Source organism: Plectropomus leopardus, chromosome 4, assembly GCF_026936395.1.
Source record: "Plectropomus leopardus strain MGB_pleo_1.0 chromosome 4, ASM2693639v1, whole genome shotgun sequence".
Classification (NCBI taxonomy): domain Eukaryota; kingdom Metazoa; phylum Chordata; class Actinopteri; order Perciformes; family Serranidae; genus Plectropomus; species Plectropomus leopardus.
This window is the reverse complement of record NC_142179.1, coordinates 29,781,766-30,065,064: the sequence shown is the minus strand read 5'-3', so window position 1 is coordinate 30,065,064 and position 283,299 is coordinate 29,781,766. Positions and strand designations below refer to the sequence as shown.

The following is a 283,299-nucleotide window of genomic DNA, read 5'->3' as shown; positions in this document are numbered from 1 at the left end:
TTTATCAGCATTTCCCATTTTTGCAGATATATGCCACATCAGTCAGATCAGATCAGGGGTCTCCAATACATTTCTCACTCCACCTGCTGCTGCCTACAGCATCCCCCCCTCCCCCCCACACCCCCACAGGAGCATTTACTCATCCAACACATGTAGAACTAAAACAGTAGGACTCAGAATTAAGCGCACACTCACTGTCTCACACTCTCACACCGTGTGATCGGAGGCTGGGCTGGTGGACCTCGTTTGCGCGCGTGGTCCGCTGCCTGGACGATGGACACGTTAGCAGATGTTTGGCTGTTCGAATTTTCAGTTTAAATTCATCTCACATGTTCAGTTGCTTTGAAAATGAGGAAAAAGGAGGAAAAGCAACAAGCTGAAAAAATGGTCACCTCAGACAAATTGACATTAAAGAGCAATTAAAGGAAAATTTCAAGACTGGGTGTCACGGCGGGGCAATTATTAGTGGTGATGACAAAATATGATGACAGGACATGACGTGTTTTCCTTCCTCACTGCTTCATCAGGCGAGGAAAAAAGTAAATGAAAGGAGTGAAGAATATTTAGTGTCACATTAGGACTCTGCATTTAAGAATTTGGATGGAAGGCGGCAATTCTTTGGTTGTAATGTAAAAAAAAAGAAAGAAGAGCAGATCTTCATTCCACTCTGTTTCATTCAGATGTGAGATGCACTGACTGTTCAGGTCCAAAAAGGCTGGTGAGGAGCTAAATTAGGCTGTTTAAGTAATCTTTCCATTTGTTTTTGGCTGGCTTTGCTCCTAGAAAAGTTTGAAGTTAACGACAGACTCCTGCTATATTAATTCTACCTACAGACGTATCTTACTCCAAACAAGAGCATCATGTGGAATGAAAATCTAGCCCTGAAAAGTGTATTTTTAACACAAGAAAAAGAAAGGAGGATGATTTGATACAAGCCAAACAAAAGAGCAACCTCAAGGCAAATGATGATAAAGCACAATGTATTCAATAATTCAAGGCAACAAAGACAAACACACACACACAAAAATGACATGATTTTCAAATACATGAGGCAGTGCAAAATGTCACACCAATAAAATATCACGTTTTAAAAACTCAAAACAAAATAGATCCTGAGGAAAAAAATTCAAACATACAAATCCAAGCGTATTATAAAATATCTCCAGATCAGCCCCACTCTGATTTAAATTATATAGAATAGAATGGAAGATCCCACATTTTCAGACATAATCTCATTTATTTGACTTTCCAACAGTCAGTTCATCTGGCTGCCCGTTAAAATTTTTTATACTCTGTACCAACAACCGTTCGTCTCCACAAGAAAGGCCACGAAGTCTTCCTCATGAGAAAAAACAAAACACAAAAACCCTTCACACCTCAGCCACAACACGAAAAGTGATGAGAACAAAACGGTTGTCACACGATAAAAAGTGTGATTTTTGTACCTTATATACACACGCAACTGTGTAGACTTGCAGAGGAACAGAACACGGTGACTTTGGTGCTGAATTAAATGAAATGTTTGCATCTTTTCAAAAGGAAAAAAAAAAGGTGCTTATATGTCTTAAATATGAGTCGAGTTTACAACTTAAACAATGAAAGAAAGAAAGACAACAAAACCCCCCAAAAACTGTCGACAACTGACCGAATATTTTCTGGCACAAATTTCCTGTTCACCATCAATTAAAATGGGAAGGAGAATGGAGGAGTGAGGAAGGATCCACACCACCTGAATTATTAACCATTTTCAAGTACTGCGTATGGCAACAGCAATACTGGCGGGGGGGTCGGGGGACATTTAAGACGCATTAGTGAATCAGGCAAAGTTACAAAATCGTCCTCGGAGTAGAGCTAAGCACTTAAGGAAGGTAACTAGATACATAAATAGGAGGGTTCACAACACAACTCCACCAAAAATGAAGAACAAAGCTGCTTTTCAGACCGCATGGAAAGCAAAAAAAAGGATAAAATCGTCCAAAAGCTGAGGCGGAAACACAGCCGAGCTAGACTCTGATAACGTGGCCACATAGGAAGAAAGGCTCAAAGACAGATTAAGATAGATAAAAGATTTGTCCCCGGTTTAGCTCGATCAATTTCAAGGACTAGAAAATGTAGCTTAATAGCACTGAGAGTTCACACTGAATTAACAAAATGGTACAGTCCACACCGGAACGCTTTAAGACAACAGATCTGAAAAGGCCGAGTGAAGAATGAGGCGACAAACGCTGATTTGTAACGTCAAGTAAACATTTGATTTTTCTACCTGCACCGATGTTGTGCTTTCTTGTCTCTGACTGCAGGCGGTTAGGCTTGTGGGACCACGCAGAGCAACTTTTGGGGATGTATGAAACAAGTGCATTGACTGGCACAGATTCTCACAATTTATTATATTATCACTGAGCTGCAGAGGACTGACGTCAGAGTCAAAACAGCATTCTGTTCTCAATCAAAAACACTTATTCATTAACCAAACCAAGACGAAAAATAAAATGATTATAACCGTTCTCCCAGTGAGCTAATATTGGAAAAGTGGCACACACTTGATGCCTCTAAATCAGTTTAATTTGATAGGTGAGGGGTACTTATGGAGGGAAATAAGGGGAATTGAGTATTTTAATCGCCACTGCATACTTAATATTACAAATTAAACACAAGTTGCTTCACAGCATTACAAACATTTATTTACACGTGTCTGAATTTTTTGTTCTGAATTCACCGGGTTGAAATTAAAATATGAAGTTTCTTGAAGTTTATAATATCAAAAGGTAAATCAGATCCAAAAATTCAAGGTGGAAATTAGATTTTCAAATCTTTGAAATAGCCAATTCAAATAGCAAATTCAGTCAAAAATTTCAATCTCAGACCTAAAATTCAAATAATGAAAAATGTAAGTAAAATGTTTTTGAATTGTTTTTTTCCCCCCAAATTAGCCATTTGAAATTGCTTCACTTGATTTTTTCTTTTTTAAACCTGAATGTAACCAATTTCATTTGATTGTTTTTTTTTTTTTTTTTTCATTTTAATTTCAAAGAGGTAAATTCATAATAAAGAAATTAAGATACATGGTTTTGAAATCATTTCAATTCTATGAATTCAGTGGTGTTTAAAATGCAATATTAGTTTAGTATTCAGTGGCTGTTAAAATTCAAATACCTCTCTTACTAGCTTCCACGGTTACTATACGTCCAAATATACCCGATTTCACAGAAGCCTCACAGAGTTGTATTTCGCTAGACATTAGTCAAATTAAAACAGGCCACCAAATGTTCCTTTTCAAACTAAATAAAAAAGACATTCTTTGGTGAAACAGAAAGGCAGTCATGCATACTTAATGAATGAATAGAAAAGGCAAAGATCAGAGAAAACACAGTGATGTAAAGATCCTGTCTTCCTTGAGCTTAAGCATTTCACAGCATAAACATTAACTCTCACTAAATGTAATCGTGGAAAAAAAATGCTCCACATTCTCACTTTGTAATGTTTGAATTTTAAAATGGATCTATCCTTGAAAAAAGAAAAAGAAAAAATCCCCAAAGAGGACTTTGCGATCACTGTTGAGGACATGTTTTTAATGGCCCTGAATCAATATTTGGTGGCAGGATGCAAAATAAGCCTGTCATGCATTACCACACATCACAAATAGACGTGTGAAACCAACATGTATTCATGTAAAGGCAAGCTGACTTAGACAGCAAATAACCCCGCCAGCTTCAGAGCTGGTTCACCGCAAAATACCTTCTTCTATCGACAACTTAAGCAGATGATGGCACGTCAAAAAAGGACTAACTAAGATCTGAGTGGGAAGACACAAAAATGCGACGATTGAGAAAAATGGGAGCCCCTCATATGGCAACTGTATTTCAACCTATTCTATTTAACCACTTACTAAGCAGCACCGTTTCCAATTTGCAGGTCTGACCAGATGCTGAGCAGGAGTGTTAAACAGAGTGTGCTTCCTCGCTACACCCAGTACAAAACAATGCTTTTTGTTTATAAAACGGGCCCAGACCACGCACTCCTGAGCATTCCTTAGCTGCTGAAATGTGGTTTCAAACCGTGTAGACTGGCACCTGTAAACCCTGCACAGCCTCTGAGTGGAAATGACTAACATTGTTCAAAAGGGTCAGCAGAGGTGGATGCGAAACACATTCACAAAGAAGCGCAACAGCATACACTTCCTACATCTCCTTTCCTCTCCTCAGCGGTAGAATTCGACAGCAGCGTTTGCATCGTCGCAAAAGTGGCTTTCTGAAAAGTTTTTGTCTCTTTTTGTCCTCCGTCGTCAAGATTTTCAAGCTCTCTCCTGTGTGTATGCTTTTACCTGTGCTGCTGTTGTCACCTTGACCACCCCCAACCCCCGCCCCCAGACACACCTACCCCCCACCCCCACTCCCCATCCCCGCCCGCTCCCACCCACCTTCTCCCTCTTCATAGTCTCACGTCCGTCTTGTCTGTTTGACGTTTCCTCGATGGTTGTTTGCGGCTCACAGCCGACAGAGGCAGAACAGTGTGGGGATGAACACCCCGAACGCCACGAGGATGGGAAACATTAGGCTGCTGTTGTCTGCCGCGTATGGGTTTGGTGTTCGGGGGCCCGACTGGACCCTGTTCTTGGAGCCTGCTGGGACCTTTTTCTTCCCACCTTCCTCGCCTACTTCGCTATCCTCCTCTTCTTCCTCCTCTTCCTCTGGTTTCTCCAAGCCAGGGTGAGGCTGAAGTTTTGGCACATCTGTCCAGTGCAAAAATGCAAAAGGGAAGATGGGAAAGGTTTTTCTAAATCACATGAACAAGCAAGCAAAAGAACTTTTACAGGGTGCTGGATAAAAAAAAAAAATCAAACTGAGGCAAGAAAGTAGATAAAGAAGTGTAATTAATTACTTTCCTCCTTTTTTCCATTTTTTTCCTCTAATTTTTCCATGTATTTTTTTAAGTAATCGTTTTTATAATTTTGGATGATCTGTGATATATATTTGATATAACTTTTGATGTGTTGTATTCAGTGTATCCTTGTAATGATAAAAAAAATGGAAGCATACACAAATGGATGTTTCGAAGCACTCGATTAGAGCACAGTTTCCCCTACAGCCCTGTTGTCTAGCATTACCTGAGGACCTCTGGCAGTTTGTGGACAATTGTGGACGTCGTCTGTGATAAAAATCCTGAGCGAGTCTGCGATGTCTGTAATTTGAGGTCACCTGGTAATACTAGCGCTGTGCCAATAGGCCTTAAAACTACAGCAGTAAAATCTGGTTCAGCAAGATATTTTAATCTTCTCAATTTACTGACTTCTTCTAATGCAAAATGCTCGAGGGTATGTTTGCAGTCTCAGGACTCACGTTCTAATGTCCCCTTCATTACATAGAGAGCGCAGACCTTGGGGTTGTCATAATAACCCTGAAACATAGAGAGCAGAATGTAAGAAAAAAGAAGTTATTCAGTCAGTCAGTGATGATAAAGGTGCATGTTTTTTTAGACACAAACACTCATTAAAAATGACTTTCCTCTTTGCTTTTGTCGTCTACATTTGTCCCAGTGTGGAGAAAGAATCAACATTAGGAGCAGGTGGATTTCTGCTGAACAAGTAGACCTTGCAAAACAAAAGCATCTGTGCCAGAGACATTTTGTCACGCCATTGTCTGAATAGTTTTAACGTTAGCAGAAAGAACGGACAGAGTGTCCCGCTAGTATGTTTTTAAAGAGAGAAAATAAAGCGAGAGCCAGAGATCTGTGAAAAGATACAAAAAAAGAAAAGATGAATGAGGTCACTGGAGAAAAACTTTTTTTTTTTTTTTTTTAAGTGTGCCGCCCTTCAAATTTAGCCGACAGCCAGTTGTTCTACAAACCCACTGGCAAAATCTTTCATTCGTCAGAAGAACTCAGGACTCGGAGGGAATGCTAATCATATACATGTTTTACTCCGATGGCCTGCAGCAAGATCACAAACTCAGAAACAGATCAGAGCTTCTCTCTCTGACTGTGATGTTTTTATATTTTGGAGTAACTGTAGTGGCGCAAATATGGGCGAGTAAGCAAGTATGTGTCAAACAAGTGTTGATAGAGTAATTCCAATTGGAAGTCAATTTACACATATATAAAGAGGGCGGTCTTCCACCAGGAAATTTTGAATGTCAAACACTTTATTTCTTGAATTCTGCTGAGTTTTTAATGCACCGATTTATGTTAGAAATGTCTTTTTTTATGTAAAGAGAAAAAATGTATATATAATGGAATATAACGCAGAAAGGCTCTCAGGCATTCTGTATTACTTTAACTTTTCTCATGTCGCAGTATCTCTGCTGAGTCAACTCACCAAAATAATAAGTGACACCTGAGATAAAATGAATGCACTGTGGCAGTTCTGTCTATAAGTCAATAAAAAGTCAATAGTGCAGAAGTGTCATATGGTGCTGCTGTACTGATTGTGAGGAGAACAAAATGAGAAATGTCATACCTGTCCGGTTGTAGGAAGCATCTAAAAAGTAGAGTGTTGATGTTGGATAATGTAAAATAAATCAACATCAATACTGCTGCGGGCCCATGGCAAGAGATGCTAAATTTGTTATCAATATCAATAACCAGAGAGTGAAATGTGACAAGGGAAAAAAACGTGACAGAATGACTAAACTCATTACAAAGATGGCAATAGATAATAGATAAGAGGCTAATTTTACTTGTTTAGGGTGACTGATTCATGGCCTTACATACAGCTTATTCAGAGCCAGGCCACAGACTCCAAAGCCGCCCAACTAAACAGCATTTTTGTGGATGTTGTATTTTCCTCTCGTCAATCACAGTACGCAGCAACTGTGTCAATGAAACATGGGAACAAAGGCAAGCGACTGCAAACTGTAAGAGGGGAGTAAAAAGTGGAAAAATATGAAACCACTTTAATTAACAGTAGTTGTTTGGTGGGAAATAGAGAGCGAAGTTAATTGCTGCACTGCATGACAAGTGAACAAATACGATAAAGGGCAACCAGATGTGAGACTGCTGTCAGTCATTTGTATGGCCCACACACACACACACACACACACACACACACACACACACTCACACACTCCAACTGGCTGTCACCAGCCCATTCAGACATGGAGTTGATTATGTAAATGTGCTGTCGATTTTACATGTCGGTTTTGTGTTTGAACAAGTATCCCTTTCAGATACATGTAATGATGCTGATTTCCCAAATGGCTCCAGTCTGAAATGAATGTAATGTAAAAGGAACAGAAAAGAAAAGAAACAACATTTTGGGAAAAACCCGCACTTGAAAGTAATTAACTTTACTATGTCTCTTAGGTGTTCCAGTATTTACATTTCTGAGTTGGTGTACCTCACGCACCTTGTTTGACCCCTGTCCTTTTTTTGTTCAACGTTCAAAAACCACACTGGAAAAACAACAAGCTGTTGGGTTTACACTTCGGTTTATGTTGATTTAACAAACGAGAAACGAAATGTTTATTAGTCTGAGTTCATAGTGACTGTTGGGCGTGTTTTGTCATCTCTGGACAGAGCCCAAGTCGCTGTTCCCTTTCATAATCTTTATGCAAAGCTAAGCTAACCAGCTGCTGGAGGTAGTTTCATATTTACCAGATGAGGAAGTGGTGTCCATTTTTTCATCTCACGTTCAGCAAAAAAAAAGGGAATAATTGCATTTCTCAACTTGTTCTCAACTACTTTGATTAATTTTGTCGGTAAAGAGGTTTTTACTGTTAATTAAGTAGTTATTTTAAAAGGCTCAACTTCGACCTTTTTACATCATTTCAATACAAAGTAACATTACTTGTGTCCTGGTTATCCTCCAAACCTCTATCCATTGCACAGAGCTGCCCAATGTCCAAAAAACTGCCCAAAAACTCAATTAAAAAAAAGAAACACACTGCTTTCATACACATTTTGAGTTGAATAAAGTAGTATAAAAGAATATCCACTGTGACTGTCGTTACATGATATAATATGAATTGCATATGATTTTTTCAGTTGTTTCTCAGTTAACAAAAAAGAAAAAACTAAATGACAAAGACAAACTCCAATGTCTTATATTTATGATACATCAAATGTGCGCAGCTTCAATTCTCCTTAGACTACTGTGTATCTTTAATCGCTACCTCACTGTGTGCCAGCAGAGTGATATGACCCAAAAATCAACCAATGAAGTTATCACAGATTAGAAGCTCTGTAACTGATACTGCAGTAGTTTACACTTTCAAATAACCTGCTCCTGTTCCGACTCCACGACCGGTTTGAACTGGATGCGCAAATCACAAAAGAAGTTGTCATAATGCTATTCATAAGTGTCATGGTGTAATAAGCAAGCTCGCACTCCCGTTTGACAGACAATGGCAACAAGACATTTCTCCGCTCATTCAAATAAAAACAGCTCACCTTTACAAACTCCACTGTGAGCTTGCCGTTGAAAGTCGACACCTCTCCCTGCACGCTCAGCTTGCCACGTCTAATAGAAAAGGGCACCGTCTCATCGTGAGCGGTGCTGTGGCCAACTCGCTCAAAGATATCCAGGTCCTTCACCACCGTATGGCCGTTTAGACGGACGTCAAACACCTGGAAAATTGTATACCCAAATCAGCAATCATTAACAGCTAATACACACACACACACACACTCACACACACACACACACACACACACAAAGACAGACTAACATTCAAAGTGCAATCTATAGAGTTCACTGATGGGTTTCCAAACAGCTCCCAGGCTACAGTGTGAACAACATGCAGCAATATGTATATTAAAACTGAAAAAAAATGACATGCTGTTCACGCTGGATATGAACTGAAGGAAGACAGGCATTTTAGCACATGGAAAGTTTAAATGAAGTACTAATAAAAAATGTGTTCAGTGCATACATTGTCCATTCAAACTGTGCAGATTAAAACTACAACTTCTATACACACCACTGTATAATATATCTGATCATTCATTGCCATACCTTTTGCTGCGACTGGGCGAAGTAAACTTCTGCGTACTTCATTACTAGTATATAGTCTCCTTCCTCACGAATGGGGATATCATATCCAAAAGTGTCCTCATTGTAGCGCTCTGTCTGATACAGAATCTGGTCTTCTGGACTGGAGCGCAGAATTGGCAGACGCACCCCATAATCGGATGCTACAAAAAGGGAGAATATAGCATCAGGTTCAGTGTGCACTTTGTTCACAAGAGCACCATACTAATAGCTGCATTCCTGTAAAACTGATCATGTTTTAAGTAGAGCAAAGCACCACATTGCGCAAGCCCTGACCTTTTCCTGCACTCAATGAAATACAGTGCCCTTCTGTCTCAAATGGCAAGTTACCGCACTGTGTTCACTCCAACGTGCAATTACAGCATCTCGGCCTCATGAGTGAAGCCAAAAATGATTCAACAGTCACTGTGATCATATCATCACCTGCTTCCTTTACATGCTGAGAGGGGCGGAGCTTTCCTCCTCTATGCTGACTCTTCATTAGTTTGTGGATACTTGCGGAAGCCAGACCATGCAGACAAGAGGTCTGTGCTAGAAACGCCTGTTTCTCTGAGGAACAGATTTTTGCCCTCACAATGTCATTCTCAGCACCACCTTACAGGTGAAGCCCAGCAAGACACGCATATAAGCACTGAACAGCCGTTAACATCTACTCACCTTTGCCGAGTTTCCCTTCCAATGGGTCCTTTTTGAAGTGAATCCCGTGCACGTCTACATGCGATTCACCCCCAGCATTCACAGCCCAGATAACCCGCTCCGCTAGGCTGAGGCCCCCGCCGTCCGCCCAGCACTGCTCCGCCAGCAGCGACAGCACCGCTGCAACCAGCCCGGCGACGAGCCGCGCCGTGACCCGCTGCATTTCCACACACAGCCCGCTCCTAGACGCATATACACACACACACACACACACACACACACACACACACACACACATACATACACACACACACACACACACAGCGTCGGTATCTACCTGCTTGCTTGCAGCATACGCTCAGCTGCTGTACGGAAGTGACCCTTCCACATGTAACATTAACCACATAAGGTTAGCTAGCGCAGGCAGCTAACCAGCCTGTCTTGATGACATGCAACATGATATCTGAGTTAGCCAGCATGCTAACGGTAACAGCACCAATACCGGTGTCGTAGCATTAGCACAAAAGCATATAAAGACCCATAAAACAAGGGTGGAAATTTAAACAAGTATGCTAGCTTAAAGCTAACAAAACCATGATATAACTTCTGTGTATTAATAAGGAAAACTGACGAGATAACGAGAAATAATCGGCGAGTAACGCTGGCCAGTTAGGCTAGCTAACGTTAGCTAACCTACCTGTCTAACCAGAAATACTTGGTCTATGAGAGCCCGGCTAACGTTCATGTCTCTTACCTTCCCCTTCCACAAATGTCTCGATCGTGTCTTTTGCCAATGTGTAAGATTATTTCTGCTAACACAGTCTGACCAGGTGCCTGGACACTGTGAGTTAACTTTACGGTGAGCAGATATTCACAGTTGCTGGTAGCAACAGCCTGCTACACTGACTTTCATTCAATGTGTGCATCCAAACCAACATTTGCTCTGCTAGCTACAGCAGCGGAGAGGCGGAGCAGTGCTTCCTCCTAACCTCAGATTTCCCATCGGCCGGTGACTGACACACTCCCTGTCGAATCACACGCTCCTGTTACGATCCCCTTAACCATTAAACACCATTTCATATCACAGCCCAATCACATCCCATTTTGTTGTAACGATGTACAAATGACGGCTGTGAATACATTCACCAAGAATATCATAGGTCATAGCTCTTGAGGGGTGTAAAATATAAGGCCATATTGTAACTTTGATTGACAGAAGCCGGCAGACTGAGTCTTTTTCCACGTCAAAGGGGGAATCTTGTGAATTTAAAGCCCTGAGTTTATCCTCTCAGGCAACCGTACACACGTACACACCCCCCTCACAGCAGATCTAACGCTGGTCATTTATAATCAAAAAGTTTAACATTTACAACGTGGCTCTAGGTTAGTTTTAAGCAGTGGCGGAAGAAGTTTTTAGATCCTCAACTTTGGTACTAAAACCATCCTAAGAATATACTCTACAAGTAAAAGCCTAATACTAATACTCTGCACAACAGCATTGGGACTTCTTACTCTGATCACTCCGCGTCCCGGCTGTTTGAAATCGTGAATTAGGCCTTCATTAACAGCCAGTAGTCATCTAACCTTACTGGAGATTGTTGTGTCCCTCTGGAGTTGCCGTGTGGCCTGAAAAGAAAAAGTTGTAGGGGGAACTTGCACTGTTTTCGGGACTCGTGCGCGTGTGAGAGTTTCGGTTAAGGAAAATATAACACCGGCAGTTGCTGTTGGAGCCATAGACTGGTTGGAGCTGTCTCACCGTCTTTCCTCCCGTTATTGTTTTATTAGTTATCCAGTTAGGCGAACCTAAGGCGCTTGGTTACATTGGTCGCAGCTATGTTCTTCAACACGCTGCTTTAGGGACTTTTCTGTGGACATGTGTAGCCCTCACGGTAGCCTCAGTATGGGGCGCTGGCTAACCTCCTCATTGTGCATCAAGAAGGTGCACAACCTTAGGACCACCGGAGGCGGAGACAAGGAGCCTTTTAAACCCGGCATGTGATGTTTGACAGATGCTCACCTGGCAGGGACTCTAAGGTTGACCTGCCCTGTCCTTTCACTGGCAACAGGAGCCAAAGTTTCCTCAGCTGGGTGTGGTCGCTGTGGTGAGGATTCAAAATCATAAAAAGTATTTAAATTATGTATTAAAAATACTTCAGTGTTTATCAAAATAATTGGCAGTTGATTTTATGCGAATCAGCTGATTGATTAATCAGCTAAATGTTACAGCTGTACTTGTATTAACCATTTGGTAATTTAATTTATAACAAAACATGCCAACTCCTCTATTGAAGTAAAAGGTACAATATTCCCTCTCAAATGTAGTGGAGTAAAAGTATAAAGTAGCACGAAAAGAAAATACAGGTACAAGTACAGGTACCTCAAATTCATACTTTAGTACACTACTTGAGTAAATGTACATAGTTACATTCCAACACTGGTTTTAAGTCAAAGAAAGTGAGTACATTATAGTATAGTACAATATATCATGCTTACATAAATGACACTACCAATATTCTGAAAAAAAGGTATATTATAAATGACAATTGTACTTGCACTATATTATATTGCAACAAAGTGTTTCCCTTTGCACACATGTTTACTCATCAATCTCTCCTCACCCACATGAAGGTATAAACCGGGATCCTGTCAATCACCACTTCTCCTCACACTGACAACCAAAGGTAAGATCCTGTCACCATTATGTTTCCGGTATTGTAATTCGTGGGGTCACGGTATACACATTTTTAAACATAGTAATATCACACGTGTTCTTTAAGAAATCCTCACGCCCCCCTCCCTCCGGTATGGTATGGTCCGTGTCGTGTCCAATCATAAGAGTCCAACGCAGCGCGCACACAGTGCACTCGAGAGTTGACCAGAAAGGAATGAATGAAGATAGTTGCTATGGCAACAGCAATACCTTTATGGATGACAGGTGTTTCATGAGTTTTTTGTTTTTTTTTAACCTAACACAGCGTTGGTAAACATACCCTGAAACGCCGTATTTCCTTAAAGGCGACTATACAGTTTTGAATAGTTAAATTGCTTGCTACAGTGCTGCAGATTTAATCAATCGGCTATACATTCACAGCAAACCCTTGCAAAGTCATAATAACGTTTCCGCAAAGTAATTTGCATAAGTTTATTTGCAAATATTTGCTGGCAGCTTATTGCTGCTGCTTGCAAAAATGTTTCTCCAGCAGACACGTGGCCCAGAAGCACCATGTAATAGTGCAGTTTTATCGTGGGTGTTGCTGTGGCTTCAACAATCTCCTCTATTCTTTTCTGGCTGGAAAGTAACACTTGCACTGCACATTCTAGTGTTATGTTAATCTGCTCAGCTTTCTTTTACTATGATGTCCATGTGTTGCCAAATATTTTTAACAGTGACATAAATTCACTGCAGTAGCTCGGTATGTAAGAAAAGCATGCAAATACTGCCTGTCTCTGCCTCCCAAATGAAGTACGACATCTCTTTAAGATACATTTTATCCACACGGTGTAATTATCAAACGTGTCTTTAGTAATATGTGTAACTATATATGTCATAGCCTATAAAAAAAAGAAGCAAAATTAGTCAAAGGTCACATGGGGACACAGCACAGTTATTTACAGTTACTTTTGTGTGGTGACTTGCACAGTGGCAGTTCTGCAGTGTTTCTGCAGGTAAAGCTTATCCAGCCAGCAATCTTACCAGAGAGGTGTATGAATAATAGATGTGATAAGGACGTTTGTCCTTAAGGCATGCAGCGACAGCAGCAGTGCTGTACTAATATACTGATGATGACATTTTGAAAAACAAGCCATTTACTATTACTGTTTTGCACCTGTGTTTTCTTTGGCAACATCACGACAGAAAAAGGGGCTCAAATGTAAACACCTTTTATTTTTCTACAGTTAACTTGGCGAAATATTTTGTTTACTTTGTTAGACAAAAAAAATGCAAATGTGCATACTGAATTTAATAAATTTCTCTCTTTGGCATGCATAAAAATTGCTTTGACGAGACAGATGTGTGGAACGTTACCACAAATACAATCATATTGACATTGACATACAGTACAGGTACAACATAGTCACATCCATTGTAAATAGGCTACACTTCATATGTCATTCCTACTGTCTGATCTTAGACAGGGCAATATGAAAAGCATTATTAAAATGAATATTAAAAGCAGACATTATTCATTCCTAAAGCTAGGATAAAGACTCTAGGAATTCAAATGTGAGTTTTGAAAGACATGCTGCAAAGCAAGAGCTGTGCATCTTTGTAAGTAGCGTTTTAACTGCCCTTTATCTAAAACCGTAGGGAATAATATATGAAATGTACATCAGAGTTCTGTTTCTCATTAATATCAGAGATCTGCTTCATTGTTGCTTGTAGTTGTCAGACAGTGATGCTTTTACATGACTCGACCGGCGCAGTGAAGAATCACAGATGGTCACGCAGTTACAATACAGGTGTTATATTGCCACATGGGTTCCTGGATGGAGCCCCAATGTCACAGGACAAGGACATTCCACTTATAATCTCTATTAAAACACATACTGTGTGAAAACATACCGATATGTTCAACAGTGCTCTGATCTTTTACACCTTCTCTACAGGCATTCACTCTCTCAGACAGACTTTGTTGTACATCGAAGGCGACATTTTGCGAGACTTACTTTTACCACGTAGAGGATGAGACAAGACACCAGCAATCTATCCACACAGGAAGTTATTTAGTGAGAATTAAAGTGCAAAAACATAAGTTGGACAATCATCAGCTAGGCTACAGCAAATTCGGCCTCAGTTGAACTGGAGACTTTTCAGGAAGAACACTTATTGATTAGAAAGTGTGAGGTGATTCCTCGCTCCGTAACATTCAAGGAGTTTTAATTCCAGTGTCATTCAGATTTTCGATGGCTCAGAGATCTTAGCTTGTCCTCTGGTGTACTTGGTCAAGTATAGAGAAGGACACAGCTTCACATTCAGGACCGATCATTTCATGATCTTAGCGAGACATCATTCGTACAAACTCTGTGAAGAGAGCAGAGGATAAAGAATAAATGCAACAGTTGCACTAAACTACACAACATACCTTAAACGGACAGTTCAGCCCCCAAATCAAAATTAGATATTTTTTGGTGAGAAGTTTCAATATAAGACCTACTTTCTTTTTCTTTTCTTTTTTTTTTTACCAAACTACACCTGCATCGATAGCTCACCTAGCACCACTAAGCTAGCAAACGTCACAGCTCAGCAAAGGAGGATGCTGTTAATGTTTACATTTTACATGCTGTCACAACCAAAAGCCCCTCGGCCATTAGTAGACCAGCCCTCCAAGATTTCGCGGGCTGTTTTGGGGATTGCTGTGGCCTGAAAAGTCGGATTTCACTGCAGCTTTTCTAAAAAAAAATGCGATTAATGTTGTGATGTTTGTAGGTGTTCTTTGCAATGACATTGCAGGGGCAAGTGAAAATTGCAAAAACTGTTATGGTACTGCCACAGATTCAGGGGGCCAGAGCCCTGTAGTAATGGTTAATATCACACGCTGAGCCGTTATTCTCACATCCACACCAAACAATTAAATTTTTCGTTAAACCTGTTAATAACTGTTAGGTAATGTGTGATGCTAACAGTTAGCCCTATCACTGTGTGTGTGTCTCTGTCCCAGAAACAGAGCTCCAGTCCCACAGTAGCAGTCTCATGATAAACAAAGAGAGCGGGGCTGAGTGAATCAATTCGCGGTGCGCAGCTCTTCAGTGAAATTAGATTAACCTGTTAAAGTTGCAGTCATTGGGCAATCAGAATTCACTGGGATTGGCTGAGTTTGTGGTACTTGCTGCGATGGCAACATCACAAACCGTGTGAGGGACTGCTGCTTCCCTCTGTGCAGTGATAAGGTTGGCGGTGTTGTTCAGTAGAAAGAAAATAGTTTCAACTTTAAATTGCTCACAACAGAGCTTGTGGATTATCTAATTAACCTGGTCATAATTTTTGGAATAAGACGTTGTTGTTGTTCTTCTTCAAATGTAATTTTTTGGCACTTTGAGCACCACAAGCCGACTGCCATATAGACTGGGTTTCTGTGGATCCTTAAAAGGTCTAAAAAGGCATTGAATTCATTCATTTGAAAATAAGGCCTTAATTAGTATTAAATTGTCTTAAGTCAGTCTTTTAGAAGTCTTAAAAAATGTTTGGGACATAGGAAGTAGCATTCCATTAATCCCTTTTTTCTTGTGTTAATAAAATCTCAAGGCAACTTGTAGCATATATATATATATATATATATATATATATATATATATATATATATATATATATTTAATTGTGCCTCTCACATTAACATCAGATCAGGGTAGCTGAAGCAACAAAAATCTTGTTTTATGTTACATTAAACATTTGAGAAAAACTGTCTTTAACTACCTGTTTTATTTTATTTTTTAATCCTTGGAAACCAGAGCAAATTTGCTAAAAACTAAAAACGAGACGAAAACAATGAGCAACTTAACTAAAAATGACGTAAAAAGATTTTAAAATTTTTGCAAGAAAATTACCTGAAAATTAGCAAGAAAACAAAAGTAAAAAACAACAACTAACAAAAAAAGTGATAAAAATATGTATAAAAGTGTATGTATATAATATAGACATTTTATAACACAATTTTAAATGTAGAATCATAAAAAGCCTAACTATAGTTTTCTGGAGATTTTTCTAATAATTCTCTCTCTCTTTTTTTTTTCCAAAACTTAATTTTCAGGTTACTTTCTTGTCACAGTTTCTTGCTCATTGCCTATTTTAATTTTTCAGAAAGTCCAAACAAATCAAACTGATTTGCTCAGGTTTTAATGGTTTAAACGCTAGTGAAATGCATCTGAATGCAGCACACGGAAACCAATGTCAATCCAGGTTTCAAAGGGTTAAGGTCTTAAATTTAATTCTGTGTGACATTAAAAAGTCTTAAATCTGACGTGCCTTAAGCTGTAGGAACCCTGCTAGAGCGGTTACATTGGAGAGAAGGCAGACGTCTCTACGGCCGATAACTCCAACATTTGTCAATTCACACCAAAACAATCTAGACTGATAAATAGCACCGCAGGTAAGAGGGAAATGTATGTTTTTGATTTTGGGGTGAACTGTCCCTTTGAATAATTAGTTCGTAAAGGGTGAATTACCTTCAAAGTCAACAAGCCCGTCACCATTCAGGTCAACATCCCTCAGGATATCCTCCACTTCCTTTAAACCCACCTGGAACAAAGGTTGGCAGGAGTAAGTGGAGCACCACACACACAGCGGGCATTCATACAAGAGTGGTTCAGAGACTCTGTTCTCTCTCTCTCTCATCCTACTGTTACCTGTTGGCCCAACAACTTCCTCATCGCATCTCGGAGCTCAGATGTGCTTATAGCGCCATCTCCATTCGTGTCGAACTGGGAACAAAGAGCACAGAATCGGCATTAAAAGTGGAAAAGCATATACTAAAAAAAAAAAACACAACAAAAGCTACAGAGAGCAGATATCCAGAGACTCTTACCTCTCTAAACGCATCTTTTAACTCCTTTATTCCAATCATGTCTGCAGTTTCGGCGAGGAGTTTGGGGCCCATCAGCTCTACAAAATCCTCAAAATCAACATGACCTCCCACTTAAGAAAAAGAGATTTTGGCACAGAATTTCAAACCACAATACACACACAGGATACAACATTAGGTATGACATATGAATACACAAGTTAGATCCTCACAGTTCATGTTTATCTGTTGACTCAGCTCAATCAGCTCCATTTCTGTTGGCATGTATCCCATGGTTCTCATACAGTTACCAAGGTCTTTACAGCTGATGAAACCGTCCTTGTCTTTGTCAAACTCTTTGAAAGCATCCCGCAACTCTGTGGAGCGACAACACACGTATAATTAACGATCAAATGTTAAATACAAATATTAAAACATGCCCTCATTTTGATTTAATTGGACTCTTATCTTTGTCCTGTAAAGCTTGTGTTGTTGAATCATCGCGAAATACATTTTGTTAGACTGCTAAACATCAATAAAGAGAGAGGGAACAATGAAGAAAGAGAGACTTACCATCCATTTCTTCTGGCCGCAGCTCTCTGTCCTGTTAAGAAATGACATTTAACCATTGGTCAGTACAAAAGCAGTCATCAAGATGACACATCAAAACAAACACAACTCGTCTGTGTGTGAGCTACCTTCGAACACACTGCTGACAACGCTGTGACTCTAGTGATGCCCAAACCTAAATCAGCGATCACCTCCATAAGAACCCTGAGCCTTCTCGTGAAGCTCAACCTAAGGATGCCTAACGGGAAAAAGTGTTACCAATAGACTCAAACTATCTCACATCTTGATGACAAAACCTCCAAGTATAAATAGGCTGATTCCTATGAAGCATGACTGGGAAACATAACCCCCCCCCCCGAGTTCACAGAAGAATGTGACTGTTTCTATTTTTTTTCCAGCGCTTGCTTACATTGAATGCAACCTTTAAAGGGCAGAGAGAGAGGCAGACATATCCCAGAGCTCTCAGGGGTTAACAGCAGGAGCAATGAGACGTCTAAACACAACACTGTGTGTTGACGTCAGGCCCGAAAAACTGCCTGACCGGAACTGCTGACGTAGAGAGAGGGACAGTCCAAGGCTTCAATCTGTCAGTCCATCACTGTCAATTTTCAACCGTCACCTCTATACACTGACTTGTCCCAGTCCCACCAGGTTACAAAAACTTCCACTGAAAGTAAAATATCAGCGCTGCTCAGTATTTTCATGCAGTTCTCCTGCTATCACCGTACACTGCTTGATCATTAAGTTATAAAAGCGTAGACATGATGACATGTGACCTGTGGATTATACAGATGGAGTTATAAATTAGTAACAGGAAGTGAAAAGGAAGACATTCTTATCCGATTCTTACTGAGAGTTACATAAGCACGTTGATACCAATCTCATGTTTGTAAGATATGAAGCTACAGCCAGCAGCTAGTTAGCTTAGCACAAAGAGTGAAAACAGGACGAAGCATTCAGCCTGTTGTCTGAACGAAACAAAATCCACCAGCATCTCTAAAACTCACAAATTAACTCAAATATTCCATCAAACAACAATGGTTTTTAATCTTTGGTATTGCATGGAATAAAAAAAAAAAAAAAAAAGGCTCGCACACAGAAGGGCTCTAGTTATCTCTTACTTATTCCACCAAAGTGATGTTTCGAGCACAACCGCTCATAATCAGAGTAGATTTACACTGCAAAACGCCATCTTTAATACATATATGTGAACAGTCACGCAAACAAGGTATATGTCTGTAAATACATATCTAGAACTAAATACATAATCACACACAAAATACATGAGTAAATATGTGTATAAATATCCGTATTATAACTGGTCCTCAGGTCATCCACTATCTGATGAAATAATAATAATAATTATATATATATATATATATATATATATATATATATATATATATATATATATACACACATACACAAATTAATTAATTAATTAAAATAAATAGAAAATAATAGGAGTACACACACATACTCTCTCTCTCTATCTCTCTTTCTCTTTCTCTCTCTCTCACACACTCACACACACACTCACACACACACTCACACACACACAGTGTAAACGGGGAGAAACAGCTAGCCTGTCTCTGTCAGAAGGTAACAAAAAGTATCTATCAGCAACTCCAAAGCTCACAAATTAGAGATGAAACGTTCCATTAAACTACAACCTCTCATTCTTTCACTTCGGTTTTGTATGAAATAAACAAACAAGATACAATGTGTTAGCTAAAGACAGTTTTTACCTTCGGACAGAGCCAGGCTAGCTGTTTTCCCCTGCTTATGACCTTGGCACTTAGTAAGCTAAGCTAAATTAAGAGAAGCTAACCAGCTGCTGGCTCTGGCTACATATTCAACAATCAGACATGACAGCTGTATCAATGAATCAATACAGCTCTCATGTCTGTAAGGTAAATATCAACTTACAGCCAGCAGCCACTTAGCTTAGCATAGCACAAAGAGCCGAAACAAGGGGAATCAACTAGCCTATCTCTGTCTGAAGGAGACAAAATCCACCTACAAGCCCTCTCTAAAACTCACAAATTAAAGATAAAACACTGTAAAACCACAACATCTCCCTTTTACACTCTGCTTTTGTATAAATTAAACAAAAAAGATATAATGTGTTAGCTATAGACATTGTTTATTACCTTTAGACAGAGTCAGGCTTTTCCTCTGTTTCCAGTCTTAGCGCAAAGCTAAGCTAAGCTAACTGGCTACTAGCTCAAGCTGCAAAATCAACTGTCAGACACGAGAGGAGTATCAATGTTCTTACCCAACTCTTGGCATGAAAGCAAATGAGGCATTGCATTTATGCACAAGCCCCTAAACACTGTAGTCGATTGTGAGCTCTCAGGCTCAGTCATTTTTCAAACCTGTGTGTTCCCCACTGACTGCTGGCAAGATACCAGACAAAAGCAGCAGGAGTGGAAATAGTAAGAGTATTGTGATGGAAAGTAATTGAAAGGCTCTCAACAACATAGCAGTGATCGCTGTTGTGGCGGCTTGTTTGTTAATGATAGAAATCCTGTCGAAGTTAGATATGATGCTGATATAAATACACACAGATAGAGTTTAAAAAAAAGGTGTTTTTCCAGACTTACGTACAGCCTGCCTGCTCTTGGCCATGCCTTTACTCAGGAAGACACAGGTATGCAACCGTATGTTGTTCATGAGAACGCAGTTTTGTGTCATGGAAACAATGGACTCCTGATAAGGGCCAAGATACCCTGCCTGGCCCATCTCCTCACTGGACAGCACCCCTCTGAATCTCCTCTCAGCATCCTGGAGCGTCTTTCCAGAGGGGTGCAGAGACAGTGTTAGAGATCAGCTTTGGAGCACAGTGCAATAAAGATACAAGTTTAAAGAGGGCATGTGAGTCAATGCAGACTCTCTATATTTTTGAATCGGAGCAGTACATTAAATGCAGACAGATGTTTACATCTCTGTGAAAGTATTTCGTGTGTGCATGTGTGTATGTAAGAGAGAGAAACAATGTTAAAAATATGAAAACATGGCAGAAAGGCAAAATGCATCAATAAAACAGCATGTTGCCAACTTTCCACTCATCGTTCATAACAGTTTACACGCCACGTTGTAGGGACTGGCACCTCACACCTATACACTGTCACGGGAACAGTAAACACACTCAGAGGCAGAGAGAAGAGCTAATGTTCCAGGGAGAACAGGCTACATATGTTGTGATCACAAAATACATTAGGAAACATTTTCTTCTGTGGGACATACAGTAGCCTACTTTTTTAGGAACATAGATCCTGCTGCACACTAAAAGTGTGACAAAGGCTAAAGCCATTAATCTAACATTAATCTACCAACTGCTAGCAGCGCAATTTCAGAATAAGTTCAAATTCAATTTTAAAAGTCATTACCACCAACATTTAACAGTGGGGATATTAAAACTCCTAAGTCCAAATTTTAGAACGATTATGACTGTATGATGATGATTGTAATGGAATGTCTTTCGAAAACACTATACAGATCCCAGTTAGCCATTGGACTCAGCCAAATTGCAGCCTACTGTCTGCTGGCTCATCTCTTTTCTGGCTCCAGGAGGTCAAATGTGAGCCAGCTTTGGCCAGTTTAATGTTTTTTTGGTAATTTTTTTAAATCTGCAATCTCAGCTGGCCCTAAAACAGGTTCTGGCCCGATGATAGTTATCAAATCTGGGTCCAATTGGGCATTGTGGGCACGGGCCTGTCCTGGCTGAGACACGGCTGCCAGAGGAAACTGTGGTTGGCACCAAAATGGGTTCTGGCCCATTAATGGTTGCGCAATCTGAGCTTAATTTGGTGTTGAAGACACGGGCCTATGCCATCTGATACACAACTGCCGGACAAAATAGCGTTCAGCATCAAAATGAGCTCTTGTCAGTTGATGGTTGCCAAATGTGGGACCACTAGGGCATTGTAGAGACGGGCCTGTCCCAGCTGAGACACGGCCGTCGGAGGAAATTGTTGCTGGCACCAAAACAGGTTCTGGCCTGTTGATGGTTGCCCAGCTGTGCCCGATTGGGCATTGTAGACACAAGCCTATTCCAACTGAGTCTCGGCAAACGGTCGAATTGGCAAATGCAGTGTGATTATTTTAGTTTAGCTTTGCTACTAGCTTGTTTCTGCAATTTATATGTTGTTACACAGACAGTCTTGTTTGTATGGTGATCTTATATTGGAACAAAGTAAGCTAATAATCAATACTTAGGCTATAAAGAGATCATGATGTAGCCAATAGCCATCACATAATGTAAACAAAATATGAGAACTTAACAGTATTGCACATAATGCACGAACATCTTAACACATGATTAGATTAACAACTTAGAAAAAAGCATCTAGAGGAATGTAATAAATTCAAGACCTGTTGTGCTAATACTTAAAAAAAGGGGGATTGCTCTTTGAGTATAAAAGCCTCTCTAATGTGAGATTACATCATGTAATATGTTTACATCATGTACAATCATGAAAAATACACATACAGATAAGAATATTTTGAAATCTTAAAGGTTTTTTTTGTAATATGATGACTGATTTTTATAGACATCCAAAAACAAATGTCGGCATACAAGTGCGCACAACTTTGAAGAATTTCTGAGGATACTACTGTCCAGTTTCATTTAGCAGTTTCACTTTCAAAATTCCCCAAACAAACTGAGAAAGACAGGGTAAAGCAATGCATCATGCTTAAAACAGTCCTACCGTTCTCAGAGGCCAGTCTAGGCAGTTTCCCATACCAGTGGAGAAAAGAGGCACTAAAAAGGACCATGAGGACCTTTTCTCCTTTAAGTTTGCAGTTTGGATTTTGAGAGGAGTACGAACAAGAGCAAGACCCATGAAGACTGGAATACTAATCTACAGCTGGTTGAAAAAAACGCAAACTGCGCCCTATCACACTGTCCTGAGTAAGTGAACGTAGCAATATTAAGAGCAGCCAATGACACCGTAAGAGAGGGAGAGAGGAAGAGAAGAGTGAGGGTGAGGAGCTAAATGAGAGAGGGAAGTCAGCCAAGGAGGGAAACAGAATTATGCCTATTAAAGGAAAGAAGGTGGTCCACTGTCTGGGAGATATTTCACCCGAATGTCACGCCGACCAAACTGTTACAGTTATTCTGTGGACAATTCAGTGCGGATTCGCAGGCACTAAACGTAAGAATAAACAAAAGAAATACGCTCTCCAGCAGAAAAATATAGTATGGCAAGCAAGTGACCTTTGCTCCAGGGTCACATTCATATTGTGAGGTGTTTGCTCTTTTGAGGCTGTGAAAATCAGTGCCAGGCAAATTTACAAGAACACTCTGTAATGACCTATTTACAGTCTCCTCACCTGTGCGCTCACACTCAAGTGCAGATTAATTTGTCAGATTGCAGCTTTAGGATTGCATTTAAATTCATGTATTGTACTTTCTGCACGTGCCTTTGTTTTTCTTGCCTTACAACCCCCACACATCATCCTCTGCCCTCTGCACAAAAAGACAAGGTCACTCTGACCTACAGCCGCCACATGGCACCACAGAGAAACACATGAAGACTGTGTGAAGAATTTTACTGTATGGTCCATCTGTTATGGTGAAATTTACATCTACGTGTGTATTTCTGCAGAAAATCAGAACACAGCTGACTGGTGAGGTAATATCTTAGTCTGCACAGAACATAAGTGGGGATATGCATCCCTTTGTGAAAGGTTTCAAACAATTCTCATCCCTGAACACCATCTGTTCACACGTACTCCCATCCTGGCTTGTTGAAACACTAAAAATGCACTTTACTTTGAATGCATTGTTCGGACAAAATTTCAAAGATAGCGTGTGGGTCTCTCAAACCATGCATTCCATCTCTGCCCATCATTGAACTCCTCTCCATCTAGTTGTCTCATCAAAGACCTTTTTGAGGTCACACTAATGTTTTCACAGAGCTGCTCATAGACTGACTCACGAGTTATTTGCAGAATAGGCTTTCATACTATAAGTATTTGAAGATTTTTCTTCCGAAAGCCGCAATGGATGATCTCCGTGTTCCCAGTCTCTGAGAGTTTCCTAATTCAAATCCTGATTCATGATCAGATTAAAACCCAAAACACCCTACATGGCGAGAGCTAAACTCTGACTCCTGAGGAAGCAATGGCGTCAGTAAACAACATATTATTGGGAGTTAATGCAGCGAGGTGGAGCTTTTTGAGGATTTGCGATGTAAAACTAAAAACTGCTTAACAGACTTAAGCTCGGTGAGCCAAAATTTTGCAAAATCACACCACTGACAGGAACCAAAGCGTTTCAAACTGAGCTTTTTTCTTTTGTGTCAAACGCCCAAAATAGAGCCTCCATCACCAACAGGAACATGAAAGTGATTTCCTTCAAACACAACAATCACTGCAGCGCTGCTGATTAAATGACAGAGGAATATAAATATATATCTTTTTTATCTTTGCCCAAATACACATTAGCACATCAGAGATTTCCACCTCTCCATACTAGTGCATTTCATCTGCCCCAGCAGATCCACTTCAATAAGAAAGGTCTGCCCGATTGAGAGCCTCTGTAGGAGGTAGCGCTGTATTTACAAATTACATAAGAAATGGATGTGTAGAAGAAGCTTTTCCCCGTCCAGCCTATCCAGTAATGACAGTGTTTGCAGACTGCATCACAGAGCACATTAGCGTATATGGATTGTAAACAGGACGTCAGTGTAGCCAGAAGCAACACTTAACCACTTCGAATCTGCATGCACTTTTGTAAAAATAACAGAGCACTATTTTCTGCACTGCAAGCCAGAGTGAATTTAATGCATTACATTTTTAGACAAAGCCTGCAGTACTACAGACATGATTTCATACTGGGTTTATAAAACCAATTATGTTATACATATTTTATACTATTTATTATTATTTTTAATTTATGTAGGATTAGGTTTGACATAAATTAGGATTTAGGTTTGGGGAGTCACTGTCACAGCTTTCCCGGGCCCCAAAATGTCCAGGAACATCCCTGCATTCTACTCACAAAACTCTTAAAAATATTTTTATACTACTGTATAATTATGAAAGTGACTTATTTACACAAAAATATGAGCGATACCAGTATTTTAGGGCCTTACCTGCCCAAACAGTGAATTTAGGATGGTGCGTAAATTTATATCGGATGCAGAAGAGGCAGCACTGGACCTCCGGGAGCGGCGAGAGGACCTGCTGGACAGCGGGACCAGGGAGCAAGAGGACGGGGATGGACTGCTGACCTGACCGCCGCTGTTCGCCAAACTGATCCCTTTCTGGTCCCTTGGCTCACAGAGGGGAGCCCTGTCGTCGTTGCTGTCCGACAGAGAGGGCACCCTGGGGACCTGGCGTGCGTGCGTGTGACAGCGACGGGGCTGCTCAGGTTCAGGTGGTCCCGCCGCCGCCGGTGGACGCTCCTCCCGGTTGTGCTTCCTGCGGTGGTGGTGCCGGTGTGTGGGTTTAGATGACCTGCAGCGCTCCCTCACACCTCGGCCCGCTTCGCCGTTTGGCTCCGGCGGGTCGGGAACTTGGTTGTGGGTGGCATGTGACTTACACTTGCCCCGAGTGGCTGCATCGTTACTACTGTCCTGGCTGCCGATCAGGGACGGATGGCACAGGGGTCTCCGGGCGCTGATGTCGCACTCGGCCGACCAGAAGGACTCCTCGGCTTTGCTGCTGCTGCTCTGGAGTGCGGCGGGACGGTGGTGATGCTGGTGCTGATGCTGATGCTGATGCTGATGGTGATGCTGACTTCTCCGGCTCTCTGCTGTGCGTTCAGGGAGGTGTGTCGGTCTCCTCGCCGCAGAGGATGATTTCAGTAAGGAGGTCGTGGATTCAGATTTTGGAAAGGTGGAGCTCATCGCTGCGGATCTGGTCTAGTCTGTCTCGGTTGGTTGATCGTCGACATCATACACCGTTTTCTCGCCATTGTCGACCCATACTAGCATAGCAGAGGCTGCCCGCGGTAAGTTAGGCTACATTTCACCACCTGATTGCTGTGCGGCAGCGCGGCCGGAGCGCGCGCAGGCAGCTGAGCAGAGAGGGGCACACACGTCGCTGCAGAGCGCGTCACCTTTTCATTGATGTGGATGCTGGTTTCTGGCATCGTGGCAATGACGTGGGCGTGGACGGTAGTAAGATAGATCCGTGGTCGGCAAACTTTTCCATGACAAAGACAAACTGATCAGATAAACATCACACCAATCTGATATAGGAGATAATGAAGAGCTGCCTCATATGGAACTGTTAAATTACATGGCATGATCCACTTTATGCAAACCAAAAAAAATAAAATCATCACTAGTGTAGACCAGGGGCATGCACAGATAATTCAGGGAGCAGGTGCACATGCCAAAAAGGGCACCCCTCTCATAATTATTTAAAAAATAAAGTCACATACAGTGACAGATTTTAATTCCTTATATATTTATTTATTATAAGGCTGAAGGCCAAGACACACCCCCTGTTGTGTCACCTCATGTCACTATGTGTCAGCCCAAAAGTTGCACATTAACACAGCAAAATGATGGCCAACCAGTGTTTATATTCTGAGGACGACCACCATGATGCTCGTCAGCCAGTTAGCATCTTAGCAAGACAATCTAATGTTAAAAGCACAAAGCATATTTAATGCACAGCAGTGAACAACACAAACCAGGAAATGTTTCTGCTAAGGAGCTCAATGGCAGAAGAAAAGCAGTCTTACTATATATATTATATATATATGTTATATAGTTTGTTTCAAACTCACTCGCTCTTGACTTAAGTCCTTTTTTTTTTTTTTTTTTACATTTTTCACGTCTGTTTCTCCTTACGTGTGCTGAGCAGAAAGACCAATCAGAGTGATTTCATTCACTGATTGGCTCCACGGCCACTGCTGCCAATTCAACGTGCTGAATCAGAGGACAAAAAGCCGTCGAGGGCCAAGGCTGCGGGACTACTGCTTGGGGATGAGAGCCGTGGACACTTGCTGTCGGCCCAATGTGGGCATACAACTGATCATCGGCTTGGTGTGTCTGGGCCTTTAGGGCAAACACTATCGACACCTGGCTGGATGTCACCAGTGGAGGTGGTTCAGGGAGACGTGGATGCTGCTCCGCAGGGCACTTGATTTTCGTTTTAATATTAGTGGCTCTGAGCAAGGAAGTTGCAGAGGGAGGGGCAGGGCTCGTGGGGTCTCAGAATTTGAACTCAAATGCGGTTGTCTGGCAATACAACTTATATAAAATTAGAAAAACAAATAGTAAAAAGATGCAAAAATAAAAAGGCACTTATCTAGCCATAGGTGTAGACATTTGCAATTGTCCCACCAATGAAACCATGAAGGTAGTGAGTATTGAGTAGCATGAGTATTTTCTCCTGTAAACATTAAAGACATTTGTGCATAAAAATAACCAGAATGCAGGAAATTAATTGTTTGATGCTCAACATTTGTTTTAGCGATGACCCCCCCCCCCGTTCTGTCTCAGTATATAATTGCACTTACATTAAAATACATTACCAATCAATTTTGAGCAAATAACCATCACGTAATTCCCACTTTGGATTATATTTGTAAGTTAACTTTACATTAACTGAAACTTTATCGATTGTTGTGTGGCTGCATTATTTCGAGACACTTTGCAAGGGTTTATGCTGTCGTGGCTCTCATATGCACTTTCACTAGTTGTGCTTCTTATCTGGATTTGAATGAAATTAAAGTCAAATTAAACTATTCATCACTTTGTCAGGGGCACTTTGGACTCCATCAGCTACACCTAGAGGTCCCTGGACTCCACTACAGCTAATCATCCCACTGGCTTGTATGAGGCATATTATCATATTCCTAAACCCATGTCCATATCTTATTATTCTATGAGTTAGTGATGTGAGCATGTATTGCTCAAAGGACAATGCATACACATGCTACAGTATCCTGCTTTCTCTCTCTCTAAAACACACATAGAGCGTTACTCACACTGCTACTGTAATTAGTATACTGAGCAATATTGCAGCATTAACTATTATAGCTATCTTTAATAATTCAAGAGCTGTGACACTGAAACAAAACAAGTCTGTGCCCATAAAACATGCAGCATATTAATACAAGCACTAAGGGCTTTCTAATTAGTTCTGTATTGTTATTATTATCAGCATCAACATCCATCTACCAAATCTACAGGCCTACAGCTCCAGCAACACCTGTGCACCTTTAGATAAACACAAATGTGATCAGAAGAGGTGAAGCCCATTTTGTGTTGAGAATAATTTTCCTCGTCTGCGGAGGCAGATGCACAGCCAAATATGAACCCCCTATATTAAATTCTTAATGAAGCGATTAACATGACGTTAAAGTGTAACAGAGACACTACTACATGATGTTATTGCCTCAGCATTTTAATGCTTACGGCTTCATATCCTCCAGGGGCAGTGCAGGTCTGACAGGAAATAACTGCTGAGAAAACAGAACATCGACCACATCATTGCATGCCTACGCCTCCCTGTGCCCTGATTATAAAACTGCATCTGCCTGAAAAGAGCCAACACAGTCTATTTCATCCCTTTACTGTATGTTGCAGAGTGTATCATCAAAAGCCGAGTGGCATTTGCACAGAAGACTTGATTCTTCCGCTCCTGAACTACTACTTAGCTCCTGCAGTATGTTTTAATCAGCATTTTAGTGTAACAGAACAAAATGCATGACTCAGCAGAATGGACTAAAGAGCGCACATACAGTGATGTGTGTGTAAAAGTGACACCTCTGACAACAGCTGGTTAAATAAGATACTCGACCATTTATTAAATGTACAGAAATACTGTTCAAAATCCACACAAGAATGTGTTGAAGGACAAATCCTTAATTCTAATGTAAACAAAATGGTTGCCCCATCATACACTGTATATATAAAGCAAATGCTTTGGGAATGACAGTTTTCATACGTGGATTAACAGCACTCTTGATTTTAAACCTAATCATGGACAGCTCAATGTGAGTGTCGGTGTGTCGGATGTTGTAAACAGCTTGTAAATCATTTTGTAAACATTACAATAGAATAGATGGGTATCTTGAATTGCGATGGACCCGTAAAGCTGCTGAAGATTAACTGTCACTACCTTTTTGTGCACATATATCCATGAAGTGCTTTTGAAGAATTGTGGCTTTGATAACGGATGCCATGTGGCGCCGCAAAATTACAGAGTGACTAAAAAATAAATACGTCACAGAACAACAGAGAGAGAGTACTTCATAAACATTTTACAGAATCTACAAATCGAATATATCAAAATGATTTTTTTCCACGGTTGGCCTTTTGGAGGATGAGATGCAAATCGCTTTAGCTGCAAATCAAGACAACACAATAGTTATAGCATTGAAGACAATCATCTCAGACCGTTCAGCTCATTTTTACTTTAACCTCAACCTTATTTACAGAAATACAAACCTGATATCAAATACAACCAAATTACAAGAGTTTAGTAAATTTACCAAAAACGCTTCTTCTTCAGTGTTACAGCACAGGCCGACTCACACGATTTGACCTAAAAATGTGCTTATCTAACCATGTCTTGTGAAAGCAGGATTGTTTTTTTTTTTTTCAAAGGGGAGCACAATAAACTACCACACTGGCAGGAGTCATGACAGAGACATTAGCTGCATCTGTAAACATTCATGTCATGATCAACATTGGGCCTCAGTTATCACATCTATCAAAACACATCTAGATATGACAAATGACACGAAAAATCAGTCATTTCTTTAGATAATGCTATCACACTGAAAAAAGCACTTTCTGAGATATCCACAGCCAGTTTAGTCATACAACTCGATTTATGCATCCTGTATTCAACTCGGCTAAAATGACATTTACACAACACCACTGCAGTTGCTTATTTATCATAAATCAGTATTCATAAAGCCACTGTGCAACTAGACATATTTGTTATCTGGTTTGATGTGTATGTGACAATGTTTTGACCAACCTAAAATCCTCCATCACTGTAGCAATGATCACCTAGCTCAGTGGTTCTCAACGGGGGGTTTAGGGACCCCCAGCGGTCCTTGAGTAATTGAGTAGAAGAATAATTTATTTTCGCTATTTAATCCACTATAAGTAAGAGTCATAAGAGTGACTATTCTAATTAAAGGTTTCACTTCCTCCACAGTTATCTCCTTAACAGTACTTGACAACTACAGAATTCTGGTCTGAATCGTAACGAAAAAGTCCTTCCAGAATTTTACGGGCTGTTTTTGGGATAGTTGCGGCCTGATTTCAAAGCAGCTGTTCTTAACATTATGATGCATGTTGCGATGTTTGTAGGCACTTTTTTTTTCAAAGAAATTCTGAGGGCAAGTGAAAATTGCAAAATAAGTTGTGATGTCACTAATTTGTTGCTCATTCATTGTTTTCTACAGAATTAAAAAAGAGGCAGTGGGGGGGGCAACAACAGCTGATATCTGACGCAGCGCTAAAAGACCACTCTCTGCCTGATTAGCTGGAGCCAACACAGCACAACATGATCTCATACCAACACGTCACACTTTACTGCTCAGGCAGGAGCCCCGTAGCAGCGGTTTACATCAAAACGACTCGACTTCGTCATGAAAGCCGTTAATAACTGTTGGGTAACGTAAGCTGTGTGATGCTAACAGTTAGCCCTGCCACTGTGTCCACTAAACAAAGATCCAGTCCCACAGCAATAGTCTCACGATAAACACACGGAGAAAGAGAGGCTGAGCGACTCAATATGCTGCACGCACCTCTACAATGGTCTGAGGTTTACCCATTTAAAATAGTTAATTATTTTGGTAACCTTGCAGTGATAAGACATAATTGCAAAGTTGTACAGAATTGTCAGGCGTTGGCTGAATTTGTGTTAATGAATTTGCCATCATAACATTGCAACATCCTGGAGGGACTGACTAACAATCTAAATATTTTCAGATGGAGGTGCCTGAAGCAAAATCTTGTTAAAATAAGGCTTCGTGACCTAATGTGCATCTATTTCAGGGTCCTTGACATGAAAAAGGTTGAGACCACTGCCCTCTCTTTAGCTTTACTTTAGCTGTGATTTGATGTGAGTAAGCGCTACAATCACTGAAAAATGTGTCACCGTTCTGCAAGCAAGAGATTTTCCACTCATTCATGAAAATTCAAACAGTCAAAAGTATGTCCCACATTCGAAAGTGGGTGTTTTGAAACGGAAAAAAAAGTGCAAACCCACTGGCAATTGTGTTTTGGTTTGAATCAAAAGTTCATCTAAAGTGTCGCTGAATGTGTTGAGTAAAACAAAAAAGTTGAATTATCTAATTTCTTAGCCCTTGTGAAAATATATGTTGGCGTTAATTTATGTGTATTTAATTTGTGAGTTTCTGTGTAAAGTGATACCAGCAATACTTTACACAGAATGTTTTGGGAAGAGTTCAAGGCCCATTGATGCTTACTCAATGACTCCAGGTCCCTTATAGCTTATAGGGCAAGTTGGCCTACCCACCCATACATGCTGTGAAGCAAGACAGCAAGAGGGTGACGCATTATTTATCAGCATGCTAAGAGCCGGTTGAACTATTACTATGAACTATTTCAAACAGCCACTAAAATAAAAACCAATATGAGCTAAACAAAGGATGTTGGACTGAGATCATTTTACTCAAGAACTGGCCAAAATTTAGAGGGAAAGGGAAAATGAAAAATATTTTTGATGAGAACTGCTTGCTGGGTAATTTTTTTTTAACTGAAGGGTCACATCATTCATCTATATGCAAATGCATTGAACATTCAAAGAATCACCATAAAAAAATGATAAGTAAACTAAAATGTCCCTGCCATGATGTTTATACAATGACTAAATGAACAATCGTGCTCCTACTCAAAACTCAAGTAGATACTTTCAAGTGTGTTAATACAGCTATCCAGGGAAAAACATGAACGCTATTGACAAAAGAGGCCCAATGTTTGGTCATCTGCTAAGAGGAGTTATGAGAGATACTGTATGAGACGGAGAATATGTACACAGTGAATGTGAGAGCTGGTCTGGAGGCGGAAAAAGAGTTTGCTCCCCAATCCTACCGACACTTCCCTAAACGCCATCTGTCTCTTGGTCAGACATGGTTTTCTCACTCACACCTATTTCCCTTCCTTGTCCTCTAAGCGACCTGGAGTAAAAATGTAGTCCAAGGCTTGTCTCTCCGCAGCGGCCACGTTGGGGTGCCAGAGGTCCACCATGAACACCACCCTGGGGCCGTCCTCTGCGCCGCCTGCACACACAGACACATTGCAACAGAAAAACAAAGAGCCCCATTTTGACATGATCTTGATGTGAAACAAGGGCTGGGCGATATGGAAAAAAAATCAAATATTTTTGACAAAAGACCTTGATATTGATAATGCCATGATATTAGGAATGACTACTGGTGCTTTGATAAAAATATTTACGCAATGAGATTTTTGATAAATAATCATCAGTAATGTGGACGTAAAGACTAAGTGAGTAAACTCTGCAGGAACTGGGCAATAGTTAAATCATGTTTTGCCACTGGGTGTGTGCAATATGTCTTTTGTGCAATATTTCGGCCAACATTGTGTGAATGTGTGTGTAAATGGGTGAATGTGACATGAGTAAAAGCGCTTTAAGTGGTATGAAGATTAGAAAATCGCTATGCAAGTGCAGTCCATTTACCTTTTACCATGGTATTGTAATGTATTGTATCGTATCATATCGTATTGTATAGTATCATATCGAATCGTATCATATTGGCAAATAATAGAACAGCTAGAAAAGTCTGGTGAGCTCAAAAAATTACATCTGTTTACTGTAACACAACATTTAAAACCAGGAAAAGACAACACTTAGGATATTACAATTTACAAAATCTAAGACAATATCTATTCTCATATTATGATATCGATATCTCGAGATATTGCCAAGCCTTGGATCAAACCCTATCAGCCTCAGACAAGCTCTTAACTGACTTTCATGATAATGGATTATACCATTTTTAGGTCAATCCTCCTTAAAGAAATAAATAAAAAAGGATAGAGTGCAATAAAAGATTCAGTTTTAATCCCATCTTACCCTCGTGGAAGGCCCTGTGGAGGAAGGAGTCATCAAAAAGCAGACAGCTGCCCTCAGACCAGCACTGTGGCTCTCCACCAACAACAAGCTCACAGGAGGGGGGCACTCTGAGACCTGCCAGAGAAAAATAGCAAACCATCCATGTGTCATTATGAGACAGCAAAGCGTTTTGTGCTGCCAACCAATCTCCCAGGTAACAGATCCCTGACAAAATGCCCTAGTCTCAGAGTGTCCTGCATTATTACAGTATTCTGTTTTAAAGCACCTTATGAAAGACCCTGTCTGCGCAACAATAAACATCACTATTTATAGCCATCTCACGGGGTAATGTTGGAAATAGAATCAAAGCTCAGGTGCAGTGACAGCAATAAAAATCACCACATAAGCCATTGAATTCAGCCACGTGCCACCATGACCCGAGAGGATCTAGATTTTTAGTCTCTAAACTCGACAGCAGCTGATTCACTTTTTCTTTTTTTAATTATCTGCTGTTGTGTGGAGGTGAACACACAACGAGCCTCAGAAATCACATGGCTGAATCAGTTACGGCTCACTAAACATTTTAGCTCTCTTACCCAGGTGGCAGCGCAGCCTGACATTTGTTGGACCGTAATGCTCAGTGATCAGAGCTCCGGGCGTCAGCACAGAGAAGCAGGCGTTTCCGAACACGTTGTTGGCGATGAAGGTGCGCAGCTGGCCCAGCACCCTCCAGGCCCTTGGACACCTCCTGACGTTAAGAACCAGAGGGGTGCCTTGGTTGACCAGGTAGTAGGTCCACCACTGCCCCCGAGGGGTGTTGTTGGCTTTCCACCCTGGTGGCAGTGAGGAGCCGCTGCGTGCTGGAGGTTGGTGGTAGATGCTCTCGAACTCGGCCAGGAGGGCGGGGAAGCTCTGCTCCAGCAGCTCCACATCGTGTCTCTGTACTTCTCTAGAGAAGAAAGGAGCTGATGGGAGATCTGGGAGGAAGAACACTTCTGGCCGCTGGATGGTCGGTCGGCTGTTAAGGTATCGACCTTGATCACGGACTCCTTTATGCACCCTGCCCATCCCGGACCAGGTGTAGCGTTTGGCATAATCCTGCAGGCTGTGATAGAGCCTCTGGTTCAGACTCTCTCCGGCACTGGTGCATCGGAAACACTCTGACGACTGGCAGAAAGCAAAGCCGTTCTGCTCTTCTAACATCGAGCCATGCTTCCCTTTCCCCCTGCCACGGCAGTCTGAACTCATGAAGCCCCCCACCACCCCTCCGATCCGGCTGGGCCCAGCCAGATACCTCCCACGCAGAGGGCTGGAGCCGTGCTCCCGGCCCACCCTGTAACAATACCACATAAAAAGCAGCAGCACACACATGGCTATGGCGAACGCACAGATCTCACACTCCCTTATAGACTGCATCCCTCCGGCCACCATCTCCCTCACATTCTCTAGCGACCACTCCATCTCGGCTCAGATTGCTGAATCTGACGGTGGGGGTAAAAAAAAAAGTGCTGATGAGAGATCAGTTAACACGTCTTTTCTTGATCGAAAGGGGCCTTAAAGCACACACAGGGCATTAGAGAGTCTAGTGTCAAGCAGCTCTTATCGCCCCCCCTATGGTACACAGTCTGCTGATCTGATCTGACACACTCGCTCTTCAGACCTAACATTTCAGCACTCTGCAACGAGGAAAGGTTTCTCCTTGCATGATGTCTGGCTGTGCGGTATTTGTGCTGCTCCCTCTGTGGTTCTCTCAGACAAATGCAGACAGACACCGCGCCTTAGGTAAATCTGTTCTCTGAAAAACAAAGACAGAAGGAGAGAAAGAGGGGTGAGGAGAGAGGGTGATACTGTAACTGATATTGGGGAGGGGGGGTCGCTGTAAATGACATCAATACTCCAAACTCTTTTTATGTGTTGGCATCCAGAATGAGTTAACCTGATGCAGGTATCATAACAGTGAAAACATATCCGTCCTCCTCAGAGTTTGATCCTGTATGCACCACACACACACACACACACACACACCTGCTGAAACTCACCCACACACTGTGGACTTCAAAATGACTGCACCCCATACACACACACTTTGAACACATTTTGGGATTCACACACTCCTGTACTGCACTGTATAAAACCATGAGTCATTGGCACATTGCTGCATTTAACACAAATGTCTCCCTTTTTATATTTTTGCGCACCACGCACACAGGCGCGCGCACAAAACAGTGAATTATGTAAACTTAAACAGTGTTGATACCCACCCACATGTATAATTGGCATTCATAGGTTGCTCAGCAGGAGCTGCATAAACGGATCCTCGGGGGGAGGGAGGGGGCGAGATGTAGTCTGTGTAATGGTATAGGCCTTAGTTTAAAAAAAAAAGAGACTGGATTACATGAATATGATTATATAATGATAATGGACCAGCAGCCAAAACGCGAGGAGTGCAATGCGTCAACTGTGATCAGAACTCCACGATGCTCCCTCACCAAAAATGGTCGGGTAATCCTGCTCCAATAGATCCTCCCCTACATCCTGTCTGACAGCATCAAGACGCCCCCACAGCCCCCACACACTCCTGCTGCTTTTAGGACACACTGACCATCAAAACCCAACCATAAAGCCATATAAAACACACACACACACACACACACACACACACACAAACACATACATACACCCTTCTTTATCCCTCCACTGTTTCCATGTTATGTCAGAGCCAACGGGACCAAGCTGCCATACAAACTGATCACCAACACACTGACGAGCTGTAACGTCCAATAAGCCTCGTCAAAAACAAGCACTAACCGAGCTCCTCGTCTGTATCTACGTGGATGTTTTGGTGCGTTGATTTCGTGCACAGGTTTGCATCCATACCTACTCAACATTCATGACTGTGGCCAGTGGAGAGGAGAGGCGCACAGGTGTTTCTCCAGGCGAAGCTGCGCACCACTGCAGTGCACAAGGTAGACGGATATCACTGGCCAACATTCTAGGAAATATCTCCAAAATGCACCAAAGAAGTCCTAACCGGAGCCCACAGCCATCGTGTAGCAGAGAGGAGTGAGAAGACTGTCCCCAGCGACGGTTTCACTCCCTGTCTGTCTCTAATGGACAGCAGCGTCGGCCAGGCTTTCAGACAATATTGTTGTAAATACTGAAGCTCCACCAGGGAAGACACCCAGCGACAAGCGACCAAAGGAAAGCAAGACAGTGTTTCCGGTTGGGCCTTTCAAAATAATAGTCTGTGAGACGCTTGTTGACATCAGCCTTTAAAAGTTCTGGAACCACCACGACTCTGAAGTCCTGTGATATCCATGCCAAACAACAAGAAGTCAACAAGTCTGAGCAGCTATTTCTGCTGTTTCCTCCTAAAGGACTGCTTTAGCAGTTTAGCCACTTTTCTACAATTCTACAATTTCATTTAGCAGACGCTTTTATCCAAAGTGACGTACAACACAAGCAACACCTTTTTTTTTTTTTTTTTTTTTTTTGGAACCAAAGTAATAACCAGTGGCGATCTCAGCATCTGGGATTCAACAATCTCAGTATCACTACTTACGATGACAGTCAACATACAACATCACACAACTTTGTCAGTGCTAGATAATCATTAGGTGCTGGGTTTTGGACCATCTGACTTAATTTACCCCAAAGGGCAAAGAGGAGAAGAGTCAGGTTAAGTGCCTAGGTGTTCTCGGAACAAATGAGTTTTCAATTGTCTCTTAAAAGTAGAAAGGGACTCAGCAGAACGCACAGAGTTTGGAAGTTTGTTCCACCATTTGGGAACAACAGATTGAAAAAGAGAAATAGTCAAGACTTAAACATGCTGCATCCTACAATTACCATAATGCAACACGGTAGCGTCTTCCATTAGAATTTTCTTGTCATATGAAATGTCCAGTGTGGAGGATTTAAGAGGATATTTTCGTTGCTGGGCACACGCCTCGTATCTCCACATTCTATATTTTCCTTTTTTTCCTCATAAATTAAATATATTGCCCCCCTTCTACATCTGTCAGTGGGTTTTACCATTTCTCAACCACTCAACCAATGTATTTAAAGCTTGTGATCTGCGCCCAACAGAAACGATATATTGGCACATATGAAGTATGATCATAATATTTTTTTTCTTTAGTGTATAATCATCGGAAACTATGATTATTGATGTGTTTTCAATTATCTTAGAATGAGCTGTTTTTTGGGGGGGGTTTAACATACTGAGCATGTCTTCCATATTCTTTCTACAGTATCCCAAACGGACAAACCCAACACTGGCTCTGGACGGGGCCATTTGTGCTACTGCGTTTTGTAGTTACCATTTGTGTTACTGCGTTGTTTTTTCAACCATTTGCACACTAGTTAAGTTTTATTCTGTTGTAATCTACAACCTCACTGCTAGATGCCACTAAATCCCACACACCAGACCTTTAAATTCTCTCCTCTTTCAGACCCAGTACTCTCAGTTTATAACACAGGTTTTCTCTAAAATACAGAGTGATTTTGTCAGACTTCACAGAGCTCCCAACTAACAGAGGACATTATACAACTGTTATCACATACTGGCTCGAACTCTCAATGACAAGTGAACCGACCTGTACTATTGGTACTATTGCACTGTTGGAGTAAGTAGCAATACTACTCTGTTACAAGAAAAAGTCATGCATTCATATTCTTATTTAAGTAAAAGTGCAAAAGTACTAACTTTTACTTACCAAAAGTAAAAGTACTTATTAGGCCCTTTTCGGGATAATATGCTATATATCACGTCTCTGTACTAGAATTATTGATGCATTAATGTGTGCATCACTTTACTGTTGCATGTGGTAATAGTAGAGCTAAATTTAATTGCTTTATTAACTGCTGCTGGATATATTTATTCATTATACATTATTATTTAGATTTTGTAATAAGTAATCACAAAAGATGTATTTTCATGTCATTATTATAACAATTTCAATCTGCAGAGTAACAACAGCTGTCACATCTTTCTGCTCTGGCATTTTTAATTTAAAACAAATTGAGTTGTGAAGCCACAGAATCAGTACTAAAGCTACTGGTTGATTCATGTATTAATCAACTTATTAAGGTATGACGAAAAAAATATCTGCAAACATTTTGATAATTGATTTATTAGTATTTATTTAAAATATAGAGACATGATGTTTTTCTCAATCATTTCATAAATAAAATAATCAAATAGCAGCATTGCTAAAACCCTCCATATTCTGTTTTCCATGTTTTAATAAATCAGTTATTTTACTTTGAAAGCAACATTGCCTGATATCCGGTGTCGCTCTGGTCATCTCAGGTTGACTTGACTGCATTGACAGCCTCCCTCTTCCGTATGCCTCATGGCTCGCCCCTCGACTACAGTTCGATATGACTGCAGACAGCATTTCCCAAGATGCATTGCCACTTGGCTGGATTGCGCTCAAGCAGTGATAGAGCAGTAGTTTGATGGTGATAGTTTATGACAAAATACGACAACTTTTTCTAGAAGGATCTAACCGCAGACCTCACGTCCCACAGGGACCCGACGCTCCTCCCTGTGGCTCTCACACCACCGGCCCCTTAAAGACTGCAGGACCCTTGTTACCTGGTGCATGAATACTCAGAACAAGTACAGCAACATATCATTACACAATAACAACAATAACAGAAACTCATGAACATCAGTCTGACAGGCCCTGTCTGGAGCTGTAACCCTTTGAAACCTGAGCAAATGGTTTTTTGGGTCAACAAATGCATAAGGAACATGGCAAGGGTTCATAAGAAGTTACAAGAAAATTACTTGAAAATAAGTTGAAAAGGGGAGAAATAAAAGCAAATAAAAAAAACAACAAAAACAATCAACGAAATGCCCCGAAAAAAACAAAATAAACAAACAAAAAGACCATAACACCTATATAATACTAACATATATTAACACTTAGCCTATAGTTTTCTGGGATTTTTTCTCTTTTTTGATGTTTTTAAAATAATCACCCCCCATTTAAAAAAAAAACGTCATTCTCTTGTCTTAATTTAATGTTTGCTCACAATGTGTGGGACATTTCTTGCCAGGTTGGACATTGCATTTCCCTACATTTTTTTAAAAAACATCAAACCATTTTTGCTCAAGTTGAAAAGGATTAAATTGCTTTTGAAAGGCATCTGAGCGCAACACCAGAAACTGAATGTAAATCCTTTTTTTTGTCAAAGCATTAATTGGCATTTGTTGAACACAAGTGAAGTTATCCCACAATTTGGGATTTAAAGGTGGGAATACCTTTTTTGTTTTTATCTGGATCACTTTCTAAGATCCTAATTAGTAGACTAGAGTGTATCTCCATCTGAAACCTGCTATCTGTTCCCTGAGTGAAGTTCATCACCCTGCTGTGTGAGAGCCACAGGGTCAGGTCTGTAGTACGGTTCGAGGTGAAACCTCCTCAGGCATGGCACAACAGCTGGGGACAAAATATAGTTCCTCCCCTCCTGCGCCCCAGGCGGGAGGTGGAGCCTGGCTGAGCCGTGCACGCCCCTTCTGATTGGGTCTGCTGTGCTCCTCCTCATCAAGTCAGTCAGAAAGTTCATTAACCAGAGGTGATAACCTACAAAGGTTAGATAAAACTTTAATGATCCTCGTGGAGGTACTGGATAAGATCAGCCATGGCGAGGTCAAAGGCGAGGGTGTACACTTGTTGCGCGCTGATGCTGCTCTGCTTGGTTGCAATAATTGTGTGTATTGCTGTGCTCGTGAGGCGCAAATGTCCAGATGACACTTTCTCAAGCGCCGCTGTGGCCGCAGACTCTGGGAAATGTTCGCAGATTGGACGGTGAGTGACGCTTTAGTTATTATGGGTGCACAAACTTTTCCATTTTTTTTTTTTTTTTTTTGGTCAGCAAGGCGCTTATCAGAGGCAGCAGAGTTCATATGACGCACAGCACGCACTGCCTATTTGGCACTCACTAAAACTACCTACTATTCTATTCATATTTTAATAGGCTAGAAAAGAACACAGCAGAGGGGTGACAGCTTAAATTCTGATAAACATGCCTCACTGAATCAAATGTAAGTCTATATATTTAATATTAAATAAACAAGAACGTGTTTTTCATAACATGCAAAACATAAGCACGCCATTTCCCTATCAGGCAGGTAAGGCTGCAAGCAGCATAACGGAAATGGATTGGCATGATGAGCGTGATCTCTTTCAGGGACATACTAAAACAGGGGGGCTCGGCCGTAGATGGCGCCATTGCTGCGCTGCTGTGCACCTCCGTCATGAACCCGCAGAGCATGGGCATTGGAGGGGGGTCCATATTCACAGTGATGGACAGCTCTGGTAACAGCCACACTCATTCAGCCCTCTAATGCAGCAGAACTAACCAGTGTCCTGCGGTGGAGACTATTGATCATAACCCCTCTTTTCAAAAGGCAATGTGAAAATCATCAACTCCAGAGAGACTGTGCCTGCCACGTTTAAATCTGACCTGCTCAAGTCATGCCCCAAGACCTTCCAGATGATATCAGGTACTCCTCTGGCATATCACCTTATCTACAAGACCTGCAATTGTTTTCGTTTCCTGATTCTTTTGTTTTCAGCATTTCTTGTTTTTCTCGCTCTGAGTGTTGTTGTTTCGGGTATTAGGTCACCAGGTTCATGCATTATCACGCACAAGGAAGCAAGGATGAGTATTCAGTGTAGCTCACATCTGGAGAACTTAACCTTCCACATAAGGGCACAAAGTTGAAATATTTATGTCAGGTCCAGGGGTGTAGATACTGTCACTCCTTTCTTGGACATGCAAATGTCTTTGTTTTTTCTTTGTAATGCATGCTTCCCATGCACTTGGGTCTTATTGTATACATTGTCGGGGCCCAACAGTCCTGACATAGAAACTGGCCACCAGCTGAGCTCTCAGCCAAGACCCCACACACAGCGGAAAAGGAGTCCTAGAGCAGCTATTAATCATGCCGTGCTCTTGTAAGTTTATTTAAGTAGATGGGAAAGAACTATCTCTCTGATATAATGACAATATTATTAGACAGAAAAAATTTTGTTTAGTGTATAATAGTTAAATGAAGGAAAAAGAAAAGCTGAAAACAACATTGTGAAACAGCTAAACATATCTACAGGGAAGAGAGTCCATAAACACATTTATCTAAGTAAACTGGTAGATGTGAACAATTATCTTTCTGTCTGCTCTAGGCTACCTAGCTCCCTTATAGGTGGAAGAAGTACTAAGAGGCTTAACTTAAATATACCAATATACTAATGTAAAAATACTCCATCTTAAATAATTGGCCTGCATTCGAAAGCTTACTTAAAAGTACAGAAGGATTATCAGTAAAATCTGCTTAAAGTATGAAAGCAAATGTACTAAAAATGGTCCCGTGACTAATGTGTTAGTATACAATTTATAGGATTATTAAGTTGTTAAAGGGGAAGTTACCCCAACATGGAAATACATATTTTTCCTCTTTCCTGTAGTACTGTTTATAAATCTAGATTGTTCAGGTGTAAGATTCAGGTGTATGATAATAACAGTTATTATTTAAAACCTAGTGAGATATTTGATGGAGAGTCAAACAACTTAAAAATGTGACGCTAATTTTGCACCACTGTTTTGTAAACTAGAAGGGTTGTTGGCCACATGATTCTGTAAAGTTACTTGTGACTTCAGCTATGAGATAAAGGTAATGGAGTGAAAGTTTAATATTTCTGGCTAAAATGTGGTGTAGAGTAGAAGAATTAAGTCCCATTAAAGGTCCATAATGTAGAATTGATGGGGACATATTTGCAGAATAATCAGTACCATGTTTTCATTAGTGTTTAATCACCCAAAAGTAAGAATCATAATGTTTGCAGATCCTAAGAATCAGCCTTTATATCTACATAAGGAGTGGGTCCTCCTCCACAGTCCGCTATGTTATTTATACAGTAGCCCCGAATGGACAAATTAAACACCAGCCCTAGATAGGGTCCTTCCAGTCTTTGCATTGACCATTGTAGCTCTCCTACATGCTTGGCACTGGGGAGAAGTTTCAGTTGGTTGCAGTTTCCAACCTCACCCCTAGATGCCACTAAATCCTACACAATAGACCTCTAAATGCAAATAGTAAATTAATAGTAAATTAGTTGATTAGAAACACCTAAAATCGTGCCTGAGTACAGAACTCGAGTAAATGTTGTTGAAACTTACTTCTCTATCCATCCATCTAGGTAGCGAATGGATTGGGGTCCCAGGGGAAATTCGAGGTTATGAGAAGGCTCACAATCTGTATGGGAAGTTGCCATGGCACACCCTCTTCGAGCCGACCATTAAACTGGCCAGAGAAGGTTTTCCTATCCCTCCGATCCAGGGTCGATACATCCCGTACATCAACATGAACCTGACTCAGCCCTTACGGTATGAAAGCTAACCCAAACTTGGCTCAGAAACAAAATGAATATTGCACCTTTCTACATAACCCATAAGTGATATTTTCTTTCTTTGTATTTGTCCTTTAGGAAGTTCTATACAGATGAGAATGGGAACTTGCTGAAGACTCATGATATTGTGAAGTTCGAGAAACTGGCCGACACTTTGGAAACAATTGCAAAACATGGAGCGGACGAATTTTACACTGGAAACATAGCAAAGGACTTAATTCGTGACATAGAGGACGCAGGTAATGTCAGAGGGGTTTCATCCTCTCCTTTTTCAGCCATTTTCTATCTCTGCCACGATGGCACAATGATCTAATTACAAATGAACAAATCAATTGGCTCTGTAAAGCACTGCAGCAATCACTCACTGACTCCAGTGTGAGCTGCCTGCATCCATTAAATGTCTTGATTATGTGGAGCTGAGTTGCACTTTGTTCAGTTCTGCTTAGCAGAGCCACTTGTTTCAATGTTTTTGCTCAGGAGGAACAATCACGGCGCGAGACTTGGCATCGTATAATGTTACTGTGACTGATGCGTGGGCCGTTCCTTTGGGAGAGTACCAGATGTACATACCCCCACCCCCTGCAGGAGGCATCATCCTCAGCCTCATCCTCAACGTCATGAAAGGTTCCTGCTGCACACAGTCTGCAGAGCTGCGGCTCATCCACATTTTGAAGCCACATAATGAGGCTTGTTAGCTGCGTTGAACAGAGAAATGCCAAATGAATATGTTGCTTGGTTGTTGCTTATGAGTTATTCAACTTAATGAGGAGACTGAACGAAGGTGTGAACATGAGTGTTTCATGAAAGGAAGCATCAAAGATACTGCAGTGGAATACATGTGGGGAGATTAAACAGTTTTCTTAATTTACAGGGTATAACTTGAATCCAGCATCACAAAAGACACTGGCCTATCATCGCCTCATTGAAGCTTTCAAGTTTGCCAATGGATTAAAGGCACACATCCGTGATCCACGCTTCAGCTCAGAGGAAGTAAGTTAGTTTGAAGTAGTTAAGTCCATTTATGGCTTATAAACACTTCTGGAAGAAGTATTTATATCCTTCACTTAAGTAAAAGTTGTAAACAACAATGCACATATTCCCCACCATTAAAAACACGAAGGAAGCTTTGACAAAATTTAAGGCAAGGCAGGTTTATTTGTCTAGCACATATCATACAACAGGGCAATTCAAAGTGTTTTACAGAGCAATAAAATATAAAAACATAATGAAGAATACAGAATTACAATAAAAGAATAGAGATAAGATATAAAAGGTAAAATTGATTATTAAATGATTAAAGAAATTTAAAAGAATAATCACCATTAAAAATAGCAAAAGTGTAGACAAGAGATGCAAAGATAAAAAAAATTAAAAAGACATGTAAACCATAGATTGATGTAGAAAAAGCACAATTTGCTGCATGAAAGTATCACCAGAAAATTAACGTGGTAAGAAGGCATTGAGCAACAAAGGAAAAACTGACCCAAAAATGTGTAAAAATATGAGTAAAAAGCAAAAAATGTACCTGAAAAATACCCTTAAGAAGGTTTTTAAAAAGTAAAAATAACAATAACAAGGTAATTATTTATTATTAATTTCTTTCAATTTGTGGAACATTTCATGCCAAGCTCCTCATTGCCTTTTTCCCCCAAATTTTTTGGGTAAAAATGCACCAATTAGCTCAGGCTTCAAAGGTTCTGTGAAATGTGTCTGAAAACAGCACGAGGAAAGTGATGTTGCTTCAGGTTTCAAAGGGTTAAGTGATGCTGTAGACCCCCAAACCCATCGTTTCATACGTGTTTCCCCCCAGATATTGAAATGAAAACTTCAAGATAGACTCCATGCATAATTGAATTTTGATTAGCCATTTCCTTATTAATTTAAACCTATACTCTAATTAACACATATGCATACATCACATACCCAAAAATCAAACATCTACAATTTTATATTATTATTTACAGAATTTCTTTTTTTTAAGTAACCACATAAACAAAAAGTAACCCCTGTAAACACTTAGTGATTGTCAAACCCCCTCCTCATCGATGTACCTTGTGAAAATCATGTTTTTTTACAATAACAACATGTAGTTTTAATAATTTAACTTGCAGTAGGCCAAGTTGGGTTAAACTACATTCAAATCTTTATAGCTTTTTTTTTTAAAAAGCACAAATCTAATTTGGGCGATAGTTGGGCGATAGAAGTGCAAAAATAGGGACTGAAAGGGTTAAAATGGGCTGAAGTTCCCCTTGCAAATATGTTCTGGCAGTTTCTTCTTGTCATCCCCCACAAAGCAAGAAGCCTGAAATATGATCATAACTTTACCTTTGAAATGAATGTTTTTTTTGTTACGTGCGTGTGTGTTTTTGAATGCTCTGTTTCTGTCACAGATGGCCAAGAAATTCACAGAAGAAAGCTTTGCCGAGCACATACGGAGCTTGATCAGCAGCAGCGAGACTCACAGTCCACAGTATTACAACATCACCCCGTCTCTGGACAGCGTGGGCACCACGCATGTGTCTGTGTTGGCTGAGGACGGCTCTGCTGTGTCTGTCACCAGCACCATCAACCACATGTCAGTATCTGACGGGTTTCTGCTTCACAGCGAGAAATCAACCATCACGTATTACTGTTGGTTTGAAAGTAGAGGAGTAAGAAGATTTAAGAGATTAAGAAATGAGTGTTTTTGTAAAAGGAATTTGAAAATAAATCTCTCGTCTTGAAAGACTCCAGTCATCACAGACCAAAAGTTTTCTGTAACAGCACAGTTAGAGAAAAGCTCAATTTTTAGAAGTGCGTCTGTGTTACAAGTAGATCTGGTTCATTTAGTGTCTTTTCTTCACAGATTTGGCTCCAAGGTCTTCTCTCCGACCACCGGAGTCATCCTCAACAATCAGCTGTCTGACTTCTGTGGCAGAGCCGATAACATCTTTCCTGGTAATAACATCAGCACGATGCGTCTCTGATCAGTGAGATCATTTCAATACATTTTCATTTTCAATACAAGTAATACAGTTTTTTTGTTGTCAGTAACAAGTAATTTATTGTCATATAACTGCATTACATGAAAGTAGCAGAGGACTTTTATTTTGACAAAATTAAAGACATATCCACCTTAAAATGGTGCTAAAATTGGCGCATAAAAATTCACCAGAATGTAGGAAATTAAGTGTTCGATGCTCAAGTTTTTTTCTGGCAGGGGACCCCAAAACCCTCCATGTTATATGTGTTTACCCCAATAATCAAAGAAAACCTTCACACTTGCACAAGGCAAATGAACATATTGTCATTACTGCAAAGCTGACCTCTGGCACAGGATTAAATACCTTGCACAGAAGTGCTTTAATAGCATCCACACAGCCTATGTAGATATCAGGCAAAGATCTTCTTATAATGTAACAGCGCACAACATGTTTAGGCTTACAAACCTCTTTTAGCCCCACTAATGGAACTGCAGACTATGGTAATGTCAGTCTGTCGGTTCTCCACTTTGGTTTAGAATGATACATCTCAACAACCGTGGAAGAAAAATGACAAATAAATCTACTTTGTACTTGTACCTTGAATGGATTACCATGAAATGTTGTGCAGACATTTATTCTCAGGATGAATTATAATATCTAATTTCATCTAGCGCTTTCAGTTTGTTCAATACCTGCAAGACTTTCATGTCAGAAATTATATTTCATGTCCAAAATGAAACATGAAGAAGCAACATTCGTGTCCTGTCCAACACCTATTTTATAGTAATATTTCAATATTCAATCATATAAACCAATGCCGCAGCACCCATTCCCACAACTAACCCACAATGTTGATACTCAGGTTTTTGCGTCAGCTTCTGTAGTTAACAGTCCTCTTGCAATGAGAGTGTTGGAAAAAAGATACATTTTTCAAACACAAAACTGCTTTATTCAGTGATTTCACCGGCCCCACTTGTTTTGGGATAATTTGACTCCTTGTAAAAACCTCCCAAACAATTAACATTGAAGGAATTCTAACAAGTTTCAGCTGGTTGCAATCTGCAATCCTCACCACTAGATGCCACTAAATCCCCCTAAATCTTACACATGCTCCTTTAAGCTTTAGCCTGCCTCTCTGTCCAAGAATATTTTTTATTTATGCAAGTAAATCATATTAACTAATGACATTCCCATCAGCCTCAGCTGTACTTTGTTTAGTGCTAAGGAGCAAATGTTAGCATGCTAACATGCTAGCCTCAGATAATATATAGTAAACATTGTACCCGCCAAACATTAGTGTGCGAGCATTTTTTAAAAAATTGTGTGTATGTTAGTATGCTGATGTCAAAATCCTGCTCAAGGTACAGGCTCACAGAGCTGCTGGCGTGCGGACTGTTGGTCTTGCAATATGAACCCTACAACCTCAGAAAAGTAGATCCTTTGTTTATCAGAAGAGTGTCTCTTCTGTCTGATGCTAGCTTTTGAACAAATAAACTCCCTCCACCCTCTATGTGCACCTGTGATTCACGTCATTCACTCTACTGATTGCATTTCTAATAATTTTCTTCTTGTTCATCTGACATTGATGAGTCTGAATGGAAGCAGTCGGTCCTGTCAGTCAAGGCTTTTGTTGTGTTGTCAGGGGAGCAGCCTCCGTCCTCCATGGCCCCCGCTGTGCTCAAGTCTCAGTCGAAGACGCTGGTGATTGGATCGACAGGTGGGAGCATGATCACGACTGGGATCGCCTCGGTACGTGTCCGGGGCAATCACACTAAGTGCCATTAAGATAAATTGCTGCAGACTAATGCCCCTCACTGTTGTCACAGCAAGTACTGTCTTCATGAGCGTCTTCACCGTGTCCGTAATCTATTCTGCACTCATCACTTTCCCATTTAACAGATTGTATTCTTCTGTTTTCTGTCTCAGGCGCTCATAAACCACCTTTGGTTTGGTAAGAGCCTCAAGGAGGCGATCTCTGCTCCAGTTCTTTATGTTGACTCTCAAAATGCTGTGAAGTTTGAGCCCAGCTTTGATAAGGTAATACACACTAAATACGCTAAATAGTTAAAACAGCATATATTTGCTCCATCTGAATCTCCCGTCCTCTTTGCCCTTCAGAAAGTCATCGAGGCTCTGAAGGCTATGGGGCACAAACATGAAAGTGCAAAACATTTCTACAACGTGGTGAACGCTGTGGAGAAGAAGGACGGCTGCATCTGTGCCGTGTCTGATGCCAGGAAACTGGGCGAAGCAGCCGGTTACTGAGATGGCGAACCGCTGGCATTGGCTATGCAGGAGGGCCTTAAGGTAACAGAGACCTTTTGCAGCCACAAAACCACAAAGACTGCAACAGATGGTGTGAAATCACTGAACAAGTAAGTGAACAACAGGCCGCTTCGACTGAACACACACAGTAACATGAGGCAGTTAAACATGTGGCGTCTGGACAGAACTGACTGTAACGGTGACATGATGGACTTCACTGTGCATGAAGAGACAACTATGACTGTATCTGACCTACAGTGACTCCTCTGTTGGGCTCTGCACATCTTAAACATTCCCACTCTTATGTTAAGGATCTGTCTTTTGTAAAAACTTTAATTCATTTCATTTTTCACATCATAAAAGTTACTACCTATTCATAGGTTGTGTTTCTGGTATTCACACTCTTAGTACTACTGTCATGTTTTATGTGGTATGAGCTGTCGTAGCATGCTTTATTTAATACGCAGTGAATGTTTTATTTTTACATGTTTCAAAGACCAGTGCTTTAATATTAAGAGAGGCATTATCAGACCTTAATGACAACACTATTGTGTGTCTTTCAACCATTTTTTAACATTAACGTTTTAAACTGAGTAAAATTATTACAGTCACTGACATTTGTAAGGGGAATATTTGACAGTTTTGCTGCTTTAATTAAAAAAGCAGTTCGAGCAAATTTTGTTGAGCACTGTTTTATGCAAGAGTCTCCCCTTCGTTAATGATCTTGTTTGTCTTATTTCCACATGAAATGTTGGAATAAATTGTTTTGGGGGTGGGGGGAAATAAACCCACTCAGTCTTATGGAGTAAGCAAACTTTGGCTATAAACAAAAGATTTTTGAAGCTCAATAAATTGTATTTTTCAATAATATTGCAATAATGGTAATTTTTTTTGTCCAGTGCATTAACAACTTGTTTAAACAGCTTATGAAGTAGATTTTAAAATTTGACTTAAAAACATTTTATATAAATGCATGGATGCTATTATTGGTGCCACTTTGCAATGGCATTTATGAGGTCAAAACAATAATGGCAAGAAAAGTGAACAAAACTGACTTTTCACTATAAAGGTCAGAGAGAGAAGGTGCAAAAATAAGAATGATGATGTTAAATACAGAAATAGCTCAAAAACAAATAAATCATGGCAGCAATCTATGACAACAACCAATAACAGCAGGTGCTTTATTTGGATGCACCAAAGTGGCCCTCAGCCGCCTGCTCAAAACGGGGTCACTGCTGCTGAAATCGGTAAATCCATTCCTCTGTGCCATAATGCATTCTGAACAATCTGCGTGACTTCTCGGTGCTGTTTTTCATAAATTATTTTTCATTTTTGTGCCGGAGCATGCAGCAGCTGGAGCACGATAATCAGATCAAATAGTGAGTCATACAAACAGGAGAGCAGTTTCCTGGGAGAAAGTTTGGGAAGAAATATGATGCACTTAAAATCTCTGCTCAAATTCCTACATGAGGAATGTTTTCAGTTCACACAGTTAAGCCAAATAAATTGATTTTGTTTTATACTTTACTTAAAATCCAAAGGAAATATATACGACCCCTGAGGGGGAAAAGGTCAGATAACAGGATCCTGGTGTTTTTTTGTGGTGGGTGGGCTCTGTTGCCCTGTCACATGGTATTTGGACCTCAGGGGGTGTGACAGTCACACTGTGCCCTGACCTTATAGGCACCACCTGTTGCAAATGCCACATTACCATGTCTGGCAGCAGAAACAAAAGGTTGCCAGGAGAGGATCATGGGTAGGGCCTCATGCAATGACCACCCTGCCTTTCCCTGGCAAACGGCGGCAGCTCAGGCGTTTCCCTGACAGCACACAGCGGCACAGATGATCTGCTGGCTCAGAAACAAGCACAGCACTTCCAGCGACCAATCCTGAACAGCACGTTCCGGGCTGATTTCTTTTATTGCCCTATTTACAGACTAATCTGCATAAATAAATCCTGCGTTTGTTTCTGTCAGCAGCTGCATGCTCTGCCTGTGACCCAGACATTACAGCAGTTCTTTTTTTACTCTGGGAATCTTCAAAAAAAAACAACAAAAAAACCACTTTTGATAGGGATCATTTTTTTTTATTGGCAGTCAGTGTTTGGCATGAGACAATTACACACAAGGCTACAAGGAAGAGTTTGACGTTGACACACAAAACATAACCTACAAACCACGTGGACAGTGCTCTCCATCATTCAAATGAAACATTCGACATGAAAGCGTCCGCTCTGACTGTAATCTACATTTGCTGAACCTGTTTCCTGTTTTATTTTGTAATCCCATAAACCACCAACCTTTTTTTTGTTTACCACCCGAGCTTACAGCAAGAGGTCGCTGCGCTCGGTTTCATAATTAAAGTCATTGCTATAATTACAGAGTCGGACAAAAGACAGAACACCAAAACAACAACACAAATAATTACAGCAGTAATCAGACGTTTTACTGTTACAAACACACAGAACAAACACTTAAACATTTATTATATATCTGGTGATGCGGGTATGCCGATTTCAATGATCCTTCTAACAATCAAGAGCCATTTGGTCATCAGTTTACCTTAAGGAGGTATACGTCCAGCTTTGTAAATAGTTATAAACAATGTACACAGAGTATATGTTATGGAGAAACAGAAAAAACAGTCCTCTTAAAGTGCTTTCAGTCAGTCTAACTTCATCATTATGTGCTACTGTAGACAGACTGGAACCTAAAGTAAACAGTCATGGCTGCGTCTCATAACAAACACAGGGCCACTGAAGTAGACGGTATCAAGAAATGGACATGACAACATATCTGCAGAGACAAACGGCAGTAGGACGAGCAGTTTGGGCACTGCTCAGACTCGGTGGCCCACATTAACACTTGTGTCATAAATGCAGTGAAACACTGTGGTGGTGACGACAGCAGCTCAATAATCACAAAGAGGTGAATATCAGCATTTAGGCAAGTACAAAAAAACAATCCGTGACAGCTACCCATTGTTGAGTCCTACCTGTTGTCTTCTAAGATTGCTTTGTTCACCAAAAGTGCACAAAAATAGCCCGTGGAAACACAAGAGAACCTTGTTTTGTGTCCTCATTTACATCTACACAAGGGCTGCGCGGGTATTCACAAGTGGACATTTGGAAAGGGGGGGAAAACGCAAAAAGTCTTGACCTAGCAGTTTTGCCAGCGTCACGTGACAGGTCGTCGGCTGTATAGTCTGTTGAACTTGTGTCATAGCTTTTGTTGAGAGATTAACAGAGAACACACAATGTGGAGCTAGGCCCTGCCTGCCAGAGATAGTCCCAGTCCTGGTAGAGAACCCAGAGGGACCCTCTGTTTCCAAACTAACTCGAACTTCAGCCACCGCCGGGATGCTGCTCCTCCATCCAACCAACTGATCTAAATCTCCTTGGGATTGGCTCCTCAGCTGCCACTGTCAGAGAAAGAGAGAGTGATAGAGGGAGAGAGAGAGAGAGAGAGAGCACCGGTTGATTAACTCTTCCAGCCCCCCTCCAATGAAACCGCACCTTGTTCCCAAGAGCGCCATCCACCAACACAGTAAGTCCGCCGCCGTGACCGTCGCTTCACTGTCATCTTGTGTGGGTTAACTCAGAGATGGTTAGGAATAGCTTGGTAGCCGTGTCGGGACGAGAGGTTCACAATGTGGGCACCGGTCTCCCCCGTGCCTCTGAGGGTGACTGGGCTCGTGGTGTGAGGGCGAGAGGGCGAAGGAGGTAAAGGAGTGCCGTGGGACAACGCCTCAGAGAGCGAAAGACCCCATCACCTCTCACAGTAGTGCAGGGTGAAGTCTTTGGAGAGCTGCTTTTCGCCCAAACTCCACGGCTCCAGCTCGAATTTGTTCCCCATGTCGTCCTCGTCCTCCTCCGCCTCGTCCTCCTCCTCCTCTTCCTCCTCGTAGTGGCTGGGCTCCTCGATGGAAGTCTCCAGGTGGTAGCAGTAAGGTTGACCCTCCGTGTACTCGTAGATCGTCGGTAGGCTGCTCTTTAGGCTGCAGCGCCGCCGCAACGCCACCAGCAGCGGCTGAGGCATGGTGAAAATATCCACGTTGTTGCCCAGGTCGATCCAGGCCAGGCTGGAGAACATCTTGGGGTCCTTGAGCATCTCGGTGAGGTCTTTGAGTATAGCAAGGGTGAGGCGGTTCCCGTTGAGAGCCAGGGTGCTGAGTTTGGGCAGCGTGGCGAGGAGAGGCAGGAGGATCTTCAGGTTGTCGTCCTGGAGTTCAGTAAAGCTGATGTCCACGGCCACCACGCTGTCTCTGTTGTTTTGGAGGTAGAAGGCGACCTGACGGACGTCACGGGTGGACAGCGGGATGCCAGATAAATCGACCGAGTCACTGGACAGCTTCTTCTGTAGAGTTGTCTTGAGACTATCGAAGACAACAAAGAGAATTCAGATGACTCATGAAAACACACAAACCAGTTTTCAGCTGCAGGGTGAAAGGATGGTAATTGGGAACAAGGCCCTGGTTTTATGTTGTGTTTCCTGTGTTGTATAAAGGAGGGGGTGACCGGGCCGGCATGGAGCGGAAGGCTGACACAGAGACTCCAGCATGGGGATTTACTAGTGTAAACAGAGGAGCCAAAACATCCGAGCGAGCCAGCAGCTTGAGCTTAAAGCGCTGACGGCCAGGAGCTCCTTACAGCACACAGCCAAAACAGATAACTACTTAAAAGATAAACTTTGGAAAAGATAAAACTTTCAATATAAGATATTTGCTCCCTGTATTTATTAAGACAGGAAATGATTCATTTTTTGGGGGGAGTGCTTTGTTAAGAAGATGCTACTATCTTGAGTCATTTTATTTTTATCATGCTTCTTTTTAAGTTAGCAAGATGGCCCCAAAACCTGTGTGCAGATTTCAGTGACATTTGGTGAAAAAGGAGTGGAACAATGGTTAGTTTTTGTGTGGATCTGAAGTGAAAATCAAGGAATTATTTTCCTAACTTTACTAAATAGGGCGTTTTTGACAATTTTTGCTATTGTATCATTGAACTAAAATAATGTCTTACGAGCATGATTGTTAACACTTAATGATCAGGGTAGAAAACATATGCTTCAAGTAATGCATGACTCATGATGTTGTATTACATGATGATGACTTCATGCATGATAATCACCATTAATAAATGATCTCATCACTATGGCTTTATGTGATTAGGTCAGACTTAATGGATCATCGGTAAAGGATTGTTAATTCATAGTGAGCTGGTTACATGATCAGTGGAAGCAAAAGGGTTGGAATATGAGTTTTAAAAGATTTATTGTCATATTTGAGAGACATGAAGTGTAGTGAAGTAAACAGTGGTGTATTAACACCAAAACATTTAACAAGAGCCAGTTGTCTTAGACTTGTTTCAGTCCACCGTTTAATGAAGTGATGAAAAACTGTTGCGTCAGGACTTGCAGTGTGGCTTGTCTCCATTACAACAATAACAGTTTCTGTTGATCAGTGAATCATGCAGCAACAGGGTAATATGTGCAGGATATCTGAGTGTTTTGGTGCACGGACTCAAAGCACAAGCCTTTTTCAAACCTTAAAGCCCTTTCAGGATTTTGTGTAATCCAAGCAGGATTTGAAGCTCAACTTAAAGACAAGTGATACTTTCTGCAGCATTGCTTTACATTGCAGTTGTATACATTTCTGCATTATTTACGCCCTTTTGTTTTCAGTCAGTCCCATATACCGATGCCCCCTCCCCCGAGGATGCGGTGTGTTTAACTCGAGCCGTTACTGAAGTGGCTTGTAATGCTGATTCAGTGTCAGAGTGAATTATAACATCCTCCGGCTGCCTGGTGACTTACTGTGACATCCACTGCAGTACCTGTCACTTGTCATGCTTTAAAGTGTTTTTTGATACCGTTGAAGATGGATGTGCCCTTTGCGGCATTTTAGAAGCAGGAGATGAGTTTATGAGCATCACAGTTGTTGAATTAACCGCAAAACACAAAAAGGGAGTATAAAACCCTCTCCTGAAGCTGGGCTAAAGGGAGTTTAATCAGCTGTTCAGCACAAAATCACGAGATAAAGACATTTTTCAAGGCTGCCGTATCTTTATCAAAGTCTTGTCTTGCCCCGCTCTGTTGTCTAGCCTTTTATATGACAGAACCCTCATTTTCTCTAGAGGCACAAAAGTCCTAATGGCCGGGGCCTGGCGGAGGCTCCCCTGCAGGTGTGAATAGGTTTCTGATCACACAACTCCTTCCTTTGTCAGACAGACTCATCCCTTTTGAGCTTGGGAAAAATGGATGTCTGAGGCGAACTCTCCGGAAGCCTCTTTCATCCTTCCTCCAGATTAATCTGACACCAGAGAACAAGAGTGTCGCTGATAACTTCCAGCGGACGCCTTTTTGGTGTCTTTACATCCACGGGAACACTGACAACAGGGTTCAATTTAAATGACAGAACCAGGTAACAGGTAAATGATTAAAAGGGTGTGGAAAACGCTATAATTTAGAGGTGTGGTGACTGTGAATCAAATCACATTCAATTTATAGTGTTAGAAGATGTCCTACGCAGCAAGCAGAGAGAAAATAATCCCTCCGTGCATCTCTGTGCTGAATTGAAGCCAATATTAAAACAGATAGTAAGTAGTAAGTATCTACAAGCACAATCATGTTATTTAATAAATGCCCATCCATTATTCATCAAGTAATCAATTTAATTAACATTGTATGATGATGCCATCTATTAGGTATTGTCACTTAAACAGTGAGGAAGCTCTGTGTGTCACTGATTTGATATAATGAGGCAGCATTTGAATTCAGTCTGCGTGGCTTTTATTATTTATCAACATAAGTCTTTGGGTTATCTGATTGTAATTGAAATGAGGAGAATTGTTATATAAAATCAGAAAATAATGTTTTTTTTTAAAACAGTTAAAATCCATATGCTAATAAATGACAGCTGTCATAAAAATCCCATTTTATTTCAACTATAAATAAGTATTTCCAGGAGTTCATCTGCTCCTCTCGACCCCCCCCCCCCAGGCTGTTATCACACTGCTCGTACCGTTTTGTTTTCTGCAGAGTCATTTACGGTTAAGCTTCGCTCTATTATTCATATCAGCAGCTCTGATGGCTGAAGCTAAACTGCACGAGAGATGAGCAGGCTAATCACATCTGCTCGCTGACATTTCATTTATATTTTCTATTCATTTTCTGATGGATTATATATGTAAGACTATATAGAGGAGTGTGCAACAGTGACACACACACACACACACACACACACACACACACACACACACACACACACACTAACTCACACCACTGCATTGTCCTTCATGGTGCTGGAAATCCAACCTCACAGCTCACAGTCCATATCAATAAAGGCAGTTCCTGAATATAAATTTCAACTCCATATCTTTTTGTTTGATGGATGTTTCGGGAAAAAAACACCAACTGGAGGAGCTTGCTCTGCCCAGTTTGTCCTTTCTGTCTCTTATACCATATGTGTTGATTTTGAGAGGCACGCAAAATTTTTGAACATGTAGTTTTGTCCCCTCCAGTAAAAACATGAAAGCAAGAGTTGACTTTTATTTTGACAAAATTGCAGATATTTATACCATAAATTGGTGCAGAAAAAGCACAAATAGGTGCTTGAAAATTCACAAAAACGGAGGAAATTAGGCTAAAAAATGTTATGGCTGAAGACGCCTAAACCCTCTTTTTATAAGCACCTCCTCCAATGTTGAAACGAAACCTACAGCTCTGTCTTACTCTGCATTTTCCTAGAACTGAAGCACTCAGTAAAAATGGCCGACGGTGCCGTGAGAAAACTTAAACATGCATACCTTGCTACAATATAATATCTAATGTTTATTAGTGACTAGGACAGTATGAGACAAAATTTAATTTTAAGTGATTTTCAAGTGATGGACTAAAAAGGCAGCTGCCACAATATGTTTTGGTTGTTTAGTTTCGGAGGTGACAGTGGGCACAAAGTAATTACGAGGTCAAAAACGGCTGATGGAAAAAGAAGATAGAGGTGTGAAAATTGAAGAGAGAGAGGGCCACGAAAGTGTTGCCAATTTTTATGCTCACATGAAATTACCCTTAAGGTGTGTGCGCCTCGGCAGCGTTTCTGGGTCACTGCTTCCATCAAGCTTATTGTCGAGCTCTTTCATATAATGTGAGAAAAAAAAAAAGGAAGAAATCATTTCTAGCAAAATTCAAATAAACTAGTAAGATAGATTAACAGGATTAGAGAGATTCAGACTTTAATTCAGTGTGGCATTTCAGTCAGAAATGTGTGTAAAGTATTTAGAACGGCCAGTGTGCACTGCTAATGCTGGATAATGAAGGGATGAACAATCCGGTGGCATTAAACCGGACTGAGCTGTTTCTGTTTCCTCTGAGTACAGAGAAACCTCTCAGAGGTTAGATTGTTGCATTTTTGCACAGATGAGGGCAGTTTGCCTGCAGCTCCACAAAGATGGAAGTTAGAGGGAAGTAAAATCCACCCTAAAACTATATTCATTAGTCTACATACTGCTCCACTAAATGTGTGCAGGTAAATCCTTGCCAGATGAAGAAATAGTTCAAAATGTTAGAAAAAAAACTCTTACCCGCTTATTTTGCAGAGTTCAAAATAAAGATTGATGCCACTTTAATTTATGTGTGATAAGTTTGAAGCAACAGCCAGGAGAAAGTTGGCTTAGCTTAGCATAAAGACAGGTCATGGTGGAAAACTGTTATCCTGGGTCTATCTGAAAGTAGAAAATCTTTTGTACAGATTAAAGTGAGATATAGCATGTTACTGGGTGAGCTTTAGACATGCTGGTAGTCAGGTTTTGTGACCCTGATCAGAGCAGACAGAGCAAATTATTTATGCTAAATTAGGCTAACTGGCTTCTGGCTTTGGCTTCCTTTTTACAGTGTACATACAGGAGAGCAGCATTGATCTTCTCAAGTTTTGACCAGCAAACAAATGGTTGCATTTCACAAATCTAGGTTGTTTTGGTGGGAGTTGCCGCATGTTGGAGATAATGTGTGTAGTCTGCCTTCTCTCTGATATGATCAAAACTAAATGCCCTTTGACTTGTGATGCTCAAAAATACATTTGATAAACCTTAATAGCCATGTCTCTTTCCAGAAAACATAATCCCGTTACGCAAGGTAAGACCTTGTTATGAGCAGTTTTTATTGATTTTTTTGCGCTTTGTGCATAGCAGAGTGCCATAGGCTGGATAGAAACTACAATTTTTTTGCCTATATCCATTTTTTTGACTGCCTGCTTACATCTGCTCTTAAAAAGTGACTCAAATTCCATATCTGCGTTTGCAACATTGCACCCATGGATCTATTATAAATCTTGCACCTGCTTAAATTTCGCATGCGCTTGAAAAAACGCGCGTGCGTAAGCGAACGTATGTGCGCACGCGAGACCAGCGAAAACTCGCGTTATCTGTACCCCAGTATTTACATTTTTCCCGGAAGCTTCCCCAAATGTAGTTTTACATCCTACAGAGGAACTTGTTGCTTACTGCTAACTCTACTAGTTTGTGTGTGTGTGTGTGTGTGTGTGTGTGTGTGTGTGTGTGTGTGTGTGTGTGTGTGTGTGTGTGTGTGTGTGTGTGTGTGTGTCTCGCGCGCGCATCGGTGAACGCGGCTCCCTCACAAGAAGCTAATGGCTACAGGCTACAACAAGGCTAAAAACAGGACACAAGTGACTTTTTTAAAAAACAACATGGCACATTGGGACCTCAGGACACTTGGATTACTCCGGACGAGCTGTATGGATTCATTATTTGGTTTTATTATGTAGTTTGTATTCTTATTTTTTCAAATCCTGGTCACGATTTGCATCACTTGGCTGGAAGATGAGTGCAACACCTTTACCCATGAAACTCTCCGGAAAAGTTTTGTGGACTATAAAACTTCACCCAACTTTCCATCGGCATGAGGGTGAGTAGATGTAACCAGAATGTCAAAAACATTGGATAAAAGCAACAAATCGGAATTGGACATCAAGACTTGTAGTGTAAATCCTGCCTAACACTCAACAACTCACACCAAAAGTATCTAGATTGATAAATAGTTCTATGAGTAACAGGGAAAATATGTATTTTTTGATTTTGGGGTGAACTGTCCCTTTAGCACAAACAACACTAAAATTTCCTAACCTCCCAGGACCACACTAGGCTTTAATGCATCACCCAACAATCTGATCTGCTCTCTTAAATAACAATAAAAATCTAAATGGAAATCTAACTTTGCACCAAGGAAATATTTGTGTTAGAATTTAAATCATTTCGTCACAATGTTTTATACAAGTTCAAAACCAGAAAAAGTATTTCCATGAAAGTGAGTTTTCTATTCACAGTGAGCGGCAGCCTGGTCCTGTCTCATCTCCTCCTGGCTGTGACAGGTGTTTGTTCATGAACACAACATCAGACGAAGCTGTCAGAGCTCACAGCATCAACTGTATTAATATTCTGTTTTAGGGTGGATTTTTGTTTTAATGATTCATGTTGCTCCTGCTGTCTCAGCCAGTGTCAAGACCGTCTCTCTCTCTGCAGGTTTACCAAGCCAACAACATGACTAAGTAAAAAAAAAAAAAGCCCCTTCAGCTAAGAATTTAGCAATCGTATGTATCTGCACATTTTCAGAGATGCTGTCAGTATCAGTTAGATCCTGTGTCTTTCCTCTTCTTGGCTGAATTAAAACGTCCACGAGCACAACAGAGCCGTGCTTGTGCAGCTCCACAGTGAAGTGTCTGATCCTGCCAGATCCCTGTGAATATGTCTTCGCTTTCCTCTGATACTGCATGTTGATACCTCCGACTGACTCATAATGAACCTGTCTCATCTCACTGTGTTCCCATTGTCTGCCTCTCAATCCTGAGATTATTTTCACCCCACGGAAAATGAATGCATTATTTGCGGTTCTAGCCGGCTGTAGAATAAGCAATTACACGAGAAAGACTTATGATACTCCTTATGAATAGGATTATTAAGCCAACACCTGGGCACAAAAAAAACTATTTGTACACAAGATAATTCCCTATTCATCATTTGCACATCAAAAGTAATTCACCCTTTCAAACAGATGCGTATAACTACATTTACAACATAATACTCGCAGCTTTTCTTCAGAAAAAGATGGATAGATTTGTTGCTGTGCCACTTCTGAAAAGAGAGAAAGGCCAGTGGCACCACACATCCACTGCACGGACTCTAGCACTTAAAAAGCAAGATGATTGACAGTTGTGGTTACCATGGCGTCCCCATCAGGTCAGCCTGTGGCCAGCTCCGTCCTAGCTCAATGTCAGCTACAAAGATGGAAATCTCTACAGCTCGACACGGAGCCGAGCCCTGCTCTCTGTTGTGCGTAGCTGCAGATTTATTACAGACTGGATGTCTGGACAGAAGGGCTTACCAGGCCTGGGATTTCCGTCTGGACATGCTCTGCCTCAGCCACTTTGAGTGCGGGGTCAGGTGGTAGATCAGCTGTCTGCAAATCTTATCTGAAGACTTTATAGTGTCTGCATCCTGTAGAACAGAGCAGGGAGAGTCATAATGGCACTTAGTACAAAGAGACCAACGGTAGTGACGCAGCAGCTTTCAGTGTGAGATTTTCTGCAAGAGAAAACATCTTTGCTGTTCATCATTTCACACTATCCGCACTTTAAGTTTCCTCCATTTCCTCACCAACCTGTAAGATCTTTCATTGAACAGAAAAATAAAAATGGTTTGTTGTTATTCGTGACGCCTTGAGCTACCCCTGAACAAAACACAATTTAGCTGCCTTGCTGGAGCAAGAAAATCTAATCACATGCAGTGTGCATCAGTGGGGAAAACACAGGAAGTACACAAGAGAAGTGAGATTTAACACCGCCACTGGTAAACACTGGTCCTCTCGGTTCATTTGCCATGTTGTGGCTGCTGGTGGCCATTGGCTGCATCAAAATAATTCAATAGTCACAGTTGGAGGTTGAGACAAACTGAGTTATGAATTCAGGTCAGACAAAACAGACATTTTTTTATCTTTATGCAACATTCAAAGCATTAATTTAGCGGCAAACAGCTATTTGCTGTAAGAAACAATGAAGTAACAGCATCCTGAGCCAAGAATGAAGTCTTGCTACCTTTCTATGTTTTGTGATCTCTGTTTGTTGTTGTTGTTGTTGTTGTTGTTGTTGTTGTTGGTCCAGCCATGTGTGCATGTTGGTACATGTGGGTCCCTAAATCTTTTTACACAGAGATCCCACGATAAGGCCGTAACGAAGACCTGGCTTTGCTTTTTTTGTACAGATCCAAATAACGCCAGCGTAATGCTGCCACAGTGCGATATCAGATAGCATGTCGGCGTTCCAGAAGCACAAGATGCATGACGTGAAGTGTCGGTGTCTAGTTCGAAATAGAACAAATGTGTTGGACAGCACTAGATAATAACAATGGCATAACGTGGCAATAACTTAATTTGTCGTTGATCTCGTCCTCTGCTTGGAGGGTAAGCAGCTCCCAGACCTAATTGTCTCCTCTACTTGCACTTATTTTTCTTCTTCTTAAAATTAGCCAACAGCTGCCAGCTGCTTTGAAATCTCTCGGTGGTGCTTTGTATAAATACACGTCGCCAAAATGTCACACTCCGTCCTGCCGACTGTCTATTTCACACAGATGTCAATTCAGCGCTGTTACTCCCTCCGCTGTCGGCTTAATGGCGATCTAACTCTGTCCCCACATACACAATCGTACCTTTTATACAGAATGTGGAGGAGGAATAATGGTGTAGCATTCTTGCCTTGAGTAGATAGTGTAAAAGGGACTCCTGTGAGTCGTCTGTCCCGCTGGCTAGCAAATCGCCGCTGCTTTGTACTGCACTAAAATGACGTTTACAGCCGATCTTAGGACAATGATGTTGTGAAGGCGTGGTGCCCAAGTTTCCCAGTTAACGCAACTAGCTCTGTTAGCACTGTTGCTGTTGTTAGCACTGTTTATAGAATCAGGACTGTTAGCAGCTAGACATCTGCTCAGCCACCTCCATGTTGAGAACCGTGTGTAGCCAATCCTACTGCAGACTCTGAATCAAGAACCCAGGAACAGCGCTGGGCTGTGAGGACAATTTTTTTCCCCATAGACTTTCATTATAAAAGAGACATCTGTAAATCAGTGGATACTTTTTTTTGCGTCAAAAACCCCTTGAAATTATTAATTTTTTAGAATCGTGATTTGATCCATTCAGTCCGATACCAATTCAAAAGTCTGGCAGATTTGCTTTATTGCATCATTTTTTTAATTCCCATTCAAGTTAGCAGGGTGCTAAACCGCAAGTTAGCTGCGTGGCTGCTGTAAGTGTCTACAATGTGGAAAATCTGGGTAATTTCAGAACATGGAAATCAAGCTGTTTTGGCTTCATGCACCACTTAGCAACTTTCATAGGAATGAACGAATTCCTGCCTCAAACGCTGTATCCAGTTCTCCTTATACATCAATGCTCTGAATCGTAGATATGCTTGGGATGCCGCATACAGCTCCTTTACTGGCTGAAAATAACAGAAAAGAAATGATTCCTTGTGGGTTATCGCTTGTTATTTTGTAGATATTAATAAGTCACTCCAATTGAATGACTTTTTAGGGAGGAGATCACAAAATGTAGTTACATAAATTTAACAAACTGCAATAAACAAAGTGGCAGGAAGAAAATTAAACAACCATAAATATCTAGGATTCATGCTAAACAGCTGGTCCTAATTCTAGCTGCTAAGAGGTAACATGTGTCTGCGGGAATTCTTTCAAGCATCCGTCTGTAGAAATGTAAGTCGATAACATCCTCAGATTGAATTTTCATTGATCTCGAGAACTCATTACTTCACAAAAGGAAACCATCGGGGGAGTATTTTTAGGAGAGGGCTTTGTTTCGCAGAACATAGAGCTGAGTCTTTGCGGATACTCTGCAACTGTTAAGGAAAGGAGGAATAAAAGTGAGCTGACCTTCTTAGGACACTGCATCTCTCGAGCCAGGCTGAGCAGCAGCTCGTGCGAGATGGGGTCCACGAGGTTGAGGAAGGCGGCGTTTTTGTACAAGATGTCGTTGAGCGAGGTGCCTTCCAAACCGAGATCCTACCAAAGTAGAGCAACATAAGAAGCATCACAACCGCAGCAAGATGAAAGTGTATTTTTAAAATAACATCCTGCAATAATTATAATCAGGTATCTAAAAGTGTGACTTTGGACCTGAGGAAAAAAAATGCATTAGGGATGGAAACAGGGCCCTGCTGTGTCAAGGGCAATGTGACTAGAGATGGAAAGATAAAAGAAGTGTTTTGTTTTAAATATTCATTAAAGGAGACAGGAGCTTTTTCATCTACAGTAGGAAAGTGAGATCTATGGGAAGTCACAGGGGAACGGGGCGTTTTGGCATATATAATAACACCATGGCATCGAGCCACATGTATCCCAACATGCCATAGCACATACAGTTTGACAGCTCCTGACTCTGATCCAATGTGAAAACATTGTAGATTTTGGCTATTTGTCGGGTCATTTTTCCATACTTTGAGGAATATGCACGCCTCACTGCGCAATGAGAATATTCTGCTTTCCTTGAGGTTCCTCTACCATCCCTGAAAATGTCAAAAATGCATGCAATCCCGTTATTATCTATGCATATGTATGTTTTTTACTGTTTTTTTTATATCTTTCACCTCATAAAAATATGCCAGCTGCCCTCTTGAACATGAAATTTTGAGCAAACGTGACTTAAAAGTTTACGCAGCACATAAATACATCTGCAGAGAGGTCAGAATTGACAGCTGTCATGGCAGCTTACTCATAAATATGACAAATCCAAGAGGATGTGCATTGAAAACAAATCAAACCGACTGAAAGAGGGAGATTTGAGATGACCTTTTGAGTGTGGCGAGACAGGCAACAGTCAGCAGTGCAGCTGTGCGTACTGAACTGTACTATCTGCCTTCATCAACACGTCCATCCTTAACGTCCTAACGAGGCAAGCCACGGCAGTTTCATACAGCCCATGCAACTTTAATGAGAGAAGCAAGCCTTCGAGACACGCTACAGTGGGCACACACCTGCACACATTTCTTTCCTCTCCAACACAATTGGCATTGATTGTAATAGACAGTTTGAGTGGGAGGCTGGCAGCTCCACATTACCAGCTCCCCTTTTAACAAGGGCAACAGTAAACACAGACTGAACCCAAGGCGGGGGGAGAAGCTGCTTCTGCCCTTCTGAAAAAAAAAACAAGGTATAAAAATATCTCGCTTCTGAGTTTAGACACGATCAGTTGTCGTGTGCGAGCGCGGCGTGAAGCCACAAATCCTTCCCATATCTACGGCACAGCTCAGATCTCTCTCATATCTGGAGCAGAGCTCGCTGTTACACACCAATTAAATCTGCCACGAACTCCTTTTGAATTCAGAGAACAGGATCTCTCAGATATCTGCCTGCAATGCTGCGAGGAAAGATAAAGTACGGCTTATTTAATAAAAGTGGAGCTCATTTAGAAAGCAGCGAGCCCATGTCCCCTGTGACGTGGCTGTCATGGAGCCCAGGCCCGGCCAGTTTATCTCCTCGGCTTGATTAAGGAGGTTCCACTCTCTCCTGTGTCAGGGCTTCAGAGTAATTAACGCTGGATTGGCTGACAGCTAAAAGACAGAGGGGGGGCCTGAGGGCAAGCAAACAAATGAGAATGCCAAGGCTGCCGTCACATCCTCTATGCACCTACATATTATTGTACACGTTAGGCTGAGGGCCACCTTGGTGCGTCGAAAGAAAGCAGCTGCCATTATCTGTTGTTATCATAAGATTGACACTAGGACTGTTTGATTCTTGTCCCTTAACGCTTTTTTTGGAGCTATTTATGTATTTAACTTTTCATCCACTGATGCTATTTTCTTAGTTTTTGCACCTACTCTTTGTGACATTTATTCTGAAAAGTCCAGTTCTTTCACTTTTCTAACTCGGTGTGTTGAACTCAGTGAATAGAATTTAAGAAAAGCACACACTGTGGCATCTGAATCTTATTTTAAAAATGTATTCAAGTATTATTTTAAAAACCAACATGGCTTAAGTCAGTTTGTGACAGTTGCCCTCATGCATTTCTTGCAGGAAATTTGCATCCTGTTTATCAGATTTTGTGGTGTTTCGGGATGTTTTAACATAGGAATTATTATTGCATAGGTGTAGCTTTCAATATTTAAAAAGTGCATTTGTCCCCTCTACTACAAAATAAAAACATGACAGTAGCAGAAGACTTTTACTTTGACAAAATTGAATGCATTCGCAGCATAAATTGATGCAGAAAATGCACAAATTGGTGCATAAATATTACCCAGAATGCAGGAAATTAAGTGTATGATGCTCAATTTTTTCCAGCAGGGGACCCTCAAAACCCCCCATTTCATGCATCCCCCCAATATCAAAATGAAACCTACGCCCTAGCATGATTTAATGCTACATATCCCACCGCAGGGGAGAAAAGGCTTTGAAAAAGCAAACCTGTAATTAAAATCCAACATCCTTTACTCAGGAAAGTGGAGCTGGATTGTGTGTCACATATTCTAGGTCATGATAACAACTACTTGTAGCTACAGTATTGTCCTTTTCAACTGAAGAGTGCATCAAATATAGTGCAACTATAAAAAAACCAACAATAAAAACAGTTGTTTTTGACTTTGGGTTTTAGAGGTTTTCATCAGCCAAAAAGGCAAAGAATCTTATGAAAATCATCAAAAAATGACAAGGTTTAACCATGACCACAGCAACCACAGCAAGACACTGCTAAAGCAATGTCACTGACCTAGATTTTCATTTCTGTGACCTTTTTTTTATAAAGTTAATGAAAGCTTTTGGAGAAGAATAATATTTTGTTTTGTGGAACACAAGACTCCAGGGCGTTACATAGATGCTGCTGGAGCACAGGCCATTACTGAGAGAGAGAGGGAGAGATGGAGAGATGGAGAGATGGAGAGATGGAGATAGAGATGCGTGCACACACACACACACACACACACACACACACACACACATTAGGAGTGGAGAGGGATGGAGAGGGCAGGTCGCCCTAATGGGAGCATTAGAACAGCCTTAGGAGAGGTGAGACTGTGGCCGTAGAGGAGGCAACAATGACAGATGTAGAGAGGCGGGTGGAGGAGGTGATGGTGGGGCTGTATTTGTGTTCATGGAAACTGTATCCTAGCAAGTGCGTAGGTTCCATTTCAACTTTTGGGGGGGGGGGTTAGGGTCCTTCGTCAAAGGTCCTCCGCATCAAAGACTTAATTTCCTGCATTGTTTTTATGCAATAATTTGTGCCTTTTCTGCATCAGTTTATTGTCAAAGTAAAAGTCCTCGGCTATTTCCATCTTTTCTTTGGGGCAAATCCACATTCTAAACATTGGGGCGATATTCCCCTCTGTGTCCCTTCCCCACAATCTACACCCATGCATCTATATATATCCATGAAAAGACAACAAAATTTGCGATAATGCAATGAGTGTGTGACCATTTCCTCTTTTAGAGTGCAGGTTTATCCCATTAAATCAAATGTCAACACCGAGCACGTTTACCCTCAGTGATAGTGAACGCTGTGGTGAGTCACACACTGTCTGCCACTGAAATAATGTGTCACAGGTACACAGCTCTACCAGTGGCCTACTTTCTATAAAAACAAATGCATCAAGAAGTGGCTGTGCATGCACCTCCAGAGGGAAAAGAGGAGTTAGGAGGGCTAGGGTCAGAGGTCACAGGCCAGGGTTAGAGCAGGGGCTGCAGGAGGAAGATGAAAGCACCTGTGGCACTGCAGGATACAGGACAGGTGCAGAACATATCAAATGCATCCGCACAGCTCCCGCTTGTCATCCATCTGTTGCTCAGGGATGTTTTGAGGATGTATGGCTGCAGGAGCATCAAAGCTGTGCACGGACTGTGTGTAGGCTATGTAAACAAGTGGCTCAGGCCGAGCTACGTGCAGTTTCTTTCTTACCTTCCTCAGTAATTTGAGCACGTCGGTCGCCTGCTCGATTCTGCGATCTCGGAGCAGCTTCTGGATCTCCTTGATCCACGCCACCCGCCTCATGTACGGGCTGTGGTTGGTCCTCCGCAGCATCCCGGGCAGTTTGTCCGATTTCAGCATCAGTGCAAACAGAAAGTCCCCGCCGCCTCGGCTGCCCCTATCGCTCTCTCCGGTGCTATCCAGAAGCTTGCGTCGCTTTTTGGAGAAATTCTCATTGTCCAGGCTGCTCTGCCGGCTCAGTCTGGAACCCATGTTGTTGTTGTTTTTTTCTACAGATGCGTTTCAGTTCAGACAATATTACCAAGAGGACGAACCCATGATCAGTTGTTGAGATGCTCCTCAGTGGTAGAAAAAAAAAAACAGCGCCGTGTTGTCTGGCGCTGCGGAGCTGCCTGGCTGTCAGCAGCACACTGAGGATCCGGTGCAGATCCCTCGACAGTCCAATTTATCACCGCTCTTTCATGCACCCGTCACGCGTTGCTATTTTGATTTCTCTCCCCTCTCCACCACCGCGGGCTACGTGCGCCTGGCTCGGATGATGAGGATGCTCCGGCTGCTTCATCCTCCGATCGTCTATGCTTTACGCTGCTGTTTAGGTTGGAGCAACGTGGAGCGTCCGACCAATCGCAGCATCTGGTGCCCGCTGCGCGTCTCTCCTCCCAGGCTTGAACCCCCCTCCCCACCCCCCGCTACAAGCAGCTGCAAGGGAGAATCAAAGAAAGGATGTCAGTGTTATTTTAGGCGATCATGCAACCGATGCACAATCTGATAAATAACGCTCAGGTCCTCCAAATAACTAGAAATGAAAAGACTCAAGTTTCAGCTTGTGTTTGAGTCTGGAGGGTTTGCTTATAGTTTCTTATCCTTCAGAAGAAATTTAAGTTTTTTCTGCTGTTGCACAAAGATGCGCTGTGCCATTGGCCCTATGCAAATATGAATTTCCTCTTTTGGCAGTCCTGTTGTCAGTCAGCCATTGCAGGAGCTGTCAAACTCTGTTTGCACCTGTCACGACTCCACTGAGTCATTGTCATTCTTTGAACAGCATCCATGACCCAGAGTGTGTTTCTGTCATGTGAATCACTATCTTGGTTCAGGGAACTTAAAGAGTTCTTATGCATGGAAGGATTGCTGCATGGGCCTACCAGGCACAGGCCCAGGAGGCCAGAGTGTAAGGGGGCCCCTGGCCCTCACCTACAAAGTGTCACTCATATTAACACATAATACAAAGGGAGATATTTAAAATGATCACAAGAAATGCAAAGGAACTGCGAAGAGACACAAAACAACTACAAAAAGGGGCAAAACAACCCCATGAATAAAACAAAACAACCAAAACTGAAACAAAATTACCTCAAGGGACTCAAAATGACTACAAAGAGGCACAAAAGACCCCAAAAGATGCATTTTGACTGCAAAGAGATGCAAAAAATTACACAAAAGTGGCAAAACATTCAAAACAAGAAACAAAATGTCCAAAAACGAAACAAAATTACCTCAAAGCACAAAACGACTACAAAGAGGCACAAAAGACCTCAATAGATAAATTGCAACTACAAAGAAATGCGAGCAATGACACAAAAGAGGGAAAGCGATCACAAAGAGGCACAAACTTCTAAAGGTTGCGTTGTAATCACACAGATATGCTAAGCAATGACACAAAAAGGCTAACCAACTATAGAGTGTGTGTATTCTGCTCCTATAAAGGAGAGGTGAGTAGGGGCCTTTTGCATGTCTGTGCCCAGGGCCCCACTGTCTGAAAATCCGCCCCTGCCCTTATGTGCACCCTGCTACACAAGAGACACCTTTCAGTTAAGATATTGCACAACAATATCACGGACTGCACTTTAACAATACTCCTGTAAACATAACATCATTTTTCTTCTTCATGTGATTCAGTCCTATCAAAGAGAGGTTTGTGGTTGTGATGTGTTTCTATTTGTGGCTCTCATCATTGTTGCATTAAGGACTTTGATCCTGATTTGACCTTATTTTTGGTTATGATTCAGGCTTAGCCTTGTTTAGCGGAGCAGGACGGTAAATGCTCTCTAATAAATATTTCCTCTGGCTGCTCAATTTCCTCCCTGGACCCGTTCTGCTGCATATTTTCCTAGAGGTTGTAATTATCTGGCGCCCTTAATTTAATGTATCAGTCCTACGCAGCTAATTTGTTTTGTCAGAGCTTTGACTCTCCAAGCAATGCTGATGGAGTAACTCATTTTTACAACACATGCTAATAGGGCTGGGGAGTATACCAATATTATATTGGTATCATGATATGAGACTAGATATTGTTTTCGATTTTGGATTTTGAAATATTCTAAGTGTTGTCTTTTCCTGTTTTTAAAGGCTGAATTACAGCGAAGTGACAACAGTGAAGTGAATGCACTAGACTCTTTGGTACTAGTCTCTCTCTCTGGCTTTCCTAGTATTTTCCTTTCACCACTTAGACATTATATCCACGTCACAGATTATTATGATCAAAAATGGTATTGAGTAAATATTTTGCCAAAGCAGCAATAGTCAACCCTACAGTATCATAAGTACAGATATTGAGGTGTTTTCTCCATATTGCTCAGCCCCATATATGCCAAACTAACTGTCTTGCTCTAATGTTGTTGTTATATTTTCAAATGTGTGTAAAAGGATGGTTGGTGGTGCTAAAAAATATTTAATCCAAGGCATCCATCAGTGCAATATCAGCTCGATGAGCCTCAAATTTTAAACCCTTGACATTGATAGAGTGCTGCGACCACTGGATTAAGCAGTGTTCCCAACCTAAGGGGTCACAAGATTCAAAGGGGCCTGAGGGGTTGTGAGGTGATGAAGGGGGTGCATCACTTTAACAAATTAGTCCAGTTTAAGTATCACAAGGAGCACTACTATTTAAAGACTCTGAGAAATCATCCCTCATGATGTCATCAGGGTTATCTCAGACTTAAGACTTAAACTTTTTAACAGAAAACCTGTGTTACAACCTGGAAAGTATGGCTTGTGGACAACCAATGTGGTCAATTAGGAGGCAGAGAGGGTTGCATTATGGGAACTGTATATGCCAACTTTGATTGTTGAAGTTTTTGAACACTTTATGCTACAGAAAATTATACTTATTTTTCAGATATTCTTTTAAACTTTGATTTTTTTATGCTTAACAACTAGGTAATTTTGCACATTTTTGCTTTTTATAATAGGCTGTTGGATTTTAATTTTTTCTTTAAAACGACACCACAAGCAGCAAAATATTAATGATATCTGGGTGTTTAAGGGTTAAGTCGCCCCTACTAACTGTAAAATAGGAAACTAATATAAGTATGTGATTCCTTATCTCTCCATAATGACACAATTTTCAGCCACTCCAACAGCAAAATCAAATTCCTGAAATCCTGTTATGGCTTTTTGTTTAGTGTAGATTTTCAGCGGCCCCATCTGGCCACCCCAATGACAAATTTCTGGAGGCATCATTGCATGACCTGCAATGTCCTCGTTTTGAGCCTGCATGCATGTACGAAAACTTTCATGTAAAGGGGTCACGAGCAAAAAAAAAAGAAGTTTTGTTAACCTCTGGGGTAGAAGACATGCATCCATCTGTTTTTTTCCCCACTATCCAATTAGGAAGAAAGACAAAGCTGAATTTTCAACTTGTAGTTGCAGCACACACAAGAGTGCATCTATGACGCCCTATCATTAAAGGGCTGCAGCCACACATAAAAACACATGACATCACCTCCTTGTGGCCCTTTCTTTGCTTGAAGTGTTACTGCAGGCTGCGTTTCACCTGTCACTGAGGAACAACAGCAGTGCGTGATTTGATTTGCTGCTGCATATATAGACACAGACAAGCCCTCCCCTTATTGTGTGAAAACAACTGGAAGGAGACCTGGTGGGTTGGACTGTTTCCCTCCCAGCAAAGTCAAAATGAAATCTATACCCATCCATCTGAGGGATAAAAATATAAACAAGCTCCTGCTGATATTTTTAATAAAACAACCCTCATGCACTGACAGTGACTTGTGCACAAAGGCTGAAGGAAGGCTTTCGAGATCTGCAACAAACAGATATGTAATTGTTGTCTTCCGCTATAAATCAGCTCTGTCCATTCAATAAACTCCCCTCCTTGGGGCGGCTCTGAACCTGGGAGATCCAGAACAGGATAGTAGTGATTCGATTTAGACACAATCACAGCAGCAGCAGCAGCAGCAGCCCACAGGCTCCTTTGACAGTGCTTTATCAGCGTGGCCCAGCAACAGGAGCACATGCTGAATTAGCTGAGGCCCCAAAGAAGGGTGTTTGCTTTTGAGAGGCTCCCATCACCGACGCTGCCGGCTTGCACCTGCGCTGCTGGGCGAAAGGCTCCGGCATCTCAATCGCTCCGAGGATGCCCGTAGAATAAGCCAAATAGACTGTGACACGGCTACTGAGCATAGCAGCGCTGCCGGCTGAGCCAATCACACAGGGTCCCGAGACACGGATGAATGCTGCCTGCATCTGTAAACAGATCACTCTCACATTCACTTTGGCAAGCCTGCCAGATTGATATCAGGGTGAAATGGAAGGTTATGGAGGACAAGAAAGACAAACTCAAGAGTCTCACTCCAGAGTGAGGAAAGGGAGGCATCCATCATTTGAAAAAGCGACGGCTTGTTTAAAAGAAATGATTGATTAAACCACAAATTCAGATTTTGTGAAGAACTGAATCTGGAAAAATTACAAACCTTATTGTTTTATAGCTAACGTTCCCAAGAGCTCAAACACAGTAGTTTGCAGAGGTTAGCTTTCATGACCTTTGTCCTCCTACCACCTCTCTCACATGGGAGCAAGACACACACAGGTATATTTTGTGGGGTTTTTTTGTCATTATATGTCTCCTTGTGATTATTTTGTATCTTTGATTTTTTTTTGTCTCTGTAGTTGTTGGGGTCTCCGAGGTAATTTTGCAACTTAGTGAGTTCATTCTGTGTCACTTTTGGGTGTTTTATGCCAATTTGTAGTCTTTTTGTGTCCCCTTATGATTGTGTTCTGTCTCTGAGGTAGTTTTATGTCTTCTTCAGGCGTTTTGTGTCAATTTTTGTCCTTTTGTGTCTTCTAATGGTTGTTTCGGCTGTTTTGTTGTTATTTCATCTATTTGCGGCTAGTTTTTTTGTGTCTTCTGTAGTCACTTGGGTCTCTTTGAGGTGTACTGAGTCTTTTTGGGCATTTTGTGTCATTTTGTAGTCAGTATGTGTCTCCTTAAGATTATTGTTGTCTCTTTACAGGTCCTTTGCATTTTTTGTGTCTCTTTGTGGTCTTTTGATGTCCCCTTGTGATTGTTTTGCTTCTCTTGCAGTTAATTTTGTGTCTTTTTTGGTCATTTTGTGTCTCCTCGTGGTTATTTTGTGTCTCTTTGATGTTCCTTTGCATCTCTTTGTGATCATTTTGAGTCTCTTCCTGACTGGTACGTGTTAGTTTGAGGGGTATTTTGTAAGTGAAGGCCAGGGGGCCCCTGACACTTTGGCCCCCTGGGCCTGTGCCCGCTCTGCCCATTCAGTAAACCACCCATGCCTCCCACCCTCGTCTTCTTCTATGTACATTTCCTGCTACATGTGTGTATTTTTCTGTCTCTAACTTTCAAAACAACTGAAGGACACACTTATTATCCAGTGTGACACCTGAAAACAAAGATGACGCATCGATAGTGACTGAATGTGGTCATAGTAAACACCTTGTCATTACTGCTGGCAGAAACTGAGAGTTAGCTGAAGTCCCTTCTTCTCTCTTCTTTTTGTGCAATATTTTCCATCTATCTGTGCCATACACTAAAGGTGAGTGAACTTTCTGCTCTGTACAACATGATGTGCCTTTTTCCCACATTGTTATTCATGGAAAGGTTTTGACACCACTCTGAATAATAACAGGTGACATCTGGACGAGAGGACATTCGTTTCTGAGCCAAAGGATTCTGACTATGAGGTGTGCTGATTTTCCCGAGCAGGAAAATGGTTGGGAAGTCCCTGATTGCTGGTCTGGTGGTCCTTCTGGTGGCTGCAGTGAGCCTGTTCCTGGGGGTGTTCATGGGCCTGGGGAAGAAAAACACGCCTCCCCCCACAGACTACTTCTACTCAAAGGCTGCTGTGGCTGCTGATGCTGGGAAGTGTTCAGAAGTGGGGAGGTAAGACAACTCGTATACTTTTGTTCCTCAACGTGACATAAAGTGGCATGCTCCTTTGTGCATATGCAAGTGCCAGCTTCTGCTAAGTGTATTCTCGTGTTTTTAGGGACATTCTGAAGAAAAACGGTTCAGCCGTGGACGCCTCTATCGCTGCCTTGCTGTGCGTCGGCCTTTTGAACGCTCACAGCATGGGCATCGGAGGAGGGCTCTTCTTTGTCATCTATGATGCCACCACGGGTGAGTTTGCATCATTAGTTACAACTTCTCAACCAAAGTTAACTGAGCAAAAACACAATTAGCAATCTGTCCTCATTTCCTGCTCGACAGGGAAGGTGGAAACCATTGATGCGAGGGAGACGGCGCCCATGAACGCCACTGAAGACATGTTTGGCAACAACACCAAGCTTTCTCGTACAGGTAATAGCGTCGAGATGTTGGAGTATTTCCCAGACACAGATTCACTCAGTGCAAATCTGACTATTGTGTTCTGTAAAGCTGTTGATGCTTTTGTAACTTGACTCTCATGTTGTGTCAGAGCCAGAGAGGGATTTATCGAGGATAAATGTTCTACTCTAAAATCTATCCATCAAACAGCTCTCGAATGTTTCGTCATCCTTGCTATATGTTCTCTTGCCCCTGCTGCTGGTTACATAAACACAACATACTAAATCTGTATGTGCAGCACAACATATCTACAGATGTGTATTGTTGTCTCTTAGTTGCTTGACCCTCCGTCAGACAGTGGTCAGAAAGAAATGTGAAATCTAAACCAGTGATACTGCTGTTTCTGCATGACAGGTGGATTGTCCATAGCCATTCCCGGGGAGATCCGCGGCTACGAGATGGCACACAAAAGGCATGGCAGGCTGCCGTGGAAGGACCTATTTGAGCCCAGCATTGCCTTGGCTCGGGACGGCTTTCCTATAGGAAAAGCTTTGGCTCATGCCATCTTCAAGAGCAAAGATTCCATTCAAAGAGACGCCAACATGTGGTGAGGATGAAGACTTAAAAGCACAACACCAGCTGAGCTGGACGGCAGCAACGGTGGCTTATTCTGCTGCTTTTTCTAGTTTACGGCTTAGTTCAGTTTGTTCTGACAACTTAGAAGGAATAATTTGATTTCCCCTCTCCGGTCATTACATCAAATTTGGAGTTACAGCTTGGAGATGATTAGCTTAGCTTATCTCAGCATGAAGACTGGAGCCAGCTGAGTGGCCAAATTCCCTTTTTGCTCATCTTGTTGTTAAATATTTTTCAACTATTTATGCAAAAACAACACACCAAAGATGAGTGAACTTTGTGTGTGCTGAAACTATCAGCAGTACTTCTTGGAAGTCTAATTATTGCGCTTTAGAAGTGCTGCGAGATGTATTTTTTGGGTTTAACATTGGACAGAGGCAAGTAAACTGTTAACCTATTTCCAGTCTTTGAGAGTGCATGGAAGCAGTTTGCTGCAGTTTACATGGACAGACTTGGACAGACTTAAAAATGTCTATCTAACTTGTTTTCTTGTTTTTCCTTTTATCTTCTTCCAGTGAGGTGTTTTGTGATTCTAAAAAAAACATACTGAAGGAAAATGACATCGTTAGATTTCCGAAGCTGGCCGACACGTACCAAAGAATAGCAGAAGAGGGGCCGGATGTGTTTTATAACGGGTCAATGGCACGCAGCATCGTCGAGGACATCCAGGCGGCAGGTCTTATGTTGTTTCCTTGTTATTGCTGTCTGTAGAGAATAAATTCCCATGAGGGAAATAGCACAACTCCTGGCAATTATTAATTTGTGCTTTATTCCTCATCGTAAATCCCCTCTGACACTTCTCTGCTCGTTCCAGGCGGCATCATCACCCTGGATGATTTGTTGGAGTACCAGCCTGTGCTGAACGAGAACCCTCTGAAGCTGAACGTTGGGGAATACACCATGCATGTCCCAGACGCCCCCTCCAGTGGCCCTGTGCTGGCACTCATACTCAACATAGTGGATGGTGAGCGGAGCAGCCGGCCAAGTGCTTGTGCAGCCATGTAGAAGAAAGGATGTCAGGTTTCCCCAGGTCGTCCCTGGAATGTTTCTCCGCCTGTTTTGGAAGCAGAAAACAGAGCTGCGACTCAGTTCTGCTTGCCAAATTTAATTCACCATCAACAGCCCATCTGTTCAGCCAGAGAATCTTTAGTCATGCTTTAAATAAAAAGTGGCATCATTAATTTTAAAATGAGGAACACGATTTAATGTGTTCATATATGAATCTGGATGAACACGTTTCCCTTTTTCATACTGCTGAAAGGGTTCTGTGTTGGTATTTGAATTGAGAGATCACAGCTTAATGACCTGCCACCGCCTGAAATGGGTTTTTAGCACAATGATGGAGAAGACTCATTACCTGATTAGGCCGAGAAAATTCTTCATTTACAGCAGACATGTTTTTCCTGTGGATATTTTGCAGGCTACAACTTTTCAGACACAAGTGTCTCTACAGCAGAGAAAAAGACTCTGACGTACCATCGAATCGTAGAGGCTTTTCGGTTTGCTTATGCCAAGAGGAGCAGACTCGGGGACCCACGTTATCTCAATATTACTGATGTAAGCCTTCATGTTGTTATTACTGCAGGTCAGACCTTTATTTTGGAGCTTTTCTAGCACCACTGTTCTCAATGTGATCACAGACAGCTCCTGCTGGCTACTGTGCAGCTCCATAGTGTGTGAAGTGTGTAGCATGTGCATTTATTTGTGTATTTTGTGCTGTTACAAAAGTCAGGACAAATGCTCTGCTGGTGTTTCTGATTTTAATGAAAAACTGCTCTGTGACTAACTTGTTTTGCTCTCCTCAGCTCATCCTAAACATGACCTCAGACTACTTTGCTGACGGCATAAGGAGTAAAATTACAGACGACACCACCCACCCAGACAGCTACTACGAGCCAGACTATTTTGTTCCAGACAACCACGGGACGGCTCACCTGTCGGTCATAGCTGAGGACGGAAGCGCTGTGGCGGCCACCAGCACCATTAATCTATAGTAAGAAGTCAAGCTCTCCGAAAAGTTGAGAAATAGTCCAATGTTTCCCACAGAATGCAAATTGGTAGACAACGGGATGGAAAAATAATGGGTGTGGGGGGAGGTGGGGTCAGCAATCTTCTTTTTTTTTTAAATCTTGTGTCTGTGTCTGTGTGTCCATCCCTTTTTTAATCAGTCTGTGTCCCCTCTTTAAAATCGACGTCTCTGTGGGTCAGCGAAAGCAGCACAAGCGAAACTTGTCATAAGTTATTTTTTCCTCAGCAGCAGTTTATGCTCACAGAGTACGCTCTGCGCTCTGGGAGTGTGGTGAGTGAATAACTGAGTGGAATATATATTCCAATAGCGCTCCTTATTAATGGTCATCTTCAGAATTATAAAATCAATGCGTGACGGCAGATGCTTTAATCGTGGCGGGTCGCCACAAATAATCAATATGTGGGAATCCCTGGAGTTTTTTTGTCAGAATAAAACACAGACATGTGGACTGCAGTTTTTGCTGATCATTATCTGTGACTTTGTATTAATGACTCATTAAAAAGCTGTTTCATTTCCCCAGCTTTGGTTCCAAAGTCATGTCTCGATCAACTGGAATCATTTTCAACGATGAAATGGACGACTTCAGCTCCCCGTACATGACCAACGGGTTTGGAATCCCTCCCTCACCGAACAATTTCATCCAACCAGGTGTGGCTGGACTAAGTTATCACACTTGTATTACTCCAACCCCCAGTTTAGGTTACGACTTTTTGACACGTCTCTGTTGATGGATAACAGTGTTTTCCTAAATTAAGTCCCTTGTTTTTACCATCACATAGAGGATGACCCTCTCTCTAGTGAACAAGATGCAGAGGTGATGCTTCCACCAGGCTCTTACTTGTACCTGCATTTGTCATTGTCAGGAACTCTGATAGCTTTAACTTCCCGAGCAGCATCATCCTGCTCCATTTCAAAGCAATAAGCTAATTGCCAACCACCCACTGTGGCCCACTGCTGTTCTCTGCTTTGTTTGCAGTCATTTTATATAAGTGTCAAATTAATGTGGTGGTTTTTAGCTGTTAAAATGCTGCTTGTGGACCATTAAACCCCAAGGTAAAAAGTAAACATTTGTCTATTACACAGTCGCAGCCACGTTCTGTTTATCTGTTGCAGGCAAGAGGCCGCTGTCTTCCATGTGTCCTACCATCATCTTTGACAAAGAAAACAGAGTGAAAATGGTTGTAGGAGCATCCGGGGGCACAAAAATCACCACAGCCACCGCTTTAGTGAGCCTGATTCATTCACACGCATCATCTCCACCCTGCAGACACACACAGTCAGTTCTTTAAAACTTAAAGTCTGTCCTTTTTTTCTGGCTGAATCAGGTCATCCTGAACTCCTTGTTCTTCAACTATGACCTAAAGAAAGCTGTGACAGAGCCGCGAGTTCACAATCAGCTCAACCCAAATATGACAGTAGTGGAGCAGGGCTTTGAAAAGGTGGGTGACACACACAAACTTGTGATGCAAAATATCTGTAATAAATGATATGGCTCAGTGGCTGTTAAAGAGTAGATGACTACAAACACACAATATTTTACATAGCACAGTGTGAGTTTTTTGATTGATTTCCATGCCTTACTGGCAGCCATTCATTTCAATTTATGTCAGTGTAAAAATCAACTTGCACAGACTTGATACTTGGGATAATAATACATCGCATCAAGCAAAAAAACTATTTTAATTTAATTTCAGTTTTAAAAAACAAAAAACATGTAAGCATAATCAAAAACCTACAGCTTAGTTTCTCAAAGTGCAGCTTTGGCAAATGGCAGCTCTATGAAATATTTTGTGCAGCCTTTATACATGACATGTAATGCCTGTATTATATTTTAATCATCCGCGGTCCTTTTTATTACTTTGACAAAAGCTTATATTTAATAAACGAATCACTCAGATATTGCGTTAAACTGTGTTCATTATTAAAAAGCATCTATCAGGTTAAAAATGACGACATAAAATGATGACTAGTGGCTCCCTGTGAGTGTCACCGTACCTACGCTCTGTAATTCTCGTGTTGTTAGCTAAAGTTAACAATTTCAGTAAACAACTTTAATGTGGAAGTGAGATAAAAAGAAGATATTCTGTTTCATTTGTGCACTTATTTGTGCATTTATAATTCATGTGATGGCTCCTTATTTAGCAACAGTCATCAAATCTCTGGTCCAGGGGTCGACTGATAATGGTTTTTCAGGGCTGATACTGATTATTAGAAAGTAATGAGACAGATAACCAATATTTGGACCAATATGCATTTAAAATAAAAATGAAAATCTTTCTTTCAATATTTAGCATTTGGAATATAACAAACCCCCAACACAAAAGTTTGTTTAAATGCCTTTAGTAAATGTTTATTCATAACTGAAACTTTCCACATCATATACAGCATGTTCCTTGCAAATTTTCATGTTTTATAAAGTCAAGTGAAATTTAAATAAAAACAAATAAAAGAAAAATATCCCCCTGAGGTTTTACAAAGTAAAAGTTCCTCCCCCTCCCCTAAAATCTAGGTCCCAGGTTTCCTCACTAATCAGGAGTTATTGGGTGCACCTGTGATGTTTTCCCTCAGCTGCTGCTAATCAGCCTGGCTGGAAGCTTACATAGGGAGGCTGTGTTTTCCCTGCTCAGTTGGTTGTGTGTCTCCAGAGAGTCAACACCTTCAGTTGGCTTTCTGTGTTTTTTTGTTTTGAGTGTGTTTTGGAAGTGTGTACGTAAGAAATTAAAGCTAATGGGAATGTTATTCGTTTTGCAGATATTTCCTCATTAACCAAAGTTTGTGAGCCGTTTGAAATTTTGACCTGATGATGACGCTAGATGAAAAGTGAAGGGACCACATCAAGTAATTTTAAATCACCCTGAGGAGGTCATGAATGTGTGGACCAAATGTCATGACATTCCATCAGATATTTGTTAAAGTATTTCACCAAAAACACAAAGTCATGAGCATTCATCCTCTAGGCATCATAGACACCAGTAGCAGTATTAATAAATGGCAAGAGTATACACGTTTTTTTTTTTAAACTGATTACCTATCTGGACCAAGTTTGACATTTTTGCAAGTTGATTTCAATAATACGCTGGCTGCCAGAAAGTAAGGAAGTCCACAGCTTTGTGGCATGTCTTAGAAAATTTAAAGCCTGAAATGTTCCTTTAGGAAGTCTGTTACCTTTATTGTCCTCATTGAAGCCCTTAACCTCCAGCACAAGACTATATGTTTGTGTTTGTGTAATGATGATACCATGGCAGAGTGTTCTGGAGGGTCTCGTCCAGAAGAACCATGTAACGCAGCTGCTGCCGACTCCCGACTCAGTGGTCCAAGCGGTGGTGCGGCAGGGAGAGCGTCTCTGTGCAGAGTCCGACCCCAGGAAAGGAGGCTACCCAGCAGGATACTGACCATGACTTCAGCACCTTCTCTGCTTCTCTCAGTCTGGACAGTTTCCTCAAAGAAAGACACTGGGATGGAGCCACAATACAAAAGGTGCCTGCACTGAGGACTGAAGCAGTGTTTAAGCTACGGAGACACAGCCACCACTTCCTTTTACTCAAACATGGAAAATGACTTCATTCCAAAACCTCTTTTACTCAAACTCAATAAGTCAGCATTACTTTTCTTTTTTGGCATCATTTTTGAGTTTTGAAGTAAAATAAGAGGTTGCACCGAGTTTGACTCCTGTATCTTCACTACTGGATACTGGTGATGTTTTGGTGGAAGCCCAAAACCCTATCTGCTTTATGTAATAAATAATTTTAACTATGACACAGTGTCCAACATATTATGAAACAACCAAAAAAAGTACCAATAATTAGGCAACTAAGAAAATATCTCAGCAGTGGCGCCCCTTTGGAGGGGAAAGGGGGGCCATGGCCCCTGTGGTTTAATTGCTGGCCGCCCCACTGGCCCCCTAAAAAAATATAATGGGAGGCCAAAAATGACTGTGTTTAAGAGGCTGTAGCACGTACCCACCATGTCCACATAGCTTGTAAGGGAGGGGGCTAAATAACGCTTCAAAGAAAGGTTAAATTTTGGCGAGGGAACAACTGGCATGGCCTTTTTCAAATAGGTCGTTTGAACTATCATCTCAAGATATCTGAATGAAAATGGGCTCTATGGGTCTCCACAATACTTGAGAAGGCTTGTACCCAATAAATATGTCATGCCTTACATCGACGCTTTCCTTCAAATGAAAACTATATATTTGTCTTTTTGAGGAAAAAGACCATCTATTATTATCATCTATAACAACACTAAATCACCTTACTCATGTATATACATATACATAACACGTTAAAACAGGATTGTTAAGGAACTCAAAATGTTAACTGTACCAGTATAAGTCTGTGCCCATCAGATCATTAGTAATATTAACCGCAAAATAAGAAACCAAAGTAAGTAAGTATGCAATTCCAAAATAATTCAGAGGCTGGAACGATGGTCTGTTGATAAGACTCGGCTCTCTAGTAGAGAGATGCAAATACTTTTGATATTGGTGCCATATAACCGTAGAATTCGGAATGTGGCTGGATTTTCGTTTAAGAGGTTGAGAACCTGCAACTACCAGAATGCACTGTGGCCCAGCAGAAATTTGGTCTGAGTTTGAGGGAGAGAGTGCGAGAGAGAGGGTCGGGTGTGTCTCATGATGCACTTCTATTCCTCTTTGTGTCCATGGAGGCGGCATAAGTGGGCAAGCAATACGAAAATGCGGAAGTGCAGCATTTAATTAGAAAAGCGGCCCTGGTTAGATGGAGGGAAGTTTATCACAGTTCACCGTCACGTACTTCCGACATTGCTATGATACAAAGCTGGTTGAAAACCGGTATCCCTTTAACTCTCTACATTGGCACAACTTTTAACGAGCCTGTACTCTACAACAGCATTAGTGAATTCCTGAAATTCAGTTACTTTTGGATTTTCAGTGGCCTCATCTGGCCACCATTATGAAAAATTTCAGGGCGCGCCACTGGGTCTTAGGTTTCATTACTTTGATTTTTAGGTAAGAATCTGAGTGGTTGTAGGTTGTCCATGTAGTACTTTTATTTTATTGTCTAAAGAAAAAAAAAAGCTATGTCTGAGAAGGGGGTGGGGTTGTTATCGTGTAAAAATAGTAATAAAAAAACAAAAACAAAAAAAAAACAATAAAAAAACTAGACCTATACCAATTAAAAATAAGGACAGCTCAGGTTGTTTGCCTGCTTTACCAAAATGTCTCCCTCAATCTTTTCTCCTGGTGTAAGTTGATCCTGAAACGAGCATTATTTAGCAGAAACTGACCGTGTTGTTTTCTACCGTGACTCTATAGTGAAGCTATCACTTTTGAATTGTAAATGTTTAATATCGAGTAGAGGTTAAGTGAATGTATAGTGTATGCTGAAAAATACATTTGCAGATATATTTTTCTAAACATGCATTGTTCTCTCATGCCATGTTTGTTGCCATGCTTGTTATTAAACATTTTGAACAAAGATGTTATATTTTACCATACGGACCCTCTGGGTATTTCTGTGCTTTCTGTAACTGGAACATTAGGCATGAAATCACTCTATTGTATATTATCTTCTCTTTTAGCTCAGATTTTTGTTCTCTACTGTTTCTACTGAACATCGTGTAGTGTGGTAAATAAACTGAATCCAGGGCACATACAGTAAAAACAGAAAAGCAGCTGACGCAGTGAATGTTTGGCATTTTTGCTTGATTAATGACTTCAAAGATTCATCAGTGAGGACGGTTGTTGTCGATTCATTTCGTCGATCGACTAATCCTGTTAATAACTCAGTTTCAGAGCTAGAATGAACACAGCGAACAAAGTTTCTTTCAGGACTGTGGTTCAGTTAAGGACAAAGGAGGTAAAAAGAACGTGTGCAGGACTCAGAACCCCTGAAGACACTGACCCTGTTTTTACTTTCACTGTCCAGTGACTTTCAATCAGTATTCAGAAAAAAAACTTCACTCGTGTGCTCTTTGAGAAAACGCAAAAAAAAAAAAAAAAAGCTACAATGAAACTGTGTCCGCACCTGCGGGTAAAAAGCTCAATCTCAAAAATGTCAGAATTTTTTCTTAAAAAAATGAACTTTTTTGGTCTGTTCAGGTTTGCATTTAATATCTCACAAATGTAAACTGCCCTGCTGCATTATAGGCACTTTGGGACCAGCAGCAGCAGCAGCAGCAGAAAATTCAAATAGGAGGCTTTCTGCTGTAAATGTTTCTGTGCAACTTGATGGGTAATCCCACTGCAGCAAATGATACCGGCAACTCTTTGGGTAAAAGGATAAACTGAACGCTACATTAACACACAAACACTCCGTTTATAGTGTGATCTGAAGATGCATTAGTTCATCTTAAACCCACCCTGCAACCTGCCCCACATATTCAACACACACACATACTCTAAACACACACTGTTAGTTGTGTTCAAGATGAACATGTAAATACAGGTACTACATGGCGCGGTGCCTGAAGCCACATCAGCAAGCAACGGTCAAACGGCCTCACTTGTGAGAACAGAACGTGCCACACGACTGAGTGATATTTACAGAGAAGACAGGCCTGCTTTTACCACACGCTACCGTTTATGTAGTAAATGACATGAAGCCAAACACGCCACTTAAACTTAGTCAACAAGAACTTTCAGGGGGCCGGTGCAGACAGTAAACGGGAGAGGAATTTCCTGTCGACAGGTCCAGAGGGATTCAATCACACGCTCCGCCTTTGAGATGCTTGAACACAAGGACAAACAAAACACTCTCACCATGAAGTGAACTTTAAATACTGCTGAAACTTGTCTTAGATCTTAGACTTGTCAGATTAACTGAAAACTAAATAACATGAAACAAGTCCTTTATTTTTTTGAAAAAGGAGTTCAGCGAGTAATGGAACGCAGGCATGTCAGAGCACCTAGATGTAACATTACCCGCCAAAAATTGTTCTCACAAATCCTGCCAGACGGAAGCGGAATACAGAAACAGTATCTGGTGTTATGCCATCGCGGGTCTGTGACATTATAAATGTGATCGCGGTTTCTTCCTCCTGATTCCAGCTTCATCTGTATTCTTTTGGTGAAATATGAATCATCCAGGCCACTAGAACACATTCATCTTGTAGCTAACTGTGATATTACCCTCATTCATCAAAAAGCGGTGGGTAAATCGGCGCCGCTGTGACAGCTCCTGATAAACTTTCGACATTTCTACCGCTGGAAGTCATGTTATGTGTGTCTGACAAAACTGGACTATTGCTGTACTGGAAGTTGCAAAAAAAAACCAAACACGTTGTTTATCATGACGCATTATTCAAATTTTTACTGGGTCAAAAGTGATAACATATCAACTGATCTATTCTTGGTCTGCCGGTAACTCAGCTTTGTTTATGAGTACTGACAGTGACCACTCTAATAATTATCCAGGCACTGCGTTCCACAATTACCCAAATATTTACAAATGAAATGCTTTTAGTGCTGACAGAGGACAGATCTTCATCACCATCTGGTGGTCAGCAGCTGTGACTCCAGTCAGCAGTTAGAGGAGGTGTTTTTTGTCTTTTTCAGTGGCCAAAATAACTACAGTTTGTTGCTGCACAGGGAGTAGTTACAGTCGCATGGAGACCGGTGGTGCTGGTGACTGCAGCTCCTGGTCCAGCAGACGGAAAAGCATGGCACTTTTGTTGCACTGCGAGGTTTGTCCCAGAGAACGGTGGAGCAGAGCCTGCAGGTAGTGGACGTCCCGCAGCCGCTCCTTACAGTTCAGCTTGGAGAAATATGCTGCTGCCTCATTCAGCGTGTCGACAGCCAAAGCCGCCAAATGCAAATCTGCAGGGAGACAATAAACAGCAGTGTGTGAAAAGAGGCTGTGCAGCCACACAACACTAAGAGATAGCGATCAGCGTGCGGCCGAGCGGGCCGAGGCTGTTACCTGCTTGCCCTTGTCCGTTTGGCTTGAACCCAGCCACCGCCATCTGACAGCGGGCCATCAGCAGCAGGGCTCGGCCCTTGTCCATGACTGATCCGTGGGCCAGAACAGGCTCAATGGCTTCATGCAGAACACTCAGAGAGTGCTCAGGAACCCCCAACATCAGCTGCAGAGAGGAGAGGAAACAAAATTAACTTAAAAAAAAAAAAGTGTACTTACTTACTAGAGCACAGATCTCCACCAACTGGAGCTGATCGCAGCCTCTTTAGACTTAAACAAAATACAAGGTAATTATGAGGATGAATGTATGTTTAATAACTTAAAAAACAGCCACAAATATTTGATCCATGTCATTCATAACTAGATTTTTAACTGTACTGACTTTATTTGCAGGCTATAGCCCAACAAAGTAGGAAAATACAACAATAAACACAATTAGAATAGACAAAAAGGATACCATTTAACTACATAACCTACTTATTTACTTATGGTAGAAGCACAAATATCAATGAAAAACGACCAAATTAACAAAATTGGGCAGGCAGAATGCTACAGGTGTGGTAAGACGCCGTGCAGCGGACAGAACATAACTGGATTGCAAAACCATTGCAGCTAATTTCATGTCACAACACACTGAGGTGAATCATTACATATCAGGAATGGAAACTAATCTGCAGATGCTCTTCAAAATAAGACTAAATCTTTCTGTGTAGGTCAGTTTTAAAGCCACAATGAAAGTCAAAATGTTTCCTGCCACACACACACACACACACACACACACACACACACACACACACACACACACACACACACACACACACACACACACACACACACACACACACACACACACACACACACACACACGACCAAATGCATGACCCCCTCTAGGCTTTTACCTGGCAGAGATGATAAAGAATCCATGTGTGTTGTGCTGCTTTTATTTTGCATATGCACCAACAATATTGGAGAAAAGGCTTTGTTGATTTGCATGTACGGGAGCTGTAACAGTGTTAGAGTGAAGTCTGTTTTCCTGTTGTGGCTGACCTGAGTGAAGGCCAGGTGCAGGATGGTCTCTGAGGCCAGGGACTGCAGGTGGTGCTGTCTTGCTAGAGCCAGGGCCTGCAGGAGGAGAGGAAGCGCTGTGGAGAAGCCAGACGACTCCCAGTGGAGCTCAGCGGTGGAAAGCATAACTCTGTATGAGACATAAAGAGGCGGTGATGGAGACGAGAAATGTGGCTCGGAATGATCCCTGAACGTCATATATTAAATATTTACAGCAGCCCTAAAATAGCTGAGTCAACCCTACATACAAAAGGAAGGCAGACTAACTTTAGATGTGTTCACTCGCCTCTACGCTCCAGGAAACCACGCTGTCGGAAAAAAGCAAAAGACAACAGAAGTGTCTTTTTACCTGATGACCACTTCTGTACATTTAGTCTTCTCACAGTGCGCCTGCAGCCGCTGCAAGATGCTGTACGCCTCAGTGCTCCGGTTGAGAGCCTTCAGAACTTGAGCTTTTCTGTGAGCAAACACACGGTTACCGCTCAGACACAAATTACACATGTACGAGACAGCCGTTAAGATTAGAACTGCAGATTTGTGTCTTGGCGTTACCTGTAGAGACCTTCTGTTTTGCTTAAAGCAGAGATGGCTGTGACGAGTGGCTCTGCCAAATGGTATTTCCCTTTGTTCATGTATCTCTCAAACTGGATTTTCAGGTCACACAGCATCCAGAGCTGAAGGAGGGAAACAGAAAACAATTAACATGATATTTTATTAACGTCAATATCAACTTTCAACCCGCATTTCCCCATCCAGTGAATGTCATCTACAAGGCAAAAAGCAGTATCTGCATATTTATAGTTATCATGTGTGTTCTTATGTGAATGTGTAAAAAAAAAATGAAATAGAGGCATTACCTTGTTTTTATCTGCTACACAGTTTGCTGGCCAGCCCGAAAACTTTTAAACTCTTTATCCTCAACTTCTCTTGCTCTGCAGTTATTGCTCTCTGCCTTTGCAGCGCAGCACTGAATTACAGCAACAGCAACTTTTGTAGAGACTCAAGTGCTAAAAGGCACAGGTTTATCCCAATAAACTGCTTATAAATGACAACTGTATTTGTTCAAAAACTGTAATTGTTCAAAACGTGTAGTTTTAATTGGAAAATAAAACATTAAAATCTTTAATACACTTTGCCTGAGCCTAGTAGCTGTAAGTGTTCAGTAATCAAACATGTCTTCGTTGTGTTATCATGCTGTTGTTATTGTGTTAGCTGGCTAGCTATCAATAAGCCCAACACTGTTTGTGTGTACAGCCGGTTTTAATATGTCACAAGAAAAATGTTAATAAAACAAACCCATGAGGTGCTTTGTTAAAAATCAAAATATGCAAACATAAAGATAACAAGTCTAAACTGACAATATTCACATGGCGTCTTGCTGAGCTGGCTGGTCTATTTGACAAACCTCATTGTGTATTTGTGATGACGTAATTACGTCATTGCATAATGACATCGTCATGCGATGACATTAAAATGTAATGTAGCAACTTTCTGCAAAACTCTTCCTCCTCTGAAAGCAAGTTGTCAACACTGACCTTGGCGTGCTGTGTGTGTGGAGGAAACTGTTCCTTCAGATGCTGGAGAATCTCTGACACTGCACAGTACAGACCCTGCCACAGATGCAAACACACGCGGGACAAAGAATTAAAAGTGTTTAACTCTGCCCAGGAGCTGGAAAGAAAACCTGATCAATTTTTATTACCTTCCCGCAATGCTGGGTCGACTGACTAACGGATATGCAGCAGCGGGGGAGAAAGCAGACAGACGGGATCAAATGAAATGTGTTACCTGCTCAGCGTGCAGCTCAGCCAGGTGGCACAGAGCCACGGCGAACGCCTCTGTGTTGTTCTGCTGGACCCCAAAGTTGACTGGCTCCAGACTGCTCATGTTGAGAAGCAGCTGGGCCTGCTGCAGAGCCATGGTGCTGCAAGAGACACGGGCACAAAAAAAGGAGAAAAAGTGACACTTCTGACTCATTTATTTTCACACCCAGACTTGTGGTGTTTTTATATTAATGCTCAGGACAAGTTTGTTGTGTTTAGATTAGATTTCTGAAATGTCAATCCATGCAAAAGAACAAGACTTATTTCAGTGTTTTACAGAGCTGGTTTTTATATCAGTGCAGTCTACTGTCTAACACAACTGACAACTGTGTGTGTGGGTGGCAGGCTGAAGAGTCTGACCTCTTGCCGTACATCCTCCATATGGACGTCGTCTGAGCCAGGCTGATCTCGATCAGCTCCGACAGACTGTGTTTCCAGTGCAGGATGTCCGTGTCCTTCAGTGCGTCCATCAGTTTGTGGGCTGTCTTACCCTGTGTCGCCCCCTGCTGGACCAGAGACTGAATGCCCAGAGATGCCAGATACTGCAGCAGAGAGGATCATCAGTCAGTGTGATAGATAACACATGTCAAAGATAACATATTCAAAGATCAGCTTTAGCAGCAGTGACAGCTCAGTGATGCACTTTATGCTGTTTTTATTCACATTTAGCAGGCTGTGTATTCATCAAGATTTTCTATGCGTTCATGCATGTTATTTTATGAAGGGAACATTTCAGGACACAACTACTGACTAAAAACAAGAATTTCTGATGAAAGGTGCTAAATTGCAACTACTGTGTTTATCTAATGCCCAACGTGTATTACAGCTGTGCATACTGTAAAAATACACAACAAACGTGCCTGTTAAAGTATTTCAAGCATTTCAAATTGTATCAATTGCTATCCCTGCATAATGTCTTCCTTTAAGGAAATGGCCAACGCAGATTATTTTGATGAAGACATGTTCACATTCTGCATCATTTATTAATGATCATTTTCTTTATAAAAATGCAACAGCGTTGAAAATTCAGGGGATGAACATAGAGATGCTCTGATAAACATACGACGCGAAGTATTACCTAATACGATAAAGGTGTTACTTTGTTTGCAATGTGAGGGTTTGAGACTGAAATATGGATTACAGCTATTATTTTTTTTATTTGGAGTTTGGCAAACTAAATCTGGTGTAAACGTGAGCCAAGGCGATAAAAAAAAAGGAAAAAAAGCTAAAAATAAACACCACTTTAATTTCGGCGGTCTTATTGAAGAGCTCGTGTTGTACTCACTGGCAGGCAGAAATGGGCCGCCATTTTCACCGAGTCCTCCGTTAACACGGTGCTGTCAGATCCCTTCATCTGTTCCAGTGTGTACAGCCAACTCTGACGTGGGACACGGAGAGACAGGCAGGAATAAACTCACTCATATTACAGTCACACATTATGAACCTTAATCACAGTACAACAGTGACATGATGTAAAATAATAACAGAAAAGTATTTTACCAGACAGTGCTGCAAACACACATGATCATTGGACTCCTGGGCAATGCGGATAGCCTCCTGCAGAGCCAGATCTGCCTGCTGACTGAAGGAAAAAAAAAATGGAGAACCGATAAGTCAGTTATGTTTTATACAAACACTTTTTATGCAGAAACGTGTCTGCCCTCTCAGACTCCACCACTTCTTGTACTCACTAGTGGCCGAAGCGACAGTGCAAGCTTGCAAGATTGAGAGCGGCGTAGCGGAGACTTCGGCCATAGCCCTCATCCCCGTTGCTCTTTCCCTCATTCCCAGACAAGATGAGGCGGTCAAAATAATGCAAGAGACTGTGAGCGGAGAGGAAGATGTCCTGGACTCTCATGTTGTTCAGGTAGTTTAGATAATGCTGAGGAGAGAGGAAACACCACAGAGCTGATGATGAAGGTATCTTGGCGGACTTGTTATTACAGCAGGGAAAGTGAAGCGGATGCAGCTCACCGCTTCGGCAAAATCGGGGTTAAACTTGAGCATGTTGTTGAGCTCTTCCTGCAGAGCAGCGGGCTTTAGAGCTTTGTTCTCATCGTTCTTCAGAAGATAAGCCTGCGGAAAGAGGTTTGAATAAACTGTGAGAGCCCCAAAAAATGCTACTTCTCGGCTTCACACGGGATGTGGACGATTTCAGCCTCGATTTAATGAACACACCTACCTGTCTTGCTAGAAAGTACTCTGCTTGTTTTTGTGACAGTGGACCTCTGCTTGGAGTGTTGTCATTTCTGGAGATAACATGAGATTTTAATCACGCTGTAAGGCGATAAAATCTAGACTGTTGTGCACACAGTGAATACATTTCACAGAGAAGTAGATGCAGACAATCAAAACATAATGTCAAAACTTTCAATACACTAGGATTTGACCCCTGACAGTAAAATGTGACAGAAAAACTGTTTATTTTATCCAACAACAGCATCACTAACCGAAGCTCTGACTCATGCAGTGGGGTGTCCAACTCCTCCCTGTCTATTCTGTCCCCAACAGTGTCCTCGGTGCTGGTGAGGTCCATGTCGGAGTCGTCGGCGACCAGCGCTGGCAAACCCACCTGCCCGTCGGTAGGCTTGGCGTAGTGACTGTGGTAGTAGTGCTGCAGGGACTTGTACAGCTTGTAGACCTGACTGAAGGACAGCTTGTTGTAGGCCAGAAGCATGTGTCTCATAAAAAGACCTAAAAAAACAGGTGAGACATAGCTTAACACACATCTACTTCATGAGAATAGCACAAATCATGACAAACCATGTGTACTACTCACCCACAACACTGGTTTTATAAGCCTCAGAGTCAAAAGCAGTGAATGGAGTGGGAAGAGTGGAAAAGAAGTACTCCATGTCTTTCAGTTCTCCGTCTGCCATTTCATGCAGCCTTGGGAGGAAAAAACAATGGCCTCAGCATCTAGACATGCTGATATTTTAACATTATTGTGATAATGTGTTGTCTCAGACCTTAGTTAGGGAGTGTTCGTTATTTATGAGAGGGGAGGGGTTAGTGCTAAACAGGGAAAGCACTTCAGATGTTTTTTTAAGCACAAAGAAGGAGGTTTTTTTTTTGGATTTAGCTTAGGAGAGGGACATTCAACTTCAAATTTATCTATTTTGAATTTATTTTAAGTACTCTCAGAACCCCCAAAACATACAAGTGGGTTTAAAAGGCAAGTTTTCTATAATAATCTCCATAAATTACACTATGTACCACAGCCAGAGACCATAAAATATGTAATATACTCATGGTGAAGGTAGGCTCAGGTATTTGCCAACAATCACTTGGGACATTCAAGAAAAAAAATCCAGCATCATGATATTAAAATAAACAATCAAACAAACAACGAAATCACACCCCAGCCACCCCCCTTCTCTGATAAATAAACCACAGTCCCTTATTATGACATTGCCAAAAGGCAACATTGCAACTATGTGGTACATTTTCCTGAACGTCCCATAAAACTGATCTCTATCAGAGCTACAATGTTGCATGCTATTGGTTGATTAAATAAAATGTAATAAATGAAGTCACCGTGTTTCAGCCTACCTGAGTTTGACAGCATACGCAGTCTGAGGACAACACTCCTCCACAGTCTTCAGGAACTGACCCAGAGTCAGATCTGGACCCTGATGACATCAAACAACAGACACCACCTTGAGGCTGCTGCTGCAACACAGCGGTATGTAAAAATAACTACATTCATATAACCAACCTGCTGTAAGGGTAGGATGAGTTTGTTGAGTCGTCTTCTTTCAGGCAGTGAGATTTTGGACGCGGTCATGTCGTACAGCAGCGCGAGGACGGAGATCTTATACGGAGTCACCCAGTCTTTGATACCAAACACGTTAGCATGGACTACCCCGTTCGTCATCATGGGGTTAAAATACAAACTTTCATGCACACTCGCCATTCTGACAAGTGGTGTTAGGCTATAATGAAGACAGAGCACAGTTTGGTGTCTCACTGCATCAACATTAAGCGGAGAGAAAAGTTACACACAGCCAGCAGCCGAAAACACAACAGCAGCAGCTAACAGCTAGCTAACGTTAGCTCGCGAACTAACTTGAGAGTAAAGTCCTGTGTGTCGGCAATAATACATCACAATAATACAATACAGTAAGTCTCTGCTAACTTGCAGACAGTGTGTCCTACGCACAGTGAGCGCTCACACCGGTGCTGTCAGGTCCTTTGGTTTATTACAAGCATATTGACAGCCAGTTGTCTCTTTTGCTTTCAAACCGCCCTCCCTCTGTCCCCTGAAAAATACGTCATGAAGAGACCGTGTTTTTTTTTTTCTGTTAAACTTTATTCGCAACCAGTTCACTCAAAAGGAGTATTAGAAATAAGATAATAACATGGTAATGAGATAATAATAGCGTTCTTTCATTTCAAATCACACAAGGACAGGACGTGAGAAGGTGAAGCTTTAGTTGGTCAGTGTTTTTTTTCCTACAATATTAAAGACTAACTTTAGCCAATGTCATGTCAGTTTAACCCAATACATGGACACATGAACAAGGCACATTAAGCAGCAGACATTTCTGCTCCCTGCTCACATCTACAATCATTTACATATCAACCTGATATATCATATCATATCATATCATATCATATCATATCATATCACATCACATCACATCACATCACATCACATCACATCACATCACATCATATCATATCATATATCATATCATACATCCATTTGTCATTCAGAGTTTCAGAGAAGAGCTTGACTCTGACAGTGAGGAGCTCCAGCAGCAGGTCCAGCTCTGCACCAGCAGGAAGTTGACAGAAAGTCAACTGCACCGAGGTTGCGGCTGCAGACGAAGCATGTGACGCCTCAGCTCAGCACAAACAGAGTCTGAGTGTCAGCAGCATGAACACGGACGACTTTGACAAAAAAAAAAAAAAAATCAGATTTTCTTTTTTCGTTTATTTGCTATAACAGTCAATGCATTTTTATTTATTTATTTATTTATTTATTTATTTATTTATTTTTTACCAGTAACTTTTTAAAATCTAGTTAGCAATGATTTGTTAACAGCATTTTTTCTGGAACCTAATTTATTTTTGCATCTAATACAATAGCAGCATAATGACTTCATAAAAATCTCAAGTAACAAATGGACTCCCTTTGATTTGTTATTTCATTTTATGCATATTTTGCATTTTAATTTTCTCAGTGTGCTGAAAAAATAAGCATATTGGTAAGTATTTGTTAATTATTTTGTATTCTTTAGTTGGGTTTATTAATTAATTGACTAGCAAATTATTTGTTAATTTGATTCATTTGGAATCAGATTCGTATTTTATATTTGCACATTAGCAGCATGAAGAGGGTTGCCTTGGAAATCAGCTCCAAAGTGCTCATAAATCATTACCTCTTTGCTTTGGTAGTATTTCATTTATTTACTGTCACATAATTTGCATTTCAATTTAGAAAATGTTTCTTTAATTAAGCCTGTTGGTAGTGCATTTCAAATATGATTTATTTTGAATCAAATCTCCTTTATTTTGTAGATATAAGTGAAGCAGCCAGGGGGGACTCTGGTTTTTCAAATGACTCTCAGCAAATATCAGAATAAAAGCCAAGATGTTTCCATTGATTAGCAGTAACCATGATGTGATTTGGAGCATTTTGGTGTGACGCAGATCATGAGATAGAGATATAAATGATTATTTTATCTCGTGATCTGAAATTGTGTAAGCACACATATACGGACACTGAAATGACAAATTTGCCCTTAAAACATTTGTTTGTTGCACTTTTGCTGACCCCAAGAGGTAAATTACACTTTTTATTATCAGACAACACAAAGTAAACTAGTGGAATTAGAATAAAATAAGCTACTACCCAAAGATTTAGATGTCTTTCAGTATGCCAGAAAATTGAAAATAAATGAATAAATAAATAAAAATAAAAACAGTTTTGCCTCAGGTTTTTTTTAGGAGCTGTTTGGGAGATTTTGATCATATGACATGGTCGTCATAGGCGGATGGGTTTTGGCGGGTGGGTGGAGCTATGTTAAACCTTAGCATGAGTCTGAGCACCCAACCTCAAACATGCAGCATGTTTTGCATAATAAAAAATTACGTGTTCTGTATATTTCCATATTTTACAGCAATTTCTGTCTCACTTTGTCTCATCTCCACACATGAACACATTTTTGAAGCAAGTTAATAGTTTTATTGACAAATGATGATGAAAAGGGACAAATAATACAATAAATGATAAATGATGCCTGATCATGCACATCAGACTGTTGTTGATATCTTGATATTTTGTTGCCACTGTGAAAGCAGGAGGAGAAATCTTTTCAGATCCCCTGAAAAACCTCTCAACACAGCCCGCCCTCTCGCTGCTGGTCTCTACGATGACCTCTGAATATAACCATAAAGAAGCAGGATGTTATTTTGATGGAGACATACCACACAAGGGCTGATTGCCCTCCAGTGATCACACAGTGGCCTGCGCTCTCACAATATACTACAAATGTTGATCCTGAGGGTTCAAACTGAACTTGGCAAAGAAAGCTTTTAAATATGCTGCCCCTTCTTCTTGGAATATCTTACAGAAGGATCTACTTTAAAAATGTTACTTTAATAGTGCTCACTGAGATACACCCACAATACAAGTTATTGATGCTTTTGTGTCTGCCTTGACACTTGATAGCTGCCAGAAGAGCAATACTGTTTAATAATGGATGAACACTGTTTTCACAATTTCTAACGACAGCCCTGTATGTTATAAAAGTTTTATTTGAACCATTTCCACCAGAAATGTTATGTTATTGTGTCAATCTTGATGCTGGGGGTGACAAATTGTCATTTGTGTCCATCCCCTACATAGATTGTATATAAAGATTCATATATTTAGCCCATATACAGTCCACGGTCCCTTATCATATTCATGCCGTAGCTGAGAGGGCAGAAAGTTCTCATTATTTAACAGCAGTCAAGACAACTGAGTCATTCTTGTTATTCAATAATATTTCAGTCGACATTAATTACTTCCTCATATTTATCATTAAAATATGTCAAGTATTTCTAAAAAATAGTTTAAATTATAGATTAAGGTCTCCTATCACATCAGCACAAAATAATGTGTTTTGAATCAAATTTTCTCTTTAGTTTTTTGTAGACCAACATGTCCTCAATTTTACAATGTGCTTAGTGAAAATGAATGAACTTCTACAAGAACTACAAGCCGTACAATTATTAAATGCTCAAAATTATATTTATTTACTCATACAGGCTATGTTAAACTCTCTGTGATTCAATCTGAGATCTTCAGTCATTATTTTTTAAACCAGTTTCATAATTTAAGTCTTTTACCACCCTGTTTGTTTGACGTTTCTCACCTTCCAAGTTAAAAGACTACAATTCCATTGAGACCATTTCCAGGAAGTGACACAATTTGTTTGGAGGGAACTTAAAGGAGCAAAGAAGGGTGAGCATAAACTTTCACACTCGTGTCTTTTGTTTACTCCATGTTTCATGGTGATAAACTGTTTGTCACGCCCTTATACCTCCACCCTGTTCGGCAGAATTATGAAGAAAGCTGGTCCGACCTAAAAAATGTAAAAACATAACTGATATAGGCCGAGTTTTAAAGGGTTTGCTGAGAAGGTTAGCTAGCTAAGTTTGGATCAGTCACAGAGCTAAAGCTAACCTAGTTTAATATGATTCACCCTGTTTGGGCATTTGACAATACACTGTAAAAAATGAACCACAAAACTGTAAACAGAAAAACACTGAAACAGTGATCAGTTTGAAGTGATATTCTGTAAGGCACTGAACCAAACAAAACGGATGATATGTTTTTATTTGCAGAATTTACAGATTACTGTATTATTATTATTATTTTTACAGGAAGAAAAGCGTTTTACATTTTACAAATTTTACAAATACAGATAAATATGTGGCATACAAATTGATTTTACAATGGATTTTAAAACACCTGAGTGTTACATTTCAATGTTCCTTAAAACTAGAACATATTAGATCATATTAACGATCACTCTAAAAAAATAAATAACATAATGCTTTTGGCATAAATATTAGGACACTGACAAAAAAAGTTATTTTACTTACCAATAACAGCTATTTGAAATTGAAAGAAAAGTAATTATGATTTTCTAAGGTGTAGATTTTCAATTACTAATTTAATTTGAGGGTTTTTACTCATAAGATGACTGATGATGGAATTGCAGACATTTTATTTTTGTCTTCCAAATGGACAGTATAAATTTTATAGCTTAAAATTTGAAAATTTATTTTTATTTATTCTTTTGCTTTTTTACAGAACAGCAAAGTTTTGAGGCTGAAATGCTGATGCATAACAACGACCCGCCTGTTAACTCCGCCAACCTCAAGGTAAACATAAAACATGAGGAATAACAGAGCCATATTTCAAAGTAGACAAATTTGTAGTTACAAATAGTGACCACTGGTGGGCAGTGTCTGATTTGGCAGATAGCTGATGGGACATTGGAGCCGATCCTCTGCCACAGAGCTTATACCTCATTATGATACATCCATGACCTATACACGAGCTTATATCAGTCTGTTTCTTCCTTCACAGCCTCCAGCAACACGTTGGTCACCTGGTGGTGGAGTGAAGCTGGACCAGCTGTCAGCAGAGAGAGTGGACATATTGGTGAGTGAGAGGAGTCCAACTTAGACAAAAACACAATGTGTGAGTTTTGGGATTTAGGTGAAGTGTAAAGTAGCTCCCATGTCTTTTCTCATGTAAAAACTATGATGACTTAATCCCTTTTTAAAAAAGAAAATGTGTTTGTTTTCAGCAACATAGCAACTGCAGCACAATCAGTGTGAATTATCAAAACATAAAAGCTTCATGTAGTCCCTTTTTTTTCTACCAGAGAAGCTGAGAGACAATTACATAAAAGTAAAATGAAAGTATACATACATATATACATATATACATTTCAGGCATACTTAAGCAAACAGTAAAATAAGTCAAAATGTAAACATACATACATATCTTCATAGAAACAAATGAAAGTATACATTAATCACAGTTGTGTGATTGCTTCGAATAAGGATCACTTATGGAAGAGTGCACAGTTTTAGTGTTTTCTTATATGTCAGAAACAGTTGCCGTGTCCTATAAAATTTACCACAAGAGCCACCCAACGTTCACTTTATTTTCTCCAAGTGTAAAATGTTCATAAGTTCTCCAGCCCACTGGACAAGTGTAGGAGACGCCTCCTGCTTTCACTTCATAAGGACTTGAAAGCTGGATCGACATCACTTTTCTTGTGCTGCGTTCAGACTCTTCTCCCAAATATCAGGACTTGGACCCAAAGCAAATTGGCTTGATTCTTTTTTTTGAAAACTTAGGGGAGAACACAGTGAGAAACTTGGCAAGAAATGTCAAGCTGAAAAATGGCAAGAAATTAGTAGATTTAGAAAATCAGATTAAAAAAGCTTGGAAAAATGTCCAGGAATTAATAATAAATGATCATTCATAATTATCACAAGTGTATATATATTAAGCGCTTTTGCCCAGGTCATTTCATATTTTGTTTTTGTTTTTATGACTTTCCTTTTGTTGCTATTTTTCAAGTAATTTTCTTGTAATTTTTAGGTCTTTTCTCATTAAGTTGCTTAGAACCTTTTTGAGAAAATCAAGTCAATATGCTCAAGTTTCAAAGGGTTAAGAGAGTTAATGGTCCATGAAATGGCTCCACTAAACCACTCCACTGACTTACTCTGATGCTTAGATGACCAAAAGCTAGAATGGCTGTAAAATTTTAATCAGTTCAAGTTTGGCAAGATGGCAAAATAGATTGATGAACCCTTCTGAAACCTGATCAAATTTGTTTTATCAGATTTAAGAAGGAGCAGCTTAACAACACATGGCTAAAAAAAACAAGAAAGTAAAGTTTTTTTTTTTAACTGAAAATAAGTAAACTAAGAAAAAACACAAATACAAGGAAAAAAGTGCAGGAAAAAAAAGAAGTATATATTTTATCTCTAACATATTTTTAAATATACAATTCCAATTATTATAATATTTTTCTGGACATTTTTCACCAGTTTATGATCATTTTTTAATGACCGTTAGGCTTTTTTAAAAACTATATTTTTTGTTCATTTTAAGTTTCAATTTTTCAACCTTCATATCTGATGGTCTGCTAGACTTTCAATTTATGGGGCATTTCTTGCCAAGTTGGTCATTGCCTTTTATCCTCATGTTTTTGAAAGAAATAAGACCAGTTTGCTCAGGTTTCAAAGGGTTAAATAGCTTGTGAGAGGTGTCAAACCAGGACATATAAGAACATATTAAGATTTTTCAGCTACACTGTAAATATGAGTGATCAATGAACTCTGTCTTACACATAGCTGATCTAATAACAACAGATGCTTTGGCCGTTTTGCCCCATTTTCTTTTTCCTAGTTGTTGTCTGTCGTCTAACGTAGCGGACTCTGATTTTCTGTAAACCTACGCAGACTTGGCAAAATTGTTTGTATGACACAATGATAAAAAATTCATTCTTTCGTTCATTCATGCAGTCATTCGTGCATTTATTCGTTTAAAAGAGCAGTAGGAATAATTCATAATGTGGACCTTAGAGAACATACTAACAGACTTTTTATTACATCAGGATTATAAAAACTCAAAGATTTAGTTGAGACACAGAAGTTATTATGTATGCATAAGGCAAGAAACAGCGTACTACCAAAAAACTCACAGAAGTCGTTTGTTTTTATGTCAGATGATATGGAACACAGACGGAAATTTCATTTTAAGCACCAGTTTGCACAGACTACATTAAAGCATTTGTGTATTTCAGCGGTCGGCGTCAAACTGTGGAATTCTTTACTGAATGATTTTAAGTGTTGTAAGGGTTAGTTTCAGTTTCAGAGGATGTATAAAGACAAACTAAATGACTATATGAGTCTGTCGGCTAAAATCTGTCCCCTTGTTGAAGGTGACTTATGGTGTATGGCTTTTGACTTTTCTATGTGTTTATTTTATCTCTCTGAGTGTACTGTAAGTGTTGTTTGTTTTTCTTTTGTTTATATATATTTTGAGAAATAGGCAGGTAAAATAAGATTGTTTTTTTTCTCCGTGCCCCTGGGGATGGTTTTTTATCTAAATCTGACTGTTGTGCATTTACATGACCAGAAAAAAAACATTCATTCATTCATTTATATATAAATATAAAGGTATAAAGATACACATCAGAGTTTTGTGACAGAGCAGTGTTTTTTAAAAAATAGCTGTGAATTTCTGGGATTTTAGGACACTTTTACCTACAGTAAAGTTCTGATCAAATTTTAATATTAATTTCAAATACCGTTTTTTTTTTTTTAGCTCTGTCAGTACGCAGGTACTGCTGCCTCCACTGTTGCCACAACAACCATTAAACTGCCACTACAGTCACCTGCCTAAACTGCCACGGCATCTGCTGGCACTTTTCTTGTTTAGTTTGATCATCTCTTCCCTCGTCCCCTCTGATCCAGATGAGTGCTGCAACTCCAGATTCTGAGGAGAATCCCAAGTGTGCCTGTGGATCAAAACCTCCTTGACAGCGTCATGAAGACCCTGACACATCTGTTAAGGTAGGAATGTGATTAAGAGCCAATCACCTGCTGAGATATGGATGTTTTACAAGGTACAAGGTGGATTTGTTAGTCTGTTTTTTTTAAATGTCCTTCAACTTTTGGGAGTTGAAGGAGGAGTTGAGGAGTCTCACAGTCTGGAGAAAGAAGCTGCTCTGCAGTCTGGTGGCTCTGCAGCGGATACTTCTGTATCTTTTTCCAGATGGCAGCAGGGTGAACAGACTGTGGCTGCTGTCTTTCAGTGTCCTTTGGGCTCTGTGCAGACACCTCACTTCACCGAGGTCACTGATGCTCTGTAGATGGGAACCAGTGATGTTCTGGGCAGTTTTAATCACCCGCTGTAGAGCCTTCCTGTCCTGGGCCGTGCACGAAGCATGCCAGTTTATGATGTTTCCAGTCAGTGTGCTTTCTATCGCTCCTCTGTAGAAGTTTACCAGGATCTTGCTCTGGAATTTCCGTAGGAAGTAGAGCCTTTTCTGTGCTTTTTTAACCTGGGTGGTGATGTGTGATGACCAAGATAGGTTCTCAGTGATCGTTATTCCAAGTAACCTATAGCTGTTCCCCTGCTCCACCTCAGCTCCACTGATGTAGACAGGGGTGTGTGTCTTTGCCTCCTTCTTTCTAAAATCATCAGTCAGCTCCTTAGTTTTACCGACGTTGAGCAGTAGGTTGTTCTCTGTGCACCACTCTGTAAAACTATTTTTCTGTGTGACTTTACAGTAACAATCGATATTTTCACTGTTAGTGGTTCTGATGAGAGCTGGACCTCAAACCTCACTACTATTTTTTTTGTTAGACCTGTTTAACTCCACTGCATCTCAGTGTAAAGTCCCATGTGTAGTGCTGTATCAGTTACATGACGGTGTTTTTAGAGGGGTTTCTCCAGTGTTTCTGATGGAGATATTCTTTGGCGTGTAACAAGTTCAATGTATCCAGGACGTCTTTGGTTGTCTGGCTTCACTAACCTTAACACTGGCTGTCTGGATAAATGGTATCATGAAGCTGGTTATCAACTAAGTCAGTCAGCTCTGGATTCGCCTGCCCAGCCTCAAACACGCTTATGTGAAAGAGACGGGGTTGTTAATTCAGAGTTACACCATCAGAACGATGAATGAATTACTTATGATGATATGATATGATATAAGCAGTTAAATGTTATAATATGAAACAGTGATGCTAATTGTCTACGGTTGTTTATAAAACAGCAAAATATTCATCTGAGCAAAAAGGAAACAAATATAGTCTTATAATCTTAGAACAGAATAAAATGAGGAAGAAACAGAAATAAATTGTAAATATAAAAGTAGGCGCAATCTTAAAACGTGAGTTTTATTATGACTGAAGTATAGGGCGAGTATACTATTGTTGCTATTTAATTGGAAAGTAAAGAAACTACTTTGAATATGTCATATAATAATGCTTCAAATTCATGCCACACTGTTTCTGCTTCCATAGTAAAGAGCTTATTTTTTATTTTTAGTATTTTATTTAAAACTTTTTTTCAGTAAGAAAAGAGAAACAGCATTGAGGCGGTTAAAAAAACATTGTCCACCTACTTCTATCATTCCCCACAGACGTAGGGGAGAGTGGGAAAGAAAAAAACAGGAAGGAAAACAGCCAAAAAAAGAAAAAAATGTGTATATGTTTCTACAGTCATCCTGAGATAAAATTACATTACATTATGAAACATGAATGAAGATAAATGTTCAACTGAGAGTAAAAAAAGGGGTTATCTGCTTAAACCTACTTGTTTTCCCCTCACATCTCATATTGCATTTTCTGCTTGTATTAAGTATTAGAGGACTATAGAGCCAGGTTTCCAAACAGGGGGAAATCTTTTTGTTCCAGACTTTAAGTCGTTGGAAAACTTTGTTGATCCAGTATGGAATTGTCATTGCAAAGAAAATTATTTTCGGTTTTCGAGCCATTGTGAGCAGCCGAGAATGTCTGTTTCAGGATTAGGAGGATGATCGTGCCCATAAACATCTGAATGGCATTGAAAAACTTCTGTGATGAGGTCTATCTAATGTTTCATTTATAGTAATTGCAGCCCATCAACAGGCGGTGGATTATTTTTCCAATGAAAGACAGTCTTTTGTTTTTAGTCCCAGTTCTCATTACACAGGCGTCTCATGTTTTTCTGACCTGCAGTGATGAATCAGAGTGTAAAATCAGCCACACAGTCAGAAATCACTGCGTGAATATAAACTTTGCACTATTAATATGTAGCTAAAATCATCATTATGTGTTTAGTGTTGTACAATCTCTCCTGTTTGTTAGAAGAGCTGCTTTAAAACCAGGATGGAAATAGAAAGACCGGGACAGTAGAATGACTCTGCTTACTTATTAAAATATACACTCCTTATTTACCTGTTGCTCAGGACTTTTGCCCATGCTGGGATATTTTTTTTTCTTCAGTGATGTGACTGTTCAGTGGCTGCTGTGATGACATGTTGTGACCCGCTGCTCTGACTTTACCACAGTGATTTATCCTGGTAAAAATGAACCAGGCTTATAGTACTGAAAAACCCAGGGTTAACCTGAAAATCACCTCGCTAACCCTAAATCCTGCCTGTGTGTGGGCAGCACACACTTTGCTGCTGATTCACTAAGAGGGATGAAAACACTGAATAACAACAGCTTCAAGTTCAAAGCTTTTGTCAGCTGATGTCAGGATTATATCTCGCAGTTGGTTTTGGAGTTTGGAAAAATTCATGAAACCAAGCATGAATTTGCAATCGCTGCGAAACACGAACGCACATCCATCCACGTGTTGCTGTTTTGTTTTTGTTTTTTTTTTTACAGTTAGTCACCTGTCCTCCAGCTCATGAGCAATCTTTCCACAAATTCTTAGGCAAGTTTGTCAAATCCAGTTGGAAGTTATGGGCTGTTTTGCAATAGGACATTCTCATCCCACCCATCCATTTTTAGCCTAATGGCACAAACACAAGCACACACACTCTTGACCATCGTGCCTAACGTTAGCTTCCAAGGGCAAAAACTGACAACAGCAAAGTGGGGGGAAATTTTTCTGTAGCGATCGACCAACTGACATACTGAGCTATGAAGCTGCTGGTGAGACCTCATAACCTGATAACAACAAAAAAATCTGTTGATTGATTTAAAGACATGATCAGTGATGTAGCTGGTATAGTGTAAACAGTGCAAATACACTGGATTACATGTTATTTGTTATAAAATATATAAACATAGAAATATTACTCATTTGTAGAGGTTTTGCTGCCAATCTAGAGTGTAACCTTTATATACCTTTTACAAACTGTAGGTCATTCACAAAACTCTTTGCAGTACTTATGTAAAATGTTAGCCGTTCTTCATGTACACATGTAGCACATTTTCTTTCATTTCATTCATTTTTTTTTTTTTCATACTTATTCCACATCATCCACAAATCTTTAATTTATTAATCCATTCATAATTGACGAAGCTGCTGATCTGACTATAGTTACACATCTGGTGTACCACAACACTCACATTCTGAGCTTAAATCAAAAAGCAAAACAAAATTGAACACAAAAATGTAGATTATTAAACTGAAACTGCATAAATTAAAAATAACAAGTCTTGCACTGTTTAGAAATGGCTGCTGAGGCCAGAATTGGGCAAATGAAAACACCATTCACCATATTTATCTCTTCACTACAGGCCAAATATTTGCCTACTTAGCATTGTGCTATATTATGTCGCTTTACAATAATCAGTCATTATTAACAATGCTTTTCACTATATACTATAACTATAGTTATATACTATAACTATAACTATAAAGCACTATAACAATGCTTTTCACTATATACTATATATTCCCAACCCTTATTTTTAGGAAAATATTCCTTCAGGGATGCAAAAAAACCCTTTTGCTATTACAACCAGATAAATGTAGATATGATGCAGCGCATACAGGTATCAAAATAAAACTTAAGCTATGCACTCTTTTGCTTAACAGTTTGTTTTGTGTTCACTCATGTGCTAACTTTAGAAAAAAAAGAATGTTTTCTAACTTTGCATGGCATAATTATTCATCATACATGCATAATTATTCCATGCATCCATCAGCAGTCACAAAAACACATTCTTACTATTTAAAGGGCTTTATCAGAGATGAGTTTAACAGGATGAAAAAAGTTGGATAAATCCACATCTGTGCATACAAATCCTTTGTCTACATTTAAAATCGTAATGTGTTTGTTATTGGTTTAAGGCCGGGGAGAGGAGGCATCAGTATTGGATGGGCTCATAGTGTGAACAGGTTGTGTGGGGAAACTAGGCAGCTTTATCCAGAAGATGGCAGTATTGAACTAACAGCTCGTACAGTGCGGTTCAAAATCTGATCTCACCAGGAACAGGTTTGAGAGGGACAAGAGACAGTACAAACAATGTGCCCCTCAACCCCCACTATCACCCTCCCACCTCTCTGTCTCTGTCTCTGTCTCTGTCTGTCTCTCTCTTTCTCGGTGAGCTGAAGTCAGTAGATGGTGTACAAAGACACCTGTCAGAGCTGATATTTTTGAAAAGCTTAAAGAAATTGACTGTAAATGCCTCCGTCAATACATGAGTCACTGTAAGCTAACATTACCAACTGTATGACTGCACAGTTTGTGGGATTTGATATTCAAAGGATCAGCACAAACAAACTCGGGTGTCGTGTCGTTTGTCTCATGCGCCTGAGAGACTGTCATTAGCTTCTAGGCTTCATGAGCGATGGCTAACGAAAAAGATTTACCATCCATACATCCATCCATCCACCCATCCATCCTCCCATCTGCAATTATGCCGTTACTTCATACAGGCCTGAATGACTACAAATATTAAGTAATAAGGTTTTGCATCCAAATGTTTTTTCACAACATTGCACACAATGATTTGCTGTCAGCAACAATAAGCTATAGCCAAAAAAATGTCTTTTCAAATTGCAATACAGGAAAAATGATTCATTTAAACACACACACACACACACACACACACACACACACACACACACACACACACACACACTTCTATCATCTCACCAAGTCAATTCATTAATTGAGGATATTGAATATTTAACTCAGCTGTTTGCTGCCCTGAATCATGGCTGCATAAAGACAGTGTTGGAGGCGGGGCCACGGTTATTCTGCGAAAGTTGCTCAGTGGTATTTGAAGCCAAAAAAGTTTAAATTTACACGTATCTTCTGCAAAGTTAAAAAATTGGTGCGATAGCCTGGTGCCATAGGTGGTGATTAATATTTCTGCTGGTGGGTGAGAGCACCCCCACTCCCATTTCAATTCTGTTATCGTTTGTTTCTTTTGAAATAAGAATCATGTATTGTATGTTATGTTTTGTGTCCTCCTTTAACTATTTTTTGTGGAATGTCAGTGGTACATAGTTAAAGCAACTAGTTGAGGTGACTGCAAACAAACAACAACGAGTGCTAATACCAAAATATCACTGCAATCCAGCCAGCTGTCACTCGTGGCCAGTTTTATTTTGGGAGCAGGTTTTACAAGAAAAAAAGAAAGAAAAGAAAAGTTGTGGCCCAAATGTGAATAACCTAATTAAAAAAAAAAGTTTTAGAAGTTGAAATGGTGATTGCTTTAAATACCAATTGACCCATAATCTGTCCCAAATACTTGATATGAGCGATTTCTCCAAATTTTCTTTGAAGAAATAGTTTGACCTTCTGGAAAAAGGAGCTTATTCCTTGCTGAGAGTTAGAATGGAAAATTTACTTCTCTCTCATCTAAGTATCACAAAACATAAGCTACCACCAACAACTGGTTAGCTAATCAGTTAGACTGGAAAGAGTTACTAATATGTTCACTATATCTCACAGGTTTAATTCAAGCAAAAATAGAAATAGTAGAATATATGTCACGTGAAACTTTCGGGAGAGTTGTTCACTCATTCGCTATTCTAGGAAACGCAAATTCACCTAGAGCACAGTATCAGTGCTAAAGAGGAGCTCACTTGCATGCTGAGCTCGTTAGATAAAATATTTCCGTGTAGCTATTAGCTAATGCCATCAGGTATCATATACCTTCACTGTCCAGCTAAACTGTATACCAGTCTATGATGTGTATACCATGCAGCTCTATATCCATTTTAAAGATAAATTTATTTGAAGAAGCAATATAGAGTGTTGTAGGACGTTTATTCGTAGGCCGACGTGGAAGATAGTGTCGCCCTGGTTCCCTCAACAAAAAGCCAAAGGTGTTTTTAAATTGGATTTTGAATTATTACAGAGAATAAGCTCTGTGGCAAACCAGCATTTATGAAAGGCTACTACATGTCTTTACTCAGCAAGATCATCTTCACAAATGAGCACCACTTTTATGATTATTGAAGCGTAAGTGCAATCTCCAGAAGTGGAAAGCTAAAGTCAGGATATAAACAAACTACACTGCAGTCACATGACTTAATCGCACCACCACAAAGAGGCTGTAAAGCCGTAGTCTTGTTTAACCACTTGTTGGCAACCGTCCTTTTTAAGACACATTAAGGCTTCAGAAGTCCCAAGTGGGGTATTAAATGATGTGTTTTACATGCACTTGTGTTAGTGACAGATTTTATTTCAGGCTCCTAACCAAAAGCTCATTCAAAAAACCTGTTGAGGAGGGAACCAGGAGTGCCGAAATGCTGACTCACTTTTGGGTTTTAGGGTTCATTCATGCAGCATTCTATTAAGAGGTTGTGAAGATACAGGTAGTTTCGTATTTTCTCTAATGGCTACAATTTTACTCGTGAGAACCAGAGAGCGTTTAGATACCACAGTTATATATCATCTTACTTACATAACCTTGCTTATTACCAGCTTCTGCATGGCTTTTTTTTCCTCTTTATGATCTGCCTTTAAATTAGTTTGGCTCGCAACTTCTTCGTTATCTAAAATACAGCCTCCACACTGTATATTCCATTTACACCAAATCTCTTCCTCCATTTTTCTGCAGCTGCTAATAGAAAAGTCAGCGAGACCGCTGCGCCCCCAGCCAATCTTGCTCTACCTTGAAACCTTGGATCATGGACTTATTAATTAACATATTGAACTACTCCGGTTTTTTAAAGGTCATTTTCTCTGCCCTTCGCTATTCGAGGATTTTGCATAACATATTCTCACATCCAGTCAGTGATGTCGTTAATGTGTTTCTTTTTTTGAAAAATGTCAGTTTTCTTCTTTTTAAGTACTCGTCGTCTCAGTCTGATCGGCTTTTCATGTTGTGACACGTTTTAATCATCATGATAACAAAACAGGATGATTGCATTTTTTCTCCTGCCTCTCTGGTGTTTTTTGTCGGACTCCCAAGCGTGTGGAATAGATTACCAGCGATAAACTTATTGTGGCTTGTGTGAGAAATGACAGACCTCTGTGTACACTGACCCTGACTCAGCTTCCTGCTGCTTACTCAGTGTCTCTAAATGGATTAAGTTGTCAGTTGGACAGCCCATCTGAGATTTTTAATATCCAGCCTGAGGTATATCAAGCAACCGTCTGCCAAATGGTATCAGAGGGATTTACTTTGGTTTTATTGCAACTTTCGCTCTTTCTCGCCTCGTTTTTTCATCTAAGATATGGTCATGCCCTCTCTGATTCCTTGAGGGTGTTTCATTTGTACATTAATAACACACTGAAGAGGGCATATAAAAAAAAAAAAAAATCCATGAACTCCAGAGACAATATTATGTTTTATAACTGCAATTTATTGCACATGTTAGGTAGAGAAATTGAGATCACTTCAGCATTTATTCAGCAATTTTCACACTTTGGCACTGTCATTGTGCTGTTTCCATTCAACCAAAAAATCCCAGATTAGAATGAAAAAACAAACACAGCTGACTCTTGAGGAGCTAATGGATTTGGAAAGAGACACCAAACTGACCAGAAGCTTATTGACCTTAAGCGAGAGGACACACAGCTCATTGGAGCGTGAGTGACACCCACCTCTCCATGTATGCAATAACCGCCCATTTCAGCCTCTTTGCAGGGATTCAGTCTCTTTGAATAGACCTTCACTTCCCCTGTCCATGGTGCTGAAGTGCCATCCATAGTGCTGATATATTAAACAGTTTAGTATAGAATGAAGTCTGTGACTGCACTGGCGCCTGTTTCATCACATCAGGTATCCACAGAGAGAAACATGTCAGTTGTCTGTGTGTGTTTGTGGATTTCCTTCTCTGGGAAATGTGTTTGGTTTGTTGAGCCTGTTTATTTGTGCTTGTTTTTGTATCTGTGTGCGAGTGGGTGTTTTATACCACAAAAATATCTTGAAACTGTTGCTGCTGGTCGTGACAGAGCCATAAACCAAACGGCCTGAATACAGTAGAGTTATAAACATTTTCTATTTCCACTATAGACATTACATAGTTATTGGTTTAGGCAGAGAAAATGGTTTTCTTGAATAGAAAGCAAAAGAAAATGCATACTTTCTTAAACACTGTCAAGTGTCATCACCAGAGAGAGGCTCTGAGTAGCCAATTTAAAAATTCTTACATGTTATTCCTGTGGTCTCTGACACTTCAAAAATATGAGTAAACATGAACAACTCTCCTCTGAATCCTGAAACTTAATTAGATTTTTTGTGATCAATTTTTAATTAAGTTTCATGATACACATAGTTATGACAGCAAGGATATGTGTGATACATAGCATTGCAGTAAAAAAAATTAAAATCTAAACAGAGCAAAATTAATGGCAAGGACCCACCACGCACCCACCCTATTAGATCTCCTTATTATGAAACAGGAGGATCTGTGTGTGGGGGGGTTGCAAGAATGTTCCTCAAGCTGCAAGATTTTGTAAATTTAAAAAAAAATGTCCAGAAAGCTATGTTTATATCATAATTACATATTCAAAATCACATTTCAGAATAGTTATTTTCAAGCACTTAGGTCTATAGCTCATTTCCTTGTTTGTTTTTGTTTTTAACTTTTTTTTTCTTTTCCCCTCTTTTTGTTTGGTCACTAATATTTTAAGTACATTTTTGGTAATTTTTTAATTTATTTCCAGCTAAATTTTGGGTAATTTCTTCTTATGTTGCTCATTGCCATCTTCCTATATTTTTGAAAGAAATCAATCTGCTCAGGTTTCAAAGGGTTGAACCATTTTTTTATTTATTTATTTATTTTTTTTAATGGAAGAAGTGGCGTGTACAAAACAAGGTTATGCAGCAGTTATTTTGAAGTACTTAATTAGAGCAAATAAACTACAGGGCTCCTAAAATGAAGCTTTATCACACTTTTATAGATAAATCTTTAATCAAATCTAGTGTATTTTAATGTAGTGAAGCCAGTTTCCACCAGAGTGATTAAATAAAGGTCCTTAAAGTGATTATACATATAGTCTGACTTTCTTGAAATAATGAGTTACTATCTCAAGACAATGACTTTCTCATCATTTTTAGATATTAAATCAATAGTTTGAGAGTGTTTCTCATTATTCTGAAATACTAAGTCATGATTTTTAAGCAAGCTTCTCATCATTTTGAGAACAGTTTCTCATTATTATGACTTACAGGATCTTTACTTTGTCATTAAATTGGTGGAAATGGGTATGATATACATACTAATGTACACCAGGTAGACAGGCGTGCAGGAAAATGAACTTATGTTGATGAAAACATTGCTTGAGAAAAATGAACACACAGTTTGTTTTGTCATGCTATATTATATCTATTAAACAATCACCTTTCACTTAGAATACAGAGAGATGAAGTGACACTAACTGAGTGTTCACCGTAGCTGGTGGAGAAGCATTAGACACAGCGAGGCTTCTGTAGAAGTGACTGGAGCCGAGTAGCACTGCAGGCAAATCACAGGGAGCTTCTTCAGCTCCACAGCACAGAGCTATTTGCAACAGCCTAGTTTGTTTTAATCCACTGTGAATTTTTCTTGCATGAAATATCTCAAGGACACCTTTATCAGCTCCCACGCACAGATCCGCACTCTCCTCGTCTTGCTCAAGGTAATTTATTTAATACATTGCAAAATCATTTATCATTTTTTAAGGAGTGACAAGAACAAGGCAGCGGCAGCAGAGGCTACATGATTCTTCACGTATAAAAGAACTTAGAGTCTGATTAGTATCTCCACTCTTGCAGTTTTTAAAAGCATTGGGGGGAAAATAAACATCAGGGATTCTCGCTATGCAGCCGTGGCAACTCAGGCATTGACGGTAATCTCTCTCAGGAGCGTGTATGACTGTTTTCAAAGCGACTGAGGCTTTCTCGAGCTTCTCACAGCTGGAGGTTAGCACAGTCTTTATTTGGAGCTGACAGGATCACATTTTTAACGTATAACTTTTATATTTAAACATGAAGGTTCTTCTACTTATATGAACATTTTTACCACACAAACACTATTTTCCAATATTATTATCTGTGACAAAAAACAGAACAGATAATCTGGTCGAGCATGGCTCTTCAATAGGGGGTCTGTGACCCCTAAGGGGTCCTCAGAGATAGAACAGGGGGGCCGCCAAATCATTGTTGGATATTTTTTTTAGTTTTTTTTTGTCTTCAAAAATGATAATGTATCTGAGAATACTGATTTAAATATAATTAGCAAGGATAAATCTCATCCCAACGCATCAAATGTAGCCACTTGGTCAGCGCCATGTATGTGGACATGTGACACGCTAGGTATCCTTCTGCATCTGATGTTGATTTTCCGGGTCTGTGACTAACTGTGGGAGGAAGCAGGAGAACCCAAAACCCGAAACTCTTGCTGGGAGGTGACAGTGCTGACCACTACACCACTGTGCTGCTTGAAATGCATTGTGTCTTTTGAAAATCCGTTTTCACAAGAAATGTACAGTTACTCCTCATTAGAGGGATACAGTGTTTTTCAAAATAAACTTACAGTGTTGGTTAAAGACCTTGTATTTATGTTTCCTTGCCTGTGCAATCATAGGAGAAGCGAACAGCAGCTCATTGGTGAAAGTCCAGGGTTTGTTGGACCCATCCCTCGCCCTTCTGTTTGCCGTATAGACTGTCTAGCTCCTTATATTATGTTGTTGGTGGCAGCATTTCAGACTGAAGCTGTTTGGTGGCATATCATACCACAGTTTCAGGTGCTGTCTGGCGGCGCTGTAAATTAACCCCCCGACGGTGTATTATAGTGCCGCCAGAAGTGGCTTTTTGCGTCTGTGTCTGATGCTTAAATCACTAACCAAATGGCGGTATTTGACAAGTCTGGAATGAGAACAGGCTGGATTTACGATACACACTATAATATATTATACACACTAATATATGGATTATAGGGTGACTGTTACCCATGATTCCTCCTGCATATATTTAAGCTAGCTAGACTAAACAAAACAAATGTGCCTTTCAAATGTATGTTTAACATTATAACATGATGTTTAAATATATGAATCTGTCAAAAAGTATTTTAATAGCTTAATATTATATACATAAAAAGCAGGGGTCGAAAAAGTATTCAGATCCTCTACTCAAAGTACTAATACCACACTGTGAAATTATTCTGTTACAAGTGAAAGACCTGCATTAAAAATGTCACTTAAGTGTAACTCAATAAAATCAAGTACATGTACTTAAAGTATTAAAAGTAAGTAAAAGTATCCAATCCAGAAAAATCTTTAAAAAAACAATCCCCAGAATTATTCAAAATAAATTCTAAAACCACTTAAATATTTATTTTTTAAAAATGGCAATTAATTAATTTTTCTGTCAAATGCCTTATTGATTATTAGACTCATTGTTTCAGCTGTACTTGGAATTAACTGTTGTGTAGTTTTTCTTTTCTTATGCTATTTATGCAAAAATCTTAATTTGTAAAGTAACCAGTAACTAAAGCCTTCAGGTAAATGTAGAGAAGTAAAAATTACAATATTTTCCTCTGACATGTAGTGAAATAAAAGTATAAAGTGAGAAGAAAAGACTCAAGTAAAGTTTAAGTACCTAAAATTTATCTTTCAGTACAGTTCTTGAGTAAATGTACGTAGTTATATTCCACCACTGATACAAAGGTATGTTTACACGTGGCAGTTACAGAGGCCCTACACGTTATTGTCGGCCCAGTAAAATATGCAACTCAATTTTATACATTATATATAGTAGGGGGTCACTGCTCTGTCTCTCTTTCGGCTAAGGGGTCCTTGTCCTGAAAATGATAAAGACCCCTGCTTTAAGGCTTGTTTTACTAAAATCTGTCACCCCTGAAAAATCCCTCCAGTGGAAATATGTAAGAGTGATCTTCACGCCTGCTAAAAATGTTGGCAAAAATGCCCCTAAATCAATTTTTCTCGCTATCAAAGCCCATGCTGCTCCCATTGTCCTTATGTCAGGATGACATACCGTCTCACCTGTCCAATTTCAAGTTGACCCATCGGATATCATTATGGGTGGCCCGACAACCGTGAAACTGTCAAAGAATAATTGATGTCATGGAATGGGTGTTACTGAAGCTATACATCATCTGATCTCTACTGACTTACCTGTTTTTATGGCGGAGCATTACAGGATATAATGAAGCAGCAGCATCTGACTTAAGCCTGTCTGCAGATACGCTGGCTATAGTTGTAAATTAAGCTGTTGAATGAAATTCAAGAGTGATTTTGCATGGCACGTTAACTTATTTCCTATGACGAAGCCAATCATGCTCTTTTGTTTGAGCACACCGGTTTTTACTAAGTACAGTGGCCCTTCAGGTAAATTGCCGACACAATCACAACTTATAAGTGGCTGTTTATGGTTCTAAATGTCATCCACTGTTGCGGTCCTCTGGTACAGGGTGTTATTCTGCTGCGCCAGCATCCCTGGGACTGCCATTAAATGGAGCCGAGCCATTGGAAATTATCTCCTCTTTCTGCTGATGAACTAATTGTACTCGTATGCTGTAATAACGCCATTAAAATGTAATACACTCAGGATCATTACTTCACATTTGATATAGTTTGCGTGTCGCAGGACAAAGAAAGAAAACAAGTACTTCAGTTACAACAGTGTTTATGCCTGTGATGAAATCCACTTTTCAAATCGGGAAATGCTCTCAGTGGAATAAGTGACTATGAGGGGAGGTGTGTTTTTCTTTCCATTGTAGGAAATTGTTCTCCACGGGCGCACTAAATAATCAGATTAAATAGAGGGAGAAGACTCAAGTATTACGTCGTAGAAGTACAGATAAGCATTAATCTGAGGTTCCTGCATAAAAAAGAGGCACATCCAGCTGCTAGGAGTGAATGATACAGCGCTGTCATCTCAGCCTTTGATGAAAGATCTTTCATTTTCTCGGCCACTAATGGGAATTCTCACAGTGTCAGTGAAGTTCTCGTTTCAATTCCTGTTTTTAATTCATCATATAATTTCTTCAGGGCCAGGTTAATGACATGTTTGCCACAATATCCATTCATTTAGGGGTTTCAGAATGAAATTGCATTCATTTGTCTTACTTGGGGAGATGAAACTGACTATTTTAGGAAACAAAGGTTCACATTGCTCACCTTCTTACCCCCAACACGTGCACACAGACACACATGGCCACAGATGAATAAATGTGACTTCAGTCTAGTTCTGAGCAACATGTTTGCATGGGGGGGGAAAAACAGTCTCAATATAACAAACACAGTAAAGTTTATTTTTTCTCCAAAGCTGGCCAGATACCCTGCCATTAAGGGACATTCATGACTTACAAGAGCTCAGAACAAAGCTCAGTCAGAGTACATGGATCGGGTCTTGGTTGAAATAAAGTCCAGGATTTTCATAATGTAGCTTTAGCGACTGTAGCAGTGGGGAAGGATCCTTGCCAAGCCTAATGAATTTAGATGTGAAAAGACTTTGGTATTGACTTTACATAATTAGTCAAGATGCAATAACACAGCAACCTTGGAGCAGCGCACCTGGATAACAAGTGATCAAACAGCCCCATCCATCCACACTTGGCTGTTGAAACGGGCTGCTACCTTGAAGCTCAATCTCATTAACACTATCAGACATTGTTATGTTCTCCCTCTTTGATACTTTGCAAGTGTGTGTGTAATGAGTGTGTGCACACATCAATACCATGCAGTCAACATGGATCTCTTTACAGACACCAGTCAGCATGTTAATTTGAACTGATGTAAAACTGGATGTTATTCAACACTACTGATTTTTCAAAAAAAGGTGTAAAGGTTGTTTCTATAACGCTGAACTGTCACATTTGGTCAGTTATGTTTACATTTGTACTTCTCGCCATTTGCAGTGGAATCTACTTTGGCAGTTTATTCATTAGATACTTTAAGCATTTATATTAAGCAGTGGTTTACAACCATGAATTCATTGCTTTGCTAAGGCAACCATTTATCTGTAACTTTTAACCATATATTTTAAATAGTTGGCATATATCCATTTTTTTGCTCCTTTGATGTTCACAGACACAAAAATACAATGACAATACATTTTCTTTCTACACCACTATTCTGCCATGTTAAAATACATCAAAGTCTGTTTTGGTGAGGGTATTATTTCAGTTTTATACAATCAAAAGTAAAAAAAGATTGTTTAGAAAACGGTGCTAGAAAGAGATATTGGAAATGTTTTACTTGTAGATAATAGACATAGGAATCAGCTACATTTTGATATAAGATTAAAAAGTCTATGATGAGAGATGGCAGCTGGTTAACATAAAGTTGAATTCACCACAAAGTTGTGTCAAATGTGAGCAGGGTGTGTTAGTTGTAAAAATAACTGTATTTAGAGTTTAAAAAGTATTTAGAAAGATTAAAAACAATGTTTATATTTTTTGTGAATTATTGTTACAATGTATAGTCAGTAGTAAAAGTCATTAGACATTCCTTCTAGTGAATTTCTTAAAAATGTTTAGTTTTAAGAATGGGCAGATTTTATATTAATTATTCATGCTTTCTGGTTCCTGTTTAAATTAAATTTTCAAATCTATATTGGTTGCTTTTGCTATTTTCTGATAATTTTATCAGAAAATAGCAAATCCTAATTCATCCTAATTTTAGAAAAAAATTGCGCATATTACATGAAAACATTTATAGCTGAGACCATAATCTTTTATTTGTTGCTGGTTAGAATGTAATTCACAACATAATTCAACATATTATGCAAAAAAAAAAATGTGCCAACCGACCCCAGTCTCCCCTATCTGTTTCAACCAGTTATCCATTACTTTCCACTATTTCAACCAGCGACTTATCCATTTTTTAAATCAGACTACTCCATAATTTTTCCACGTAGCCCCTAAGGCACAAATACGCCTGGTTGAGAATCACTGATTTAAATGATGTGAGAGGCCATTTTCTAGTCTGTTTACTACCATCTATGTGAAAGTAATGTTGCATTAAAGGTCTCACCAATGACACTACTAGAGTCATTTACGCTCACAATTAACAGATTAACACTATGGGTTAAACAGCTTTCTAACTCTCTGTGTATTTACTTTGAAGAAAAAAAAAATTATGCACACTACATTGACCAATGCATTGCATATTTTACGGAGCAAAAACATGAAGACCCATTTGAATCAAATAAAGTTTGAGTGCAATTTATTTAGAGGCCCTTATCAGTGAAATTATGCTGTTTTTCTGTTTAGGGAATCCAGGTGCAATCACTGAAGGGGGTGGAAGTGAATCTGTTTCTTAATTTATTTATGTAAACTTGGCCTCCCTCCAGTTGCAGCAGATGATTTCATTTGTCTGAGCAGAGTGCCTGATATAATAGGATTACAATCTGGCTGTTGGAAAATTGTCTGTGGACCTCTGTGTTTCTGAGGATTTGAGCAGGTCTATTAGCCCCTGATGGCATCTTCATGTTTTCTATTCTACGGCTTCATCTGGCATTAAAATATACATCATATCACGTAAATGAACCTTTTTAGCATCATATTTACCTCTAATCGTCAGAGGTGATCATGATCAGTAAAGTAGCTAATCATCGGTTATTGGTTGGGATTATCTAGTCAAATAAGATGATTGGTCATTTAAAATTAAAGCACTGAGGTGTTTTAGGCTTTTAAGCTGTTAAATACTCTGCTATATTCACCAACTAGCTTCTCACTTTGTCTGCTGTTTAGTGCTGCAAAGTTAGCATCAGTTTATCAGTTTTTTGTTTTGTTGAGCTCAAAAATGGTAAAATGCTCACCGAGTCAGCAGAAAAGTTATTGGCATTTTGCATTTCTGCAAACGACAGATGCTTTACATTTTCATATTATTATGTAGCAGGTACGTTTTAACACTGCCATGGTTAACGTAGTTAGATTAAGAACCACTTGATTATAGTCAGGAAAGATCATATTTTGGCAGTGACACTATCCAAGCAGGCAAGGCAGCAATGTCTCTAAAAGCAACTTTTTGTAGCACTTTCCCCACTAGAAAAACAGGTTGCTACAAAACACCCACTTGTGGTGCCTTAAAAGCTACTGGAAACACATGGGTAACTTGCTAAATAACAACTGGTTTTGTTGTTTTTTGGTTCTGAACACTGGTCTTTATTGTCCTGCAGCTTGGCAGACACACCACCCATCACTAAATTCAGCTCACCTGCTACATCACTTTTGAAACGTTTATGTGATATGCATGAAACATACAAATATAACATGCCTGTGGTTTACAGAATGCAAAAAGCCAACATTTTCTTCCGGTGACTTAAAATGCGCTGTAGAGCTCTGACAGGAACCGCTGGATTGGGTGTTAATCCTCTGTGGTTTGGTCATTACATGCAACCCCTTACACATTATGTTTCATTGATGATTAATTCATTGAAAAACAGGCTGCAAAATACTTATTCTTTCAGAAGTATTTCACCATGGTGTGATTAACAACTGCGAACCAAAACATGGTGAATGCTGTTACTTTTGAAGTGCCCAGAATCACTGAGTTTAAATGGAGACATCATAACTTCAGTCAAGTTTCCTCTTGGGAGACGTTCCACTGTACTTTCCACCCCGTTTCTAAGCTGTCAGTGTGTCAAAGGGATTTTGACTTTTAAAAAGCCTACCATGCTTTTTTCCCCCAGTCCCTCACTTCCCCACCTGTTTCCATGTGCATCCTGGCATTCATCCACAAAAATGATAAAAATGCACCACCACTGTGCACCCTGCACTTTCATTCCCCATACTAGCGCCGTCTGTCTCTACTGGTTACCATTCGCCAACATGCCTACATGAAAATAAGGCTCAGTAGAGTCTCATCAGAGGCTCATGTCTCTAAGGCATATTCAGATTAAAGTATCCTTGGAGAAATTTGAAAGCTTCAGGAATGTCCTCGAGGGGAGATTAAGGACAACGTCTTTTCACACTAGGGAGAGAGTCACACAGGGTAACACATGCTGCAGTATGAATATAAGGCTAATTCATAATATATTATATGAATATATGATCTGTGTTTTGCCGTTTCAGTTGCTTATATTTTATATAACTAAGGATAGGTGTGGTAATACTGTCTTATTACAAACCCCAAAAACACTAAAGTTACAGGGTGAACCTCAGTCTATTGTATTTCTTATTATTTGGGCTTAATTATTCAGAAAAATGATGTATTATGTATTTGGGTTGTCTGTCTGTCTCATTCTCGTGAGCACAGTATCTTAAAAACACAGAATTTCTTCAGAGTTGGCAAGAACGCCCATCTGGATAAACAAAGAGCCTATTATATTTTGGTGGTCAAAGGTCATAGTCACCTTGACTTTGCATCTGTGTCATTCTTGTGCTTGCAGTATCTCAAGAACTCCTCAAGAATTTCTTCCTTTTCCCCCAGATTGCTGACTTGATTGCAACAATGAATTCATTGGATTTTGTCAGAGTCAGAGTCAGAGTCAAACGTCATGTCAACTGTGACCTTCTCGTGAGGCAATATCTCAAGGAGCCCTTGAGGGCATTCACTCAAATTCTACTTGGACTCAAGGATGAACCAATTCCATTATGGTGTTGAAAGGTCAAGGTCATTGTGATCCCATGAAAAATGTTTCAGGCCATAACTCTTGCATTTATGCTAATTATAACAAAATTTCACACAAATGTCTGTTAGGATAAAATTGATGACATTTTCTATCCCAAAAATCAGATGTCAACTTCACTGTGACATCATAATGTTTCGCAAAAACACTTTTCAGGCCATTTTTGAAAGTCAAAGCTGATGAACAGAAGGCGAGACATTTGGTCGGATACTGAATTGGTGGCAGTAATCTTGGGTGTTCATCTTGGAAGTGTGCTGATTTTATGGCTCTTGTGTGTGCCTTTGTTAAGTGTGTGTGTGTGTGTGAAGCATGTCCACTGTCATGAGAATGGACAAACATGGATGTAAACTGTAACTGAAACTTGACTTGTTCAGGGAGGCATAAAATCACAAAATTCATGTTTATTACAACATTATGATTACATCCAGTATGTAACTGTTGTATGTAGCTGACTGACAAGAATTTGCATTTCATTCAGAAAGCCTTGTGTGCTTGTCAACGTCTATGTGAGCAAAATAGCTCTGGGTGCTTATTCCTCTTGATTTGTTTTTTAAGCTTTTCACAAAAGCTAAGCAATTTTAAATGTAATGCTTCAGCTTTTTTGTCTGCCGTGAACTTGACATAGCTGAATGCCACATAATACTTGAGCAAATACACAAGTCAGAGAATATCTAGAGGGATCTGGCATATACCTTTATGTTAAAATTAAGCACTGTTGTCATCTTACAAGCAGTACACTGCACGGGGCTGAGCATGACTGAGTGCAGTGCACTGAGTACCAAAGGAGACAGGAATCTGCATTTTATTCCCCAGGCTACCCACTCTGAAACACAGGCTCAGATACTCAAACAGGGTGAGACCCAAGGAGCAACGAGGGTGAAAATATCTTGCAGGCAAAAGATATGACATGATAGATGCGCTGCGAACAGAAATGAGGTGCAAATGGGGGAAAACAGCTTGTAAGCGCTCGTCTCTAAATAGACTGCGGGGCTCGTTTTCTATTTTCTGTTTCCTCTCCGCGTGAACTTACAACACACCATGAAAAGTTTGTACTGTTTCATCTCAGCAGACACAAATCCTGGATGACACGGCAAATCCATCCATCGGTGATTAGCGCCAGTGACGCAAAGAGACGGCAATTTGTTCTTTGACTTTAGGCCCGACCACCTACACACAAGCTTAGCATGGCTCCTCTCTCTCTCTCGTCTGGTGTTTCTAAGAGCTCACTGAGAGCTCCCCAAGCACTACTTCATCTAGTGGGATGTCAAACATAATGTTGACAGTTAATGTGGTCATTTGGTGCATGGCTGGCAGTGATGGCTTTTCAATTAATACAGCCCAAATGGCAAAAATGCTCAATTAGCTTTAATGTATTCTCCTCTCTGATGAATGCTGTGTAAGTGGATGAGGGAGAAGTAATTTATCTGCTGCGTTTTACCTATAATGACTTAACCTAAAGTTGCTATGTTCAGCAGTGCTTGAGGACCAACTTTTTTCATTTTGCGTCAACCTAAGCCTCGGACACGATACAGACTGTTGTCTGAAAGACTTACTGTTCCCCCTCTGGGCAGTGGAACGGACAACAGAAAGCTAGACAGAAAGAGATGTTGGCAGAGCCGAAAAGTGAAACTCCAGCTGCAGCACAAAAACTTCTTATATCCACACAGACATGAGGAACAGATGTACATATACCAGCAAATATCAAACACTGACAGCCTTCAGAAGCCATGTGAGACTGTGAGCCCCCAGAGTGATGACTACAATTGAATGGCACATGCTGCTTGTGCTGTATTGAGTTCTCAGTTGCTGTTGTTGCTCGTCATTATTTCATCATTTAGCCCTTAATGTGTGTGGTGTAAACAACAAAGACTTCAGTATGAAAATGTCACTGACCAGAGTTGTTTTGCTTTTTCTCATAGATTGACGTTTTTCCCGACATATCCTCTTACAACCCTGATTTCCTATGAATTAGCACCCCACGAATATTTATAAGTACTTAACATAAAATTATGAAGGTTAGGTTTATGAAAACAAACATTAGGTTGATGTATCTTAAAATGAATCATAGTAAATGCACACGGTTCTGAATACCAGTCTCCTTGAGAAAGTCTTGTTTTTTGTGACCCATCTACCACCCTACCTCCTTACAGAGATTGCTACCTTCTTTACTCCTGTCATTGATAGACTTGGGTGGTATCTATTTTTTTTAATACTTTTATACCTTTCATATATTTCACCAGGCAGCATGGTAAATGATGGTATTAATGTGCAGCGCTTACACCTGCCCGCCCCTGATGGAAGGTCTCTTAGCATTGTGGCTTTAATAAATGAACAATAGGAACCCACAAAATGACAAAAAAGTTGAAATTCTTACACTTTATGTCCTTATTTAACAGAGGAATACAACCATAAACCTTCTGAATTGAAGTTTCTCTCTTTAATCTAACTAATGTGACCTTTGTAAACTCATCATTCAAACTTAACAGAAACAAAATAAAACTCACCAAAACCGTCTAGGCTAGTTTCGTTAGTCGTTTAGTTAGTTGGTTAGTTGTTTCAACAACCACCAACTCTGGTTTGGTCAACATATGAAAATATGCTGTTTTTCACGCAGTCTCTTCCTGCTGTGTCTGGCCGACCGTTTACAGTCCTGTAATGTTTTCCCCACCACTCAGAAGTTGTGGTTTCTGTCAACTCACCTCAGAGTGGAACATCTTGTAATTTTATTGGTACTGAAAATCATACCATCAAGACTTCTGAATACCCTGGTATAGTAAACGCATTTGTCTCGTGTTACAGCCTTCCCAAATATGTGGGTTATTCACAAATCAAAGGCTCATGGTTATGTGAAATTTGTGAGAATTTTGGTAAATTACTTTTTGAAAGAAAACATTGAATAGTGCACAAGAGCAGCCTGGTTTTCCTCTCTGAATATGCCATCCTCAGGTCTGGCCGAAACATAGCAACCAGCAAGTGTGGTGTCTATGAAACTCAAGCTGGGTAATCCTCAAACTGCCTCTGAGACCAGTCTTCAAGTCCGCCAATCTGAGTTGGATTAGACAGTGCTAACAGGATTGCCTTGGAAACATGATATTAATTTTAGTCCTGAAAAACAGGACAGCTACACTTCATGTACTGCTGCTCCGGGCGATGCACTGCAGATGTCGAGTTGACTTTCCCCCTCTCTAAAGTGTCGACCAAATAGAGTTCTTCTCGGAAGGAGAATAATTCAATAAAATCAGCGAGACTCTCCTTGAGCATTAGTTCCAGATGTTTGGCCTCAGACGTTCGGATTCACACTGACAGTCTGGGTGTGTGTGAGTGTCTGTGTGTGCGCATTTGTGTGCCAGTCCACGAGATTTATCTGTCGGTGCAGCTGAGCGAAATCCAACAGCAGGTGTGAGATTATGGTTCGCTCTTATTTTGAGGTGAGCAGATGTGGTGCTATTAAAGCCCTACCCGATACAAAAGCGGCTCTTTTGTATCATTCTTATCATCCATCTAATCACGTCTAGGACTCCAACATGGTACCAGGCAGCTGGGATGATGGCTTTGTTTAGACGCAAAAAAGTTACTTTCCACGTGCATGATGGCATTTAAGGATATTCTAACAAAGGGTGTCTTAAAGACAAAAACTGAATATTTTCTTCAAGGAAAACACTCATGATTTTTAATATTGTCTCTGTGTAAAAGTAGTTTGAATAACAGTCCAGTGGCAACCCCTAAAAGAATAGTTCACTCTCAAAATGACCATCTGTATTCCAGTTACTCACCGTGTGTTACCTTGAATTTGTGAAGAAAACATTGTTTTTCCTGCATGCCTCCACAATGAATCCAAAAAAGTCAAACATTCTTCATCAATTAAAGTTGTTCGGAGCAAATTTAACAGCCCAAAAGAAGCTATATCAAAACATTTGTTAACAAACTCTCACACAACTCATTCAGTAAATTCCAAGTCTCATTTCTCCAGCTGTATGCTCAGTACTTCCCAAATACAAGCATTTTGACTAAAAAGTTACAATGGAAAACACTTTGGCCTATGAGGAGTGCTCAGAGTTTTGTGTATGTACACGTGCATGCCAATGAGCACCACGTGAGCAGAGTTCAAACCCAGGTGCACGCATGTTTGTGCAGACGTATATTAAATCGTAATGTTTTAGCAAAAATGCTTGAGACAACTGCACAAGCTGTGTTAGAGTTTGCAAATTAATGTAATGATATAGACTTGCTGTTGTTAAAAGTGGTCCCTGTATACGTCAATTCCTAAAGAATTTTTGCCTTTTGTTTGGTTCTGAAATTTTGAAACAGTTTTCTTCATGAAATCTAGGTAACACATGGTCAGTTTTTGTTAAACAAATGATCATTTTTCGGTTGAAGTTCTCCTTTAACACCAGCCTTCTGTGTTTCTGAAAAGCTGCGTACATGCCAAAAAAAGTGTTAGGCTACTGATGGACAGTCCATGAATGTGGAAAACTACAAGCCTTGCATCCTGTTTATTAGCTCGTAGGGAGACTGGGGATGGTTATAGCAGCACTTCTTTACCGAGAAGGGTTGATTTAAGAGTTATTAATTTCATGTTTGATCACTTCCTTCCTGACCTTGCATGTAAAAGTGTCATAGCTGTGTGAATAAATGTGCAAATTTACAGCCAAAACACAGATTTCCAGGCATGAAGTAATTTTTGGGACCAAGTCTATGTTTAGATTGGTACTGATGAAGTTAGAATTATGTGTCTTAAATAATATTAGAGAGTCGTATCTTTGGTAAAATTTGAGGGATTTCATCTTTGCTTATTTCAAACCAGCATGCTGCTAAAGTTAGATGAACAATAGCTGACAGGAGTGCGGATGGTTGTAACACCTTTCAGAAAGTGTTACAACCAACCCAAATGACAACTCAACACATTGCTCTATCTCTCTCCTTTTTCAAATGCCAGGAGAGATGTCGAGACAAACTGATAGAGGTGTGCCTGCACATTTCTCAAATCTGCATCAGATGAGGCAGGGAATGACAGAAAGATGGTATCTAAGTAAACCTACTGTACTTTATTATATAACAGGTTTAACTTTTTTTCTTAGTTAAAGGACAGTGCATATAAAAAGATGGAGACATAACATTAGCATGTTGTCATATTATAAACTTGATATGACCACCATGTTAGCAAACAGTTGTCTACTCATACATCAAACATAGAGCGACATTAGCATTTATTTGAAGTCATGTTTTAGTTGACCTGGGTGAATATCCAATGTTCTCTCTGTTTTGGTCTCCACCAACTTCTGAGGTGAATATCTGGCTCTTTAACTGCTAAATGCACCACTATATTCCTCAGCTAATTGTTAACTTTGCTAACCTGTTGCTTGGTGCTGGGCAAGTAGTAGTGTACAGTTGATTTTGGGAACTTTTTGCTTTAAGACTGAACAAAAAACAGTACAGTTGCGGTCTGTATAACCAAAACAATTAACTTCAGATGCAAAAGTGTTTCATAGAGCCAAAGGGGAATTTTTCAGGTGAAAATTCTCTCTATCTGTTTCACATATACATAGCCTCATTCCTTCTTATCAACATTTGATTTATGGATTATTGTTTCTGCTTAAACTTTTAGAAAGCAGAAACATTTTAGGGAAATAAACTAGCACCTATGACAATATCTGAGAAAATCTTTCCACAGCAATATTTAATTGAATAAGTCACGGTAGAGCTGTGAATCATTATTCTTGTGACCAGGGAGGGACTGACTCTTCACTTATTGCTCTTACAAAACGTCATTCATTTGTCCAGAAGTTTCCTACCAGTGACTGTAGAAGAGGCTGATTGGTGCTTCCTCTCAGACAGATTTCCTCTCTGCCACTCAGGCACTGAGCAGCTCGCGGAGGTCTGGGCTCAATGTTCTGGTCATTAGTTCAAGACCATTGACTTGATAATCTCACCTGGGAAGGACAGGTAATGGTTCCTATCGGCGCAATTATGGCTACTCACACAAACAGCTATTCGTACTTGTCATGTACATACCTGCTCAATTTCTCTGACCTCGGGAGCTAAGTGGTGCAACCTGACATCTGGCACAGACCTGAGGGCACAGTCACAAAACACTGTCAGGCTTCTTCCAGTATTTTCTAAAGTTTAAGACAGCCTTCCACACAGCTTGAGTCATACACATTTTAAACAGCACTTCTAGGCTGAATATTTACTTCCTGTTTTTAGGCCAACTGTTTATCTTGAAAGGATAGTTTCAGATCTTTTGAAGTGGGGTTGTATGTGGTACTTATCTATAGTCAGTGTAGTAGTTAGCAGTCAGCACTCCCCCACTTTAGGGATGTGGCAGGTGTGCTGACACGGAAGCTAAGCCATGTACTGCTATAGATGGGGGGAGCAACAAAATGTCTTTTAGCCACCTTAAAAAAGTCCGTCTTAAAAAAAAAATCAATATCATCTTAGGTGTACACTATATCGTGAGTATTTCACTGTTCTACCTTTCTGTCAGACAGCCCGTTCTGACAGGGAAGCTGTTAATGGCCTCAGTTCTCCATCTATGCTCTCGTCAAAGCCACCAGACTCCATGACAAAAATAGTAATTTTGGCTCGCTGATCACAGCAGCTGAGGCCTCGATTTAGTTCGATAGTTTGTGTCATGGGTAGACTTTGTTGAATCTGTATGTACCATTTTAACCACTTAAGTCACATCAAAAAAATTCAGATCGAGGCAGAGGTCACTTCGGTTACAGAGGCTCCATTACAGAAAACATCAAATAGTAAATATTAAATATATATAAGACATAATAAAATATAACAAAAATGAGCATATGAAAAGCAATAATGTTTTTAAAAATGTGTACATTTAAGGCAAAGATCTGATCATAAGTCTGTGCATGTAGCAGCATAAGAACCAGCTAAGTAAACACCTTACTAGTTGACATTATTGTGTTTTGAAGATGTTAAACTCATACGGACTGTGGATCATTTTTGTAATAAAATAATTGATTCCCCAAAGGACAGCCACTATGGTGTGTCGCTTTAAATGTTGCTGCCGCGAAGGATTGTGGGAGAATTTCCTCTTTCCCTATGGTACAGGATGGTCTAGTGTATCCCGTGATAAAGGAGATTATAAAGGAAGCACTAAAGCACCTTTCCTTGATATTAGGAGGATTTGAACAGCTCTTATTGTGGCAGCTGCTCAGATACTTACAGGTCATTTCACTCAGTTAGAAATCTCCCGAAGCAAAAAGGACTATTCGACTGCAGCCATTCTGTGATATTGCAGCATAATTTTGAATGTTGCTTTTTCTCAGAGTTCATCTCCTTTTATTTTGTGTCTCCCCAATGACAACCAGCAGGGGATATGTTAATTTGAAGTGCTTGATAACACAATAATATCAGAGCTTAAAGATTTGATTGAAGTTACTTTTGTAGCAAACCTGACTGTCAGATGTCCATTTACTATGGTATGGCTAATGACACTGTTTCTTTATGATGTATCTGCACCACAAAGAAGTTAAAAGTTCAATACTGTTGTGCAGCGTTTTTTTTAAATTTTGGTCGTTTTATGGTGGTATGTTTATGTCAGAATTGGCTTCAATATGAATGGCAAAATTACACTTGTAGGCCTATTAAAAAAAATATTATATATGTATTTTTTAATGACATCCTCTGAAGTATCTCAAAAGAATTTATGTGAATCCACTCATGAGAACCTAACAGAGGACTGAAAGTCTTTTGTTGCTGGTGTTTAAAGGTTTTCACAGTCTTGTAAAACAAAGAAGTGTGCACTGAGATCCACACACAGAATTTATGCTTTCTGCTTCCTTCCTTCATGATTACATGAATGTGACTGAAATATTGAACTTTCATGACCTGTCAGGTCTAAGTAGAAGAGCGTAGAAGAGAGTAGAAGAACAAAAAAAGAAAATGTTTAATGCTGAATGTAATTTTGGCATAATTTATCAAAGCAACTGTGTATTGACAGAAAGTGTCTTGTTAAGCCGGTCTCACTCCCAAATACCAGTGTTTGGTCAGTGGCCCTTGGCATCAGATACTGAGGTACTGAGGCAGTGGCATTGTTAGGCCTTGGCGTTCGAGGCTTTAGCCCGAAATGTTTTATAACGAGCCCCAAATCTTAATATGTAGGCTTTATGTATGTTTCAAAAGTAGGATGAGGCCTAATAATAATAAAAAACCCTGGATCTAATAACCTGTCTTTCCATTAATACTTGTATTTGAACAAATGTACTAAGTTGCCTTCCACCACTGTTAACATATAAATTGATACATTTAACTAATTTTCAGCTCTTGTCATTTCATTTTTAATGATAGCAGTTGTAGAGTATTCTGTTTTTGCTCAATACTTAATATTAACAATTACTTATATTTTTCACATTAGAATTTCTAATTATTCTAGAAAGAATAATAAAAAAAGACAAATAAGGAGCCAGAGAGAATAAAAATGCATAAAAATAGAGCTCGTTTATTAAAAAAAAAAAATTCCCTTACAGAGGTCCGGGCAAAACCTCCAATGTGCTCAAATCCTCGAAACACCCTTGCACTGAAGCATCCTTTAGAAGCGGTAAGAGATGCACCGGGTGGCGTTATTTTTTATGCTTCAAGCAACTGTCTGAAGAGTAAGAAAGGCTGCTATAGGGCAGGTGGATAAAACAAATTCTGGACTTTATTCAGGAGACCACCGTTTGTGTCTCGTGTAAAACCAAAAGTCATTTGAGGTATTTTCATAACAACATAGTGTGCTAGTTTGTGAAGCAAACTATGCTTGTGACCTACAATATGTTACATGAAGTATGACAATAAATTACAGCAGTGACAATTACATTTATTTTGAGCTAAACCATGATGTTTTTTCATTAACTTAACCACATGCTTTTGTTGCTTAAACTAAAGGATGTAAAGCCAAAACTGTAGTTTTTTAAATATACATTCTAAGTTTGTTTTAAGTTACCACCTCTGTGCTCGCCACACTACTCTTTTTTTATTTCTTCATTTTTTCCTCCTAGAAAAAAATACAATTACAAAGACATCAGGATAGTATTGTGACATTTCACAGGTAAGTGTTGGTCTTTCTCTCAACCCACCAAAAGGTCACATCCAGTGGTAAAAGAAATCAGCACAGTGTATGGCATTATTCTTGTCTGAAATACATCAAAACAAAGGGAAACAACTAGAGAGAAAAAGAATCAGTCTTGTCACTTGAGGCTGAAAAAAAAAGGGAAACACTCCTCTATTTCCACTTGAGACAGTTTAAGTGCTGGGGATGTTAAATTACATACTCAAGCACTGTAATACCTACCCCACCAGTTAAGTAGATTAAGGTAGATTAAATGTATTATTGTCTTAAAATTGCTTTAATTTCACATTTTCTACAGGACAGTAATCCAGAGATTAGAAAACGGATCATTTTGTTTTCACGAAACAAGAGGGTAACAAGATTGCATTTTTAAGTAATTCTGCAGTGACAGTGTAAAACTAACCTCCATATCCTCCCAGACAAGGTGCTGTATGCTTTTCCAACATGACTGAACCTTTAGAGTTCCAAAATTGACTCCTGCTCACTTCAGTGCCCTACATTTCTCGCCTTTCAAATGGAATGTTTCGGATTTGATTGATTTCCAACTTGATCTATCTTTGCACCTGTACTCAACCACCTCCATCAACTTGGCAGAAATGCAACTAGAGAGCTATTGATTTTCGTAGCCTTGAAACCACTTAGAAGAGGATATACGCTTTGCTCTCACTGTACCAAAATAATTTTATCTCTCCAAAATGGTTTCCTATATTCTCAGTTTCACAAACCAATTTAATTCAGGAGAACATTACTGTGGGGTGGGGAAATTGAACATGGACTGGCTGTGCCCGAGTCAATGAAACTTAAAGATATAGAGCCAACATTTACAGTGTGGAGGTACTGTGCAACCCACCGTGATCAGTGACACTTCTAATGTATAGCCAGTATTATCGGTTTCAATGGGTATTTATAAAAGAAGTCAAAAATAAAAGATGGTTGGGTTCACATGGGAAGATTGCTGCTTTCATAAATACAATTTTAAGTTAGAAAACTCCACTGGTGTTAATAAAAGATGCCTAAAAGATGTACTGAACTTGCAGTACCTTTCAAGTCAGAGAGATTGCATCACAGGTTGTGGACACAGCAGTTTTCATTAACCAGATCATATATCTACGTAGATTTTTAAGATCCACGTTTCCAACAATAGCCCAATGACCACAGCCGTTGCAGCCTATAGATGCGATTGCACTGAAAATGGGGGAAAAAAGCCCTGCTCCTACATGACAGGGTGTCAGCCACAGCTCTACTCTTTGTGTCAAAGTCACCTTTCGTGTCACCGCTTCATGGAAAGCTGCCCAATGATGAGCTGCCAGGTATTAAGCATTTTTAATCTCACTTAATCTCCCACGAGTTTCTACCAACCTTCCACTTTCAAGGAGTTAAAACTTTATGATTTGTGATGCGCGTTTACGATTCTCATCTTTCCTTCCTTCCCTGTCCCTAAGGTGACATCAAGTGCGCATTTCTCTTTACTATAAATAGACTTACTGCAACATATAAAAGCAAATGACTTGGCCTACACGGAAACCGTCAGGTTCTTGATAATTAAATCTTGTGTCTCTTGCAGTGCCGTAATCACCTATTTAACCTACCCACTGCGACCCGACCCGAGCCGACCCTCTAGGGGGGTCCTGGGGATTCCCCCAACTCCCAAAAGGATATTTTAGAGGCTCACCAGCTAACCTGACCATTTTATAGCATTTTAAAACAAAAGTCTTACATAAGGGTTCTCAAAGTTTTGACAACTGTGTGCCAATTTAGGGAGACACAATATGACTGAGGGCTGCAGAGGAGAAGTGCGCACACTAACTTTCTATGACATTTTCATGACAAACTATATTGTGACTTTTTTATGTGACTTCTTTAAATATCATACTATACTATAATTTTTTTAAATGACATACTACACTGTGACATTTTGTGTCTGTGCTGGTAATAGTTGTGGCTGGAGGCATTATGTATTTTTCTGTCTCATCCTTATGAATGCAAAAGTTCAAGAACTCCTTTAGGGAATTTAATCAGATTTGGCACAAACGTCCACTTGGATGCAACAATAAATTATTCACATTTGAAAGTCAAAGGTCATTGTGAACTTGTGGCTCTCTCATTCTAATGAACTGGATATCTCAAGAACCAATTGAGTATTATTATTATTATTTTTTTTAAATTGACCCACAATCCACTTGGACTTAAGGGTGAAAGCTGGTGGACGACAGTCAAAGGTCAAGGTTACTGTGACCTTACATGACATGATTTTGGCCATAACTCAAAAATTCAAATCATGACAGAATTTCACACAAGTGTCTGATATGCTAAAATGATAAAGTAATGACATTTTACTACTGAAAGGACATATAATGTTTCTGCAAAAGACTTTTCTGGCCGTTACTCAACATCATAACTCAGGAACAGAAGGGGAGACATTTGGTCAGATACTGAACTGGTGACACTAATCTCGGGTGCCCACCTTGAAACTGTGCTGATTGTAGGGATCTTCTGTACTGCCAGGGGAAAGATGTGTGTGATGCATCCATGTTTTTTACAGACATTGATGTAAACTATAAGTGCAACTTGACTGGTGGGTGGAGGCATACAACCGTGAAGCAGTAATTCTAGTTATAATATATTATACCAGTTGTTCTTAACCTTTTTTTATGTCAAGGACCCTTTAATTGATACACATAGGTCACCAACCCCATCTGATAAGATTTTGCTTCAGCAACTTCCATCTGAAAAGATATTTATTGTTAGATTTGATAAAGACCAGAATTCTATAGGCTAGTTTTCAAATACAGTTTGGTCAATAACTGGAGAGGAAATGAAACCATGCAGAATAGTAACTCTTATGACTCTCACTCACACTAGGCTCACTTCTGTAGTGAATTAAATAGTGAATATAAACTATTCCACATTTTTCTGGGGTCCCCCAGAAACTCTGGGTCCCCGGACTCCTGCCTGAGAAACACTGTTCTATTCTCTGACTTTTTTTAAATGACTTTTTAAAAATGACATATTACACTTTTCAAAAGCTATAACTATATATTGAAAGTGATATAGCCTGAACAATTATATTTAATTCTACTCAGGAAATGGAGTGGCAGTACAGCGTTTGACATTGATTGTGGGCAGTACAACACCAGCCAGGAGTAATAATAAGAATTGCAATTTGTTGAGTTTCTTTATGGTTATGATCACATTTGCTAATGATTATTTACGGTGGTGAGTTGTTACCTGCTGTAGTGTAGCAGGTTTTTTCATTTCTATTTTCTTATCAATATATTTTGGATGGGATGTGCGCCCCCCCAAACATATATTGTAATTACAGCCTAGCATGCAACACTTGGGCTCTTGCTGAAAGAAATATTAAAATGGATTAGCAGTAAATTAGATTGAGAATTATCCCTTCTTTAATAAAAAAATAATCCCATCTTTTCTCATCACTTGGTGTTTTGTATGTGATGCCCCATGACCAAGTGCATCACCCATAAGACTTGAAGACAGAACTGCAGTCACAGTAGCCAAACTCTGCACATAAACAGCTGATTTAATTTTCCAGAGCTGCATTTAGTCTACACTACACTGATCCTGTTATCCTCTGCACTAAATGCTGCTGTTTATTCAAGGCCATGTACAACACATATAAAATGTATAGAGGACACACGCACACAGCCGCCCACAAACCTAAGGGGTCCTTAAACAAGTGGAGATGGTGGTCTGCACAGCCTGTAAATCAAATCATTTGTTCATTTTCATTCCAAACGATATTACTTCAAGGGGATATAATTAAGTAAATGGATTCTAGAAGAAATGAAATTGTTCGACAAAAACAGACTTGCTGGCTTCAGTGCAGAGAGCAAAGCCTGTTTTTCTGCACGGCAATGCTGATCCATCGTTTCTGCCTCTATCTCCTTTTCTCCATCTGTCTCTCCTTTGTCTTTTACCTTTTACCCCTATAACATACACCCTGTGAGAGGCCGCACACGCCTGCATGGCACCGGTGGAGATTTATGTATACTGCACATAGGTCAGCTCAGTCTCAGATGCAATTGAGAAAGTGGATAGCATGCTGGCAGGGGAGCACAGCTTGCAGCCGTTCTTTAGATGAGTGAAAAATGTCATAGAAAAGGTGACATATCCCACACAGGTTATGACGGTGGAGATGGCTTTGCATAGTAACTCAATATGGCCTCGGGGTATTCCAAATTTTCGGTGCAGCAACTTTTTCATGTGATGCTTATAAGGGGGATAAAGCCACTGCAGGAAGCACAAATAGATTTTTGTTCTTATTTCCCACGAATTAACTGAAGCATTTCCAATGTCATAGTCAGTAAACAAAAGTAACCAAAATAGATTTTTACGTTCCTTGTTTTGTTTGTGCTGTATAATGTGGAGGAAAATTGGTGCAATGTTCCTCTGCTCTGAAGTACGAAGAGCTATTTGAATTCCTGCTGTGCATAATTATGATGGATGTGCATAGGTCTGGGTGGCAGTGGAGGCGGTGAATCTGTGTGTGTGAGTGTGTTAGTGTGTAGTAGATGTCCACAGAGCCTGGTAGCTGATGAGCTGTTACTCAGGGCAGACAAACGCAGAGATTGTGTGGGTGATCTCTGGAGCTGACAGGTGTGAGAGGTTCTATGCGTCTTGTGTAGGAACATTTTTAATAGATACAAGATAATATAATGTGCCAGCTCTCAAAGAGGACTGACAATTTAGATTTTCTTCCTCTGACAGAGGAGAATGCTTTTTTTTCCATTCATGCCTCTTTAGTGTGGGCATGCACAGCTGTGAAATGTTATTATGTACTTTTTTGGTGTACAGTGCTGTCCCTGCAAGACACTGATGTACTGCTGTATGTGTCTACATAGTGTCAACTTGTCTATAAAAAGCATCCATTTAACTTAAAGGACCAGTTTGTAGGATTTAGAGGGTCTTTTGGCAGATATGGAATATATGTTCATAGTTTTTTTGTTCATTAGTTCATAGCTTAAGCGAGTACAGCTGTACAGTAATCTTAATGAATATGAAATAAATGAAAGCTACTTATGTCTACATTAATTACACATGCAGTGCAACATTGATGATTGAGATTTTACTTCATGTGGCCTATCTGACAAATATAACATAATAAAGATACTAACATTCACACCGTAATACTAGAACAGATAGTTAATAATAGTAATGGCAAGTTTTTATATTAGGTTTACATTTGCTAATGATTATTTTAGACAGTGGTGAAATCTTTTAAATATGTTGAATGATTCCTAATGTACTTCCTTGGCCTTTCATAACTAGGGAGCAAGCAAGCCACCATGAAATTAAAGCTTCATGTTATGCCATGGCGCCCAGAAATAGTTCTCCCCATAGACTTACATTGTAAAAAACACGTCTGTAAAATCTGTGAATATTTTTTAGTTTAAGGAGCAACATCTTCTCAGCATGAACACTAAAATAGCCCATATTTAAATAATGTCCGAAAAGTTGTACATTTTTTTTTATTTGAAAACCAGAGTTGTTTTTTTTACTGTCATTCGTGTGAGTGAGCTTGAGACTGAGCAGTTAGGAGGTGGGGTTAAAAGAAAGGCTAGTGCACTTTTGGTATTTGCCCCTAGATGTGAAAGAGCCAGGCAATTTTAAACCCAGAAGTTGATTTTTGTTTTTAGATTCATGCCTCACTGGGATAGGGATGTATCATAGGGATGTATCATAGACTGGTACGATAAGGTAAAGTATACTTTACCATCCAACAGGGAGATTTGTTTTGTACTTTAAGCTGCTTCAAGTTCTACTTAATAAAAGATTAACTCTGGCAAGTTAAATTAATAAAACCACATAAAGACAGCCACATAAAATTAGCCTTTTTCAGACAGTAAAACACTCAGCTTGCAGTATTCTGGTCCCTAAATCAGTATGACTTATTGCTGTGTAGTAACTTGATGGTGGATGGAAAGAATGAGTTTTTATAACGATTTAATCAGTTCAGCATTGTAAACGGTTGGCCTCAAGGCAACAGCTGAAACTCAGGGTTCAGGATGTGTTTTGAGTCGTTCAGTATCTTCTGAGCACATATAATTCATATAGGTGCTGAAGATAATGATGTTCCTTTTCCAGATGATTTTCAGGGCTGCTTGTGTACGTACTAGTTTAGTTCGACTGTATAAAATTATGGATGTAGCTACCTTAACATCACCCCTTGGTTTGTGGACATCGGTTTTAAAGTGGGGAGTTAGGCATTTTGGCTGTTGCCATCTTGTTTTTTTTGAGTCAGAAGAAGATAGTAGGTAGAAAGTCGATTTATTAATCATTTTAACAAATTTGCACAAATTTCATTTTTCCTTGATCCTGCGTCCTGAGTTGAAAGATGAGTTGATTAAAATCAGTCTCAATCACAACTCATCAACTTTATTCTCTTGCGACCAGACATTAGCCAGAAGAAGGCTTGGTAGAGGAACAGCTCTGGGTCCAATTTGGGTCAGCCTTGCCCTGATGCTTGCTCTCCTCCCTCTCTTCTTCAGGCGCATTCAGTCTGATTTCTCCCCTCTGGTCTCACTGGCTATTTGGTGTATGACATTGGTGGGGATCCTGTTGCGGTCTGCTGCATTCAGTCCAAACTCAACTTTTCCCAATGTTGATTAGTGCTTCAGCAGAAGGGGCCATAGAGTCAAAAAATAGCAAAATATAGCAAAAAAAAGCAAGGATTTGAGGAGCTACAGGCTGCTGCATCTACATGCGCTGCCATCGAGTGACCATATTTGGAAAAGAGGGGATTGACTCTGCTTTGGAGCTAGTCTTAAGTGGCTATTAGAGGAAATGCTGCTCTGCAGTTCTGCATCTGCTTTATTTATCAGCCTCAGAGGTTGCAACTTGGAATGAATGGAGCCCTGCCTCCAATGCTGTATCCACTTCTCACATAGCCATGATAGCAGGTCCTCTTCCACAGAACTTACCATGTTGCACCGCCAAGTTTCTACTGCAGCTAATAGACAAACCAAACATTGGCTCCAAACGGGGCCTTTTGCATATTTACATCGAAGTGAAGGCCACTGTAATTTCTCGACAGGCTTTGAAAGGGAGTTAGCAGAGAGGCGTTCAGTTGGTTCCAATTTGTGACCTCACCACTAGATGCCACTAAGTCCTGCACACTGAGCATTCAGCATCCCTCAGCATGAAGTACTCTAAATAGAATATTTGATTTTGTATTGAAGTTTAGTGCAAAAGTTCATTTAAACAGTCAACTTTGAGCTTCACACTGGCAGAGAAAACCAACCAGTATGAGGGGAGCACATTGTTTTAACAGCCACCTGAGCAAACATCAAAGCATTTCACATTTATTGGGTTTGGTGTGGACACACAGTGGTAATCCTTGAGATTTAGCAACATCTTTGATGCTGATTCCTGTGGTGTTTATGCACTGCACATCCAGAGATCTCTTGTCGAGTCTGCTTTTCTGTAGATGGCACTCTTTAATTCGTCTGGCGAGATAAGGTGACTGCTCCTGCCCATGCTAACTACCCAGGTCTTTAAGTGGGAACAAGTTCACTGAACAGTCTTTACTAATAACATATGCAGAAGAAATTATTACTTGGTAAATTAGGCCTTTATTAATTAATTGTTTACTACATGTATATCAGCAGTGAAAGGTACACAAGCATGTCATTAATACAATTTACTCTGTCAGTGATATGAGCAAACCAATGCAAAGCCAAATCACAGTTTAAAGATGAATGCTTCATCTCACTTAATCCCTCGTTTGTGCATGTTGGTCCCAGGTTGGGTGATGCCAAAACCAAACCTCAGTCACAAGCTGCGTCCCAAATCCACAACACATCCTGCCTCTAATCATGTGGTGTTTTCACACTGGAAAAGAGTCAAAATGAAGTTTACTCAAAACAGTCAAGATCGTATCTAAAAAAAAAAAAAAAACTTGATTTTTTTTTTAATGTGCTGTTGATAGACACTATTTTATAGAATGCAATGCACACAGGCAATGCAGGAGCTCCTCATGGCCTAGAAAGAAAAAAAAAGCAAAGTGTGGATGGTGGTGAAAAAGCTTTGTGAATGCTCCAGAAATCGTAGTATAAATATCAAATCCTTGGATAAACAAGTTTGTTTGATTTATGGCGGCCTTTTGAAGTTGGAGTTTGATTCATCTGATTCATCATGCATCTGCACACATATTTATCCTAACCAGTTAGTGACAGTTACGTATGCTGATCTATTTGTATACTAACGGCAAAAACAATATTTCAGGACAATTAGTATGTGGTGTGGAATTGGGACAGGCTGACAGTATCAGCAGCACAGAAACATGTAAAACAGATGTGTCTCTTTGTTATTCACTGTAGAACAAGACCAGCATATGGTTCCACCACTTTTTTTTCCGCCCACATTTATACAAAGCTCTTTTTGGAAAGCACTGCGTATTTTTCTATCTTTTTTTTAAATTCAGCTGGAGAGATGGCTTCGTTAAACAGAGATGATCAGTTATTTTTTGCCTAGTGTTAAGTAAATCAGTATTTCACAATTAATAGACCATATGGGGAAAAACATGTTTTTTTTCTTTCCAATTTTATCTGTTATTTATTAGTGAAGGAAGTATTCACAACCTTACTTTAAAGGAGCTGTAAGCAACATTCAGAGTATATATAGGATTCAGAGTCTGAGCCTGTATTGTCTACACATGGTTCTCAACACAGAGGTGGCTGATACAGCACCTAACAGCTAACAGTACCAACACAGCTAGCAATGGCAAGGGACCTTACTGTGGGACATTACGATTCACAACGACTCTGTCGACACAGTCAGTGGTAACCGCCCCGTGACTGCCATGTGAAAGCAGTGCCGAATAGCAGTGATTAGCTAGCCAGTGGGCTCCATACACAGGGAATCAAATGCACAAACATGCATTCGGAGCTGAACCATCTACCAGAACAAACAACAGAGAATCTCAGAATACACACACACACACACACACACACACACACACACACAGAAAGATAGCGCGACTTATTTGTCTGCTCAGGACACCATTACTCTACAGTATCTTTACATGGCAAATAGTGGTTTATGGCTATAATGATGCTCTTAATGGTGAATTTAGAAACTTTAAGTCACAGTAGCAACATACCTCCATTACAAGTCTTGCGCTGACAGTGTCACTTATAAGAAAAAGGTTGCAAAAGTATTTTATGCAAATGTACTTAAACAGCTTAAACAGGATGTCTAGATCAATGAATACAGTCATTTGACTCAACCAAAAATGCACATACTTATTTGACTGGATGTCTAGAGGCCAATCACAGTGTTCAACATCATCTAAAGTGGACTGTATAGAGCCACGTCCCCTTTTTTAACAAGCATGGATCTTCAGGCAAGGAGGAAGCACAAGCCATGTTTTAGTCTATTAATCATATTGGAAAAATACATTATACGTGTTTAAACAGTGTTTAAAGTAAACATGAGACTTTTATATTACTTAGACTTGTCAAAAAATCATACGAAAAATGATTATCTTTCATTAAGTATTTAATAAAAATAAATAAATTGAGTGTCACTGGGAAATGAACAGGAGAAATACTGTCTAAATTGGGGAAATAATGTTCTGATTTCAATTCTATACAATCAGCTTTTAAGGCATCAACACACTGTTTTCTGGAATCACTAAAAATGTTTCTAGTTGTGATGACAAATAACATACAAAATATACATACAATATGTTATAAAGCATTATTTTAGTCATTGATATAAGTCAACCATTCTCAAAATAAATAAACTCATGTTTTTTTTGTTGTAAAATCATTTATTGTCATTTTTACTATTAGGCGATTTCTGCTTTCTCCATCCATTGGAATGAACTTAAAAAAAAACAACCCATAGTATCCCAATAAAAAATGCTAATAATTTATGAGTGCATTCAAGGTAGAAATTCACCATTATTTTTTTTTGTGGAATATAATTGGGTTCTAACAGGACATTATATTAAAATCTCTTAGATTCCTGTTTGTACATGTGTGTACGAGAATCAAAGTTTCCTGTGTCAGACAGTGTGTACGGGCGAGGGATCTTACTCTGGATGTAATTTATCATTTTGCGGCACCAATGCACCAGTCAACAGTCTCCAGCTCCCCTGTAATATGGGGATATTTGTGGTTTCTGTGAGGCAAACAATTTAATAAATCAGTTCATTGCAGTACACACGGTGCCCCTCGGCATTACACACAAACAACACGCTCCGGCATCTAAAGACTCCAACAGACGGATGAGAAAACAACTATTAAACAGTATCTTTAAGGAAGGCTCATTTCTACCTCATGACATCTTGTATTCCTGGGACGGTGCTAAAGAATTATAAAGCAATAGCTGTAATGGCCAGACTTAACAGCAATTAAAAGAATCATTTCCAGCTGCATTTGCTCATTTATGATCCTTTTTGTATATTCAGATGGATCTAAATGAATTGTGCGACTCTTGTCAACATAATAGAGAAACAGGAGATTAGCTGTAGATTAATTTAGTGAGTAAATTAATAAAAATGGTATAATGGGGGGGGGGGGTGCTCATAAGCTCAAATGAAAAAATATTGTTATTCTTGCATACAGTGTTGTATTAATTGCAGGTACACATTTGTAAAAGAACAATAGTTATGTGCTTCATTACTCTTTTGTATTACAAGAATAGTGATGTAAATATGCTTGCAGAATACGTTTATTTCTTATTGCTTTATATGCAAAATGCTTTTCTTCATAACTTTGTTATGCAGCCAGTTAGATAATGTTAACATGTGACACTGAAATTAATTTCTGACTGCGTTATGAAATGTGTCATGAATACACAAAGAACTTAAAAAATGGGCTCTGGTTTCAAAGCTTAAAATGATACTGATTATAGAGACATGAGTGGTTTTCACCCAGCTCAGATCTCTCTAATGGATTTCCCTCCTGCCAGGTGTTTGTGTTCAACCTAAAAAGATTACTCACGAGTGAAACCCTGCCATTTACAAAGAGCCTTTTTTTTTTATGCCGGAGCTCCTCTGACCGTCACTCATCAATACCAGCTCTAACAGTGACACATCTCCCTCTTACTTAACCAGGTTCGGTATTCTAATTTGTTTCTGATTAGATATCCAAGCTCGCTGATTAAACATGATCCGAAGTGATCCTTCTAGTAGCCTTTCTTGAAGTCCTTGATTAGATCTGCCATGATAGATTCCCAGCCATGTGGAAAAAAGAGGGGAAAAGCGCTGGATTTCCACAAGTCATGAATTGCCTTCTGCCAGGGAGATGTAAATCAGCGTAGCAAGCTAAAATTGATGGAGCATCCTCTGGTTTTATTCCTGGCCCCTGAGATCACCCCTAATGCCCCAGCCGGTGCTTACAGACACTAAAAGATGGATTACAGGCAAAAATGAGAGGTGCGAAACAAAGAAACATCACAGCTATCAATCATGCTGGTCCGATTCTGCTTTTTGCCGCTCTTGGTTTGTTATATAAACTGTAATTATGGACATTGCTGAATACCAGACCTGTATCTGTTTTGATCCCCATTGACGGTGCTTATGTTGAGTTAATTGAGCTCATATCCCAGGATACATGATGAGAGGCTGTAACATTAGCCATTTCCTGCATGCAGCTCATTGGGATGCAAGGGCAGTGCTGGCAGAGTAAACTGCGCCTTGGCAGAGATGCTGAGCAGTGGTGGTGCTGCTGCTGCAGGGACATGACAGCTACAGTCTTCCCAGCCATAAATCCCCCCACACTCCGCAGGGCACACAGCCACACCTGTGTATTAAGTTGAAAGACAGCTAAATTCAATCTGCCCCGTCGTGCCATGTCAGTGGGTGAACTTAGTCGGGTGTAAGACATTTGTGCTGTTTCATCAACAGCCCATTATTTATTATAGGTGGCTTTTTTTTCAGATGCTTGGGAGAGGGAGGGGGGGTTGGGGAGTCACTCAGTCTCCACAGAGTGTGAACCCAATTATGCCACCTCCTTCACTTGTCCCAGTCAAAATCAAAGCAGCTTGCTCAGAGCCACATCCCAAGCTCTTCTAACTGTGTCAGTCACGGATATAAGCATGTAATATCCTGAATAGACTGTGATGACTGTTAGGCTTTTCTCTCCCCCCTTTTTTTCAAAATAAAATAATCAATCGCTGACTAATTTATGGAGTGTACTTAATTGTTCACGGCGCCTGTTGATATCAACCACTTGCTGCCACCGATGAGGACAGGAGGTAAACAGCTTCATTCAGCAGCAGCTTGCTCCTCTCGTTCCGGCTTCCCAGCTCAGTGTGATATGACTTTGATTGTCTACTTTGCAATTTACCCAGCAACTGCCAGCTCTCTGTCTTCGCCACATCTCATACAGACCTTTTCTTAGATCTCAATGGATTGCCTAGCAACCTTTTTCCTCAGTACAAATACCAATCTGTGCACTCAGACGCTCACGGTGACCAGTATAATTATTATGCAAGGGAAGACTAACTAGAGGAGCAGTTTAGTTATAGAAATCCCAAAAGACATACACCGTGCTAATTAAACTTTTGATAGAAACCATAAAGATTAATCAGATATATTTCAATTAATGACTATCTGCAGTAGCTCCATTATACCAGGGATGAATTTTGGGAGTGACTTCTGGTTATTCCTTTCACTGATGTAGTGAATTAACAGTATGTCACAGGTGGCTTCCTTAAAAAAGAAATAATGTGGGAATAGACCCTGTCACACCTACAGTACTGTACCTAGTGCATTTGCCGCCCTGGGTCATGCCCTTTGCAGGATCAAACGAAATAAGAAAAAAAATAGTTGCAATGAATTGGGCTGTGAATTCTGCACAACATTCCAATTTTGTCCAATCATTGTAACTTGACAGCAAATTTGACTGTTTAAAACATGTAAAATCTCATTCCATTGTTGAGCTGCATGCATGCAGTGTATTGATTAGCTCAGCCTTGCCCCCCCCCCAACTGCTGGAGAAGGAGCTCTGCGCCTGGGACAGTTATACACACAGTGACAGGGCTAACTGTAACCATTATTGCCATTTATTGACAGATTTATCATCAACTGTTGAGCTGTTTGGTTGTCGGTTTGAGTTTGCTGGGGCTGTTTAAGGGCTTAGGAATGGGGATTTTGGTGCCCCCACCTTGGGTGGTGCCTTAGGCGCCTGCCTATGTCGACTACAGAAAGATCCACCACTGCACATCTAAAATGTATATATTAGTTTCGGTGAGTCATCATTGAGGCTGCTGTTAAAGAATGTATTCAGAAGAAATCCTTGAAGCAAGCCGACCCAACTGCCTGTCATCTAAACTGCAGCTTAACGTGAAAGTAGATTAACAACATGTATGGGATGGGGCTTGATGGAGAATTTGCGCATTATATAGCACATACTGCTGCTGTAATCCTGAAGCAAGCATGTGTCAGGTAAAAGAGAGTGGCATCCAGCCTTTAATACAAGCTACACAGCACAATACCGGCTTAACTATGGCTCTATTTATCATAATTGATTTGTATTTTCAACATTGAATGTGGCATTGAGGGAGATGGATTCTGAAGCTATTTAAATAGCAACAATTGACTATGCATTATCCTGGCTTTCAGGTCTCAGCTATCAGAGCGGAGACAGAGGCTCAAACCGCTGCGGCTACAGCCTGTGATTTTTAAACTTCATTTCATTGTTTTTTGAAGGGAGCCGTCACCACTGCTACCCAATGTGCTTTCACTCAAGCATCTTCCTGCATTAACCCTGTTTTTAGTGCATCAAAATGTCTTTTCCCAATTGTGCTTTGTTGAGCCCCATTGTGTACAGGAAATCAAGGAAAAGCCTGTGTTGCTTATTGGATTTAGATATTAAATCTTCATCCAATAATGCTGACATCCTCAAGTGAATTGCTTATTATTATTTCAAGTGATGAAGTTGTATTTTCTTTTATTAGGATTTTGGTTCTGCATAACCAGATGACAATGGGGAAGGGACTGGGGTATTGTAATTTTTATTTTGGTTGGAGTTCAGGCAGTCTGGCTTATTTGGGAGATCAGGGGAGGAATCCTTAAAGTTTTCCATGCTTCTAGGACTTTTTCTTCCTTTGCAATATTGTTAATAGTTCCATATAGTTTTACATCCAAAAGACAGCTTTTACTTGTGCCATGGTTTATAAAGTTGTACTTTGTCTAGCCCAGCTGCCAGAAGAAAATGTCTGTATTGTATGTTTCTGCAAACCACGAATCTGTTACTTTGGCACGTTTCAAATCATGTCATAGCAGTGGTTCCAAAAGTGACCAAGTACACAGACTGACCTCATCGCTGGGAGGGGATGGTGGATAGCAAGTCACCTAGCGGGACACATGCCGAGCTGCAGACTTCTGCAGTCCACTGTTTGAGACCAACAAAAAACAAAACTGGTTGTCAGTGGCTTATCAGCCACCAAACATGGGTGTTCTGTAGCCACATTAATTTTTTTTTTAAAATGGGGATAGTGCCATGTCTGCTATCTGTGTCTTTACTAAGACATCACTGCTTTTACTGTCGAGATTGTGCCCCCGAAAATTGGTCCAGGTCCAGTGTACAGTATATAGAGGAATATAAAACTGGCAGAACTATGTTTTAATTAGGACTTTCAGCGTTAATGCCGACCGACATTCCTGTCTTTAAGAGGTGGTACTGGGCTGAATTGAACAGTGATGGTACTAGTATCATATGAAACTGTGGAATCCAGTGGTACCAACCACTTCATGTTCATTTCAAGTTTTTGTGATGGAAAACTGATAACCATTTCACAGGGGTCCCTTGACCTCTGGCCTTAAGATATATGAATGAAAATGAGTTGTATGGGTACACATGAGTCTTCCCTTTACAGACCTGCTCACTTGCTGCCTTTCAGATTTTCGATCTCATTTGATTCTCAATCAGAACAATCTGGTAAGAATTGCTTTACCTTGTCAATATGGTCTTCATAGCTGTTTTGTAATGCAAAACATAATGGAATTGAAAACATATGATCAAAAAATGCAATTAATCACGATTAACTATTGGAATTGTGCAACAATCGTGATTGAGTAAATTAGATATTTGACAGCTCTAGTTTTTTTTTGTTTGTTTATTTTTACCTAACAATTGGCCGTTTCTATGAGAGCATGTCCTCTTCTGCATAGCTCACTGTAGGTATTCATCTTTTTTCAGAGATGTACAATGCCAACATTTTTTCCGGAAATTGGGTCGCTTTGTCATGGGACAAAAATTCTTTTCTGTGTCAGGTTTTTATTATTGCGTTAATTGGTAGTGCAAATTAAAAGTTCCATTAAGACACTAAATTGGGGTAGATGATTTAAGAAATTGCACTAATTTAACATTGTTCATATTATTAATTTGTCATGTTGTGGGGAGGGTGTTGCAGCTTTTTTCTGAGTCAAGAATTTTGGTTAAAAGAAAACATTAATTGCTACCTTATGAAGTGAAACAAGGTTCAGCCCCGCTCAAAACCCCAATCATTTTTCAACAGCCCCCTCAACAATGACACCGCTGGGTATGACTGGGTTATACAGGCATAGGTGTCCCTTCCCATGACACTGCTAAAAGTAATGGCCAACTTGATAATTTTATTTTGTAAAATAGAGGATGAGGTAGTTGAATCCGAATGTGGGAGTCCTAGAACTTTCCGCTTTGAAAGTGACCCGTGTTAAAGCAACTTGAAACAAGACACACAGAGTTCTGAGTCATCAGGAGCTTTAAAATGTGGTCACACCTTTGACTCTGAAATGTATCAGGAAAGTAGTCGATTGCCTTGTGATTCAGGAGACAGTTTAAAAATAAACTAGCAGCACCAGTGTCATAGTGAGCTTGCGAGATGGTGAAGGTAATCTCAAAGTGTGGGCATAGCAGCAGTGTAACTCCCGGGGGAAATCAAGAGCTTTCACAGCTGCCCTGCCCGCCAGCAGTTGCAACACAACTCTAAAATGACACGGCGAGCGGACGAAGACAGACAGAAACTTGAGCTCAACCTCAAATCGAAATACTTCAAATGCACCGTAAACTCGTGGGTGAGACAAAGCCGCGTGTTTCCAGATAAATACACCGCTGCCTGAAGTGCAGCCGAACATGAAAGCGCGTGTAGCTTTCGCCCTGCAAGTTTGATATGAACCGTGCATCTGTTAAGACTTTTGAAAAGTAAATATTCCCACTTGTTTTGTGTTATGCCAACTACTCTGATTTTATGAGAGGAATATAGGTTAGACTATGCCAAGAGCAAAAACATCTGGCCCAATTTTATTGGATTTTAGATAATTTAAGCAAACAAGAATACAGAGTAACTGTATTTGAATCAAGTGCAGAAAGTACATAAAATGAAGGAGCTATCTTGACTTTTTACACGTCTTCTACCCTTTACTTTATTGTGCTTTTATGAGTCTTGTAAATGTGGAGAGCGCTCTCGATGACGTCTCGAATCCCCGAGAAATAACATCACCGGATGAAATCAATGGAACAGAATGAGGGATGAGAGGATTTTAAGCCCACATAATATAAAGTGTTACATTGTCTGGCTTACTTTGACAGCTCCGGAGAGGGAGAAAATAGCTTGTGTCTGCTTTCCAAAAAAGTGCCAACAGATTGTCAGAGAGACCAATATGTTGTCCAAATAGATAAAATGTCAAGTGAATAACAAACCAAAAAAAAATATCTCTTGGACTACCTTGACACTTTTCATTTCTGGAAATTAAGCTTGTGATAGGATTGGATATGAATAACAGTCAGTCAGCCTCCATAAGGAGCACAGAGCTTGTTGTTCCTTCACTGTGCAGGCTTGGACATGCTCCTTTAGGAAATGATTTTCAACAGTGACCCTCTGACATGAGTGTGCATGCACAAAATTGCGAAGAGTTATGTGTTTTTTTCTGTATTTCAAGCTGCTTCAGTTAATTCTTTATTACAGGTTGAATCATCAAGGCTTCAGATAACAGCAGTTTTTGATTAAAACTTTTTTCCCCCCACATCCCCAAATCAGCGTGTGAGCTGTAAAGTCATCAAGCAAAGCTCCTGGTTTAGGCAAAAACTCCAGAGTGAAAATATCTTTTACGTCTGTTGTGTTTCTATGAGTCACACAGTTGATTTAACACGTGCAGCGGGTGATAATTTTATTCCTAGTTTGTGGGGAAAGTTTTAGAGACACAACTGCTCCTGAAGTGGTTATCGATTCAAGTGTCATGAGTCATCAGCCTGTTAGTGTAAAATGCATGTGAACACATAAGTCTGCACACTATTCAGAAGCATCTGCCGCTCCTCCCAGTCTCGATTCTCTCACCAAACGCTCTTGTGAGCACTTGAAGTGAGTGCAGTATATGCAATCTATCAGTGTCGTTAAACTGCTCTGTGAGTGCGACTACAGAGCAGTAAATCCTCCAGCAGCGTGATTCTGTCATGTGTCAGAACGTGTTGTCATAAGCAGATATATCTTCTGCACTGCCTACTTTTTTTTTCTTCTTCATACGGAGGAACACCAGGCGGAGCATTTACAAAATGTCTCTTATTGAGGAATCATTGAAAATCAGACATACAAGTGTGCAGTTGAACACAATCAATGCGTCATTCATTTGTGATTAGAATGTCAGATTACTGATTTTTATACAATTAGCTGTTAAAATATTCAGATTATAGCTTATGCATTACTGGAGATGGACACAGTTTTGATGATGATCTTGAAATATGACAGAATATTGTACATCCCAGGACAAATTAAGTCTCATCCCTCCCCAAAAATCAAAACAAGGAAATCATTTTCGGTAAATAACATAAAAAGCAAATCTCTTGACTCTTTCAGATATAAACTCAATAAAAATCCACTCAGCGACATACAATTGACTGCTTGCAAAGCCCCCCAACCCCTGCGCAGTTACTGTTGCTACACCTGTCAAGCTCTCTGTTCTCGCACAGCACGATGTAACCATAGGAACAATCTACCACTTGAAATTCGTAGTAATTTTGGAATCAATGAGTCCTCGATTTCACACAGTGGTACACAAAAGAAGCTTCTCATTTCAAGCTGCTGACTGTCAATTTTCACAGCTGAAATGACAACTGTTGCTGGCAGATTTTATTACCTGTAGCTAGCTAGCTAATTAAGCTTCAAAAGGAAACATTTGCTCGATTAATTGGCTGATAGTGCCGTCTCTGGCTTTCTTTTTTTAGAAACATATTATATATAAAAAGCCTACATGTCATGATATCACGCTAAAAGACCGAGGCTAAAGCTGTCTAGCTCGCCAGCTGATAATAAATGTGTAAATCAAGATACAACATCGTATTGCAGTGTAGAGCTAGATAGTCTTAGTCTTAGGCCTATTAGGAACTCAATATATCTTACATAATCCTGTGTGTGCTTAGCAAGAAAGAATTTTAAAACACACATTTTAATGTAATTTTAATACATGCTGCCAATTTGTTGTAATTGTTCTTGAAAGGGAGACCGGGGACAATTGTTACATTTTTTTGATTTTGATGTCAGTACTCAAAAAACATCTTGAGCTATTTGGATACAGTTTTATAAAGGTGACTTGTACCTTTGTTATACTGTCATCAGTTGTTTTTACGCTCACAATACTGATTGAAACAGTCATGTCATGTTACATCTGCTCACATGTGCTATGGCGATATAAAGCCCCTTTCCCACTGCACAAAAACCCACTAACACCCGCTAACATCTGGCAAAGGTTACTATCAGCATTCTCAGGCGGGACAAATGACTCTGCAGTAGTCACTGCTATTTACTAATGCTATGTACTAATTTTAGTCCCTTTACTGGCAAGATGCAATGACGCACAACAAAATACTGTCTGCATCGGCACAAACAGTGCTCAAACACTGTTTCAAATTAGTGTGCAAGTTTGAAAGACACAGAGAGAAGTAACCGCCATAACCTTTTCACTGGTCTCCGTACTGCTATCTACTGTTTACTAACCTGATTTCCGGTCTGTCTGTGACGTTGAACTAAGGGTTGGCAATATATTGAATATACTCGATGTATCAAGGCTTGTTTTACGTGCGATGTATGAAATGACTTTACCACAAACACTGAATATAAATTATGTTGTTTTTATTAGTCACCTCCGTTTTGGTTGTCATGCTCTATCCTGCAACTCTCTGCCTCTCACAGACATACACACAAAGCAGGGCTTTTGCAGGGCTTCAGACCGTGACTTTTAAGTCACATTTTGCAACCATGAGCACTACTGCGATTTGCAAATACTATTAATAAATGAACTGGAGAGCTGTTAGCTTGTTTCCAGCTTACAGTGAACTTAGTGAGTGGTAGTTGTGGTAGAGTGAGCAGGTGAGGCATCTGCAGAGCTCTGATTGTGACTATTTAGTCACGTTTTGCAACAAAGAAGCATCAGTGCGACTTGCAAATATTAGTAATCTATAAACTGGAGAGCAAGGTCCTTCAAAATAAAAGCACCATGGGTACCACTTTGATTATTTAATTATAACAACACTTTTTAACATTTTATTATAAAAGTGCTTTATTTAACTCCATTATATTGTATTTTATTAAATAACATTAGAACAGTAATGTATCCAACTTTATTAATGACAGTAGCTACTTTATTTAACTTTAGTGTACTTCATTTAACTTTATTGTTTTTATTAACTTCATATAAATACAAAGGATAACAATGAACTTCCAAGATTATAGATTAAGTCAAAACTATATTATAATCATTAGATAATTAATTTCAAATAATTGAAACAGTATAATTTTTTAATTTTCACATTTATTTGTAAAATGTGTGTTAGGATGGATGCCTCATTTTTTACTGAGAATCAAATCTACCAACAGGTACAGATAAATTAACCTTATTTTACCAAAGAGCACATGTAGACTTTGATGGTTCGGTCTCATTTCTGATTGTTGTGTAATTTGAGATGTTACAAATGGCCCTGGTCTCCTCTAGTTTTGGAAAGACTCATTAAAAAGACACAACCCCATTAACTCTTTAACTGCCGAGTATTACTCTTTTAGTACAACACACAACATCTCAACTTGTGGAGAAATTTAAAGCTTGACAGGCCTGCTGCTCTTTTTCTTCACAGTTTTTTAAACTACGACTGGACCATTGTTGTTCAGGGGACTGGTTCAGCTAACGGTCAATTCTTAGCTGACAAACTTTCCTATTATGTTACATTTAGCTTTCATCATTTTCATGGCACATTACTGTGTGTGAGGAACATGGAGCTGCTGTCTATACCCAGGAGGAAATGTTTTTTTCCTGTAAGCAACATAAAAGTCCATGAGGCGAGTACGGAAAGTGGAGTATACTGTATTACGTCAGATAACGGTCACACACAGTCACAGGAGGAGAAAAAAGCGGGTGAAAGTTACCATCAGGGTCTTGATCAGGCAAAAACCAGACACATAATTAAGCAGTTTTGCTTTAAGCGCTGTGCTCTTCAGCCTTAACCACCTACGCAGCTGTTTACAGCAGACAGTTACCACTGACCTTGATGAATGACAATGTTACTGGTCATGTACCACAGTTTATTTACCATATATTATAATGTAACATCTTGTAAAAAGCACACACATGTAGTTATATGAGTGCACATCCGATAATTGTTTAAAGAACACATTTCAAAAACAAAAACCCTTAAACTACAAGAGTGATTTAAATGGATGGTGAAAAGTAAATATCCCAGCGTGCCGAGATCTGGTGTTTATTTTTCATCTGTTTCAGCTCGATTAAATTAATCATAACGTGATCAACATCCCAAATCATTAAGGAAATCAAAAGTCACCATAAAAATTATACTTATGCCAGCAAGATGTGTAGGCTGTACATTTTATATGACAATTACTGTCCGCTATTTTCTGACTTGTTTCTCCCGTCTCGGGTAATTTCATTTGGGCGGCTCATTTCTCGAGATGAAAAACGCCACAGGGACTTGAGTTAGAGAGAGACCTCTGACTGACAGCGTGATCAGAAAAAGCAGCAGAAAACCTTTTAGCTTGGCTGATCTTTCATTTGTTCTGCTACTCAATTGCTTATCATGCTGTTTCCCTCTGCTCTGTTAATAACATTTTGCATTTGATTACTTCACCTGACGCAGCAGAGAGGTGCCCAGATGAGGAGCAGTGGAGGAAATATGTTTAATAAGATTAACAAATGATTAAATTATTAGCCTTAATACTCCTCGAGAGGCAGAGCAGAACGTGGAGAGTCATGCTGCTGTTCAGCCTCCTTTGCTAATTGAGGACATTGAGGGTCAGGTAGGTCAGAAGCTCACTAATCAATACTGCTGCACCCCTTTATTTCCACTGAGAAATATTTTCATTTTCATTACCCTGTGTCCAGGATGCTCTGCAGTAGATTAATTGTCTCCTTTGCTTCTTTACCAGTCCCAGTTCCCTCCCACACAGCCTTGAGTGGTCCACTGATTCTGTGCAGCACACATACAGTCGTTCGGACACAGAGCCTCGCAGTGTGCACGACTCACTGGCGGAGGGAGTGGGTCTGGGGGCAAGGCAGCACGGGCTCGGAGGGGAGGGGAGCCATTAGGCCCGGGTGGTACTTGGCTGGCCTCGGACCTCCCAGCGCCTGTGTTGGGGGCTCCGTGCCCACGTTAAGGTGCAGCGACAGGTGGGCATGGCAGTAATCCAGAACCGACTGCTCACACCTGTACAACGTCAGAGCACTCAGCTGCCGCGGTATCTGGACAGAGGCAGAAAGCAGAGAAGGAAAGAGAAAAAGAGAACCAAGCATAAGCCTTATAAAGCAGCCAAAAAAGCCTCCGTTTCAACATTTTTTATCCGCTCTCAGAATATTTGGTTTAATTTACTTCATGCAGCCGTGGCACAGCGCTGTCATTAATGCAGCCTTGGCCGCTGATACAGTGCGCGCCCCAAGACCTGAAATCTGTGGTGCTCAAACACCCACTTTCAGCTGGAGTGATTTATATGCAAGATGAAAGCCTTAAGCAAGAGTGCACACATATTTTCTGCCCTCTTTTAAATGGAGTCAAGGCTCCATTTAGAAGAGAGTGCTTATTACATTACAAGCACTTTGCTGATTCAAAGACCCCTCTTAGTTTTCACGTGTTAGTGTGGTCTGAATTATGTCAATTAAATGGCATAACGCTGCATCATGGCCTGTGCGATATTGATATTAATATCCTAATGTCTATTAATGCTTTCACACAAAACATGGATGCACTCATGCATCTTGAAATGCACAAAGCAACACAATACAGTGCAGAGAAACATCCGTCAGATGAAGCAGAACACATGCAGCATTGAATGCACTACTGTCAAGTTCACCTCCACATGGAGACACGCTGTATGTTCTGCAAACTTAAGAGTGTCATTATGAGCAATAATTTATTCCCATTCTAAAACGCTGCACATTCAACTTCACTAAATGGCAGCATAATAAATGAACATTCTGTTACCATGGGTGGACTGTGAGATTATGTGCCCCTGGGCACATACAGGCAAGGGGCCCCACCACCTCTCTGACATAGGAGCAAGACACACAAACTCTATGGTGGTTTTGCGTCTTTTTTAGACAAGACAAGTTTATTTGTATAGCACGTTTCAGCAACACGGCAGTTCCAAGTGCTCTACATAAAACATCAAAGGTCTCAAGACAAGGTGCAAAAGGAGCAGTCATTAAACATTTTATGTCTCTTTGTAGTCATGCCGTGTCTCTGTAGTTATTTTGTGTCTTTTTGTAGTCATTTGGTTTTTGTAGTCTCTTTAGGGTATTTTTGTGTCTTATTCAGAGAACTTTGTATCTCTTTGAAGTCATTTTAATGTCTTTTTGGTCGTTTTGTGTCTCCTTTTGGTTGTTTTGTGTGCCTTTAGGGTTGTTTTGTGTGTCTTTAGGGTTGTTTTGCCTGATTTTGTTATATTCTGTCTTTACACTTCCTTAGGATCCCTTTGGCATATTTTTGTGTCCTTGGGTAATTTTGTGTCTCCTTTTTTTTTGTCCTTTTTGTAGTCGTTTGGGTCTCTTTCAGGTAATTTCTTGCCTCATTGTGGTAATTTGTCTTTTTCAGTCAGTTTGTCTGTAGTCATTTTGTGTCTCCTTGTAGTTGTTTTGTGTCTTTTTGTATAATCATTGGGTCTGTTTGACATATTTTTGTGTGCCTTTGAAGGAACTTCAGATCCATTTTGGTCATTTTAAATTGAGTGACTTTTTGCAGGTGTAGGCACAGGTCCAGGGGCCCAGATGTCAGGGGGCTCCCTGGACCTGTGCTCGTTTGGCCTGTTCAGTAATCTATCCATGACCATTACCACTAATGTTTTTTTATTGTGTTAAAACCATTTGAGCCAATCTACTGTGAAAACCACAACAAGATGCAGTATTCAAAGTGCATTGAAAAATCCCTGTGACACGAGTTGTGCTCAGAAGATCTATTGTAAAACATGTTGGATTGGATTATATTATTTAAAACCATGACAGGATTACTTAAAGCTGATTTGATGCAGAAATGCTTTTTAGCTTTCAGTCTTCTTTGTATCTGGTTGGGTCAAGTTTCAAAGTGCCATCATCATTCAGACCCTTGAATTTAAAAAACGCATCTTTCAAAAGGTTATGTTTTCCTTTCTGGAAACGATCGGGCTCTGTTTGTTCTCTGCTTTAATAGGAAGATTAGTTGAAAACACTCTATTGTCTAATTCAACAGCTGAACTTTGCACACTACTTCAGAGGCCTTAATAAAAAATTCATGAAGACAATGCTCTGAATGCAAAATGAGTAGGGGTGTGTGCAGGGGGGGTGGGGGTCTGAATCTGGGATTCTCCATAGAAATCGTCAAGGGGAAAGGCTACATTGTGGACTTGTTTTCTCCAAGTATTGCAATAGAAAGACTCAAACAAGTAAGTGCAGTCAATATTAATCCTGTCGGTTGGCTGGTTGAACCAACAGCCCCCTCTCTCTCGCTCTCTTTGTATAGTGTAGTTGGCTTGGGCGCTTGCAACCTCTGTCTCTTCGACATCTCCTGCCTCCTCTGCTTAACTGCCATATTGCCAGTTTATCCCGGCTGAAATCCAAAAGGTGCCATAAAATAAACTGAGCTGCAGTTACTGAGACAATAAAAGATTTTTTTTTCTGCCTTCCCTCTACAGATCTGCCAATACATAAATAAATAAACCCTTTAGAAAGGTATAGTGCTATTATTATATAGGTCTCCTCCCTATAAACAGCATGAATACTCCTGACAGAATAAAAAGACTGAAAATAGAAAGCGTCTTATAGATAGCATTTGGGTATTTTGATGGATTTGTGTCATTCCTAATCGTCAAAAGAGAGTGTGAAATTGTTGAAAACTGCAATGCGAAGCTTTGAGAGTGACTACCTGTTTGTTATGTCAGGTTATATCTGCCTTACAGCATATATCCTGCTTACCATCGCTGCGCAGATTGATTTAAAACCTCCTCAAAGAACCTGACACAAGTAGCTCCTCATTTTTTATCATTATGCTCAGTCCTGCGGCAAATGCATCAACGTCAAGGTTTTTGTCTCTGTGTGCAATTTGCTGTTTGGAATTGGACCTTTTTAGATGCAAAGAAATGAAAAATACTTTATGTAGGTGATACACATTAACCATAACATTTACCAGTGACACAGTAGAGGCTTCAAATTGTGCCAATGTCAAACTCATTTTCCTGCTCGCCCAGGAGGTATAGTGTGATGCAACACGTGTGGTAATGCATCAGCTTGGACTTTGTGCTGTAACGTTACGACATCTCGAAGCAAGAAGTGGATTGAAAACTCACTTCCAAAATAGCATGCATGCAGTTTTTTTGTGTTTGTTTTACTTTGTATGCTACCAGTCAAAAAGCACACTGGCATGTTGAGATACACAGATACAGGCAAATAAAAACATACTTTCCCGCCAGCAAGTTTGGTGGTTAAAAAAACAACCACTGTATCACAACCTTTTTCTGTTTTTTATTGCCTCCCTCTCAAACACTTCAGTCAGTTGTTGCCTTTTCCAGCACTTTGCTTGAACTGTGACCCGCTGTAGCCCACAGAAAGTGCACTCTCACTCTGAAGTTCACCAAGTTGCAGTCACGTTTTTTATTAACATGGAGCAGCTTACCTTGAAATAAACTAGAATCTCTATTTCATGGGGTCTTTAATTTTTAATAAGGCCTTCCTCAGTATTTTTTCATTGACAGCTGAGGGTTTTGCGTCTGAAACTTTTCTCTCTTAAGTATAACTGAAACATTTGAGCCTTTATGACTTGCTCCGCATCAACCTTCCAAAGCCACACATCACAAATACTATACAATTCATAGTATGAATTTATTATAGGGCTCTACCGACACTACAGAGTTGAATGAATTTGTTAGTCTTCAACACTTGTCACTGAGGAAGAGTTTCAGTGAGTGAAGTAGTAGGACTTGAAATAGCAAGTTGCGGAAACTGGGACTTCACAGTTAGAGTATGAATTGTTGGAATGACATTTGTTGAAAGGCCTATGCTCTGCTGTATATTTTGGCATGCTCTCCTACATTCTGTTTAACAAGACTAAGTGGATGTTTAGACCAAAAACAGCCCTGAGTTAAAACAACAAAATGAGCTGTGAAGGTGGAGGTGGGTTGCTTCAGGCACCAGTAAGGCAATGAAATGTGATTCAGGGAGTCCAGTCTGAGTAGGATCTGTAAATTTGAGGGCCAAAAACTGAACAATGGTTTTGTAATACCCTAGCACAGGATTTTACAAAGTTATCACGGTAATGAGTAGTTTATCTTTCAATATGATCGTGCGACTGCGATTAAGATAAATAGCAGAGATACAGCTTTATGTTCAATAGTAGGCTAATCTATAATCATATATGTGGTTGGCCCCTGTGCCGTTTTGTCAGATAATGTCTCACTGGGTTGCAGATGGACATCCCTATTTTTTTTCTTGTTGTTGCTTTGCCAGACTGGCCTGATGGTCTGGGGCTGTGCTAGCAGCTCTGTGAAGCTGCATTTAAGCACAGTGGCGTTTTTGATTTAACTGCTAATGCTAACATACTCACAATCACATGCTAACATGCTTATGTTTGGCAGGAGTTATGTTTACAAGCCAGCTGTGGTTTAGGAGATACAGCAGGTTGTTCACTAATCAGATGATTGGCGGGCTGATCCCTGTCTCCGGTTGAAATGTCCATAGGCAAAATACTGAACCCAAAAATGTGTGAGTGCTTATGAACAACTTAATAGCAGGTGGCGGACCCGCCCTTAAATATGCATAACTTTAAGGCTTAATTAAATGTAAGCAAGCTATTTATACGACTTATATAAAAATTCAACCCCCCCTACTGTTGTCATGTATATTGGAATTAGCTATAGAGATCAAAAACATTTTTTGTCCCAGGCTGCAAATATATTATATGTATATATGTATTTCTGCTGTTAAGTTGCAGTTTAGCAGTTTAACATGGGAGTCTATGAGGATTGTCTCACTTTTGGAGCCAACCTTAAGTGGCCATTTAAGGTACTGCAGTTTTTGTAACTTCCGCTTTGGCTTAATTTTTTACCCCTGGTGGTTGCCACTGGATTAGCACTGTTTGTATATTTGGGGTAGAAAGTTGGTATGATTATTATAATATTAGATATCTAGTAACCAAAAGGTCAATTTTTTAATTTCAACAAAATCTGATGTCTTTCAATTAGCTGACCAATTATTATGTCCACTGCAGTGTTTTTGTGAAAGATTTCAAACAGCTTTTCTAATTCAGTGTCAGTTTCTTACGATAAGAGCATCCACTAATTACTAAAATACAAAATGCAAAATGTCAAAACAAAGTTAATTAACTTAATGCCAGCTCTCTTCATAATTGTGATGAAGTCTTCATGAGGTTGGGTTGTCATTAAATTGGAATGAATGTTGTTTTATATTTTGGCAGTGCACCTCCCAGGTCAACAAAATATGGTATCTCAGTTTACACATGTTGCTGAGCAGATGATGCCATTTCCCATTTCTTCATGGTTGAGATAAAGTTGAAATATCTGCATTTCTGAGGCAGTAAACCAAGACAGGCTCAGTTTCACTTCTAAGCGTAAAAGAAAAGAATAAAAGCTTTTTTGGCCAACTGAGATGAGTGAGCATTCAGGTTTAATCAGGAATATTGAGGAAATGTTGGCTGTTATGGTTGGAGCTCTTAGAGAGGTGAGTCATTGGCTAGCTTGGACAGACGCCAACAGAGCTGCTTAGAGCTGAATGCTGCAAACAGTCGGATTTTGCCCGAGGAATGATCACCATCTTTCCTCAATTTTAATGGAAGTCCTTTCCAATCTGGATGCGTGTGACACGAGCGGATACATATAAAATGAATTCAAATCTCTTGATTACAATAGCTATCCAAGAATAGCCTTGTTTCCTCTTGACAAGTGCAATTCGTTATTCAGTGAGTCACTGGCTACTGGCCAAGGCAATAAAGCGGGTATCTAGCATCAGCCTGATCTCGTCCTCACTTTATGTTAACTGTTTAAACTATAGCTCAACCTGTTTATCTTGAAGTGAATTTAAAGAGAGCAGGAAACACAGAGTGGCTGCTACTTGTGGAAACTACATTTTAGTTGCTTTGAGGTTAATGCATCCTATTTTATTTGCATGATATGCTTCTTTTTTTTGCATTGTGCTCTCAGCTTGAAAGCCTCATTGTTTATCACCGCAGACTCCTGGAGTTTAAAGTATTAAGAAATTATCTTCTCAATTGGTCTGGGAATTGTTTTAGGCTTCAAGTGGAAACAGTTATTAGAACAAACAGTAGATCTCTACACTTCAGTCCTTTGTCTGTTAATGACACAAAAAAGTTATTTGGAAAATGAGGAGCAATGTCATTGTTGGACAAAACAAAAATGATGAAATATAAATGACAAAAACATCAAAGCATGGGGAGGAAACTTGGGAAGTTGGGAAAAAAATAGATTACAGTAGGCCCGATGCAGGGACAGAAATCACACGAGACGCGAGCGTGTGGTTTTTCATACAATTTTGAGCCTCAGCAAAACATAAGCACAGAAATCCTCACCCCAGGCAACAAATTATTCACCACCAGTTCTAGTGGCCATTTCTGCCCAACACTGCTGTGTGTGGTACAAACTTTTCTCTGTAGCGCACACCAAGTCATTTTGTAATGGTAACATGGTCTGGCTACTTTGATGTGCAATAGATCTGACCACACAGAGAGCAATAAAAACATTGAGGAAAATGGTTGACATTATTTAAAACGGGCATATTTGCTTTCTTGCAGAGAGCTCAATGAGAAGATAAATGCCATTCTCATGCCTGTACGTTATCTAAATATAAAGCTTTGCTTCATATTTAGCTGCTGTTGGCTGCATGAAGTCAGCACACGAACTGTAAACACTCAAGTTTTTGTACAGATTACATCACAAGATATACAATATCATGTTAATTAGTAAGCTGTTGTTAACTTTGGACAGAGCCAGGCTTGCTGACTTCCCTTCACCAGACATCCTGTTTTTTGTCCATGATTGTCCTGGTTTCAAGCTTGGTGCACGGGGTCCCAAAAATATATGTAAAACACTAAAATGTCTTAGTTTTCAACATATACTGCAAAATTGTTCTATTTTTACCACAACTTTATAACAACAACAACAACAACAACAACAACAACAACAACAACAACAACAACAATAATGATAATAATAATAATAATAATAATAATAATAATAAGATAATACTTGTTTTCACAGACATAGAAATGACATAGACGTTTATCATGTTCTGTCCCACTTATTATTACTACAGTGGCCCACGTGACAATAGCTGTGCTCCAAACCGTTCCCCATCACCGAAATAGTACACTATAATGTGTTCGCCAATTTGTTGTCGTGTTCGAATTCTCTATGGTTAATTTCATCCACTATATAGTGCGCTATAAAATAACCACAATGCATAGCAAATTTAAGTGTGCATATGATGTACCCTACATTTAACTCCCGTATACCTTAATGCAATGTGTATTTCCGGGGAGAGAAAACTCCAGTGTAGTGTCCAAAATCTTCTTCGTTATTCCCTATATAGTTCACTATTCAATACACACTACATTGTAAGTGAGTGAATGAGAGAGCGGTTCCGAACAGAGCTAATGTGAATGGCCCTATGTAGAGCGTGTGTTTGGTTTGTCCATTCTGGGCTACTGTAGAACAGCAATGCTGACTCCGTGGACAAAAACCTGCTCTTTATGTAGATATAAACAGCTCGTTTTAAGGTAACGAAAACACAACAATAACTATTTTCAGGTGATTGAAAAATAATGAATTCATAGCTATGAATATAATATTCCATGTCTGCCAATATAACCCCCTAAATCCTACACACTGGACCTTTAAGACGGCCAAACATAACTGGCGGCTACAAACAGGACAAACGCTGCTGACAGTCAGCTGAGACGCGTAGCTCAGGAGGGGATCTTTTCCGACCATCTGGTGAAACACAACCAGAGCTTTCCATCCGTGGACTGTACAGCTGGTCTTGTGTCTTAGAGTGTTAATGTACAGTTTTTAAATTAATTATAAAAGGAGAAATAAATAATAAATATTTTTTTTCTTCTGATAATGAGGCACAGTTAAGAAAAAATAAAGGTCATACCTGGCTGCTGACTCTAGCGCTCATATTTACTTTTCCATAATTACTTCTAACAAAACAACAAATTATATATTTTTCCAACATTTGAAACTGCACTTTTAAAATGCAAAAAACTCAGATGAGGAGGCCTAACTCTATGCCATGCCCCAATATCAGAAAAATTCATTGTTACATAATAGTACCTCTCCAGTAAACTCAGCGTTTTATAACAAAAGGCAGAGTTCTTCAATAAAGCACATGACTGACCCACTCTAAAGCACTTTACTACACATTTAGAAGAGGACACTGATATAAACTCTCGTGACACGGCACACTGCAATTAATTCTAATTCCCAAGCTATTAGCTCCGTATTGCTAATAAAAACATTCGCATAGGTGGTCCCCCCTTTGCACTGCTCTGAATGTAGGTCAAGCTGCAGCTAAATGATTCCCAATTAGGTGATAGGCAGCTGCACCATGCCAGCATGCCTCAGACTGGCACGGGAGGCATGAGCTCTCATTGGCATATTAACAACATCCTCCGCTCGAGCTGTGCTGCTGCTCTCTGTCAGCTGGATAATTCACTCAGTGGTCAACGCCGCGGCGAGAGAGCACAGACAAGCCTCTATTATCATCGCTGTCTATTAGGCTACTCACACATGGATGCTGAATGGCATGCTAATGGCTACCAGACCTCTGTCCCTGATTGTTGCTTTGCATGGATAAATTAAAAAATGATTTCAGGGCGAGTGACACAGACATGGAGCTGATCCCATGTAAACTTAATTAAGCGGTGCATATTGCGCTATAGGCAAATATAGAGTCAGATGTTTTGTGCATGCTCAAAATTATGAATGTGAAGCCAGACTGGATTTTTTCTTGCAAAATAAATAATATTGAATAAATCATGCAACAAAAATAACATACAGCAGACCTTTAGCATCCTCCATGTAAGGTTTCAGCAATCAGGAGAGAAAAACCTGACACCCATCTGAACCCAAAGTTGTACATTGTAATACTGCATGTGTTGGAATTTCAGAAAGATCATCTTTTGCTGACTTTAATATTCACCATGTAATTACATTTCTATTTGAAAAGCGCTTTGCATTTGTCAAAATAACCATAATCCTTCAGATGTGGGGATTTATCTTCTCCTAATGCTGCTCATCCCATTTTCTGCTCATCAACGTTGGCAACGCATGCTGAGATTTACTGTTATTTACTGGATGGACAATCTATGAGTCACTACAGAGTCTTTACTGATGTATGAAGATATAAGTGATCTGAATATGGATACCTAAGAAATATAGATGCCTAGATGAATCCCTACAGGAGGATGCAACGTGTGCTGCAGTGTTCGCTCCGTTCTCCCTCGCTGACTCTTTTCCTCTGTCTTTACACTCCCACACACATTCCTGAGTCCGCGTGCACACACACACACACACACACACACACACACACACACACACACACACACACACACACACACACACTCATATATATAAACATGCACTCTGTCCTGATGCTGCTTTTAAAAACATCCATTGAAGGCCTCAGTACTAAAAAAATGTCGCTCCTGGTGTCACAGTGATTTACTGTGATGGTATCATAGTCTATTATTCTTTCATATGTATTTTTAAGCGTAATAGTTAATTTATGGAACAAACATCACAAACATATGGAGGAGCTAAATGCTGCTTTCATTCTGTAACATGCCTTGTACCGAGGACTAAATATTGCTGTCCTTGATGCAATTCCCATAATATTTACGACTGGAAAAATAAATCTTCAACATAGGCTTTTCATTCAGACGGAGACTGTAATCCAATTTGAAAGACGCCAAATGCTCTACTGACATGCCCACAGCCTACAACATGTAACATGAAATTCAAACAGTAAAGGGTTTTTTTTTCCTCGTAGGGGAGACCAGGGGCAATTGTAACATCTCGAATTGCACCAATGAGAAATGAGGTAGAACCATGAAACTATAATGCACATGGTCTGTTATAATCCCTCTCTGTCTGCCAGAAGACAAACTGATATCTCATACTTTTCAAAGTTTTTCTGCCAAGACTCATTTTTGAGGTTTTAAAGTAATTTTCATCATCTCCAGTATTTTCCTCATACCATCTTAACCTTTGAGTTATGAGTGGTTATAATGATTATTCTTTCGACTATCATTTGACATTTTTGTCCAATGTCGGACATTTGATTGTTTTTAGCCAACAGGGTAGCTTGTGTTGTAGGTAGTATGGTTGGGGTCAGTTGTAATGCCGTGTTACAATAATGCTACATGCTGGTATTATTTTTCATTTGTACTAGGTACATTGGACGACCAACTCTGCTTTACTGTGAAAAGTACGTGTTTTCACCAAATATGTGTTAACACCAAAACGGGGCTAAAAGGGGAGTAAACATTGGACTTCAAATCCACCAGGAAGCCAGAAACATGACCAGAAATGTATTATAACATTGCTCCATATCAGCTTGATGTATTAATAAGCAAGTCTTTGCTGACAAGTTAAGCCATATCAGCTGAGAAGGTGACAGTGCAGATGTTGTGTTCATGACCAAGTGGCCCAAAATCTGTTATTGTAGATTTAATAAAAATTCTTACTCAATTATAATCTTAACCCCCTGTTTGATTGCAGGATCGCAGATAGATGGTGCCTCATCCAGCATGCAATGGATGAAAAGCAAGAAAAGCAATTCATCATAACAGAAATACAATACAGTTATTCAAGAAGGAAAACAATTCACTAATAATAGACAGCGTACTGTGTGAAAGGTATTTCTCGGACTTGTTTTTCACTTACTCATCCAAAGGAAAGAGGTTTATCAAGAGAGACATAGTCGGTTACACAAAAAGAAGGACCTGAAGGAATTCAGTGCACCAAGGCCAAGCTATTTCATTCTCTAATGGCTCTCCAGGGTTTATCAGCCTCGCTTTGTCCAGATGAGATACCAGGCTAATGTTGCAAATCACAGATAATTTAGTATTGTAAGTTTAAAAAAGATACGACCGACTAGACTGACGGACGTGTGTATAATGGATATGGTAATGATACAATCACCTTGGTTCAGATTGAATGATCATTGATTGTGCGGATGACTGCTTTAGAAAAGTTGGGCAATATTTAGTTTGATAGGAGATTTTACAGATCCAGTGCTTCTCAGGTTGGAGTCTGCCCTTCCCTTATTCGAAACAACTAAACTCTGTGTGGATATGCTGATATGCAGGTTCTCCAGGACATCAGAGATATGGTAATTTGCCCACAGCTTATTTGGATAGTCCAATTAAGTGCTTGTATTTGTTAGTAACAACTCTGCAGAGTTCAGCCATAATTTAACATTAAGTGAAAAGGATAAGTGAAAGTTTGGTTTACGGGTTAATTTGGGGATTACAGTTAAATTTAAAAATAGGGAGAGGAAAGGGGTTGGGGTTTAGGATTAAAAAAAGGGGTTGGGATAAACCTAAACTCAGCTTTGGGGGACTCATCAGTCTGACTCAACACAGACCTCTGCTGTAATCCTCCCGTTGGCTTTTTCACTGTAACATCCTGTTTTCTTTCCACTCTTCCTTCCAGTCTCTGTTGCCATTGTCGGCGAGACACAACAACATGAAGCAGTCAAGCTAACAAGCTATCTGCTAATTAAGGAAAACTCTGACAAATGCCTGAATTGTGCATAAGGCAGGTAATTAGTCATGTGCAAACTGTTCCTCAGTTACATTTCCCCTCCGGTGCTATATTTAGACAGTGAGCAATGCGCAAAAAGTTCTGCATTTAAAGATTCTGAAACTCAACTCATGACATTTGTTTTACCGTCTGTGACTGAGGGAACCTTTTCAAGCCTGGTTTACCGCTTTGTCAGTTATGAGCCAGAACATCTAAATTTGGAAAAAACAGTGGTAGGGATGAGTAGAGAGGTAACAAAGCAGCAGCAACTTTGGGCAAATGAGATAGGCGTAGATTCCTGTCAATCAACAGACATTTGGGCTGGGCAATATATTGGTATTATATTAATGCTGTGATATGGGACTAGATATTGTTTTAAATTTTTTATACTGTTATATACTTAAGTGTTCTCTTCTCCTGGGGCTGAACACTGCAATCCAGTAAATCGATGTGATTTTATGTAACTTACTAGGCTGTTCTGTTATTTGCATTTACCCACTTTGTTACTATATCCACGTAATTATTCTTTTTTTTTAAAGATTATTTATTGGCTTTTTTGCCTTTATTGATGATAGTACAGCGAGAGGGGATGACGTGCAGCAAAGGGCAGAGGCCGGAATCAAACCCACAGTCACTAAGGCGAGGACAAAACCTCTGTACGTGGGGCCCCTGCTCTACCACAGGAGCCACCAGGCGCCCCAATATATCCACATAATTTGTAGTAATTTAGCAAAAATCTCTTCGTGTAAATATTTAGTAAAAGCACCAACAGTCAATCTTACACTATTGTCCCAGTATTGATATTTAGGTATTTTGTCAAAAATATTGTGATATTTGCTTCTCCGCATTGCACACCCCTAACAAACATGCACCCAAACATACAATGCACATGCTGATTTATTAAATAATATTTTGTCCACAGGGGGGCATAAAATGTGGGTATGGAGCAATAGCAGCTTTTATTTGGAGTCTTTTTTTCTGTGCACTTGGGTAAGTCCAATGTGCTCTTTTGTTTTTACTCTTGTTTTGGTCTCCACCTACTTCTGAGGGAAAATATCTGTCTCTTTAGCAGCTGAATGCTGCATTATAATCACTAGCTAGTGGCTGACTTTGTCCATCTGCTGCTTGGTGCTGGGCAGGCAGCATACGGTTAATTATCAGAGTCTTTCTGTCTACTGCATCGAGGAGCACCAATGTGCGCTGTAGCAGTATTACCACAACAACACGCTTAAAGACCTTATAAACCTGTGTAGAACTGAGGGAGGCTGCAGTCAGGTGTTGTTTCTCTGTGGGTTTAACACCACAAAGCACACCTGCAAGATCATCTGCATATGCAGAGTGCAAAAGTAGTGCTGAGATAAAGTAACTTTTGCAATAGCTCTCTTAGTGCTTCATAGTCTGCAAAGTAGCACTATAGGCACCATTAGACAACTACTTTATTTGATAGTTACTTGAGTAAAGCTGGGCTCAAACAAAAGAGTTTTAAAATCCTAACCGATTTTGAAATCGGGTTGCATCATGCACATTTGGAGAAACTCCACAGATGTTCTTCTGAATGTGATCTCTCTCACATGACCTCATGGGGAGGCAGATGTAGCCTAAACAAAAGGAGAGTAATGTGATGCAAAAACGTGCTGTGGTGTCAACAGTGCTTTGCAGTGAGAAAAAATACACAAGCAGAGGGCCAAACGAGTCTATAGTCTATAAGAAAATGGTTGGGGAGACGTGGTCAACACATTTTGTATTTTCATCAGAGAGTCCTGAAGTTTAGATTTTAGGTACTAGTTTTAGTGTCTGTCAACATAAATATGCTAACTAACATTATCCTCAAGGGCTGTTCACCATTGTTTGGCAACACCGCGAACTGCTCCGTATTGACGTAACCATAGTCATCCAAATTTTAAATCCTAAATATCAATCTTATTGGGGCAGCCCCAATGAGTTTGTGAGCAGTTCGGGAGGATAAAGACTGTTTTCAAACATCTGTATTGACCAAGGACCTAGATTTCTCCCCAGATTGTCAGAAGAGGTGAATTGGCCCCAAACTCCTGTGAGCTGAACCAAAAAAGCAGCACTGGAAAATAAAAATAAAGGGGACATGTCTCAAACAAATTCAAACCAGATTTTTTTTTACATGTCCCAATCGTGTCTGGAGGGGCAGCCGACTTTCTGAAGCATGAAAGAATTTAAGTAATACCTTTAATCCAGCCATGCAACCATCGCAGAACCCAGAATTGAAGTAACATGAGAACCTGTGTGGTTACTGATGTATTACTGAATAGTGTTGCTGAGGGATTTTCATTGAATTTTTATTAGTTATCACTGTCACTTGTTCTTGATACATAATTGACCCCCTCTAACAACCCAGAACTGCATTAACTCAGTGGTACTACAATGGGCAAAGCAGAAGATGCAACAGTAGGAAGATGTTTCTATATTGTTTTGGAGAAGCAGTTTACACGTGATGCCAAACCATTTCACATAAATGTCACAGTGTAGGACCCTAGATGCTGTTGTGCCAGTGCTCCATCCACCATAGTACAGGCTTTTCACTCCTGTCCAGTTTCCATGGTGATAACTCTAAAGAATGGACTGTATGTCTAACTCTTAATGCTGTGGAAGATTGCGTGTGTGTAAGCGCCTGTGTATGCCACATGCTATTTTATGTGCCCTCTCATTATATGAATATCCCCTTTAGTTTCTGCTCTGATATTAAATCTTTTAATATATTGACCAGCAGTCTGACACAAACGGGCACAAATACACACGTCATTTGACTGCTCCAGATTTGATCTCTCTCCTCATGATTAGTTGAAGAACCAACATATCTACTAGAAAACAACTGATTGCACAAGATATTCATGACAATGAACTGTGGGAGGAAAAAAAATCAGATTTGGTTAATCCCTGTTCTGTTTGCCTGCTTCCTTCAGACAAGGCCTAGAGGATGGCCATCTGTTTAAGTGCTACAGTCTCAAATAGCCCCTGAACTTGAACAGACTTGTCCAATATTGATGTGGCTGAAAATGTGAGGCGACAAGAGATGAACTGCAGCCAGCTGTTAGCCTCCCGTGATATTTCCACAGAGGAACGATCTGCACAGGGAGGATCGGGTTGTTATTAAGGGCCAAAGCCTGGCAGAGATTCATCTGCGGTGATGAGATGTGAATATTGCAGGAGGATAATATACAACTCAAGTGAAATGGCGTGAGGCCAATGCTGCGATACAATGCCCGCTGCATGGAGCCATACATTATTTTGTCATTCTGCCCCCTGTCAAACAAAGGGATGATGAAACTGTTGCCCCACTTGAAGTCGTCTCAAACTGTCATCTCCATGGAACTGCAAGATTAATGATTTTTGTCTTAATTTTGTGTCGTTGGTGGCACTCATGCCTCTTCCCTGTAGGCCGCTTATACACAAGGACATCGTTCTTCCGTGCTGTTGCACACTTATAGAAGAGGATTCTGTACTTTATCATAGCACTAGGAACCACACCATCGCTTGACTCTTGCATTGTCTTTGCTAGGTCATGCCATGAACTGCAGTGAAAACTCCACAATTTTAAGTAGGTTTTAACACCAATGAGACATTGTTTCTGTAGTTTTAATCAATTCCTGCATTTTATCTTAAAGGGGACCTATTATGCTAATTTTCAGGTTCATGCATGTATTTAAGGGTTCTACTAGAACATGTTTAAATCCTTTAATTGTCTAAAACACTTTCATTTTCCTCACACTGTGTGTGCTGGGAAATCTTTCCCATCATAATCATTCACCCTCTGTCTGAAACGTTCTGTTTTAACTCCTGTTCCTTTAAACCCTCCTCTCGAAAAAGCCCAGTCTGCTCTGTATGGTCAGCTTGTCCAGGTCTTTTACATCTTGGTGTGTCTGCACTCTCATTTCAGCTGGGGAGTGACTGTAATGGAGAATAGGGGCACTTTCTACCATGAAAAATCACCAATAAAACCTTATAAACACATGGCATGTTACAGCAAGAATATGATTCGAAATCAGGAAGATGTTCACAACATCAGCAACTAAGATTACATGTTTCCCTGATGTTAGCATGTAGCTACATGTAGCAGTGAACTTGCAGTTGTGATATGACTGTGTTTAATGATTTTTTCCTGTTAATTATCACCCATAAAGACTTCTAAACACGACAGGACATGTTACATCAAGAAAATGATATGAAATAGGGGAGAAATTAATACCATTGGCAAACAAGTTTAAATGTTTCCCTGATGTTAGCATGTAGCTATATGTAGCACCTTAACCAACGTAATGTAAACACCTGCAGTAGCATGCTTGGAGCAGATGACCATTCCAAGAAATCCCCCACAATCTGACCTCATCTTGCAACCAGTGTAGGAAAAACATTGGAAACACTATTCAGACCAATCTGAAGGCTGAGGTTTTTGCTCAAAGGGATTAATTCCACATGCATTTAGCACATTATTTAAAACTTTGGCCACGTTTAAGACGCAATATAAGTAAAAACATAATAGATTCCCTTTATGGCTTGTGGTCCCACTGCTCACTTGCAACTGTGCTATAGTAAATGTCAAAAATAAGTTACAGAGACACATAACAATAATAAAACTGCTGGAATATTATGTAAAATTATATTGAGTAATTTACACCTATCATTATAAGTTTCCACAGGAGTAGAGGACCACATAAATGACAACAGCACTGTAAATGCTTTTTAACATTCTCCTTTCTTTGGTACATCACTATCAAAAGTATGAGCGAGTTAAGCAGCAACTTTATTCAAGAAACCAAGAAATTACAACAACAGTTAGTGCAAACTGAACACATTTTGCTGCTGGTCTTCATGCCTTCAAAGCCTTCTGCTTACCAGTATTGGCAAGCACCTGAGGGGCTTTTTCTGTGAAGTTGCTAGTCCTCAAGGTTAGTGCTAGCTGCTAACTCAAAAATCAATCAAGGGATGTGTTTGGCAGCTTTTTTCTGAGTTTTAAATATAAGAGAAAAGGAAGCAGCTGGTTGGATGAGGAGCTAGAAGGGTTACACAACACCTTTTCTCCATGCTATCACTTTTTTAGAAAGAACGACTTGTGCAGGTCGACCAACCATATTGGCATTCGGCATAAGCTGCTACTGCTGTGGTGTTTTCTGCATGAGAGTGCTTGTCAATCAAAGACAGACATCTCTGTCCTTGTATTTTCTGTTAAACTTGAGCATCTCTGGGTGGCTCTTTTCCTTGTTTGTTTATTGCTATTGCTAACCACCCAGTGTTTATTACAAACTAACTACTGGCAGCATAAAATGCATTGTTCCCCGGCTGGCAGAAGATATCTAATGGGAAAGCCCTCACAGACATTGGGTGTTTAAAACAGAAATGTAACAGCCTTCCTGAAGTGACTTTACTTTGTATCACTGTTGTGCTGCAATATGTCAGCCAATGATGTGGAGTAGCAAAACATGTTTATTTAGATGAAAGTGTGACAGATTTTATTTTTTTTACTTAAAAGAATAATTGTGCTGCCGAGCATTTGGGAGTCAAATTAAAATGTGCTTTGCAGCAGTTTTACAAAATGAGCTTTTCTGCCAGGATGTTGCCAACAGGTAGACAGGTGCTGTTCTATTCAGAGGACTGATGGTGGGAAAAGAACATTGTGTTTACAGCCGAGGAGAGTCTCCCATACAGCCCTGTCTGCTTCTCTCCTCTCCTCTCTCCGTCTCCCCGCATTTCCCCCTCTGTCTAACTAGCACCTCTGCAGATACATCAGTTTGATGGTCAACTTTATTAAGATGAATGAATCTCATCCGTGTGACGCCTTCCTTCATTTTACTGCGGAACATTCCCCCGTGTGCACGGCGTACTTTAGGTGCTCAGCTGTCACCTTGAGTAGGCTGACAGGATCTCCCCAGAGGTCACCTTGAGAATTGTAAGTTCACAGTCCCTGTGCAAACGTTTTGTTAGCCTTACAAAACTGCTGCAGCATGACTCAGTTACGCTGTCTGTCTGCTGAACAGGGTGAAATGTACCCAGCAGAATGCACCGTAATAAATCACATACGAAATACAAGCGGAGAGAATGAAGGGAGCAGGGGAGTGGAGGTCAGCCACCTCAATGTTTTCTGAACAACACGCATTTAAATTCAGTGATATGATGAAGGATAGCGAGGCGTAAAAGATGTCAGTGGGGTCCGCCTGTATCCTGCAGTGATATAAGTCGACTTTCTGTTTTTCTGGGGCAAAAGCACAGCCCTACATCTGTTCTTTAAGCCCTGCCGGACTGGAGATGGTAAATGTAATTGATTACAAGATCTAGAGGTTCATTTTGATTATTTAGCGTTGCTCAAAATGGGGAATTAACAACAAGCAGATTAAGCGGTGACTATTAATCTACTATGCTCAGCAATCACATTAACTCAGAAACTTCTAACACTGCCCTGGTCTGAAATTCGTATTTTTTTAGCCATGCTGGTGGCCTGATAGTGGCCAAAAACTCTGAATGCACCTTCAAAAACACATTAAAATGACAAATACTTTACTCAAACTCTAATCCTGTTTTTAAATGTATCTCTTGTTGCTAAATATTTTTTTTAATTCCTTAAAGGTTTCTCTTTTTCTCTTCATGTAATGATGCAATATTTTTAATGACTCATCCTGAACTTGGAGGCACACACACACTTTTGTCCAATTTTATCTAATTAAATGTGATTTGGGTCAACCAAACTAACCCCACCCATCTCATAAAACTGCACTTGACCATTTGGTCATAGCTAGCAGCGGGATATCATAGTAGTGTTTGGAGCTCAGTTGGCAAAAACTTTATTTATATTTCCAAAGATGATGCCTGAAGCCTAATTTATTCATCTCTCCCTCGTCCTCCCCCTCCTGATCTAATAAGACGGGTGAGGGAGGTGTGGGTGGAGGCCAACGGTCCTGTGATTCTCACTACAGCTCCACATCAAGCCTCTGTCAAGCAATCTCTACACATTTAGTCCTTTTCTCTCAGTAATACAACACATAACACAAAATAAAAGTGCTGTTTCATGGTGACTTTGAGTCTGACAATGTAGAGCTGAGCCTGATAATGAGTCTGAGATGTGTGATATAAAGCCCTTCGATATTAATACAAAGTGTAAGAGTCCTGCACCTGTGAAAAAAGTTGTATAACAGGATAAGAAAAGATTTAACAGTTACACAAACAGGCAAAAATAAGCTAAATGTATGTGGGTGAGAACAAAAAAAAATCCCTTTAGAAATTAGAAATGAAAATGATTGTGCAGTATTTTTTACATTTAACCAGCTGACATTATCAAGCCTTATCTGTCACCAGGGTTTTTTCTTTATTGTATATAAAGATGGACCATGCATCTCCACAAATCTCCTCTGTGCAAAAAATGAAGCCTAAATATCTTGGTTACGGCCGCTGTTATCTTGTTCTGCTGATGTCATTTGGAGCCAGAGTCTGTGTGTTATCAATCTGAGTGGCATCCAGTTCCTCCTGTCTGACCAGTCGTGAGTTGTGCCTCTGAAAGTTAGCAGACTGATTGGCAAACACAGCTGTCAGTCATGTTGTCAAATCTCCTTTTTATAGCATCAAATAACTAATTAAAGCCAAACTTATCAGAAAAAACCCACTTGAGCAAACATTAGATTGATAAGAACAAACCAAAATTATAGAAATCATCTTTGGAAAAAAATTGTATTGATATGTACTTTGAGTTCTTAGTCGTGTCTCAGACGGAGAGAGTGGAGTTTATCACCTATACTGCAGGCAGCCACCAGGGGGTGATCAAGATGCTGTGCTTCCCTTTCGGGGTGTTGTCATGTCCTTCAACTTTAGTCTATGGTAAAGACCTTTGTTGCCAACTTGATGACTTTGTACTTATATTTATTGACTTTTCAGACCCTCTTGGCCAATTTATTTCGAATAAGCAACTAGTGACAAATTTAGCAACTTAAGCAGATCATCAGGAAAAAAGAGAGAAATATATTGTGATTCATTACCATGTATGCTGCTCAGAAAATTCGCAGTCCACTGCTGATTCGCCATCAGTGCCGCGTCTCCCTCCCTCTCTCCTCTTTTGCCATGTCGTAGGCGTGAACGGCAGGAGAAGAGGAGACACCACTTGTGGTGGAAATTCAATTGTAGTAAATTTCTGTGGTTGAGGTGAAGCTCTCGCTCTCTGTATTGGAAGTGCAATAAAGTGGTGCATTATAGTTTAAGTGCCATAGCTCTCGTGCCGTTTAAATGTTTTGTTGAGGATTCTTCTGATGAATCTAATTTAGCGAAGTTTTAATGCTTCCAATAATGTGCGACGATGTCACCAATATGCAAATGAGCATGCAAATGCATTTAGGATTTCATCTAGTGCCCTTTAGTGATTTTTGGAGCTAGTGCTAGCTACTTTCAATGTAAAAGAGTTGGCAACACTGAAAAACCCACAACCCAACTCCAACTGTCAAACAATAGGACACTGGCAAAGATGCTGTTTTACAAAAGATAATGCAGTACAAGCTGCACCAGAAGTATGAAACTTAATCATTTCCATTCTCCTAAGTGGGCATAGTCGTCTAACCCCCACATCCGACACTTCATTTTGAAGTGTTGGGAATGTCATATAAAAGCATTTAAAACAAAATGGCGCTATATACTTCACAAATTTAATGTTAGCACATTACATTTTGCTTCTTGTCTTCAGCGGCTAGCTTAATATCTGATATCAGCCCAGTACAAGATCATATCAGTTGTTGTCAGATCCTGTGAGAGTGTGCTGCTGAGACAAAGACAGGTCTAGAACAAAGTTAATGTTGTCCTGATTTGTCAGTCTGGCTTGTGAGAAATGGGTCTTATATTTATTTCAGGGAGTATGGGACGAAAGAATTGCTTATAATTTGTGCTCACATTCACTTCTCATATAGCAATGATGCAAAAGTGCGTCATCTTATTTTTAAACTGTCTCTGACATCACCGACCCAACAGCTAATTGGCTGCAGCTAATTATTATTTTAATTCATTTTTTAACATATTCCAGTTCCGCGAGTTAAATAAGGCACTTTAAAGAGAGTGACTATGTAGCCTTTGCGTTTAATCACAGAGTTATAATGAGGCGTGGTTGGGAATTGACTTGGAACTAATTGTTTAGGCAGGTTTAGTTTAGGCAGGTGCAGGTTTGCTAAACTGGACCAACGTATGACTCAACATGGTGTTAATGTGGTGCCACCATCAGGCCAAAAAGTACATATCTTGCCTCACTATTGGTAAGGATCTGAGAGCAGCAAAATGTCTCCATTTTTCATCCAATGATTCTGTTTTCTGGTGTGTAACAAGCATTAAAGCCTCACTGGGCCGCTTGTGCGGCTATAGACTTCTAGCTCTTTAATGTGATGAAAACTGGCACAACAGAGCACTTTCATTAGCCACTGACTAAATTCTGAGTGCATACTCCACTAATTACAGGATTACAATGCCTGTTCCAGTCTGTTGTAGCAAAGATCATGGACTGCTGAAAAGAATATAACAAGACAGAAGCCTTAATCTAAACGAACACAACTGAACAATGCACACAGCTGTTTATGGTACCTATAAATAACAAGAAGGTGTTCTTTTAAATAGCAATTAAAACATCACTGTGCTATCTTTCAAGCAACTGAGGAAACAACAGGCATAATTATTCTGAATCCAGGTCAAGGAGGAGAGAATATATCCTGATGGAAAAAAGTTGTCTGTTTTTCCTTCGCCAAACTTGGGGCTTTTTTTTTTCTTGCTGTCTCTCTCTTTACCCACTGTCAGACACAGCTGACATTAGTATTCTGATACAGCCTCCTTCAAGCAGTGTTCGGTGCCAGCCACTTAATTTGTCATTTATTGCTCCATGACAACTGAAGTAATTGAACCTCTTGCCCATGGACGAGATCTGCCAGCCTTGTGGCCGTTTTCTCTCATTGTGGGAGAGATGGAGCTACAGGACCTTGGTGCAAATAAGGGCAAAGATCTCATTTTATGGGGCAATGGGATGGTTAGTATGTACCCAGGCCACAAGGGCCTCTGGGATGTTTATTACATGCCTCTGAACCCCAGTAAAGGGGTTAAAAAGAGGATAAAAACAGGAAATTGGGGAATACAAATAGCTATAAAAAATGAAGCAGCAGTGGCAGAGGAGATGAAAAAAGACCCTGTGATTCTTTTTCATTATTTTGTCGAAATAAATGATTTTAGGAAATAATATAATGTACTATCAGGATGCAAACTAATTGCGTAGCTACATTCTGAGGATGACTTGCATAATTATCTCAAATATCATGCACCTGGAAATGAAAGGAATTGCGTATCAGGTGAAGGTACAATTTTTTAAAGAGCAATCTTTCATCGGCTGATTTATTATATTGTTTCTGCAAAGAAGTGACCATCCTATTGGTCCATCTGTTAGTTTTTATGTGTTATCCTCTGACTAACCTATTGTTCTCCAAAGAAATAATGGTTGGGTTGAGATGCAATGTTCTGAATACTCACACAGCAAACAGACAGAAATCTATTGATTGTGATGACCCCTGACCTGTCCCGCAGTGTTATCACAGAGTGCAAACTGTGCATACCCTTAATTATTCTGTCATCCTCTCCACACAGCTTTGACTGTGCAAGTAACATATTGACTTATACAGTACACTCATTCTGCCGTCTAACCAGTTCGGCGTTGGCTGCATTTATGTTGTCATGCATCTTGAGCAATCAAATTATATCTGGATAGGGATTTACACCCGACGGAAGCAGACGCAAAAACACTCAAGACGCATTAATAACAGATTGAAATCCAATTACTGTGGGAGGTGGTCTGAGACGTTCTAGCCAGATGTTAAACTGTACAAGACGTTGGCAAATTCATGTCTTAAAGCCACACTCCCTACAGGATCCACAGCCGAGTAATCAACCTAAATATGTTGTCTGAAACATTAGTGAGCAGTATGGTCAAGACAGAACTGACATAACTTATTGAGGAGCCTTTATTTAAGATAGCCACTAATGTCTGTCGTTTGGTGCTGGACACAGAGAATGCAACATATCGTCATACAACGGTTTGTATGGAAACAAAACAAAATCCCACAATTGGCGTTGTCACTTTACGTACTTAAAGTTACATGGTCAGGGTATAGAAAAAGAAACATGGTGATGACGTACCTAAAATAACTCGAGTTCCCTTGGTTTCCCATGGGACACAAACACCAGTCACCTTGTGGAAAGTCCTGTATTTGTTCGACCCATTCACTACCCCAACCTGCATATGTACGCACAGTTTTGCTTTTACACTACTTCCTTATTTACTCCTGTCACCGCATTGGCCATGTGATCACTGTTTTCTTGATAATGTGGGTTATACAGAATTTACTGGCTCATGATTAGGTGGGTTATATAAAATTTCTGGTGTATACATTTTTGTAGGTACTCGTACAAAAAGTGCATGAGAACAGCCTGTGCGGTAACATACAGTAGCTTTATCACTAATAAGAGCTTACTGCGATGACTGGAAAAACGATTGATGAGAGCAACTGCTATGAACTACAACATCAAAGCTCAGAGCCAGAAAACCAAAACAATGAGCTGAAAGTCACCAAAACAGCTTACAAGAGTTAGTCAGTAACTATCTATGACTTTAGGACCACCAGCGATGCCCATACATATACGTATGTCTTATTTCCACTTCATGGTTCTACTCAACTCTACTTAACTGTTGGTACCAGGTACTTTTCTGAGTTTGTTTTCCAGTGGAGATAGTGCTCCGTCAATGTAGATGGGATTTTCAGCTGATCATCATAGCGAACCTGCGGGAAACTCCTGTGACATCATCTGTAACACCACGCCATCATTTATTACTTATTGCTCCATTCAGCTCTCGATGGATTATTTCATCGGCAACTAAACAGAGGAAAGTTTGCACTTTGGCAATTGACCATGGTGTTGTTTATTTGGGATGCTGCTTTTTAAAATCTGGTGAATAACATTGTAGTCTATTGATGGTAGCTTGGCTACTTAGAAATGGGGAATGCCCTCACTTTGTCATGCCCCTAGGCATGCGATATTCTTGCCAAAGGTGATGTTTAGGGTCTTAATGAGATGATCCAGGCCCATCTGCAGCAATACTTGTGAGCAAATTGCTGAGAGCAACCAATGTTGTTTAAAGAGTGAAAAATTCTGTGTAGGGTGGGCTGGAGATAAAGTAGATGGGTCAGAGAAAATTGAACCAAAGGTTATTGTTGTTTGAATGTAATTTTAGGCAATTTATGTACAGTTGTAGCGCACTGACATCACTTATGTGATTTTTTTTTTTCTTCTAAAACTAACCAGTTAATTTTGTTTCCTGAACCTAATGGGGACTGTTTCACTACATTAACCATGTGTTACAATGTATTTCAGCTGTGTGGCCTGCATTTCACTATGAGACACTGAGTTGTGTGACAATTTGTTGGTATCAAACAGCCTTGGATGAGATTGTGTTAGGTCTGCACTGTTTTAACACCACCTTCTAGTATCCGCTCAGCTTGCTTGGAACCTCAACCAAAGTGGTACAAAGAAACCACTTGGTACTATCCACAACTTATAACAATAGACATTGAAAACCAAAAAACACAGTTTCAAGCCAGTTGAGCCATGCCTTATCATGCAGTGGAAATGGGGCTATAATCCGTTGAGCCTGTGTTGATCTAAAAACATTAATTAGTGAAGTTTTTAATATTTTCCCATTTGGAAGAAACATGGAGCCGTCTACACAGTTAATCAGAACGTCGAGAAGTTGAGAATAGACGAAGCTGAATGTTATGTTGGACTACTGAAGCTCTTCACACAGAGGTGGGAAAAGAAGTGTAACCCTGTAATGGGCTCCATTCAGAGCCAGTGCTGGAGTAACTAAATATAGCACTGAAACAATGACAAGTGAAGGAGACACATTTGCCTCCAGAGGATTCCCAATACAATCACAACAAACCTTACCCAGTAGCTTGGCCTGACGCAGCCTCTGCTCACATTTAGATTTCGATAAGAATGGCTCCTAGGTGTCTGCTGAAATCAAACTGAAAAACTTTCTAACAGGGGAATGTGTAAAAATACACGCCCCAACTTCTCCAGTTGGTAAGCTACAGCCATATACTGTAGCTGATCCTTACGGAATATGTAATGTTTTTCTACAGCTACTGTATGTGTTACATGATGTGGCATTTTTTATCTATATTACTGCCTCACAATTTTCTTGTTTCTGTCAATTTTATTTTGAATGCTGGAATGCAGTAAAGAGAGGTTATATTTTCCTTGGGTTTGGATCAGTGGAGCGATTAACACATACATGAGAGAACTGATCATTTACATCACTTTAGGATGCTTCATCAGTGATGAGATGCATCCTCCCATTAAGCCAAAAAGTAATCAGGCATCCATCAAGAACTCAAGAGAGCAAATCTCTGACAAGGTCCAATAATTTCCTCAGTTAAACTTACTTTCATAGTCAAAATTGGAGCCAAAAGGTTGACTTAATGGCTGCGCCAAGGGGAAGGTCATAGGATCACCAAATCAATCAATATTTTGCTGTTGGGAGCATGTGTCTGTAAAAAAGAGATGCTGTGATACGTGGGCTATTTGGTGGCAGTACTGTAGCAAATGTTGTACCTCCTCAGTCACATAAGCCAGTCAGTGTGAATCTGAAAATGCCAGCAACCCTGTAATGTTAAAATTAAAATCTCAACATTGAAAGAAACAAATAACAGCAAGGAATGGATGATGTCATTCATAATCAATTTCTACGCACACCATTATTCTCACTGCGTACCATCTTAATAGAGAAAGTCATATTCGTCATCAAGGTCTCTGATAAATCAAACATTTTTCTGCCAGAGTTTCTGACATCTTTGCACCTCAAAAACAATTCTTAAAACTTCAAGACTCCATCCTGGCTCATGAGTCACCACAGGCTTTACTCATTCGGCATGTCTCTACATCCTTGATATCAATCACTTCAGAAAGACTAATTAGCCCTGTGGTCCTGGCACTCACAGAGCTACAGTGCAATCAGCAAAGGTGAAAAGTACAAAAGATGTGAAATGACTCATCTCTTCTCAAGTCGCAATTTATGAGATCCAAGTCTAAAGTTTGTTTCATTTCCACAGAAAGCCCCTTGTTCAGTCCAGTAACAATACGATCAAATCGACAGAGGCAGCTAATTGTATTTGTTGCAGCGTTTGTCAAACTAAGCTAATTATCTCTATTAGGGGTCAATGATGAAACATTTCGGTGAATATTTTTCCCACAGTAGTGCAGACACTTTGGTTTAGACCAAAACATCTCAACAATCATTTGATGGGTTGTCATGGGTTTTTTTTGTGCACAATCGTGGTCCCCCCCAAGATGGTGACCATGACAAATATTATAAATATTACCTTGCTTGCTTGCACTTTTATGTTGAGCAGGTTAGAATAGTGGCCAAGGGATCAACCCTGTGTTCCCAAGGGCCTATCTTGTCTGATGTTGGCAAAAAAAAAAAAACAAACACAAAAAACAAACAAACAAACAAACAAAAAAGGGAGACAGCTGTTTCAGATGCAGGTTGAATGGTGAAAATCTATTCGGCCTCCGTGAAAAGTCTCTGAAGTCAGGAAAATTGTCTTGCCTGCAAATTTCAGGGTGTAGGTTTCAAAGAGTATAACGCCACAGATAGGCTGCAAGCTGTAGGTGGGTGATTTTGATGTATTGCCCCAGGGAAACATACATTAAACATTTTACCTAGACGAAAAATATAGCTGAGAACATGAAACTCTTTGAAAGGTCTCCTTAATGTGTCATATTGAGCATACTTTGTATGCTGCTAATAGCCATCTCTGTATGTCTCCAGACTTTTGCATTTGTTTTTTAAATATATATATGTCGTGCTTGGGCTGCTTCCTTCTTATCTGTGTACATACACGTGTGAAAACCAAAATCAATATGGCATGCACTCTCACAATATTCTAAAGATGTCCGTCCCCAAGGTTCGAATGGAGCAAGGCAAAAGGCTTATAAATACACTGCCCCGTCTTCCAGGAATACTGAACAGAAGGTCCTGAAATTGTCAGAGCTGATTACTATGGATCGGGTTTATGTATTGTTACTGTTGTTTTGTATTGCATTTTAACTAAATGTTGCACTTGCACATTTGTGGTGTGTGAAAGATGTATTTGTGTTGTAACAGTATTTATACTGCCCTCTTGGCCTGGTCGCTTTTGAAAAGGTGCCTCCTTTATTTTTTTTTCAAAAGCAATCTGGCCCAGAGGGCAGCATAGAGGATATAGTATAGCTAGGGAACACAGGTACATAGAACCATAGATGGATTACTGGATGGGCCCACTGGGCACAGGCCAAGGGGCCTGCAGTGACGCAGTGTCTCCGTTGAGGGCTTTTATTGTGAAAGATAAGAACAGAAGAAGTTGAGCTAATGTGCTGCTGCTTGACAATGACAGAGGCAAAAAAAAAAAGGGTTTGCTGTCTTGGTTCAAAAAACGGGGCCCTCCGTGTTAGTACTTTGTAACCTTCATGAGTGTGGGCGCAAAGCTAGCTAGCAGTGGACCAGCAGCCAATGGTAGTTTAGCTGATCAGCTAATGTCCCTTATGGTAAACAGTGCTGCAGAACAAGTACTGTGGAGACAGTTAGGTTTCGCCACACCGGCAAAGGTGTGTATGTGTGTGTATGTGTATATCTGTGAGACAAGCAGCAGAGGAGCAGCAGAGCTGTGCGCCCCTAAATGACACCAAAACACAGCAGAGACTATAGACTCTCATGTGACTATTTCGGCACAAACATTGACCTGCCAGTGTGGTGGATAGCCTTCAGAGATTTACTCGCTAAACGGAAAATCTACCTGCTTTTGCCGATTGACAAAGTCTGTGTGTTTTGCACATCTGTGCCCCACTGTCTAATAATCCACCTTTCCATAGGACCCTGGGAGCATCTATAACTTCCTGCGCTTAAATTCAGCCGCAGGTGTGGCTGTATACTGACATGTTTTCTAGTACATGTACTTGCAGTCAATTTATTTCACCATAGACCCTTCTTAAACTTGTGTGAAACAAAAAGTCATGATTTCAGTTCAAAATAACCAATTTTATGCAAAAATAACTTGGTGTGTGTGAGGCCATTGTTACAAATAGCTAATTAATGAACACAAAGAGCTGTGACTTTTGTTGTTGCCTCTTTTCTTTGTTTCCTGTCGGCAGGAAAAAAATTAACATGGTGAGATTCAGGCTACATCTTTAGATCTAGCCCCCCTCTGCACACACTAACCAATACTAGTCACTATGTTGACATGAGCTCCCACTTTCTCATGACAAGCAAACACCACCAACAGTGTTCGCTGGCTGCCCAGCTAAGACCTACTGTGTTTTTTCTGCTTTTTTTGGGGGAGAATACCACCCTCTGCATGTGTGTTACTTGACTTTCATGACTAGGCTGTGTGACGAAAGTGTGAAGACAACAGGAGGTGGTGGACACAGTTAGCAGAGGGCTGCTTTCATCTTAGCCTTGTTAGACTCTGCAAGGATTTGGCTTCCATTTCGCCGCATGCTTCATATTCTAATGATGCTTACAAAATAATTTATATTATCTGTACAAAAACCCATTTTTATCTGCATTTCATACTGCATCAAGGCTGTATTCAGGAACAGCCTGTCTGCATTACATTTATATTTGGAAAAAAAACAAAAAACGATTGAAAGAATAGAAAAACACATATTGCTTTCTTTTTTTCTTTCTTTACCTCTTAACATGCAAACAGACTTGCTTGGACACTATCACCTCTCCACAATGATGGTGAACATCTGTTTCCATTGTACTGCACTGTAGGTCTTATCCATGTCCAATGGCTGGAGCAAATCCCAGTGTGCATGGGTGGAAGGAAGGAAAACACTGTGGACAGGCCTCCAGTCTATACCGCACACACAAACACTTAGAGTCGGAGCGATTTGGAGTCACCAATGCACCTGGCTTGGTTTCAGTGACTGTGTGGGCGTGTGTTGTGTAGGCTACAGCATGTAGTTTATGACGTCACGTAAGCATTTTACACGTGTGTTTGTAAGCACAGATGTGCTCAAAAAAGCTCTTAACTGAAAACAAGCAGGACTTTCTGTTACTGCGACCGCTATTTACATAATGAGGTACAGCTCTTGTAATTTTACTGCTATATATAACACTCGGCAGAGTATGAGTTTTCCTTGGCCCTATATTGTTCTAAAATAATGTAAACATTTGAACAACAATCAGCAATCAAATGGTAAACTTTCCATGACGCATTTTAATCTATAAATACATACAGCTTAGGTATGATTGCGTTCGATTGATTTCAACAAGTGGTGGGAAGGAGGACTCTAATGGGAATACTCATGCAGCTCTGTTTCTGCTTTTGTAGATGAGTGAGTAGGCAGCAGTTTGCTAACACAGTAGACATAACAACCTGTTCAGTAGAGCAAGGATTGTGTCCAAAATCACTCCCTAACTACTATGTGGTTCACTAAATTTAGCATTTGAATTTTGAGTGTAAAATCTATTCATTATTTTGCACCCAAAAACCTCTCACAATCAAACAAAAAAGTCATTTCTCTGGCATTTCTGCTAACATTTCCACAGTGCAATGTGTTGCATTTTATAGATGCAGCATTAGTTTTGCAACAGTACATCTGTCAGCGAGGACGCAGAATGGTGATGATTCATAAGTGTCCAAAATCTCAATTCACTGCCCACTACAGAGTAAACTGCTGAGTTTCTGTTGGAGGGAATAATAATAAATGAGTGAGCGTCCAAACAGCGGATTATAGCTCTCTGAAAAGTTTTATTACACTGAAAAAGGTGGATGCAAAAGGGCAAAGCTGACATGAAAAAGAAGGAGATTTATATGGAGACCAAACTGATAACAACATCATGCTGATGTCATCTTATGCAAAACTTATTAATTCATATTCAAGGTAAAATACATTATTTTTTTGCAATGCCTAAAAGAATCAGAAAGTAGTAATGCCACGAAAATATTAAACATAAAATAAATACATAAAATCATTTATAATTCATTTTGAAAAAAATCCTGAAAGAATAGTATATCATAAGAATAACCAACTAGAAAAGTGCACCCAGTAGGGTGCAGATCTCTGCCAGGCGGCCAGCCGAGCTGATCGCTGCCACTCTAGACAATTCCAGCTGACGCACTGAAGCTTCTTTCAGAAGCATCCAAAAATATATATATATAATAAAATAAGCACCTCATGTATTTTTGACAATGCTGCAGCGTATTGCACAGGCACTGTATGTGAAAATACTGCATATGAAGATAAATGTATTTTCAGTAACTAAAACAAAGTGACAGATCTTTGGTCCATGTCGTTCATAATTAAGCTTTTGATATTAACTTTGTTTATAGGCTACATCACAACAAAGGATAAAATACCAATAAACACAATCAAAACAGACCAAAGCAAACCACTTAACTGCAAAGCATGCTTGCTTACTTATTGTAGAAGCACAAATATTGAGAAAAAAAGACCAAATCAGTAAAATCTGCAAGTCAACAAAATTGAGCAGGCAAAATGCTACTACTTGTGAAAAACTCCCGGTGCGGTATGACGCCGTGTGGGGGATGGAACAAAAGCAGGTCGCTGGTAGTCAGTGTGCAGCGCAACTGTGCTGGTGGAAGTGTCCTTCCCAGCTCTGTTATAGTCAAAATTTCAGTAGAGACAACTAAAAAAGCTGACCGATTCATCCTGTATCACACCTAACTTTAGTGGATCATTAAATCTGCAGATGCTCCTGTTCAAAATGAGACCATGAGACCAAATGCCAGTTTTTGAGCCATTACAAAGGCCGAAATGTGGCCTGCAACAAACGGTAATGCTTGCTGCTTTTAGTTGAGACTACCTGAAAACTTACGGCCCACTCAGCTGGTTAAGAACAGTGAGGAGTCAGCAGTCAATGACTTCATAAAGCAGTCAATAAAATTTTTTTCCACAACTGTGAATCACTGCAACCAAAAGAGGTCCATAACCCTGTGAAACCTGAGTTTTTCTTGGGCTGCATTCAGATGCCTTTTACAAGTATTTAATCCTTTGAAACCTGTGTGAAAAAGGTTTAATTTCTCTTCAAAAACATGGGAAAAGGCATTCAAAAAAGAAATTTCTAAAAGATGACAAGAAAACAACCTGAAAATTAAAATGTTCAAATATAATTTATGAATATATATATTCAAAATGTGTTACAAAATATATATTATTTTTTCTCTTTTTTTCATTTTCTTCAGGTCATTTCCTCATTATTATTATTATTTTTTTTTTAATTTTCAGCTAATTTTCTTGTAACTTTTCACTTATTTGTTGCTAATTCTTTAAGTTGCTCATTGCCTTCCTCTCATGTTTTGGAAAGAAATCAAGCCGATTTTCAAAGGGCTAAGCAATAGAGTCATCATTTCGCGCTCGAAAGATAAGGCTGATTGGTCCAGTACTATTCAAGATGCAGACACACACATATACATACACACACACACAAACACACACACAATCAAATGCAAGACCCCCCCCCCGAGATGATTAATGAGTAAACGAGTAATCTCAGACAAAAATTGCTTCATGCAGCTTTAAGGCAAGTATCAAAAAGTATAAAAACCCAAAATACAGTCTCAGCTAAACACAATAGGTTTCACTTTCTTCCTATCTTACTTGAAAATCCTCATTTGTTGCTGATCCACTTACATCTTTGTAGATAACACCGAATCACGATAGAATCACTACCCAAAGTGAGTGCCGGCTTAACAATGAAAAATCTTATAACCCACAAATTCTTTTTGCATCCCTGTTCCTCTTGTAATAATGACAATGCTGTTGCTGAGAAGAGAAAGGTACAGCCTGAGGCTATTAGGACAGTGAGTTGAAGAAAAGCTGAGCTGCAGAGCGACGCTAAAGATTCACTGGTGGATCTTTGTTCCAGCCCTCAGCTATGAGATGCTAAAGCGTCACCATCACTGACACAAGGAGCCAAATGAGATTCCTTCACAGAGCGGCTGGGCTCACTTTGCATAACAGGGTGAGAAGTTCAATGATCTGAGCAGAGCCCAGCCTCCTGCCGCTGGTCAGGCTATGTAGAGAGGGTTCGCCTTTTTCAGGAACCTGATAACCTGCATCATTGATTCCTGTAAATAGAGCCTGTGGTTGTTGGCTTCCACATAAGCTATGATTAATGGAGGTAATTTTGAGATGTCAGGAAGTTCAACTTTAGGATTTTCTTTTCCCCAATTTTCACAGTCATACCACTGCAGTCTGAGTTTTTCTTGTCCTCGCAGTTACTTAAAAAATTCAGGATGTAATTAAGTCCTGTACATTATGCAAAATCACAATTATTAACACAAAAATGAATTCCACTGTGAAGTGGCCCATGCTGCACTTATTGTAATCTTACTGGAGCTTTTATAATCGACTGGGAGAAGCCGTTCTGTGAGTGGAACCAGTGGTAATATAAATACACAGTTAACCGAGAGAGAGATTCATAAGTGTGAAAAACCTCTCCATTCAGCATCTTTCAAGTACATTAACAGGAACATGATGGGGTGTCAGCCAGCACACACAAAGCGTTAGGGGCTGCTTTAGGACCCTTGTCATGGGTTTCCCGTATCTGTTGCACTGTCGCTGAATTGAAAAAAAAGGAAAAAAAAGCTGTCCAGACTCGTAAATTGCTGACAAACACATGATGATTTCATAATTTCCACAATGGAACTTGTTTTCCTCACTTTGCTGTCAGACATAACCACCACCATGTTCGCTTCACACAACTCTTTGGTCATGAATGTTAAGTCAGTGTGTGTGTGTGTGTGTGTGTGTGTGTGTGTGTGTGTGTGTGTGTGTGTGTGTGTGTGTGTGTGTGTGTGTGAGTGCGTGCGTGTGTGTGTGTGAGCGTGAGTAAGCTGTAAGAGAGACGTCAAGCCATGCATGACTCCAGCAATCTGTGTGAATGTGCATCTCCCTGACTCGTGGGCTAACATGGCACATATCGAACAAAACGCTCGTGCTCATTGCAAATCATATCAGCAGCAGCCGTGTTCTGTGCTCACTTGAGACATGAAGGCCCTACTCTCGGCTTTTTCTAATGTGCTGTAGCACCGAAATTTTAAGTTAGAGCAAAAAGAGACATCTTACAAAGTGTGCTGCTGTGTCGCTGTAACAGACAAAATGTGGTTGGAAAAACATTACCACAAAAAATGCATTGTGGGCAATAACTATGCAGGGGGAAAGTAGCTTCCATCACTGATTCTATAATATCTTTAACAAAACATTGCATTCTGAATTAAGCGGCTTTAATATGGAGGATTACATTTGCATTTGAAAGTGGTACATTTTGTTTGATTAGTTCTGACAGCAAAATAACCAGGGTTGGGCCAAAAGAAAACCCAAAAAAGGCTGAAAATGATCTGCATATGAGGACAGTGTCTGTGCAATACGGTTAAACTATTACACAAAAGAAACAGTTTGACAGATGGGTGTAAAAAAAAAAAAAAAAGGACAAAAAAAGAACTAGCTCTGGAGCAACAGAAGCACACGACCTCTCAGTTGTGCCGTTGCAGTGAGCTTACACCTCTCGGTGCTCTATGGAAAAGGGGATTGACTGAGATCCAAGAGTCACCAAAAAACAGGGAGAGGTTTCAGTAATGTCAAACATGCATAGGCTGCGAGATCAATACAAAGTCCTGATCTCCAATTGATGAAATGCCTCTCCTCTCGGCTCTGGGGATAATCTCACCCTCTGATTTATCTGTGGTAGCAAAGCTCTGAGGAACAGGCAGCATCCCTGCACGCTGGTCTCTTGTGTTTTGGATCTATGTGTTACATCAGAATTAGACCCCATACGGTGTATGTGTGAGACTGTCCACCCAGGAGAAACGGCTGCATCTTGACTGACTTGTGACTGTTTTTATTAAACCATGACCATGATCATTGCCTAACCTTCACCAAGTGGTTATTATTTTAACATTAAAATTCCTTGACCATACCACTGCAGTTTTTATAACCCAAACCACAATCTTTCTCTAACTGAAGGACATTAACAAACTGGATATGATCCATGCCTACAGGCAACTGTTACTGGATCAGGACTCAAATGAATATGTTGCTTAATCACATTCAAGGGTTTGGTCAGGGTCAGCCACCTCATGCCCTGTGTGGCTTCTAGCTCCGCCATTTTTTCAGAATAATGACTGGTGACCCGAGAGAGAGGTCAGAGAGCCCAGTTAAATGACAGAATACGGTTTACACAGACACCATTATAATTTCACAAAACCATTATAATTTTATAACAGTTACTGTGATTTGTGATTTTTCTGGAGGCCCTGGTAATTGATGCCTTTTATGTAGGGGTGTCAAGATTAGAAAACTCTTGGTAAAACTTTCTATGAAGACCACATCTACAAAGCATTATGAGGGCATTCATAGTAAACAATGATGCATTCATAATGCTTCATGACTTCACTCATAAACACACGAGTCAACGTCTAGTTTATGACTAGTCAAGAGCATTCATAAGACACTTGACACTTAAAAATCATTAAAAATAGTGTCTGTAATGTTTTATGACAGTTGATATAGTGAATCAGTAAACATTATTTGTGTTTCTGAGTGTAGTCATAAAGCATTTTGAATGCATTATAAATCAATATGAATACCCTTATAATGGATTAGATGTGGATAGTTATGTGTTTGTTGTGTATAGATATATAAAGAAAATTTATTTGTTCTCAAAAAAAATTCTACCACACAGGAAGTTCTAACACAGAAAATCCCTGTTCAAATGAAAACACAAAACTCAACTGAAGGTCTTTCAAGCATGCCTAACCGGCAAGTGGTGACATATCCTTAACCCTAAAGCCACACTAAAAAGAAGATTAAAAAAGCGTGGAAAAAAAAAAGCTATTACTGGAAGGTTTCTTGAAGCAGTGACCTGTATAGTCCATCCTGACGCCTCTGTTCCTCAGTGTAGTGGAAGAGTAAATGTATGTTTATGTGCAAACATGTAAAAAGTCCTGTTAAGCAAACTTTGAGCCAGCACTATCATTGGTCACGTCCACAAATGCACAAAAGGTCGCCTCATATTAGAAAACTAGGCTTTAGTTGGAGAACAAACATTGTGCATTACTGTAGCACACATTGCACATTCAAAACTGTAGTTCTATTTATGTGGTAAGGACGAGGGAAAAGTGAAACACTGTTGCATTTCAGTTCTGGTATGTTTCATATTCATACTGGTGTTTTACAATTGAACAAAGAGCTTTAAACATGAAGTTATACAGATAGGAGGAAACTCATTGGACAATTTTGGGATGACAGCACTTAAAAGCTTCTAATGTGTATTTATGTTCTCTCGTGTTGTATGGAGCTTGTAAAGAACTGATTTTAAACATTATTATGCTGTGTGTTATAAATAATGACAAACAGGTAGAGACTGAGCGAAAAGGATAAAGAAAAAATAGATATTACAGGGGTATTTCTGTGAGGTCGTTATATTCAGTGATTATAGACCTGACAAACTGCCAAAGTACACAGAATAGGAGACAAGCTCAACATATCACATTTTTATCAGGGACTGATATACACTGATATACACTGATATATATATATATATATATATATATATATATATATATATATATATATATATATATATATATATATATATATATATATATACATATACACACAGATTGCTGAAGGAAGCTCTGTATGATACTCAGAGCACTATGATTCAGAGGTTGTCTGCACAACATAGAGCAGTAATAGCGGTGACAGTTATTTGAGCTAATTGCAGATGGTAAGTTGTTAGCTAGCAAGTGGAATATACACGGGAACTCAGATCCCAAGTCGACACATATTACTACTTTGCTGTGGACTTCTGTGTCTATATATTATGCTCTAGGTATCCTTCTGTGTCTGCAATTGACCTTCTGGGATGCTTGATGAATCACGCTGCATGTGGTTATGTTTAGGCAACAAAAGCACATGGCAAACAATACCAAAACGTCAACAAATGCGCATGCTGGCACAGATGGTTAGGATCAGGGGAAGGAAGCACGTGGTATGGTGTAGAAAGAAAGATCACACTCAGATGGGAAGCAAACACCAGACTCAAACATGAAAGTTTGGGGTTTGTTGGACCCATTGCATTCCACCCTATTGGGACCTCCATACTCCTTATATTATGTCGTTTCTGACAGTGTTTCAGCTGCAGTCTGATTGTCCAGCAGTGTGTCATGCAGACGCGAAATGTGGCTTTTGGCATCTGGATCTTACGCCAAAAGCACTGCATAAGCGACAGTACTTGACGACTTTGGAATGAGAACAGGCAGCACATATTTTACCATCTGGCCAGACTGTCTACGACAACAATAAATAGAGAAAATCAGATTACAACACACGTAAAGGTAGCGTGACTTCCTTCTCTGCTCAGGACAGCATTTCTCCATTATATCTTTATGCAGCTTAATAGTTCAAACTGTATTACGGTTCTGAATGTCACATACAGTGATGGTAAGATTGCCTCCTGAATAGTTCACAACCAGCAGATGGATTTGTTAGTTTGTTAGCCTAACTTGCATAACTAGTCATTTCAAAGTCACATAATTTGTATTATAAAGTTCTGTGGATACATTTGCTAGTCAAATTGGGAGCAGACCGACATCCTTCTTTTCAAGCGTTCTCAGTCTGCTTTCACCAGAGTTTGATTGACAGTTTGCACACAAGCCCAAACAAACAAACAGCCCAAACAAACCTTACCAGGCAAACTTACTACAGCTCAACTGAACCGCAACAAACAGGTTACTGCCTGGTGGTGTGGCTTCAGCTCTCTCGGCTTACTTTAGGAAACATGACCTTTTCAGAATGTATGCAAGTGATAACATCTTTCAGGATCTCCGTTTGAAGTGTGGCTCATTTCACAAAAAACTAATATGGGAAGGAAATATTGGATGACTTGTATAAATGATAATTTCATCTCAGAACCAAGTTCCCTTTACACTGGCTCTCAATATTCTCAGTATAATCTGGCCCATCTAACATTAACACCAAATAGAATTTTTATCTCAGTATGTCATTCTCAAGGTAATTTGATTGCAGGGTATAATGTCAGGAAAAAAATAGCTCATTCCCAAGAAAATTGGCTAATTCTACTAAGTTCCTTGTTATGATTTTCTGCAAAATGTCCTACAGTTTTCTTGTCCCTGACCAAAACAAGACCAAGTGTACTCTCAAGTACTGTCAAGGAAAGCGTCACATTTTGAATTCTGCTGTAAACAGCTCTCTGTCCTCCTGTGTCTGTCTGTTTGTCTGCCTACAGCAGGTTACCTGGTTTGTTGGCCCGTTTATTTTTTCACCAACTCAGGAAACACAGCAAGAAAAGGATGTTGGTGAAAAGAGACATGCCACTAAAACATGGAGGACGGTACCTGGGGACAGGAGAATTGAAATGATAGAAAGCCTGAAATCAGCTGAAGTCTGTTTAAATTCTGCTCAGTCAGAGCACATATAATCCTGACAGGATGATCTGCACCACATAGTGTATTGTACAGATAGAGTTGTTTTTCTTCTCTGTGAATGACCACATTTACTATCATTTTGCCCAGCATGGAGTGGCATTTTCGGTTAATATTTGCCTGATGTCTACTCACTCAAATCCAGAAAGCATTTTAGATTTTGATTGCTGAAACACCCCGCTGATCAGAGCGTATTACATGCCTTTCAGATAGGGCAAGTAAAAATGTTCTGCTGGAACAAAGGGCTGACCCATTTGTTTGATTTGAAAAGGAGACATTGGCACGCGGAGGGAAAAAGGGAGAGATGAATCCCTCCTCTGCCTCCACCTGTGCACAATGCATGTCACAACAAATTATACACCAGCAAATATTCAATTATGTACAGATGGTTCACATGGGAGGAATTCTTCTGACTTTTCTGATTTTCCACTTTTCATCTAACGCCACAGTAGGCAGAAAGTTTTCACCCATCCAGTGAAATATCTGAACATCTACTACATTGACGGACTAATAGTGTTGGACACACAATCACGTTGCAAGACGATGTATCCTTATGACTCGGGTGATCAGCTTTTCACACTGGACCTTAAAGACCAAATACTAGGGATTTGCATTAGCTTCGGCTATACTTTGTGTTAAGTGTTAATTAGCTTAAGTTAGCATGTTAATGGGCTGAACTAAAAGTGTTGCTAGTTAATCATTAATAAACTGCTATCCAAATTTGGCTTGAATTTTTACTGAAATTCCAGAAAATCAGCCAAAAGATATGCAAAAAAATTGCATTTTTACTGTTCATGTGAATATTAGAAATGGGACTCATCAAGATAAACTGTTTGTGCCCCTAACTCTATAGGAGAGAACTACTGAATATTGTTATTAGATAAGTACCAGTTAAACCTGGAATTCTACATGGAAATGTGATAGGGAAAAAGGCATTTATGATTGTTTAATGTCTTCATTTGATTACAGTCTCCTAAACACTCTGCACAGATCGGATGTTTTTGTCTCCTCCGTGGAGCCAAAGCTTGACAGGTTAAGAGTCTCATTAATATTCCCTTTACGTTCGAAAATGGATTATTTCAAACACTGTAAATACCAAAGCCCATATACTTCCATTTATCCTTTATGCTGGTATGGATACATCCGCTCGATAGCACTTTTTTGCATTTTGCTCTTATTGATACACAAATCATCACACATTCATTTATTTGTAGCGACTTGCTATGATTAAAACAACTGCTACCACAAATAGATGTTCTATTTTTGGAGCTGGATCATTCATTAGGAGCGCTGCTGAAATATATATACCTTTCAGTTATGCATGGCGCCACTCTCTCGGAGCACAGAGCACACTCTGGGCACAGATGTTCATCAGGCACATCAGGAGCGAAAATGTTCATTCTGCTTGTTCTACAAGTTTGCATTCGCTCGCAGCAGCTGCTCCTCTCATCCATTGATCTGATCTGATCAGCTCTGAACAGATTGACACATCAATTATCCAAACAGCCAATCACATGCTGCTGCTGAGAAAAAAAAGAGTGAACTCACAGAGAGCTTCACCTGTGCTGCATTCATGGACCTGCTAAAAAAACAGGTGGTTCAGAAGACATTCATTCAAAGATTGATAACAGAGCTGCTAGCTGAGGACTAGTTCAACTGTTCCTCAGTGAATATCTGTCCTTGTGTCACCAGTGTCTATATACAGTAGACCACACAAAAGTAAGGACACAGTAGGCAACAGAAATGTGCCAGGCTATGCTTATTTTTGGGGAAATCTCCCCCTACACATGTGGCTGCCTGACAGGCATTTCACAATAAGGAGGAGGAGAAGTTGGCAGAGATGCTCCATCATTCCCGAATTGCGCTCACTGATTCACCATTTGTCCCATCAGACAGACAGAGACGCTGTAGCTACATGATGAAGGGGTTTTAGTTTCTGGGGAAATCACAATACTATTCTCGAGGTAGACTTTAACGTTACATCAAAATCCTTCCCAGCGGAGAAAAAGATAAAAGAAACTGTCCTGTCTTTATGCGGAGGAGGAGGGTGGAGATACAAATTGCAGTCCACCAACTTACTGGGACACGTTGTAATGTGCCAAGTCAACACTTCATTCTCTTTTAAGTATCACTTTCAAGTTCTTTTGCAGTGAATGAAAGTGACACAGTCGGCAGAACTACAGCATCTCAGTCAAATTAACTTAATAACCCTAATTAAATGAATCATAATAAAATGAAGGGCTAAATAGGCAGTAACTGCTTCAAGCTGAGATGAAAAATTAACGTGGCTGCTGTGACCATAAAACAGCATAAAATGTTATGTCTAATATTTTTGTGTTATATTATTCATTCTGTCCGCGGTGCCCCGACTTTTCATACAGCACTAGATAAGCTGTCAAATCCCATTAAAGCAAAAGTATCACTGATTGAGTGAGCGGAAGCTTAAACTGAGGGAATCCAGGGCATGTGATTACTGATGGTTAGATATGGCATAATAATAGGACACTCAATATGGGATTCAGATTTTTGAGAAGTTATTAGAAATTTACAGATTTCTGCTCAGACTTCTTTCTGTGAACACTGGTCCGGACTCCCCGAGAATTGAAATAGTTCTTTTGTTCCTCGGCTCTAACTGAGACTGAAGATTTAATGGAAAAATCCTCTCTTGGATACACTTACACTCTTATGTATTATCAATCTGTGGTTCTCAGTGCATGCCAGAAGTGATTTAGCATCGAGGTGACATAAATAATTTTTTGGGTACCCAACTTCCCTCAACTCGCCACACCTGCTTCGACTTCAGTTAGCAATTTCCTGCGTTTCCCTAAATGCCTTTCGACAACTGCCAGAGAGTGAAGCTTGTTGCATTGCATGTGTCTGCAGACAGAGTCTAGCAAACAACAGTAGCATATAGTGAGAGTCAGAAGAGTCACACCTTTGACTCAAACCACAGCATATCACGAAGCTGCATTGCATTGTGGTCTGTTGAGGCTGCTGTCAGCAGAGAAATTGGTTTCTGTGCCTCTTCTATAATATATTTTTTCTTTTATGATGGGGTGTTGAATGCTGGTGTAAAATTGTGAGCCAATCCTTCAGTGTGTCTGACACCAAAACTAGATGTTCACCCCTGAAGTTATAGCCAACTGGAAATGTTGCAGTGGATGAGACATTACATCGTCAAACAATAAACTCCAGTCCAGGAATGCAAGGTCCATCCCCAAATAGCACATTCAAATTACTTGATAAATTAGTTCCTTTAAGGCATTTCCATTAATTGCTCAGATAAGGCTGGAAATTGACAATTTAAGACTTCTTTTGTTTTTAAAAGACTGTTCTCCCAGGGAAAAAAAAAAGATTGTCCTCCCAAGAAAACAGCAGCACCACTTGTTCCAACAAATGCCCGAAAACAACAAGTTTACATCCGGCTGTAAGAATTATGACTGTTGTCAGTTGGGAGCAAAGGTGGAAACAGTGTGATGCTGTTATAGTGCCACAAACTCTGGAAGTTGGAGAGGATAGCTGGGTCTAAAAAAAACCTAACTTACACACATTGCTTGTCATTTTGTGTTTCCTACAGACACTCAATGTTGGATTCTTTTTACCATGACAACTGTCATTCCCCAACCCTGCCCAAGTGGTTATTTTTGTAACAATAACAACAAAGGCCCCCATATTATGAGGAAATAGTAATTTTAATTTGAAGCACAATGTTTTGTTAACCTCAACTAAGTTGTTTTTGTGCCTAAACCTGTGTAAGATCAGTAAAACATTATAATTCTTACAGTAGTTTGTCACAGTTTGGAAGGCATCGATGTTGTTCTGACACGGTATCATCATGTTATATATAGCCAATGCATTGCTCAGGAGAACAGTTACAAATGACACATTTTTATCTTTTGATTTGGAGGACATGAGGTTTTTTTTGTTGTTGTTGTTGCTATAGCCACGCTATAGCAACATAACTGTGTGAATGGCATTGTATGTCTGTCTGTCAGTTGGTTCAGACTAAAAATATCTCAACAGCTTTTGGATGGACTGCCATGAAACTCTGTGCAGACATTCGTGATCCCCAGAGGATAGATCCTAGTAACACTGGTGATCCTGTCTTTTTGTTGCATTCTTTGGTTTGACTTGATATTTGCAAAATGAATGACATTCACATCAACATCAGCTGTACTTGGTGTTCAGTGCCTATTAGCAAATGCTACTGTGCTAACATGCTAAATTAAGATGGTGGACATAGTAAACATGTTAAATATCGGCATATTAGCAAATAGCTTAAAGCACAGCTGTGCGTCCATACCACACCCCCAGAAAACGCACCAGCCAGTTTTCATAGCAGCAAACAGTGTTACTACATCTGTCATGTGATGCGCTGCTACACAAAAGGATTTTTTCCCATTGACTTACATGGCGAAAGAGACATATATCAGTGGATACATATTTTGAGCATCATAACCCCCGTGAAACAACTTGTTTGACTATCAGAATTTAATCAACGTGGCCCAATATCATTTGGAAAGTCTAGAAGAGCCGCACAATTGAATAATTTTATCTCTTTTCAAGTTAGCAGGATTCTAAAATGAAAGTGTGCTCACAGTGCAGAAACAGTCATTTTATTGCAGCGGTTTTATAGGAATAACTGGGGCTCAGCCACCAATACGGATCCAGTTGTATTTATACATCCGTAGTTAGTACAGCTCTTCGATGTTGTTAGCATGGCTGTAAATGTTGTTTTGTTGTGCTGTCATTGCTTAACCCCTGTTTTCAGTAACGCATCCAGTTGATTATTGATGTCAGCCATTTTTACTAACTGGATGTAAGATTTTGGCTACCAGAAAGGGTTTCCATTAAAACATAGCCTACTTCAAATTAACTCAAAATTGGTTTTAGCTGATCCACTATTGCCAGAACAAAATGGCCTTGAACACAAAAAAAGAAGAGAAGTTTAATATCCTATTAAATATTCATCATGGTTTATGTGTGGCTGCGGGAGGGGAGGACCACTGGAGATTGTGTGATGGGAAAGGATGAATTAGTTTGATTTATCTCCGTGGTCTTTTTCATTTTTTACCCAAATTAGTTTGGGTAAAAATGGGTCCTCTAATTCCATTTTATACCTCCCAGAGTTCTTTGGTACATTCTATCGTACAGTAAAGTCCTAACATGTATGGACTCGCCTGATTTGTTTATGGCAGACAAGTTGGTTTGATCTTGGGCTTAAGTGAAAGACCGGGTTATTGTGTAATATCAAGTGCATTATTGGAGTTAATGATGTTGTCAGTCAATGCTGACCTCAATTTAAAACAGAGGTTTGAAGGTCAACAGAGCGATGACTTTCATTTGTGTTTTTTTCTCGGCAGCTAAATGTTTTCTCAGTGATCTACCTGTGAAAAAAGCCCGTCTGGCTTTAGGCTTCCTGCGAGTGTCTGTAATGATCAGTCAGATGCACAAACAGCAGTTCGTTGTATATGTTCTGTAAATAAGTCTCACCCAGAGTGAAATTCAATATTGTCTGTGTTGAAGCGTGGAGGAAGAACATCATATTTTCTGCCGGTGCCAGATTAAGCTATTAGCAGGCTGGGCCATGTTCTATTAGTACATCATAATGAGAATAATAAAATTGTGAAAACATCAATTGGATGAAAGAAGAGATGCTATGATTAATTATTATGAGACAACACAATTGCCATATTCATTTAAACCAGCCATGTTAGATTACAGGCTATAATTGCACAGATCTTGTATTGCCTCTCCCTGCTGCTTGGTTTGTTAAATGTATTCCACCTCCTCACCAGAGCAGACATCACACCTCCAAGAGGAACATCTGCCAAAAGTCAGAATCATACATATCACAGAGTGTTTGTTTGGGGGAGAGCTCACCCCACGCACAGAGCAACCTGAGAGGCGCTTAACACCAGAGATAGGTCTGAGGTCTGACTGTGTGCATTTGTGCTAATGAATCCCACTGCAGCGTTTTAACTCGGCATGGAGTCACAGCCTTGGCTAGAACTAAAAGGGATGCTGTCTGAATTCAGTTATGTGCATTTTAGACACATTTTATAGCCTACATAAACTCTGCCTTTGGCACATCTAGAGGCTAGTATTGTGTGTGCATATATGTAGTAAATATCTATCTATCTATCCATCTATCTATCTATATATATGTATATGCTTTCTTGCTGAGAGTTAGATGAAAAGATTGATATCCCTCTCTCTATTCTAAATATGAAGCTACTGCCAGTTAGCTTAGCTTAGCATAAAAACTGGAAACACATCTCCTTTCTGGAGTCCTGTCATGACTTTGAGGTTGCCAGGCAACCTGGGCCCAACCACGAAATATTCTGGAACATAATGCCCTGTAACACCACAGTCATGTTGCTCTTGAGGCTTATTTATACTCTCTTTATGTATGAAAATAGATGCATTCATCTCAGTCGTTTTTAACGTCACTGCCCACATACTTCCACGTGTCCTCTTATAATAGTAAAGATATAGCCAACTGATGGCACTAGAGGGCAGACTCATAAGTTTCTGACAACAGCAAATATTGCAAAAGTGGAAGGGGGACATAATAATGTACCTTTAAATGGAAACAGCATGTAGATGGTGTAGGTCTGTGAAGACATTAAATACATTTTAACAAATGGACGGAGAATTCTTTTCTCTGTATTACTAATTCATTCGGTTATGACATTTAAAAAAAAAATGGATTTGTTGTGTCCAGGTCCCCAGGAAGTGTGCCAATTTTTGTAGTGGCCAAACACTGGAATTACAACTTCCTTCATCTGTCACATGATGCCACTGGGCTGACTTACATGGGTAAAGAGAGGTCTGCAAATCATTGGATACATTTTTTTGAGCATCAACCACCCCCCCTCTCCAGGGGAACAAACAATGTAAACGAAATGCCTGTAGCTAGCTAAAAACATTAGATATCAGCAAGTCAAAAGTATATTTTAACACCTTGTGTCTCCCAGAGAGGGAGAGTAATACTTAGCCTCAACCTCTACAGTTTGTGTGGTCTAATCAGCAAAATACTTGCTGGTCACGGTACACTAAGTGTCAGGATCCCACAGTTTTTCTCTTGGCTGACTTGTGTATCCACTTTTTGTCCTCTTAAAAGCTCAGATTTTCAGTGTGGCAGCTGATAGTTCTAGTTTCTTACACTGTTGGAAGTGCATCCCATCACACAGCAGCTTTTAGGTATTTTTCTGTCATTTACTAGCAAATGGAAAAGACACAGAGGCACCTTCACTAAAAACAAAGTCAGTGGAGAGCGATGGATTTTTCGCCCCTGACTGGGGCAAGACTTAATTGCATTGTCTTTCTATAGGAAAAGGCAGGGTTTTGCCTCCAACATTGTATCCAGTTCTCTTTATGCATCAATGGTAATGTCCTACTATTGTTTCTTAGTTAAACTATAGTACGCTGCAGCCACAATCTCTGGTGGTACTGCTCTGTTTTGTCCATATCCGTAAGCTCTCTGAAAATATTTTTTAAAAAAAGGCAAATGAAATGAATTTAACCTACTTATCACACCATTGTCACATTCGGACAGAGCCAGGCTAGCGCTTTCCTACTGTTTTCTGTCTTTGTGCTAAGCTAAGCTAACTGGCTGCTCGCAGGACCCATTTACTGTACAGACATGAGAGTGGTATTAATCTTCTATCAATCTAACTCTCAGCAAGAGAACAAATGAGCGTGTTTCCAAATTGTCAAACTATTCCTTTAAACAGCTAAAAATGTGATTTATAACATTGAGAATGTTGCTGTCATTAGCAATTCGTTTGGCTTGTCTGGGGAAAAAATATGAATTTCAAACAGTAGAAAAAAAGTCACATTCCTATAATTATATACATGTACCCTCAGTGTGATCATGCACTAAAATCTATTACAGTGATTCTTTTTTATATCTGCACCAATGACAAGTGAAACATGACACTACAAAATGATGTTTTCTGATGGCCATTACAGCCAATTCACTTAAAAGGCTGTTTCTCCCTGCATTTTGCTGCAGTTGTGTTTGAATCGAGTTGTGTTGACCAAAGCCCATTTTTCACAAAATCATCAGGTATGATAAAAGCTAAGTAGTCTACTTCTGTGAACCCATAGATCATTGCCATCCAGTCTTGCAGTTACAGTAATTTCCGATTCCACCAAACAAGAGGATGACCAAGAAAAATGAGGATTAATGGCAACAGATTTGCCGTTTTATGGAATAACTTAGAACACAAATGATGTGTCATTTTTCAAACAGTATATATGTTACCTTTCATCGCAGTATGTTGTATTTCCATAAATAACACCAGTACATCCTGTGCCACAACATACGTACAAACTGATGTGTTCAAAGATGACACTTCTGTTTTTAGAGGCTATTCTACTCCTGTGGCTAACCTTTCTTTGGCAAGTGAGCCACAAATATTGAAAGCTGTCAAACTCCTTTCATATGAAGGAAGCCTGCCTTCTGTGCATTTACGCACAGATGAAGTGCAAGCTGCCATCTTGGCAAGCCGACGCAGTATATTTTGATCGCTCATCATCTTTGTTTCTTATTCGTGACATTTAAAAGATGGGGCTCATATTCTAGAGCCTAAAAATTAAACAAATGTTTGCTGAATAAAATGTATCCACAGCTGCAGGATTTGTTATAAGCAAACACTGGTTAGATCCATAGGAGCCATTAGTTTCGAATATAACCAGGAGGGGGATGCGTGGTGCCACACTTCTGAGTGCAAAAGCAGGGAAAAGTGAGAACAACTTGATGCATGATTACAGCTTGTGTTGGCCTAAATTGTTACTTTAAATGCTAGTTTGCACATCAGAGTGTTAAATTCACAATACCGCTGACCGTGTCAGCTTGGAAAATTAGTGATGTTGAAAATTGTAATTATTTTTAGTCTTGCCATTCAGACAGCATTTGTATCAGTCAGTTAGATGCACCAGCAGTGGCGCACTTTCCTTTCTCCTCACTTCATCTGCTCTCTCACGGCCCACTTTAATTATCTGTGAGCAGGAGGATCTCCTCACCTTATTAATGCTTGCAAATTCTGCCCAAGTACACGAATCGCCTTTGGCTGAGATGGTGGGAATTTTCACCTTAATATTTTCTCAACTAACTTTGCAGGGGGATGATCCGTGGGTGGACGTCAACCACTGCAGCTGCTCTGTGAGCACAGAAGTGGATGGCATTCAAGGGAGAGAGGGTTTTTTTTTAATAATGTGCCACAGGAAGACCGTGGAACCGCACAGTTCAAAGTGTTCATCGAAATTCACACTCGCCGGGTTCAGTTTGCAGTGTCGATGCCAACCTGCTGAGCTGTGCTGGAGGAAATCTATAGAAACAAATTTACTTCAAGTCTCTTGGTTTGGGCATGTGCAGAAGATAACAGGCTTCAATTACAAAGCTCTCTCTCCTAATTGAATATGCAGCTAATAGCTTAAGTGCCTGCTATCTGGGATAGCTAAAATAATGTACAGGGGGCTCACTGGGTCGGGGGCATTTACAATATGCTTCTTCCTTTGGGATTTTAGACCCTGGAGCTGCCTTTTTTTTTTCAGTTATATCTCTATCACTTTGATCTTCCCTGACACTCTCCACTGTGTGCCATTCAATAAAACTGAAAAAGCCTCCTCATATATCCGGAGAGATTGTGCTGCATTGCCTGTATTGTGATGCTAATAGCTCCAGACACTATCGCTGCACATCATGGGCTTCTTGTACTGTGACCTGTACTGAATTCCGATGCACGTTATGTGGCCGGGAAACATGCACCTGTATTAGATCAAATAATGTGGCTGTTTGAAGCAGTTTGAAAGTGTAAATGCACCACTTCTATGTAGGGCCCTGGCACAACACAGTAACATCAAAAAACTATCAGTGATACATGCCAACTGTTGCCTGACCTCACTTCGCCTGTGTCTTGAGTAAAAAGTTGAACTTCCACACATCCTATAGATTATAGCCAATAGTCAACTAGGAGAAAGGTTCTGTGCCTGTGTGAGAGGAAGTAACCCTCCATGACAGCAGCATAGTCTGTATTAATCAATCAACCAAAAAGGGAAACCACAAGACTGACAGGATGGATTTAGTTGGTTTAGCTGTGGTTAGAGCAGCTACATGACCTGGCAACCACACCAACAAGATTAACCTCTTTTGCCCCTTGGTCCACCCGGTCCTTAAGAAATTGCTAAATTAGCATTTAGCTGGCTAAGAAGTGTTAGGATAACAGAGAGGTGTTTAAGGTTAGGTGAAGGGTTACATCTTGTTACTTAAAGGTGAATCATGTCTTCATGCATAATGAAAAAGTAAATAAAAAAGCAGGTTATTGCTATGTTTAGCCTCATATTTATGGTTGTGCGTGGTTTGTAGGGGGGGTGTCATTTAGGCTTCAAACAAAATGTGGCTGCAGCTATGCATGTCTTCACTAGTTAGCCAGTTAGAACATTAACAAAACCTGATGCTAAAAGATGACATGATATTAAATGTGCACTAGCGACCAAGAACACAAACAATTACGATCTCTTTCTGCTGAAGAGCTCAATGGCTAAAAAAAAAAAACTTACCTAATATAACAAGTTTGTTTTGATGTCACAACTCAATGACTTGAGCCTTTTTTTTCTTTCCTCACTCTCATTTCTCTTGTGGGACTGAGCTGGATTGCCAATTACAGTGATTTCTCTTACCGACAGGGTCCACCAGCTGTGACACAAATTGAGCATGCTGAAACAGCCCAAAAAACAAACAAAAAAACAACAAGGACCTACTGGTGCCAATAATGTGGGATACACCACAAAAAGTCGGGCGACAGCAGCTCACAAATGGCCCAAAATTTGTCTGATGGCCTGCTGTCAGCTTGGTGTGTCAGGGCATTTAACCATTAGCAGATCTTCTTGAATGTCACATCAGCTGCGTACGGCACAACCCAAAGGGAAGGCACCAAAATTGCACGCCCCCCATACATACCCCCCCCCCCCTAATTTTTTGAGTGGGTGGGGGCACTGGGAAAGCTTACCTGTTTGCCAAATGTCCTAGGTCCACCACTGCACTTAAACATGCAGAAAAATCTGACAGTGTTTTTGAAAAGTCCCCTGCTGTACTATATGTTCTAGCTTTGCATTGCAGTGTTTGGCACAAAATGCCACAGACACACACACATATACAGAAAAAAAGAAATCCCATTACATTTTTAACAACTATGGCTGCTCCCTTGAGCTGCAGAGGGCAAGGAATAACAAAGCTGAGGGAAGTCTCGGCTCCTTACCTCTGATGGGCTATTAGTTATTCTAGCTAGCAGAAGCCCCATTAGGTCTGCCATTTAATGCTCCCGTGCCACATTCTCACATGAAAGCTACAAGATTGATGAGCCGACCATCTCACCTCAAGCTTCCTTTGCGTTTGAGAAATGCTCCGCCGCAGATAATCTGACAAAGAGCTGATTTAGCTACCTGTGTACTCTGTCGTATGTGACATTACGAAAAACAATGAAACACATTTGAGCCGGCCTCTCCGGGGACTCCAGCAAAGGACACAACATGAGTGTAAGTGGTGCTACAGAGCAATCCACTGACTTTAAACATATTATGAAATGATTTATAGGGTGCACGTGGCATATAGGAAATGAGCTGTGTGGGAGTGTGAGATAAAACTTTGTCCCTGAGCTGCGCTGACAGATACAGCGGAGAAGAAAGATGTCTCCTGGACTTTACAGCATGTCTGGTGATACCGACAAAAGGTCCTACTAAGATTCCAGTGACACAACGTCTTCCCCAACACAACATGTCCTGTTAATCACACTTAGCCATACTGCCAAATAAAAAAAGATGCTGGACAGAGGAAGACTGATGCATAGCGTAATGGAGAAAAAAGACTACACAGGCAAAAAAGTGCCTCATTAAGCATGAGCAAATTGATTAGTCTTTCTGTCTCGGCTTTCTGTCTCAATCCCTCTGTACCGTACACTGGTTCAGAGGCAGCCATGTGAAGGAGTCTGGCTTTAGGAGGAGAATTTCAATTTAAACTTTTTGGGACAAAAGTTTGTAGCCCAATAGTTTTTTTTATCGTTATAAGATTAAACAAAAGTAGCATAATGAAGTTTGTTACTGCAGTAAAGCCAGACAGAAATCGAGCCCAAATGCATAATTTATCTTTTTATTTGGCTGCAGGCCTTTATGGTGTTCTCCAGCCTGCGGTGACTGTTTGAACTTTGTAAATTAAACTCTTGAGTAAAATAAGTACATGATTGCTAGAGGCAGAAAAAGGAAAATGGGGTATATGATCAGCTGGTATGATTGTAAATATTTACATAATTAATACAGCAAAAAACAAATACAAAAACTCACAGCACTGGTGTATTTGCTACCACAGCTGTTGTAGCAAATGCACAGGATAGGAGAGGACCACCTGCACGGTGACTTGATCTAACCATTTTTTGTCATTCCAATCTGGACAGCAAGCCATTTGTGAATAAATAATAGGCTGGCTGATAATACATAGATTCATCAATGAGCTCTTTTATGTCAAGAATGAAAGATGAACCTACTTTGTGCATAATGCATCTTACTGTATGCAAGTTCTCCGGGGAGAGGAGCTGCCACTGCAGTTTCTGCTAATGGGAATCATATTTTAGCTATAAAACAGTATGATTCAGAACAACAGCTGGGTAATCATATGGAACTGAACAAACCCAGCATATTGTACAACAAGTCACCATGCACCGCCCTTTGCTTCCTTATCCCAAAAAACAGACAAGAGCACGGGGAGAAAAACAAAGGTACTTTTCTCCGCAGATTGTTAGAAAATTTACCTCTCATGCCTCGCAGTGGAAATGGATTTTTGGAGGGCAACGGTCATACCTCGCATTCCCTGGAGCCTGAGATGGTGTATGTGTAAGGTCCTGTCCCATTAACCAGCACATCCATAGTCTCTGAGTGTGAAGGCTTGTAGTCCACATAGTACTCTTGTAGCGGTGAGTTAAGGGAGCGCTCGGTCTCCCGTGACTTTTTCTGGCGCTTTTTGACCGCAGAGCGCTGCTGAAGCTGTTTGATGCTGCTGGGATAGCGCTTCCACGAGACGTAGATTACCAGCAGAATTATAGCCACTGATAACAGGAGGGCCACGCTACCGGCGATGATCTTGTGGAAGGACACATACTCAGTGTCTGGCAAGGGGATGGTGGGGGAGGCCTCGGAAGGAGTAGGGGAGGCTGTCCTGTTCCAGATCAGCTTCTTATCCACCACAGACTGTGTGGGGAGAGGCAGCAGCTCGGGTTGAAACGCAGAAGTAAGGGGCGATGTCGTTGAGGGAATCGGGGCTGGTGTCGCTGTACAGATGTTATAGGTCTCCACCACATCGGTCACTTTCTCACCTTGTGCCTCTTTGGGTCCGGCACAGATCATTGTGGACTCCTTGTTACCCTTAAAGGCTTTAAGCCAGGCCACCAGGGGACATATGTTTGGATTACAGTACCACAAATTACCAGCCAAACTTATGGTAGTGAGGGAGATCCAAGCTTCCACCGCCTGCTGAGACACATTGCTGAGCTTGTTGGAGTCCAGGTTAAGCGTCTGCAGATTAGGCAGGCACTGGAATGTGCTCGGGTCCAACACTTGGAGCTCATTTCCAGAGAGGTCCAGCTTTTGCAAGGAGGTCCACATCCACGGCAGGCCCTGGGTGAGCAGCTTGATACGATTCCACTGCAAATAAAGCGCCCGCAGGTTGGTCAGGCGGGGAAAATGAGCAAAGTTTATCTTTGAGAACTGGTTGTGCTCCAGATGAAGCTCGATGAGCTTGAGGAGTCCTGCGAAGGCGTTACGTGTGAGGCTTCGTAGCCTGTTGTAGCCAATATCAAGAAACTCCAGGTTGCGACAGTCGAGGAAAACCCTCATCGGGACCGTTTTTAAGGAGTTTGACCTCAAGTGCAAACTGAGTAGTTTCCGTAGACCCACAAACTGATTGGGCTGGAGAACCTGCAGTTTATTGTAGGAAAGGTCTAGATTACGCAAATTCGGAACGTCGTGAAAAGTGTTGTTTTTCAGCAGTGTGATCTTATTTGAGCTCAGAATCAGTTCTTTGAGCCTCCGTATGCCGTGGAAAGCCTGGCCGTCCACAGCGTTAATATAATTGTGGTCGAGGTAGAGCCAAACCAGTTGACTCAGGCCTGCAAACTGGTGGGCTCTGAGGTTCACCAGGCTGTTGTATCGCAGGGAGAGGCCCTGTGTGCCCACAGACACGTTGCTCGGAACGTCACGGAAGGCATTGGATTCGCAGTATATTATTTTCCCATCACATCTACAGCTCAGGGGGCAGGGACGCTCACGGACACCACTTGGAGCAGCAAGCAGCCAGGCAGGCACCACCACTGTGAATATAAGCCATCGGAAAAGCACGAGAAGTCCTGCAGGCGCACAGAAAAGTGACACTTAAAAGCATAAAACGCACAAATATGCAGACTAGAGGAGAATTAAACAGAATCATAATTAAATGAAATTGAATCAGGGAGCATTATAACCCGTACTGTGTTCTGAGGCATTTGTTAACAGAGGGGGTTATTTGCAGCCTACTTCATTTGCATCCCTGTGTTCATGGCAGATCTAGACACACACTTCCATTCATTATCACAGTCAAAGTCATGTTCTTGAGACATTGCAAAGGAGACTGATAAGCACATACATCAGGCATAATCCGTCAAATAGTTGCTGATAGAAAAACCTCCTTCAGATCCCCCAGCCTGCAGTCATCGCTCACAAACCGCGGGGGGCAAAGACACAGCAACATCAGCTTTAAGTGAATGGTAATTAGGAAAACGACTTAAGACTTTGCACAGAAATGCAGACCATAAGTGCCTTGCGGAACGGTGTACATACCCATATTTGCGCGGTGTCGGCTCCTCCTCATGCTTAGGGCTCTCTGTTGCATGCGTCCCAGGTCCACATGTTAGATGCACTCGGCGTTTTGTCCAAATAGTTGGACACGCACCCAGGACGCCTGTCTGCGCTGAGAATATACGCACTTTGCGCCGCAGCCGGATCCGATTTGCGCACAGCCGCACACCTGTCGGAGATGTGAGAAGCCCCAAAAGGTGCGCATCAACCTCTGTGTGTAGTTGTCTGCGTTACCGCACAACATCAGCCTGATAATGCATATTTGAGACTGCCACCTCACAAACCCTTGGATGCACGCACTCAAGCTTGTAGCCTCATGAGAATGACACTGTTGAGCGCGTGCTTTGGGGAGGCTATAAAAGACATTTTAAACACCCGAGTCGCCAATTGTTAAATCTAGGTTAAGTGGCAAAAAAGACACCGGAAACCGAGCAAGTGAAGAAATTTTGAGAGGATTAAACTGAAGTCCGAAGCCGACAAGTTGGATATATCCAGATACAGATGTGGACAGCGAAGGGAAAAGTCGCAGTCTGCTGTGGATTAGACCCGTTGACCGTGGCATCAAGAATAAATCAGTTGTATAGCAACAGGAATGATGTTGGTGGAGGATTATACTGAGCTCACTGGTGCTCGTTTCAGGTTTTGAGATGCCCTCTCCTGGTCACCGAGTGACTCTCCGCAGCCCACACCAAAGCAGACTTCATTGTCCTCGTGCACAGAGCCTGCATACCAATTAAAGCTGAGGAATGGCAAGTGTGTTTGCGCTGCATTGTGGTATTTGTGAAAATGTACTGTCAGTCAAACGCCTCTGGACAGACTATAATGAAGCTTTTTTTCTTCTTCTTTTTTTTTTTTTTTTTTTTAGATAAATCTCATGCAACGCCCTAACTCTCAAATATAAAACAGCGATAGAAATGACTAAGAATTGTTTGTAACTTGTATGACCTAAATTCGATTACAGACACATATGACTGCTGAAGCATCAACAATGAAAGTACTCATGCATAACGGGCCTTTTTAAGGTTATATATTATATATATGCAATATATAATAATGATAATAATAATAATGATAATAGTTGTAATAATAATAACAAATAACCATTTAATGTCCTCACCCAGAAAATTGCAATGGAACAAATTCCTTGCATTTTTATTTCCCTATTTATAATTTTAAAAAAGTGTTTGGTTTTTTCCACACCCTATAGTCTTTTTAAATAGGCCTTTACCCAGCGATGAGATGGCCCTCCATGTTCATGATAAATCAGAAAGAAAAAAAAGTCAAAATTACAAAATCATGTTATATATAAAATCATGTATCAATCTGCTACATACAATCTGCTTGTAGTATGTTAGTATGCCAACATCTATCAATTTGTTAATAGTATGCCAACATATATATACATTTGGTACCATGGCATTAGTAACATTGCCAGTACTAGTATAAATGCACACATTGTCATGATTTATAATTTTTATACTTGTTTTCTGAACTATGAATAGTTGTTTTTTCTTAGCTCCTGATAAAGTAGCTATAATTCAAAACTGAGTGAATGCTTTGTTAAAAAAAAGAATGCCTCATGTCTTAGAACTTTATTATATATTTTGTAAAATCTTAATCTACAAGTAACTATATCAAAAGCATGTCGAAAAAAAATAAATACATAAAAAAAAAAATACAATACATAAATTGGGAATAATCAAGTTAAGTACAAGCACATAAAAAGGAAATTTAATTACATGACTTTGAATGTAGGTATTTCCTCCGCTGTAATGAAGTCAAATTGGACATCTGTATGCTGTTGTGGTGCCACCTGCTCATAGTTCATTGCATTTTATATCATATAGCCTGTAGGCTATACGTGACACTGTATGAGCAGTATAGCCTGCACTAATTATGATTACATTGCCTGTCTGCTGTGCTGGCAAAAGCTGTAGCTACTAATGCCCCCCACTAACTTCAGAGGTCCCCCCGGTGGTTTTGTCTGGAACTGAGGAACTACTGGCCAACTCTCAAATGTTAATTTGACTCTTAGTTAGTGCTTCATAGGCAGGTGGGCCAGTAAAGAAAAGGTCAGCTAAGCCTAACTTTGTTTTGCCATAAATCACAGTCACAAAAAAGAGCAATAAACGTTGTCTTCTATGATCCACATGTTGACCACTTCATATAAAACAATTCTAAATGTAGGCTGCATTTTCCTTCCTTGTATTTTCCCACTTTGTTTAGAATTTACTTGTTTAGAATAAGCACATTGTTTGAAATTAAACCAGAAATACTAAAACAGTAGCCCATTAAAAACTTTTGACTGGCAGCATAGGTTTAGCATGCGGAGGAAAACAACAGATGGGTTGTGAAGCCACTTATTTGGTTTTAAATGTCATTTTTTAACCCATGCCAAAAAAAGTGAAGAAAGCTCAGTGGGTATTTTTTCACAACTCGCTGCTGCGTATTGACACTGAAACGCATCATGTGTAAACAGAGGGTGCTCTCAAGGCCTCATAATGGGACTCTGAGTCAGGGTCAAAGTCATCACTTCTAATGGGTCCCTCTGCCCTCGTACTTAATGAGTAGCGTAATTACCGGTGATGGACATTAATGAACTCAAATAGCTGATAGTTTGTGACAAAGAAATCGGTAGAAACAAAAATAAAACTAATGCATCTATCCAGTGCTTCAGCAGCAGTCACTGCTTTCATTTCCATTTCGATCAATTAGATAACTGGAGTTGAAGGACAGGGCATGACCCCCCCCCGCACGCACACACACACACACACACACACACACACACACACACACACACAGTCTCATACACACACACACACACCAAAGTGATTGGGAGAATAGCAACGACACTACTCAGTAAACTGTGCACGCTTAAATGTAGCGTGTCCTTCAGTGCACTCACATTGAAGTGGTCTGATGATTATTCCAAACTTAGTATCGATGACATGAACTAAGTTTCATTCTTTCATTCATTCTTTCATTCATTCATTCCATCCATCTTCATTAGACTCAAGTGTGACTAAATATGCAAAAGACTGAGATAAAAGAGAAATACAAAATACACTGATAGTCTTAAATTAAACGCATCACACAGCATAGTGCAGCCACCTAAAGAAAATGTTAGCACTGGTTCTGCAAAACACGAATATGTTGTATTTGTACATTTCATACTTATCATATAAGCATTTCTAAAGTGACATATTAGCTGGCTTTGTCGTTAGGTAGGAAGGGATGTTGGATGGCGTAACACCTCAGGGAGATGCCTTTCAAGCTGCAAACCACTTTAGACCATTGTCTGAGACTATTTTACACTGTTTAAGCCACCCAACATTGGTGTTTTGAACCGACCCCTTGCTGTTTTTCCTGCTAGGATAGTGCCATGAAAAATGGTTAGTTTTTTGCATTTCCACCAAAACCGGGTATTTTAAGCCAAAACATGGTCTTTTACTAACTATGACCAAGTAGTTTTTGTGTCTGAACATAACCACACGTTGACCAAAGCATTGATGAAACATGGTAGTTTTAAGTTTTAGGTGTAAATTTTATCTAAATGCTGAGACATATCATTGCTATACTTGCTTTTTTGAATAAGTCTTAGTGGTTGTTTCACGTAACTGCCATCAGTTAACCTTCTCAGTTTTTTATAGATATATATAACTGTATCAACTCAAATCTGACCTTACCTTTTTAAAACAACTAAACAGTTCATTTTAAACCATTTAGCATATTTCCCTAAACCTTAATATGCCTCCCAATGTTTTAGACATACAGTAATTATATAACTATATTCTGTGGTGTGAAATTATTAAACTAGTGTCATTGCAAAAAAGAGTATTATTTTGTCAGAAGTGTAAAGATCATTAGAGGGTAATTTCGAAAGTGCAATGGCCCAGAAAAACAGGGCCTTGAGGTAACCCCGAGGGCACTGCAGCTGTGTCTAAGTTATGCTTTTCAGTAGCGACATACTGCATATTATAATGTACTAACATTCATCAAACCATTTAAAAACATTCCAGCTTTAACCCAAATCTGGATAATATGCGTTAAGAATATTTCAAAGATTAAGAGGCATATGTTTTTATTAAGAGTGTGAAAAAGCATGTTGAAATATTTCCACCATTTAATACTGTTCAGGGAGAGTGCATTTTATGAACTGTAAAGGGCTTAAAAGAGTATGTGCTTTATGACACCTTTCACACATTAGGTTCACAAAAGCCCACACCCGCACACTAGAGTAATTCAAGACATAGAAATATATTTCACGTTCAAATTATTAAGAATACTGTCACAAGATAAAATTATATACTTATTGTTATATACTTAAAAGTGATTTACACACAGGTTAACAAAGAACTATAATCACATGGTCTTATTCTATTGTTGCTGACATTAAAATTGGGTGATATACAGCACCTAGAATTTGGACTAATAAACTGAATAATTATTACATTTAAATAAAAAATGCTCATTCATTTATGGTTGAAACCAAGTTAGTAATAATACAAAGTACAAGGAAATGAAAGCCAAAACACTGCTCATTTTGGTCTTTTTATTGTTAAATCTATTAATGATGTATGGAAATGAATGACCGGTGATTCTTATGGGGGAAAAAACTGTTCTCTTTAGTTAGAATCCCACTCTTAAAAATCTCAGCATGTCACTGTGGTGTAATCATCCCATGCTAAGTTACTTTAAATTCTCTGTGGTCTGTGCGTCAATTCTTGTTTGTGTTGTCTAACAAATCTGACATGACCCACTTTCCCACTTCATCTGGCTTTTTGGGGGGTATTTTACTATAACTGGCATAATGCGAGCAAAATGCAGAAATGCATGGATCAATAATTAAGTTTCACAGTATATTTATAGTCAACACTGGAAGGAACATCACAAATTTAACTCTTTTTTGGAAAAACTCCTTCTAACTTGAAGCTTTTTGTGCTTTTTATCTGACTTTCTCCTGGAGCTGGATTGCTTGTCAAAACATTCTTAAAATAAAATGGCTTATGTTTTAGATTTCGTGACCCGCTGGCTCCATGATGATCATCCGTAGCTCTCTCTAATGTTCCAACAGGCGTCCTCAAGTAAAAATTTAACCCCTAATGAGAACATAAAGGCTCTCTCTTGAAACGAAAAGCATGGAAACCCAAGTCATAAACAACAAAGGTATAGTGCCACCGTATGCACTCACCTCACTTTGCAAATAACTCAGCCACCAAATTGCTTCCTATGAAACTTTAATGACTGTCTGTGACTGACTGAGCCCTGAATAATAGAGTAAGGGAACGACCTGCTTTTTTTGCAGCATAATGAATCCCACTGAAACAGAGTGTATAAATGTATAAATTGTAAAATAATTAGAACAAAGAGAGACTTTAAACAGTGCTGAAGCAGGTCCTATTTACCCCGGCGCTGACTCCTAAATCTGCAACTTTAATTACCCAGCGAATAACACATACAAAATATCTAAGCAGCAGGTAAATATTTCTGAGACAGAGGGCTTGTCCCAAAACATCTGGCACTTTATCCCCTGCTGCTTCTAAGACTCAGATGTGGAAGAAAAAAACAGAAGAAAAACTCTGCACACACTTCTGTTTCTCCTTTGCCATACCAAGGACTATATGTTAACTTTGCTGGAAATATGAAATGACCTTCTCAAAATTGATCCTCAGCTCTTCACAATTTATTGATCATTTGAGTACAAGTTTGTAAATTGTGCCTCTGCTGGACAACATTTAGAGTGCTGAGGGGATTCGTGAACTTTCGCAGTGATTGAAAATTGAAAAGTTCTTCATCTGACCCAGATTCATATTCTGTTTTATTTTTAAGCAACTGTTTTTTTAGTACGTGTAATAAGCATCTCATCTCTTTAGACTAATTCAAACGCTGGATCACCAGCAGCAGAGGTGCTACAATAGTCATGAAGCTAATGAGGAAAAGGTGGTTGAAAACACCATTAAAACACATTTGTATTAAAGGTGAAACCAGTGCTCTTCAGAGTCTCTTCTACGGGTACATTCAACAGACCTTTATTTGGTACCTTTTCAAATATTGCTCTCATGCATATGAGAACACATTTCTGCAAGGATGCCTGTGAGGATCAGCTAGTAATGCATTATAGAGATGATGATAATGGGCCTCTGCCTTTAAATCCAGCGTCAAACAGCCACTTGATAGTCATTTTGTTGCCTCACAAACGTAAAGGTTCTTCTTTTCAACTCGGTTTATTTTATTTTTCATTTGTATAATTTCTCATACATAATGCATTGCAATGGCATAGCACTGTACACATGGGACCACAGGGCAAAGAGGTTTCTTTATCACAAAAGTGTTTAGTGTTGTGCCTGTAATTCTTCTAAAGTAGGGAAAAACTAAAAGACAATGTTGCAACAGGTCAAGCTGTTCTCATGCACTGTTTGTACGTATACCTATGAAAAGTAATACACCAGACTACCTAAGTTTATTTGTCTAAACCTAACCTACATTACTTTACATAAAATATGCAACTTTACATTAAGTACGCAACTTATAATGCCATTCTTGGGGTACTAATTAATCGAAATCATACAAACTGTTGTATGAGCATACGTTGAATAGTTAACCGTTACATTATCCTTTCTTTAGAATCGATTACACAAATGGTAAAACATAATGAAACATAGAGCAGGTTGGGTAAAACTAGTCTGAAATGTAGTCAGTAACTGAATACAAATAACATGAAAAGTTTTGTGAACAGTAATCCATTGCATTTTCCAAAAAAATAAGCTCATTTGATTATTTTCTGATTATTTTTGGATTACTTCAAAATCATAGTTTGAAAATCATCGAATCCTAAAAATGGACGTAGCCAAAAAAATATGAGTTCCACATATGAAGATATTGCCAGGAACTGAAGGCTGTTTTTGTTGGACCACTGCTGCTTGAACCTTCTATACACTCAAACCCTTCTTTTTTTTTCTCGTCAGGTTCGGTTAGCATTTATCTAAGTACTCAAGTACTTTTCATAATTTCAAATTTGCCTTATTTTAAAGATGTAATTAAAAAAGTAATCAAGTAATCCTAGACAATGTGACAATAATCTAATTACTTAAAAAAATGCAATCTGGCCTAATTATAGTAACTCATTTTTTTGTGATCTGATCACATAATCCTAATTATAGTTAATCTGTGACTACCCAACCCTGTGAACAGAAGCCTACACTATTTGTATATGTGGGACATCAATTCAAAGAGGAAACGCCACTCTGTCGTGCCAGTCATATCCAGACCGGGGGAGGAGAGGCCTTGATGCTACCATAACACACACAAACACACACAGTTTACGGAGTATTTAATTGCATGTTGAAGCACTGCAGGGCATGTATTTACTGTCTGAAAAATGTAAACGCGCAGCACAGTTAAACTACACGCAGTAACACTGCTTCAGAGAATGACATGTTGGATTAGACTCCAGCACTGAGCTATTTCCAAAACCATTCCACTTTGATTAGTTCAACTAAAAATAATCAGCTGCTTTGCTTATTAGAGAAAATTCATCCTATTTTGCAAAGGGCGTTATCTCAATAACAAAATAGTGTATTAATGATTTTGGTAGGGTTGTAAAATGTCTGATGACTTTTAAAGACTCACAGTGATTGCTCATAACATATCTGTTATCGTGGCACAATTATCATCATGGGTAAATATAATTACATAAAAAAATAATTCCCTCCCCCAAAAAATGTTATCACATAGAAATGCAACATCACTCTTGTTTTTATGATAAGTTATCTACACTGATGCATCTTAACTAAATAACTCCATGTAATGAATTCATTGTTTGTATGACTCATCCAGGAACCTGAATGTTTATTTTTCTGTTGCAGTCTTTCATTTTATTGTTGATTGTAGTCAGAGTGCTGTATGGTGGTCCCTGCCTTGTTTGTACTTTATGTGCAAATAGAATTTTAATGAAGCACCTGAGTTTGAGTGACTGAGAGTTGTGTGTTTGCATGAGGGATGGGACGATCTGAAAACCCTCCACGCACAATCAGTCTGATAATGGGTTCTTAGGCGCTCAATAGAATTCAGTGCACTTTGCCTTCTATTGGTAAAACATAAAAAAAAAAATCAAACATCTAAGAGATCACAAACAGCCATCAACAATATACAATCTATCACATACAAATACCTCCCAAAACAGTTCTTAGATATGAGACAAATGTTGTGCAAGTAAGCAAAGTCCACAAACTACATCAGAGCCCCAGTCTCTTTTTTTTCTGAAGCTGCAGTTGTTCTCCTGCTCTGTGGCCAGTCATGTCTTGCAGCGTGGACAACAAAAGTGATAACAGATTTACATTCAAGATATAAGGTTTCCGTGGATGACTGTAATGTTATCCAGCCAGCCTATCTCAAGGCCACTGACTTTTACCAAGAGATTATCTTCCAGATCAGGTATTTCAAATATCATAAAAGGCCATTTTCAAAAATATAAGGACTGATAATAATCTGCTGTTTGCAGGCGGGTGATATGGCTGCACCTCTCGGTCCAACAAGTAATTATTGGAAAATATGTCTCAGTGAGAAGAGTGAAAGGTCAGTGCAAGATGAATAAATCTCTCTATCCATCTGTCAGTGAAAACAATGACGAGAATCTGCAGAAACAGCACGGTGTGTAGTGCATATGTACCAAGGCGGTAGCCAAGGAGTCAACATACTCCATGGGTACGGCCCCACTGAATCATTTCCTGATTTCCATAATATTATTTTTACAACTATAAATACATAAATAACCATTGTTGGTTGTTAGGTGAATGTGAAGCTAATTAACTGCTGGCAACTTAGCTGTTTGCTAACAAATGTTAGAATATGTTTTTAGCAAAAGATTATTTCTACAATTACAGTTTCAGCACAAAATGAGGCACTGACGTTAAAATTACCTTTCCATGCTCGCACTGAGTGAGATGAAGTGTTATTAGTGGTATGTTGTTACAATAACTACTTACTTATCAACGACTGATGGTAACATTAACGTATCCTAAGTTAAGCCTATGTAACACTTAGAATACATTCTAGTTTTCCATTTTTAATACAATTGAAAGTGATAATATAGAGAGACAGTCCGGGATTTGAAAATTACAGTGTTATACATTGATTGTACCCGCAGCAGGCAAGCAAGTCTATGTTTTTCCTTCTCTACGTGCAGCTCTGTGGCCCTGCAACAGATTAAAAACTACAAAGAATTGTGTAAAAATAAGTGCAGTTTGGTTAAATGGGTTTATATGAATACCTAATCGTACCCTGCTCTGCATTGCCACCATGACGCGGTGTGCCAAGGCCCCATGTATTCTGGATGTTAGTCATCAGATCAATAGCAGAGTGCCAAAAGTCCTAAAAAAGGAAAATTGAAGGAATGGTCTTAACATTCACTTTGAAAACATCACAAGAAAGAAGCCATCATCAATCTTTAGTGAGTGTTTCCCTCCCCTCAGTTTATCTATAGGACTTTAGATGCCCTTCAAGTCTGTGGGGAGAAAAAACAGCACGTACCTAAGCAACAACCTACGAGGCTGAAAAATGAAACCAATGGCCCCTGAAGCATGATGCGGTATTAGCAAGTTAGAAATTAATGTGGCCAAGACTAAAGATTGAGTACCTTCACTAAACAAGATCTGAAACCTGAGCCAGTTTCACTTGATGGCCAACGTGTTGAAATTGTGGAAAACTTTAAATATCTCGGTACAGTTCTTGACTCTCAGATGAGCTTTTCTGGCAATACAGATTAATTTTTTAAAAGATGCTCACCTTGTCTTCTTAGGAAACAGGAAAGCCTGTGTGTAAATCAGCAGATTTTTTTGAAGTAGTGTATAAAACTATGGTTGAAAATGTTTTAACTTTTCAACTTTCTGCTTTGTACAGTCACTTAAACAGCACATTTAAGATTCAGTTTTCTAAGATTGTGTCCATGGCAAGTAAAATAATTGGCAAACCACAAAAGGCCTGGAGGCAACTTTTTACAAACACAACAAGGGAAAAAAGCAAGGTGTATCTTGGCAGATTGCTCCCATCCTCTCTGGAGTCAGTTTGAGCTCCTGAACTCCGGGAGGCGCCATTGAGTCCCTCTGGCAACTAAAAATGTATTCAAGAAGTCCTTCATCCTAAGTGCCATCAATATTCTTAACTCAGCAAAGTGATTGATGAGTTTTAAACCACAGACAGACACTGATATGGACTGATTTAATGTGTTAAGTGTTTCTATTGACCTTGTCTATATGTTTGTTTTACTAACTGCTTGTCTGCTTTTTATTATATTGTCTCCTGTGTCTGGTGGACCGGAGACAAATTTCCACCCTGGTGGACAATAACAATATATTCTATATTCTATGTGGAAGTGCCAAAAACTGCAGGTCTTTAAAAGGTCATTTGAGGCTAGCTCCAAGACAGAGTAAATCTCTGTAGACATCCTTGTTAAAATACTTAATTTACAGCAGAAATAAACATGTTTACAGCCTGGTAAGAAAAGTGGTTTTGGTCTCTCTGGCACTCTTCTGGCTCCAAAGAACAAGATGGAGATGGCTGAACTTTTGGCTTGAGGCTTTAAAATGACAGTCTACATACCAATGTAGATAGCTACGTCCATTTTTTGTACAGCCTATAGTTGTACCTGTCCTTGCAGGTTGGGGTGGGGAAACTTTTTATGCATACAGACCCAGGGCCTCTTTGTGTTGTAATCCGCCCATGGAGCTGGTAGTAACAATAGTGGCAATTTGTGACATTTCTAAAACGTATTATTACATTTGCTTACGATTATTGTTATGGATGGCAGTGTGTGGTTGCCTGTCATAGAATAGCACCTTTTTATTCATATTTATATTTTTTACTAGATTTAGTATGACTGGGGTGGTGGTGGGGGGCTGCCTTGATATGTACCGCAGCAGCCTTGAACAATTCAGTATATGCATTCAAAATTCAACTCACTATCTACTGTAACTTTAAAGGTCTACATTGACATCATATAAGACACATTTGGATCTCTCTGAATGGGTCTGAGACAGGTTAATTGTGCAACATATCAAAGTGTGATGTGTCATCCACTTTCACCTCTCTGTATGTCTTCTGTAATTGGCAAGTAGAAGATGGTAGTTGTCACCTAGCAGAGAATGATTACATTTAATTTCCAGATCTAGCTGGTGCGCACACATAGTCATTTTCTATATTTTCATGTGCAAGGTTAGATCCGAGTCATAATCTCATCGTGGAGTCAGTACAGCACATCCTCCCTCTCTCTGAGCTTTCACGGTGTTATTCTACTTAAGTGTTTCCTAAAAGCAGCCTCGCTTTGCAGCATCATTGTCGAGCAGCACGTTTTCCCACACTTCAGGTGCACATTTCTTGAATGACGTGTGATCTCCCAAGACACGTGTGAGGCAGTGTACCCTTTGAAGAGCAGATTTTGTTTGACGTTCAGCTTAGAAATGTGCTACTATGAGTCTGGGAGGTATTATCTAAAACAGAATAGCTCATTTTCACACGTCTTAGTTTCACCCCTGCTGTGGTGTTCATGGAGCAGATTTCATAAATACATCTCATTCTTAACACAATCCACAGGCATCTGAGGAAATCCTGTTTGACCAAGAATATTACCGGGCTCCATGCCAGATATTGATATGAATTCATTTGCTCATTTCTTTCAACTACAAGTGATCTGGATGCTGATCCCTCTCTTATCTTTAGTGAAGTCATGTATGTGGAGATTAATGTCAACAGCTTTTAAAGCAGGACATTTCTTTCCGCGTGCACAAGGGGTTGCTGTTACCACACATTACGACTCAGACTCTCCAAGGCTGTGCAGTCAGAAATGGTGTTTTCCACACTGTGTCCAATGTGCTGAATGTCTGAGCAAGGCAGCATAAGCAAAGTATGAAAAATGAGTATGAAATGACCATAGAATTTCAGGTTTCCCTATCTCCTCTTGCGTTTTCCTTTTCTGTTGGCTGCCTACTTCATAAGGCCCATTCATTTGAATACCAATAATCCTCCCGTCGCCTCCTCTTCAGCAGTGTCTCTAGACACAGAGAGGTGTTAACTGTTTATCCACATATACTCCCTCTGCTGCCTGAGAGTGTGGATGGATGCTGCGTTTCAACATTACCATAATTATCATTTTAACAAGCAGCTGATAGGGACCAGAAATCCTCATTACTAGACTTCCCATTATTTGCTATGATTTTTTGAATGACTGTTTGAAAATATTTATGAATGAACGGTGGCTTTGGATCATGCAACCACCCTTATTTTAGTGAAGGAAATATGATTTCAGTTGCTATGTCATCATTATCAAGATATTGCTGCATTTTGTATGATGCCATCTGGATCCTCCTGTAGCCCTACATTTCAGCAAGGTCTGAAATAGTAAAAAATATATACATTTTTAAACTAAATAAAAAAAACCTTTAATAATAATTGAATAAAATAAAACTATGGACTACTATGAAAATACATATGAGAAAAGTCATACCAAATCTATCTTCATTATTTATTTTCTAAACTAAAAACTCTAAATAAGATAAATTGCTTAACTTACATTACAGTGTTTATATTTCATACGGATTTATTTACCCTATAACACGACATAAATCAGCTGGTGAAAAAACACATTGCATTCAACGATTGAAATCAATTATTTAATTAAATAATATGAGCTTATTTCATATTTAAAGCTGATGGTTACACTTTATACAATATAATTGGCTTATATGTGTGCTTAAGGACGCCTACGCCTCCGTCAGAGGGGAGAAAGAGAGGGAGAGGGAGAGAGAGGTAGGGGAGACACAGAGAAAGAGAGAGAGGGACTGCATGGAGCGGAGGATCAGTCTACTGGCGCTCAAATGGGTTATTGCGCACACAGCGGGCTGAACTATAGCGGCGACTCCAACTACGACCCAAGTGTGAGGGCGTCCTGTTTCCGCGCGTCACACACAGACCAGGGGGGGCTCGCGCCGCTGCGGAAAACTTGCCTATATTTGATTTTCTCCTCTAATTGAAGACATAAGTGATGCTCGGTACGTGGATCGACTCTGAGGCTGCATGAAGTGCGATTTTCTTCCTCTGTGAGCAGTTTGATGTGCCCTTTATTCATTTATTTCAGAGGTCCACTCCTTCCTTCACTGAGGATGGGTAAGTCTTTGTAGTCTTTACAATTTATTGACACAGTTTATTTCTCTTGAGACTCCAAAACGACAGATATGAGCAGTTTATACAGACAGATATTAGTTCCTGAACAGGATTTCTTATATAAAAAAAAAAAAGTGAGGCGGTCTGCTGTTTATTACATAGTCACTTAAAATGCATTTTCCCCACTTGTGTGTCTGAGTGTTTCCACCCATCTTTACCTTAAAAGTAGCAACCGTCAGACTCTTATTAATTCTTCATGAAGCTGGTCTGGTCTCTCAGACATCAACCTCAATCTGCTCCTTACTACATGATCTCCTGTTTGGTTAATTAATTTCTTACATTTTCTTATTTAAACATCTCTGAGCAAACATATTTTTTCTCCCAAAACCAAGTCATGCCTTTGATTGCTGTGTGCCCCACTCTACCCCCAACAGGTTCTGTGATGTTGGACTGGAGGTTATCATGTCTTCTTCTGCAGGCAGCTGCTTTGCTGCTGCTCAGCAAGGGGGAGAGGATGTGCCCTGCGAGTTGTCGCTGCGAAGGAAAGATTGTTTATTGCGAGTCTGGCATCTTCCAAGACATCCCGGAAAACATCACCACGGGATGCCAGGGTCTGTCCCTGCGCTATAACAGCCTGCTGGTTCTGTTGCCGTACCAGTTCGCTCACCTCAATCAGCTTATCTGGCTGTACTTGGACCACAACTCTATCAAAGACATAGACGCTTTAGCCTTTCATGGTGTGCGCAGGCTCAAAGAACTCATCCTCAGCTCCAACAAAATAGCTCATCTGCACAACAACACCTTCAGCGCTATACCCAACCTGCGAAATCTGGACTTATCCTATAATCAGCTGCAGTCGCTGCAGCCGGGTCATTTTTATGGTCTGCGCAAGCTGCAGAATCTCCACCTCCGATCTAATGGCCTGAAACAGATCTTCATCCGTACATTTCTGGAGTGCCGCAGCCTGGAGTTTCTGGACTTGGGTTACAACCGCTTGCGGAGCCTCACCCGCACAACGTTCTTAGGACTGTTCAAGTTGAAAGAACTTCATTTAGAGCACAATCAATTTTCCAGGATTAATTTCTTCATTTTTCCACGCCTTACCAACCTCCAGGCTCTTTATTTGCAATGGAACCGCATACGATCCATTAATCAAGGCGTGCCTTGGACCTGGCATAAACTACAGAAACTGGACCTGTCAGGAAATGAAATCCAAATCCTGGACCCGGCGGTTTTCCAGTGTATGCCGAACTTACAAATACTCAACCTTGAATCGAACAAGCTTAGCAGTGTACCTGTGGAAGCCGTGGCCGCCTGGACCTCATTGACCACCGTCAGCCTGGCAGGCAACGCCTGGGACTGCAGCCCTAGCATCTGCCCTCTCATGGGATGGCTCAGAAACATCAGAGACTCTAAAGACATCAGTATGATATGCAGTAGTCCCAAGTCTGTGCAGGGCGAAAGAGTCGTGGATGTGGTGAAGAATCATTCAACGTGTGTGGACGTGTCAAATGTTTTCTCAACCACTGCTTTCATTGTTTTGACTTCCACCCAAGTTGTGAACATCACAACTCAAATCTCACCTTCTGGTGTTACAGACCCTGGTACTGAGTCACCAGTACAGACCCCTTTACCCGACCAACCAATTGGGACAGACAGAAAGACAACAGAGTCCACAAACATGAGCTCAACATCACCCATCTCCCCTGAACACCCCGCATCGTTTATCCCAGAGCTACAGTTTGAACATATGGCTTTCCATAAAATCATTGCAGGCAGTGTAGCCCTGTTCCTGTCAGTGTCATTGATCCTCCTGGTTATTTATGTCTCATGGAGGCGCTACCCCAACACCATGAGGCAGCTGCAGCAGCACTCAGTCAACCATAAGCGCAGGAAAAAGGCCCGCAAGCAGGAGCAGGACCTGAACTCTCAGTTGCAAGAGTACTACCTGAGCTACCATTCGAACTCAGAAACAATGGACTCTTTGGTGAACGAGACGAGGCCGTGCACGTGCACCATATCAGGATCCATCGAATGTGAGGTCTGAGCTGCCAACTCCACCTTACAAGACTAAAAGTGCAATTGCTAAGAAGAGGTAAATGGTTTTTCCACAAGATTAAGTGCTTTTTATCTCTAATGTGAGATGATAGATTCTGCAGCACTGAAGGAAATACTTGGGGGCATAGTACAATATCATTACGTGCACAGAAAAGAAGACTGGAACGGAGAGATATATTTGGAGCTAATTATCCACCTGATTGACGGGAGAACAGTGGCGGGTCAGCCAGGTTAGCTGTGTGTGATCTAACATAACACCTGGACCTCTGCTACAGTAGAAGTCAGGCCCTGCAGAGAGACTGACCTCATTCTTAGTCGAACTATATCGCCATAGAACATACCAACAAAGCCACTTTTTACTTGCTAGTTTTTGATTTTTATTACGTAGCTTGTAAAGCATTTAGGATGCGTGTTTGCATCTTTGAGTGTGTGTGTGAGAGAGTGTGTTAAGGGGATGAGCTAATAATCTCCTGGTTTACTGACTTCTGGTTGGAAGAGTTACAATGTTGCTCCTTATTCTCACAAGATATTATTTGCCCAGTTAAACCATTTGGCATACAAGTGCAGCAACTTGCATCAAAAAGTGTAGGAATAATTGCAAAGAGAGAGCATCTTGTCCTGAGATCCTTTGCATGAAACTATTTTCTTTACTGAAGATGCTCCTCGCTCTTATTAAATCATCAAGATGACAAAGTTGAATTTTGGTTCATTGTGGCAAAATAACAATAATTAAGTCTTCTCTCAGGACTGATATTTTCCAAGCTGTAAAAAATCCGTCAGACCCAGCGAAGGCCTCTATGTGTCAAACGTTCCGATGTTGATTTTCTTAAAGAATTTTGTATCAGTTATTCCTATCATTATGATTATGCATTGTTTGTGTAAAGACCTAACAATATGGGTACTTGGCATTCTATGTGATTATGACTGTGTAATTAAAAGAAACACTTGACAATTGATGAAAAACTGTGTGTGATGAGAATATGGATGAGTGGTACATGACGTGGAGAGGGGGAAAAAAAAACCCATCTCTAAATCCATGCATTGTGCTCTTGATGTTATTCAATTCATTGGATTTGCTGCTGCATGCGAGGGGAGCTGACATATTTTCCATCACGTATCTTGTTTTCTGGCTCTCGTCTCTCCTATCCTCTCCTGGCACTCCAGTATTGACAGCGGTATTGATTGTATCTGGGTTACACACCTCAAACTCAGGGTAGTGGGCCCCCATGTCAGTCCCTTGGACATAAATGAGTCGGTGTAGAAATGAGCTATTTTGTACTCTTGGTTTTCACGTAAACAGATCTGCTTTTAGTGGATCCCAAGAAGGCGGTGCCATTCTTTTCTTGTACATGGGACAGAAAAAGACATATTCCAGTCCCTGAAACCAAAAACAGATTAAGAACCTCTTTTATATAACTCTGTCAGTTTGGAAATATATTGCGTTTGTGCTATGGAAGGAAAGGGAGAGTAGAGGCAGGCTGCTGAGGGACAGTGGGTGTTACGGGTCAAGGCAGTTCTGCTATTAACAAGATATCACCCACTTTGTTCTGTCTTCTTTTTCCCGTCCCCCCCTTCCTTTTCTTCCTGCCTCGTTACTCTTTTTTTCCCAGCTGTGAGGAGAGAAAATTAACCTGCACCAGGGGATTTACTCTATGTGCATGTCTTAAACCAGGCAGGATTAGGCGGTGCTGGTGCGAGCCTAAGAGCTATCAAAAAGGTCTCTTTTTTTTCTCTGTGTGAGACTCGACTAGAAACAATCATCTATCGCTCGGTACAGTCCTTCCCCCGCAGCTGTCGGTTGTTTTCCCAGACCTGTTGTGATGTCAAAACATCTGATTCCTTCTCCTTGTTATCAACCATTAGCATGTTCACACATTTCGTGCTGAGCGCGTACAGACTTTGACTGGTCAAAGGTTGTTCATATAAGGATTTATGATCTCCCCATAATTCACTTTCTAAACATGACTCAGGCTTTCTTTAGCCTCCAGGCAGGCATGGAGGCATGCTGCCAACAGAATTTATATCCATATATTTAGTTTCCAGCACTTGCATATATGATGAATTTCTTTTGAGGGCCAATGGGAAAATCTGCGAGGGCATACAGAAAATGTAATATGAACAGAACAAATGATTTGTTGATCTAATTTTGGCAGATATTGTAATTAGTGTTTGATTTGTCATATAGTGACTGATGAAAAGCAATTCCGTGTGCTTTGAAATCTTTTGGTGTTGTGTAGCTGAGAAAAGAATGCTGATTAGAGAGCCGTGGTCTGCATCCTGCAGATCACTACTGAGGATATTTGTTTGGATGAAGAATTGTGGGAGTGCACAGTATTGACTCAGTACAACAATGCACAAACAGAACCACACTCCATTGGCAAAGTCTGAGAAAATGCAGCCTATATGTTCCAAGAAATGAAAAATGTCTTTTTGAGTTAATCGAGGTATACCATAAGGTACTCCAAACACATGAGCGAGGCCAAAAACAGAATCAGTAAAACCTTGCCTGGGAACATCCAGAAATACAGTATGTTTTCTCTGTGCTTCCTGTAAACAGTCACTGTGAGGGGTAACTTGCTCAGCTCTCATTGGCAGGCATGAAATTTTGATTTCCATCTCTCACTGGGGATCTTTTCTAAGGTAACATGTTGAGTTCATTTTTGCCGGAGGTTATGCCGGGGATTAAAAAAGAAGCCACAATGAACCAGAAGCAGCAGTGTTGATATGTTATTGTCAATATACCCCAAATACATATTTTCTTTTTATCTGCCAGCTATTTCCATTATAAGGTAAGTAATTTCAAGCAGTAGTTCAGCATTTTGGTTAAAAGCCTTATTTGCTGTCTTGCTGGGAGTCAGATGAGTAAAAATCACAGACCGCTCTCACAAAAAAGAACGGCCATGTAGGTCGACTTTGCAAGCACCTTATCAAGACCCATGCTTATATTTTATGTAAGCTGTTACCCTGTAGGGATTGTAGCAATTATTACAAGAGCAGAGGAGGAATTAAGGTAACAAAAAGTGACAAAGTCCTTGTAATGTTTTTTAAAGTTGGAAGACATTGCTATAAAAAAATAAGCACAGGACTTTAACGTAGAAGACCGGTGGTCACGACCTAAAGTCAACTTCTGACGGCTTTTAATAACAACAGAGTGTAGTATTCTAGTATGTATGGCATATTATGCCGGTAATGTATGTGATCTGACATATGAAATCTGTCATGTGACATACATAACGTTACATTAGTAACAAAAGTAATTATTTAAAGCCAAATCATTATGTATTTTTTTAAACTTAACCACCTTTTTGTAGCCTAAACCTAACCACAAGGTTTTCTAACATAACTGTGACTGTTTCGTAATGTTAAGGTCATATATAAAACTGTTGTTTTGGGGGCGGTCATATATGTTTTTTTGTAAGACAATGAAAATCTTCCTATTCTGTCATTTGTCTTTCTAGTAATTGTAAGACTACAGACAGCAGCTGGGTAGCTTAGCTTAGCCTAAAGACCAACCTGACCTCACTCCCAACTCGTCAAATACTGATGCTTGGTTAGCAGCCCTCTGCATCAGACACAATGCAACAATGCTCCCTTTACTGGTGGTACGACACAACAGATGGCAACATTTTTTTACTCTAACTAATGTGGTATACAAAGTGAAGAGTCCACATAAGGCACATGGGAATAGTGGTGAATGGGTCAAACAGACTCGGCACTGTCACCTAGGAGCTGACTGTTTGTGTCCCATGCGAAACCATCAACACATTTACATATTTTTAGCCCAACCATGATGTATTTTCTAACCCTGACCACATGATTTTGTTGCCTAAACCTAAGGATGTAAACCTAAAACTGAAGTGCATTACCATCGTTTTAAGCTTATTTTAAAAAATAATATAATAATTAATAATAATTTTGTAATAAGCGTAAATTGACACGCCATCTCTGTGCATCTAAAGCAGATGCAGGAAGAGCACCTAGAGCGTCACATTATGATGCTGAGGGCCACTGACAAAGCACTGGTATTTGACACATTGGGAACTGAGAAGGTGTTGTAAAGACTGGAAACAGAAGGAAACAGCTAGCATGGCTCTGTGTAGAGATAGCAAAACCTGTCTACTTTCTATCTGCATTCAAAAACAAATAGCAGGCATAGTTATGCCTCTGTTTCCAAAAATTGTGATAAGCTAAGCTAACAGCAGCTGCAGGCTGTAGCTTCATATTTAGCAGACAGACATGAGAGTGGCATTGATCTTCTCATCAAACTCTCTGCAAGACAGTGAATTAGCATACTTCCCAAAATGTGGAACAATCCCTTCAAGCACAGATTTCTTGAGAAACAGCGATCAACAGATCAGTTGTACTAATGTGCTTCTAAGTTCTGTGAATGCTTATAGCTAGTTTCCATGAGCATATTTCAGTACTGTACTCCCTGTTACGTTTGTACTTACCAGCCCACCATCCACTGGAAGGGATTTCTTCAAGGATGATTGAGCCAGAAGGGTCTTAAATTGGACAAAAAGAGCTCACTAGACAGAAGCGAGACACATTTTTTCTTTCTTTCTTTCTTTTTCTTTCTTTCTTTCTTTCTTTCTTTCTTTCTTTCTTTCTTTTTCTCCTTCTTTCTGTCTGTCTGCCTTCCAGAACAACCGGTAGCATCACATCTACTCAAATATGATTTTAAGTATCCAACATGGAGTACCTTTAAGCTAGCTATGGTCAAAATAATGAGTTCCAGGCTGTCAAATTCAAATGATTAACGTCAGCTGAAAATAGAGTCAGTGAAGTATGAAAGTATTCAAAGACAGTTGGCACAATTTGGAAGAAAAGTTGTCCTGTCTCCTGTGCACCACAACAGGATTTCTTTGTTAGTCCACCTTTTGTGCACTGTATGTCACCTGTAAAATTCATTTGAATGCTAATGCTTTTGTTAGGTGTCTCAGTGGACCCTCAGAAGAGGAAAAAAAAAGTCTCCTTACGTTTTTTTTTTTGTCCGTTTTAAGCTGTTGGTGGTGGTCCCTTTCCAATTCATATTCACTTGAAACAGGATGCTTAATGAATTTTTTTTTCTGCATGTCTTAAAGTAGAAGGAGGCAGAAACTCCCATCAGTCAACAAAATATATTCAGGATATATTCATTGCTTGGTCAGCATCTTCCTTTTGATTGTGTTTCTTTAATGATTCTGACATTCACGTAGTTTTTCACAAAAAATAGCGGTCTATTCGAGTAAAATCCTTTCAGCAACATTGTATGACATTATACGAACCAGAAGTGGAAAGGTTGTTCCAAACATTGAGCGTGATATATTGCATCTTCCGAGTTATTTCCTCATCCATATTAAGTGATCCTGCAGCAGCTTTGGTTTACTTAACATCAGGAAATCATTTGCAGCATGAAGCCAGTTAACAGCTTGACCTTTATAGCTGCCTTTTTTACTTCCCTTTGACAAACTGTCTGCTACATTCAGGGCCTTAAATCATAGTTATGTATCTCTTGGCCTGAAATTTAGATGAAGATATCTTGTATCTAACACATGCTGTACACAGTATGATGTAACAGTAATATAGCACTTTCTTTGGAGATGTTTCATTGTTTCTTTGATTTATTTCCCCTGATTCTGCAACAGCTCTGCTCTCCACACCGGGGAAATCAACAAAAAGCCAACAACAATTAAATGTATAAGATTTATAAGCAGCGCACCTAGTCATATTGTTGTTTCCTTAGTAATAAAACATCACTATGGTGCCTATGATAAAGACAGTGTGCCATGTGTCCGCGGAGGATCCGCTTTAGAGGTAAAAAAGGAAAGTCATTCGGTTCTGCGAAAAGAAATTTCCCCTGTTTGGTAGTCTTACACACACACACACACACACACACACACACACACACACACCACACGCACATATACACACACACTCGACTCAAACTCTCCTTTCAAAGACAGCCTTGTGATTTGACAGCGGCTTATGTGACTGACAGACAAGCTGACTTGACAAAACCGAAACACAAAATAACAGTAATAAATAAAACATGTGAAATAGTTATACAGTCCATCCAGATTCTTTCCACTGTCATCACTGTTATTTCAAATAATGAGTGCCTAAAATACATCATGATTGATCATGTGGATACGGATAAAATAATAAACTTATGAAACAACACAATCACATTAAAACAGGCCATTTTCAAACCTGTAAATGTTTTGATTCCAACAAACTGCATAGAAACAGCAGAGCCACAAACACTGTCATCATAAACGGCTGTAAAATATTGCTCTTATTAAGTTTTTTTTTTCTGTGTAGGGACCTGTTTTGACAGAAGTCCCTCAGGCTCAATGCTGTGGGCTTCTCTGCTACTGCATGAGCGATCGCAGCATTAGTGCAGCAGAGGCATACAGTGCCACAGTGCTCTGAAACACCCCTAATAAAGATAAAAAGTACCAAACCCATCTTTATTACCACAGAGACTCTACAGTGAATGTTGTTAAAGGGCAGGGAAAAAAAGTTACACAGAACTGAATTGGAGGTGGATTGCTGTTGGATCACTGGGGTTTGACTGCTCTAACAACTTGAACCTCATAGCAGCTGGGATTTCCTCTACAGGGCCCTGTCTGATTTCTGTGCCGCAGATTCTTCCTCAGGTGTTTGTAAAGTGGCGCTGAATAATCTCTGGCATTTATTGAACTCTATTGGACACGCAGGAGCTGTAACAACACAAACAACTACAGGAATAAATGTTGGCAAATGTTTGTGTAAACCACAGATATGTTATATATGTATGTTTTATATGTTAAATTGTACATTTCATGTGTAGAAGACATGAAGAAACTTTTCATTTCAATTTTCAATTTTATGTTTTTGGCATAAAAACCATTTTGTTGGCGGTAGGAAAAGTCTGATGCTACAAACAGTTGGAAATGTCCCAACGTTCTGTTGAAAATATCTGCTTTTGTAGCTACAGACAGGATCGGAAATGTCCAGACATTTTGTTAAAATATGTTTGGTTTCAGCAAACATCTCATTAAAAATACCAGATTTTGTCCCCACATACACACGGATGGAAATGTCCCGAAATCTTGTTAAAAATATTTTTTTTTTTTATCACCACAAACAAGGCTGAAAATGTCCCGACATCTCATTGAAAATGCCCAGTTTGGTCACAAAGAACATGGCTTGAAATGTCCTGACATTTTGCTAAAAATACCCAGTTTTGTCGCCATAAACCCGGCTGGAGGTGTCCTGACATCTTGTTAAAAATACCAGGTTATGTAATCACAGACACAACTGTAAATGTCCCAGTGTCTTCTTAAAATTCTAGATGTTGGTACTACAAACACATCTGAAGATGTCTAGATGTGTCATTTAGAAATACAAGGTACAAGGTAGATTCATTTGTCATTTTTAAAAACTTAGTTTAAAACATGAAATTAAACGTTGTCCTTGATCCTGCCACATCTTTTGGTATTGAGGGATTTATAAGAATACCCAGCTTTGTTGGCACAAACAGAAAACGTCCAGACATCTAGTTAAGTAATACCCTGTTTTGTCACCGCTGGAAATGTTCCGACGTCAGATTAAAAATATCTATTTTTGACGCCATAAACACGGCTTGAAATGTCCCATCACTTTGTTAAATATGTGGTCTGCCGCTGTCTGCTACTTGGCAACCATCTCTCCTAGGTGACACGCCATCCACCATTCCCAACTCTTTCTGATGAGAAAGTCAGCTCGTATAATCAGAACTACATTAATTTAGAAATAATAATATGACAAGCACAAAAAGTACAAATGTTGTTGTTTGCAGAAACATACATTGCCAACTTTTCATTCTGGTGACTGGGCTGGACAACACCAGCATCAGCTGGCACAGATAATACTGTGGCATAAATAATGAAACCACATTTTCAGCAAAACTTGTTTGCTAATTAGAGCATATATCTATCAGCAGAAGTGGATGTATATCACATTTCAAAGTAGTGTCATTATAATACTGTTTTATCATTTGACAGTTTTTTGGCTTGAGGATCCAATCTCTTGGTTGCTCCATCCATCCCTGCCTCCATCAACAATGCATTGCTCATTTTTGCCAATGGGACAGTTAAAGTCTCACTTGTTGACAAATCATTTCAAGTGACAAACAGTGCAGTCTTGTACTGATATGATTGAAGTCCTACGTGTGACCATCCAGAGACTTCCAATCATCATTCATCACTCTAGTGCTGTTACAGACCTGGCTCCTCCGCTGATTTAAAATGCCAGTTTTGGTTGTTCTGAGGCTTTTTCTGTAAGAGTAGAAGATGCTTCAAATATCGATCTTTTTAAAAGTTACATATGAGAGTGCTTGCGGTGGTTTGATAACAGTGATTATCATCCTGTTTTTCTCTCTGTATGTTTCAAACACAACAAGCCAGAGTGAGAAAAGCTACTTCTGTAGAATACAATTACTTCTCTGCAACTCAATGCTACATTTACATCCAGTTCAATAACACACTAATCAGCTGAAGTAATGATTGCTCTGTATTTCCCTAGTCTAATCTATAACTCATGACATTTATGAATTGGCGTTTGACTATAAAACACCTTTGGCATTGTGCTTCTCAGAGACACGAGTTACTCTCTGCAGAACACCATGACTGTATGATTACTGTGGCTAGAAATAGTCAACTAATTAATTAGCGGCTAGCTGATGAGAATTTCTTTTTGTTGACTTCACTGTCCTGATTGCGCTCAAAATAATACCATTCATCACTGTTGGGTTCCTATTGAATAATTTCATTTTGGTACAATTAGCATGATTTCTATTTTCATACCTTATGCAATATGCATTTATTTTTTATTTTTTACATTGCTGTAATATTAATGCACTCTGTCCTTAATGCAGTCATCACTATAATGTTATGTTAACTTGTGTGGTCATGTGCAATGAGTGTTGTCATAGCAAATTGCTTTGCTTGGTTAGACTAGAGAGATATTTTAACATTTTAAACAGATTTTATTTATTTATCTGCTTTATTCAATGCATGGGAAACACATGCATGCCAGAACAGCAACAAAGCTGAAATTACTAAGCAACAGTGGAGTTTTTATGGGGTCATTTGAAATGTGTTTGACTTGCCTCTAAAGGACAACTATGGAGTCTGGGAGTTGTAGAAAATATTACAATAACTTTTAAACACACGATCGTCTGTACATGACATCTATAATTTGTATTTGAATTGCAAAACGGACACACATATTAATAAAACATGCTCATGTAATAAATTCATATATTAGTAGCTGCACTGATGTGCATATTTACAGCGGTATTAGTGGTTTCTCATAAACAGACATTCTGATATTCAATATTTATGTTACTGTCAACAAATCCCATTAAAAGACCACAACGACGGATGTGTTCGTACATCTCTCAATACTTTCCTACTTTCCCAGCCTCTCTGTTGTTCTCATCCCCAAACATATTGTTTCCTACTTAAGGCGTAAATCTAAACATAGGAGTCGCAAATGTATACTTTCATTTTTAAAGGCTTTATAATTATATGTAACAGCTGGTCACTGTAGTTTATATTAAAGATTACTTAAAGGAGATTAAATAGCACATCCATTGGGGTCTATATTCAGGCACATTATCTGATGCTCTAGTGAGTATTTTCAGCAGCATGACCGTGTATGTGGGATCCACTCAAAATAAACTACAGTGCCCATGCATATCATAATAGTAATAAATAAAACATTAGATATTTAAGACTTTTCCTTTAAACCTTGGATTTAGTAGGTAAAGCTAGGGATATTTTCAGCCCTCTTGCCAGAAGGAAATGTTATGATTCTGAAAACCACAGTTACATTTGTAAGATTCATAGGCATCATATCAACATTTTTTAAGAGACACCTCGGTGAGACGCATGCCAAGCTGCAGACCACTGTTCGAGACCAACAGCAACAAAGCTGGTTGTTTTTTAACAAGTCATCACCACTATCCAGTGGCTTTTTAGCCACCAAACATGGCTGTTTTTTTACTGAGAAATGCCTGCATATTATTAGGTATAGTGCCACAGAAAGAAACGTGTTTTACAAAGACATCGCTGCATTTCTACCTGGTATAGTGCCTCCAAATGTGGTGGATTTTTACAGAGACATCACTTGGTATCTACCAGGTATAGAGCTGCAAAAAGTGAGTTTTTTGCTGATACATCGCTGTGTTTTCTGACTGGATAGTATCCAAAAAGTGGTTGTCTTTTACAGACACATCACTGAATTTCCTGCTGGGACAGTGCCCCAAAAAGTGGTTGCTTTTTACTGAGACTTTTCTGTATTCTCTGCTTGGATAGAAAAACAAGTGTTTTTTTACCAATACATTGCTGGGTAGCTACTAGGTATGGTGCTGCAAATAGTTGTTGTGCTTTACTGAGACATTGCTGCATTTCCTGCCAGGATAGTGGTATGATTAGTGGTTGTTTGTTACCAAGACTTTACTCCATTTCCAGCTTGGATTGTGCCACCAAAACCGTGTATTTTAAGCCAAAATATGATCTTTTTCTTACTACAGCCAAGAGCCATTTTTGTGCCACATCACAACACATGTATCCATGATTTGCAAACATGCACAATACCAACATTCATCCTTGCAACTGAGTTGGTATTTTACCTAAATGAAGCATACTTTAGAAATCTTTATCGTCATTGAAAAACACGTCTCCTCTCAATAAATTCATGCAATTTAATTAGCAAGTAAATTAATCTAAACACGGCAAGTGGCACATTCTTTGCATGAATGATAAAGTTGTGCGTGACAGATAACAAACACCATCGTTGTACTCAATGCACAATGTGTAACCTCTCACCAAGAGTCACATTTAATGCATTGTAACAATGCATCATGTTTATATTAATAAAACATTAAATTAATTAATAAAGAACCAAACATTTATTAACAAGATATAAGCTGTGCAACACTGTGCAGAGCCAAACAACTGGTCATCTCTTTAAGTCTATAGCCTTACCCTCTCAGCTCATTTGTGCAGTGAGTCATTAAAACAGTCATTAAACATCTTGATGAGGATTGACCCATGCAACTGCTTGAGCATACACCACCTTATCATGCATACACACTCAGGATATTGAACTTCGCTACAACAGTGTTTCAACTGCAACATAACTAATGAGACTACATGTTCTTCTCAAAGCCTGCTCCACTTATCTTGACTCGTGACCCAAGACAAAGCTTTTTGTTTTTATCCGATACGTCCGGCCAGGGAAAGTATTATGTGGCTGAGAATCTATAGTCTGATGTAAATAAGAGGAAATATATGGAGCAGTAAAAATCTATGATGAACAGTACACTGCCTTTCCCATGCACTGTATAAAAAACACAATTATTTATTCTGTTAAAGGTCTGAGAACAGCCCTTTTGTGCAAACTAATTCAGTGTTATGCTGCTGGTGTCAGCTCGACTCAAAACTTGCAATGTAGTTTCTAACTATTCATCTGAACAATGTAGAAAAACTGCACAGATTGGATGGTCCTGCCCATCTAATCCTTACTGAACTGTGTGATATTCAGCATCTGTGTGTCTTAAGTGGAGTAAAGCGAGAGCTTCTCTGGTTCACTTCACAGTTCTGCAAAATCACAAATGAAAAGCGTCGAGTATTTCTGTCCAGCTTCTTTCTCTTCATCACACTAGACTTGTGTCAAAACTGTTTTTTTCCTTCCAGGTTAAATGGGCAGCTCAATTCAGAGCGGGCGATCCACCCACACCATCAATTTATCTGGATGAATGGTGCGTGTGTGCGTGCGTGTGAGTGTGTGTGTGTGTGTGTGTGTGTGTGTGAGAGAGAGAGAGAGAGAGAGAGAGAGAGAGAGAGAGAAGTTTTAGACCTTCAGAGTATTATGTGAGGTCATTCCTTGATGTCTTCTGGCTCGTCCTTGCTTCTTAACAGGCTAGTTTATGGTTTGTAGTTTGATTTAAAGTCAAAGTCAGTATCGGGCGAGGGTTAATAATAAGTTAAAGCAGTTGTGATCAATATCTTTATATTAACAATGGCTCAAATTAGTGTATAATGTGAAATGTTTCTTATAATGATAAATCCACAGAGAATTATCTCTCTGCAGCTCCCAGCAGCTTCACCAAGTGTCTAAGCATCTTTCAGCTTATTGTTTTGGTTTTATGGTCCACAACTTAACTGTTTTGGTTCAGTCTCAATGCACTTAATCTGTTTCCAGCTGAGTTAGAAAGCTCTAAAAAAGGACTTTACACAGCCTGCCCAGCACCAAACAACAGGCAGACAAAGTTAGTGACTAGCTTGTGAACATAGTGGGACATTAGCAGGTAAAGACACTATTATATATATTATATATATATATATATATATATGTGTGTGTGTATCTGTGTGTGTGTGTGTGTGTGTGCGTGTGTGTGTGTGTGTATATATATATATAATATTTTTTTCTTTGTGAGACGGTGGAGACCAAAACAGAGCAAAAAGTGGAGAGGGGAATTTATATGATTTTATCGATACAATGCCATTATCAATTCAGCTTGTCGGTCCGATTCTGAATTAATTCACTTATTGATTCCTGATTAATTTTCTTTAAGAAAACTTAACTAAAAATCAATTCAAATGGATGTAATAAGACAAAGAATGTGTTAAGCCTGCCTGCTTGGCACCGATTGTGGAAGCCTCAGGGGACAACGGCTAATATTTCGGCGGTTATGGTGTAGTCAGCGGATATTCTGCCTAAATTTCTTCTTCCATGTGCTGGTCATTGTTTATTAATATCTAGAAACAGATATGTGTATAGTACTGCAGGTGCACTTTTTAAAAATCTAATAAAGAGCTAACTCATCATCAGACAAAAGCTGATGGTTTTCGAGATAGTATTTCAGTTGATACATTCCACGTCTCCACATGCTGCTAAAATGTGATTGGTTAATACTACTCAGACTCCAAACAGAAACCAGAACACGTCTGATACCGAAATCTTGTCCTGCTGCTGACAGATTATGCATTCATATACAGATATCCCTTTATAGAGATAAGCGTGGCACTAATGTTATCATAACGTAGAATATTTACTCTTGGGACAGACGTGCCTCTCAGTTGGGAAGCATAGCATGTCTAACACTTGACATTCCTGGAATTTTAAGCTGTTACTGTCTGAATGAGGTTGCTGCATGTTCATTTTTTAAGCTATTGCAAATGTAGTGGTGTCTAGTGAAACTAGACAGCTTAAGGCATCCATTGGTACCAACTGTTTTGGCACTGTTTGCAAAAAATAACACTCCAAATTTAGGCTCCAAATTTATTCTAAAATTAGTCAAGGGAAGAACTAGCATGGCATGAATTCTCACCTCAAGATATCAGAAGGAAAATTAGTTCTATTGGTTCCCAAGATTCTCCTGTAAACTTGAAAAGGCTTGCTCCAAGTAAATGTTTTGTTGCCTACAAACGATATATGCATTCAAATTAAAGTTGTATATTTGTCTTTTTAAGGAAAAGGACAACCAGTCTATTTGAGGACCAATGACTTTCTTAACATGCAAATATTCATAACACATTCAAACAGGATTGTTTTGCAACTCAAAATTTTACTATCAAAAACAAATAACTAATAATATTAACTGTAAATTAAGAAACTAAAGTATATCAGTCCTAAACTCTCTTATTGACATATATTTAAAAATAAAAAAAAACAAACTATACAGCATAATCAAATTCCTGATGGCTTTTGGTTTTGGTTTGCCGCCACAAGTTTTTTAATGGCTCCATCTCGCCATCTTTATGTAATATTTCTGGTAGCGCCACTAATGGTATTTATTACAGGCAGAAATAGTGACCAGAAATGAAAAGTCAAATATAGTAATGGAACAAATGGTAAATAAGGAGGCAGGCCACATGAGGTGAATAAGGTAATAACATGTCAATCTTGTTTACAGCTTCATGACAGAGTTACCTGTTGTTTTTATACTTCAGAAGCAAATGCACAGCTTTCCCAAAATGTTGAACTATTCCTTTTAAGTTTGTGTTAGTTTTAAGGTTAGAGCTGGGAAAAGCAGCAGTTTGTAAATGACAACAGTGGACTGAGTGTGTAGTAGCCTGAGTGCTTGTGTAATTACTGTGTGAGGGTGTCATGCTTTTATTACTGCCCAGAATCGACTCTAACAGCCTGACTACAACAAAGTCAAGTTCACTAATTTGTAGCTGTGACAGACAAACAGCATCAAAAGAATGCAAATTCCACCCCACAAACTATTGTTAGTGTTTTGATGAAAATTGCAGTCACTCTATGAATTATTATGTCGCTTTCAAGCATGGCCAAGCATGTATGCAAATCCATTCAACTGAGTTTCAACTCTGCAGAAATAATTTCCTCCAAATGAACGCTTATGTGTTTCTTTATTGACTGAGGATACAGACAATAAAGCGTAACATCGTGCTCATTTTCATCACCCGTCTTTTTCTATAACACAGACGGGGGAACAAGGCTGTTTTTCCAAGAATATTTCTCTTAATTTTTCATTTTATAAAAAAATACGGAGAAGACGGCATTAAATTACATCATTATATCATAATTCCCTGATGTGTGTGGGAAATACGAGCTATCGTAGAAGCAGAGAGGGGAAGAGGGATGTGAAAGTTCTTTTTCAGAGAATACAATTTCTATCCCACTCCTGCAAGCAAGGCTTAGGGGACCGTACTCTCCATGGACTCTCTCTGTGTGCCAGACTTCACTGGGTTTAGCACGAGAAGCACAACTTATTGGATTATGGGGTCCACCGTCCATGCTCACATTGCTGCAGGCTGTGTGTGTGTGCGCGTGTGTGTGCGGGTGCATATGTGGGTGGGCAGCTTGCGCACTGAGGAAGGGATGGAGTAGTAAATACACAATAAATTCTCATTTACTTTCGTATTTTATGTGCAGAATTTCTCACAGAGCCCTGCCTTTTCATGTTCAGAGGTTAGAAGTTTAAGCAGGCCCACTGAGCGACCTACTGTAAATGAAGCGGGGCTGTCGGGGCTTTTTCTTGTTTCATGTGGGTTTAACTGCACCTGCTAATTTCAGTCCTCGGGAAGTGTTTCGTCTGCATGCACAGGATAAGGTTTTGGCACACGTTATTGCTTAGATGGACTCTCGGCTCATCATAATTGTCCATATGCGGACAGAGATTCGCAGTGGAAGTGATTTACTGGAACAAAAACGCTCTCTATGGGTGTCCTTGGTGCCTATTCGATGGAGTAACCCTGCTCACCCTTCTCAAATTTGTGTGGGATGTTGTATTTTCAGGCTGAAGTCAATTTCTCTCTCTCTATTTCTAATGTGCCCCCATCACCATTTGCTTTTATACCCGCTTTCAATGCAAAAACAAAATCACGGTAATGCTGTCCCTAGTTGCAATAGTTTCAATATCATTAATATTGGAGAGTGAGAGCAAAGTAGGCAACTGCTGGGATTTTGTCCTGCTGTGTCCAGCATCATTCAAGCATGCTTTGATGGTAGCTCTGCCCTTTCCTTAGTGGGTTACTTACTGAGAAAAAGAATCACAGAGGCTGGGAGGATTCCTCGCATTTGCCTCTTTATTATTTATTCTGCGGCATGGCACATGGAAAAGCATGCAGGGCTGGAGTAGCTGAAAATGTGCCCTGCACAGAGAGAGGGAAAAATCATCCGGATTTCACAGTATAACAAGAGAACACATACCTCTGCGCTCATTAATGCACGGTGTAACTAACACCACCCAGGCTTCAAAGTATATGTTTATGATGGTCAGGACATCTGTGAATAACGACTGATTGTTGTAAAGGAGACATAAAAATCAATTTTCGCTGTCAGAGTGGACATTTAATTGCTGAGATTCAGGGGGGGGTCATGAATATAGTGTGCGGTCCAGAATGAGCTGGCTGTATTCCACTCACGTAGCTCTTTGAGGGGCTGAGTGACTGCCTCCCTCTGCCAGAAGCGCCATCCACGTCCCAGTGGCGTTCCACCTTAAAAAGACGAATATATGTGCCTGACATTGACACACCGTGACTCACGCAGCCGTGCTATTTCAGTATGGCTGCTGGCAAGCCCAGCCTCTCTGTAGCCTCTCCCCTCCCCGCTTTGGTCATTTGTTTGCCTCCTCTGCTAGACTGTTTACTTGTAATTTGGACATCTGTCAAGGTGGTTTGTTTGCTACCCTGTGGTGTGATTAGGCTACCTTTGCCAAATCTGGGAAGATGGATGGGGTTATAGCAAGTCTTGGCGGTAAAGACGAGGCTGGATTTTGGCTACCTCTCATCAGCTGAGTTTAGAGGAATAATTAAGAAAGCGTTGGGTGAACAAAAAGGGTGCCGTGTCACTGAGGTCACAAATGTATTCATCACACTCTTTTGCAGTCTTAATGGCGGTCTTGTGCAGCGTTGCAGTATGGTCCGTTTAGTCCCACCTTGTCCTGTCACAGTCTGTTCAGCACTCTGGTGCCAAAACCTTCTCTTACACCGGGGGGGGGACAATTAACCACCTGCTGGTAAAGCAGCTATACGGTGTAGCTTCTCACACTCTGACATTTGCAGGATCTCTCATGAACACATTCATGTGCAGATTTATGGATGTGGTGTCACTCGTGCACGCTGCACGAGGCTCAGGTATACAGCTTGCAAACACAGCTTGAAACAAAAGGGGGAAAGGGGGGCGGCCCTCACATTTGCTCTCTGATCATGTTTCATCCTGAGCGTTACTAATTTGTTCATCTCCTTAATGAACATTATTGGCAGGATCACATTAACCCAGCACTTACGTTTCCTAATGGCAAACGTCATGCTCCGTGCTCACATCACCTACTGTACGCTCTCTCAAAATCAATATGGAATAATTTCACTGCTCCATCCAACTTTATCGACAGTGTCTTTCTTTTACTTTTTGGGTCATTGGCCACAGAGAGATTTGGGTTGTTAAAAACAGCAAACCACCTTGGACACTCATTTGAAGCTGTTTAAAGGTCCAGGGTGTAGGATTTAGGGGGATAATTGGCAAAAAATATAATGTAATCGGGATGTTGCCTTTAATAAGAAAAAGAACATTAATGTTATTGTTACCTTAGAAAGTTTATCTACATAGGAAGCAGGTCCTTGAGTCTGCCATGTTGCACCACCATGTTTCTACAGTAGCCTAGAATGGACAAACCAAACACTGGCTCTAGATAGGATCATTCGCATTTTGGTGCCAGCCACCATGATACATGGATAGCTGCAGCCACATTCTGTTTGAAACTGACATGACACACCCCCTACAAACCATTCCCACCACCTGTACAATACAAATGCTCTAACGCCACCATTATTTGAACCAACGTCCCAGGAAGTATTTTTTTTTACTTTATAGGCCACTGATCAACTCTAATAGGAATGAATGGTGCCCTACCTCCATGCTATATCCAGGTTTTCTTAAAACATCCATGAGTTGAGCTTAAGATTGTATATAAAAATGGACTCATCTTCCCACCACTGTGCAAGTACACCATTTGACACACATCAATCAGGGGCCTTTGCAAATAATTCAGCTCCCACGAATGTCTGGATCAGTTAATAGGTGAGAACACATTAGCGACCCTAACACTGTCGGACAAACAGTGATTAGTAACTTGAAACTGCTTATTCAGTGTTTTTATTGGTTTAAATCACAGGGTTGGTTTTGTTTTTTGTTTTTTGAGAGGAAGAGACATCTGTGAACAATTTGGCTCTGGTTAAAAAAACCTCCTAAACGATGAAAGAATTCTAACCAGGGGTTCAATTTTGTCACACGGGTGAAGTTTCAGCCGGCTGCAATTTTCCCTGCTAGCACTAAATCCTTTACACTGCTACTTCAAATTGAACCTCTCAAATTTGGTAAATCATTCATAGCTGATAAGAAGTGTTGACACTGTAGGCTGGCTCAAAATAATACAGCTGATAAGCATAGTCATCTAATAAAAGCTTTGTTTACTGACTGAATACTGCAGCAGCTTGCAGCTCTGTCATCATCTTGTCACTGAAAACAGCACAGGTCTCACTGTGTGACGTCTGTCTGCAAGTGTTTTCATGGGTGTGTCAGGAGGGTGTGTCGGGGAAGGGCTGATGAAAATGCAGAAGCAGTTTATCAAACATGCAGGAGTTACATTGCTATTGAACCGCTCTACAGACGGATTACATCCCAAAAAAGTCGTTATTTTGATAAATCAATTTCCCTACATTCAAAAAAATAGTGAAATCCTATTAAAGTGCACACAGGATGTTATGATATGGTACGACAGGTGACACAGATGCCTATGTTTACCAGATTAAAATGCAGCGCTGCAACATAGTTGTCGAACGACTCAACACCGGCACATGATGATTCATCTCTGTCATAAGCTATTTTTAAATAGACTTGTGATAAGAAAACAAATACTATTTTCTGAAATCTAATTCTCATTTTCTTAACATGTTAAACAAATTACCACATTCCCAACCTACCAAAAACGAGTCCCCAAAAAATCAAGCCTTTTTGAATGAGGTTTTAAATGTTGCCAGCTCTGGGAGTGGCCAACAGATGCACTATGAACACAGAGGGTGTGGCCTTACTTAATGCTACTGAGTTTCACCTGAGAACAAAATAAGCAAGCTCCACCAGTCCTGAGACACTGCCAGGGCCTCAGAGGACAAATACTTTTACTTTGGATTATTCCTCCACTTTAAGGTAAGTCAGAGCTACTTTATTTTTTCCTCTATTTGATTTTCTTGGTGAGTACATAAGAACGAAACTGGTTGATCTTACCTCTGCTTGCTTTACATTGATATTCATTCTCAGAGCAGTAATTCTCCCACTCCAAGGTGCATAGTTAGATTTAAGATAAACAACTGTGTTAGAGAGGTGGATTCTGTAGAGACCTTTTCACTTCTGTGGAATTAAATTAGAGACAGAGGTGGTAGACAGTCACTGGAAGTACACCCTTGCAGTCTTTGCTTCTTGTTTTTTTTCCAGGGTTTTAATGGAGCCTGTGTTCACAAGTTTGAGACTAAAGGTGGCTGTACTGTTTCTGCTAACAATTCAGCTGAAGACAGGTGAGTCTAATTTTACACCTAAGGAGGAATGTATTTTAGGTGTCAGATAAGTAAGGCCAAAGCAAAAACATTAGTCTTTAATTGCTTTTTTGCCCGCTGACTGCCCTTTTATACAGGAAGCGTCTCATATTGTAATCCCAGGCAGAGAACATATGCTCTGTGACAAAATTGGTGTATTTCTGTCTGCTCTATGACTCACACAATACACTGGCCGGTCTGACATGCTCCCAGCTGATGATCCGACAGTAATATGAACTGGTGAATTGCATTGCAGACAATCAATGAACCGTGTACATATAATTTGGGCGGCTGGCAGATTCCCTGCATAACATTCATAGCTCTTTTTATACGAACTCCAGTTGCTAAGGGTCAAACTTGGGTGTGCATTTAGAAAGTAAGACACCGAGAGACTTTGAGGGGATACTTTGCTGAATTTCAACTTTGTATCATAACTGTGGGTATATGGTTGCAGCAATATACCAGTTTTAAAGTATATTGTGGTTTGAAAGTTGATTGCTATCATACTGTGTACATTTACTAATCTATGCTATTTAAAAAAATGCAATCAGACAGAGATTCTCTACTTTCTTTCTACCTCGACTGCCTCCTCTCAACTGTCATTTTACACAGACCTCCATTACGAATGATTTCATGTTTCAGTTATCCATTATTTAATTTGCTTGTTCAGCTGATAAACTTCTGTTTTTTATTCCAGTTTGTAAATGATAATAGGAATAATTTTGTGATACTGTATGCTGTGATAATTTCTGAAATGGTTATCGTATTGCAAAAATCTTATACAGTTGCAGCCTTAGTGGGAAGTATGGGCCAATGAACCGTGATAAACTTCCTTTCATTTAACTCCCTCTCTCTCACTGTCTCTCTCAATCTCGGACCTAAATCTGATCAAGGCTGAAACTAAGCAGTGCTAACCAAAAACTTATCAAGATAATGTTACTGCCCTGCCTTTTTCTCTTCTAAAATGTTTTCAGAAACATATTTTCATGCCCTGTCTAGCTGTAATCGCAAGAGTTTGTAAACAGGTGGTAAAACTAAGCGGCGCTGATCAAATATAAACGATAAAAGATTTTTTTAATGTGTTGCCAATTCTCGCCTGAAATGTTTTTACCAACACGTTATAGCTTACTGTTTATCTGTAATACAAAATCATTTCTTACCAGCTGGCAGTCATTGTGTCAAAGTTTGGATAACATCACCCACCAGTGGGAGCGTTTATTGGTCTGGTGCAGCGCAGTGCATTCTGCTAGTTATAGATTTTCTCCTTATTGAGCACAACCGTCCTTTTTCTGTGTTTCTCTGGTCATGTTGCACCAACTTGCACAAAAGTATTTGCGTCTTTCTACTGCAGAGGCAGCCTAGTTTTATCAAAAGGCCATCTTCCCAGCGGTGAAATACTTCTTGAATTAATCTTTGATTTCAATCCACGCTGTCAACTTGATACACAAACAACATAAAACAGAAGGGAAATTCAATCAAATTCATGCAGCACAGGCAAAGTGTGCATAAAGAACACATGCAAAGCTCTTATCAGGTCTGGGCCCAAAAGGAGGTGCATAAGATTTGAATATTTGCAGTTCTTTGTGTCAAGCTTAGAGACTGCACTCACTTGAAAGTTAGCTGCCTCTCCACATGGAAAACACGTCTTCCTGTAGATCACAGCATTTTGCCCAGGGGGAGCTTTTGCAGTGTAAACATTTGACTGACTAATTTGAGCTTTTTTTTTTTTTTTACTTCGCCACATCTGCCATTTACATGCTTTCATAAATACCTCTGACGTAGTTTGCTTTGTGGCAGTGGCACTGAAGTGCTTTCAGAGTGCTATAGTGGATTTAATGTTGTCAAAAGAGGGATGATTTGATTTATCAACATAGTCCATTCAGACATTTTGCGAAGGTTAATCACCTAGGTGGAAACGGTGGAGAGAAGTTTGCTCCAGATGTCTGAGAAGTTGAATGACAGCATTACCGAGATAAATAGCTTGGATCTGCTGCGATGTGTCGCCACGTAATAACAATCAGCATCGAGCTCTTTCTATAAACGTCAGGCTATCAGAAATAATTAAAATCCACGGCCATAAACAGTGAGTCAGCAGGGTGTGTGTCAACCCAGAAACAGCTTTTAACTGCCACTTGTCAAGTACATTTTTCATGTGTGCTCATCCATTCACTTTTCATCATCATTTGCCCATATATTTTGTGACAACTAATGAGCCTCAAGAGTTTTAAATTAATACATAACCCATTTTCACAAAAATACCACTTTTGCTTCTATTCCAGCTCCAAATCCTTCTCAGTTTGACTTAAGAGGCCAATTAGTCTCAGATCAGCACCTACTCCACTCTGAGACTGTTTATGAGCATAAGGCCAGAGCTTGAAAGCCATTAAGTTGGAAAAATATTAATGCATTTGAGAGAGAAGTTTTTATTATTTTTTAATTATTCCGTCCTCTTTATGTTTGTCTTTTGGCCCCTATAGATGATTATGAAAATTTGGGGTTGGAAGAAGTGTATATTTTGAATTACACAAATCTGACCATATTTTCAGATGTGACTGAGGCAATGCAAGTGACATCCTCGGGGCCACAGATCATTCAAAAGGCACGGGGGGAGACAGTCAACCTGGGATGCACCTACTCTCCCGGCCCCCAAGACACAGGAGAGCTGGACATCGAGTGGTCCAATGTGAGCCCTGATATGACACAGAAAGACAAACTGGTAGGTGTGAAGACAGACAGGGATTTTGAAGGAAAAAAACCTGTCTGGGAGGTTGGGTGAATCACAAAAGCGTTCATTAAACATGCAAGAGTGTGGGTTATATATTTTTTTTACCTTTGGGCTCTGTTACTGGGAAAACCTGCTTTTGAAGAGGTGTCATCACTCAACCCTTTGCATCTCAGCTCTTATCATATTCAGGGGGCAAGATGGACCACTACGGCGACCCCAAAAGACTCAAGTTCATAGCCGACCCCAAGCTGGGAGATGCCTCCATCACTATCTCTGATCTGCAGCTCTCAGACACGTCCACCTACCAGTGTAAAGTCAAGAAGGCGCCGGGTGTCGACATGAGAAAAGTCACTGTGGTGGTGATGGGTGAGGACGAATCTCTTTTACCAGTTTTACCTGTTCATTTTTTTTCAGCCCGCTCATTCTTTTAAATGATACTCTCACTCACCTGGAATGCAGAGTGATCACACCTCTCTGTCGCCATTCCTTACATTGTTCTCTCTCACACCTCGAGCCCTCCCATGATGAGCTCAAACACAGAAGATTTGTTTATCTGTCTCTAGTTCCCCCGTCGACGCCAAAGTGTTGGGTCGAAGGCGGCGAGGAGAAAGGTGGCATGGTCTCCCTCCGCTGCAAATCTAATCAAGGATCCATTCCTCTCACTTACACATGGAGGAGAGAGAGCGGTGGTGCCATACCAGCCACTGCAACCCAAGGTGAAGAAGCAACTTGACAGAAAACACCTTCTGCAACACTTTTCATAAGCTGTATTTGTATAACATGCTTGTACTGACTTCTCTCTTCTTTCATTCAGACCCACAGACTGGGGAGCTTTTGATAAAGAACCATACCGACAGCAATGTTGGAAGTTACGTGTGTGAGGCGAAAAATGCTGTGGGCAAAGGACAGTGTAAATATGCACTGCATGCATATAACCGTAAGTCTATATGACATCATCATCTAATTTTACTAAGTACTTAACAAGATCCTAAAGGAAGCGCTTAATTTGTCACCTGCATGCTGTATACAGACAGCCAGGTCCCCTGAGGAAAATGTTGGAAACACTAAAAAATGTTGGAAATGCTCAATTTGTACATTTCATACATCGTATCAACATCGGCAGCCAGAATTAGGCCGGTTTATTTTGCCGAATTCTGGTTTGTCATTCATCCCAAGTCACAGCTGAATCGGTCAGCTGGACACAGCCCAACGTATTTCTTCCAGCAGGCCGAGTTTGGGCCAATGCTTGGCCGAATCATTTTGGTTACCTGGCCGATGATTCTCAGCTGTATGTCTCATTTCACCCAGAGAAACATAACACTCCAGATTCTCTGCCTTACTGCCAGTCTTGCCAGCGAGACTGAAGCCCAGGTTATTGGTCGTAAACAAATTTCTAACAGTATCATCTTCCACCTTCAAAAGAACGCATTCAGCTAGAAACTTGGGAGTGGTTTTTGATGGGAACCTAAGCTTTGATCAGCACATTAAGGATGTTGTTTGGTCCTGTTATAAACATATCAGAAATATTGCTAAAGTCAAACCAATAAAACCAACAAATACATAGCTGAACAACTTTTCCACAACCTCGTTTTCTCCCGCCTAGACTATTGTAATTCACTGTTTACCTGCCTGAATGATGCATCAGATAACCGTTTTCAGTTAGTACAGAATGCTGCAGCACGGCTTCTCACAAACACTCGACACAGGAAACACATCACTCCAGTCTTGGCCAAATTACACTGGCTCCACATTCATTACAGAATTCAATTTAAGATGCTATGAACTACTTTTAAATCCTTACATGGTCTGGCTCCGCTTTACATTTCGCAACTCTTATCCCCTTATTCTGCTCTGAGACTCCTCAGATAAGACAATTAAACGTTGTTAAAAGTACCATGATCCAGGCTTAAAACAAAGGGGGGTCATGCTTTAACCATTTTAGCCCCAAAGCTGTGGAACAAACTTCCCATTAACATCAAATCAGCTGAATTGGTTCTTTATTTTAAAAAGCTTTCAAAAACCCACCTGTACCGACTGGCATTTGTATAACTTCATATAATATGTTTGTACAGTAAGTGTGTACGTGTGTTTGCGTGTCTGTATGTGCATGTATATGTATGTTTGTTTGTATGTATTTATGTACGCATGTGTATCTATGTATATGAGTATGTATATCTATGTATACATATGTGGATATGTATGTTTATACACGAGGGATGGGTAGATATACAGTATGTTTGGGTATGTATGTATATATTTATGTACGTAAGTATGTTTGCAAGTGTAGATCTATATCTAGATATATGTGTGTATGTATATGGATGTGTATATAATGTATTTTAATTGACAAAATTATGGGTTGATGCCAAAGAAGGAAAGTTGCTCTGGTTTAATCTTAAAGAGAGGCTAATATGCTCATTTTCTGGTTCCTACTTTCTCTGCTAGAAGATGTTTACATGCTTTAAGGTTAAATAAACACTTTATTTTCCTTATACTGTCTATGCTGGAACACCTGTAGTTACCCTCTGTAAGAAGCACTCTGTTTTAGCACCTGTCCTAAAAGAAGACGGTCTTTTTCTGACAAGTTCAGTTAGAAATATTATCCAATACTGGGGAGAGATGAACAACATCAGCTACTAAGATTCTGTGTTTCACTGATGATAGCAACTAGCTACATGTAGGCAACGTAACGTAAACACTTGCAGTAACATGCGTGGAGATAGATAGATAGATAGTGTTACAAACCTGGCTCACTGGTTTGCAACAAAGAGAGTCCACACAAAGTTTGCCAGGGAATAAGGAGATGTTTATTTAACTGAACCTAATTTAAAAGGAAAATAAGGTGCATATCCGTAGATCAGGGTGTGAGGTGGAATGAGGTGTGTGTGTGTGTGTGTGTGTGTGTGTGTGTGTGTGTGTGCGCAACAAACAAAGAACAAACCAAACTAACTAAACCATGTTGGCCATGTGGCGTCAGCTGCTCAACCACCAGAGAGAGAGAGCAGAGTGACTCCAGCAGCCCTTTTATAGAGGTAGGCCCCGCCTATAGGTGTGGCCAGCCATTTAGACAGCCCAACTACTCTGGGGCTGCAGCAAAGGAAGAAGCTGAGGAGAGAGGCACAGATTAGTGAGGCCGTCACAATAGATAGATAGATAGATAGATAGATAGATAGATAGATAGATAGATAGATAGATAGATACATGGATAGAAATTCATCATGAGCTGACCTCACTCTCAAAAGTAGAAGCAAACAGTTGAAAACAGAGTGAACAGATGAGTCTGAAGCCTGAGGTTATTCTGGATTTATCTCATTATTTGAAAGTTCAACATGAACAGTGTGAAATTATGACAGACAATAAGGAAAAGCATAACAAGTCCCCCTTAAAGCACCATGTCCTCTCTTCCAGCCACCAATAAGGCAGGTGTCATAGCCGGGGCGGTGATAGGAGCTCTTCTGTTGCTGCTCCTCCTGCTGCTCCTCATCTGGCTCCTGGTCTGCTGTTGCCATAAGCGTCGCTACGAGAAGGAGGTTGCAAATGAAATAAGGTGTCGTATCAGGGCTGGAAACGATCTTAGACATCCGTGAAATAGTCTTAAATCTGAGGATCATCTCATGTGTGACTTGTTTCTTCAGGGAGGACGTCCAGGCCCCGGAGAGCCGACCCACCAGCAGAAACTCCAGTCTCCGCTCGGTGTTGGCGTACCGCACCCACCCCGGGGTGCACTACAGCTCTGTGAGGAAGCACCTGCCCAGCGTCAGTGAATCAGGACACAGTCCCATTTACACAGGCGAGAGCAACGGCACATTACAGCCGACTGCTGGAGGGGGCGTCCGTGCTCCCCTTAGATACGACCGTCAATACGGATACCCTGTGTAACTAAAATCCAAATGAATCATAGACTTTTTATTTTAAAGAGGTAGTTCTGATTTTTGAAGTGGGGTTGTATGGGGTATTTATCCATAGACAGTACATCATATACAGTAAATGTTAGTCTGCGTGCCCCCTGTTTGGAGAAGCAGGGTGGAGTCTGACATGGAAGCTAAGCAATGTACTGATAATAAGGGGTCAGCAAAGAAACATATTTTAGCTACCTAAAAAAAGGTTGCTTGTAAAAAAAATCTGTATCAGTTTGAACATATGCTGTTTCGAATATTTCCATGTTAATTTCAGACGGTGATTTCCCGCAGAAAAATGAAGCTCTTATATCAATATCTTCAAAGCCAAACTGCATTGAGAAAAAAGTGATTTAACATCTCACAACACAGGAGCTGCTGGTCTACAGCTGCCTTGAAGATTTTTTTTTTTTAAGTGTTATTGTGTGATGTTGGCATTTAAATGGGTTAGTTTGTCACCCAAATCACACAAATAACTGATGGAAGCAATAGTGGACTAGCAGTTATTGTGTTCAGCACGCAGAAATTACAGTTTTTGTTGATGGAGTCTGCTGACTTTAAGTAGAGCATAGATGAGAAAATGAAGCAGTTTACAGGTACTCTCAATATAATAAACACATGTACACTTTATTGCAGACCCCCCTTCACAGAAGTACATTGCTTAGCTTCTGTGTCTGACTTAAACCTGCTTCTCCAAACCGTGGGCATGCCGAACTGACATCTACTGCAATACACTGACTATGGATAAGTTACTCATACAATCCCACTTCAAATAATCCGAACTATCACTTTAAGTGCAAGACTACTCCCTCTGAAGAAGGGACTTTTAAGTATAACACACATTGTAAAGAACTCTATGTAAACTACACATGTGACAAATGGTGCAATGCAATATATATGTATGAGGAGAGTACTGGGAGTGCTGGTATGTGACTACTAAGGACTCGTAAAGTCTTACCTCAGCCCTTTGGACAAACATAAATGTGCAGCTGGTTGACTTTCATAATGCACTGTAGCACATCACTGCTACTGAAACGGTTCTCATTGTTACACTGATTTTGCTAAAACTGTATGTAAAATGTATATATCAAATAATATTTTTACTAAAGCCTTTTTTATGATGCTCATTCATGAAGCTAAATCAATGTATTACTCTTTTTTTTTTTTTTGTTTAAATATGTGACCAATAAAACATGTTTTAACTGCCCTCTAAATCCCATTTAGGGCTCGCTGAGCATTCATGGTTTTGAGTTATGGCTCCATCTTTTATTGCTCGATGATATCAGGGCTGACACAACATAATAGATTAACATTTGAAATGCATCTCCCAACCGCAGGATGCAGAATCTAACAATCGCTCTGGAAAAGATAAAAACTTAATTGAATGAGTCTTTCTTTGGCATCATAATGGAATCAGACTTTTTGTTTTGACATGCAATATGAAAAATTATCTAGAGGACAGAGTGTGAAAGCTGGCTTAATTAGAGAGGGTCATGGTGTTTGGGAGTGCTAGAAAATTAAGATGTTGCTGAACAAGGCGTTAAAATTCTTGTATAAACATGGTGGAACATACAATCTGTGTTTTTGTATCACCCGCAGATCGGAGCCTGGCTATTTTTCAGGGCTGTAACCAGATAAATATAAATTATAACTTTGAGCTGCTCATGAATCAGACTATCGGGAGGCAGTGAATCTAGTTTTCCTACTGATCCTCTTATGTGTATTTGCCTCCCGGAAAGAAAAAAAAAAAAACATTCTCAGAACAAAAGTGCTGCAAAATTCCCTAGTTTGTGTTGCATGTTTCTCCAATTTTTGCCCAGCAGCCAGTAAACTAGTTATTAGTTGAGTAGTCGAGGCCCTAACCTGCAGCTGTCGCTCTAAGAATCCAGAGTCAGCAGTTCGCCTGCGGCCCCACCTCTCGTCTGTATTGGCCTAATCCCATCTTCAAAAGGTGTACGTTGAATTAATAAGAGCTGTGAGAAGTGGTGAGGGTTGGTGGGCCCTTGGTGATAAATTCTGCCAAGGGCTGACTTAAGAGCATCCCCCACCCCACCCCCTGCACTAATCTGTAAAGGCTTGGCATCTGTTGAGAAACAGTGTTGCTGTTTCAAATGATGAGAAACAAAAAGCATCAAAATTATACTGTAAATTTTAGACATGCTTCCCTCTCTTTGAGATTAGCTTCTCTTGAAAAGTTAACAAGCAGCCATGGACGGATTATGAGATAATGGGACACTGGGCACAGATATGGAAAGGCCCCACCACCTTTCCTACACAAGACTGGAAACACAGTCAGACTTTGATTTTGCTTCATTTTTTGTTGTAGTCATTTTGTGTATTTTCGTAGTTATTTTGTGTCTTTTTTGGTTGTTTTGACCCCTTTAGTAGTTATTCTGCACTATTTGTAGTTGTTTTGTGTGCGTCTGTTTTTCAAAGAAACTTTGTGTCTTTTTTTTTGCCCTTTTTTGAAGTTATTTTGTCTCTTTGCGATTCCTTTGCATCTCTTTGTCATTGATGCACTAATTTATCGTCCACACATCGGTATCAGTCGATATCATCCTTGTTGATTGTCACAGGTCTATTGCAATTAAGATGAAATTCTCCAGTGGCAGTGACCAATGTTTTTCTGTTGTGTCACATCAATTTTGCGCAGGCTAAAAACCAAGACTTGAGACGAACAGCCATAAACTTAAATTCATGAGTCGTTACAAAATTAATACAATCACTGTTTGCCAAATAGGCTCTGCTGAATGACGAGGTGGATAGTAGCAGCCGGCATCCCATCGTCCTTGAAAAACACATTTTGAAAAATGTTTCCCCAGGGGATGCCGAAAGGACACAGTAAGCTCGCTATTGCTGCATCAAAGGACACAACCTATTGTTTTTCTGATAATGTAACATTTTGAAGAAGAAGAGCTAGTTAATATTACCTGTTAGAAGCCGCTGGCCGCAACAATCTGCTAACGGAGGTTGCATTGCATTGCACAGTTAGATTATGATGAATTCAGCCTCTCTTTAGTCAAAATTAGTATTGGGTGAAGGCAAAATTAGAATGTTCTCATGATGTGATTAATGTAATGTAAAATGTAGTTTGAAGCAGTTTGAAGGAGAAATTTGTTGATGTTTTCACAGCAATATAAACCAGATATTAGAGAGGGAGTTATTATTTATTACTGTATATACAGTAAAATATTTTTAAAGTACTTACTTCTCAAAGAAAATATCTTGTTTTCTAAATTTGTGTGAATGAATTTGTGGGCAGGCAAAGGTAGTGTGATGAAGGGCTTAATAACTTTTAAGTAGTTCTAGTATTTTTTTATAGTGTAGATTTTTGTGTCCTTGTCACAAAATAGGAAAAAATGAATAAAAACAATAACAAAATAAACAACAATATAAAAACATTGGTACTGGCTATTGACCAAATTATTTTAATAGTTGCCCACAATTTTAACACACACACACACACACACACACACACACACACACAAATACACACTCACACACACACACACACACACACACAAATACACACTCACACTCAAAACATGTTTACTATGTGCCTCTACAGTGTTCGATTCTTCACACATTGTCAACATGTCAACTTTTGTTTGCACATGTCTATGTCTGTATCTCAATGTTTGCTCACCTCATTTTTTTTTTTCTGTGTACCAAAGTATTTAACTGCATACATGAGTCCGTCCTTTGATCCATGCATTAATTACAGATACTGTAATTAATTACAAATGCTTCTCTGGCAGCTTCGTTTGGAAACCACATAATCTCTTCTTTTAATAATAAGTTTCTTAGAGGGCAGAACTCCATACAGTGTTGGCATAGTAATTATTTTTTAAAGAGCAAAGGATCCCACTGCAGAATGTTCCTTCACATCTAGATTCAAAGACTTTCTGCTTGAAAAAGGAACAGTTTTTTTTAATGCCATTTTACAAAAAGAGCAGACTCTGTCCCTATAATTTGGCTTTGGATTGTTAGGTATAAAAATGTAGTATTCATTATGATAATAGATGAAAGTTTAGGGGTTATTCATGAAGATGGATGTGAATCTGGAATGGGCTATATTACTTGCTTATGTAATCAGGATCCAGTTTGCTACGATTGGATAGTTAAATGTAAAACAGGCAAACAAAAAAAATTAAATAAAATATTAACTAACTAATAACCGAAGCAAACGTCTTGTTAAAAGTCTGTCTGCAAAGTGTGTGTCCTCCACAGCACAAACTCTGTATGATAAGGTGGTGCATTAGAAAGGCTCCTGAAGGTGATTTAAAGGTGATTTGCTTTTCTTATCAGGTAAATAGATGTGTGTTTGTATGTGTGGTTTGGTGTTTGTGGCCGAGCTGCAGCAATAACCATTTGCATGCGGAGTCCGGCAGAGTGTGGTCTGTGGATTGGCTGAGCTGTCACGCCGCACTGATCCACACACAGTAAAGTCACCGGATATTCCTAATGAGCACACATCCTGCCCACCTCATGTCAATGCAAATACACCGTCACCACTACCTGTGGTCATAGCTGATGCAAATCACACCTAAAATGCTTATAAGTCCCTGTCAAGAACACGTAAAGCTGAGGATTTCACCTTGCTGTGTGCATCCTGCAGACGACTCCAGGCTAGGATTAATGCTTGGATAAACAAAACAAAACAAAAGAATTCTTCAGCTGCAGCCGAAGGTATTGAGTCAGACAACGCATTGTGGCGACAATGAGGCGCTGAGAGTGTAAGCAGAAACCTTGAGTTGGATTCAGAGTGATAAAAAGCCTCATGGGAGCTTTGTTTGAGGTAAAAATGGATGTTTTTTTACCCTAATTGGTCTAACCTTCTCACCTCAGCTACGCTTTACATCATTTTGCATTTGACTGCCTAAATTGTGGATTTCACATATATTCTTAAACATAATAGATTTTAATTGAGCCTATTTGGATGTGTTTCATGTGTTTCAACCGCTAAATGTGTGCCTCTTTTCCCCAGGCCCCACCGACAAACTGTGACTGATTTTGTTCTGTGGAATCAGAAATGAAGAATCCTCTGGTTTGGAGTCTGTGTGCATAATTTTTTCTTGCCTTCATCTCTTTGAACTAAGCAAAAACAAAACAGAACCCCACACAGACTGCCAAGTGCCACACAGAGGAGTAAAGTTATTCTCATAAAGGTTTACTTTACATTACATCATTATGCAGGGGACGGTTAAATTGGCCCTCTGGGTGATGACAGGTCTGCTGGCTGTCACCACCGTCTTTTTTAACGTCTACATCTTCTTGACGAGTCTGTGGAACTACAAGCAGAAGAAGAAGCGGAGTCCCAGTGAGACCATCATCCTGACTCTGTCGGTGGCCAATGTGGCTCACCAGCTGGTCTGCTACTTCTGGATGACCATGGATGAAGTGGACAGTAAGTGCCGCATCGTCCAGCTGCCCTACAGCATCATGCTGCTGGTGATCTACAGCCTCAAGTTCACCATTATGTGGGACACCAGCTTTCTCACTTTTTACTACAGCACCAAGCTGGTGAACACACCCAACCACTGCTACACGCACATCCAGGCCGTCATCCTCAAGCACGTCACCATAGCTGTTTGTGTCATTCCTCTGTGCGGCCTGGGAACCTGCATGCCGATGCTCGTCGTATTTCACGCCGACAATCACACTGCGGCGAACAGTGACTGTGGAGTTTTAATGCCTGACACTTTGTCTGGCAAGATCTATGACGTCATGTACCTGATCCTCACTGATGTACTTCCAGGGGTGCTCATGGTAAAATGCTGCATTTCAATCTCCATCCACCTTGCCATACATCTCCGCAACATGAAAGCCAGCACCAACGGTGCCCACGCGCCAAAACTGGGCTCCCAGATGAGGGTGATCCAGATGGCTTTATCTCTCGTGGCCATCTTCATCCTCTTCCTCGTGATCGACCTATACGTCAACTACCAGATATCGGTGAACCATGACAACATCATTGTGCTCACATTCTTCTTCACATCCATCTACACGACTGCCACGGCCATGGTGCTGATCTACGGCAAAAAGACATTCTGGAAAACTCTCCTACATGAATACAACGTCTGCTTGGATGAATATCCGGGTTTGTCTTGTCTGAAGGTGCCTGAACAAAAGACCAAAGCCAGCACTCCTGCAAAAGTTAAAACCTGAGGAGCCAATTTGCTTCTCACTGGAGGTCTTTGTGCTGAAATCAATTGGTCATTGTCTAAACCTATTAAAAACTTTGAAGTAACTTATTCTTTTATCTTCCATGCTAGCAATTTCAGTAATGACGACCGTCCTGCTTTATCACTGTTAATTACAATTTCTTACATCAATAAGGTATTTTAGCTGTGTGCGAGTGAAGCAGTGCGCATATCACAGCAGCCAGGTAACCAGCCTGCCATCCAAATCACACACTCATCAGTCTGCACCTATGAATATTAATATTTCAGACGAACAAATATTATTCAGGACTGTAAAATAGATCCCAAAGCATGGCTGCCTGGACATGATGTAACCCTGCACCCATCGAAAAATGTTAAAAAATACATGTGACTGTGGCAAGAGTACAGAGCATATTAATAAAACAGGATAGTACACACAGCCTGAATTTTTTTTTTCATCACAGAAGCTTTAAGAGTTTTTCCTCAGTCAGGTTTAAGCCCCACACGGGGACAACACGAGCCTGCTTGCAACTGGAAGACTGCCAGTCTAAATTCCTGCAACGGTTCAGGGAGAAAAAAACTTGATGGGGAAAAGCACTTATAATCGCCACCTTCTCCTGTGTATGTGTTCACTGGTCCTCGACAAAAGTGTGCACGCCTGTGCTCGACAGCTCCCAGGTGTGATCGAGTGTAACTGCAACTGTGTATGTGGGTGTGAAGCTGGGTGTTCCTGAAAAGTGCACTCAAGCCTGGCAAACCTGCCCCGTGTAAATATGGGGGGTTAAAAAAAATGCATCAGACCTCTTTGCAGTGCTCCATTAGTTCACACCCCCTGGCATCACCAAGCGAGGTTCAAAGCGCAGATACAATAGTGTAGCTAATCCCCCTCTACGCGAAGGCTCGGGATCCCTCCAGCAGCTAAATGGACAAAGTAAGGAATGGCATATCTTCCTTTGATGCGGGGGAGTTAAGTTGTACCAAGGCCTTGGCTTCCATCCCATCCCCTGTCTTCCTCTTTTCATTGGAGGCAGTTGGATTTGGCATGACAGGAGCAAAAACTGTTTGATATAATAAATTACTGGCCAATGTGAACGCAATACTTAATAGTGTAATACAATACAATAATATTATGATCTATCTTTACTCGTCTTCATTTGAAAAATGAAGGTGATGGACGAAGTAGAAGTTAAGATCCTTAAGTAAAAGTGCCAATACAACAATGTAATAGTCCATTACATGTAAAAGCCTGGCATTTAAAATCTTTAAAAAAGTGCACAATCATGTGAAATATATTTCTGCAGAAAGAAATGTTACCCCTTTGACTGAAATATTACATGGTATACGGCATTATTAGGTTAATACAGTTTCACTCCTGTTATCATTTTTCTGTTGAAGTTGGTCAAAGAGGAGCTAGATAGTTAGGTAGTTAAAGGAATACCTCACCCACAAAATTATTATATGTATACTGATTTCCCACCCCATGTTACATTAAATTTTCTTAGAAAACTTTGCTTTTTGACATGCCTCCACAATTAATGAAAAATCCTAAAACTGAGAAAGTTGTTGATGAATTGAAACCATAGGGGTCCACTTTAAACAAAGGCTAGACCATATCAAAACATCTGTTTACAGACTCTTAAACAACTCATTCAGTATAATCCAAGTCTCATTTATCCAGTTGTATGCTCATTACTTCCCCAACCTCCCCTAAAATTCAGATTTTCAAAAATATCTGAATGTGAAACTAATCTATGCTCTCTTCAAAGCCAGACTCCATTAACAAAAACTGTAATTTAACCTTATTGAACACAGCGGCTGCCAGTCTACTGCTGCCTTGATCAGTTAGTTTGTTTGTGGTATTGTGTGACTTTGGTAAATCAGAACTAAACCTAAATAAAAAAAACAGTCACACATTAACACAAACAAACTAACTGATTGAGGCAACACTTCACCAGCAGCTCCAATGTTGAAAGTGGTAAAATTATTGTTTTTGTCAACAGAGTCTGGCTTTGAAGCGAGCTCTGATAAGTATCATGTTCAGTTTCTTTTTAAAATATTAGTGTTCTAGCAAAAACGCATGTGTCTGGGAAGGACTGATCACACGACTGGATAAATGAGACTTGGATTACACTGCATGACTGCGTGAGAGTACATAAATGAATGTTTTGATATAGTGAGGCTGCTATTCATGTGGTCCCCTATGACTTTTCTCAGTTTTTGGATTCTTTATTAAGAGGGGCATGCCACAAAAACAATTTTCTTCACGAAGTCAACACAGCATGAAGTGAGTGATATATATAGTATTTCAGGGGTCAGCATCCTCCAAAAGTAGAGAGATGATTGATATAGTAAGAAAGAAAAAAAAACAAAATGTCAGATTTTTTTTGCTTTTCTCCAGAGTGAATATATATACTTTAATTTTTATGTGAAATAATCAAAAGTCACTACACCTGTTTCTACAGCTGTTGTAATATAATGGAGTAAAATGTATTTCTCTGAATTCTAGTGAAGTAGATGTATAAAGTAAAAAATAGAAATATTCAAGAAAAGTATCAGTACCTAAAAATTGCACTTAAGTACAGAACTTGAGTAAATGTACAGTTATTTTCCACCACTAATAAAATCACAGATAAAGGCTTTAAAAACATCTGTGTAGCTTTCACTGAGCTTCAAAAAACTCTTCACCTGCTTTCCATTTTGTGATATCTCAAGGTAATGGAAACTGTGTGTGTGTGTGTGTGTGTGTGTGTGTGTGTGTGTGTGTGTGTGTGCATGCGTGCGTGCATATGACCTTTGATTCTATAGCGTCTCAAAGTTAGACAAAGATGTGTCACTGGTGTATTGTCAGTTGAGAGGAGGATGGAAAGACGTCTGCCATGTGCATGAAAGGAACGAGACTGTGATGGATGTCCTCAGATTCTATACAGCATGAAGCTGTAAACACGCCTCAGTATGAAGATTGTTTCCATGGAGATGTTCCTGAGCATCCAGCCAAACCTGGCAGTTGCAACGCTGCTCTCCTTGCATGGGTGAACATCACTTCAAATGGTGATTGCTCCTGAGACTTGCAGGGAGAGTGATATCCCATAATTCACTTTCTGACAGGAAGGAACAGACCATTAACAATCCAGATTAGCAAGACCAGCGCCCATCACGCAACTCCCATAAACATCCCATGAGCTCTTCCCTGCAGACGTCTTCCCAAGATGATGTCTTTTCAGCTCTTGTTTCAGCATGAGCGGCATTTTCTTTTACACCTACTGTAATTAGGGGTCCAAGCAGCGACACTTGCTGTTGGAGCCTTTTTGTTTTTGCTCAGATTATTCTTTCTTATATGTAGCAAAATCCATGAGACAAAAACTCACCAAAATAGACGGGTTGGTTGCAAATTTCACCCACTACTCAGACACAAAAATCGGACCCCAAGTCTCTTGTTTTTCATTTCCTTGCTACTTGCTCCTCTCTTGGACCGGAAGTCGGTATGATGCGCCATCTTGAAGGATGTACCGAAACACTTATTTGTGCCAAGGAACAAGGATCGAGGAAGGGTCTCTGAGGAGCGATGAGTGAGGACACTTGAAAGCAGTCTTTAAGGAAGTCCTTTATAGGCTGACATGTCCTCATCAGTTATTAATTGACAGTTTCACATCAGAGTGAAGACGAATCAAAGATTACATTTAAGTTTAAGGCTCCCGATGTTGATATTTCATTATCTCCTGATTCACTATCCAAAACACAGACCAACAAAGGGCCAAAAACAGCTGTTTTCATTTATTTTTTCACGACCGATTTGCCCCATCTATCTTTAGAATGGAGATAGTTAAAGTCCGAGAGAGTCTGTTTGTCAGCATTCAATACTTTTTACTCTCATTTATATTCAGTCACACCTGAGGCTGATCATCCTTGATCATCTGGTTTAGGCCACATAAATAATTTCTAGTGTTCAAAAGACACCATGACCAAATTCTGGGTTATTAAGTAAAGAATTTACAATCAGAAAATAAATAAATAGCCTGCAGATGCAAACAGTAACCAGTCTAAATAAGAAAAACGCAGTCTGCGACTCTAAACAGGACACAGTACAGCATAAATACAGAGTGCGGGTTATGTGCAAGTGTTTGTTTAACAGAGAAACGCTGCTGCTGTGTCACTGACAGGCCGAACTCTATCTATATTATTAGGCTGTTATTTATCAGTTAGTGTAGATGCGACATCAACTCTATCAAAAGTCTCTGCAGCTGTTAGAGGCGACTGACTGCTGATCCAGCTGTGATCAGCTGCAGCGTCGCCGCTACTGGCGCGCGCAATTACGCGCGCGTCATTACGCGCTGTGCGTATGGCAACATTACCGGAGGGCGCACCAAAACAGCCCAATGTCATCATCATTAATCGTAATCTTAAGTACTGCATTAACTCTCTCAGTGAAGGCCCTCTCAGACATTAACTGCGTGGCAGCAGGTAATGCAGACGCGTTTCTCTGCAGAAAAATGCCTGTTCTAACAGTGCTGTAGTGGAACATAAATGCAGCGTTTGTAAAGTTTTGTGACTTTCCCTCTGCTCTGTGTGAGCATGGTATTATGCTTAGTGCACTCAAACGACAAGCAACGGCCCAATCAGCTGATCAGCTGCTGATTTCATCAGAAAGGGGCGTTGCTTCACGCGAGGCTTCAAAGAAAACATGTCTCTCAAAACCGCCTGTGCTCGTTACTTCCCTCCTCTCGTGGTTTTCTTGCGTCTCTCCGTGCATACCGCGGTGGGCGGTGCTTAGACTCAAGGAAAAGACGCAAGTGAGGGAAACAAGGATCAAATTTAAGGGACTTGGGATCCAATCTCTGTAGGGACACCAGGATTGGCCAGCCTCCTCCTGGGTTCTTGAAACAGCACAGCAAAGACTGAACCTGAACCCCCTTCTTCTTCTTCTTCTTCTTCTTCAGCCAGCAGTTCAGAGAACTCATGGCAAGTAACATCTGGGCGTAGCATTAGGACATCAGTACAGGCTGAGCAAGACGGTGTACTTTGTCTTTTGTCATATCATGTGTAACATGTACTGATGTAATGCTATTGAATGAGTAACAGAAGCACACAGAGAAGAAACTTATAGTTCTCGCCATTTCCTTTGTTACTTTGTGTGACCAGCCACATGGTCAGCTAAGGCTTCCCCCACAGGGAGGCCATCTTGGATTTGGCATTTCCTTTGTTCTCCTGTTGTTAGTCAATTGCCTCTTGGTGTGGTCACACTTACACTATCACACATCTTCTCTTTTTTCTTTTTTTGCTACACATTTACCCATCCACAATTGTATGTATTTGAATATAACAGCACTTAGGATATGTGTGATTGATTTTGTTTTGCTTTATTTTTTGAATAAATGTTTTTGGAATCATATTTGCACTCTGCTTAATGTTGTGCAAAAATCAGTAAATTGGCAACTACTGCTACTACTTTACTATAAATATGTTAATTTTGTTTATACAGTAATTATAAGTTTAATTATTAACCACAGTTCCTAACTGAGAGTTAAGTGTATTTTGAGACTAATTTAATTGATTGGCTATCAATTTTCCCCTTTCTGGAATAATGCCTGAGTGCCCGGGGGGATTTAATGTAAAATAAGTTACATGATCATACCTAATACTTACTTTCAATACGTATTAATTCATTCTAATAGCAATTCTTTAGCAATTGATGACCCTTGTGTGAGGCCTAATCACAAAAAAGGTTGACCAGTGTTACGGCATAAATCTATACAATAGTATGACTTTTTAATGCCATTTTGGATGACATACTATAGTATGACTTTTTATGGTACTTTGGAGGACGAACTATAGTATGACTTTTTGGGAATATTTTGGACGACATACTATACTATGACGTTTGGGTCAGTTTTTTAACATGCTATAATGCAGTGTTTTTGGACATTTTTCCGACCTTCTATGCTAGCACGTGTCTCAACATGCTATACTTTGTGCTTTTCAAATTGCTGATTTTTGGACATGTCCTATTTTGACATATTTTGCCATACGACATAATAACGTTTTCTCTAATTTTTTCGACATGCTATATTATGATGTTTTTGGAAGGGTTTTTTGACATTCTAGGCTCTGACAAGTCTCTGCTTTTTTATTTGGTTTTCAGCTGTTTTTTTGAAAGGTCGTATTTTGACATTTTTTGCCATACTATGCTATGGTGTCTTTGATCTTTGAATGAAGTTTTCCATCATTTCTCAACATGCTATATTATGATGTTTTTGACAATTGTTTGACAATCTATACATGTGGTTTTCAGCAGTTTTGTGGAAATGTGAAATGTCCAAAATGTGAAATTTTTCGCCATACTATACTGCAGTGTCTTCGATCTTTTTTTGGACATGCTATATTATGATGCTTTTGGGCGTTTTTTTCAACATTTTTAACTGTGATGTGTCTTGACATACTATATTAAATGGTTTCCAGCTGTTTTTTTGCGTCATATATGTTTACATTTTCCAATATACTATACCATAACATTTTTGATCAATTTTTTCGATATGCTATATTAGGATGTTTTTGGATGTATTTTAAGAGATTCTATACTATGATGTTTTCAGTCATTTTTTCAACATGCTATACTATGATGTGTCACGGAATGCTGTTTTATGTGGTTTTCAGGTGAAAAGACCCAAAACATTATTATTTAGCATTTTTAAAAAATGGCCAAAAACCACATGCTATAGTATAACAAAAATGTCAGATTTTCACATGTTTTAAAAATGCCTAAAAAGGACATATTATAGCTTGTTGAGTCACGTCATATAATACAATGTAAAAAAAAAAAAAGAGCAAAAAACGGCACAAAACATCATAATTTAGCATGTTGAAAAAATGGCTGAAAATTGCATACTATTGTATGTCAAAAAAGTCAACTTTTGACATTTCCCAAAAATGAGTATGAATGACAAATCATAGCTTGTATACATGCATCATGGAAAACAAAGCTGAAACAAAGGCCAAAAAAGACCCAAAACGTCATAATTTATCATGCTGAAAAAATGGCCAAAAAATGCATACAATAGTTTGGCAAAATTGTCAAATTTTGACATTTACCAAAAATGGCTGAAAATGACATATTATAGATTGTAAAAACGGGTCATAGTATACAAAATTGTAACAAATGCCAAGAATTGCCAAAAATGTCCCAATTTCGATTGTTGAAAAAATGGACAAAAATCGCATACTATAGTATGGCAAAAAATGTCAAATTTTGACATGTCCCAAAAATGGTTAAAAATGACATATTTTAGCTTGTAGAGACGCACCGTAGCATACAAAGTGGAAACAAAGGCCAAAAAAGGCCTAAAACAAAATAATTTAGCATGTTGAAAAAATGGCCAAAAATCGCATACTATAGTATGGCACAAATGTCAAATTTTGACATGTCCCAAAAATGGTTAAAAATGATATATTTATCTTTTAGAGACCCATTTTAGCATACAAAGTGGAACCAATGCCAAAAAATCCAAAATCATAATATTTTAGCATGTTGAAGAAATGGCCAAAAATCGCATAGTATGGCAAAAATATCAAAGTTTGATATGTCCCAAAAATGGCTAAAGATAACATATAATAGCTTGTAAAGATGCGCCATACTAAACAAAGTGGAAACAACGGCCAAAAACATCGTAATTTAGCATGTTGAAGACATGGCCAAAAATCGCATACTATAGTAAGGCAAAAATGTAAAATTTTGACATGTCCCAAAAATGGTTAAAAACGACATATTATAGCTTGCAGAGATGCGTACTACCATACAAAGTGGAAACATACGCCAAAAAAGTCCGAAAACACCATAATTTGGCAATTCGAAAGGATGACCAAAAATCCAAGACTATAGTATGGCAAAAATGTCAAAATTTAACATGTCCAAAAAAAAGCTCAAAATACCTTGAAACAGCTTATTATAGCCTGCTAAGACATGCCGTAGTATAGGAGGTTGGGAAAAAAGGTCGAAAACACCATAATTTGGCACGTTGAAAAAGTGACCAAAAATCCAAGACTATAGTAAGGCAAAAATTTCAAAATTTGACATGTCCCAAAAACAGCTCAAAACTGCTTCAAACAACTTATAATATCCTGCCAAGACACGCCATAGCATAGTAAGTTGCAATAAAAAACACCATAATTTGGCCCGTTGAAAAAATGACCAAAAATCCAAGACTATAGTAAGGCAAAAATGTCAAAGTTTGACATGTCCCAAAAACAGCTCAAAATAGCTGGAAAAAGCTTATTAAAGCCTGCCAAGACACGCCATAGCATAGGAAGTTGCAAAAAAGGTCGAAAACACCATAATTTGGCATGTTGAAAAAGTGACCAAAAATCCAAGACTATAGTAAGACAAAAAGGTCAAAATTTGACATGTCCCAAAAACAGCTCAAAATTGCTTGAAACAGCTTATTATAGACTGTTAAGACATGCCGAAGTATAGAAAATTACAAAAATGGTCGACAACACCATAATTTGGCACGTTGAAAAAACGACCAAAAATCCAAAAAGGTCAAAATTTGACATGACCCAAAAACAGCTCAAAATTGCTTCAAACATCTTATATTTCCTGCCAAGACACGCCATAGCATAGAAAGTTGCAAAAATGGCTGAAAACACCGTGATGTGGCATGTTGAAAAAATGACCAAAAATCCAAGACTATAGTAAGGCAAAAATGTCAAAATTTGAAATGTCCCAAAAACAGCTCAAAATAGCTTGAAACAGTTTATTATAGCCTGCTAAGACATGCCGTAGTATAGGAAATTACAAAAATGGCCGAACACACCATAATTTGGCACGTTGAAAAAGTGACCAAAAATCCAAGACTATAGTAAGGCAAAAAGGTCAAAATTTGACATGTCCCAAAAACAGCTCAAAACTGCTTCAAACAACTTATAATATCCTTACAAGACATGCCATAGCATAGGACGTTGCAAAAAAAGACAAAAACACCATAATTTGGCCTGTTGAAAAAATGACCAAAAATCCAAGACTATAGTAAGGCAAAAATGTCAAAATTTGACATGTCCCAAAAACAGCTCAAAATAACTGGAAACAGGTTATTAAAGCCTGCTAAGACACGCCATAGCATAGGAAGTTGCAAAAATAGGCAAAAATAACATAATTCAGCAGGTTGAAAAAATGACCAAAAATCCAAGACTATAGTAAGGCAAAAATGTCAAAATTTGACATGTCCCAAAAACAGCTCAAAACTACTTCAAACAACTTAAAACCTCTTGCCAAGACATGCCATAGCATAGGACGTTGCAAAAAAAGACAAAAACACCATAATTTGGCCTGTTGAAAAAATGACCAAAAATCCAAGACTATAGTAAGGCAAAAATGTCAAAATTTGACATGTCCCAAAAACAAGTCAATACTGCTTCAAACAACTTATAACCTCCTGCCAAGACACGCCATAGCATAGAAAGTTGCAAAAAAAGACAAAAACACCATAATTTGGCCCGTTGAAAAAATGACCAAAAATCCAAGACTATAGTAAGGCAAAAATGTCAAAGTTTGACATGTCCCAAAAACAGCTCAATACTGCTTCAAACAACTTATAAAATCCTGCCAAGACACACCATAGCATAGGAAGTTGCAAAAAAGTTTGAAAACACCATAATTTGGCATGTTGAAAAAGTGACCAAAAATCCAAGACTATAGTAAGGCAAAAATGTCAAAATTTGACATGTCCCAAAAACACCTCAAAATAGCTTGAAACAGCTTATTAAAGCCTGCTAAGACACGCCATAGCATAGGAAGTTGCAAAAAAGGTTGAAAACACCATAATTTGGCATGTTGAAAAAGTGACCAAAAATCCAAGACTATAGTAAGGCAAAAATGTCAAAATCTGACATGTCCCAAAAACAGCTCAAAATAGCTGGAAACAGCTTATTAAAGCCTGCTAAGACATGCCATAACATAGGAAGTTGCAAAAAAAGGTCGAAAACACCATAATTTGGCCAGTTGAAAAAGTGACCAAAAATCCAAGACTATAGTAAGACAAAAAGGTCAAAATTTGACATGTCCCAAAAACAGCTCAAAATTGTTTCAGACAACTTATAACATCCTACCAAGTCACGCCATAGCATAGGATGTTGCAAAAAAGGTCGAAAACACCATAATTTGGCATGTTGAAAAAGTGACCAAAAATCCAAGACGATAGTAAGGCAAAAATGTCAAAATTTGACATGTCCCAAAAACAGCTCAAAATAGCTGGAAACAGCTTATTAAAGCCTGCTAAGACACGCTGTAGTAAAGGAAGTTGCAAAAATGGCTGAAAACACCCTGATGTGGCATGTTGAAAAAATGACCAAAAATCCAAGACTATAGTAAGGCAAAAAGGTCAAAATTTGACATGTCCCAAAAACAGCTCAAAATAGTTTGAAACAGCTTATCATAGCCTGCTAAGACACGCCATAGCATAGAAAGTTGCAAAAAAAGACAAAAACACCATAATTTGGCCCGTTGAAAAAATGACCAAAAATCCAAGACTATAGTAAGGCAAAAATGTCAAAATTTGACATGTCCCAAAAACAGCTCAAGATTGCTTCAAACAACTTATAACATCCTACCAAGACACGCCATAGCATAGAAAGTTGCAAAAAAAGACAAAAACACCATAATTTGGCCCGTTGAAAAAATGACCAAAAATCCAAGACTATTGTAAGGAAAAAATGTCAAAATTTGACATGTCCCAAAAACAATTCAAAATAGCTAGAAACAGCTTATTAAAGCCTGCTAAGACACGCCATAGCATAGGAAGTTGCAAAAAAGATCGAAAACACCATAATTTGGCATGTTGAAAAAGTGACCAAAAATCCAAGACTATAGTAAGGCAAAAATGTCAAAATTTGACATGTCCCAAAAACAGCTCAAATTTGTTTCAGAAGACTTATAACATCCTACCAAGACACGCCTTAGCATAGAAAGTTGCAAAAAAAGACAAAAACACCATAATTTGGCATGTTGAAAAAATGACCAAAAATCCAAGACTATAGTAAGGCAAAAATGTCAAAGTTTGACATGTCCCAAAAACACCTCAAAATAGCTTGAAACAGCTTATTAAAGCCTGCTAAGACACGCCATAGCATAGGAAGTTGCAAAAAAGGTCGAAAACACCACAATTTACCATGTTGAAAAAGTGACCAAAAATCCAAGACTATAGTAAGGCAAAATGTCAAAGTTTGACATGTCCCAAAAACACCTCATAATAGCTTGAAACAGCTTATTAAAGCCTGCTAAGACACGCCATAGCATAGGAAGTTGCAAAAAAGGTTGAAAACACCATAATTTGGCATGTTGAAAAAGTGACCAAAAATCCAAGACTATAGTAAGGCAAAAATGTCAAAGTTTGACATGTCCCAAAAACACCTCATAATAGCTTGAAACAGCTTATTAAAGCCTGCTAAGACACGCCATAGCATAGGAAGTTGCAAAAAAGGTCGAAAACACCATAATTTGGCATGTTGAAAAAGTGACCAAAAATCCAAGACTATAGTAAGGCAAAAAGGTCAAAATTTGACATGTCCCAAAAACAGCTCAAAACTACTTCAAACAACTTAAAACCTCTTGCCAAGACATGCCATAGCATAGGACGTTGCAAAAAGACAAAAACACCATAATTTGGCCCGTTGAAAAAATGACCAAAAATCCAAGACTATAGTAAGGCAAAAATGTCAAAGTTTGACATGTCCCAAAAACAGCTCAAATTTGTTTCAGAAGACTTATAACATCCTACCAAGACACGCCATAGCATAGAAAGTTGCAAAAAGACAAAACACCATAATTTGGCATGTTGAAAAATGACCAAAAATCCATGACTCTAGTAAGGCAAAAATGTCAAAGTTTGACATGTCCCAACAACACCTCAAAATAGCTTGAAACAGCTTATTAAAGCCTGCTAAGACACGCCATAGCATAGGAAGTTGCAAAATGGACGAAAACACCATAATTTGGCCCGTTGAAAAAATGACCAAAAATCCAAGACTATAGTAAGGCAAAAAGGTCAAAATTTGACATGTCCCAAAAACAGCTCAAAATTGTTTCAGACAACTTATAACATCCTACCAAGACACGCCATAGCATAGAAAGTTGCAAAAAAAGACAAAAACACCATAATTTGGCATGTTGAAAAAGTGACCAAAAATCCAAGACTATAGTAAGGCAAAAATGTCAAAATTTGACATGTCCCAAAAACACCACAAAATAGCTTGAAACAGCTTATTAAAGCCTGCTAAGACACGCCATAGCATAGGAAGTTGCAAAATGGCTGAAAACACCATAATTTGGCATGTTGAAAAATGACCAAAAATCCAAGACTATAGTAAGGCAAAAATGTCATAATTTGACATGTCCCAAAAACAGCTCAAAATAGCTTGAAACAGCTTATTAAAGCCTGCTAAGACATGCCGTAGTATAGGAAATTACAAAAATGGCCGAAAACACCATAATTTGGCATGTTAAAAAAATGACCAAAAATCCAAGACTATAGTAAGACAAAAATGTCAAAATCTGACATGTCCCAAAAACAGCTCAAAACTGCTTCAAACAACTTATAATATCCTGCCAAGACACGCCATAGCATAGAAAGTTGCAAAAAAGACAAAAACACCATAATTTGGCCCGTTGAAAAAATGACCAAAAATCCAAGACTATAGTAAGGCAAAAATGTCAAAGTTTGACATGTCCCAAAAACAGCTCAAAATAGCTTGAAACAGCTTATTAAAGCCTGCTAAGACACGCCATAGCATAGGAAGTTGCAAAAAAGGTCGAAAACACCATAATTTGGCATGTTGAAAAAGTGACCAAAAATCCAAGACTATAGTAAGGCAAAAAGGTCAAAATTTGACATGTCCCAAAAACAGCTCAAAATTGTTTCAGACAACTTATAACATCCTACCAAGACACGCCATAGCATAGAAAGTTGCAAAAAAAAGACAAAACACCATAATTTGGCCCGTTGAAAAAATGACCAAAAATCCAAGACTATTGTAAGGCAAAAATGTCAAAATTTGACATGTCCCAAAAACAGCTCAAGATAGCTTCAAACAACTTATAAAAGCCTGCTAAGACACGCCATAGCATAGGATGTTGCAAAAAAGACAAAAACACCATAATTTGGCATGTTGAAAAAATGAACAAAAATCCAAGACTATAGTAAGGCAAAAATGTCAAAATTTGACATGTCCCAAAAACAGCTGAAATTTGTTTCAGACAACTTATAACATCCTACCAAAACATGCCATAGCGTAGAAAGTTGCAAAAAAAGACAAAAACACCATAATTTGGCCCGTTGAAAAAGTCACCAAAAATCCAAGACTATAGTAAGGCAAAAATGTCAAAGTTTGACATGTCCCAAAAACACCTCAAAATAGCTTGAAACAGCTTATTAAAGCCTGCTAAGACACGCCATAGCATAGGAAGTTGCAAAAAAGGTCGAAAACACCATAATTTGGCATGTTGAAAAAGTGACCAAAAATCCAAGACTATAGTAAGGCAAAAATGTCAAAGTTTGACATGTCCCAAAAACAGCTCAAAATAGCTGGAAACAGCTTATTAAAGCCTGCTAAGACACGCCATAGCATAGGAAGTTGCAAAAATGGCCGAAAACACCATAATTTGGCATGTTGAAAAGTGACCAAAAATCCAAGACTATAGTAAGGCAAAAATGTCAAAGTTTGACATGTCCCAAAAACAGCACAAATAAGCTTGAAACAGCTTATTACACCCTGCCAAGACACGCCATAGCATAGAAAGTTGCAAAAAAAGACAAAAACACCATAATTTGGCATGTTGAAAAAATGACCAAAAATCCAAGACTATAGTAAGGCAAAAATGTCAAAATTTGACATGTCCCAAAAACAGCTCAAAATACCTTGAAACAGCTTATTAAAGCCTGCTAAGACACGCCATAGCATAGGATGTTGCAAAAAAGGTCGAAAACACCATAATTTGGCATGTTGAAAAAGTGACCAAAAATCCAAGACTATAGTAAGGCAAAAATGTCAAAGTTTGACATGTCCCAAAAACACCTCAAAATAGCTTGAAACAGCTTATAACATCCTGCCAAGACACGCCATAGCATAGGAAGTTGCAAAAAAGGTCGAAAACACCATAATTTGGCATGTTGAAAAAGTGACCAAAAATCCAAGACTATAGTAAGGCAAAAATGTCAAAGTTTGACATGTCCCAAAAACACCTCAAAATAGCTTGAAACAGCTTATAACATCCTGCCAAGACACGCCATAGCATAGAAAGTTGCAAAAAAAGACAAAAACACCATAATTTGGCCCGTTGAAAAAATGACCAAAAATCCAAGACTATAGTAAGGCAAAAAGGTCAAAATTTGACATGTCCCAAAAACAGCTCAAAATTGTTTCAGACAACTTATAACATCCTACCAAGACACGCCATAGCATAGAAAGTTGCAAAAAAAAGACAAAAACACCATAATTTGGCATGTTGAAAAAATGACCAAAAATCCAAGACTATAGTAAGGCAAAAATGTCAAAGTTTGACATGTCCCAAAAACACCTCAAAATAGCTTGAAACAGCTTATTAAAGCCTGCTAAGACACGCCATAGCATAGGAAGTTGCAAAAAAGGTCGAAAACACCATAATTTGGCATGTTGAAAAAGTGACCAAAAATCCAAGACTATAGTAAGGCAAAAATGTCAAAGTTTGACATGTCCCAAAAACACCTCAAAATAGCTTGAAACAGCTTATAACATCCTGCCAAGACACGCCATAGCATAGGAAGTTGCAAAAAAAGACAAAAACACCATAATTTGGCCCGTTGAAAAAATGAACAAAAATCCAAGACTATAGTAAGGCAAAAAGGTCAAAATTTGACATGTCCCAAAAACAGCTCAAATTTGTTTCAGAAGACTTATAACATCCTACCAAGACACGCCATAGCATAGAAAGTTGCAAAATAAGACAAAAACACCATAATTTGGCATGTTGAAAAATGACCAAAATCCAAGACTATAGTAAGGCAAAAATGTCAAAGTTTGACATGTCCCAAAAACACCTCAAAATAGCTTGAAACAGCTTATAACAGCCTGCCAAGACACGCCATAGCATAGGAAGTTGCAAAAAAGGTCGAAAACACCATAATTTAGCATGTTGAAAAAATGACCAAAAATCCAAGACTATAGTAAGGCAAAAATGTCAAAGTTTGACATGTCCCAAAAACACCTCAAAATAGCTTGAAACAGCTTATAACATCCTGCCAAGACACGCCGTAGCATAGGAAGTTGCAACAATACACAAAACACCATAATGTGGCATGTTGAAAAAATGACCAAAAATCCAAGACTATAGTAAGGCAAAAATGTCAAAGTTTGACATGTCCCAAAAACAGCTCAAATTTGTTTCAGAAGACTTATAACATCCTACCAAGACACGCCATAGCATAGAAAGTTGCAAAAAAAGACAAAAACACCATAATTTGGCACGTTGAAAAAATGACCAAAAATCCAAGACTATAGTAAGGCAAAAATGTCAAAGTTTGACATGTCCCAAAAACACCTCAAAATAGCTTGAAACAGCTTATTAAAGCCTGCTAAGACACGCCATAGCATAGGATGTTGCAAAAAAGGTCGAAAACACCATAATTTGGCATGTTGAAAAAGTGACCAAAAATCCAAGACGATAGTAAGGCAAAAATGTCAAAGTTTGACATGTCCCAAAAACAGCTCAAAATAGCTGGAAACAGCTTATTAAAGCCTGCTAAGACACGCCGTAGTATAGCAAATTACAAAAATGGCTGAAAACACTGTGATGGGGCATGTTGAAAAAATGTCCAAAAATCCAAGACTATAGTAAGGCAAAAATGTCAAAGTTTGACATGTCCCAAAAACACCTCAAAATAGCTTGAAACAGCTTATTATAGCCTGCTAAGACACGCCATAGCATAGAAAGTTGCAAAAAAAGACAAAACACCATAATTTGGCATGTTGAAAAATGACCAAAAATCCAAGACTATAGTAAGGCAAAATGTCAAAATTTGACATGTCCCAAAACACCTCAAAATAGCTTGAAACAGCTTATAACATCCTGCCAAGACACGCCATAGCATAGGAAGTTGCAAAAAAGGTCGAAAACACCATAATTTGGCCCGTTGAAAAAATGACCAAAAATCCAAGACTATAGTAAGGCAAAAATGTCAAAATTTGACATGTCCCAAAAACAGCTCAAAATAGTTTGAAACAGCTTATTAAAGCCTGCCAAGACATGCCATAGCATAGGAAGTTGCAAAAATGGCTGAAAACACCATAATTTGGCATGTTGAAAAAGTGACCAAAAATCCAAAACTATAGTAAGGCAAAAAGGTCAAAATTTGACATGTCCCAAAAACACCTCAAAATAGCTGGAAACAGCTTATTAAAGCCTGCTAAGACACGCCATAGCATAGAAAGTTGCAAAAAAAGACAAAAACACCATAATTTGGCCAGTTGAAAAAGTGACCAAAAATCCAAGACTATAGTAAGGCAAAAATGTCAAAGTTTGACATGTCCCAAAAACACCTCAAAATAGCTTGAAACAGCTTATAACATCCTGCCAAGACACGCCATAGCATAGGAAGTTGCAAAAAAAGACAAAAACACCATAATTTGGCCCGTTGAAAAAATGAACAAAAATCCAAGACTATAGTAAGGCAAAAAGGTCAAAATTTGACATGTCCCAAAAACAGCTCAAATTTGTTTCAGACAACTTATAACATCCTACCAAGGCACGCCATAGCATAGAAAGTTGCAAAAATACACAAAACACCATAATTTGGCATGTTGAAAAATGACCAAAAATCCAAGACTATAGTCAGGCAAAAATGTCAAAGTTTGACATGTCCCAAAAACAGCTCAAAATAGCTTGAAACAGCTTATAACATCCTGCCAAGACACGCCATAGCATAGGAAGTTGCAAAAAAGACAAAAACACCATAATTTGGCATGTTGAAAAATGACCAAAAATCCAAGACTATAGTAAGGCAAAAGGTCAAAATTTGACATGTCCCAAAAACAGCTCAAAATTGTTTCAGACAACTTATAACATCCTACCAAGACATGCCATAGCATAGAAAGTTGCAAAAAAAGACAAAAACACCATAATTTGGCCTGTTGAAAAAGTGACCAAAAATCCAAGACTATAGTAAGGCAAAAATGTCAAAGTTTGACATGTCCCAAAAACACCTCAAAATAGCTTGAAACAGCTTATAACATCCTGCCAAGACACGCCATAGCATAGGAAGTTGCAAAAAAGGTCGAAAACACCATAATTTGGCATGTTGAAAAAATGACCAAAAATCCAAGACTATAGTAAGGCAAAAAGGTCAAAATTTGACATGTCCCAAAAACACCTCAAAATAGCTTGAAACAGCTTATAACATCCTGCCAAGACACGCCATAGCATAGGAAGTTGCAAAAAAAGACAAAAACACCATAATTTGGCCCGTTGAAAAAATGAACAAAAATCCAAGACTATAGTAAGGCAAAAAGGTCAAAATTTGACATGTCCCAAAAACAGCTCAAATTTGTTTCAGAAGACTTATAACATCCTACCAAGACACGCCATAGCATAGAAAGTTGCAAAATAAGACAAAAACACCATAATTTGGCACGTTTAAAAAAATGACCAAAAATCCAAGACTATAGTAAGGCAAAAATGTCAAAGTTTGACATGTCCCAAAAACACCTCAAAATAGCTTGAAACAGCTTATAACATCCTGCCAAGACACGCCATAGCATAGGAAGTTGCAAAAAAAGACAAAAACACCATAATTTGGCCCGTTGAAAAAATGAACAAAAATCCAAGACTATAGTAAGGCAAAAAGGTCAAAATTTGACATGTCCCAAAAACAGCTCAAATTTGTTTCAGAAGACTTATAACATCCTACCAAGACACGCCATAGCATAGAAAGTTGCAAAAAAAGACAAAAACACCATAATTTGGCCCGTTGAAAAAATGACCAAAAATCCAAGACTATAGTAAGGCAAAAATGTCAAAGTTTGACATGTCCCAAAAACACCTCAAAATAGCTTGAAACAGCTTATTAAAGCCTGCTAAGACACGCCATAGCATAGGAAGTTGCAAAAAAGGTCGAAAACACCATAATTTGGCATGTTGAAAAAGTGACCAAAAATCCAAGACTATAGTAAGGCAAAAATGTCAAAGTTTGACATGTCCCAAAAACACCTCAAAATAGCTTGAAACAGCTTATAACATCCTGCCAAGACACGCCATAGCATAGGAAGTTGCAAAAAAAGACAAAAACACCATAATTTGGCCCGTTGAAAAAATGACCAAAAATCCAAGACTATAGTAAGGCAAAAAGGTCAAAATTTGACATGTCCCAAAAACAGCTCAAATTTGTTTCAGAAGACTTATAACATCCTACCAAGACACGCCTTAGCATAGAAAGTTGCAAAAAAAGACAAAAACACCATAATTTGGCCCGTTGAAAAAATGACCAAAAATCCAAGACTATAGTAAGGCAAAAATGTCAAAGTTTGACATGTCCCAAAAACACCTCAAAATAGCTTGAAACAGCTTATAACATCCTGCCAAGACACGCCATAGCATAGGAAGTTGCAAAAAAGGTCGAAAACACCATAATTTGGCCCGTTGAAAAAATGAACAAAAATCCAAGACTATAGTAAGGCAAAAAGGTCAAAATTTGACATGTCCCAAAAACAGCTCAAATTTGTTTCAGAAGACTTATAACATCCTACCAAGACACGCCATAGCATAGAAAGTTGCAAAAAAAGACAAAAACACCATAATTTGGCCCGTTGAAAAAATGACCAAAAATCCAAGACTATAGTAAGGCAAAAATGTCAAAGTTTGACATGTCCCAAAAACACCTCAAAATAGCTTGAAACAGCTTATTAAAGCCTGCTAAGACACGCCATAGCATAGGAAGTTGCAAAAAAGGTCGAAAACACCATAATTTAGCATGTTGAAAAAGTGACCAAAAATCCAAGACTATAGTAAGGCAAAAATGTCAAAGTTTGACATGTCCCAAAAACACCTCAAAATAGCTTGAAACAGCTTATAACATCCTGCCAAGACACGCCATAGCATAGGAAGTTGCAAAAAAAGACAAAAACACCATAATTTGGCCCGTTGAAAAAATGACCAAAAATCCAAGACTATAGTAAGGCAAAAAGGTCAAAATTTGACATGTCCCAAAAACAGCTCAAATTTGTTTCAGAAGACTTATAACATCCTACCAAGACACGCCATAGCATAGAAAGTTGCAAAAAGACAAAACACCATAATGTGGCATGTTGAAAAAATGACCAAAAATCCAAGACTATAGTAAGGCAAAAATGTCAAAGTTTGACATGTCCCAAAAACACCTCAAAATAGCTTGAAACAGCTTATTAAAGCCTGCTAAGACACGCCATAGCATAGGAAGTTGCAAAAAAGGTCGAAAACACCATAATTTGGCACGTTTAAAAAAATGACCAAAAATCCAAGACTATAGTAAGGCAAAAATGTCAAAGTTTGACATGTCCCAAAAACACCTCAAAATAGCTTGAAACAGCTTATTAAAGCCTGCTAAGACACGCCATAGCATAGGAAGTTGCAAAAAAAGACAAAAAACACCATAATTTGGCATGTTGAAAAATGAACAAAAATCCAAGACTATAGTAAGGCAAAAAGGTCAAAATTTGACATGTCCCAAAAACAGCTCAAATTTGTTTCAGAAGACTTATAACATCCTACCAAGACACGCCATAGCATAGAAAGTTGCAAAAAAAGACAAAAACACCATAATTTGGCCCGTTGAAAAAATGACCAAAAATCCAAGACTATAGTAAGGCAAAAATGTCAAAGTTTGACATGTCCCAAAAACACCTCAAAATAGCTTGAAACAGCTTATTAAAGCCTGCTAAGACACGCCATAGCATAGGAAGTTGCAAAAAAGGTCGAAAACACCATAATTTGGCCCGTTGAAAAAATGACCAGAAATCCAAGACTATAGTAAGGCAAAAATGTCAAAGTTTGACATGTCCCAAAAACACCTCAAAATAGCTTGAAACAGCTTATTATAGCCTGCTAAGACATGCCGTAGTATAGCAAATTACAAAAATGGCCGAAAACACCATAATTTGGCACGTTTAAAAAAATGACCAAAAATCCAAGACTATAGTAAGGCAAAAATGTCAAAGTTTGACATGTCCCAAAAACACCTCAAAATAGCTTCAAACAACTTATAATATCCTTACAAGACACGCCATAGCATGGAAAGTTGCAAAAAAAGACAAAAACACCACAATTTGGCCAGTTGAAAAAATGACCAAAAATCCAAGACTAAGGCAAAAGGTCAAAATTTGACATGTCCCAAAAACAGCTCAAATTTGTTTCAGAAGACTTATAACATCCTACCAAGACACGCCTTAGCATAGAAAGTTGCAAAAAAGACAAAAACACCATAATTTGGCATGTTGAAAAAATGACCAAAAATCCAAGACTATAGTAAGGCAAAAATGTCAAAGTTTGACATGTCCCAAAAACACCTCAAAATAGCTTGAAACAGCTTATTAAAGCCTGCTAAGACACGCCATAGCATAGGAAGTTGCAAAAAAGGTCGAAAACACCACAATTTACCATGTTGAAAAAGTGACCAAAAATCCAAGACTATAGTAAGGCAAAAATGTCAAAATTTGACATGTCCCAAAAACACCTCAAAATAGCTTGAAACAGCTTATTATAGCCTGCTAAGACATGCCGTAGTATAGCAAATTACAAAAATGGCCGAAAACACCATAATTTGGCATGTTGAAAAAGTCACCAAAAATCCAAGACTATAGTAAGGCAAAAATGTCAAAGTTTGACATGTCCCAAAAACACCTCAAAATAGCTTGAAACAGCTTATTAAAGCCTGCTAAGACACGCCATAGCATAGAAAGTTGCAAAAAAAGACAAAAACACCATAATTTGGCCCGTTGAAAAAATGACCAAAAATCCAAGACTATAGTAAGGCAAAAGTGTAAAAGTTTGAAATGTCCAAAAACCACCTCAAAATAGCTTGAAACAGCTTATTATAGCCTGCTAAGACATGCCGTAGTATAGCAAATTACAAAAATGGCCTAAAACACCACAATTTACCATGTTGAAAAAGTGACCAAAAATCCAAGACTATAGTAAGGCAAAAATGTCAAAGTTTGACATGTCCCAAAAACAGCTTAAAATTGCTTCAAACAACTTACAACATCCTACCAAGACAACCCATAGCATAGAAAGTTGCAAAAACAGACAAAATCACCATAATTTGGCCAGTTGAAAAAATGACCAAAAATCCAAGACTATAGTAAGGCAAAAATGTCAAAGTTTGACATGTCCCAAAAACAGCTCAAATTTGTTTCAGAAGACTTATAACATCCTACCAAGACACGCCATAGCATAGAAAGTTGCAAAAAAAGACAAAAACACCATAATTTGGCACGTTGAAAAAATGACCAAAAATCCAAGACTATAGTAAGGCAAAAATGTCAAAGTTTGACATGTCCCAAAAACACCTCAAAATAGCTTGAAACAGCTTATTATAGCCTGCTAAGACATGCCGTAGTATAGCAAATTACAAAAATGGCCGAAAACACCATAATTTGGCATGTTGAAAAAATGACCAAAAATCCAAGACTATAGTAAGGCAAAAAGGTCAAAATTTGACATGTCCCAAAAACAGCTCAAAATTGTTTCAGACAACTTATAACATCCTACCAAGACACGCCATAGCATAGAAAGTTGCAAAAAAGGTCGAAAACACCATAATTTGGCATGTTGAAAAAATGAACAAAAATCCAAGACTATAGTAAGGCAAAAAGGTCAAAATTTGACATGTCCCAAAAACACCTCAAAATAGCTTGAAACACCTTATTAAAGCCTGCTAAGACACCCCGTAGTAAAGGAAGTTGCAAAAATGGCTGAAAACACTGTGATGGGGCATGTTGAAAAAATGACCAAAAATCCAAGACTATAGTAAGGCAAAAATGTCAAAATTTGACATGTCCCAAAAACACCTCAAAATAGCTTGAAACAGCTTATTATAGCCTGCTAAGACATGCCGTAGTATAGCAAATTACAAAAATGGCCGAAAACACCATAATTTGGCATGTTGAAAAAATGACCAAAAATCCAAGACTATAGTGAGGCAAAAAGGTCAAAATTTGACATGTCCCAAAAACAGCTCAATCCTGCTTCAAACAACTTATAACCTCCTGCCAAGACACGCCATAGCATAGAAAGTTGTAAAAAAAGACAAAAAAAACATAATTTGGCCCGTTGAAAAAATGACCAAAAATCCAAGACTATAGTAAGGCAAAAATGTCAAAGTTTGACATGTCCCAAAAACAGCTCAAAATAGCTTGAAACAGCTTATTATAGGCTGCTAAGACACGCCATAGCATAGGAAGTTGCAAAAAAGGTTGAAAACACCATAATTTGGCATGTTGAAAAAGTGACCAAAAATCCAAGACTATAGTAAGGCAAAAAGGTCAAAATTTGACATGTCCCAAAAACAGCTCAAAATTGTTTCAGACAACTTATAACATCCTACCAAGACACGCCATAGCATAGAAAGTTGCAAAAAAAGACAAAAACACCATAATTTGGCCCGTTGAAAAAATGACTAAAAATCCAAGACTATAGTAAGGCAAAAAGGTCAAAATTTGACATGTCCCAAAAACACCTCAAAATAGCTTGAAACAGCTTATAACATCCTGCCAAGACACGCCATAGCATAGGAAGTTGCAAAAAAAGACAAAAACACCATAATTTGGCCCGTTGAAAAAATGACCAAAAATCCAAGACTATAGTAAGGCAAAAATGTCAAAATTTGACATGTCCCAAAAACAGCTCAAAATAGTTTGAAACAGCTTATTATAGCCTGCTAAGACATGCCATAGCATAGAAAGTTGCAACCAAGGCCGAAAACACCATAATTTGGCATGTTGAAAAAGTGACCAAAAATCCAAGACTATAGTAAGGCAAAAATGTCAAAATTTGACATGTCCCAAAAACAGCTCAAGATTGCTTCAAACAACTTATAACATCCTACCAAGACACGCCATAGCATAGAAAGTTGCAAAAAAAGACAAAAACACCATAATTTGGCCCGTTGAAAAAATGACCAAAAATCCAAGACTATAGTAAGGAAAAAATGTCAAAATTTGACATGTCCCAAAAACAATTCAAAATAGCTAGAAACAGCTTATTAAAGCCTGCTAAGACACGCCATAGCATAGGAAGTTGCAAAAAGACAAAACACCATAATTTGGCATGTTGAAAAAATGACCAAAAATCCAAGACTATAGTAAGGCAAAAATGTCAAAGTTTGACATGTCCCAAAAACAGCTCAAAATAGCTTGAAACAGCTTATTAAAGCCTGCTAAGACACGCCATAGCATAGAAAGTTGCAAAAAAACACAAAAACACCATGATTTGGCATGTTGAAAAAATGACCAAAAATCCAAGACTATAGTAAGGCAAAAATGTCAAAATTTGACATGTCCCAAAAACAGCTCAAAATAGCTTGAAACAGCTTATTATAGCCTGCTAAGACACGCCATAGCATAGGAAGTTGCAAAAAGACAAAACACCATAATTTGGCATGTTGAAAAAGTGACCAAAAATCCAAGACTATAGTAAGGCAAAAATGTCAAAATTTGACATGTCCCAAAAACACCTCAAAATAGCTTGAAACAGCTTATTATAGCCTGCTAAGACACGCCATAGCATAGGAAGTTGCAAAAAAGATCGAAAACACCATAATTTGGCATGTTGAAAAAATGACCAAAAATCCAAGACTATAGTCAGGCAAAAAAGTCAAAATTTGACATGTCCCAAAAACAGCTCAAAATTGTTTCAGACAACTTATAACATCCTACCAAGACACGCCATAGCATAGAAAGTTGAAAAAAAAAAGACAAAAACACCATAATTTGGCATGTTGAAAAAATGAACAAAAATCCAAGACTATAGTAAGGCAAAAAGGTCAAAATTTGACATGTCCCAAAAACAGCTCAAAATTGTTTCAGACAACTTATAACATCCTACCAAGACACGCCATAGCATAGAAAGTTGCAAAAAAAGACAAAAACACCATAATTTGGCCTGTTGAAAAAATGACCAAAAATCCAAGACTATAGTAAGGCAAAAATGTCAAAGTTTGACATGTCCCAAAAACACCTCAAAATAGCTTGAAACAGCTTATTAAAGCCTGCTAAGACATGCCGTAGTATAGCAAATTACAAAAATGGCCGAAAACACCATAATTTGGCACGGTTAAAAAAATGACCAAAAATCCAAGACTATAGTAAGGCAAAAATGTCAAAGTTTGACATGTCCCAAAAACACCTCAAAATAGCTGGAAACAGCTTATTAAAGCCTGCTAAGACACGCCATAGCATAGAAAGTTGCAAAAAAAGACAAAAACACCATAATTTGGCCCGTTGAAAAAATGACCAAAAATCCAAGACTATAGTAAGGCAAAAATGTCAAAGTTTGACATGTCCCAAAAACAGCTCAAAATAGCTTGAAACAGCTTATTAAAGCCTGCTAAGACACGCCATAGCATAGGAAGTTGCAAAAAAGGTCGAAAACACCATAATTTGGCCCGTTGAAAAAATGACCAAAAATCCAAGACTATAGTAAGGCAAAAATGTCAAAATTTGACATGTCCCAAAAACAGCTCAAAATAGCTGGAAACAGCTTATTAAAGCCTGCTAAGACACGCCATAGCATAGGAAGTTGCAAAAATGGCTGAAAACACCATAATTTGGCACCTTGAAAAAATGACCAAAAATCCAAGACTATAGTAAGGCAAAAATGTCAAAGTTTGACATGTCCCAAAAACACCTCAAAATAGCTTGAAACAGCTTATTAAAGCCTGCTAAGACACGCCATAGCAAAGGAAGTTGCAAAAATGGCCGAAAACACCATAATTTGGCATGTTGAAAAAATGAACAAAAATCCAAGACTATAGTAAGGCAAAAAAGTCAAAATTTGACATGTCCCAAAAACAGCTCAAATTTGTTTCAGACAACTTATAACATCCTACCAAGACACGCCATAGCATAGAAAGTTGCAAAAAAAGACAAAAACACCATAATTTGGCCCGTTGAAAAAATGACCAAAAATCCAAGACTATAGTAAGGCAAAAATGTCAAAGTTTGACATGTCCCAAAAACACCTCAAAATAGCTTGAAACAGCTTATTAAAGCCTGCTAAGACACGCCATAGCATAGGAAGTTGCAAAAAAGGTCGAAAACACCATAATTTGGCATGTTGAAAAAGTGACCAAAAATCCAAGACTATAGTAAGGCAAAAATGTCAAAATTTGACATGTCCCAAAAACAGCTCAAAATAGCTGGAAACAGCTTATTATAGCCTGCTAAGACATGCCATAGTATCGGAAATTACAAAATGGACAAAACACCATAATTTGGCATGTTGAAAAATGACCAAAATCCAAGACTATAGTAAGGCAAAAATGTCAAAGTTTGACATGTCCCAAAAACACCTCAAAATAGCTTGAAACGGCTTATTAAAGCCTGCTAAGACACGCCATAGCACAGAAAGTTGCAAAACAAAAACAAAAACACCATAATTTGGCATGTTGAAAAAATGACCAAAAATCCAAGACTATAGTAAGGCAAAAAGGTCAAAATTTGACATGTCCCAAAAACAGCTCAAAATTGTTTCAGACAACTTATAACATCCTACCAAGACACGCCATAGCATAGAAAGTTGCAAAAAAAGACAAAAACACCATAATTTGGCATGTTGAAAAAATGACCAAAAATCCAAGACTATAGTAAGGCAAAAATGTCAAAATTTGACATGTCCCAAAAACACCTCAAAATAGCTTGAAACAGCTTATTAAAGCCTGCTAAGACATGCTGTAGTATCGGAAATTACAAAAATGGCCGAAAACACCATAATTTGGCACGTTTAAAAAAATGACCAAAAATCCAAGACTATAGTAAGGCAAAAATGTCAAAGTTTGACATGTCCCAAAAACACCTCAAAATAGCTTGAAACAGCTTATAACATCCTGCTAAGACACGCCATAGCATAGAAAGTTGCAAAAAAAGACAAAAACACCATAATTTGGCCCGTTGAAAAAATGACCAAAAATCCAAGACTATAGTAAGGCAAAAATGTCAAAGTTTGACATGTCCCAAAAACAGCTCAAAATTGCTTCAAACAACTTATAACATCCTGCCAAGACACGCCATAGCATAGAAAGTTGCAAAAAAAGACAAAAACACCATAATTTGGCCCGTTGAAAAAATGACCAAAAATCCAAGACTATTGTAAGGAAAAAATGTCAAAATTTGACATGTCCCAAAAACAGCTCAAAATAGCTTGAAACAGCTTATTATAGCCTGCTAAGACATGCCATAGTATAGGAAATTACAAAAATGGCCGAAAACACCATAATTTGGCATGTTAAAAAAATGACCAAAAATCCAAGACAATAGTAAGGCAAAAATGTCAAAATTTGACATGTCCCAAAAACACCTCAAAATAGCTTGAAACAGCTTATTAAAGCCTGCTAAGACACGCCATAGCATAGAAAGTTGCAAAAATGGCGAAAACACCATAATTTGGCATGTTAAAAAATGACCAAAAATCCAAGATTATAGTTAGGAAAAAATGTCAAAATTTGACATGTCCCAAAAACAGCTCAAAATAGCTTGAAACAACTTATAACATCCTGCCAAGACACGCCATAGTATAGAAAGTTGCAAAAAACGACAAAAACACCATAATTTGGCATGTTGAAAAAATGACCAAAAATCCAAGACTATAGTAAGGCAAAAATGTCAAAGTTTGACATGTCCCAAAAACACCTCAAAATAGCTTGAAACAGCTTATTAAAGCCTGCTAAGACACGCCATAGCATAGGAAGTTGCAAAAAAGGTCGAAAACACCATAATTTGGCACGTTGAAAAAGTCACCAAAAATCCAAGACTATAGTAAGGCAAAAATGTCAAAGTTTGACATGTCCGAAAAACAGCTCAAAATAGCTTGAAACAGCTTATTATAGCCTGCTAAGACATGCCATAGTATAGGAAATTACAAAAATGGCCGAAAACACCATAATTTGGCATGTTGAAAAAATGACCAAAAATCCAAGACTATAGTAAGGCAAAAATGTCAAAGTTTGACATGTCCCAAAAACACCTCATAATAGCTTGAAACAGCTTATTAAAGCCTGCTAAGACACGCCATAGCATAGAAAGTTGCAAAAAAAAGACAAAAACACCATAATTTGGCATGTGGAAAAAATGACGAAATATCCAAGACTATAGTAAGGCAAAAATGTCAAAATTTGACATGTCCCAAAAACAGCTCAAAATTGTTTCAGACAACTTATAACATCCTACCAAGACACGCCATAGCATAGAAAGTTGCAAAAAAACACAAAAACACCATAATTTGGCCCGTTGAAAAAGTGACCAAAAATCCAAGACAATTGTAAGGCAAAAAGGTCAAAATTTGACATGTCCCAAAAACAGCTTAAAATTGCTTCAAACAACTTACAACATCCTACCAAGACAACCCATAGCATAGGAAGTTGCAAAAAAGGTCGAAAACACCATAATTTAGCATGTTGAAAAAGTGACCAAAAATCCAAGACTATAGTAAGGCAAAAAGGTCAAAGTTTGACATGTCCCAAAAACAGCTCAAAATTGTTTCAGACAACTTATAACATCCTACCAAGACACGCCATAGCATAGAAAGTTGCAAAAAAAGACAAAAACACCATAATTTGGCCCGTTGAAAAAATGACCAAAAATCCAAGACTATAGTAAGGCAAAAATGTCAAAGTTTGACATGTCCCAAAAACAGCTCAAAATAGCTGGAAACAGCTTATTAAAGCCTGCTAAGACACGCCATAGCATAGGAAGTTGCAAAAAAGGCCGAAAACACCATAATTTGGCACGTTAAAAAAAAATGACCAAAAATCCAAGACTATAGTAAGGCAAAAATGTCAAAGTTTGACATGTCCCAAAAACAGCTCAAAATAGCTGGAAACAGCTTATTAAAGCCTGCTAAGACACGCCATAGCATAGAAAGTTGTAAAAAAAAAAGACAAAAACACCATAATTTGGCACGTTAAAAAAAAATGACCAAAAATCCAAGACTATAGTAAGGCAAAAATGTCAAAGTTTGACATGTCCCAAAAACAGCTCAAAATAGCTGGAAACAGCTTATTAAAGCCTGCTAAGACACGCCATAGCATAGAAAGTTGCAAAAAAAGACAAAAACACCATAATTTGGCCCGTTGAAAAAATGACCAAAAATCCAAGACTATAGTAAGGCAAAAAGGTCAAAATTTGACATGTCCCAAAAACAGCTCAAATTTGTTTCAGAAGACTTATAACATCCTACCAAGACACGCCTTAGCATAGAAAGTTGCAAAAAAAGACAAAAACACCATAATTTGGCCCGTTGAAAAAATGACCAAAAATCCAAGACTATAGTAAGGCAAAAATGTCAAAGTTTGACATGTCCCAAAAACAGCTCAAAATAGCTTGAAACAGCTTATTAAAGCCTGCTAAGACACGCCATAGCATAGGAAGTTGCAAAAAAGGTCGAAAACACCATAATTTGGCATGTTGAAAAAGTGACCAAAAATCCAAGACTATAGTAAGGCAAAAATGTCAAAGTTTGACATGTCCCAAAAACACCTCAAAATAGCTTGAAACAGCTTATTATAGCCTGCTAAGACATGCCGTAGTATAGGAAATTACAAAAATGGCCGAAAACACCATAATTTGGCATGTTGAAAAAATGACCAAAAATCCAAGACTATAGTAAGGCAAAAATGTCAAAGTTTGACATGTCCCAAAAACACCTCAAAATAGCTGGAAACAGCTTATTAAAGCCTGCTAAGACACGCCATAGCATAGAAAGTTGCAAAAAAAGACAAAAACACCATAATTTGGCCCGTTGAAAAAATGACCAAAAATCCAAGACTATAGTAAGGCAAAAATGTGAAAGTTTGACATGTCCCAAAAACACCTCAAAATAGCTTGAAACAGCTTATTATAGCCTGCTAAGACATGCCGTAGTATAGCAAATTACAAAAATGGCCGAAAACACCATAATTTGGCACGTTTAAAAAAATGACCAAAAATCCAAGACTATAGTAAGGCAAAAATGTCAAAGTTTGACATGTCCCAAAAACAGCTCAAATTTGTTTCAGAAGACTTATAACATCCTACCAAGACACGCCATAGCATAGAAAGTTGCAAAAAAAGACAAAAACACCATAATTTGGCCCGTTGAAAAAATGACCAAAAATCCAAGACTATAGTAAGGCAAAAATGTCAAAGTTTGACATGTCCCAAAAACACCTCAAAATAGCTTGAAACAGCTTATTATAGCCTGCTAAGACATGCCGTAGTATAGCAAATTACAAAAATGGCCGAAAACACCATAATTTGGCACGTTTAAAAAAATGACCAAAAATCCAAGACTATAGTAAGGCAAAAAGGTCAAAATTTGACATGTCCCAAAAACAGCTCAAAATTGTTTCAGACAACTTATAACATCCTACCAAGACACGCCATAGCATAGAAAGTTGCAAAAAAGGTCGAAAACACCATAATTTGGCATGTTGAAAAAATGAACAAAAATCCAAGACTATAGTAAGGCAAAAAGGTCAAAATTTGACATGTCCCAAAAACACCTCAAAATAGCTTGAAACACCTTATTAAAGCCTGCTAAGACACCCCGTAGTAAAGGAAGTTGCAAAAATGGCTGAAAACACTGTGATGGGGCATGTTGAAAAAATGACCAAAAATCCAAGACTATAGTAAGGCAAAAATGTCAAAATTTGACATGTCCCAAAAACACCTCAAAATAGCTTGAAACAGCTTATTATAGCCTGCTAAGACATGCCGTAGTATAGCAAATTACAAAAATGGCCGAAAACACCATAATTTGGCACGTTTAAAAAAATGACCAAAAATCCAAGACTATAGTAAGGCAAAAAGGTCAAAATTTGACATGTCCCAAAAACAGCTCAATCCTGCTTCAAACAACTTATAACCTCCTGCCAAGACACGCCATAGCATAGAAAGTTGTAAAAAAAGACAAAAAAAACATAATTTGGCCCGTTGAAAAAATGACCAAAAATCCAAGACTATAGTAAGGCAAAAAGGTCAAAATTTGACATGTCCCAAAAACAGCTCAAAATTGTTTCAGACAACTTATAACATCCTACCAAGACACGCCATAGCATAGAAAGTTGCAAAAAAAGACAAAAACACCATAATTTGGCCTGTTGAAAAAGTGACCAAAAATCCAAGACTATAGTAAGGAAAAATTGTCAAAATTTGACATGTTCCAAAAACAGCTCAAAATTGCTTCAAACAACTTATAACATCCTGCCAAGACACGCCATAGCATAGGAAGTTGCAAAAAAGGTCGAAAACACCATAATTTGGCCCGTTGAAAAAGTGACCAAAAATCCAAGACAATAGTAAGGCAAAAATGTCAAAATTTGACATGTCCCAAAAACAGCTCAAAATAGTTTGAAACAGCTTATCATAGCCTGCTAAGACATGCTGTAGTATCGGAAATTACAAAAATGGCCGAAAACACCATAATTTGGCATGTTGAAAAAATGACCAAAAATCCAAGACTATAGTAAGGCAAAAAGGTCAAAATTTGACATGTCCCAAAAACAGCTCAAAATTGTTTCAGACAACTTATAACATCCTACCAAGACACGCCATAGCATAGAAAGTTGCAAAAAAACACAAAAACACCATAATTTGGCCCGTTGAAAAAATGACCAAAAATCCAAGACTATAGTAAGGCAAAAATGTCAAAATTTGACATGTCCCAAAAACAGCTCAAAATAGCTGGAAACAGCTTATTAAAGCCTGCTAAGACACGCCATAACATAGGAAGTTGCAAAAAAGGTCGAAAACACCATAATTTGGCCAGTTGAAAAAGTGACCAAAAATCCAAGACTATAGTAAGGCAAAAATGTCAAAGTTTGACATGTCCCAAAAACACCTCAAAATAGCTGGAAACAGCTTATTAAAGCCTGCTAAGACACGCTGTAGTAAAGGAAGTTGCAAAAATGGCTGAAAACACTGTGATGGGGCATGTTGAAAAAGTGACCAAAAATCCAAGACTATAGTAAGGCAAAAAGGTCAAAGTTTGACATGTCCCAAAAACAGCTCAAAATAGCTTGAAACAGCTTATTATAGCCTGCTAAGACACGCCATAGCATAGAAAGTTGCAAAAAAAGACAAAAACACCATAATTTGGCATGTTGAAAAAATGACCAAAAATCCAAGACTATAGTAAGGCAAAAATGTCAAAGTTTGACATGTCCCAAAAACACCTCAAAATAGCTTGAAACAGCTTATTATAGCCTGCTAAGACATGCTGTAGTATCGGAAATTACAAAAATGGCCGAAAACACCATAATTTGGCACGTTTAAAAAAATGACCAAAAATCCAAGACTATAGTAAGGCAAAAATGTCAAAGTTTGACATGTCCCAAAAACAGCTCAAAATAGCTGGAAACAGCTTATTAAAGCCTGCTAAGACATGCCATAGCATAGAAAGTTGCAAAAAAAGACAAAAACACCATAATTTGGCATGTTGAAAAAATGACCAAAAATCCAAGACTATAGTAAGGCAAAAAGGTCAAAATTTGACATGTCCCAAAAACAGCTCAAAATTGTTTCAGACAACTTATAACATCCTACCAAGACACGCCATAGCATAGAAAGTTGCAAAAAAACACAAAAACACCATGATTTGGCATGTTGAAAAAATGACCAAAAATCCAAGACTATAGTAAGGCAAAAATGTCAAAGTTTGACATGTCCCAAAAACAGCTCAAAATAGCTGGAAACAGCTTATTAAAGCCTGCTAAGACACGCCATAGCATAGAAAGTTGCAAAAAAAGACAAAAACACCATAATTTGGCATGTTGAAAAAATGACCAAAAATCCAAGACTATAGTAAGGCAAAAATGTCAAAGTTTGACATGTCCCAAAAACACCTCAAAATAGCTTGAAACAGCTTATTATAGGCTGCTAAGACACGCCATAGCATAGGAAGTTGCAAAAAAGGTTGAAAACACCATAATTTGGCATGTTGAAAAAGTGACCAAAAATCCAAGACTATAGTAAGGCAAAAATGTCAAAATTTGACATGTCCCAAAAACAGCTCAAAATAGTTTGAAACAGCTTATTATAGCCTGCTAAGACATGCTGTAGTATCGGAAATTACAAAAATGGCCGAAAACACCATAATTTGGCACGTTTAAAAAAATGACCAAAAATCCAAGACTATAGTAAGGCAAAAATGTCAAAGTTTGACATGTCCCAAAAACAGCTCAAAATAGCTGGAAACAGCTTATTAAAGCCTGCTAAGACACGCCGTAGTAAAGGAAGTTGCAAAAATGGCTGAAAACACTGTGATGGGGCATGTTGAAAAAATGACCAAAAATCCAAGACTATAGTAAGGCAAAAATGTCAAAGTTTGACATGTCCCAAAAACAGCTCAAAATAGCTTGAAACAGCTTATTATAGCCTGCTAAGACACGCCATAGCATAGGAAGTTGCAAAAAAAGACAAAAACACCATAATTTGGCATGTTGAAAAAATGACCAAAAATCCAAGACTATAGTAAGGCAAAAATGTCAAAGTTTGACATATCCCAAAAACAGCTCAAAATAGCTTGAAACAGCTTATTATAGGCTGCTAAGACACGCCATAGCATAGAAAGTTGCAAAAAAAGACAAAAACACCATAATTTGGCATGTTGAAAAAATGACCAAAAATCCAAGACTATAGTAAGGCAAAAATGTCAAAGTTTGACATGTCCCAAAAACACCTCAAAATAGCTTGAAACAGCTTATTATAGGCTGCTAAGACACGCCATAGCATAGGAAGTTGCAAAAAAGGTCGAAAACACCATAATTTGGCCCGTTGAAAAAATGACCAAAAATCCAAGACTATAGTAAGGCAAAAATGTCAAAGTTTGACATGTCCCAAAAACAGCTCAAAATAGCTTGAAACAGCTTATTATAGCCTGCTAAGACGTGCCGTAGTATAGGAAATTACAAAAATGGTCAAAAACAGCATAATTTGGCACGTTGAAAAAATGACCAAAAATCCAAGACCAAGTAAGGCAAAAATGTCAAAATTTGACATGTCCCAAAAACAGCTCAAAACGTCTTCAAACAACGTATAATATCCTGCCAAGACACGCCATAGCATAGAAAGTTGCAAAAAAAGACAAAAATACCATAATTTGGCATGTTGAAAAAATGACCAAAAATCCAAGACTATAGTAAGGCAAAAATGTCAAAGTTTGACATGTCCCAAAAACAGCTCAAAATTGCTTCAAACAACTTATAACATCCTGCCAAGACACGCCATAGCATAGAAAGTTGCAAAAAAAAAGAAAAAAATACCATAATTTCGCAGGTTGAAAAAATTAACAAAAATCCAAGACTATAGTAAGGCAAAAATGTCAAAATTTGACATGTCCCAAAAACAGCTCAAAATAGTTTGAAACAGCTTATTATAGCCTGCTAAGACATGCTGTAGTATCGGAAATTACAAAAATGGCCGAAAACACCATAATTTGGCATGTTGAAAAATGACCAAAAATCCAAGACTATAGTAACGAAAAAATGTCAAAATTTGTCATGTCCCAAAAACAGCTCAAAATTGCTTCAAAGAGCTTATAATATCCTGCCAAGACACGCAATAGCATAGAAAGTTACAACAATACACAAAAACACCATGTTATAGCTTGTAGAGACGCGCCGTAGCATACAAAGTGGAAACAAAGGCCAAAAAAGGCCTAAAACATCATAATTGGCAATGTTGAAAAAATTGCCAAAAATCACATACTATAGTATGGCAAAAATGTCAAAGTTTGACATGTCCCAAAAACAGCTCAAAATAGCTGGAAACAGCTTATAACATCCTGCCAAGACACGCCATAGTATAGAAAGTTGCAAAAAACGACAAAAACACCATAATTTGGCATGTTGAAAAATGACCAAAAATCCAAGACTATAGTAAGGCAAAAAGGTCAAAATTTGACATGTCCCAAAAACAGCTCAAAATTGTTTCAGACAACTTATAACATCCTACCAAGACACGCCATAGCATAGAAAGTTGCAAAAAAAGACAAAAACACCATAATTTGGCATGTTGAAAAAATGACCAAAAATCCAAGACTATAGTAAGGCAAAAATGTCAAAGTTTGACATGTCCCAAAAACAGCTCAAAATAGCTGGAAACAGCTTATTAAAGCCTGCTAAGACACGCCATAGCATAGAAAGTTGCAAAAAAAGACAAAAACACCATAATTTGGCATGTTGAAAAAATGACCAAAAATCCAAGACTATAGTAAGGCAAAAATGTCAAAGTTTGACATGTCCCAAAAACACCTCAAAATAGCTTGAAACAGCTTATTATAGGCTGCTAAGACACGCCATAGCATAGGAAGTTGCAAAAAAGGTCGAAAACACCATAATTTGGCCCGTTGAAAAAATGACCAAAAATCCAAGACTATAGTAAGGCAAAAATGTCAAAATTTGACATGTCCCAAAAACAGCTCAAAATAGTTTGAAACAGCTTATTATAGCCTGCTAAGACATGCTGTAGTATCGGAAATTACAAAATGGTCGAAAACACCATAATTTGGCATGTTGAAAAAGTGACCAAAAATCCAAGACTATAGTAAGGCAAAAATGTCAAAGTTTGACATGTCCCAAAAACACCTCAAAATAGCTGGAAACAGCTTATTAAAGCCTGCTAAGACACGCTGTAGTAAAGGAAGTTGCAAAAATGGCTGAAAACACTGTGATGGGGCATGTTGAAAAAATGTCCAAAAATCCAAGACTATAGTAAGGCAAAAATGTCAAAGTTTGACATGTCCCAAAAACAGCTCAAAATAGCTTGAAACAGCTTATTATAGGCTGCTAAGACACGCCATAGCATAGAAAGTTGCAAAAAAAGACAAAAACACCATAATTTGGCATGTTGAAAAAATGACCAAAAATCCAAGACTATAGTAAGGCAAAAATGTCAAAGTTTGACATATCCCAAAAACAGCTCAAAATAGCTTGAAACAGCTTATTATAGGCTGCTAAGACACGCCATAGCATAGAAAGTTGCAAAAAAAGACAAAAACACCATAATTTGGCATGTTGAAAAAATGACCAAAAATCCAAGACTATAGTAAGGCAAAAATGTCAAAGTTTGACATGTCCCAAAAACACCTCAAAATAGCTTGAAACAGCTTATTATAGGCTGCTAAGACACGCCATAGCATAGGAAGTTGCAAAGAAGGTCGAAAACACCATAATTTGGCCCGTTGAAAAAATGACCAAAAATCCAAGACTATAGTAAGGCAAAAATGTCAAAGTTTGACATGTCCCAAAAACAGCTCAAAATAGCTTGAAACAGCTTATTATAGCCTGATAAGACGTGCCGTAGTATAGGAAATTACAAAAATGGTCAAAAACAGCATAATTTGGCACGTTGAAAAAATGACCAAAAATCCAAGACTATAGTAAGGCAAAAATGTCAAAATTTGACATGTCCCAAAAACAGCTCAAAACGTCTTCAAACAACTTATAATATCCTGCCAAGACACGCCATAGCATAGAAAGTTGCAAAAAAAGACAAAAATACCATAATTTGGCATGTTGAAAAAATGACCAAAAATCCAAGACTATAGTAAGGCAAAAATGTCAAAATTTGACATGTCCCAAAAACAGCTCAAAATTGCTTCAAAACACTTATAACATCCTGCCAAGACACGCCATAGCATAGAAAGTTTCAAAAAAGGTCGAAGACACCATAATTTGGCATGTTGAAAAAATGACCAAAAATCCAAGACTATAGTAAGTCAAAAATGTCAAAATTTGACATGTCCCAAAAACAGCTCAAAATAGTTTGAAACAGCTTATTATAGCCTGCTAAGACATGCTGTAGTATCGGAAATTACAAAAATGGCCGAAAACACCATAATTTGGCACGTTTAAAAAAATGACCAAAAATCCAAGACTATAGTAACGAAAAAATGTCAAAATTTGTCATGTCCCAAAAACAGCTCAAAATTGCTTCAAAGAGCTTATAATATCCTGCCAAGACACGCAATAGCATAGAAAGTTACAACAATACACAAAAACACCATGTTATAGCTTGTAGAGACGCGCCGTAGCATACAAAGTGGAAACAAAGGCCAAAAAAGGCCTAAAACATCATAATTGGCAATGTTGAAAAAATTGCCAAAAATCGCATACTATAGTATGGCAAAAATGTCAAATTTTGACATGTCCCAAAAATGGCTAAAGATAATATATAATAGCTTCTAGAGATGCACCAGACTAAACAAAGTGGAAACAACATCCAAAAAAGGCCTAAAACATCATAATTTAGCATGTTGAAAAAATGGCCAAAAATCGCATACTATAGTATGGCAAAAATGTCAAATTTTAACATGTCCCAAAAATGATTAAAAATGACATATTTTAGCTTTTAGAGATGCGTTTTAGCATACAAAGTGGAAACATACGCCAAAAAAGTCCAAAAACATCATAATTTAGCATGTTGAAAAAATGGCCAAAATTCGCATAGTATAGTATGGCAAAAATGTCAAATTTTGCCATGTCCCAAAAATGGTTAAAAAAGACATATTATAGCTTGTAGAGACGCGCCGTAACATACAAAGTGGAAACAAATGCCATAAAAGGCCTAAAATATCATAATTTATCATGTTGAAAAAATCGCCAAAAATCACATACTATAGTATGGCAAAAATGTCAAATTTTTACATGTCCCAAAAATGGTTAAAAACGACATATTATAGCTTGTAGAGACGCGCCATAGCATACAAAGTGGAAATAAAGGCCAAAAAAAGCCTAAAACATCATAATTTAGGATGTCGAAAAAATTGCCAAAAATCGCATACTATACTATGGCAAAAATGTCAAATTTTGACATGTCCCAAAAATGGCTAAAGATAACATATAATAGCTTCTAGAGATGCGCCATACTAAACAAAATGGTAACAAAGACCAAAAAAGGCCTAAAACATCATAATTTAGCATGTTGAAAAAATCGCCAAAAATCGCATACTATAGTATGGCAAAAATGTCAAATTTTGACATGTCCCAAAAATGGCTAAAGATAACATATAATAGCTTCTAGAGATGCGCCATACTAAACAAAATGGTAACAAAGACCAAAAAAGGCCTAAAACATCATAATTTAGCATGTTGAAAAAATTGCCAAAAATCGCATACTATAGTACGGCAAAAATGTCAAATTTTGACATGTCCCAAAAATGGTTAAAAACGACTTATTATAGCTTGTAGAGACGCACCACAGCATACAAAGTGGAAACAAAGGCCAAAAAAGGCCCAAAACGTCATTATTTAGCATGTTGAAAAAATGGCCAAAAATCGCATACTATAGTATGGCAAAAATGTCAAATTTTGACGTGTCAAAAATGGTTAAAAACGACATAATACTGCTTTTAGAGACGCACCGTAGCATACAAAGTGGAAACAAAGGCCAGAAAAGGCCAAAAACGTCATAATTTAGCATGTTGAAAAAATGGCCAAAAATCGCATACTATCGTATGGCAAAAATATCAAATTTTGACATGTCTCACAAATGCTTACAAATTACATATTATGGCTTGTATGGATGCGTCATAGTATGCAAAGTGGAAAGAACAGCAAAAAAAAGGCCCAAAACATCATAATTTAGCATGTTGGAACAATGGGAAAAAATGGACATGGCATAAATTTCAAAATTTGACATGTCCCACAAATGGCTAAAAATGACATATTATAGCTTGTAGAGACACGTCATAGCATACAAAGTGGAAACAAAGGCCAAAAAAGGCCAAAAACATCATAATGAAGCATGTTGAAAAAGTGGTAAAAATCGCATCATATGGCAAAAGTGTCATAAGTTTGACATGTCCAAACAATGGCTAAAAACCACTTATTTTAGCTTGTCAGGATGTGCCATTTTGAGTAGTAGTATGGCCTTTTCGTTCTTTTTTTCCAACATGCCATATCATGTTGTTTTTGGACGTTTTTTCAACAGTCTGTATTATGATGTGGCTCAACATGCTATTTTATGTAGTTTTCAGCTGTTTATTTGACATGTCATATTTTGAGACAAAGCACTACTCATAGTATGGTGTTTAATATATCATGCTATATCATGATATATTGGCCATTATTGTCAACGTTCTATGCTGTGACATGCAGTCATGCATAGCTCCTAAATTATATACAAATTATATTATAAAAACTTTAAATCTACTCTCATAAACTTAATTTCATACTCAGCATTCAACATTAACATTTACTCATTTCAGTTAAGTGATGCTTAATCAAAATTGTCATGCATTAAGAACTGTATGATGGCAAAATAAATCATTTGCCATGAATTTAGTCATAGATTCTTAACATTTGAAATGTTTGAAATTAGTTCTTCAAATGTTTGAAATTTAAAAGTGTTTTTCAGTTACAATGTTTTTTAATAAATCAGACCCTGATGGCACAGTGCTGTGTATTTTTCTCACA

General features: G+C 39.4%; 11 protein-coding genes and 1 long non-coding RNA gene across 22 annotated transcripts; 6 read left to right on the top strand and 6 right to left on the bottom strand.

The window, feature by feature from the left end:
* Positions 1–4,415: 4,415 nt before the first annotated feature.
* mlec (malectin) lies at positions 4,416–11,697 on the bottom strand. 2 transcript variants are annotated; one of them, XM_088077081.1, is made up of 6 exons: positions 11,637–11,697; positions 9,641–9,861; positions 8,948–9,126; positions 8,383–8,559; positions 5,337–5,394; positions 4,416–4,729 (listed from the first exon to the last, which is right to left on the bottom strand). In XM_088077081.1, the coding sequence occupies exons 2-6, from the start codon at positions 9,840–9,842 to the stop codon at positions 4,485–4,487; spliced, it is 861 nt and encodes a 286-aa protein (XP_087933207.1). In that variant the 5' UTR covers positions 9,843–9,861; positions 11,637–11,697; the 3' UTR covers positions 4,416–4,484. The 2 variants fall into 2 exon arrangements, with proteins under 2 accessions (XP_087933207.1, XP_042344397.1); XM_042488463.2 differs by lacking the exon at positions 11,637–11,697 and adding an exon at positions 10,374–10,604.
* Positions 11,211–48,233, top strand: ggt5a (gamma-glutamyltransferase 5a). Of its 2 annotated transcripts, XM_088077075.1 has the most exons (13): positions 11,211–11,721; positions 12,248–12,300; positions 39,919–40,046; positions 40,139–40,234; positions 41,928–42,114; positions 42,216–42,376; positions 42,615–42,761; positions 43,009–43,127; positions 44,528–44,712; positions 44,983–45,074; positions 46,743–46,849; positions 47,027–47,137; positions 47,219–48,233. In XM_088077075.1, exons 3-13 carry the CDS (start codon positions 39,986–39,988, stop codon positions 47,363–47,365), a joined length of 1,413 nt encoding a protein of 470 aa, XP_087933201.1. In that variant the 5' UTR covers positions 11,211–11,721; positions 12,248–12,300; positions 39,919–39,985; the 3' UTR covers positions 47,366–48,233. The 2 variants fall into 2 exon arrangements, with proteins under 2 accessions (XP_087933201.1, XP_042344158.2); XM_042488224.2 differs by lacking the exons at positions 11,211–11,721; positions 12,248–12,300 and adding an exon at positions 39,270–39,536.
* On the bottom strand, positions 13,486–25,811 carry cabp1a (calcium binding protein 1a). Of its 4 annotated transcripts, none has more exons than XM_088077080.1 (8): positions 24,792–25,811; positions 20,296–20,481; positions 17,689–17,719; positions 17,349–17,492; positions 17,140–17,249; positions 16,961–17,035; positions 16,781–16,853; positions 13,486–14,642 (listed from the first exon to the last, which is right to left on the bottom strand). In XM_088077080.1, exons 1-8 carry the CDS (start codon positions 25,545–25,547, stop codon positions 14,617–14,619), a joined length of 1,401 nt encoding a protein of 466 aa, XP_087933206.1. In that variant the 5' UTR covers positions 25,548–25,811; the 3' UTR covers positions 13,486–14,616. The 4 variants fall into 4 exon arrangements, with proteins under 4 accessions (XP_087933206.1, XP_087933204.1, XP_087933203.1 ...); XM_088077078.1 differs by lacking the exon at positions 24,792–25,811 and adding an exon at positions 22,401–22,655; XM_088077077.1 differs by lacking the exon at positions 20,296–20,481 and having other exon boundaries at positions 24,792–25,799.
* On the bottom strand, positions 28,438–35,917 carry asphd2 (aspartate beta-hydroxylase domain containing 2). 2 transcript variants are annotated; one of them, XM_042488661.2, is made up of 4 exons: positions 35,596–35,917; positions 33,315–34,513; positions 32,740–32,853; positions 28,438–31,921 (listed from the first exon to the last, which is right to left on the bottom strand). In XM_042488661.2, the coding sequence occupies exons 2-4, from the start codon at positions 34,177–34,179 to the stop codon at positions 31,791–31,793; spliced, it is 1,110 nt and encodes a 369-aa protein (XP_042344595.1). In that variant the 5' UTR covers positions 34,180–34,513; positions 35,596–35,917; the 3' UTR covers positions 28,438–31,790. The 2 variants fall into 2 exon arrangements, with proteins under 2 accessions (XP_042344595.1, XP_042344596.1); XM_042488662.2 differs by having other exon boundaries at positions 35,600–35,917.
* Positions 48,234–49,429: 1,196 nt separating the features above from the next.
* Positions 49,430–65,987, bottom strand: lrrc75ba (leucine rich repeat containing 75Ba). Its single transcript, XM_042488730.2, has 4 exons — positions 65,320–65,987; positions 61,308–61,436; positions 58,753–58,865; positions 49,430–51,739 (listed from the first exon to the last, which is right to left on the bottom strand). The coding sequence occupies exons 1-4, from the start codon at positions 65,599–65,601 to the stop codon at positions 51,133–51,135; spliced, it is 1,131 nt and encodes a 376-aa protein (XP_042344664.1). The 5' UTR covers positions 65,602–65,987; the 3' UTR covers positions 49,430–51,132.
* ggt1a (gamma-glutamyltransferase 1a) lies at positions 50,773–80,215 on the top strand. 2 transcript variants are annotated; one of them, XM_088077074.1, is made up of 13 exons: positions 50,773–50,910; positions 71,315–71,491; positions 71,598–71,728; positions 71,819–71,908; positions 72,290–72,482; positions 73,027–73,187; positions 73,326–73,475; positions 73,932–74,068; positions 74,317–74,504; positions 75,061–75,188; positions 75,654–75,766; positions 75,866–75,979; positions 77,786–80,215. In XM_088077074.1, exons 2-13 carry the CDS (start codon positions 71,319–71,321, stop codon positions 77,930–77,932), a joined length of 1,725 nt encoding a protein of 574 aa, XP_087933200.1. In that variant the 5' UTR covers positions 50,773–50,910; positions 71,315–71,318; the 3' UTR covers positions 77,933–80,215. The 2 variants fall into 2 exon arrangements, with proteins under 2 accessions (XP_087933200.1, XP_042344418.1); XM_042488484.2 differs by lacking the exon at positions 50,773–50,910 and having other exon boundaries at positions 71,312–71,491.
* Positions 80,216–81,802: 1,587 nt separating this feature from the next.
* anapc5 (anaphase promoting complex subunit 5) lies at positions 81,803–89,629 on the bottom strand. Of its 3 annotated transcripts, none has more exons than XM_042488148.2 (18): positions 89,489–89,629; positions 89,045–89,261; positions 88,879–88,958; positions 88,106–88,215; positions 87,777–88,020; positions 87,509–87,575; positions 87,301–87,402; positions 87,018–87,208; positions 86,827–86,908; positions 86,612–86,704; positions 85,687–85,868; positions 85,292–85,427; positions 85,039–85,113; positions 84,056–84,177; positions 83,853–83,960; positions 83,486–83,633; positions 82,442–82,604; positions 81,803–82,338 (listed from the first exon to the last, which is right to left on the bottom strand). In XM_042488148.2, exons 2-18 carry the CDS (start codon positions 89,240–89,242, stop codon positions 82,118–82,120), a joined length of 2,322 nt encoding a protein of 773 aa, XP_042344082.1. In that variant the 5' UTR covers positions 89,243–89,261; positions 89,489–89,629; the 3' UTR covers positions 81,803–82,117. The 3 variants fall into 3 exon arrangements, with proteins under 3 accessions (XP_042344082.1, XP_087933198.1, XP_042344080.1); XM_088077072.1 differs by having other exon boundaries at positions 89,502–89,610; XM_042488146.2 differs by having other exon boundaries at positions 89,045–89,604.
* Positions 89,630–92,715: 3,086 nt separating this feature from the next.
* On the top strand, positions 92,716–198,337 carry LOC148189800 (uncharacterized). Its single transcript, XR_015776489.1, has 5 exons — positions 92,716–92,782; positions 93,638–93,708; positions 93,917–93,991; positions 96,829–96,927; positions 198,223–198,337. It is a non-coding gene; the product is annotated as an uncharacterized LOC148189800 (long non-coding RNA).
* Positions 140,709–198,327, bottom strand: LOC121944210 (leucine-rich repeat transmembrane neuronal protein 4). 2 transcript variants are annotated; one of them, XM_042487932.2, is made up of 3 exons: positions 197,566–198,327; positions 195,556–197,096; positions 140,709–145,604 (listed from the first exon to the last, which is right to left on the bottom strand). In XM_042487932.2, the coding sequence occupies exons 1-3, from the start codon at positions 197,615–197,617 to the stop codon at positions 145,386–145,388; spliced, it is 1,812 nt and encodes a 603-aa protein (XP_042343866.1). In that variant the 5' UTR covers positions 197,618–198,327; the 3' UTR covers positions 140,709–145,385. The 2 variants fall into 2 exon arrangements, with proteins under 2 accessions (XP_042343866.1, XP_087933197.1); XM_088077071.1 differs by having other exon boundaries at positions 145,467–145,604; positions 195,507–197,096; positions 197,566–198,326.
* A 12,050-nt stretch (positions 198,338–210,387) lies between the features above and the next one.
* Positions 210,388–213,743, top strand: lrrtm4l2 (leucine rich repeat transmembrane neuronal 4 like 2). The gene is made up of 2 exons (XM_042487933.2): positions 210,388–210,738; positions 211,170–213,743. The coding sequence occupies exons 1-2, from the start codon at positions 210,684–210,686 to the stop codon at positions 212,780–212,782; spliced, it is 1,668 nt and encodes a 555-aa protein (XP_042343867.2). The 5' UTR covers positions 210,388–210,683; the 3' UTR covers positions 212,783–213,743.
* A 17,581-nt stretch (positions 213,744–231,324) lies between these two features.
* Positions 231,325–239,703, top strand: vsig8b (V-set and immunoglobulin domain containing 8b). Its single transcript, XM_042487934.2, has 8 exons — positions 231,325–231,480; positions 231,766–231,845; positions 234,410–234,579; positions 234,762–234,954; positions 235,152–235,304; positions 235,403–235,525; positions 237,997–238,135; positions 238,224–239,703. Exons 2-8 carry the CDS (start codon positions 231,773–231,775, stop codon positions 238,465–238,467), a joined length of 1,095 nt encoding a protein of 364 aa, XP_042343868.2. The 5' UTR covers positions 231,325–231,480; positions 231,766–231,772; the 3' UTR covers positions 238,468–239,703.
* Positions 239,704–243,674: 3,971 nt separating this feature from the next.
* On the top strand, positions 243,675–244,652 carry tas2r202 (taste receptor, type 2, member 202). Its single transcript, XM_042487782.2, has one exon. The coding sequence runs from the start codon at positions 243,675–243,677 to the stop codon at positions 244,650–244,652; it is 978 nt and encodes a 325-aa protein (XP_042343716.2).
* Positions 244,653–283,299: the final 38,647 nt, after the last annotated feature.

Coding starts and splice junctions, on each gene's coding strand:
- mlec (XM_088077081.1), bottom strand. CDS start 9,842: ATGCAGCGGGTCACGGCGCGGCTCGTCGCCGGGCTGGTTGCAGCGGTG. Junction 5,395..8,382: donor TCACAGTGGAGTTTGTAAAG/GTGAGCTGTTTT, acceptor TCTATGTTTCAG/GGTTATTATGACAACCCCAA. Junction 4,730..5,336: donor AATGAAGGGGACATTAGAAC/GTGAGTCCTGAG, acceptor TGCACTGGACAG/ATGTGCCAAAACTTCAGCCT.
- cabp1a (XM_088077080.1), bottom strand. CDS start 25,547: ATGAGCTCCACCTTTCCAAAATCTGAATCCACGACCTCCTTACTGAAA. Junction 17,720..20,295: donor TGGCCAAGAGCAGGCAGGCT/GTACGTAAGTCT, acceptor ATTTCTTAACAG/GACAGAGAGCTGCGGCCAGA. Junction 14,643..16,780: donor CGGGCTTGTTGACTTTGAAG/GTAATTCACCCT, acceptor CTCTCTTCACAG/AGTTTGTACGAATGATGTCT.
- asphd2 (XM_042488661.2), bottom strand. CDS start 34,179: ATGGAGTGGTCGCTAGAGAATGTGAGGGAGATGGTGGCCGGAGGGATG. Junction 32,854..33,314: donor CAGGCTGCGCTGCCACCTGG/GTAAGAGAGCTA, acceptor TTTCTCTGGCAG/GTCTCAGAGTGCCCCCCTCC. Junction 31,922..32,739: donor CCACAGGGCCTTCCACGAGG/GTAAGATGGGAT, acceptor CTGTGTGTGCAG/GCGGCGCAGAGGACGGCCCC.
- ggt5a (XM_042488224.2), top strand. CDS start 39,370: ATGGCGAGGTCAAAGGCGAGGGTGTACACTTGTTGCGCGCTGATGCTG. Junction 39,537..39,918: donor AAATGTTCGCAGATTGGACG/GTGAGTGACGCT, acceptor GATCTCTTTCAG/GGACATACTAAAACAGGGGG. Junction 40,235..41,927: donor GACCTTCCAGATGATATCAG/GTACTCCTCTGG, acceptor CCATCCATCTAG/GTAGCGAATGGATTGGGGTC.
- lrrc75ba (XM_042488730.2), bottom strand. CDS start 65,601: ATGGGTTCCAGACTGAGCCGGCAGAGCAGCCTGGACAATGAGAATTTC. Junction 61,437..65,319: donor TGCTCAAATTACTGAGGAAG/GTAAGAAAGAAA, acceptor CTACTTTGGTAG/GATCTCGGTTTGGAAGGCAC. Junction 58,866..61,307: donor AGATGCAGTGTCCTAAGAAG/GTCAGCTCACTT, acceptor TCTGTTCTACAG/GATGCAGACACTATAAAGTC.
- ggt1a (XM_088077074.1), top strand. CDS start 71,319: ATGGTTGGGAAGTCCCTGATTGCTGGTCTGGTGGTCCTTCTGGTGGCT. Junction 71,492..71,597: donor AAGTGTTCAGAAGTGGGGAG/GTAAGACAACTC, acceptor TCGTGTTTTTAG/GGACATTCTGAAGAAAAACG. Junction 75,767..75,865: donor TCACCACAGCCACCGCTTTA/GTGAGCCTGATT, acceptor TGGCTGAATCAG/GTCATCCTGAACTCCTTGTT.
- anapc5 (XM_042488148.2), bottom strand. CDS start 89,242: ATGGCGAGTGTGCATGAAAGTTTGTATTTTAACCCCATGATGACGAAC. Junction 85,114..85,291: donor CTGAGCTGCACGCTGAGCAG/GTAACACATTTC, acceptor CATCTGTGGCAG/GGTCTGTACTGTGCAGTGTC. Junction 83,634..83,852: donor TGTACAGAAGTGGTCATCAG/GTAAAAAGACAC, acceptor TGTCTCATACAG/AGTTATGCTTTCCACCGCTG.
- LOC121944210 (XM_042487932.2), bottom strand. CDS start 197,617: ATGCAACAGAGAGCCCTAAGCATGAGGAGGAGCCGACACCGCGCAAAT. Junction 197,097..197,565: donor CCGACACCGCGCAAATATGG/GTATGTACACCG, acceptor GTGCGCCTGCAG/GACTTCTCGTGCTTTTCCGA. Junction 145,605..195,555: donor CAGGCTCCAGGGAATGCGAG/GTATGACCGTTG, acceptor GCCTCTGTCCAG/ATACCGCGGCAGCTGAGTGC.
- lrrtm4l2 (XM_042487933.2), top strand. CDS start 210,684: ATGTGCCCTTTATTCATTTATTTCAGAGGTCCACTCCTTCCTTCACTG. Junction 210,739..211,169: donor CCTTCCTTCACTGAGGATGG/GTAAGTCTTTGT, acceptor TACCCCCAACAG/GTTCTGTGATGTTGGACTGG.
- vsig8b (XM_042487934.2), top strand. CDS start 231,773: ATGGAGCCTGTGTTCACAAGTTTGAGACTAAAGGTGGCTGTACTGTTT. Junction 231,846..234,409: donor AACAATTCAGCTGAAGACAG/GTGAGTCTAATT, acceptor CCATATTTTCAG/ATGTGACTGAGGCAATGCAA. Junction 235,526..237,996: donor TGCACTGCATGCATATAACC/GTAAGTCTATAT, acceptor CCTCTCTTCCAG/CCACCAATAAGGCAGGTGTC.
- tas2r202 (XM_042487782.2), top strand. CDS start 243,675: ATGCAGGGGACGGTTAAATTGGCCCTCTGGGTGATGACAGGTCTGCTG.